Raw genomic sequence first — 285,317 nt, 5'->3', positions numbered from 1 at the left:
TATGAACATATTTTGTTAATAATTTATCGACGATATGTGTTCGATTTTAACAATCTGTTATGTCTACACATTTCTTTGTAGTATTTTTGTGATGCTTTGTACGATGGAGTGTAGCGCTTTTGTAGTTTGTTGCTCTACGAAATTCGAAAAACAATAGTTATGATGGTTTGTCCTTCTCGGACGTATTAATGTATTTTGTAACGATCGATGTTGGTGTTTGAGGCCGAACACACACTAAAGTGACGATGTGCGGGTAGTCGTCGGAATAAAGTTATTATTATTTTCTCAACAACGAATAACGGGTTAGCTGCATTCGCAGATTATTAGCAGTGGGCGATGATATTTTAAAGATAGAAATGTCGCCAAAATTAAAGCCTCGCGACGTTTACTAAAAATCGCTCATTGTATCTGCGATAAGAAAACTAATTTCTGTATTAGACTGAAGAGGAATTGATATTTCCCTTCTCTTACGTTTAAGGATTAGGTTCAATGTATACTAGCTAGATCATTGGCGGGGTCGCTTTCCTGTGCAGTCATTTTAGTGTGTGCCCGGCGTAAGGTAAGGCAAGTAGCGGCGGTGTACATGGAATGAGACCGCCATAGTAATCGCTGTCATTCGGCACTTGGGACACGTGAAAACCTGAATTTTGGGCTAAGTCTCCCCGCAGACTACAGATTTTTAGTCGACCCATAGTTTGCTCGGCTTCCAATTGTATGAGGAATGCTGAAACCAAATCGGTGTAATGTGCGTACTTCCGTACACTCCGTTCCGTAACAGACCAACCAAACTATCGGCCGATAAAAAGTCTAGTCTGCGGGGTGTCTAAATGTTTGCAATAACGGCTCTGAAATAGGGTTGTACCAGCCAAAACGGGACTGATAGATTCGTACGAAAGTCGGAAATTTTATTTATTATAGAAGCGTTTTAGGCCTCAGTCGGGTGTCACGGGTCGCAAGCGCCGCTTGAGGGCAGCACAGTGCTGACTGCCCTCGTTCTCTCGGAGCGGCACACGCATTTATTATTTGTTATCCTGTGTTTACCTGACGATTTGTTGATGTGTTTATTTGTACCTGTACAAAGAAATAAAATTATGGATCAGTGTATAGCAATGTTTGATTTGTATAAATCATACGAAACCTTTCAAAATGGTGTTGGTCTTTGAACTATTGATAGTAGAGTTGCCAAATTATTCATTGTAAAGTCGTGTGTCGCCCGAGAACGCAACCTCTTGATTCCCGGCGTCGATGGAATACTACATTTGTCAATTGTATGACAACAGCTGTTTCTTTATTACCGTTTAAGAATCGAAATGCAGCTCTAAATCTAAATTTATCTGAGATCTACCCGATCGATCAATCAACGCACCAGGAATCAGAGGCTTACTTACATATTTATTGTAATAATCTTAACGTCACAATAATCTTCACTCATCGTTATTGTGGCTCATTCACTACTAAGGCCATGACATTACACCATTGGTGACTAACCAGCTATACCAGTATCTCATTTTGTGAACTATCATAATAAAGTAATATTTTTGCACTAAACGATTTGTAACGCGTTCTACTAACGCTGCGTCACGGCATTAATTTCGTTCATAGCTTTACGCTGATATCGAAAATTTTTAAATACCCTATATTTAAGGTATATTTTCGTGCATTGCGATCTTTCGCAGCAGCGTGTGATTCTGGCCCTATGGAAATGAAAAGCATTGCTTTTGGGAAGTGCGACGAACGCGCGCGGTCGCCATCTAAATCGGCGATGGACCGCAATGCATAGAAGTCCCTTCCCTTTAGGGAATCTTACCATATTATTCATTGTCGATGGTTCTGAAGACAAAGTAACAACCGATCCGCTTCAAATCGCTTCCGCCGGCAAGCCAAAATATTAAAATATTGATTGCGTTACTTCAATATGTTTTTTAATTTTAGTTATTTTACAACTTCGTGATTTTTGAAAGGTCATGCGTTTTAACTTTATTGATTGAATGTTACTTTGTCTCCGGGCCTGGGTCCGTTCTTCGTGTCTGTACCTTATTTTTCTTGTAAAAAGTGAATTCTCTGTAGTGTGCGACGCCTGTCGCGAGCGCATAAAGTCATTTCAATAGTTGTATAGTTATCCACAGACGCGGCGAGCGGACGCGAAAACCTTTTAGCAATAGAGTAGGCGACCAGCTCACCGACGGAATAACTAAGGGATTGCCGTACACACTATTTTTCAACTTTATTGCCATGCAATAGAGTTCTAATATCAGTCGCCCTTGTGATGCAAATCAGGCCAAATCAGCGCAAGAATTAGGCCACATCAATGAAATAATAACCCTTATCATTTTACATCCAATCGCGCCGACTCTCTTGCTACGAGTTTTTCTAATCTTACATTATAATGTACACATTATAAATATGATTTTATTAAATTTAATGATAACGGTATTTAACTGATGATAGTTTAGAATGAACTATAGATATTAGCTAACTTAATAGGGGTAAAATAGGGGGCTTTTTATATTCGTAAATCCAGATGATTCCCGATTCTATGACATTCGAAACATCTATGAAATCGAACATCTGTAGTTCCTCTAACGAAAGGTTGCTATTGTTTTCTTTTTCTATTTTTTATGTAATGTTTTCTAATGCACCTTTTTGATGTAAGATGTTCTGTATATTTTGGTTTGGGCTCGACTCCTCAAAGACCCACGATATACGGTGTCCTGCGTCGGCGCGGGCGCAGCGCGTGCGTCGCGCATAGTTAGTTAATATCCCTTAAATTATATTTCACAATTCAGATGTTCTACCAAATACAATTTTCCGTTTAAAATGTAATCCAAAAATAGAATAGTTGGGTATTAAGTGGTATTGCACTTATTGCACTGTAATATTATAGGATAGTGAATTAATGGGTCGCTCTAAAAGTCTGGACGGTGGGGCTTTGAATAGGATAACAGTTGTAAAGATATTTAATCAACTTTCAAGCCGCCGGCGGCTAAAGATGTGTTGTTTCATAGTCCACTCACGTGAGTGTAAACGCTAACAGGAACTTGTTAAGGTCCGATTTTCCACGCTTATCGTAATTTCGGAATCAGAGCTTGCAAAAATGAAACTTCATGGTCAGTCATAAGTATTTAAAATCCCCGTGGCCCCTATACATTAACCGTATCGCCGTATTTTCACAAACTATCATGGATTTTGTGGAACCAAATAAATGTACGAAAATGACAGTGGATAACATGCTTTGCATAGACACTAGCGCCGCAGTTGAGTGACCAACTTCGTGATAATGGCCGGGCTAATGTTGCCCACCGTCCCAGAACATGGCGCCCGTTCTACCGGCCGCAGGCAGGTGTTACTTCTCATACTCAACTTTGCTGTGATGGTCCTTATCACCAAAGAAGTCTTACGGAGTTTCGTGGAACTAAAATTATAATCAACTGAACTGTTGCTGTCAAATTAATTAAAGGCACTAGCCCATTCACTACGGGACTTCTTTCGTGAAAACGGACTACAAATCCTATAGTGGTGGAAGAACAGCGTCTATATTATATGAATTTATTGATTTAACTAATAAGCGATTCTAGAGTCTCGCTGGTTTGAATGTTTTGTATACTACAAGAACAAAAAGTCGATTCAACGCGGTGGGACCTAGGAGAGAATACTAGTGTAGTGATTCTGTGCAAGTATGGAAGTCCACAATGAACCAGCAGAAAATAAAGCTGTTTTGATTTATTTTGACTTGTATTTATTTTCCTCTATTTTCTCCATAAATTATAATATTCAAACCTTTAATAAGTAGCTATGAAAGGTCTGAATAAGATTTTTATACAAAGGACGGACTAACGATCTCTCTCTGCTGTCTGGATAGTAAAATAATAACATTTATTGCCTCCAATTAATGGTGGTGGTGGATGGTTGTTAGGCCCGGTTTCCGCCAAGACGGAGCGCAGAGACTAATCAGATAGTGCCGTCTAGGGTGTGTTAAATAAACTAATAGTCGTAAAGCTTTATTAATCTGATCGTTCGATTGACTTGTCTTTTCGATTAATCGTTTCCGAAATATTTATTTTCGATTAATTAGTATTCGATTCGATATGGGCCTTGGTAAACAGAATCGTATCTCGCTAAGAACTTCGATGAAGAATCGATGAGATTTGAACAATCGTTAATTTAGGCATCCCTACTACTGTCATACCTGTCAAGTCAAGTGTCAACAAATGTCAAAATAAATGGTGTTTGTTGCCGAGCGTGGTCTTCTAACCTATAAAATAAACTAAAATAGCACAATTTTTGCTTTATTGCTGGAATAATTGGTTGCTTTATAATCACACACGTGGGAAGTGAACAAACAAAATGGGAAAACGTAAAGGGAAGTGTGTCAAAAAGAATCCGGCTACCAAGGAGGCTTTGGAACCAGAACACCTTGTGAAAGCACCGCACTCGTTCGTAATTCACCGCGGGCAATGCAGCAGGCACCTCATTGATCTGACCAAGGACTTCAGGAAGATTATGGAACCTTTCACAGCTTCGCAATTGAAGGTAAGCATTTAAGTTCGCACATTCACTCGAAGTACGCAGAACTGACGGCCGATGGGGCAGCAAGGTTCTGGAGTGGAGGCCGCGTACCGGAAAACGCAGCGTGGACCGACGACTTCATAAAGGTAGCAGGAGCCAGGAAGGCTTTGGTCGCAGGCCGCTACCAACTGGGCAGCATGGAAAGCATTGGGGGAGGCCTATGTTCAGTAGTAACATCCTATGGTTGAAATGATGACAAAGTTTGAAGTTTTACATTTATCTAATATCGATAATACACTTTTAAACCTTACTCTTAAAATTTGTAGTAGTAAAATTATTGGAGCAAGACATTTAATTTCAGGAAAGAAAAAATAATACTCTTAAGGACTTCCTCTCAGTGTCGGGATACCTGCATGTGTCCCACATGATACTGTTCACGGAGACAGAGCTAGGAACATACATGAGGCTGGCTCGGCTGCCTCGAGGACCCACACTTACTTTCAGAATACACAGTGTAAGTATTCAAGTTAATTTAAGATGTTTTGATAAGACTCAGCCTTTTTTTTCTAATTAAAGAAAGAATTTTTTTATCTAGTCCAAAATCCTTAATTTTGGTTTTTCCACTAATCTATCTTGCTTCTGTTTGCTTAAAACAAATAAAGGAAATTCAATTTAAATAATGCAACTTAGGGCTGTTTATTTCATGTAACTAAATTGCAGTACAGCTGCTGGATTCTATAAAACTTTGTTATTATTTTCAGTACAGCCTTGCCCGAGATGTGATTTCCTCCCTAAAGAAACAGTACGTAATAATGAAGGCGTTCCAGAATGCACCACTGATTGTGCTCAACAGTTTCTCCGGAGAAGGCATGCACATGAAGCTCATGGCTACCATGTTCCAGAACATGTTTCCCACCATCAACATTACCACTGTAAGGCTTTATTATAAATACATTTTTAATATAGAAAATAATATGTATGCACTCAAAATTACTGGTAACAATTTTATTCCAATCATAAATTCCTGTTATGGAATCATATGCACCATTGAAGCCATTTGTATTTTAAAACCCAGCCACATAATTTACTTTCTATTATGATGATAATGTTTTTAGGTGACTAGTGCAGCTAGAGAAGTCAAGTTAACAAAGAGTCAACCATTAACCTTCAATACTATTTCAGGTAAAACTTAAGAACATCCGTCGCTGTGTGCTCATGAACTACAACCCGTCCACAAAACTCATTGACCTCAGACATTATGTTATCAGAGCTACCCCAGTAGGACTCAACAAGGGAACTAAAAAGGTTAGTAATTTTTTAACTTATTCTATGACATTTTGCAAGTAACACTAATTATAAAGGTACAGTACAAGTAGTACAACCTAGTTTATGATAAAAAACTAAAACTCAGTAAAACTCATTTATTTCTGTAAGTAACTAAGTAGGCTTTAAAAAAGCACTTTTACACGTCCCAGTATTAACCCTACCACTGCTTCAGGACAATAAATGGGCCAGTGCTGAGAAGAAGCAGCGCAAGAAACTCAGACACTATAACCTATATTATTGTACTTTAATATTGTTATTTTTAAAGATATATTATTTTATTCATTTAATTTGATTGCAGATGGTGCAAGGGAAGATACCTAATTTAAATAGATGTCGTGATATGTCTGAATTTTTCGATAAGTAAGTAATAATATGTAGTTCTATTCCTTAGATAAGTACCAGACAAACACCAGTGTGAAAGTAAATGTTCTTTTTCCAAATAATATTACAACTTTACCAATTACAGGGCTGGACTTCTATCAGAAAGTGAGTTTGAAGATGACCCAAACTCCCAGGTTGTGTTACCACAGAATTTGGCATCCAGGGGTGCAACAGCAGAATCAAAATCAGCTATCAGACTAGTTGAGCTTGGACCCAGGATATCATTTCAACTAATAAAGGTATTGTATGAAATTTTTTAAGAGTATTCAATGATTTCTAATTAAAAACCAAAAGTACCAAGAATCAAAAATATTGTTGACAATTCTACTAATTTTAGATTGAAGATGGCCTGATGGACGGCGAAGTATTGTTCCACGAATTAGTCGAGAAAACGGAAGAAGATAAATTACTGATAAAGAAGAAAAGAGAAGAAAAAAGGCAAGTATCTCTGAGTAGCATTCTATTAAATATGCGGTATAATGTGTCAGTCAGAATACCAAAATATTTCTGAAATTAATACACTAAAGGAAAATATTATATTTTAATTATGTTCGTATTTTTACAGGCGTCTGAAAGAAAAACGCAAGAGCCAACAAGAAGAAAATGTGAAGCGCAAGCAACAGGAAAAGGAGGAGCTGAAACAAAAAGCAATGGAAGGCATAAAGAAGAAAAAGGAAATGACTGAAAGTCAAAGGTATGTTTGTTACATCGGCACCACACGTTTCTGCCAACATTCGTACCAACACTACCAACGTTGGTCGATAATTTAGTGAGGCGTTCAAACGTTGGCTTTCCTGTGCCGCCAAAGCCAACGTGAAGAAAGATGGCCCAACGTTTGAAGGCGCCAATACTATTTTCTAGATCCAAACGTTGGACGATTGCCGTTGTGACTTGGGACCAACGTGTGGAGCCGGACTATATGCGATAATATTAGGCGAGGTTTCCATCAAGGCGGAGCGGAGCGGATAAGTGTCGGGCGGAATATTTTTTCTATAGAATTTGACAACAGCGGCGGCGCGGCGCGGAGCGAATCTGTGCGTAGCGGAGAAGTGAAAAGCCCTCTACCCGCCTTGGTAGAAACTAGGCCTAACTTGAATTTATGATGTATCTATTTGACACTAACAAAAACGAATGCCATATTTCAGGCTGATGGAATTGGCAGCAGCCGAGTCTCAAAACGCAGACATGGAACAAGACGAAGAGAACGACGCGGACTATTACAGGGAAGAAGTTGGCGCGGAACCTGAAAAAGGTAAAAAAAAATACCTATTTTAATAATTATTTTAGTCAATCTTTGCTATATTGTTTTGCTATGGTTTATCCACAGACAGACACAGTGAGTGGATAATAACAACCTCATCATCATCCACCATCCACAATAACAACCTATGATGTAATAAATAAAACTTGCTTCCAGATCTTTTCACTGAAAACAAGAGGAAGCGGAAAGCCGACGACAACTCAGTTCGAGGATTCAAGAAGATGAGGCTAGATAAGAAAATAAAAAAGAAGTTTCATAAAAGCCAAGACACGGGTGATAAAGTCCAAAATCAACACAATAAAAAGGACGGTAGGAATAGAAAATTCCAGGACCAACAAGATGGTAGGAAGAAACCTTTCCACAGGAGACAGGATGATGGTAAAAGGAATAAACAGAATAATCAGAGAGGTGACAAACCATTCAACAAACAAAAAGTTTTTGGAGGGAAATTCAACAAGAATAAAATGGGCAAAAGCAGGGAAGGCAAAAGTAAAGGGAAAGGAAAAGGTAAAGGTAGGAAGTGAATGATACCTATAAGTTTATATTTTAAAATAAAAATAATTTATAATTACAAAACTATTTTATTTAATCAGGTTTTCCTTAAACTAAAAACATTGATTGAATAACATAATCATGAGATTTTATAAGATTTTCAAAATAGAGACAAAATACCAAATTGCTCAAGAGTTTAATTTACCACATACATAGCAAAGTTAATTGACCAAACTTAACTTTCTTTAACCAATTATGGAATTCGTGGTAGATATGTGGTTGCTTCATACAACGTTACATTATTTTGTACATATTTATAAGGCAGAAATGTAATCGGTGAGGATATTATAATTAAACATTAACATACGTTTTAGTTCTGAATGTGATCTTCTAACACCAGGTTCGTAGGGATGCGCAGTAGCCGATAGGGCTTCCTGCTGAAAATCAGTGTTGGGACATCCTACAAGGTGTCCCAAGTAAAACTGAGCGGGCGCCCTATTAACATGCATTTGTCTTTTTCGTTTTATTTTAACCATTGTATTGTATTGTCATAATGTGTGTTAATAAAGTTATTTATTATTATTATTATATTAATTAAAAGTTAGTTATCAGAATCAATAAGAAAGATTTTGATTTACCACAATTCGGAAAATAGACGTAGCTTCGTATTTACCAAGCACATAGTATAGTTTAATGTCACACAATCTCAAGTGAAAATAACGCGACAGCCGAGTACCCATTACCTGGGAGTTGTACGTGATTATTCTCAAAACATCTCGGTTTAGAATTAGATCAAGAAAACAATATCGTCCGCCATCATGACCTGGTTGTCCTGAGTCATCTTGTCGAGCGCGGCGTGTATCTCGCCTTCGGAGAACGTCTCGTGCGCATACGCCTCGTTGACGTGCGCCGTGATACGGTCAAGTGGCAAGGAGTTGGCGCGCTCGTCCCGGAATAGTTGTTGTAGCGCGGTCTTGAATTGACTCAACCTGGGGAGATTGATAGATGGAACAAGTTTAATTTGACTTATGCTTGGTTCAGATACAGCTATAATCGCGCGGTTGCTGGGCGGGCTGTTCTCTTACACTTGCATCAAGCCGTCCAGAAACCGCCTATAGCGGTTGTCTAAACAAGGCCAAGTTTGCGGGCACGAAACTAGCGATGGCGGGGCGACGCGACGGCGATGAGGAGTATTATTGCGATCGCCTCGCTCGGCCGTCGCCAGTTTCGTGCCCGCAGACTAAAGGGCGAATGTTGACGAGCCGGTTTCTACCCGGTCCAGTCTAGCGTCGCACAGTGGTCCCGATTTAATAAAACATGGACATTGATGCTAGAGGCACGAAAATTTTTTTGATGGTTACTGCTATGATAACTAATAAGGCAAAAAAATATTACAATCCTACGACGTCTATTTCGTAGTAAAAAAAAATATATACATATTTTTTGTATGGAAGAAATTACGTTTCTGTCAATTTTTCGNTAAGGGAGCAAACCAAGACGCTTGCAGTGTAAGCCATTTTTGAAAAAAGGGGGCGCCTTGAAAGGATACACGATTAACTTGATTTGAAACTCACACGTTAATTTTCTTTCTGTTCTTATCTTTGGTGTGCAATAAAGTGTATTTATTATTATTATTATTATAAACTCGTGAACGCGTCGACCTTTTTTTTGTTATCTACCTCTAAGAGGGGCGGCGCCACAGTAAAATTTTGGCCTGGTTAGAAAAAATCGTAGATCTTTGTCTGCTCATACAGTTGTATAATAGGTGCGGTTTTACAAGTATAAAATTATACACACCTTTTTTGGTAGGTATCTCTAACGCTCCCTAGTCACAATTATCTGGTCCACTCGGTTAGAAAATAATGAGGGCTATGGTTTTTATACTTAACAGTTGGCACCCCTGGCGATTGACAGGACCTTACTCTACAGTGGCGCCATCTTGATGAGTGCAAATGCGATAGTCCTCCTACCACTTTAGCGCTCACGAGTTGGCGCCACTGTCATCGCTACTAGCAAGTGACAGGACCTTACTCTACAGTGGCGCTAACTGGTGAGCGCTAAAACGATAGCCCTCATTGGTAGATCCCTGGTCGCTAATAACACCGGTCAACAAAAAAAAAATTTTTTTTTGCGCATAGATTTTACTTATTATATTCTGATTATATAAGCAAATTTATATAAAAAAGTGCGATTACAAATCGAAAATATTTGCTTTTTAAAGAGTTACAGCGATTTGAATTTTCCATCTTCATAGTAAAATGTCTCTAAAGATGCACGTCACATTCTCATTGGGATATATTTCTAGATAATTATGGGGGCTTATTCGCAAGAACAAGGGGCACGCTTTCATCAAAATATAGTGGGATTTGAGAGACGACGTTACCAAGGCCAGTAAACTGAAATCATGAGAGGGTTAGATTTTTATGAGAAAAATCTTGTATGGAACATGACATTAAATTACAACTTTTCATTTTTAATAAATATTTGGACTCTATTTTAAATTTTCTCTTGTGAGAATGAATCTTAAATGGATGTTTGGTATGTTTAAATAATTAGAAAGAATGTAAGAAAGAAAGAAAAAAATATATTTGGCAACAAATTAAATCATCTCTATGTTCATGTTTCATACATTCATTGATATGAATTTTTCTATTTTTTACACATAAAAGCAAATTCAGAACAATTTTTTGTTGTTATTCTTATTTCTAGGTATTAAAGCAATAAAAATAAGCTATGCATAACCCGTGCGCAAAAATGCTGTAGACAGTTGTAATAGGTGCGGTGCCAACAAAACAAAGTTGTAGTTACCTATTGGAGTCTATGGTCTTCTGTGAGGCCCGGGTGGAGCGCTGAGCTGGCTCGGGCTGCTCGGCGCGCGCGGCTCGCAGCACGGGCTCCGCCTCCTCGTCTGATGAGAACTGGTACGGGTCCTCGCTTGCGCCCGCGCCGCCCTGCGTACAAGGATTTAAGTATTTTGAACCTTATGGGCTTGGAATAAAGTTTATTTGAATGAGAGAGAAGTTATGACGTAGCGTAGAAACTTAATGTGATGTCAACTGTATACACCTTAGGCTGAGTTGTACCACCTAACTTTAACGGTAACTATAACGATAACCGGTGCTTTTTGTATGGAGTTTGACAGATTTTTTACGTTTATCAAAGTGAAGGTAAGATGGTGCAACCCAGCCTTAGAGCCGTTTTCGAAGCGCGCCACGTCGACACGCGTTTGTAGCGATACTGACGCGATACACAAACAAAAGTCGAACCCGATAACGCCGTCTGCATAGGCCCTTACTTCTACTGTTCTATCTAGCCATTATTCGCATCTTAGATGACTCTCACCAAGGGCGTCTCTCCCACTAAACCATGACAAATGACATAAAGAAACCCAATGACCATTAGTACAGTACGAGTAGCAACTATAAATAAATAAATATCTTTGGACAATCTCACACAGCGCCATTTAGCCCCAAAGTAAGCAATTAATATGCTTGTGTTATGGGTGCTAGCTTAACGGATATACTACTTATATACTCTTTTTTTTTTAAATACATACATAATTATACATAGTAACACCCAGACCCGTCACAGAAATTAAAATTCATCATTTCAATTTCTGCCCGGCCGGGAATCGAACCCGGGACCTCTCGGCATAGTAGTCCGTTCTGAACCACTACACCAAACGGCCGACCAACTAGTGTTCATTTCATTTACAGTAAAATATTGTCCTTACCGTCCTTCGCGACCTCTTGGCCTTCGGCTGCTCGGCCTGCTCGGCGTCCGAGCCCGCGGCCTCCTCGTCGGACGACGCGCGCCGCTTGCGACGTTTCTCTTTCGTCAGCACCTGGGGAAACCATACAAAGTGTTTGATTCCAGCTTTACTTCCCACTTCTTCTTCTTCCTCGGTCCCTCACTGATGAGGATCGCGACCACAGATAGTGTTCCTCCACAGACTGCGGTCATAAGCTGTGTGGACCGCACGATGAAAACTCCCGCCCACCGTCTTCCTCACCGCGTCCGACCGTCTCGTCGGTGCCCTGCCCCGAGCGCGTTTGCCTTCCATTTGTCCCAAGATAATTTGTTTCTCCAGACAATGCCTTGGATAATGTGTCCAAAGAAACAGAGGGTACACTTTAGGCATATAGTGGAGAGCCGCGCGTTTACTTCCTTAGACTTGAGCAAATGTAACTGTTGTTACATTCTCTCGGGAAAACTGCCACATCTAAATCTATACTGTAACTCAAGATATTATGTCTTTCATCAAATGAATTCATTGCTAAGCGCGCGCGCACTAGTGACTTATCATCGTGCAGTACTTATGTCTCTCCTGTACAGAGTACAAAGTAATTTGTGTGCGCCTCATTAAACCGTGTGTATTACCTCCGAATTTACTTGTCAATACTCAATCGTTTTATTGCATAACTACATTAGACATTCACATTAGGTCTTACAATTTAAGCAGTTAAACAATGTCGACCCAGTTAGGGCACAGCAACTTTAGGAACTGTCATAACATGTGCACACCACATGTTCCAAACCCATACATATATTTAGTGCGATCTATGATTCTTCTCACCTTTACCGAACTAACAGGAGTACCGAACTAATTCACTTAATCCTTCAAGGCCCGCGAATCTAGATACAATAGATAATCAATTGTTATGACATTAATGAATGCCGTCTGGGACTCAAGCTGTTAAAGCCAAATCAGCGTTAATCCTTTCGTTGCTAACAGACGGTATAAAAAATCACTGAAACACTGAATATAGATGGCGCTGCACTACGTCCGTGCCGTGCTGTTTCCACGACCACTTTTTTTTACACTTTTCCTCGAACCATTGTCTGTTCAACATCTACTGCGTGTAACAATACAAACTTTACCAAATAACGTCTCCTGAGTTTCTCTTCAACACCACTCGTAGTCCCACTTTAGGCCTCAGCCTCGAGTTTAGCGGGCAGCGGGGCGGGAGCGGCGGCGGCGCGGGAGCGGCAAGATCNAAATACTTAATACAACGTTGTATGTATAGGTCCGCTGGCCGTCAAAAAGTAGCTTATATGAGAGGTTGCCCAATTTACAATATGTTCATCATTGATAACTCACACAAATATCGTCTCTCTCTGAAGGATAAAAAGTTTTTTTTGTTTCCAGAAGCTCTTGATAGGATGGAAGCCCATAAATACTCTCTGAAGCGAGAATGAATCTCAAATTGCGATATTGCCATTTTGACAAATTACATGATGTAACTAGCGCTAACGTTTATCTTCAGGTAGACATAGTTTTAAGTTAAAAGATTGTCTACTATTACACACTGTTCTTCGTTTTGGAACAGTTCTTTGATTATAGGTAGTCGCTAATTTCGTTTTGTTAGACTCTTTCAGTTTAGCACATAAAGCGTAAACTAATTCCTCCTCAGAATGATCTAAAAGTGTTATTGAGCGCCTCTTCTTCTGAAGAAGAAGTATTTTGCATAAATCTTCAAAAGGTTTTTTATTTATACTAAAAGTCGATGGTTGCACATCTACTTCCGCAGTCTCATCAACTGGAGCGTCTTCCTCAGTATTAACGTTGTCTATGCGTTGTGTTAACTCTGTAAAAAACATTGTTTAAATCTATAGTTTTACAATTCGGCCAGACAATTTCAGAGTCTAGCCAATGCGAATTCTGGTGCAAAAATGTCTTTTGGGCTCTGCTGGAAGCAGACCATATCTTCTTTGATATATTTCTTGTAAAATTACGACTTAATGATTTGATAATTACTCAAATCTTCGGAAGACAATTCAATGCCAATACGTTCGTCATTTTAGTCTGAAATGGTCTGGCCGAAATGTAAAAATATAGGTTTAAAAAATGTTTTTTACCGAGTTAACACAATGCATAGACAACGTTAACACCGAGGAAGACGCTCCAGTTGATGAGACTGCGGAAGTAGATGTGCAACCATCGACTTCTGGTATAAATAAAAAACCTTTTGAAGATTTATGCAAAATTCTTCTTCTGCAGAAGAAGAGGCGCTCTCTAACACTTTTAGATCATTCTGAAGAGGAATTAGTTTACGCTTTATGTGCTAAACTGAAAGAGTCTAACAAAACGAAATTAGCGACTACCTATAATCAAAGAACTGTTCCAAAACGAAAAACAGTGTGAAATAGTAGACAACCTTTTAACTTAAAACTGTGTCTACCTGAAGATAAACGTTAGCGCTAGTTACATCATGTAATTTGTCAAAATGGCAATATCGCAATTTGAGATTCATTCTCACTTCAGAGAGTATTTATGAGCTTCCATCCTATTAAAAGCTTCTGGAAACAAAAAAAAACTTGTTATCCTTCAGAGAGAGATGATTTTTGTGTGAGTTATCAATGATAGACATATTGTAAATTGGGCAACCTCTCGTATAAGCTACTTTTTGACGGCCAGCGGACCTATACATACAACGTTGTATTAAGTATTTCCCTTAATTTTTTATTTTATTTTATTAAAAGCTGATGCGCGCGAGTGCGAGTCGTTGTTATGTGTCATCAAAGGTGTCCCTTATACACCATATTGTAATTTTGGCAATTTTTCGTGGAAATATTTAATATAAAAAAATCGATTTTTCAACCCTCGATAACTCAAAAGTACGCAGCGATAAGTGACAAGTATCTTCGCATGAAATACTCAAAATCACTTGTTTTATAACATGTGTGATCGGCATCTTGACATCGTTTAAGAATTTCGAAAAATTTACAGAAACGTAATTTCTTCCATACAAAAAATATCTACATATTTTTTTTTACTACGAAATAGACGTCGTAGGATTGTAATATTTTTTTGCCTTATTAGTTATCATAGCAGTAACCATTAAAAAAAAATTCGTGCTTCTAGCATCAATGTCCATGTTTTATTAAATCGGGACCACCGTGCGTCGGGTCAATGACGGACTTGTTTTTTGACCTGATTCGTCACCAGATCGTGTGGAAATCGGCTCAACACCCTCTCAGTGCCTTTTTCCTGTGATGCAGATTTCGGCACGCATGCGGATCTGGTCCACATGCGGGCTGCGCGCTTTTATGCATTTCATACATGTTTTTCTATTACGTGCGTTATAAGAAAAACATGTATGATTTGCATCAAAACATTATATAAACTCTGCTTTGGCTGCAGGCCGCTACCAACCGTGCGATGTGGAAGGCATTGGTAGAGGCCTATGTTCAGCAGTGGACGTCCTGTGGCTGAAATGATGATGATGATGATTATAAAGTTTTACACACCTATTAGAGTCGATGGTCTTCTGCGAAGCCCTAGTGGAACGCTGCGCGGGCTCGGGCTGCGAGGCGCGTGCGGCCCGCAGCACGGGCTCCGCCTCCTCGTCCGACGAGAACTGGTACGGGTCCTCGCTTGCGCCCGCGCCGCCCTGGGTACAACAAAGTTAATTAAGTTAAGACATAGTATAAATAGATGTGTCAAGTGCACCTACTTCATTTCTTTTGTTTTATCTATAGTCTGGTCTGTGAGCACGTAGAAATTTGTCCAATGACCCCAAGCTACCCATCCTTATCGCTCGCGCGTATAGCCTGANGACGTAGCGTGGGCAGGCCTCCTACTAGGTGGACCGACGATCTGGTAAAGGTCGCGGGAAGAGCCTGGATGCGGGCAGCGCAGGACCGTTCATTGTGGAAAACCTTGGGGGAGGCCTTTGTCCAGCAGTGGACGTCATTTGGCTGAAACGAACGAACGAACGATTTACAAAAAAAAGTATTTAAGTATGTTTATATCCGTTGTCTAGTACAAGTTTGAGACTAGAAGCGTAGTTAAAATGTCCAATGATATTTATTTATTTATTCCCACCTCTCGTTCCCACCACTGCAACTCCTGTAGCCAGGATCCACAGCTTGGCCGCCAATAAAAACCTAACCAGTGAAGGTCAAGTTAGTCCCGGGGAAAGTTAAACTGTCATTGGACCCGCAACGAAATTAATCAGAAGAACATAGGGAAACGACTCTAGCTGAATTCATAGCACGCAGAATGAGGGCTATCGTTTTAGCGCTCACCAGTTGGCGTCACTGTAGAGTAAGGTCCTGTCACTTGCTAGTAGCGAAGACAGTGGCGCCGACTGGTGAGCGCTAAAGTGGTAGGAGGACTATCGCATTTGCACTCATCAAGATGGCGCCACTCTAGAGTAAGGTCCTGTCAATCGCCAGGGGTGCCAACTGTTGAGTATAAAAACGATAGCCCTCATTGAGAGCAGCGTGGGACATCTACAAGATGACAAGGTGGAAGGGCGTCGGCGATGGCGTCGCTGGCGTCGCTCGTGAGCTTGGGCTTCATGAGGCGCGCGATGTGGATGCACTTGCTGCTGAGGACCTGTTCCTTGCTGCGTGTTCCCGTGGAGCAGAGGGTCCTGTTTGTATATGAACCAGCTCCCTTACCCTGGCCCTGCCCTTATATGGGTGTGAAACGTGAAAGGTCACCAAGGTCATCTCGCACCANTACATTTGTGCCCATCATCCTTTAGCCTATTAATTTAACACATGTACGACTATACTCAGTGTTGCACTATCAAATGCAATTGAAGCGCCTCTGTGCCAGGGTTTTTATGTTCCTGGTCAGGCTATAATTATATTGCTGTCGCGACTGTGCGACGGGCGCCCGCAGTGAGTGTGCGAGCGAGAGTACCTGACATGACTCAATAACTGTTATTCTCATGCCCGTTTTCACCATCAATCCCTAATTTTTAAGTGACCCCTATGGTAACATATATCAGTATTCAGGAATTTTGTTATCATAGGGGTCACTTAACATTTAGGGATTGATGGTGAAAACGGGTATCAGTGTCTGTCACCGATGGTGTCTCTACCACTAAAGTAATAAACTAATGGGAAAAATATGTACTCTATTGTCCATGGTGACAAATGAGATGAAGAATCCCAATTAATGCTAATGTTGTTTGAATTTTGTGAGTAAAATGTTATCCTTACCGTCCTTCGCGATCTCTTGGCCTTCGGCTGCTCGGCCTGCTCGGCGTCCGAGCCCGCGGCCTCCTCGTCGGACGACGCGCGCCGCTTGCGACGCTTCTCCTTTGTCAGCACCTGGGGAAACCATACTAAGTGTTTGATTCCAGCTTTACTTCCCACTTCTTCTTCTTCCTCGGTCCCTCACTGATGAGGATCGCGACCACAGATAGTGTTCCTCCACAGACTGCGGTCATAAGCTGTGTGGACCGCACGATGCAAACTCCCGCCCACCGTCTTCCTCACCGCGTCCGACCGTCTCGTCGGTGCCCTGCCCCGAGCGCGTTTGCCTTCCATTTGTCCCAAGATAATTTGTTTCTCCAGACAATGCCTTGGAGACCGCATAATGTGTCCAAAGAAACAGAGGGTACGCTTTAGGCATATAGTGGAGAGCCGCGCGTTTACTTCCTTAGGCTTGAGTAATATTGTGTTAAGTAGTGGGCAAATGTAACTGTTTTGTTACATTCTCTCGGGAAAACTGCCACATCTAAATCTATACTGTAACTCAAGATATTATGTCTTTCATCAAATGAATTCATTGCTAAGCGCGCTCGCACTAGTGACTTATCACCGTGCAGTACTTATGTTTCTCCTGTACAGAGTACAAAGTAATTTGTGTGCGCCTCATTAAACCGTGTGTATTACCTCCGAATTTACTTGTCAATACTCAATCGTTTTATTGCATAACTACATTAGACATTCACATTAGGTCTTACAATTTAAGCAGTTAAACAATGTCGACCCAGTTAGGGCACAGCAACTTTAGGAACTGGCCATGACATGTGCAAGCCATACGTAGTTTTTTTTATCCACAACGAGGAAGCTCTTGGTCTGTATCTCACCTGATGGTAAGTGACGATCAGGCCGAAGGTGGAAGCGAGCTTCACCCGGAATCTTCAACCACGGAGGAAATGGCTATCTTACCTCTAACTGCCGGAACACAATAATGCTGTTAACATTGTTGTTATGGCGACAGACTTAGGTAAGATGGTGGTAGCTAGCCAAGCGGACTTGGAACAAGCCCTACCACCAACCAAACCGAACAGAAAAATCTGCCCCCACTGGGAATCGAGCCCGGGACCTCTGCGTCTGAAGCAGGTGGTCTTACCACTAGACCACAGAGGCGGTAGTCCCACTAAAAAGAAACAAACCGACCTTCTTGAAGTAGGCGAACTGCACGAGCTCGATGGCGGCGTGCGCGTCGTCCTGCGTGACCTGGAAGCTGAGCCGGCACTTGGCGTGCGCCGTGGCCAGCCGGATCAGCGTCTCCAGCGTGCGCGCCGTCACCGGCTGCGTCTGTGAAGGAACGCTCGCACGTCAATAAAGTCAAAGTCAACGTCAAAATTTCTCTATTTGTTTAGACTAATAAATAGTTCTTACAAAGCGTCATTTTGCTCTTAAGGAGCCTCTAAAGCCTGGTCCGTGAGCACGTAGAATCCCGTCCAATGACCCCAAGCTACCCATCCTTATCGCTCGCGCGTAATTATGTTGCTGTCGCGACTGTGCGGCGGGCGCCCGCAGTAAGTGTGCGAGCGCGGACATCCCTCCACCACTGTCCATGACCATTCCAACTTTGCGGTTATAACTGGATGAATCGCGGGAGGTATACCCACCCAGATGTTAAGCTACCGATTCGAAGATGATAGCTAATAGCCCCCCCTGAAACATAGCTAGATAGATACATACGCTAATGCATATTATGAACTTGCTGCTGAGGATCTGTTCCTTGCTGCGTGTTCCCGTGGAGCAGAGGGTCCTGTTTGTGTATGAACCAGCTCCCTTACCCTGGCCCTGCCCTTATATGGGTGTGAAACGTGGAAGGTCACCAAGGTTATCTCGCACCAGCTGCAGGTCTTCATCAACCGCTGCCTTCGCCGAATTCTCGGCATATACTGGCCCGAGAAAATCTCCAACGTCGAGCTATTGGAACGCTGCCACGAGATTCCGATCGACCAGCAGATCAAGCGCCGCAAGTGGAACTGGATCGGCCACACTCTCCGAAGGGACCCCGATCACATCCCTAAGCAGGCTCTGGATTGGAATCCCCAAGGAAAACGCAAACGTGGTCGACCCAGGCAAACTTGGCGGCGCACTGTAGCGGACGAGGCGAAGAAGATCGGCAAAACCTGGAGCGAGATCAAGCGAGAAGCTCAAGACCGAACGAGATGGAGGACTGTTGTGGACGCCCTCTGCCCCATCTAGGGGACATAGGACCATAAGTCAAGTAAGTCAAGTCCCTTACCCTGGCCACGTCGCTGTCCATGGTGTCCTGGCTGCGCAGACGCGCGTACTCGTCAGCGATGACGTCACTCGCGTCGCTCGTGAGCTTGGGCTTCATGAGGCGCGCGATGTGGATGTACTTCCGCATGAACTTGCTGCTGAGGATCTGGTCTTTCTTGCTGCGGGTGTTCCCGTGGAGTAGAGGGTCGTATTTCTCGTATATCGACTCGCGGGACTCCTGAAATTATAGTTATTAACATTTTAAGGCGCATCTCGAAATATTTTAATCACTTGACGGGTTCAACCAATGTCTAATGCCCGTTTTCACCATCCTGGCAGCCTGTAATTAAGATAGCACCTAGTCCTAAGACAAAATTATGTATGTAAACCTCTTTGCTTGAATTTGTGTCTGTCTTGTTGGTTGTCCTAATTAAATAAATAAATAAATCAATCCCTAATTTTTAAGTGACCCCTAAGGTAACACGTAACAGGAATTTTGTTTTAATAGGGGTCACTTAAAAATTAAGGATTGATTTTGAAAACAGGCATAAGTAGCTCAGATGGTGACAGCAGCCGCCCGGCGAGCGAAAGATCGTGGGTTCCCCACTTTTAGCAAGTTTTATAATATTCCTAAAATTATGTGAAACAAAACTAGGTACATATTAATGATATATGAAAAACCGTTACAGATGGATTTCGAAGCACTCTGTGGCTTGCTAGGCGATTGCTTTTACTACTTAGGCGTTCGCATAAGAACGAATTTGAATTTTTGGGTACCACTAATGAGAATGTAACATTATCTTACATCAACTTCTTCAGTGTCGGGGTTTTCTGTTGACAACATTTCTACTGAAGAACCCATGGGTAGAACTTCGCCATCTTGCTCCTTTGGGTTTCTGAGAAAACAATATGAAAGAAAAATTAGCCATGCAAAGATCAATATTGTATTGAGGGTAGAGGGCTTATTTTAAGTCCACCTGGCTAGCTACCACCATCTTACCAAGTATTTCGTCATTGTTGTATGTTAACAGCATTATGTTTAGAGGTACGATAGCCAGCCTCTGCGGTTGAAGATTTAAAGTGAATCTCGCTTACTTTCCATCAGACGAGATGCATCCAAGAAAAGCAAGAACAAAAAAATAAATTACAGCATTATAGAGCAGCTACACTATGTGGAAAGTTGTTCGAATCAGATAGTGTAAACGCGCAGTTCAGTTCGTTTCCGTGCGTTGCCCAAACTTTCTTACGCTGATTCGATCAGCTTCGCGCATAGTGTAACTGCGCCTTCAGTACAACCAATATCTGCATACCTGTATCTGTGCATCCTGAGCACGTGTTCGGAGATCATGTTGTCGTGGTCGGCGTCGGCGATGTCCAGCATCACGAACAGCAGGTCGAAACGCGACAGCAAAGAGTCTTGGAGCCCGATGTTCTCCATCGGCGTCTTGTACTGGTCGTACTGGGGGTGATGAACGTGATTAAGAATTACACTCAATACGATCGATCGATCGAATACGAAAAAATCAATCAATACACTTGAGGTGTTGCTAATAATGGAGCGAAGTTAACTGAGAGATGTGTGTGTATAATGGAGAAGAACGAGAGAGCTGCCACACGGGCGTTGACGTTGCGTTGCGGTGTCGCAGCGACATCTCTCTTAGGCCCAGAACAGACGGTGAAACGCAACTGCAACGAAACTGCAACTTTCTGATGATTCTTATGAATGAAACTGAAAGTTTCAAACTGGTTGCGTCATGTGTGGTCTCTCAACGGACGCTGTGGCAGAAACTTAGATGCAACTCAAAAGTAACTAGCAGTTGCAGTTTTGTTGCAGTTGCGTTTCACCGTCTGTTCTGGGCCTTAGTGATACGCATAGGGTTATGACCTGTTGCGATCAATAACTTTTCGTAAACTCTCAAAACATAGTTTTTTCATAGAATTATTCGTATGTAGCATCCATCCAGCCACGTGCCGGAAAGCGCAGCGTAGGACGTCCACCACAAGGTGGAGCGACGACCTCATAAAGGTAGCAGGAAGACGCTGGATGCAGGCCGCTACCGACCGGTCATTATGGAAATCATTTGGGGAGGCCTATGTTCAGCAGTGGACGTTTTGGCTAAAATGATAATGATGAGTATCCATCTCACATCACTCGTCGGTTTATTATTATTATGTGCAATTATTGTGCACTTGTGCCTAGGCGATGGTGACGCGGCTCGTTCTAAATCTCCACCAGCAGCGTAACTATACCACCCGAGGTCTATACAAATACAGCATGGGGCCTTTGGCGTATTTAGGGTTATTTTGCGGGAGGGGCACCGGGACCATTACGAGGGGTTCTTGGGCCAGGGCCCCTTCAGGTTGGGGGCCCGTGGCATTTAGCCAGCCCTGCCACCCTATAGTTACGCCTCTGCACTGACTTACTTGGCAATGGTGACGCGGCCCGCTTTATGTAACACTGCACCAGAGTAAATACAAATGAGTAGGTCATATTCATAGAAACGCACGGGCGCGGTTTGTATGTGAGCGCGCCAATACGTATGCAGCGCGCACGCACACACTGACAAAATTTAGCGGGGATTAGCGGGGAGCCAGTCGTGGTTGCGCCGAATGTTGTTGGTGTGCGTGCGCGCCGCATACGTGTTGGCGCGCTCACATACAAACCGCGCTCGGTGCGTTTCTATGAAGATGACCTACTCATTTGTATTTACTCTGACTGCACTCACCCGGCCGTACACGGGGTTGGCGGCGGCCAGCACGCTGCAGCGCGCGTTGAGCGTGGCGTGCACGCCGGCCTTGGTATGGTGACGCGGCCCGCTCTATGTAACATGCACTCACCCGGCCGTACACGGGGTTGGCGGCGGCCAGCACGCTGCAGCGCGCGTTGAGCGTGGCGTGCACGCCGGCCTTGGTGATCAAAATAAAGAGATAAAATCTTTTTCAATTTTCTTTACATGGTCATAACATTTTGACCATTCCCCTGCACCAATTTGTGAGATATACCTGAAAACCCCGATAAAGCAGCTATTAAGAATAATATAAAAAAACATAACCCTCCTTGTGACGTAATTGGGTAATAAACTAAAATGTATCAAAATATTTCAGTCCAACTTACTGTCAACTCGACGACGCGCTTTAGAATCAAAGATTGACTTTGAATTATGTCTTATTTTACAATTTACATTGAAAACAATATGACTTGCTTGAGCTTTTTCGATTTTTTCACAAAAATAACAAATAGTCAAGAAGAGATTACAAAATTTTTGCAGCGGCTGACAGATTTCATAATTTTCTTTGACAGGTGACAATGAAACCATAGACAATTGCCATATGAAAAACACACTTTTCCAATATTTTTGTTTGCCATGAGATTCTGGTACACCTATACGGGGTTTTTCAGTTGGGTTTCTGTTTATAATTGCATTCCCAAAGGTTAAAATAAACATGTTATGTATTTTAAGAGTTTATTAGTAAAAAAAGCTAAAATAGGATAGGAATCCCAGAGAAAAACAATTGTGTGTGAGTAAAGCCAAAAATTTTTAGAAAAATAAACAAAATACGCATGTGTTGCGGATTAAAATCTCTTGTTTTATTTAGTACTAGCTGACCCGGCGAACTTCGTACCGCCTTAGCGTAGAGATTTTCTTAATATTTTTTTCCGTAAGAACCATCCTTGGACTTCCACAAACATTTAAAAAAAAGAATTATCGAAATCGGTTCAGCCGTTCAGACGTGATGCCGTGACAACGCGAAACGGGTTTCATTTTTATATATATAGATGATTACCGCAAAAGCAATTAAAACTATACCAAGGACAAAAACTATAACATAACTTTTAGCGCCTTTAGGGCAAAATGGTCACTTGAGTGTTACGTAACGTTTAGAGAGGGGGAGGGGGGGTACAGAAAAACGTTACGGTGCGTTACAAGGGGGGGAGGGGGAGTCTAAAATCTTCAAAAATTGCGTTACGTAATACTTGAATGCTCCCTAATACACAGTCCAAAAGTTTTTGTTCTACGACAAAAATTGACGAAGTTATGGCCAAATTACTAAAAAAGTTCACTGACCGCCCGGCGCGGGGACGATGACGTCACTATATCCGATCCGAACGCTGCCGGCGTACTGCGTGGATAGAAAAAATTTTTTTCTAGCCAAACTATCAGTTTTAGAGAAAAACTTGTAATGACATTTATTCATCAGAATAAAGTAAGCTATCGATAGGTAATTTTAAAAAATAGAAATTGTGAAAAATGACTATACTTTNCGGTGCGGTCGATGTCCGACATCTTGTCGAACTCGTCGATGCACACCACGCCGCGGTCGGCCAGCACCATCGCGCCGGCTTCCAGCCTGGGAACATATTTATTGTGTTAATCTAAGCGGTAGCTGGCAATATATAAGCGCCATTTGTGCTATATGGCAGCTTTATCAGTTTTGCCGTCGGGAGCACTACAAATACAGATCTGAGATCAAAATCGGGATAAAGATACAGTACTGGGAGGTGCCTGGATGAGAGCGGCGCAGGACCGGTCTTTGTGAAACGAACGAACTGCTACAACAACCTATTTTCCTGCTGGATTCTTAAGCTCTTTACACACCGTACCGGCAGCGGTTTAGATTTGTATAGGCGCCGCAGACTCGCCACCGCCGCCGCGGCGACATGTGTTAGGTGAGGTAAGGTGACCTTATAAATTCTGGGGTGAACAATGCGCAGCGGTGGTGACAACGCGCGGTGTCGTGTGTAAACAGCCTTACCGACATACGGCATAATTATGCTGAGTGGGGTCCCATTGCGATGGGCATCGCTGTGCGACAGGGCGGCACTGCTCAGTTCACTTTCTCTTCCATTGTATGTTTTATGTGTTACCTCTGTCTTGTTTGCTTTTTTTTATTTACCTCTTTTGTCTTTTCAACCGACTTCAAAAAAGGAGGAGGTTCTCAATTCGACCTGTATGTTTTTTTTTTCTATGTTACGCGATAACTCTGCCAAATATGAACAGATTTGAACAAATCTTTTTTCGGCGTATAGGTAATACCTCAAGGGTGGTCCCATTTAAATTTAATAATAGAAAAAACAACCCCCAAGGGGGGAAAATTGGGGATGAACTTTTTTATACGCAATATCTCCGCCGATTATAAATCTATTTGAAGGATTATTTTTTTGTTGAATAGGTATTATCAAAAGGGTGGTTTCATGCGAATTTGAAGAAAATATTTCACCCCCAAGGGTGGAAAATTGGGGATGAACTTTTGTATACGCAATATTTTTAATTTTTATTTTTTTTTTGTGTTCACGCATTTGAAGTCGGTTTTATTTTTTTTTAAGGTTAATTATGTGATGTCCATGGCAATAAATGTTTCTTTCTTTTCTTTCCTTACCGGCGGTCCCCGGTCTCCGGGTCGGTGGTGACGGCGGCGGTGAGCCCCACGCCTGAGGAGCCGCGGCCGGTGGTGGTGATGGCTCGCGGCGCCGTCTGCAGCACGTAGCGGAGTAATTGCGACTTGGCCACGGACGGGTCGCCGATGAGAAGCACGTTGATGTCACTGCAGAGATACAGACGACACATCAACATTAACGCTGTCCGCTGTGGCATATAATGTGGTTGTCACACCACTCTTCCAAGAGTGTAGCGACAAATTTTATTAGGTGGTTGTGATAGTGTTATTTTGCAACAAAAGTATAGTCTAATGTGCTGTCTACTGTACCACTTTATAACTGCAGTTGATAATGGATCAAATAAACCCTGAAATTAATTGCAAACATAAACCATACTCTGCCAAATCCAAACATTATTAAGTGATACTTATTGGGCTTTACTTCACATACGGAAATAATTTTACAAAGTAGTTATTTTACAGACAAAAATAATGATAGATGCTCATGTGCACATGGTTATTTATGCACATTAGTATCTTAAGGCTGAGTTGCATCATCTTATTTTGACTTTAACAAACGTCAAAAATATGTCAAACTCCATACAAAAAGCACCAGCTATTGTTAAAGTTACGGTCAAAGTAAGTTGACAACTGAGCCTAATTCATTCAGTCCATTAACTCTTTTGTTGTATAGTTAAAATTGTTTAACAATCTTACCCTCTGAGTCTAGTGCCATTAGGCAGTATCTTCTCCATCCCGCCCAGCAGCAGACACAGTATAGCCTTCTTGATGTACTCGTGCCCGTGTATGGACGGTGCCAGCGACTTGCTCAGCAACTCGAACATGTCCACGGTGGCTCTCTTGGCCAGACGCTTGCACAGCTTGATGTCTTCCAACGTGACGTTCAAGTTCATGTCTTTGTTTATTTGGGTTATGTTGTTGGCTATGAGGATGGTTCTGTAAAGTATTTGCAAGATTATTTACTGTGTACCTTAATTATCAAATCCAGAGAGTTTTTTTTATAGAATAGAAAATATTTATTTGTCTCAAAACAGGTTACAATTTATGTCAGAATGTATAGTCCGGTCGCCGAGCACGTAGAATTTCGTCCAATGACCCCAAACTACCCATCCTTGTCGCTCGCGCGTAATTATATTGCTGTCGCGTCTGTGCGACGGGCGGCCGCAGTGAGTGTGCGAGCGCGACAGGAATATAATTACGCGTGAGCAATAACGATAGGTAACTTGGGGTCATTGGACGAAATTCTACGTGCTCGGCGACCGGGCTTTAGTATTACAGTGTGTTGTACACTGTGCTATAGCCATGATATGAAGTGTCTTTGACTAAGTATAAATACTATAAATTAGACTGAAAATTTATTTGTTTATGTTTATCTATTCAAAAGTTTTAGATAAACAGAATAATAGTAAGATTATGTAAACCTACCTGAAAGTGCCAGCAGTGAAACTGCCTTGTTTAGAGGGCAGACACCTGTAGTTCCCAACCACCTGCACCCTGTCTCCAGGCTTGCACTTATCCACCAGATCGTCGTCGCAGACCACGTCCACACTCCGCGGCAGCTGGCCCGCAGGTGCCCTCTCCGGCATCTCCTGGACTGTGAGTGTCTGGTGGTCTTTGTACCGTGACAAACCATATTCAGTTTCCAGGGGATTTCCTTCGTCATCCTAAAATAATGATTGAAAATCTAGGTGAGTATAGAGGATAGCTTTCCGCCCGCGGCTTCGTGCGCGTGGACTACATTATCTACATATTTTACGGAACCCTATTTTTTTACAAAATAAAATTTAGCCTATGTTACTCGTAGATAATGTAGCTTTCGAATGGTGAAAGAATTTTTAAAAACGGTCCAGTAGTTTTTGAGCCTAATCATTACAACCAAACAAATAAACAAAGTTTTCCTCTTTATAATATTAGTGTAGATGAACAATAAATGTCAAGACATTATAGCAAGTAGTAGCAGTAATAGGAAACCTGATTGACAATGTGCTACAAAAAATCTAGCCTTATTATGACATAGCTTTGGCTTTTGGTTATACTAAACCCCCTTACTAATAAAACTTACACGCTCGTTGAACAGTGGTTTAAAGTGACGTTTAGTATGGAAATGTCATTTTAAAACAGTGTTCAACAACTGTGTAAAGGGTAAAGTCTTGTTTTTTTTACTTTTTTTTTTACCTTTGTAGGATACACAGCTGAAGTAGGGAAAGCTTCAAAAGATGTCAAGTCGGTGTACTTCCGTTCCATAACCTTCTTTGTAGCAGGGCAGTAATGTACACTGCGCACTACCTTGGGCCGCACCAGGGACACCCTGGTTACTATACCTTCCACACATATTAGGTTGCCCAAGTACCTAAAAGTTAGAGGAATACACTTAGGTGATTAGAATGAAATACGTAGTGTGGGAGTGTGAAACGGAACGCAAGGGAGTGAGTGAGAGAGTAAAAAAGACGCGATTTTGAGAACAAGACAATAAGTATTAAGACGGTTGACTTTCCTTTTTTTTTTTTGTGGTTATATCCCGGAAAAATTACAAATAAAGCTGATGAAATACAACTGCACTTCAATTTCTACAGCTTCTAAGGGACTTTATCTGTAACTTTTAAACAATAATACGAATGACAACTCACCTCGACGTTAAACTTCTTGGGGTTACATGTTTGTTTCCAAAGCTTCCAGAGAAGGCAACAAAAAACTCTTCTTGGACTTTAGCATATGTAGGATCAATTGAAGACACATATTCTTTGAGAGCACGCTGGAACGCTATTTGTTCTTCAAAAGCATTCTCAAGCAAATTCTTAGCTCTTTGTGGATTCTTTCTCCTGAGATCGTTCACATTTACAACTAATCGTTTAGACTTATCCGCTATCATTTGCTTAACTAACTCCATATAAATTCCTTGGTCTTCCTACAAAGGAAAATAAAGTAAAACATTGGTGTTAACATTTTACACAGTGAGTGAGGTCAGAGGTGAGGTTAGCTTTCGCTTGAAACTTACTTCATCGTCTAAAAACTCCAAATATTCTCTTTGCAAATCTCTCAGACGTTGATCAAAATCTCCGTCTTCCATATTTATTTAATGTTACTACAAAAAACAACAGAAAATTAAACAGAAACACAACAAAAACCACACAACAACAATAAACGAAAATTAACTTTTTTTTGACAGATTTAGCAGATTGACGAATTTGGCGCGAAACATATTTTTTTAAACATACGCCTAGTTTTAGAACGAAGTCATTTGGCCACGTTACCCAAGCCAATCAAGTCAACCCTATCTATTGATCGTTAAAATAGTATCAGTGACATATTGTTGAATGAAAGAAGTTTGTTTTATTTGGAGAAGTTGATTTCTTGAAAGACAAAATTATTTGTTCTATTAACTATTACGGTAGAGCAGCAAACGGATATGGATTAAGTGTTTTATCAAATATATTACGGCGGCATATCATAACTATGTCTGAACACAACTCGAATTCTAACCTCTCGGTATCACAAAGCACCAAGGAAACCGGTAGGCCTAAGTTAAAAATCTTAGCTTTCCACGGTTACAGACAGAATGGTGCTGTGTTTAGAGCTAAGATTGGGTCTTTTCGCAAAGCTGTTGCCAAGTATGCCCAGTTGACATTCATATCAGCTCCTCATAAAATCTTCAATGAAGATGGAGGAGGTGACGAAGGTTAGTTACAATAATATCTATCTTATCAAAGTCAAATATTTTATTCAGTACTTAGGCCCTTTCCAGGGCGCTTTTATACATCCCAAATATAGCTTTCCTTGCCAAATTTCGCAAATTACTCCGTTTTTATTCCTATTAGAAATAGTACCAACACTATTCCGTAATCTAACTAACAAATTAAATTAAGCCACAAGTTTTTTTCAATAAAATGTTTGCTATTATGATATCTGTTGCTCGAGGACTAATTTCATCATGTTGTATAGATTGCAGATCATGGTGGTTCAATGCTGAAGACAACACGTTCAGTGGTAAATGCTTGGGTGGCCCTGCAATAGGGTTTGAGGACACATTGAAGTTGGTTGAGAAGGTGGTTAAAGAGCATGGGCCATTTGATGGGTTCATGGGCTTCTCCCAGGGGGCATGCCTAGTGGGACTTTTAGCTGCTATGCAGCAGAAAGGATGTAAGTTTTTTATCACCATCAGTTTACTATAATCAATCTATGGAAATCTAAGTCTGCCGTATTGCCCAAACTTCTAGCTACATAGCAAAATTTGTTCATTTATTTATTACTTATGGTGCTGTCCCCATTTGAATATTTTTTTCAATTGTGGCCTCTTCTACATCTGAACTTGTGTTCTTGTGTTCCAGATTTACCATACACATTCAAGTTTGCAATATTTTCATCTGGGTTCCGATCAGGGAGTTTAGTGCATAAGGGATTCTATGATGAGGAAATAACTTTGCCCTCATTGCATGTTTATGGAGAAAGTGACTCTATTATTCCTAAAGGTAACAGATTTTTTGTATTCTTTTCAGCAACATTGCATTCATTGAGTTTGCTATAGCAAGATTTAAAACAATATCACTTTATTATAATTGATTCATTGTCCAGCAGTGGACATCTTTCGGCTGAAACGAACGAACGATTATAATTGATTAATACTATACACTAAAATAATATTACACTTTCAGAAATGAGTGAATCACTAATAAGCCTTTTCATAAAGCCTGTAGTGGCAGAACATTCTGGAGGCCATTACGTTGCATGCTCAGGATCCACCAAAGATGCGTATCTAGATTTCCTACATGACAGGTATCAAGATATACTGGAAGAGGACAAGGATCAGGAACAAGGAGATGAATAGATTACAAAGTAACAGAGCAATAGGTTTACGCTTAAACTGGACCAGAAAAATGAGACAGGTGATAGCCATTTGAGAAGAGACTACCTAATTCCCCTTTTCACCATCAATGACCAATTTTTAAGTGACCTCTTTGAAATCAAAATTCCTGTTGTATTAGCATAGGGGTCACTTAAAAATTAGGGATTGATGGAGAAAACGGGCATAAGAATCAAAAATTGGTTGAAATGGCTGGAAAATTTTAATGCAACATTCTTGTTAATTAAAGTTCTATAAATTACCATTGTCTTACACTTATTACTACAATTACTTATCACCTTTGTACTATTAATTTAATTATTTATTAATCTATGTATTAATACTTTTTTATTCTGAAACGTAAGGTGCAGTGAAAATGGATTCACTCATCCCTAACTCCCGTTCCATTTTCAATAGTTCCAAGTCCAGTTTATATTTTTCTCTTCTTGCTATTTCCACTTTCTCTTTCATTAGTTGTATTTCAACCTTAGCTTTCTTTTTTTTTAGTTCCACTAGTTCATTGAAATTATCTGAGGAAGTCATTTGTTGCAGTGGCGATTTTCGCTTTGTAGTTTCATGTACACGTTTTCCAGCAAAAGTTTCCTGTTCAGAGTTATCTGAGACATCTAAGCCATCTCCTGATGCATCTTTATCCACATAGCCCGATTCTATGTTATCGTCATCATTATTTGACTTGGAACTGCAACCAGCTTCTTGCCTGTTGTCCTGTGAATTTAAAGAATGATAGTTAATATAATAATTGCTCTGTGCTATCTCTCACCGTCATGCTCCTCTAGTCCTCTAGTCGGTGTGATAAGCTTCACGATAATCTGATATACTTTATTTTATTTATTATCTCGCGAGATTGTAAACTGTCGAAAAATTGTGAACCGGAGCGAGTTTACAATTTAACGCATTTTATTTTTCGGTAGATTATAATCTAACTAAGTGAAACCGCTTTAAATGACAATCTGTCGCACGTTAATTGGTCAACTGTATTAGGATTTAGGGCTGCTATTCCTGAGCCCCGATTACGGTAACTTTTAACGTCTACAATCCAGACACGCTTCATCGATTCTGCGATACGATTGGTCAAAACAGCTGACGTACGCTGTTTACGCTGGCGTACGTCAGCTGTTTGACCAATCGTATTGCAGAATCAGAAACGCGTCTGGATTGGAGACGTTAAAAATTACCGTAATCGGGGCTCTGTTTGTTCGGTCTTACAGCCAGCCATTCTGTGTCAGCCATAGAGTTAAGAACGAAACACGGGCGTCAGTCAATATTTATTATGAATTGTGACATCAAGTATTGATTTATTATTTTGGAGGTCAATAATCACAAACATCACATAGAAAAAAAAGGAATCAATAAAACTATTGCCAAACGTATTGTAAATTTATTTAAAAACGTAAATTATACTGACCTCTGCCTTTGGACAGGCAAAAACAGCATTTTGAGGCATCCTACCTTTGATTACGCCTCTTATTGGAGCCTTTTTCTTTGCTAAGCATATTTTACACAAATTTATGAATATTGAAATCGCAAATATTGGCACCATATATTTATCTCTCAAAACGTGAATAATTTTATCTCGACGTCCATGTCCAGTGGCAATATGTGCGTCGAGTATCAATTGATAATACTCTTCCACTGGAATTATTTGTACTAAAGGATCTGAGGTATCCTTTCTCTTCATTATTAAAACTTTCTGGTCACCAATATTCATTACATCGTATTTTTTTGCATGATAGTAATGCTTGCTTGTTAGTCGCCCACCTTGAGATTTGGATGTGTTGTACTCGTCTAACAATTTTATCACATTTTTTATTCTTTGATTTGTCCATTCATTTTTTTTATTATTTTTATTAAGACTGCTGTAATAGTTTTGTAACTCTATGGTAAAATCATCCCGATTAACAATAACTTGTTTAGCTGAGTTTTGTTGATGGTCAGGCTCAATATCCGACATGGCAAACAAAATTGTTATCTCGATTAAAAACTAATATAGGGTACCTAGTAGGTATGTAATTTAGGTTAGGTTCGGTGAATAACTGCACTTCTTTATTTAATCACCAATTCATAATTACATCCACAAAAAAAAATCTATAACGTATTCTACAGCTGTTTTCGATTCTAATCAGTTTAAAATCACCAAAATTATTCGTTTTATATTCCATCAAACGAACGACTTAACAAACAAATATGGCGGCGCGAAGCATTATTATGCCGTTCAACCAATCAGCGCGCAAAATGCGTTCCGTTTCGTCGCATCGTCATTTCATAATTTGACGGTTTCTTCACTTCGATAGATTCAACGTAAGCATTATGTTACGGTCTTAGATTAATAAATCGTTACGGGTCACCAATCACAATCTTTCGACAGTTAACAATCTCGCGAGATGGATTTATAATTTTACGTTTTTACAATTTTAAGTTAGTCAATTTTTGTATTGTTATAAACGAGCGACGATACCCGAACGGTGAAGGAATGAGGATCAGTCAGTAGATAAGGCAATTTATTCTGTTCGTAAGTGTAGCTAGAGTGTAATTTTATGATTGTTTAATTATTAAACATACATTTGAGAGCTTTTTTTGAGGCTTTTGGCATTCAAATTTATGAGGCAAAACTCCCTTCTTTAGTTTAAGCTGTCCTCCAACCAAATTATACTTTATGTAATTTTCCATATCTTCTTTCAACTGAAATATAAAAATGTAGGTATAAGTATGAATTTATTTATTTACTTCTAACAATAAGGCATAGCTGAGGCAGATACATAAATGACCAAAGGCATAAGTTGAAGCCTTGACTGATTTTTGCAGTCAAGTGGTTTTGACCGATTATGTATGAGTTTTAACTGTAACACATAGGTATCAACCAAGCACGTTTATTTTATGGGTATGCCCGGTCTATAGTATAATACGTCAATGGGTACACCACAGTAGGTATATTTTGTGATACAGTCCACACGTAGGTAATAAAAGTTGTAAGTAAGTAGGTACCATCTTATAATTCTTATACCGACAATTAATTAACACACAAACTAAATAATAAGTATGTAGGGGTAAGGGGTACGTACATCGAAATGATCTTCACAGCAATGTCTTGTAGCCAGGACAGAGGGTGTAGTTTTATCATTTCTGTTAGCAAGGGAATACCATTTCATACGAAGTTTTGGGTCTCTAGGCACGTGAAAAAATAGTTTTTCTGGCGTTTTAAAAGTAGTGTTTTTACATTTCGGCACTATACAATATTTATACATAGCTTAATTTGTTTCAAAGTGACGATTTAGTAATCAAACATAACACTGCGTGCCTTGTCGTTGCCAACGGCTAACTGGGGTGTCATGGCGGCGACCGTCTGTCACTCTGACGTCACAGTTACCGCGCCGGGCGTTGCACGGTGATCAATAATGNCGCGGCCCTGCTCCATAACCTCGTGGATGGCGGTGCGGTCGATGTCCGACATCTTGTCGAACTCGTCGATGCACACCACGCCGCGGTCGGCCAGAACCATCGCGCCGGCTTCCAGCCTGGGAATATATTTATTGTGATAATCTAAGCGTTAGCTGGCAATATCGCGCGTCTTTGCCGAACATTGTGAGCTATNCACGACGCAGGCCACACGAAGACTAAACACAAGACGTCCCAATTGGGACGTATTTGAGTATTCACAGCGCGAGCGCTTATAACATATCTGCTTTTGTTTTTATATAATATCATTGCCACAGTATATTTTGTGATACAGTCCACACGTAATAAAAGTTGTAAGTAAGTAGGTACCATCTTATAATTCTTATACCGACAATTAATTAACACACAAACTAAATAATAAGTATGTAGGGGTACGTACATCGAAATGATCTTCACAGCAATGTCTTGTAGCCAGGACAGAGGGTGTAGTTTTATCATTTCTGTTAGCAAGGGAATACCATTTCATACGAAGTTTTGGGTCTCTAGGCACGTGAAAAAATAGTTTTTCTGGCGTTTTAAAAGTAGTGTTTTTACATTTCGGCACTATACAATATTTATACATAGCTTAATTTGTTTCAAAAGTGACGATTTAGTAATCAAACATAACACTGCGTGCCTTGTCGTTGCCAACGGCTAACTGGGGTGTCATGGCGGCGACCGTCTGTCACTCTGACGTCACAGTTACCGCGCCGGGCGTTGTGCCGGGCGCGGGCTGTCAGTGAACTTCGCTAGTAATTTGGTCTTAACTTCGTCAATTTTTGTCGTAGAATAAAAATGTTTGGACTGTATTAAATATGGATTTCTTAGCCCTATAAATCTGCAGTCATTATTTTATTACGTATCAAACCATAAAAAAAACCGTTCGATTGTTGGAATCGCCATTTCTGCTACTGGGCTGGGATGGGAGAGACGCGCGACGCCCGAATGAAAACCGAATCGTGCCGATTGGAGATAGGACCCGAGTACCCGACCCGAACGGGTTAAAATCGAAATATCGAACACGTTTCATCGAACGATCAGAATATCGAACGATCAAAATATCTAATTCTCAAAATATCGAATGTTCAGAATATCGAATTTACAAATGATCGAACGATCAAAATATCGAATGATTAAAATCAATATAGAGGTTTTAATTAAATGTAATCATACCTACGATTAATGTAAATAAAACATAAATTCTTAAACCCCTTTTTTTTATTTCCCACTTTTGGGTACCATAGTCAACAAGGAACCCTTACCTCCATCTTTCTAATAAACTATGCAACGTAAGATCGACTTTCGATATTTTAATCATTCGATATTTTGATCGTTCGATCATTTGTAAATTCGATATTCTGAATGTTCGATATTTTGATCGTTCGATATTCTGATCGTTCAATGAAACGTGTTCGATATTTTGATTTTCGATCATTTGTAATTCGATATGGTGTAGGCTACCCGACCCGAACAACACAAGCCGAATGGCGCTGTTACACTATGCATTCATAGAAGTATGGGCGAGTCCCGGAAATTGTTCGAATTTTCTCGCCGTAAAAACCATCCTTGGACTTCAACGAACTGGTAAAATTGATTCAGGCTGTTGAGTTTTATGCGCTTAGCAACACGTTTTGCGATCCTAATCTATAAGGATCGCATGTTGTCTGTCTGTCCGTCCGTATGTCACACACATAGCTACTTTTTTTCCGAAACATTAACAGCTATAAGTAGTACTGTTGAAACTTGGTAATATAGCTGTATTCTGTTAATATTCTCTCAAACTCGAATTTGATTTGGCGCTTTGAATAAATAAATCAAAGCGAGTCCCTACCTACGCGACAGGCTCTCTCATGGACGTATAAAAAGTACGTCTATGCTCATTGCTCTCTCATTCTACCTAAGCGAGATCCGATCGTTGTGTCATTGTGTGGTGGCGCGAGTTCCAGTTCAAAATAACTAAAGCTACATCGATTCGAGTTTATCCATAGTTAAAATGGGTACCTTCGTACAATTAATCCGTACGAAAGCGAAACACGTTTTAGCGAAAAACATTCATCGTGGTAGGTACGCTGGAGCGAAAGGCTAATCGAAACATTGGCGGCCGAATAACGCCCCGGCGACTAACATTTATGTGTTTCTTTTAGTAGCTACATGTACGCCTAAGATGCGCGCCGCGATAAGCTTTATCGCGCCATTGTATCGATTTTTTACGCGATAAGCCGATGCGTTTGTCGTATCAATATTGGCCAGGGTCATCGCCCTGTAGGCCTAGGATGCGCGCCGCGATAAGCGGTTATCACGCCATTTTATCGATTTTGCCCATAAACTTTGACGTCGATAAGAGCCTATAATATACTCTTGAACGATGCACGCCGTGATATTACGTGCAAGCCCGGCTGGCTCACGGCTACAGCAGGATTGTGGGTGGGGCTGGTTAGAGGGGTCTGGAAAAAGTAGGGTAATGGAATGATTTCCAGATTTGAGGTTTTGTGGGGTGGGGATGATTATGATTACTTTTTAAATCATGATTATTTTATCATTGTGTAATATTCATCAAAAGTATAGGTAGGTAACATAAATTAATATTATACACTTTGTTAATTTGTAATTTATAAATCTAACTTATATTAAATTACTTACTCCATTTGATTCGGCAAGACTGTCCCATCCCATTTCTATGGCCATCTCTTTCCTCATGAAGCTGAGGTTGTCTGATAACCCTGGAGTGGTGCTAGCATTGTCAGTAGCATCGGTGGGTTTGCTGAGCTCACGTCCTTCTGCTCTCGCTTTACGCTTTTGATCCCTCCAACACTAAATTATAAAATAGTGATGACTCAAAATGTATACTGAAATAGGAATAGGAGTTGGGTAAAGGTATGACAGCGCATCAAGCTCAACACTGCGGCATCATAAACAGTTGTAATAAGTGCAAGTTTGCAACGAAAATGTATGGTCTGATGTGCTGTTGCATTGGAATTTGGGTCCTATGTAATTATATAATGAATCTCACCGTCTTCCACTGCTCCACAGACCGATGCGGCCCCAATTCGTCTAGTGCAGCTTTCAGTTCTGCCCATTGTAGTTCAAATTGGGCAGCGCGTTGCGGCGTTTTCCATTCGCCTCGTGCGAAGTCCTTATTTTGCAGCATATATTGGATAATATATTTTACCTGTGCTTTAGTACTTCTTATTTTCCTGAAAAACCGTGATGAAGATAAAAAATTATGTATTTAGATTAGAAAACAGTCTATTGATAAATATGTACATTTCAAGTATAATTTGAATCTTTAATACTCACGTCTTTGTAGCCATTTTTCTAGACACCCAAGGTTTATTCATTATTAATTAAAAACAGTGTATTTATTTACACAACCAAACTTTTGAAAAAATCTCAACTTCGGCCGTCAACAAATCGTCAAATGCCAAATGCAATCTGTCAAATTTGACGTAGTTATTTTTTTTCCATACTTTCGTGCATTGGATCACAGATTTTGTAGTATGTTTGTTTACAGATTCTAATGTTATTGAATCGCTCAAACAAAGTTAAGGCGAACTTTCGAACACATACTCATACTGGATGTAATATTCGGTTAGAACCTCTAATCCATATCTGTGGTTAGAACACAAACAGGATAAAATATTTTATATGAAGCTGGGTCTCCAAAATTCAACAAAATTGTATCTCTGCTTGTGTTGATGGCTTGATGGCCTCCTCAAGTCCTCACCTGAGTAAATTTTATTCTTTGCTCCTCACCCTCAACACGTCTTGTTGTCATTTCTTATTCCACAAGAAACGAAACGAACAAAAAAAAAACAAACGTCAGACATGTAATGTCAATTTTTTTAGGTTATGTATTACTTTTCTCTATGGGTTATGTTGTGAGTGATGGGAAGAAAAATCTCGATTCGATTTTTAATGAAGATGAGAGTTTAATTTTGGAATCTGGTTCTTTAGATTTATTATTCTTCTGAAAACAATTCCTACTCAATTTACTAGTACGATGTGGCGTCGATATTTGTTATGGTTCGCTCATGAACACGTTGATTTCCGACATGGTGTGAGTGGATCATGTTTTTTCATTAATTTTATACTAGGAAAAATGGAACCTATTTTCATTTGACGTTATTGTTACAGGAAATGCAAAGTATACTTTCAGTTTTAAATATTCCAATCAGGTTCATAGAAGAACCATGTATGAGGAAACCATACTGGATTGTGGAGTTGCCTACTGAAGAATGCGCTAGGAAAATAGCATCTAGGTCCGTTCTTCTCAAAAATTGTATAGAACTATGGGCTAGAGCTAAGACAGAATCCCAACTCCACACAACTTTGAAGAGTGCGTTACTTAATTTAACTGGTAAATGGATGGTGAATAATAATGGGACAGTGAATGATTGTGGAATAAGTGACGGCCATGTGTGCCCGCGGTCTCTGATTGATCCTTGCTGTTCAAAAGACAAGTCGTTCAAGATTGAAGTTGAGACTTTCTGTAAGCATTTCTCAATGAAAGAAAAAGTTGATAAGATTGAGGTAAAAAGACAATGTTTTTCCATTTAAGTCATAAAGATATCTAGGCATCTTTTACTTATAAGCATGATAACCATATTTACGTTCCTTCTCTATTTTGAATGATTGAGAATTAATTTATTAAAATTACAGAAATTCAGCTACATGCCCCTGGAAGGTGCTGTGAAGCTGAAGAAACCAGACGTGACTCTGTCATACTTGGAGTTCTATGGAGTGGACCCAAACAATGTGCCTGAGGAGCCACATGACTTATTTTTTGGAAGATGGGTAAGGTGTACCATGTATGGTTTTTTATAATGATTTTATGAATGCATCTACAGCCTTGTTGATGATAAAATTCGAAAAGTTCTCAANAGTAATCCATTACTATGAGGTGTCTCTCTTTCGTGTGTCACGCGTGGTCGCACAGCGTCAGCGTGACACACGAACCAATCGCAGAGCTCCATTCAACGCTGTGCGTTCGATTTGTTGCTTCACTTAAGCAAGCATCGTTTGTGAATACGGGCGTTAATATCTTGTTTACGAAATTTCTTAAATCTAACTCGACAGCTTTTAGTCTAGGCAAAGAATAAAATTGATCATCATCATTTCAGCCGCAGGACGTCCACACACAGGATATAGCCTCCCCAAACATTTCCAAATAAAGCCTGGTCCGTGAGCACGTAGAATTTTGTCCAATGGCCCCTAGCTACCCATCCTTATCGCTCGCGCGTAATTATATTTCTGTCGCGACTGTGCGACGGGCGCCCGCAGTGAGTGTGCAAGCGACCAGATACAGTAAAAAAAGATTCATATCTTCTCTACAGACATAATCCGCCTTAGATTGGATTTTTCACAGCGATTCGCAGTTTCAAATCTTTTTTTTTAGACTGCTCAACTACAACTGACATAATAAAGTTTGTTATTATTGTCTTTAGAGAGGAGTACAAAGAGGATCAACTCCCGCGACACCCGTGCCTAGAACTCGTATCTAACTCCGAGCAAGTATTGTCGAAGCTGACGGCGCGTCGACTGCTGACCTACGAAAAGACGCGCGACGACGTGCCTAACTTGCCCGTCGATCCGCACTCAGGCACGCACAACTTCAGGTAATTTAAACTTTATTACGTAGTCGATAAAGTTCCAAGTGCAATAAAGCACTCCGAGCAAGTATTGTCGAAGCTGACAGCGCGTCGACTGCTGACCTACGAAAAGACGCGCGACGACGTGCCTAACTTGCCCGTCGATCCGCACTCGGGGACCCACAACTTCAGGTAATTTGAACTTTATTACGTAGTAGTTAAAGTTCAAAGTGCAATAAAGCACTCCGACCAAGTACTCTCGAAGCTGACAGCGCGCCGGCTGCTGTCCTACGAAAAGACTCGCGACGACGTCCCTAACTTGCCCGTCGATCCGCACTCAGGCACGCACAACTTCAGGTAATTTGAACTTTATTACGTAGTCGATGAAGTTGCAAGTGTAAGGCCCTTTTCACATGGCCTAATATTGACGGCGCGCCGGCTGCTGACATATACGAGGAAACGCGCGACGATGTTCCTAACTTGCCCGTCGATCCGCACTCCGATCAAGTACTGTCGAAGCTGACGGCGCGTCTGTCCCGGACTGTCCACACGCACAACTTTAAGTAATTTAAACTTTATTTCGTAGTAGATAAAGTTTTGAATATACACAGTACTTTTTGTAGTATAGTGTTTTTTTACGTCAGAAACGAGAATATACAATTTTTTTTTCACAGAGAGAAATACTTCGCTATGGGTGAGATATCGAGGCGAGAGAAGAAAGAAAGACGCGCGGAGGAGATCGCCGCCACCGCTGCGTATAAAGCAAAGATGGCCGCCGGTGACGTCACGTGATAATTATTCTATTTCTGTAAGAAGTTCTGTAAATACAACAATCAAATTTTATATTTAGTTTGCTTTCATTCCCGCTACTTGTTCTAAAAAGTGTGATAATAGGAGAAAAGTAATGAAAAACTCTTAATACTTAATATTCATTTTATATTTGAATAAATTAACAACCAAACCGCTTTCAAGTGGTATAAAATAAACATAATATGATCTTAATTAGAATGAATAACTAAGCATTTAACATAATATTCACTCCTTATGACTTACATTAGTCAAAATGTATTTCATTTTTTATATTAACTATATTTGAAATAATAAACTCGAATCAATAAATGATATGCATACTGAAAACAAACCACATTTAATTCATGTAAATATTTATCTATACTTATAATAAAACAATCTAGGTATGTTGAGAGTGCACAGAAAATGCATAATTATAATTATTATCTTACTATTTGTAACATAACATACTGAGGGTAACACAATAAGTGAGCTGCCACACTAGCGGATTCGACAAAATGCTTGCAAAAAGCCTCGGCGTCTCCACCGCTCCGCCTAGAAAACGTTTACAATCCGCCAGTGTGGCAAGGCCCTAACGCTCGGAATGGATTTGATACTGCGCTGCACATCACTTACTATGCAACTCGCTGTACCACCCCGACCTAATGCGGCAGAGGGTTTTAGAATCGCGCTGACGGATCGCTGATCAATATGTATGTTAAAGGAAACTTTCATAAGTGACGCTGATCACTCGACAATTCAAGCTTCAACCACACCAACGCGTGTAGAACGCCATCGCCGGCGCAATCATAGGTCAATGACCGGTCGCGCGACCCATGACAGTGATTTCGATCTGCTGTACCTCTGGCATGAACAACTTTCGTCTTCGAATCGTTTGCGTATTCGAAAAAATTCANAAAAGTTCTCAACAAGTTTTTACTCTTATCTATCATGCTATAATAAGCTATACTTTTTTACTTCCACTTGAGATATTTTTGGAAATTTATCAAAACATTTTTCTTCTCATAGCAATCAGTAAAAAATTATGAAAAGATTCTTTGTGTGGTTAGATCCCCACTGAGAATTTCGGTTATCAAGCTAATTTTCACCAAGGTTAAAACAATCTAAATCTTTTCATCAGATAGCTGATGGGCAGCGTGACGTCATCCAGTTCCACTCGCTGAAGAAGCGCCAGTTCATCGGGAACACCAGCATGGATGCTCAGCTGGCACTGATCATGGCTAACCAGGCTCGGGTGGCCCCGGGCGACCTGGTGTTGGACCCATTCGTTGGGTCCGGCTCACTGCTGGTTTCTGCTGCTCATTTTGGAGGTAATATCAGGTTTTAGTAAACTGCTACTGTAGTAAAAAAGTACATTTAATCTTTTTTAATCCTGTGTTGTCTTTGAAATCCTAAATGAGATCCGTCAATTATGCTTTCTACTGTTGGCGCCATATTTCGAGTATGCTTTCTAAAAAGGTCTAGATTAGAATGCTCATTTCATGTCTTTTAGCATTGCCACACTGAAACATTATAGACGACATACACACTTATTCCTTTATTATTTTAAAATATTCTACTTTTGATACAGGTTTTGTGTGGGGGTCAGACATAGACTTCTTGATGCTACACGGCAGAACACGACCCACGCGCGTCGGACAAAAGGTAACCAAGTATGTATTCAAATGCTTTTCAATCTCAAACCAATTTATTTTTATTTGAGCTTTTTTCGCCTGAAACACAGGTTTTTAACCTAGCTCAGGCTACAAAAGACTATTGAAATATATGTAAACTCTAGCATAATAAGTTCTTATAAACATTATTTTATTGAATAAATTATTATTATTATTTTATACTAGACAGAAACTATAGTGAGCGTACGGCGTCGGACCGGTTAGAAACTAATCAATACACGCCTTGACCATGACAGTTGGTCAAATAACTCCAGCTTTCTTTATTCTTAAAAAAAAAACACTGTTATTTCATATTTATGCCACTTTACTATAAGCCTCTCAATCCACTGCAGGCGCGCGCGAAAGAAGAGAGCATTCGCGGCAACATGAAGCAGTACGGCACATCATCACGGTACCTTGACGTGATGGTCAGCGACTTTTCGCTGCCCATGTGGAGGGACAGCCTTAGATTCGACGCGATTATCACTGATCGTAAGTTTATGATATGATATGATCTTTACTCTGTCCCATTCCATTTACGTTCCACAAATAACTTTCACGTCACACCCAATGAGGGCTATAGTTCTTATTTTGGCACCACTGGCGAGCGACGGGATCTAATATTTATAGTGGTGGCGGTATCACTATCTCTGCTATAAGTCGTTTCATCCACAAAGACGCGCCCACTTCCTCCATTCTTCCACTAATGTTTGAGTGTTATCGGTACACGCTAAATTATCCATGAGTGTGCACTGTGCATACACACTACAATAATGACGCTCGAATTGCTCGGATCAAACTCCCCGCACCCCGCGCTTCATTCGACCAAAAAATGGTGGGGCGCGTCTTCATGGATGAAACGAGCAAGTGACAGGACCATAATCTACAGTGGCGCCAACTCGTAGCGATACAAAAGGTCGATACGACTGTCGAGTTGACAATATATTCTGTCTCTTCCCATCTTGTGTATTTGTCGTAATGTCTCGTTCTCCCGCCAAAATATGTCAAAGTCAGACGGGTTCACCTAATGACATCGGTTCCCAAACTTGTTTTGTCTACTGCCCACTTTGAGAATAAATTCTTTTTTCGCCCCCATTTGTAGTCGAAAGTCGAGTGCTCAGTCGGTGTCTAAGAGTCCTCCTAGTAAATGACGCCTCCCAAGCCTCTACACAAGGTCCCGATTTTTTTTCTGGGTCTCATACTGCCCCCCTTTAAGCCTGCAGCGCCCACAGGGGGGCGTTATCGCCCACTTTGGGAAAGACTGACCTATGACATTGGGTTTGTTTACATTTGGTATCGCTTCTCGTTGGCCGTACTTTCTAAAACCAGTCGTCAACTTCCCAGCACCGTACGGCGTCCGCGAGCCGGCCGAAAAGATAGGCATCGAGAAACCCAACTACATCCTGATCGAGGAGCACCTGGTGCACCACGTGCCTTCCAAGGTGGAGTACGCGCTGCCTCACATCTACAGCGACCTGTTGGACTTCGCTGCGAGGAAGCTCCGGATGGGTGGCCGGCTGGTGTGCTGGTATCCGCTGGTCAGGTTAGTAGAAATGTGATGAAAACTTCATACTTTATAGAAGCGCTAAAAGATTTGCGCCCGTATTCACAAACATTACTATGAGGTTTCTCTCTTTCGTGTGTCACGCGTGGTCGCACAGCGTCAGCGTGACACACGAACCAATCACTGAGATCTATTCAACGCTGTGCGTTCGATTTGCTGCTTCACTTAAGCAAGCATCGTTTGTGAATACGGGCGTTAATATCTTGTTTACGAAATTTCTTAAATCTATAAACACTCGACAGCTTTTAGTCTAGGCAAAGAATAAAATTGATCATCATCATTTCAGTCGCAGGACGTCCACACACAGGATATAGCCTCCCCAAACATTTCCAAATAAAGCCTGGTCCGTGAGCACGTAGAATTTTGTCCAATGGCCCCTAGCTACCCATCCTTATCGCTCGCGCGTAATTATATTTCTGTCGCGACTGTGCGACGGGCGCCCGCAGTGAGTGTGCAAGCGACCAGATACAGTAAAAAAAGATTCATATCTTCTCTACAGACATAATCTGCCTTAGATTGGATTTTTCACAGCGATTCGCAGTTTCAAATCTTTTTTTTAGACTGCTCAACTACAACTGACATAATAAAGTTTGTTATTATTATTGTCTTTAGAGAGGAGTACAAAGAGGATCAACTCCCGCGACACCCGTGCCTAGAACTCGTATCTAACTCCGAGCAAGTATTGTCGAAGCTGACGGCGCGTCGACTGCTGACCTACGAAAAGATGCGCGACGACATGCCTAACTTGCCCGTCGATCCGCACTCGGGGACCCACAACTTCAGGTAATTTGAACTTTATTACGTAGTCGATAAAGTTCCAAGTGCAATAAAGCACTCCGATCAAGTATTGTCGAAGCTGACAGCGCGTCGCGACTGCTGACCTACGACAAGACGCGCGACGACGTGCCCAACTTGCCTGTCGACTCACTCGGCCACGCACAACTTTAGGTAATTCAAACTTTATTACGCAGTCGGTAAAGTTCAAAATGTAATGCTGACCTACGAGAAGACGCTCGACGATGTGCCTAACTTGCCCGTCGACCCGATTTCCAGAACGGACAACTTCAGGTAATTTAAACTTTATTGCGTAGTCGATAAAGTTCCAAATGTAATGCTGACGGCGCCGGCTGCTGACCTACGAGAAGACGCTCGACGATGTGCCTAACTTGCCCGTCGACCCACACTCGGGCACCCACAACTTCAGGTAATTTTAACTTTATAACGTAGTCGATAAAGTTGCAAGTGTAATGCTGACGGCGCGCCGACTGCTGAGTGCTGAACTGCTGACCTACGAGAAGACGCATGACGACATGCCTAACTTGCCTGTCAATCCGCACTCGGGCGCGCACAACTTCAATTTGAACTTTATTGCGTAGCACATAAAGTTCTGAATGTAAAAGGGGATTTATCAGTATTTTTTGTAGTCTACTGTGTTTTTACGTCAGAGTAGGCGCACACCGTTGATTTTTCGTCGGCCGATAGTTTAGTCGGGCAGTTGATCATTATGGGCATGTATGGGATTGCGCACACTAAGCAGATTCGATTTGGCCGATTCTTCATACAAATTAAAATCGGGCCCAACTATCGGCCGACGAAAAATCAACGGTGTGCTCCTACTCCCAGAAACGAGATTATACAATTATTATTTTTTTCAGAGAAAAATACTTCGCTATGGGTGAGATATCGAGGCGAGAGAAGAAAGAAAGACGCGCGGAGGAAATCGCCGCCACCGCTGCGTATAAAGCGAAGATGGCCGCCGGTGACGTCACGTGATAATATTCTATTTCTGTAAGATGTTTTGTAAATACAACAATCAAATTTTATATTTTGTTTGCTTTAATTCCCGCTACATGTTCTAAAAAGTGTGATGATAGGAGAAAAGTAATTAAATAAACTCTCAATACTTAATAATCAATTTATATTTGAATAAATTAACAACCAAACCGCTTTAAAGTGGTATAAAATAAACATAATATGACCTTAATTCGAATGAATAACTAAGCATTTAACATAATATTCACTCCTTATGACTTACATTAGTCAAATTGTATTTAATTTTTTATATTGACTATATTTGAAATAATAAACTCGAATCAATAAATGATATGCATACTGAAAACAAACCACATTTAATTCATGTAAATATTTATCTACACTTATAATAAAACAATTTAGGTATGTTGAGAGTGCACAGAAAATGCAAAATTACAATAATTATCTTACTATTTGTAACATAACATACTGAGGGTAACACATTAAGTGAGCTGCCATACTAGCGGATTGCAAGCGGTCGACAAAATGCTTGCAAAAAGCCTCGGCGTCTCCGCCGCTCCGCCTAGAAAACGTTTACAATCCGCCAGTGTGGCAAGGCCCTAACGCTCGGAATGGATTTGATACTGCGCTGCACATCACTTACTATGCAATTCGCTGTACCACCCCGACCTAATGCGGCATAGAGGGTTTTATAATCGCGCTGACGGCTCGCTGACAGATCAATATGTAGGTTAAAGGAAACGTTCATAAGTGACGCTGATCGCTCGACGATTCAAGCTTCAACCACACCAACACGTGCAGTACCTCTAGTAGGAAAAACTTTCGAGTTCGTTTCGTTGCGTATTCAAAGTGTCATCGAAAAATTTTGTATGAAAAATTAAACAGCGCCCCCTAGGGCGGCTATAATATAGGGGGCGCTGTTTAATTTTTCATACAAAATTTTTCGATGACACTTTGAATACGCAACGAAACGAACTCGAAAGTTTTTCGTACTAGAGGTACAGATCGCTATCGCCGGCGTAATCATAGGTCAATGACCGGTCGCGCGACCCATGACAGTGATGGCGATCGATATGCTGTGCTGTACCTCTAGCATGAACAACTTTCGTCTTCGAATCGTTTGCGTATTCGAAAAAATTCGATACTCAACCTTCGAATTAAACGATAACGTGACAATTTTGATTCTTAAAATAAGTTTCGTGCAACCATTTCTCATACTAAGTTCACTTTACGACACGTTCACAAGGGCGCTGTTGTAGTTTTCGTGCTAAATCTTTTGATGGCGATTGGAATACGCAAACGATTCGAACTCGAAAGTTTTTCGTGCAAGCCGTATTGCACGCGTTGCAGTTGGTGTGGTTGAAGCTTCATAGATTTCGACTGTTAACGCCGACGGTCAGCGTGCCTTATATGGAAAATGGTCACCACACTCACCACGCCCTCCCCCAAATGAGCTAACTTATCTTCCCAACTAGTCGGCGATAGCGAGCTGTAGCATCATGGCAGCGAGCGGATCATCATAGTAGTACAAATTGTACAAAAAACAGAGTTTTGACAGCTTACAAAAAGTAACTGAAGTATCATAAGGCGGGTTTTAGAATCGCGCTGACCTTCGGCGCTGACAGATCAATATGTATGTTAGGCTGGTTTTTGATCGTCAGCGCTGATAGATCAATATGTATGTAATTGAAGTGAACGTTCCTGAGTGACGCTGATCACTCGGCGCCGACGCTTCATACATTTCGTCTGTCAGCGCCGAGGGCCAGAGTGCATCAGCGCGCCTTATCTGTTGCAAATGGTCACCACGTCCTCTCCACGACCTAAAGCCTGGTCCGTGAGCACGTAGAATTTTGGCCATCGCTCGCGCGTAATGAGGGCTATCGTTTTTATACTTAACAGTTGGCACCCCTGTCGATTGACAGGACCTTACTCTACAGTGGCGCCATCTTGATGAGTGCAAATGCGATAGTCCTCCTACCACTTTCGCGCTCACCAGTTGGCGCCACTGTCTTCGCTACTAGCAAGTGACAGGACCTTACTCTACAGTGGCGCCTACTGGTGAGCGCTAAAACGATAGCCCTCATTATATTGCTGTCGCGACTGTGCGACGGGCGGCCGCAGTGAGTGTGCGAGCGCGACAGCAACATAATTACGCGCGAGCGATAAGGATGGGTAGCTTGGGGTCAATTCTACGTGGTCGGCGACCGGGCTTTAGTCGGCGATGGCAAGCTGTAGCATCATGGCGGCGAGGTTGGCGCCGGGGGCGCGCGGGGGGGCGGCGCGCGCCTGCGCCCAGCGGCACACGCGCCACGCCTCCTTGCGCTTGCCGCTCTGCCCTGCTGACTTGTAGTGCGAGAGCAGGTTGTTGGTCGTCTGGGGGACGAGTACAATACATTTAAAGTTCAGAATAAATACATTATAGTTTTGGGCAGTTGACTGACCACTTCTTAAAAAATATTTCACTAAAACAGCTTTTAGTGAAACCTTAAATTGAAAAATTAGCTACTGAGAATTTTAGGAAGTTGTATCTAACAACAACTTAGTTAATGGTTCGTTCGTTCATTTCAGCCAAATGACGTCCACTGCTGGACAAAGGCCACTCCAAGGTTTTCCACAATGAACGGTCCTGCGCTGCCCGCATCCAGGCTCTTCCCGCGACCTTCACCAGATCGTCGGTCCACCTAGTAGGAGGCCTGCCCACGCTACGTCTTCCAGCCCGTGGTCGCCACTCGAGAACTTTCCTGCCCCAACGGCCATAGTTCATTAACTATGTTACCATATGTAATGCGATACCATTGTATCCAGTACAAACTTACCAAAAACAAGCCAAGAAGTGCTCGCATGTTGTCTGGGTTCAATTTCAGAGCGGAGCAGTAGTATGTCTTTGCCAATTCCATATTTTCTACACCACCCTATAATTACAAAACAACAAAAACATTAATGTTTTATGACTAGTTTCTACTAAGTTTCTAGTAATCAATATGAGGTCGTCGAGAATAGATTTTCGTGTAATGTGACTATTGATGTGCCGTTCCCGAGAACGCTCTCCTCACTGAGAATATTCTCGGGAGCGCTCCCGGGAGCGTTCTCCTAAGTGAGAAAGGTTGAGAATCATGTTTATCAAATGGAAATAAACAAACTTTCTTAAGTAAAATAGTAATAAATTAAGTCGACAGATAAGTGTATATTAAACAATACACTCTATTTGCAGAGAAAGGCTATATTCTCAGTGTTCCCGAGAATATTCTCGGGAACTTTCTCGGCAATATTCTCGGCAACTGTTCCTTTATTATATTTTATTTTTTTCGTCGTGAAATGTCGTTTTAATGNGTACGATAAAATTTATAAAAGTAAGTAAATTTTAAAATAAATTGCACTAATTTTCCTTTAAATTGCAATAGGTAAAGTTCTACAAAAATGTACAGTTGTCGTTTCATTGAATTATCAAAAGTGAATTTTCTTCTGGGCCACCCTGCAGTAAATAATATCTGTTAATGTCTAAATATTGCCAAATAAAAAAGGCGATTTTTTTTTTCACTGATGGTTTGATGATGATGCATGCAGTTCAGTCAGATTACGCAGCAAGTAAACTAATTTAATTTTCGCTATTCAATCACACACTCACGATAGCAACCGAAATCGCTCGAATTGATCTGCCCCTTAGACAAGTGGCATAATCTGACATTCTATTCGGACAGATTCGATTTTCGAAAAGTGTGACTAGTCTAGTCTACTAATAGACCCACTGATCGCCTTCGAAGCACCTGTGCGGCGCTAAACTCGTCACGACATGAAACGAGACAATGGGCCAACTATCCGGCCGCCGGATATCCGGCTATTCGGCCTAGCAGCTGGCCGGATATCCGGTATCCGGTATCCGGCCAAACAACTATCCGTTTCATCTCTAAATCATACTACAACGCATGCCAGCGTCCTGACGAGCGCGCGCGTGACCCTCGACTGATATAATACCCGCCGGCGGGGCGCTTCGCTGTAGGTAATTATCGGATGTACCGCGCGGAGTGAGCCAGGCCTGCCACGACCTAAAGCCTGGTCCGTGAGCACGTAGAATTTTGGCCATCGCTCGCGCGTAATGAGGGCTATCGTTTTTATACTTAACAGTTGGCACCCCTGTCGATTGACAGGACCTTACTCTACAGTGGCGCCATCTTGATGAGTGCAAATGCGATAGTCCTCCTACCACTTTCGCGCTCACCAGTTGGCGCCACTGTCTTCGCTACTAGCAAGTGACAGGACCTTACTCTACATGGCGCCTACTGGTGAGCGCTAAAACGATAGCCCTCATTATATTGCTGTCGCGACTGTGCGACGGGCGGCCGCAGTGAATGTGCGAGCGCGACAGCAACTGAGCGATAAGGATGGGTAGCTTGGGATCATTGGCCAAAATTCTACGTGCTCACGGACCAGGCTTTACATACACTTATCTTCCCAACTAGTCGGCGATGGCAAGCTGTAGCATCATGGCGGCGAGGTTGGCGCCAGGGGCGCGCGGGGGGGCGGCGCGCGCCTGCGCCCAGCGGCACACGCGCCACGCCTCCTTGCGCTTGCCGCTCTGCCCTGCCGACTTGTAGTGCGAGAGCAGGTTGTTGGTCGTCTGGGGAATTAATACGGTGCGTTAGCATTAGGGCTATATTTCACCGGGACACCATGGCGGCGCAACCAGTCGCCGCTACCAACAAAATGTATGCAGCTTTGCGCAACCAAACGGACACCAGGTGAGTAACTCTCTATAGAGCTGTATATCTACTCTAATATTATAAAGAGGAAAACTTTGTTTGTTTGTTTGTTTGGTTGTAATGAATAGGCTCAAAAACTACTGGACCGTTTTTAAAAATTCTTTCACCATTCGAAAGCTACATTAACCATGAGTAACATAGGCTAAATTTTATTTTGGAAAAACATAGGGTCCAGGCGTCTACGCGCGCGAAGCCGCGGGCGGAAAGCTAGTATTTTATATTATTGGTAGCGGCGACTGGTTGCGCCGCCATGGTGTCCCGATGAAATATAGCCCTTAGTGTAGGCGCACACAAGGCGGGCTTTTCTTCGCGACAGAGTCGCGGAGCATAGAGAAACGCGGAGTCGCGACGACAGCTAATAAATGAAATTGACAAAAATAGGCGTCTAGTCGCCGCGACCGTCGTCCTGTGTGCGGTTGTTAACGAGCCAGTGGAGCTACTCCGAAACATTGTAAACGTAGTTTCGTGTCTATCTATCACCGTCGTTCTGCTGGCTTCTCGATTTTCGTGAGAATAACGGCACCATATGAAACTCTGGATAACGTTTTTCGGAGCAAACAATTTTTATCCGGGTGGGTGACAGATACGCGTGTTTACGAATACGGTTAGTGACCAGTTCGCAAATGACAGCTAACCGGATGAAGTACGGCTTCATTCGGCTGTTTGATGTGCATGCATAAATAAAAGCTTTTGGCGACGCCCACTACAAACTAGTGACCAACAGATGGCGCTGTTACTACTTCACTATGGCACACTCCGCCGCTCATACAAACCTGCATCGCGGTGACGGAGTTTTATATCCTGCCAAGTATATACATATAGGCAAAACAAGATGGTGTAAATCGGACCTTGGTCCCCGAGCATAACACCCGCTCGGAAGGAAGCACTAACATCTAGCTTCCTTATTGTGCTTGATCATCATATCCCACATTGGTGACCCCGACGTGATGTGAGACGCAACCTCCATCACCACCATCTTANTTTTTATGTTCCTGGTCAGGCTATAGGTCCAACTTCGAAAAAAAAAGGTAAATCATCGAATCCAGATCGGTTGGACAGCCTTCGGGAAGCTTCACGATATTTTCACGCGGCGTCTCCGTCGCGTCGCCGCTCCGCTTTAAATCCGCTTTGAATCCGCTTGAAATCCGCCAGAGTGGCAAGGGCCTTAAAACTCGAGGCACACTCATGTTCAAATACCGTAGCCGAGTCCTAAAGCTGCGGTACGCGTTGCCACGAAAAGAGTGAGCAAGACAGCAATATTTCACTCACAAGTTTCATGCCTTGTTTATGACGACTAGTCTTAACGCCCAGTTAATAAAACATCGAAGCATTACAAATAATACCACATATAAACAACAAAATTTAAATTAAAACTAAATGTATTCTGTCGAGAACACTGAGAATATTCCCGGGAGCGTTCTCGGTTCTCGAGAATATTCTCACTGGGAATATTGCCGGGAACGAGAACTTTCTCAGCGGCACATCTCTAAATGTGACCGACAACAATCTTTAGGCTGGATCAGTGCCTGAAGGTATCAATATAATTTTTGGAGTCATAATTAACAAAATAATTTGCTACGTGATGTTAGGGCCTCCACTAAGTCTTTTAATTACAAAACTCCTGTAGGGCTCGCAGTTAGGCTTAACTTAGACCTACGGGGAACATACGGTCCTTCGAGCCGGAACGTATGTGTCCCATAGGTGCTCCCTCTTGTCATCACTACCCTTATGGTCCACATACCATGGGAGAGCTCGCAGTAGGCTTAACTTAGACCTACGGGGAACATATGGTCCTTCGAGCCGGATCATATGTTTCCCGTAGGTGCTCCCTCTGTTGTCATCACTACCCTTATGGTCCACATACCATGGGTAGGGCTCGCAGTAGGCTTAACTTAGACCTACGGGGTACTATCGGGGACTCGGACGCCTTGACACCTTAAGGGCCTAAATTGTTTGCACACACACGCTCGATTAAGCTACGCCCCCATTCATTCATTTTTCGGGTCTAAGCAGCGTCGGCGCACCACTGTAGATGTTTGCCCTTGCAAACCAAGCTCTATGTAAAGCGTTTAGGATTGAGTATTGCTTAGCTTACCCGCATCCGTAGCGCTCGTTTGGCAACGTCGCATTTTAGTAAATTTGAAACCCAATAAAGAATCGCTACAAAATATTATATGGGGCTTCGTGTAAAAATTGAACTAGCGATTGCCCGCTCGGGTCACAAAATTGCTATCGCACATGCCGAGGTAACTGTGCAATTTCCTGAGAAAAAAGTAGCCCTTTCTATAATTTNGGATAGTCTAATACGGGAGGGTTCATAAGTGCGGATTTTAATTTATTAAATGAAATTTCGCAATCATTTGTCCATTCAAAACTTATACCTTTTTTACACAATCGGTTAAGTGGATACACGATATCAGCGAAACCTGATATGAATCGTCGGTAGTAGTTGGCAAATGCAACAAAGCGTTTTACTTCGTCAGCGCAACTTGGCCGTGGGTAAGTCTGTATGGTGTCAATTTTGCCTGGGTCTGGGAAAATACCTTCCTGAGTTATCTTGTGTCCCAGGTATACTATTTCTTTTCGCAGAAATTCACATTTGATGGGATTTAATTTTAAATTTACTTTTCTGAATCGATTTAGAACATCAATGAGATTTTTGTTGTGGTTTTCGATACAATTTCCTATTACAACGCAATCATCGAGATAAATGAAACATTTTTGGTAATTAAGACCGGCCATAGCTATCGTCATTAGTCTAGAAAAAACACTTGCGCTTGTTTTAAGTCCCATTGGACAGCGCTTCATTTGGTACTGTTTTCCAGCTGTGAATGTGGTATATTTTCGAGATTCACTATCGAGAGAAAGTTGGTACATTTTATTTAAACTAAATGAGGTATATTTACGTGAGTTTGGACTTAAAGATAACTGATAATATGACTGTGAAAGGTCTAATTTTGAAAAGTATATACTTCCTGATAAAGAATCTAAGATTTCGGTAATATTGGGCAACGGGAATTTATCATCTTGTATTCTGTTATTTAACTGTCTGTAGTCAACTACTAACCTCCATTTCTTTTGATTTGATTTGTCTGCCTTTTTTGGTACTAATAAAACTGGACTAGACCATTCCGAAACTGTCTCCTCTATAATGTCATTGTCGAGCATTTCCTGTACTTGCCTATCTATCTCGCTTTTTAAAGCTTGAGGGACCCTATAAGGTTTCATATAGACAGGTCAATAAAAAGGCAATCAAACAGTCCAATTACTAGCACGGGTCAACACAAAACAAAATCAATCGGTTAGGGATCACAAAACTTCACAAAAAACAAAGGAGAGAATATGTCGACAGTTCGCCAAAGCAAAAAGCAGACAGACCTCGTATAAAAATACAATATTAAAAAAATACATATTATCTATTTGTTTGTAACCAAATCTATTATTAAAATTCTAAAGCTGAGTTGCACCATCTTACTTTAACTTTGACAAACGTCAAAAATCTGTTAAACTCCATACAAAAAGCACCGGTTACCGTTATAGCTACGGTCAAAGTTAGGTGGTGCAACTCAGCCTAAAACTAAGAAAGATTGAAGAAAAAGAAACATTTCGTTTTAAACCTTAACCGTATGACAATAAAGTGCACAATGGTATTTCGTATTGCAACCTAAGCCCTGATTGTCTCTTATTGGTCGTAGTAAAAATATAGTAAAATGCGTAACCAATTAGAGACGGGGTGAGCACGTGACCGGAGCGATGCGCTTACGCTAAAATTTCTACAAAGTGGTCAGGCGGAAGAGTCCCCGATAGTACATATGGTCCTTCAAGCCGGATCGTATGTTTCTCGTAGGTGCTCCCTCTTGTCATCACTACCCTTATGGTGCACATACCATGGGTAGGGCTCGCAGTAGGCTTAACTTAGACCTACGGGGAACATATGGTCCTTCGAGCCGGATCGTATGTTCCCCGTAGGTGCGCTGTTGTCATCACTACCCTTATGGTCCACATACCATGGGTAGGGCTCGCAGTAGGCTTAACTTATACCTACGGGGAACATATGGTCCTTCGAGCCGGATCGTATGTTTCCCGTAGGTGCTCCCTCTGTTGTCATCACTACACTTATGGTCCACATACCATGGGTAGGGCTCGCAGTAGGCTTAACTTAGACCTACGGGGAACATATGGTCCTTCGAGCCGGATCATATGTTCCCGTAAGTGCGCTGTTGTTACCCTTATGGTGCACATACCATGGTGTACCGCACGTCGGCCAGCCGCTGGTGTGCCAGATGGTTGTGCGGCTGGTGCAGCAGGATCTCCTCGCAGCAGAAGGCGGCGCGCGAGTACTCTTGAGCTTGCAGGTACAGCTCTGATAGCTCCTGCCACGCCTCCACGTCTGACATGAACCTGGAGTGGAAAAACTCCTTTTAAACTAGTGACAAGACTAATTGTCTCAAACTCGTAGGTCCTGGATTCGATTCCCAATGGAGGCAAATTTTCTGCTTGGTAAATAAAATTTTTTGGTTGGTGGAAGGACTTGTTATTCTGCATGGCTAGATACTAACATCTCAGCATCGCAGCCGAAACGTCAAGCCGTGAGTACATAATGTAACTCATTAATAAACGTCGCATTAAGACCCGTGTCTTACTATTTTATCTCAATTTGTTGTTGTGATAACTATGTCAAACAGCATTGTTGTGTGACTGTGTTGGGAATTCCTTTAACTTTGCCGTCTAGTATACATCAAGAAACACTATTAATTATTTCATACGGTCTATGCAAAATTTAATTAGTAAGTAAAATTTTTAAAATACAACTACAATCAGTCTTACTTCTTCAAATAGTCGACCAGTTCCTTGATGGCCGACTGGATCAGTCCCTGCGCCTTCAGAATGGCGACCACGCGCTTACGAGCCGCCGCGTTCGTTTCGTCCAGCCTTATGATGTTGTCCAGCATAGCTAGGGCATCCTCATAACTGAAATAATAAAATAATACATGAATCCATGGGCACACCCAGGGGGGAAAGCTGTGGCCCCCAAGTTATGTCCTAGTTCTAGAAAAAAATTGTATGTAGATGTAGCATGTTATTATTTAATTATGAAAGAAAATAAAAAATATGAGTCTAATATTTTCTAATTACTCTGTGTCGCTATTCATCATGCTGTGTGTATACAATTAGGTTGTCAATCTAGCTCTTAACTACTAACCATGTGTACTTAAGTATCTACTAACAAAACTCGATTGTCAACTGTAGTATATACCTAATAAATAAATAAATAAATTATCTTTCTGACGGACAAATAATTGAAATTTTGTCATCTAGCTAGCCTATTGACTATTTAAATGGAGCATACATAGCTTACTTTTCTTGAGCCTCATACAGTGTTGCTGTGAGCTTGGCAGCACGGTAGCTGTCAGGGAACTCTTCTTGCAGCGTCATACTGCAGTATGATGCCATGGTGTAGTAGTGGCAATCCAATGCAGCATAGAACACTTGCTCCAGAATCAGATGTTCTGAAAAGAAGATCATTAGGATTCAAGTAATTTTAGTTACACAACAGAAAATATAATTTAATTTTATTATTATTACAACACCTCAAGAGAAATGGTGGTGGCTGAAAACCAGCGCTGTCTAGGGCAGGTAGTCCTTGGCGGCACATGCTGAGCCACCTCCATTTGCTTTTTCTTTTAGCATATAAGTTATTTTAAGCTTATAATGTAATTTTGTTTCTTGTAATTCCTTTTATGTGTAAAAAGCAATAAACGTTTTTTTATTTTATTTTTTTTATTTTAACAGGAATTTTTAAAAGTAAGATAGACATGTTACACTAATCTACTAAGGCTGGGTTGCACCATCTTACTTTAACTTTAACAAACATCAAAAGTCTGTTAAACTTCATACAAAAACACTGGTTATGTTTATAGTCACAGTTCAAATAAGGTGGTGCAACGCAGCCTAAGATAGTGTGCACAGAACCACTCTATTGAANACAAGACTGCTTGTCTCAAACTCGGAGGTCCTGGATTCGATTCCCAATGGAGGCAAATTTTCTGCTTGATTTGGTTGGTGGAAGGACTTGTTATTCTGCATGGCTAGATACTAACATCTCAGCATCGCAGCCGAAACGTCAAGCCGTGAGTACATAATGTAACTCATTAATAAACGTCGCATTAAGACCCGTGTCTTACTATTTTATCTCAATTTGTTGTTGTGATAACTATGTCAAACAGCATTGTTGTGTGACTGTGTTGGGAATTCCTTTAACTTTGCCGTCTAGTATACATCAACAAACACTATTAATTATTTCATACGGTCTATGCAAAATTTAATTAGTAAGTAAAATTTTTAAAATACAACTACAATCAGTCTTACTTCTTCAAATAGTCGACCAGTTCCTTGATGGCCGACTGGATCAATCCCTGCGCCTTCAGAATGGCGACCACGCGCTTACGAGCCGCCGCGTTCGTTTCGTCCAGCCTTATGATGTTGTCCAGCATAGCCAGGGCGTCCTCGTAACTGGAATAATAAAATAAATCATGAATCCATGGGAGTACCCAGGGGGGAAATTGTGTCCCCCAAGTTCTATGTCCTAGTTCTAGAAAGAAATTGGCTCAGTCCAAGCCTGCTGTGGCTTTATTGATACCAGGTATATACAAAAGGATCAAATATGGTACTAATCAAACATGAGATATTATATATTTCATAATGCTCAAAAAGCCGAATCGAAGTACATATTGAAGAGATCAATGTTGGTAAACAGCAACAGATTGAACTGGTTTACTTCTCATAGTGGTATTGAAACAAGGCTGGATTAACCAGCACTGTTCAGCAGTCTTACTAGCAGCCTAAATAGCAAAAAAAAGTATTTAAGTATGTTTATATCCATTGTCTAGTACCTATAGTACAAGCTTTGCTTAGTTTGGGACTAGAAGCACAGTGTAAAATGTCCAAGGATATTTATATTATACATGTTGACTATTTTAATGAAGCATAGATATCTATTTCATAGCTTACTTTTCTTGAGCCTCATACAGTGTTGCTGTGAGCTTGGCGGCTCGGTAGCTGTCAGGGAACTCTTCTTGCAGTGTCATACTGCAGTATGATGCCATGGTGTAGTAGTGGCAATCCAGTGCAGCATAGAACACTTGCTCCAGAATCAGATGTTCTGAAAAGAAGATCATTAGAATTCAAGTAATTTTAGTTACACAACATAATAAAATAGACTTTATTATTATTACAACAGGAATTTTTAAAAGTAAGATAGACATGTTAAACTAATCTACTAAGGCTGGGTTGCACCATCTTACTTTAACAAACATCAAAAGTCTGTTTAACTTCATACAAAAACACCGGTTAAGTTTATAGTCACAGTTCAAATAAGGTGGTGCAACGCAGCCTAAGATAGTGTGCAGAGAACCACTCTATTGACNCTATTGAAAAAAGATATGATAAAAAATGTTCTTACTTTAAATACTTACTTTCATTTCCTAGATTTTTCACACCATTCTTATGACCACCAAATATTACAGACCACACTTTGAGGACTTCATCACTTTTTCTTTCATTATTGTCTCTCCACTGGCGCAACAAGTCTTTTGCCTCTGTAAGTACAATATTTATTTTTTAATTAATGCTACCTGATTATGCTTAAACATAACCTGTGAATGCTTTTAGTCATGGACCTTAAACTAAATTTGATAGATATTTATTTATTTACATGAAACAGTGTTGGTATACCATATATTTGATTACAGTATTATTTTACTATAATACATTTGGTGCAACTGAGTTCAGAGGACATCAGTATGAGTAAGGCGGCCAACTTTATAATAAGTCAATGCGGGACACCCACCCCTATCCACAAAAAGACTTAGGATTTGTTGGAATTGTTAATGGTGTACTTAAATTAGAAACAAACAACACTACTACCAAATTAAAATTTATTTTTAAAATCATATTTTTCACATGAGTGGCATTTTTTTAATAGGTCGTTTGTTAGGAGCGTTTGTTCCTGGCAAACAGAGTAGGTACTGGACGATGGCTAGGCAAAAGTCATTTGTATTTTCATGTGGAACACTTTTATGCGAGCAAAACGATGGGAAACGAGGAATGCGGGACATACGGGACGCCTCGGACGATTTGCGGGACTATTTTATTAAATATTGCAATGCGGAATTGCAACTGTCATTACGGGACGGTCCCGCAGAATGCGGGACGGTTGGCCGCCTTAAGTATGAGGCGACATAGGCGTACGTTCCCGTAACAGGAACTATCGAGTTATAGGAAAAATTAACGAAATAACTACAAATAAAATGTACATAGGGTTCCGTATAGTTTAATATTCTAAATTCAAGACTGTTATAATGATGGAGCAATAAATATTAAAATGAAAGAAGGGAAAAATAGTAAATTGGATGCTAGACGTTCCAAGTAATGAAAATACAAACCACTAATAGTAAGTTCGCTGTAGTTGTCTGCCATTTTAATTATCTAATGAAATAATGATATATTAACAATAATGTAATAGTTATGACTTCACAAAATTATTTAATAAAATAAGTTCAATCCACAGCAGGTTCAATCGGATTTTGACCTGTGATTTTGACACTGACAGAGCCAGCACAAACACGACGTGCTTACTTGACACTAGTGTTGTCACAATTATTAATTAAAGACTAGCTGACCCGGCGAACTTCGTACCGCCTTAGCGTAGAGATTTTCTTAATATTTTTTTCCGTAAGAACCATCCTTGGACTTCCACAAACATTTAAAAAAAAGAATTATCGAAATCGGTTCAGCCGTTCACACGTGATGCCGTGACAACGCGAAACGGGTTTCATTTTTATATATATAGATAATTATTATCGACTGTTCTTCGATCTTATAACAATCGAATTAATAGAGGGAATGAGGGATTTGATCTACACTTACCTCCCCAACTTGTCTGGTGAGTCACCAGACAAGTTGGGGAGGCCTGAATTTCTTAAGGCACAGTTCCTACCAAGGCGGAGCGGAGCAGAGAAGTGGAAATAATGAAATCTGGTTATTCAAAAACATTTCTCTGCTCCGCTCCACCTTGGTGGAAACCAGGCCTAATGTAGTTATTTCTCCTTAAGTTGTCTCTTACGAAATGTACGCGAAGAGTGAGAGTGGTCCTAGTCTACTCGGCCTGACTAAATTATCTACATTGTTCCGCTAACACCCTGGTTTACTAAGAAGTTACAGTCAAAACTCATATCGGTTCAAACCACTTTTGACTGATTTTTCCAATCTACAACGACCTTGGTCAAGCGTTCCAATGAAAATCACTTGATTGGAAAAATCAGGCAAAAGTTGTTTTGACCCATTATGAGTTTTTTGACTGTAAACTTAATTCATTTAATTTTGTACTAGCTTTTGCCCGCGGCTTCACCCGCGTGAAATTTTGCTTGTGACAAACGAAATGTCACGCAGGTGAAGCCGTTTAATAATATAAAATAAAAAAAAACGTTTATTTGGTACAACACAATACAAATTACAAATTAAAACAGAAAATTAAAATAAAATTGTACCAAACAGGTCCTCGCTCAGCATAAGTCAAGGCAAATAGTACCTCGAGCTCGACGCTGATATTCTGCGCTGCTAATATTAGTAGGATTTTGAAGTTTGAACTTTACTTTTATCGACATGTTATTGCCGATAGTAGTGCTTCCCTTTGAATGATATACAAAATGACAGTAAAATGATTTGTTGCCATTTTACAAAACTTTTAATGAGTTAGCTCATCATCATGAGCTATATTTCAAGCTAAAATGCTGCCCCACAGTGGCAATAATCTGATTAAAAATAAAAAAGTTTGATTTATGGTCATTGACATTAGTCTATGGTTTTTCCGTTATACGCACGTATCGCTCGATATATTTTTTATTTGCGACAAAAACACCTACAAATTGAATAGAACACTGTATGGCTCAATGCCACGAAGCAGATATCGACATTTTGGTCCGTGCATCGGAATACAAAGTTTTGTGTAGTGAACGAGACGTCTGCAATATGTCTGACTATTTGGAAATATTTTTAGATAATCATAGCTGTAATTAATTGTAAAAGCTATAAAAACGTTATTGATGTCATGGATTACACATGACAAATACTACAAATAGGTAAGTTCGTGGTGGATAAAGTGGTACTCTGCTAATTCCTTCCTAGTACAAGCACAACGTTGGACTTTTTTGTCTCAATGGCCTTTATCTCACGAGTTTTGTTTCTTTTGTCCTCGATTTCGACATTCAAACAAGTTTGTATAATTTGAAGTCTCAGATATCGCGATGTGTATTTATATAGATTTATTTTGTCCGACAGATCGATAAGAAGACGACTTACAACGAAGATATGTATTGTTGTGGGTCGTGTGGTAGCCTCGCACTCGCATGTCAATAAGAGATATGCGCGTCACGGACGTAGTGCGGACTGGTGCTTCGTTCTGAGTGCGCATTTCGTCAAGGAGAGACACTGACCTTCGCGACGACAGCGAATATCAAGACGTCAAAAGTGTTTTTACGGAATTGTAGACGAAAGTGAGGCAGGATGGATCAAATGGTGCAGTGCCCTGTGTGCACGCTCTACCTGCACAATGGGATCACACTAGAATCTCACCTTGATACCCATCCCAAAGACCAGGTAATAAAAGCATTGTGCAACCTAACCACGAAGGCCAGTAGTAGCTATGCAAGCAGAACATCCACACCGATGCACTGTGACCGCTCGTACAGAAGCAGGTCTCGGACTCCAGCAGTGGACGACAGATGGTCCCACAGAAGTAGTGAAACGGATAGATACTGGCGAAGAACACCGAGCAGAACTTCCAAATCAAGTCAGGCATTAAATGCTTCCCGCAATGGAACACCAGACATTAGAATGAGTGATATGAGCTTTGAAAACAATAGTGCTAATCAATTTTCTGCTCCATCTTATCCTCTGAAAGCAGACAAAACTCAACAGTATCCGAATACACCGACTGGCGAATTGGAACCGCCCTATGCATATTACCAGGACACCAATGATGATAGAGAAATAAAGTATTCCCGCAGCCCAGAATACAATCCTTTGGATACCAGTACCCCAGTTTTCGCTCATAACACTCCAACAACTACCAATGTCAAAATACAGGCTACTTTGCTTCCAACAGTTACTCGGAGAAGCAATGAGAATATAGTAAAAATGTTACCAAAACCAAATAATATACTTGTAAAGACTAATATGGGTGGATTACAGTATATCACTCCAGGGTTGAAGCCGATGCATTTGATGGTGCCCACTCCTCCAACGTTTGTCCAAAAAAATGTACAAAGCAACATGATTATGGCCAGTGGTTTACCTGTAAGCACAATGGTGGAGTCAAAGACATTGGCCCCAACAATACCCACAAACCATTTCAATCAAATGACCAGCAGTACCTTCACACCAGGTACAACAGTAGTACAAAATTCTCAGATTATTTATAGAGAAATGGTTCAGAATATGGATGGTAAGCGTTTCGTTTCATGTGTGCCTTCAGTGCTCGGTCATGAGAATGTTCCTAATGTTGCACCGGGGACATCTATGTATCAGAATTTAATGTTAGTGGATCAACTTGGAAATGCACCATGCATGTACACAGCACCGCAGCCCATTATACCAAAGCCCTGTACCACAACTGTCTATCCTAATAATGGTATGGAGGCACCTAGCGGTACCAATTCAAATGAACATAAAGCTGGTCCTTCTTCAGATGATCGCAATAAAACTCTTGTTAATGAAGTAACTGCCATTGTTGATCCATTGGCCCTTCCTGCTGGAACCAACACGAGTTCGACCACCACCCAAACTGAAGTAGATATATCTATCCCTAAAAAAACTGATGTTCAGTCTGTTGAAAAATGTGACACGCCAGGGTCTAGTAAAGGCTTGAAAATCCTCAGTAACATTAAAGTGGAAGTTCCAGTTCAACACAACAAGAATATGCTGAACACTGTGATGGATCTGACTGGAACCACAGACCCTGAGGATCCTGAGAGGTCAGAGACACCTGAGAAAATTCTACCTGATTTAGATGATCACAATCATATGTCTGATGATTGCACCCAACCATCAATATCTAGCAGTGACAGTGCAGTCTCACATGCCTTTTCTGTGATAAAAAATGTTGGTAACCCACCATCTTATAAAGAATCTTCCATCAAATCAAGTATAGATAGTAAAATCGATGCAGAATTTTCTGACAGCTGCCCAGTCCCAGATTTAATATGTAATGAGAAACCATCTATATCACCTTGCAGCGAATTATCAGAGGTTGGAGATAACTCTGCTGATCGTGCTTCAGTATGTAACTCGGAATCGCCTAAACCTCAAATAAACCAATCAATTAGTTTAGATAGTAATACTGATAAGAAGCCCCAATCGGCAATAAAACCATACAGACACAATGCACTACGATTAAATAATATATTTGTGAAAAAGCACAAAAAAATATTACAAATAAAAAATGCAAAGCAGTCCAGTAGTCAGTTGGATCACACAGAAGTAGAGCCACAAGCGTCGTCATCCTTTTGTAACTCGCCTGAAAATTTTCCTAGAGGCTCACCGGCTTCATTTAAGTCGGTCGAAAAATTCTCTCAAGCATCACCTGCTTCATTTAAGTCGGTCGAAAAGTTCTCCCCAGCGTCACCGGTTTCATGTAAATCGGTCGAAAAATTCTCTCGAGCGTCACCGGCATCATTCAAGTCGGTCGAAAAGTTCTCTCCAGCGTCACCGGCTTCGTGTAAGTCGGTCGATAAATTCTCTCGGGCGTCGCCGGCTTCATTTAAGTCGGTCGAAAAATTCTCTCAAGCATCACCGGCTTCATGTAAGTCGGTCGAAAAATTATCTCGAGCGTCACCGGCTTCATTTAAGTCGGTCGAAAAATTCTCTCAAGCCTCACCGGCTTCTTGTAAGTCGGTCGAAAAATTCTCTCCAGCGTCATCCTTGTGCAAGTCGCCGGATAACTTTTCTCGAGCGTCATCATCTTCGTGCAAGTCGCCGGAAATTTTCACCCGCGCGTCGTCATCTTGTAAATCACCTGGAAATTTTTCTCGAGCGTCATCGTCCTCGTGCCGAACACCCGAAAATTTTTCAATAACTAAAATGATTTGCTCCGAAAAGTCTGAATGTTTAGACGAAAAGAGTCCTTTAGAATCGATGCCAGAAGAGAAGATGATCGAGAAAGACGAAGAAGACCAAGATCATAACGATTTCGACGCCGACACGGAGGAGCAGTCGATGGACATCGAGCCCGTCGCGTCCTCCAGCCTGAACACTTCGGACCAGTTCACGACCAGCATAGACGTGGTGCAGGTCAAAGAGGAGGTGAACACGAGCAACGAGGATCCTTTCAGCAACGAGAACAGTAATTCCAATCGCGAGATGGAACCTTTGGACGGTCTGCGGCCGATCAACGTGATATCGTACGGCAACATGCCGCCGGGGGAGTTCGACGAGGAGTCGAACCATCGCGAGCTTCTCGAGCTGGAGGCTGCGTCGAAAAACAAGCAGTTCGTCAGCATGATGAACGAGAACTACTTCGGGGACAACATCTACGCGGACTACTTTACTCCGGACCGCGTGGAGGCGTTCGACGCGGCCCGGGAGGCGCCGTCGTTCGCGAAAGAGAATCCGAAGGATATGTACCTGTGGGGCGAGTCGTCGCACCACAAGGAGAGCGAGTTCGTGCTGCCGAACTTTATACACGAGAGTTATAAGATAGCGGAGAGCAGCGCGGTGGATTATGCCGAGATGGGGAGTAGAGCGGTGCGGGTAGACGTGGAAGTGGACGTGTGCGAGCGGGACAGCAAGGCGGACGTGCTGGGCGAGGCCGGGCCGGGCGAGGCGCCGCTGAACATTTGCGCCGACGAGCGGATGCCGCCGCGCGGCGAGCTCAGCGGCCAGGAGAGCAACGGGGACACGGAGTCGCCGTGGAACGGAGTAAGAACCTTTTTGGCACCACAGCATTAATCGCAAACTAACATTGTAATTAAGTGTAACATACGGTGTGGAGACTAATGTGAACGGCTTCGTAGTGTAGCAATATTTGTCATGTATTAATCCTATCATTATCCTATTATAAGTATCGATCAGGAGCGAACCCGAATCATAATAAACGATCTCGAGTGCAAAGAAGTTATCATTGATGCGAACGTTGAGCGAACTTTGGCTCTTAACGTTAAGGTAAGGTTTTAAGAGCATATAAAAATTTGTTTTAAAAATGTATTCTTACCAACGCCCACTCGTATTTCAGATGTACACGGACGTACCGCCTTCGGAGCCCTACGATTTGATCGCGCGCGAGAGTTGGGTGTCGGACGGCTCCGAGATAGATACCAATGAGAAGCGGGAAAATTTGTGAGTAAAGTATAATTTAGATTCATTTATTTATAGCGAAATACGACTCCCGATTTTTTAATACACTCGACATCAAATAAATCGCACCTCCCGCGAGAAATAATCTTTAAAAAATAGGTAGTTATGCTTGAGCTAACTTTTATAGCTATAAAACTGTTAAGTTGGGATTAATCGTTATCCACCTGTTAAAGAGGACATGTGAGATCATTATTTGGTTTTACAACCATAAAAATTGTTCTAATTGATCCCAGAGGAGAGCCCAAAGTGAGGTTTTCAAGTCACATTTATGGTATATGTTAATCATTTATTTAGATTATTATATGTGTTTTTATTTAAGGATATTTATTGGGCTTTCAAATAACACCAATATTGTTGGGGCACCGTGATTGTGTCAAAAGAAAATTTTAAAGTTCGCATCGCGGAAAGTGCGATTTATTTGATGTTGAGTGTATTTTATGAATTTTGGTTTAGATAATTTTAACGTCGCGTATGTTTTCAGGGAGGAAGAGATCCATTTCGCGCAAAAAGGGCGTATTTTCACGTGCTCGATATGCGGCTCTAAGTTTCCCTCGTTGTACGAGATGCGTGCGCATAAGTCAGCGGCGCATGCGCCTTTGACTGTTCACGCGCCGCTCGTGGCGCCCGCCCTAGCGTCCCAGCTGTCCCCCCACCCTCCGCAGTTCGTTCTGCCCCCCCACTCGCTGCAGCCACCCGAAACGGCGCGCACGTCATACAGCAGGATGCTGACCGCGAGGATTATCAAGAAAGAGGAAAAACCGGACGACGCCACTGGAGTTCCTGGTACGTGTAAAGCCCGGTCTGTGAGCACGTAGAATTTTGTCCAATGACCCCAAGCTACCACACTCACCATGCTCGCACACTCACTGCGAGCGCCCGTCGCACAGTCGCGACAGCAACATAATTATGCGCGAGCGATAAGGATGGGTAGCTTGGGGTCATTGGACACAATTCTACGTGCTCACAGACCAGACCAGATACAGTTGATATTATTTTCTTGCAGTAGTCGAGACCATAGATGCAGACCGTTACCGACCGGTCAATCTGGAAATCTTGGGGAGGCCTATATTCAGCAATGGACGTCTTGTCCTGAAATGATGAGTCGACAAAAGGCCAGCAGTTGAGACCGAGTGCTTGAAGTTGCGACCTTGAAACAGTCAGTATATGGCTGACCAAACTGCTATTGGCAGTGTTATTTATTTTTCTTATACATGCGCGTCGGTCTGTCAAACGACTTTTTTTGGGTTTTTTAAAAGGTCAAACTTGGTAATTATCTATTCAATACTTTCGCCAGGCACTGCCGGAATGCCGCTAGACTCGAAAGAGGTGCTCGCGAGCAGTATGCTTCAGTACGACGCTCTAGGAGAGGCCAAGCCCAAGCTCGAGGCGCTCATCAAGCAGGAGGCCAAGGCGCGCCGCAAGAGAGACTTCGTCTGCCCCACGTGCAAGGTGAGACACCTTCAACAGGTGACCCCGGGCTCCGCTAGACTCTAAGGAGGCGCTCGCGAGCAGCATTCTACAAGAAGAAGGCGCTCGCGAGCAGTATGCTTCAGTACGACGCTCTAGGAGAGGCCAAGCCCAAGCTCAAGGCGTTTATCAAGCAGTAGGCCAAGGCGCGCCGCAAGAGAGACTTCGTCTGCCCCACGTGCAAGGTGAGACACCTTCCCCAGGCGAGCCCAGGCTCCGCTGGACTCGAAGGAGGCCAGGCCAGAGAGGAAGGACCTAGTTCTACGTAAATCCTGATGGTGACCTCCGTAAGCATTATTTAGTCCGGAATGCGAGACGTCACCATCAGCAATAGCCTCTAGCATTTGTCCGCGTTCCTTGCTCGACCGCTCAGTGCAGCCTCAGCAAGTGAAAGGAGACAGAGTTTCTTTGACAACGAGCGGTGCGCGGGACAAGCGCTTCTAGTCACCACCAGGGCACCAGATCACCCATATCTGGCGGTCGAGGCCTGTTATTGAAGATTTCGTAAGCTAACTTTTCGTGTCATGATGGTATCAGCAGCAGGCCTGTTCATCTGCCCGAGTAGGCATCGAAGAAAAATCACGCGTGGCGTAATCCACAAGGGTTTTACGAGTGTGCAATGAGAGAGACTTATGCCCGTTTTCACCATCAATCCCTAATTTTTAAGTGACCCGTATGGTAACACATAACAGGCATTTTGTTTCCATAGGGGTCACTTAAAAAAATAGGGATTGATGGTAAAAACGGACATCACGCGCTAGGTTTTCTTCACCCATTGTAAAAAAAATATTCGCTATGGAAAGAAGAAAAATATGCGTGTGGTGCGCTAGATGGCGACAGTAGCTTCTTGTAGCAGTCAGCCCTATCGCATCGGCACAGTACCGACAGAGTAAATACAAATGAAGTAGGTCATCTTCATAGAAACGCCCGAGTGCGGTTTGTATGTGAGCGCGCCAATACGTATGCGGCGCGCACACACACACTGACAAAATGTAGCGTTGATTAGCGGTGAGTTGCCCCGAAGATGACCTACTCATTTGTATTTACTCTGGTACCGAGTAAACTGACGTGACGTATGTAAACGAAACGGTGCTCGTCTCTGAGACAAGCTAAATTACACTATATTGTTGATGACATTGAGTACACATTTTTTAAAATACCTTCGCGAAGAAAACTACGTAGTCTATATTATTTTCTATGGTATCAGGCACTTAGGCTGGTTTTAGTGTCACGCGGATTGTCAGTGCGAATCGCTCCGCACAGCCGATCTGTATGAACTGCTAGGAAGCGGAGTGGTTCCTCCGGACCGCATTACTCTAAAACGCTCCCTAGAAGTTCATACAGATTGGCCGTGCGGAGCGGGTCCGCACCGGACGGTCTCTCTTTAATTGCTTGGTTGATGCTTGCAGGAGGACCAGCTGACCGAGGTGGCGTTCGCAGCGCACCTCAAGATCCACCCGCTAGAGTGCCTGACGTGCGGCAAGTGCTTCTTCCGCCGCTCCAACCTTCAGCTGCACATCAAGATGCATCTGGGCATCAGGAACCACAAGTAAGCGATGGATATTGAACTTTATGGACGTTGGAATAGGTTTCAAAATCGATGCATGGATATCTATCTTCTTCTTCTAAATATAAATAACTCCAAGGTGACTGACTGACCGACTGACTGACTGACTGACTGACAGTGATCTATCGACGCAAAGCCCAAACCACTGGACGGATCGGGCTGAAATTAGGCATGCAGGTAGATGTTATGACATAGGCATCCGCTAAGAAAAGATTTTGCGAAACTCCACCCCTAAGGGGATAAAACGGGATCCACGCGTACGAAGTCGCGAGCGGCCGCTAGTTTTACTTATTAGACTCAGAATTGTCTCACTGTATCTATGCAATTTATATATTTGTTAGCTGTTTGTTTTCTGAATAAAACAAAATAAAATAAAATAAAATAGAGTTCAAATTCGATTTAGATAATAGAACGACAAATAAAAAGCGCGAACGGGAAGCAAAGACATAACAATGCACGTCCTACCTGACGCAATGGTCGCCTTAACAACGTATCAGATAGGTTGTACTGTTTTCCACCGCAAGTGTGCATTAGTAGCACAATAGATTATGGACTTTATAAGCAACTAGCGGCCGCCCGCGACTTCGTCCACGTGAACCCCGTTTAACCCCCTTAGGGTTGAAGTTTTGAGTTTTTTTAGAGGTTTCCCGGTGATTATTCGAACTTTTATCGCCGTAAAAACCATCCTTGGACTTCAACAAACATTTTAAAAAAAGAATTGGTAAAATTGGTCCAGGCGTTGTTGAGTTATGCGCTTACCAACACATTTTGCGATTCATTTTTATATTATAGATTTAACAGGGTTCAAAATACATTAAGATACACTTCTTCAAAGCAGGGTAGGTTTTGATAATAGTTTCACTCACTAATAAAATATGTCTTCTACAGGTGCGAGGTATGCGAAAAGCGGTTCATCACTCGACAGAAACTGATCGAGCACCAGAACGTGCACACCGGCCGCACGCCCNAGGCCAAGGCGCGCCGCAAGAGAGAATTCGTCTGCCCCACGTGCAAGGTGAGACACCTTCAACAGGCGACCCCGGGCTCCGCTAGACTCTAAGGAGGCGCTCGCGAGCAGCATTCTGCAAGAAGAAAGCGCTCGCGAGCAGTATGCTTCAGTACGACGCTCTAGGAGAGGCCAAGCCCAAGCTCGAGGCGCTCATCAAGCAGGAGGCTAAGGCGCGCTGCAAGAGAGACTTCGTCTGCCCCACGTGCAAGGTGAGACACCATCCCCAGGCGACCCCGGGCTCCGCTGGACTCTAAAAAGGCGCTCGCGAGCAGCATTCTGCAAGAAGAAGGCGCTCGCGAGCAGTATGCTTCAGTACCACGCCTTAGGAGAGGCCAAGCCCAAGCTCGAGGCCAAGGCGCGCCGCAAGAGGGACTTCGTCTGCCCCACGTGCAAGGTGAGACTCCTTCCCCAGGCGAGCCCGGGCTCCGCTAGACTCTAAGGAGGCGCTCGCGAGCAGCGTTCTGCAAGAAGAAGGCGCTCGCGAGCAGTATGCTTCAGTACGACGCACTAGGAGAGGCCAAGCCCAAGCTCGAGGCGCTCATCAAGCAGGAGGCCAAGGCGCGCCGCAAGAGAGACTTCGTCTGCCCCACGTGCAAGGTGAGACACCTTCGACAGGTGACCCCGGGCTCCGCTGGACTCTAAGGAGGCGCTCGCGAGCAGCATTCTACAAGAAGAAAGCGCTCGCGAGCAGTATGCTTCAGTACCACGCCTTAGGAGAGGCCAAGCCCAAGCTCGAGGCCAAGGCGCGCCGCAAGAGGGACTTCGTCTGCCCCACGTGCAAGGTGAGACACCTTCCCCAGGCGAGCCCGGGCTCCGCTGGACTAGAAGGAGGCGCTCGCGAGCAGTATGCTTCAGTACGACGCACTAGGAGAGGCCAAGCCCAAGCTCGAGGCGCTCATCAAGCAGGAGGCCAAGGCGCGCCGCAAGAGGGACTTCGTCTGCCCCACGTGCAAGGTGAGACACCTTCCCCAGGCGATCCCGGGCTCCGCTGGACTCAAAGCACTCAATGCCTACCAGAAAGGTAGGGCCTACCCACTAAAAACCTGACGGTGACCTCCGTAAGCATTATTTAGTCGGGAACGCGAGACATCACCATCAGCAATAGCCTCTAGCATTTGTCCGCGTTCTATGCTCGACATTTGCTCAGTGTAGCCCCAGCAAATCAAAGGAGACAGGGTTCCTTTGCCAATGAGCGGCGCGCGTGACAAGCGCCTCTAGTTACCACCAGACACTCCCGCATCTGGTGGTCAAGGCTTGTTAGGGAAGATTTCGTAAGCTAATTTTTCGTGCCATGATGGTATGCAGCAGCAGGCCTGTTCATCTGCCCGAGTAGGCATCCAAAACAAATCGCGCGGCATATCCGCGCCGGCGGGTTTAATCCACAAGGGATTCACGAGCGAGTAGTGACTGATTTACGCGCTCCTTTTCTTCACCCACTGTAAAAAATGATCGCTATAGAAAGAAGAAATATAAAAATACGCATGTGGTGCGATAAATGGCGACACAGTAAAAGTCAGCCCTATCGCATTGGCACAGTACCGATCACTGACGTATGTAAACGAAACGATGCTCGACTCTGAGACAAGCTAAATTACACCAAATTGTTGACCTTCGCGAAGAAAACTCTGTATTGGTTCCCAAACTTATTTGAGACGCGCCCCCTTTCGACCATACAAAAAATTCCGCGCCCCCCCTCTTCCAGTTAAGATTTATTGATTGATCGTATCGAGCAGTCTGGAATGCATTCTCTCAGCGGTCGCAGGTTTTTTATACTTATGAACCCAGATGGCCCGGTCATGGCGCAAAGACCTTTAAAGGAGGGCCCTTTAAAGGTCTTTGCGCCTCCACTGGGGGGCGCGCCCCCCACTTTGGGAACCAATGCTGTACGTAGTCTATATTATTTTCTATGGTATCAGGCACTTAATTGGCTCGTCGATCTTTGCAGGAGGACCAGCTAACCGAGGTGGCGTTCCAGGCGCACCTCAAGATCCACCCTTTAGAGTGCCTGACGTGCGGCAAGTGCTTCTTCCGCCGCTCCAACCTTCAGCTGCACATCAAGATGCATCTGGGCATCAGGAACCATAAGTAAGCGATAGATTTTGAACTTTATGGACCTTGGAATAGGTTTCAAAATCGATGCATGGATATCTATCTTCTTCTTCTAAATATAAATAACTCCAAGGTGACTGACTGACCGACTGACTGACTGACTGACTGACATAGTGATCTATCGACGCAAAGCCCAAACCACTGGACGGATCGGGCTGAAATTAGGCATGCAGGTAGATGTTATGACGTAGGCATCCGCCAAGAAAAGATTTTACGAAACTCCACCCCTAAAGGGATAAAACGGGTTCCACGCGTACGAAGTCGCGGGCGGCCGCTAGTTTTACTTATAAGACTCAGAATTGTCTCACTGTATCTATGCAATTTATATATTTGTAAGCTGTTTGTTTTCTGAATAAAACAAAATAAAAATAAAATAAAATAGAGTTCAAATTCGATTTAGATAGTACAACGACAAATAAAAAGCGCGAATTTGTAATAGACTGAAATAAATGACGTAAGGCAAAGACATAACCATGCACGTCTTACCTGACGCAATGGTCGCCTCAACAACGTATCAGATAGGTTGTACTGTTTTCCACTGCTAGTGTGCATTAGTAGCACAATAGATTATGGACTTTATAAGCAATTTAATAGGGTTCAAAATATATTAAGATACACTTCTTCAGAGATAATTACATAGTATCACTCACTAATATGTCTTCTACAGGTGCGAGGTATGCGAAAAGCGGTTCATCACTCGACAGAAACTGATTGAGCATCAGAACGTGCACACCGGCCGCACGCCCGTCAAGTGCACCATCTGCGACGACACCTTCCGCCGCTACTCCAACATGGTGCAGCACCGGTGAGTCGACCCTGTAGCGATGCACATAAGGTCTACTTTGGAGTGGCCATTTGTACTCGATCAACTNTGTAGCGAGGCATATAAGGTCTAATTTGGTGCAGGAGGTTACTTTGTCAAAATTTTCTACAGAATTTGACAGCGGCAGCAGCGCGGCGCGGAGGGGAGCTAAAGTCTGATTGGTGTACAACCCTACGATAGCGAGGTGTGCATGGGAAAATGAAAGCTATTTTACAGGCAATAGCATCATTTATTGAGATTCAAAGCTAAGCTATGTGATGAACCTATTTGAACCTAGCTGAACCTAGCTGAACCTGGGTGGGCATACATTTCCAGGGGTTATATAAAGCCAGGAGAAAAACAAATGTTAGCGCGAGCTAAAGGAGCACAGCGCCATCTATTATCCCAAATATAAACTATGTTTTACTTACCCATTGTTCTTGGTGGACTTGCTTTTCACTTGACACTCAAACTTATACATTGGTTATTCAAAACATTCTCCGCTCTGCTCCGCTTTGGTGGAAACCGGGTCTAAAAAACGTCCACGCTCATAGTATTTAAAAACGCAAAGGAAGCGAGTGAAAAATTGGGGAGAACGCACAACGTTCTGTCCCATTTTTCATTCGCTTCCTTTATGCTCGTATACGTACTTACTATACTTACAGTCTAAAAAATACATTAATAGGTTAAAAACTAAAAACGTCACTTCATCTTCCAGGGACCGCCACCACTTCCAAAAGAAGGCCAAAGTGCGTGACTTTGTGTGCCACTGCGGAGCCGTGTTCCATTCGCGGGCCAAGCTGCACTGGCACCAGGAGACACACGACGGCAAGCCCAAGGCCTGCCTCTACTGCTCCGACAAGTTCGTGCACGCGGCTTCGCTCACGCGCCACATACGACGCACGCACAACATCTTCTTCCTGTCCGACCGGAGCAAGGCTAAGGAGAACGTGCCGTGTCCCGTTTGCAAGCAGGTTGGTGGTAGATTAGGGTTGATTGTACCAGGAGAAATAGTTTTCCAATCGGTTGATTAGTCGGCCAACTTGTCGCCCTAAGTCGGCCAATGTCGGCGAAATGTCGGCCAATGTCGGCGGAGATGTCGGCCAATGTCGGCGAAGATGTCGGCCAATGTCGGCGAAGATGTCGGCCAATGTCGGCGAAGATGTCGGCCAATGTCGGCGTAAATGTGGGCCAATGTCGGCGAAAATGTCGGCTAAAGTCGGCCCACCAGTGTCGGCTAAGCCCAATCGGGGCCAAGCTGCACTGGCACCAGGAGACACACGACGGCAAGCCCAAGGCCTGCCTCTACTGCTCCGACAAGTTTGTGCACGCGGCTTCGCTCACGCGCCACATACGACGCACGCACAACATCTTCTTCCTGTCCGACCGGAGCAAGGCTAAGGAGAACGTGCCGTGTCCCGTTTGCAAGCAGGTTGGTGGTAGATTAGGGTTGATTGTACCAGGAGAAATAGTTTTCCAATCGGTTGATTAGTCGGCCAACTTGTCGCCCTAAGTCGGCCAATGTCGGCGAAGATGTCGGCCATTGTCGGCGGAGATTTCGGCCAATGTCGGCGAAAATGTCGGCCAAAGTCGACCCACCAATGTCGGTCAAACCCACTCGCGGCCAAGCTGCACTGGCACCAGGAGACCAGGAGATTAGGGTTGATTGTACCAGTAGAAATAGTTTTCCAGTCGGTTGATTAGTCGGCCAACCTGTCGGCCTAAGTCGGCCAATGTCGGCGAAAATGTCGGCCAATGTCGGCGAAGATGTCGGCCAATGTCGGCGAAGATGTCGGCCAATGTCGGCGAAGATGTCGGCCAATGTCGGCGTAAATGTGGGCCAATGTCGGCGAAAATGTCGGCTAAAGTCGGCCCACCAGTGTCGGCTAAGCCCAATCGGGGCCAAGCTGCACTGGCACCAGGAGACACACGACGGCAAGCCCAAGGCCTGCCTCTACTGCTCCGACAAGTTTGTGCACGCGGCTTCGCTCACGCGCCACATACGACGCACGCACAACATCTTCTTCCTGTCCGACCGGAGCAAGGCGAAGGAGAACGTACCGTGTCCCGTTTGCAAGCAGGTTGGTGGTAGATAAGGGGGCGTCCATAAATTACGTGAGACTTTTAGGGGGGGGAGGGGGTCAACGAAAACCTCACTAAATCTCACGTGGGGGAGAGGGGGGGTCTCGGAAAATATCACGTAATTTTTCCCGCAAGAAATAGAGTAAAATTGCCAGAAAACTGGGTTATTGAAGTAAAAAAATATTTTTTTTTTATGATGATAATGACAATTTATTCTAAACAGTCTAATCAAATTAAACTAAAAATTCCGTAGTTGTCTGTCGTTACCACAATACAGTGTGAGTCACGTTAGTGTACATATGAAAATAGCCTATTTTTATCGACAAAAAAGACCTTTTTTACACAATCGGTTAAGTGGATACACGATATCAGCGAAACCTGATATGAATCGTCGGTAGTAGTTGGCAAATGCAACAAAGCGTTTTACTTCGTCAGCGCAACTTGGCCGTGGGTAAGTCTGTATGGTGTCAATTTTGCCTGGGTCTGGGAAAATACCTTCCTGAGTTATCTTGTGTCCCAGGTATACTATTTCTTTTCGCAGAAATTCACATTTGATGGGATTTAATTTTAAATTTACTTTTCTGAATCGATTTAGAACATCAATGAGATTTTTGTTGTGGTTTTCGATACAATTTCCTATTACAACGCAATCATCGAGATAAATGAAACATTTTTGGTAATTAAGACCGGCCATAGCTATCGTCATTAGTCTAGAAAAAACACTTGCGCTTGTTTTAAGTCCCATTGGACAGCGCTTCATTTGGTACTGTTTTCCAGCTGTGAATGTGGTATATTTTCGAGATTCACTATCGAGAGAAAGTTGGTACATTTTATTTAAANAATTTACATACTTCATGCACCATCTGCGACGACACCTTCCGCCGCTACTCCAACATGGTGCAGCACCGGTGAGTCGACCCTGTAGCGATGCAAATAAGGTCTACTTTGGAGCGGTCACTTGTACGCGATCAACTGTCAAGTGCACCATCTGCGACGACACCTTCCGCCGCTACTCCAACATGGTGCAGCACCGGTGAGTCGACCCTGTAGCGAGGCACATAAGGTCTACTTTGGAGCGGTCACTTGTACGCGATCAACTGTCAAGTGCACCATCTGCGACGACACCTTCCGCCGCTACTCCAACATGGTGCAGCACCGGTGAGTGTCGACCCTGTAGCGAGGCACATAAGGTCTACTTTGGAGAGGTCACTTGTATGCTGTACAATCCTACTAATACATATTATAAATGCGAAATTTTGGATGTCTAGATGTTTGTTATTCTTTCACGCAAAAACTACTGAACGGATTTTGATGAAACTACAGTATTATTGTTTATAACCCAGAATAACATATAGGCCTAGGCATATAGCCTGTCTGTGACAAACGAAATTTCACGCGGGTGAAGTCACGGGCAAAAGCTAGTCCGTCATAAAGAGCCTGTCTGATGACGCGTATTTACTCGCGAGTTTCGAATCTAGAGATTCATACATTCTGTCCACATGCAGTCGCGCGTTTCGCCTAAGAATCTCAATCGCGCGAGTATAAAACGCGGCAATGAGGGTTTTCGCGAATGAAAAATCCGCCAGATGGCAATACGTAGACGCGAGGTCCAAATGCTGCATGATTGGTTATTTTTGACATGACATTGACAGATATGTCAAAATCCACCAATCACGCAGCAGTCAGACCCCAGATCCACGTCCCGCCATCTAGCGGATCTTTCATTCGCGAAAACCCTCATTGGACGGCCTAAATGTGAAAGCGCTATAAAACGTCAGTCCATAAAACGTTGAATACTTTTCATCTTCCAGGGACCGCCACCACTTTCAGAAGAAAGCCAAAGTGCGCGACTTCGTGTGCCACTGCGGAGCCGTATTCCATTCGCGGGNCACGCGGCCTCGCTCACGCGCCACATACGACGCACGCACAACATCTTCCTTTCCGACCGGAGTAAGGCGAAGGAGAACGTGCCGTGTCCTGTTTGCAAGCAGGTTGGTGGTAAATTAGGGTTGAATTTACCAGTCGAAGTAGTTTTCCAGTCGGCCAAAATGTCGGCGAAAATGTCGGCCAATGTTGGCGAAAATGTCGGCCAATGTCGGCGAAGATTCGGCCAATGTCGGCGAAAATTTCGGCCAAAATTGGCCCACCAGTGTCGGCCAAAACCACTCGCGGGCCAAGCTGCACTGGCACCAGGAGACGCACGACGTTTAAGCACTCAATAATTGGTGCCATTGTTGAGTAAAGTCACTTGTCACTTGCTAGTGGCAAACACAAAGGCGTCCACTGGTAAGCGCTGAAGCGTTTGGTGGACTATCGCATTTGCACTCACCAGGATTGCGCCACTGCAGTCAGTGTAGAGGAAGTCCTCCTAATCCTAATCCTCTAACTGTAGAGGAAGGTCATGTCAATCACCAGCAGTGCAGCCCTCATTAGTGACAATTCCATTACTAGCATTCCCATTTAGTTCTCATTGTGTGGGGATATTGAGGAACGGTACCGGCAACATTCCAGACCTTGGGAATGGCTCATTCCTACTTGTAGAACATAGCCAGCTCAACCTAGAGAACTTTTCGCTTGGCCTTGGCAAACCTCAAGAATAGGTATGTTTCCTGGGTCAAAAAGCAAGAGTTTTAATTAGTCCGTCATTTAACTTATCTAAAAATACTCTACACGTATTTTTCACTTTTTCAAACTAATGAAAATTTAAAGAGATAAAGCGCGCCAAAGTTCATAAGAAGAGGCCTGTGACGTCAATGAGTGCATAAAAGTGCCACACTTTGTGACGTCGCGCGGACCTTCAACGCACCATAACTGTGTAATTATTTGTTAGATTGACAAATAAAAATATATGTGTCCAATATTTTTGATATTAAACATGACGGACTAAAAAATTTTTTTTAGGAAACTAGCCTATTATCTAAAAGTTCCCTTATTCTTTCCAGATGTACCTTAGATCGAACCTGCGCGCCCATTTACTGACACACAGCGGCAAACGACCACATCTATGCGTCATTTGCAACAAGTCCTTCAGCACCAAGTGGAACCTAAAGCTGCACAGGTGGACACACATGTCAAGATCTGCTAAACCATTTAAGTGTAACCTGTGCAAGGGAGCTTTCATCAGACAGGTATGTTTAGCAATATTGCCAGAAATTTTCTTTGACTTTGCTCAAGATACATGACGCGCCCCACTAACAACCCTGTAGCCTATGCAAAGACGCCTTTATCGGACAGGTACGCTAAAGCCCGGTCTGTGAGCACGTAGAAATTTGTCCAATGACCCCAAGCTACCCATCTTTATCGCTCGCGCGTAATTATATTGCTGTCGCGACTGTGCGATAGCAACATAATTACGCGGTAGCTTAGGGTCATTGGACAAAATTCTACGTGCTCGCAGACCAGACTATACCTATGATTGATTTATCTTTGACAATATTGTCAGATATTTTCCTTAGCTTCCTCACCACAATCTGCAATAAAAGTGGTTATTGGTTAGGTAGTGTCAAATACCCTAGTCCTTACAATGACATTTTACATACCCCCTACTTTAAAAGGCATGGCAACTTCAAGTTATCATTGTCTATTAATTAACCTTAAGATCCGGCAATAAGATTCAAAATGNTGATTTTTTCATATAAATCTATTAGACTCGAAAAATAGGCATTTTATTAAATATCACGTGAGATTAGGGGGGTGGGGGAGGGGGTCAAGCAAAATCTCACCAAATCTCACCAAGGGGGGCGGGGGGGTTGAAAAATGGCCAAAATTGTCTCACGTAATTTATGGACGCCCCCTAAGGCTTGATTGTACCGGTAGAAATAGTTTTCTAGTCGGCCAAACTGTCGGCCAAAATCGCCGGCCTAAGTCCGCCAATGTCGGCGAAGATGTCGGCCATTATCGGCGAAGATTCGGATAATGTCGGCGAAAATGTTGGCTAAAGTCGGCCCACTAGTGTCGGCCAAGCCCACTCGCGCGCCAAGCTGCACTGGCACCAGGAGACGCACGACGGCAAGCCCAAGGCCTGCCTCTACTGCTCCGACAAGTTCGTGCACGCGGCTTCGCTCACGCGCCACATACGACGCACGCACAACATATTCTTTCTGTCCGACCGAAGCAAGGCAAAGGAGAACGTGCCGTGTCCTGTTTGCAAGCAGGTTGGTGGTAGATAAGGGTTGATTGTACCAGTAGAAATAGTTTTCCAGTCGGCCAAGCTGTCGGCCAAAATCGGTGGCCTAAGTCGGCCAATGTCGGCCAAAGTCGACCCACCAGTGTCGCAGTCGGCCAATCTCACTCGCGGCCAAGCTGCACTGGCACGAGGAGACGCACGATGCTTTAGCACTCACTAATTGGTGCCATTATGTAAGGTCACTGTCATTTTGCTAGTGGCGAAAACGATGGCGCCAACTGATGAGCGGTGAAGCGGTTGGTGGACTATCGCATTTGCACTCACCAAGAGTGCGTCACTGTAGAGGAGGGTCATGTCAATCGGCAGCAGTGCAGCCCTCATAATAAGTGACAATTGCATTACTAGCATTCCCATTTAGTTCTCATTGTGTGGGGATATTGAGGAACGCTACCGGCAACATTCCCGACCTTGGGAATATTCTTGGGAATGACTCATCCCTACTGGTGGAACATAGCCAGCTCAACCCAGAGAACTTTTATCTTTAATAAACCTCATGAATTATTTAAAAGTTCCCTTATTCTTTCCAGATGTACCTCCGGTCTAACCTGCGCGCCCATTTACTAACACACAGCGGCAAGCGACCACATCTATGCGTCATTTGCAACAAGTCCTTCAGCACCAAGTGGAACCTAAAGCTGCACAGGTGGACGCATATGTCAAGATCTGCCAAGCCATTTAAGTGTAACCTGTGCAAGGGAGCTTTCATCAGACAGGTATGTTTAGCAATATTGCCAGAAATTTTCTTTGACTTAGCACAAGATACATGACGCGCCCCACTAACAACCCTGTAGCCTATGCAAAGACGCCTTTATCGGACAGGTACGCTAAAGCCCGGTCTGTGAGCACGTAGAATTTTGTCCAATGACCCCAAGCTACCCATCTTTATCGCTCGCGCGTAATTATATTGCTGTCGCGACTGTGCGATAGCAACATAATTACGCGGTAGCTTAGGGTCATTGGACAAAATTCTACGTGCTCGCAGACCAGACTATACCTATGATTGATTTATCATTGACAATATTGTCAGATATTTTCCTGCACAATCACCACCACAATCTGCAATAAAAGTGGTTATTGGTTAGGTAGTGTCAAATACCCTAGTCCTTACAATGTCATTTTACATACCCTACTTTAAAAAGTATGGCAACTTCAAGTTATCATTGTCTGTTAACCTTAACATCCGGCAATAAGGTTCAAAATATAACATCAATATAACACCCATTTAAACTGCAATCAAATAGCGAAACCGTATGATTTGCCCACTCCTCAGGCGGAGTACATATCCCACATGAACGCGCACAAGTCGTTCCGGCCCTACACGTGCAACTACTGCGGCTGCCAGTTTATCCGCAAGTACAACTGCCAGCGACACGTCAGAGAACACGAGACCGCCAAAAAGTACGTGTGCAAAGTCCCCGAGTGTGGTAAGTCGTTCCACCGGAGCTACTACCTCTCCGAACATATGAAGGTCCACAGCGGAGCCAGACCCTTCGCCTGCAACATCTGCGGAAAAACCTCCAGCAACAAATCCAACCACAACAAACACCTTAAAATCCACCACGCGCGGGAACCCGTCGCCACCGAGGCGTAGTCCCGACGCACGTAGTTAGAAACCAATTTTAATCTTATATTCACCCTTGTGATCGTAACGTGTCATTTTGTTTGTGAGCACACGGAATTTGAAGTGCCTATAAAGATTATATTATGAGGTCACATTACGGACGGATAGTTTACGACTCTTAGCGAATTAATTGTACGTTTATTTTAAGTACCGATAAAAGATTAATATGTAATTTAAGACAGATGCGTATCGGCAGATTACATGATTGAAATTGATGAATGCTGTAAAACTTAATATTGATAAACGACTGATCGATTTAGATTTAATTTAATTGATATGGATCTTATCGTCTGTCTCAAATTGAGGCAGTGTAAGTAACGGACTACTTAAGTAACCTTAGAACCTTATTCCGTGTGCGCAAGGTTCCATGTTGTTTGTATTGTATTCCTATTATTCTGGCGACTACCGCGTGGTTTGTGTTGTGCTTGCGTTCGACTGACTAGCTTTAAAGTCTCGGTGGATTGTCGTTGGTACGCTAAATCTCTATATTCGTTTTACCCGAGTGGAATTTGTTGTGATTTTTATATTGCGTTATTCACAACCGATCTTCCATCGAACGAGTAGGGTAATTGTCGACTGATTTCTAATTCATCCTGTAGATATGTACATAGATAGGATTACTTGAAGTATGTTAGTGTCCTCATAATAAAAATGCCAAATCCATAATCATTGTAACGGTGCTTGTTTTAAAGCTCTTTTTTGTACGAATGTGGTTGGTGTTTTGGCGTACTGACGGCAAGCTCCATCGGCGCTGGCGCAGCTCGACGACTCTTTTGCATGGAGTAGGCGCTCGCGTACAAAGTATGTTTAGGTACCTCGGTTGTGAGTAGACGAGTAGCGTTAACTTCGGGCCGGGTGTTCGTTGCGCGGTACATGATGCCGAAGTGCCATTAAAATTGTTGTGACTACAGCTCGATAGATATAATATGCATATTTATATAGTAATTTGTTAAATTTACTCCTAGTTCGTGAAGCCACCGCGTGTGACAGCGCCCTAACGCTTGTCTGGCTTCCGTTGTAAAACACTGAGTTGGTTATTTGACATTTTATCAGATAAGAGCCAATAAGACTCGTCATAATGTCATTTTGACCATTAGGATGTCATATTCCTGACTGGACTAAACGTCTGAAATAAAAACGTTGACGTTTCGGTGGCATCCTTGAGTTTTAATGTTATACAGTATTTTTCTACCATTATTATTTTGTTGTTTCAGCCAGCCTATAGAGGGGTGGAAGTACGTATAATAGATACACTTTCAATTAATAGCGACTGCGTAACGAACACACGGTCCGTTCCCGTAAATGTTGCTTATGTGATTTTTTATTCTTCCGACCGCGGTTGTGAATCACTGAAAAGCAATAGTCTACCTTTGTAAATATAGTTCTACTTATAGACATCTACGTCACGTTGAATATCTTTAATTTAGGCCTCGTATTGGCAATGTTGCGGTTAGAATCTCGGCGTGAAGTTGCAGAGAGTTCACGAATATACCACCTACACACTGTAAAAGAGTCAGATACGTACAGTCCACGAAAATAATAAAATTATGAATTTATAGTTTCGAAATTGAGCCAGTACAACTACTCTAAAATGTAAATAATAAAGTGGTTTTATTCAAACGTTGACTGTACGTGTATCTATACATTATAATATCAGTCCCATCACTATAATAAATAAGGGCTCTGAACAAATGTCAAGGCGTATCGTAGATCTAGTGATGGTGGTCATGGTCGATCGTACAATTAATACCAACAGTATAGTTGGTGTAAGAACACTGCCACATACTCTCGCGGTTAGCTAGATTAGTATTTAAACTAAATTGGCGGGAATATATCGAACAAAATTAACTTGCGAATTATTGCACAGCACCATCTTTATGTCAGTTCAATCAACATGTTTGTCTATGGTTTATTTTATAATCCTTTGCTAATCAGAACTCTCTTATCGATCTATTCGCGCCAGCTTTGGAAAAACTGTTTGATGCGTTCAATGTAACTGCTGTTTGTGTTTGGAGCACATTGTAAATTGTTCAACAGTGAGACATTTTGAGGAAATCCATTAAAACGTTACTTTTGATTAATTTTACTTGAACAACACACGATATTCAAAGAATAATTTACGGCTATTTTAAAACTGACAAAGATTTGACGTAATTACGACACGCATTGGAAATGCCTGTAATTGAATACGTTCAAATGATTCACACAATAAATTTATTTATAATAAATATTGCGTTTTTATGGTTTTCTTCTTACCGTGATGATATTATTTTGTAATTAGACTCCGAAATAATTGCGTTTGTCAGACGTGAGTATTTTTAATGTGATCAAGTTCATTCATTTAAGTATTTTTTATATCTTAAGAATTTTAATCCGCGTCTGATGAACGCAAGTGTATCCAGTCTCGTGTAACCCGATATTTGTTAAAAAAACTAAAAAATGGGTGTTATTTCAAGGAACTTAGTTATAAACAAAAGTGGTGAATTATTCGCAAGCAACGTCCGCATATTGTGCATACTCTGTAAATAATAGGTAAATTAAAATTCTATTGTGTAAATATACAGGACCAAGTGTGTAAAAAGTGGAGAGACGAAGCATTTCGGAGCAATGGCTGCCGCACTGCGGGGTTGGTTCTGTTCTCAAATCTATGTGCAGACAGCAGCGTACTACATTTGTAGTAATCATATTGTAGGTAGATTTTGGATTCAAAGACTGGGATGCCTTGTGAACGGGTTTTATTTATTGGCACATGTTATTGTCTATTTGTGCAATATAATATGATTATATCATGACGATTTAGTTGTACCCTTGTGTATGTGTTACGGCTAAAGATAGATGTGAACATAAACTTAAGATTAGCCGGCTAAACTTAAGTTTATCTTCGACGAGGTGTTAATGTTAGTTTCTTCTATCTTTAGCCGGCTAAACTTAAGTGTAACCGCAGGCCCTTGGCTAAAAATGTAGAAGGAAATGGAAAAGGAAACAATGTAAAAATGTTTACTATTTTGACACGAAAACTTTATTAAAAAATAATCACTTTCATTACACATACTTTTATGTACCTATGTAGGTATTCAAAATGACAATAATAATTATTACAATAACAAAATATTAATTACTTAAAACAATATCTAGGTACCTAATCATTAAAATAAAGTAATAAGGAACCATTTGGTCATTACAGAATCTTCTGTAGGTAGGTATTTAAAATTACAAAATAAAACAAAATAAAACTTTTCAGTGTTAATTACTTAAAACAATGTCTAGTCACAATTGTTAAAATAAATAATATGGAGCTATTCGTTGTCTCCCCACCGTCCCCTCAAGCCCTCCGCCGGCCTGGCGCGCCCATCGAATACATTTTTAGCCGTATCGTTTTGGCTAATGTGCACATTAGCCGGCTAAAGATGGAATATCATGACGCAAACTAACATGTTATCGAACTTTAGCTGCTTCTCGAAGCTAAACTTAAGTTTAGCCGGCTAATCTTAAGTTTATTTTCACACCTATCTTTAGCCGTAACATATGCATATAGGACAGAATGAACCCCGCAGTAAAATAGTAACGAGTATATTAGTCAAATTACAATGGGCATTTCGGTATAGGTACCCCGCTTTAGAATAATTCTGATACTTTAATATTCTTACTTTTGTATGTCACAAACTTCAAGTTGATACGTAATCATCTCATACAACACTATTGGCGGAGTGTAGTTGTGCTACGCAAAAAGTGACTAATATTAAAGGTACTTATTATCGTTACTAAAAATAAGTATGTTCGATAATATTTTATTAATCGAGTTATGTAATAGGATCGTTTGTTTGATATTGCGTCAGGTCGCGTGACTTATTTTTGTCACGTTACCAGTGTCAATGAACTGTATTGGGAAAAATAACAGAATAGATCATAAATTGATTATAATTGAACCCTTTTACTATCTATAAAGTAACTACTACGTCATTAACGTATTGAGTTGCGCAGGCGCAAACAAAATTAAGTCGTAGATGTTATTTAACTATTGATCGTATTCAATTTTTTTTTTCAATATTCACTCTGAAGCTAATAAAGAAATCATAAAGCATATCACATCTAGTTTAACGTCTTTTTCTGTTCAAATTCAAATGACGTTTACGTTTTTAATATTAAGACAAGGTATTAGAAATCGCATTCTCCTTAACCAAAAGATACTGACCTTACTTGTAAATGAAAATACAGACCGTATACTAGTCACTTTTTGCAAACGACTATGATTTAAAATCGATTAGTTTAATTTCTGAAGTATATTACTTTAACGTTAAGCACTTGATTGTAAATAGCTCTTAATTCATTAGAATAATTTATTTATATTTTTTTTATTGTTAAACTTAATTTCACTTAAATTATTTATGTAAGTTTTTTTGGCTGCTCTGTAAATTTGACGTGGTTGATGTTACTCGCCGACTTGATGAATCTATTTGCAAATGGTTTGACCTTGATTTTGTAATTTTTTGACAATGACGACTTTGCATGGTGTGTTTGTAACAAATAATCATATCTTCTAACTTTTCTTATGGATTTTTTTTATAATTATTTTTTGTGACAAAGTCAATTTACCGACTTGTATAGACATAACTTTATGTTAATTAATATCGTTAGGGCATGTTTAACTTTGGCAGTAGAGTTCTTACCGCTGCAGCGCTGATCTAACTAAATAAGCTATGAGGCATTATCGATTCCGCCTAAACGATTGCTATGTTTCATCACAAGTGTTTTAGTAAAACTTAGCCTTACTAAATGTCAACCCAACTGCAGATAGATGTGTGAAGTTGCGAATACAGCATTTCTGTTATTTTATGATATAACTTTTCGATATACCCAAACAAATAGTGCAATGTACCATTTTGTTATAACATTGTTGTTTAATAAATTAATTACAAATGTATGTGAGCATACGATATTGGACGAGGGAGGTGTAGAATGGTATAAAATGGTCGCCGGGAGATCGAGGTATGGAGTTACTCCGTATCAAATTGTTGTAGTGGAAAAAGCATAATTTGTATGCTGCTACTGTTTGACATGTGACCCAGTGCTGAGAAGTAGCAGCGACAGAAACTCAGCCCCTATAGTCAATATCTGTGGTTTTGTTTACTATAAAACATGTTTAATATAAAAGCACGTTTGGCTGTATAACATTCCACATGTGTTTGTTTGAAAATAGAAGATTTTATAAAACTTACTTATTCTTGCCGAACTCGTCCGATGTCAGTATGATAAAAACCAATGACTCTTTGTTGCTATAAAGCTTGTTGAGTATTTTCAAAATCTGAAACATATTGTACATGGTTGCTTGGTATAAAGTTTATGTGCTTACAGCCAGACTATGTGTAACACTTTGTTGAGCGCTATGTGAATCACACCAGCTGTGTTCATATAATAATATTGTATTCATGTATTTTTTACACATAAAAATGATCTCGTATATTTTTAAAGTGACATGAAGATGTTAACAAGTTATAATTTAATTTTAATCCCCTTTAGATGTAACGTCTTAATTGGTAATAGAAGGAATTTGGTTATTTATTTTTTTAAGCTCACCACCGTTTGTTCGGACACCCGTGAAATTGATTTTCTAAATTATTGTGAACTCTAATGCCACTACTGCTGTGGTTCAGAACTTCAGAATCGGTGGGTCTAATTCATGTAACGTATCCGAAAGTATGCCCATCTCTCGCTCAAATCGAGAATAGGTATATCAGCATATACTCGATTTGAGCGAGGGATGGACATATCCTTAACTATATGAACTGGATGGATTATATGGAATGTATGGACTATAACTTATTTAGACCCCATTTTACACGCACAAGGAAAGTTTATTATAATTAATTAATAAATTATTACTAATGTTAAGAACTATTTTGTATTAAATCCAAAGAGCCATTCACAATTAATTTCAAGACATATTCCTATATCACAACATCACCGATCAATTTCATTCAGGTGTTTGGGCAAGCGTCGGCGGGTATAGTCTGGTCCGTGAGCACGTAGAATTTTGTCCAATGACCCCAAGCTACCCATCCTTATCGCTCGCGCGTAATTATATTGCTGTCGCGTCTGTGCGACGGGCGCCCGCAGTGAGTGTGCGAGCGCGACAGCAACATAATTACGCGCGAGCGATAGGGATGGGTAGCTTGGGGTCATTGGACACAATTCTACGTGCTCAGAGACCGGGTTTTAGTTGGATGTAAATACGTTAGGTTTATTGAGTGGGTGGTGCACCGAGAGCAGTTCGGCGGGGTCACTGGACTGGACTGTTTGTGTCTGCAATAAATTATAATAAGGACTTACAAATGCATTTTATTTATCCCACAAACTCGGAAATGTTCACTGAACAGTTAAAAAGTTCAGTCCTACTTCTAAAAACGTCAGCACGCTATGGTGATGTCGATAAAGTTCTTAGGGGGTTTCACACCTAAAGATCCTCACATTGAGCGAATCCATGCCGTGACATTTAATATCTACTATCCTTTATAAAATAACAATAAATCATGATATCATACTCTTGATTTAAGTTATTCTTAAAGCAGGCGATACCACATGCTATAGGTACCATAATGTGTTAAGATCAACTAAACATTGACATTGTAAACAATGTAATAATATCCAGAAAGTTTAGTAAATATCGCGAACAGCCAACATAAGATAAATCAGAGTGATTGATAAAATAACTTACTGTTTGCTTGTATTATGTTTAACATCATAGATATCGCCGCAAAAGGTCGATATTGATACGAATCTTTTATAAACAATATGCATTATTATACCTACGACATTTGTCGTTATTTTCCACTATTTGTTTTATTTTAAGCACAATAGAATATTACGTCAACGGTTGTAAAAGTATGACGCGCGAGTAAACACAACACGTGGACGAATTGCATTGATTCGTATACAAGATGGCGCTGATATAAAATAGTATTTTCAGTTTCCTGAGAAATATAACCGAAGTAAAGGTTTTTTAAAATTTTCTATTGCTTTAATTTCTAGATAATAACTTAAAATAAAATCACACTAGGTGGGATGATAGCTGAAAATACAAGATTGTTGTTAGAGGGTAGGCAGTTAACTCTTTCATGCTGTTTGTGTTCGTATACCCGCGCTGAAAGGAAAGGCGGGCGACGTCACGTAAAAGTAGATTGTAGCATTAAGAAAATGATAAGTTATTTTCGTTATTTTCCTGAAAAATAATAGCGAATTTGGTTGTTAGGTTTTCGGGTAAGGTTCTGAACAGCTATCTGAGATGAGTGACTGGCACTGCGTTTATCTGCTGCACGCATTTTATTATATTATCACAGCGAAAAGTTTTATATAAAGTTTGTTTTCATACCGCCCTTAACCGCTCCAGTCTAGTTTCTCTTTTCCATCCTTATCTGTTTCAGTTAATAATGAGGCTACTCGAATTGTCAATGGTTAAGAATTGACGTTAATGTTATCGTTACGATGCCAATCGTATCATGGCGCGGGTGACTGACCTCTTGAAGAACAATTGCTGAAGTGTGCTTCCCAATTTTAAGATAACCTTTCAGTACTCTATACGTTTCGCGCCATTTTATATTTCCACTGAAAATCACAAAAACAAATGAAGAACTTAATCTTTAGATTGTATGGAAAAGTCTAGTAAATATAAAGAATACTCTTATAGTTTACGTTCAACTAAGTAATTACGCACTGACCCTACCCGATAATGTTTACAACATAAAGTTTATAAAAGTATTAATAACATATTTTGACTAAAGTTTTCATTCATAAGCCAGTGGGTATGCCGCAAAACATCTTGGGTATTATTATGTATTGCGGCTCTATCAGCCTGTTTTTCTCTGACGTAAACACAGCCCGAAGATTTAGTAGCACTAATCTAAAAACTTATCTGAATGTTTTAAAAAAAATATTGATTTTAGTGATTGACAAATGGGCGTTTAGAAATTTTATTATGATAGAGCAGTTTGAATTAAATAAAATGATTCGCTAAGTATAGAGTAAGGGCTATTTATACTACTTTAAATTATGGTCCCGGAATATTTCTATTTAAATTCTCAAGTTAAAATCGATCAATCAATATTTCTATTGTGCTGCTGCCTCATAGCGCTGTACTTAACGCGTTAAGAGAGAAGTATTTGGTTGGCGTGTGTATGTTACGAATACATGCGAAATCACTAGAAATGCTGCGTTCATTTTGTTGATAATAAACGTGGATTTATTTAAAAATATTACATGTGTATTACGCCACGTGATGATACATTAGTTTCAGACCATGTTGGCGAAAATGTGACTAGTAGAAAAATAGGCAAATCACTTTACGATAAAAAACTATAATTTAAGTAATTTACAGTTAGATAAGTTTATTTAAAACAACTAAGTCGGCTATCGTTTTCTTACCAGTTGCAGGTAATAAAGATATTTTGATTTTATCATTCAGGTGGTAGATAAATAGTTACACAAGACCTACTTAGTGTATTTCGAACTTTTTGAATGACTCAGTCTAGGAAGAGCTACAATAATAACGATAAGTAATACCGTAGGTACTTATTAATATTCTGTGGTACCTTAGTACCACTGATATTAGTAACTTTTGATAAAGTTGAATACCATTTTTCTGGTAAGTATTATCCGATAAGATGTAGAGGCGATGATAAAGCAGCGATCTCAACTTAACTTTATGAGGTAAGTATGTACTAAGGCTTATACAATACAATCCGACTGCGAGATACACAAGACGTATGGGGGTATTAGGCGTATGTAAGTATGCAACAACGTGTCTGTATGTAGAGCTTTTAAACTTACCTCTACATTTTCAGACAACTAAGATATTGTTACCTGTCTAGGTATAACGACTACTTATTAAGAATTAATATCAGCAGCGACGAAGCAGTATCTACTACTGTAACCTCTGAATGTTAACTAGAGTTATTCGGACTTCTAACGGCATGAGTTGATTAACTTTACATAGGTAGTTGTAATTAGCTATTAAGCAAAACACAATTCAATCTGTTCTTGAGTGCAGACTGAAGCGCAGTCGACATGTTGGTAAAAGCACATTGTTTCAGGATCAACAACTTTCGTCTTCGAATCGTTTGCGTATTCGACAAAATTCGATACTTAACCTTCGAATTATACGATAACGTGACAATTTTGATCCTCAAAATAAGTTTCATGCAACCATTTCTCATCTAAGTTCACTTTACGACACGTTCACAAGGGCGCTGTTGTATTTTTCGTACTAAATGGCGATTCGAATACGCAAACGATTCGAACTCGAAAGATTTTTGTGCTAGCCTTACAGTAACCCCAGCACGAATAACTCGATAAGTCGTATCTAAGTAATTGTGCTCCGGGCACAGGCCACTACTATCAGGCGATATTTCCAAGTGGACGAGAGAGATACAAATACAAATTACCTAGATTCTTAATTTGAACCATAAGCGGTGCAAGTGCAGTTGCTCTGTTGCATAAAATTGTGATTCTGGATGTAGATTGGCACAGATTTGACCTTCCACCCCGTTTCTTTGTAGTCGAAGCGTTCCGTAAAGCAGATAGGATATCACTGTTCTAGAAGGTTCCACTGTAACTAAGGCTTGATCGGAAGGTCGAGGGGGTCGATGAGATGAGTTACACGTGTTCATGTTGGACATGTAGCGATAATATCGCCATTTTGGTACAGACAGCAACAAAATTAAAGGAAAATCTTTAAAAATCCTAAGTCTATGGTAGGAGACTGAGATTCTAAAAAAGGTAAAAAAGATATCCAATAAGGAAATGGATTTTTTAGTTTAGTATGGTAAAAAGCAGGACAAAGCCTGTCAAAATAAGGATATTTCTACTTCTGTCGGTACTTACATTAATGATGTTTATTGACATTGGCGTTACGAGTCATCACAATAGAAACACGATAAGCTATCGCTGGTAATGCTAGCGTAATCTAGATTTTATCGAACAGATGCGCAAGAGTCGATTGGCGATCGGCTGACGTTACCACGTGTTTATCCATTTATTACTATAAGGAAACAGTCCTAGGTACTTAAGATTTGCTGCTTTATGTAGTTAGGTCTAAATGATTTAAATAGGCAGTTCGAAGTTTCATTATGTAGCAAGTTGCATTACCCCCCAGTTTCTGAGACAAATATTTATTTGAATCTCGAGTACTTATGTATGTATTCTTATTCAATCACATTATTCTCTACTTCTTTGTTTGGGTCAGGTAGTCTTTAAATGAACATAATAGGTAGGTATGTGATGCAATTATTTATCAAAATTATTATTATTCACTCGCGTATCAAGTGATTATGTTCATACGCACTTCGTCCGTAACGATTCGTTAAACGATATAACGAACGATCCGTTACGAACTTTTTTATCGAAGGTCATGATAAAACTTGCGAAATGTACTCGTGTAAGCGAATTTGACTGTTTATTTTCAAAGCAAAGACTACAATGCTTTTATAAATGCTCTAGGCAAGGATTATTAGGATCAGAACTGGTTTCATCATAGGTTCACCATCAGTCTTTCACTGGAAATTGCGACCTGTGGACCCATGGATCGTTCGAGTCGAGAAGGTGCAGGTCGCCTTCCGTCATCACTTAAATTTTGCTATATTATGGTCTCAAAACGTCAGCCGAGTCAACAAAGTAAAAGGTGACCTTCACCTGTCACCTCAAAAATTCTGCACTTACGCAGAAACCTAATTTGTTAATAAGCTCTGTCAGTTGTTCACCAAGCGGAGCGGACCTAAACTCTCGACTCTTAGCTATCATCCAGTCCTGGATTTGTCAATAGGCCGTAATAGGCCGCGGCCTAGAGTCCTAGGGGCGGCAGATTTCAGAGGACGGTTACTCGATTTCAGAAGATAAAAGTCATATGAGATCCAACAATACCAGGAGGTGAAGCCTACGAGCGGCAAATCTGTAAATCCGCCACTTCTATCATCGATAGGTCTTATGGATAGTTAATATGGATATTTGACTAATTTATGAACACTTCAGAAATTTCATGAACGTCACGCTCCTACCACTCTTCTACCCTCTAAGTATTGAACATTGTAAAGAAATGAGTCGGTGTAATTTTATTAAAAGAATCATGTGTAGCACAAGCCAGACTTTGTATCTAGAGAAATTTTAATTAATTAAAACAAATGATATCTACTCATTTGCGAATAATTTTAACTAGCTAGGTTAATTATCATGATACGACTAATGAGAAAATTATACTTAATTTAAAATTACCTATCCTATTTTTTATAATTAAGTGGCATTGTTGATGAGCTTCCTATCAGCCCAGCACGCCCCCTCGTGGCCAGTTAGTGGTGTGATTGTGTTGCAATATACTAATTTGTTGCAAGAAAAGGTTGTTATTTTATTTCTATTTTAAAACATTTATTATGAATTATGATTATGACACATCATTAGATAAAAAAAAGATTGTGCAACATTGTAATTTTTTGACAGAGGATGCTATAAAGTAAAGATCATCTGACTTTCAGATAAGGTCTTACTTATTTACTTTTATTAGCTAACTTCCGTTCCTGTTTATGTATGTAGAATACCATAAAAATAATCAATTTTATACATGTATAGTTCAATTAAAATTTCTACTCAGAAGTTGGTCGTTGACACGTTGTAGTCAACATAAGCCACGGGGACTAAAGGCTTCAGACCATGGTTCACCAACTGAAGACTACGGAAAGCTGCTTGTTGCCCTACTCATAGGGAAAGCTGGCTAGGGCCCCTGGACTTTCCCATTGGGATTGAGGTCGCAACTTTGGTAGGGAATGTTGTTTAAAAAACATAATAATTTAAAAATAACAAAATTTAATGTGAGTTGACTAAAATACCATATTCAATCTGCCACGAATTCCACTTTGCCATGAGGGGAAGTACTGTGCCCTGGAAGTTCAAACTGTCATTGTCCAATGAATAAGCCAAAGAGATTGCCTGGAAAAGAGCAATCCAATGGGCTATACTCCAATAGAGTAGTTGACTAGCTGACCTGCCCCATTAAATTGCGACCTAACTTTTAAGATTACAAAAAGAGAAATAACGAAAATATCAATATAAGCGCCACCTTCCCGTGATCTAGACGTTCAAAGTCCTAAAATAGTGGCACGAGCGGATGCGAGGCTCGGATAACGGTGTTGAAGATTAGCAGCCAAATTACTATAACAACCTTCTCGGGGTCTAGACGTTTAAAGTTCGACTCACGCCCTATCATATCAAATAAAATACCAACAGGGCTGTCAATTCACAAAAAAATACAATACTTTTGAAACTGTAACCCGTCGCCTTTGCATTATGAACCACATTAAGCTCAATAATAAATCAAAGCCTATCGAATCGCGCAAACTTCGCGTCTTACAATTAGGATAGAATATGGTAGAGAAAAAGCATAACCTTTTATAGAAATAGTGTTTTGAACCGTAATAATATCTAGTAGGTTAACAAAGCAGGGTTAGCAACCCTAGTTGCCAATCTCGTAATCGCACGAGTCCTCATATCACCCGAGCGGCGCGTGCGCTAATTTTAGCTACCTGCTGTTAGCAGATGGCTCGCAAAATGATACAATGTTTGCGGATGTTTCGTCAGCCAGCGAGGTTGACGACTCCGCTGCAAGATCCGTCTAAATTTTACAAGTTTATGATGTGGGAAAATAGTTCTTTGCGTTATTCTCACCACAAATGTTACGCTCGGTAGAGAACGGCAGATTAAAAGATAATCCGGAATTGACTAATAGAAAAATTAAAATTAAATGTATAATCATGAGTAGATTATATCGAGGATCTTCTACCACACTTCATAAAAACATTTAGGTTAAAACATAACGTTTTCATAGAAAGAGAAGTGGAAAAGTTGTGGGTGCTGTAAAAGCTACAAGTTTAATTATACGCAGAACTTGCCATTGTACTAATGTTTCCTTGGCTTTTAAAATAACTTACTTCGGCCCTCGAGAAGTGTGGTTCTAAAAAGGAGTATAACCCGAGTTTATAAGAGTTAATAGGTTGCGGAGAAAGAGGCAAAGTCGGCCAATTTTTACACCAGTAAATTATTTACCAACCTAGACAAAACTAAGTTCAGAAAAAGTGGTTCATCAACAAATCAAAACTAAAAAGTATGCAGAAAGTCCTTAGTTTGTCCAAAAGATTAAGAAACCATATTAGAGGGTAAATATCGTTGGCTAAATTCCCAAATACACTAACTGGTTGACACCGGATCTTCGGATGTAGGCTACTAGATAACGGCCCACAAATTAATTACCTTGCATGAGTAATGTGAGTGATTCCTCTGTTAGAGATTCCACAACGCGGCGGAGGCGTGCCTTGGGCTCAGATAAGCACACTTCATTATGTACAAACAGTAAAAACTTGCATAATAAACATAAAAATCACAACTTATTAAGGAATTATGTCATGATCAAGAGCAGAATATAGATAACTGGCGCCCGCGACTTCGTACTCGTGGATCCGGCTTTACCCCTTTACAAGTGGAGTTTTGCAAAATCCCGTCTTAGTGAGCCTACATTCTAAAAGCAACCCGGGTCCATGCAAATTTTGAAACTACTAGTACTTGTAGTTTTTGAGATTTTGTGATGAGTGAGTCAGTCAATCAGGGACCTTTCGCTTTTATAGTTAAAGATTTAAGAGCTTAAAAGAAAGAAAAGCTTTGTCAAACTGTTTGTATTTTATACATTTCTGACACTAAGTAAAGGTAAGGTAGAGTCGCTCTAAGCGTCAGGTGGTATGGAAATGTTGATAATAATAAATAGACGTTACTAAAAGTATGATGCTTAATAAATTCGACCTCTACATTCTATTAAATTATGACATCAGTTTGAATTATACTTACACTTTGAAAGAAAGAAATAAAGAAAGAAAAAACATTTATTCAGTAGCAAAAAATAAAACAACATTTTTACGCGACTCTACAAAGACGACAAGCGGCACTCTTGGGCGCCGGTGGACTTGTGGCTTTTAAAAAGTAATCCATGGCATGACATGCTAATCGTCTTAAGCTGATTAATATCTATCAAATTAAACAATGCGATAATCACAAAACTGTACTGCGCAGTAAATATTTATACTGATTTTCAAATTGATAAACCAATTAAGTACTTAATCATCGATCAATTTAAGCAAATGTTTGTTATCAATCAATAAAAATCAATAATTAATTATAATCCTTTAGTCGTTAGATACTTAGTTATTTTATTGAAGAATTCATTTTAAATGATGAAATATTTCGCGGGATTGCTAAGAAAATGGAAGTCGAAACTTAGATGATTTAATGTCCTGACCTCTTGAATCAAAACCTAAATTATAGACGGAAATTCTGCTATAAAAATAACACATTTTCATTTAAAATAATCCTCAAAATGTAGGTACACTATGAAAACTATTTTTTTTATTCTTGTTCAAATTCTGTAATATTTAAACAAAAGCATTTCTCAACAAAATGAAAAGCTTTTTCAGCTCCGCAAAAAATACTTATTTGGCATTGATGAGTAATTGTCTAGACTAATAAATAAAACAACCTTAAGGATACCTTAATCCTAGTATAATATTCCAGTATCCTAGTATAATAATTCCATTTATCAACCGTCGGCGTTAGCAAATACCTTGCTGATAGTGGTGGTGGTTTCATGAATTTTGGCTAAGGTTTACCTAACAGTGCATGGGCTTAGTCACGTTCATTCTAATCTAGCGTGCGTTACACTATCTACCGATTGGGGGGTCACCACTGATCACACGTCTCGACGTCGTTGCGTCAGCTATCTTGGAAAAAAGTAGGTATTAATAAATCCGCGTCTGGCTTCGGGTTTATTTTAAGTGACATACTACGACGCAGAAACGGTTTTTTTCCTTTGCGATATACGATTTTTTATCAATTATGAATGATTAAATTAGCTCTGACCTCTCATTTAAAAAAAGACAATTGTGGATATTTAGAATAGAACAGCCAACTAAAATTATTTTTACCTCATGATTTTTGAAGAAGTATCTAGTACTAGTACGAGTACTTATCTTTTTTCACTCTGGAAGTACATAGTAATTATCTAATTTATGTAGAGTCAATGGATGTATCGTTGTACAATGTTTAGGGGATGTGTTTGTCCAGCAGTGGACGTTATTTGGCTGAAACGAACGAAAGAAAGATGAAGACCTAACGCAGGTATTTTAACTGATCGGTTAGTTGTGCTTAGATTATAGTCTTATACTTATGATAATCCATGAATCATAAATATCTCCTTTATCTATTATCTAAATCGTATAACGTTAAACTGAGCAGGTGCCAGGTGCCAGGTGTTTGTTGTTGTTTTATCTAAACCTTCTAATAGTAGGTAGGTAACTTACTTGTCCTTTGAGCGGTAGATTAAATCATCAAAACATTTCTTTGTCTCAGTCAAAACGAGTAGTAGTNGGCATTTCAAGAAGTAGAGCTTGACACCTTCAGGCTCTTCTAGTGGAATTTGTAACAGTTGCATTCTCTTGCTTAGAAAGAACTAAGTTTATAACATGACACATTGATACACACAAATGCATTCTGATAGGGCTCTGCAACTAAGAGGGTAGGGATGGAAAGTTTAACGTGTAAAAGGTAGACTACATTTACTCCTTTGAAAATGTATACTGAAGGAATTTTTGGTTAAATACACTACCTATTGTTGTTGTTTGTCGTTGTTGGTTGTCAATAAAATAGATTAGTTTTCGTCACCAAAAACAGTTTTTCAATGTAAGAAAAGTTGAAGTTATTCAACAAAGTATAATATAAATTGAGCTTTTCAGTGCGTCATTAATTACCCTAAATAATTTGATTTGTAATTCAAATAAATTAGCGGTAGTGACGGACGATTCACATTTTCTTACATCGCGGCATCGATGATCGATACGTCACTACAGCCAAATAAAGTTCCAAGCTCTCCGCCGTTTGGTGGCCTAGTTTCAAGGTAATGGAAGTTTACTTTATTTTTATTACTAAGCGAAGATGCAACATGTGTAAGCTTTACAGAAATTTCATCACCAACTAATATTTGAAGTAGATAATTTGAAAATGCGTAAGTAATTATCTTCTTTACCAAAGCATTCCAAAACCTAGGATAATTCGAGTAGTTTACATTAGTTTTAGTTTTAAGTACCGAATTTTTTGTTAAAAATAAATTTTTACAAGCTTTATATTGACTTCACTTGTTTGTTAGTATGTGTGGGACAAATCTTGCAACTGAAATTAAGACCAGTTCTCCTCAACCGATTGAGCTGAAATTTGGTATACTTATGTAAGTACGATGACAATGTAATGTTATGGTACCATTGAGCTGGTCTGATGATGGAGTCAGGAGGTGGCCATAGGAACTCATAAACGAAACGGCAGAATCGCATCGAATTTGGGATTTGTCTTTTTTAGCACTTTAGTGCTAGATGATGTCCAGGGTCCTGATGATGGAGTCAGGAGGTGGCCTTAGGAACTCATAAACGAAACGGCGGAAACTTATTGAGTTTGGGTTCGTTTGATTCGTCTTCCCGAGCACTTTGGTGCTAAATGACCAAGGCCCAGATTGAGATACAACTAAAAAGTGTAAAATAAAATTATAATAAAAAAAAAACTTTTTTAAAAACAAGCTTTATTGTACTAAAATGAAAAAAATAAGGTATGCTATGTTCAAGTAATTTCGAAAGCTTGTAGCGCAAACAGAAAAAAGAATAAATTCCATGCGTGTTTTTAAAAAAGTTTTTTTTTATTATAATTATATTAACATTATTATTTTTCATAAGTTTATTGTAGGTATCCCTAGATACTAAGAGCTATGATAAATTTTACTAATCAAGCGATATGAACAATATTGAGGTTACATTCAGCTGTTAACCGGAAACTGGTTGGGTGGTCAATCTGACCCACCCGGGGCAAATCATTTCTTAGACTTAACTCACTGATACGGCTGTGCTCGTACCGTTATTTAACCTAGATAGATAAACACACTAGGAATCTTTACGTGCTCGAGTTATTTATAGTAAAACGATCCAAGGTTTTTAAATTTCATTGACCTAATTGTGGGATCCATTAGGTGAGTGAGATATCAAGCATGGAGGTCGAGGTACCGAACCTAGCTCACATTTGTCAATATTATGAGGAGATAAGCATAATTAGGTGTCTGGCAGCAGGTTAATGATACAAGTTAGATCAGCCGGCCAGACAGACATGATAATGGACGATGAGCATAATTTTATTGATGACTAATTTAATCATGATCATAGATTGGCTGTAAAGTAATCGATTATAGATTTAACCATACGTTATTAATAGAAGAGATGTCTTTAATACTGTTAGGTAACGATATAAATAAATGATAAGTGCTATGAAATAAACGCTGTCTACCGTCAAAGTTTATCGTATGTCTGTAAAGAGACATCCGAATTGGAACTGAATTAATTTTAAAATTGCCAGATAACACTTGCTGAAAACGTGAATGATTTTTGTAAGTCGCAATACTGAATGACATTAAGAAGTTTTAACTCGTTCCCGATATGAATATGTCGGAGATAAGCTTCCATCGCTGTTACGGGTGACTTACTACCGATTTAATGATAGCAAACCCGGTGTTTGCATCGGCGTATGCTTCACACGTAGATGCGTGTAGCTATTACGTGATATGATAACACGTTAATATCTGATCCAAAATCAAAGAAATACTAAGCTATAATTGAAATTGGGATAGGTCAGCGGTCACAATCTCAACAGTTTAAAGAATTATACAACGCCGACCAACTTTGCATCATCATATGATGCTATTATTAAAAAAGTCAATGAGATAGAGCCACTTCTACTCGCTTATTTGACTGTAATCTTAAATAAACAGCAATGCTAATCAAACAGCCCACTAATTTAAAACGGAAAGAAATGGCCGGTATCTCTAAGTTTTTATTGCCACGTGCTACGTTAACCCACCTAGTTATGATAATTTTACTACAATGAGCGGTGGATGTGTGACATTGAGGCGCAGTCAACGAACCTGCCGATATCACAATTCGGCGGGTTATCATGCACGCGCCAGATAACCCCAGCCTCTATATAAAACGAGATTTCTTAACGAAATCATCAGTTCACTTACAAACGCCACACGATAAAGTAACAAGTTCCATAAACCGCAAAGACTCGAAGGGGCTTCCGTTTATTTACAAACAATCCGGCGTTCTGTACGTGCACATCTTCTAAGTTTCGTCAAGTTAACGAAGAAGGAGTCAAGTTATTTTTGATCCAAGATGCGTCTGCTGCATATTCTGGTGGTGTTCCTGGCGGCGCTGGTGTTCGTGGCCGAAGCTCGCCCGAAACCGAGTTACATCGGCACCCACAAAAACAAACGTTCTTCGCTATGCCTGCTGAAACTCTGCAGCCTCACGTACCCGCACCGCGTGCAGAGGCTACGAAGCAGGATCCGACAGTGAGGGGGCAGTTTGGGCCCCATAGCCGTGACGGGGTAAATACTTCAACATTCGCGCACACAAAAAGACATCAACTGTTTGGAGCGGCTCGCGCAGATGTCACCGTGTTAACCCTTCGGACGTCTAACGCCTATTTACCACAAGGACTGGACTTAGCCGTTCTATTAATCTTAGTGGAAACTAATATTCCTATTTATTCGAGTCTTGACTCGGTATTCTTGGCCTATATTAGGCCGCCACCTAACAGAAGTAATCTGTACTTAATCGTAACTTGTAGTATTCATTTGTAATGTAGTAAATTAACAGTGTTAATAAGGATTTACGAAGTAAATTTTTTATATTGTTATTAAATTAGCTGTATTATAGACACAGACTAAGTTATGTAACAAATGTAGTATTGTTATTATAGAATAGTATTTATTGTTTAGTTTGGCAGTTTAGATAAAATGGTATTGTAATACTAGAATAATTAACAATTTATAAAATATATTCCTGATTTTAAAATTTGTTTCTTTAATTTATCAACTTGTCATTTCGACGAAACTTACCTACTACTAACTTACATAGTAGATACCCACTATGAGTATTAAATGAAACCATTTATTACTAAAGCCATTTTTAAAACACATACAACTTATATCAAAAAGTTAAAGTTCTAATTTAAAAACTCCAAAATGAAAGAAAATTATAGTATCTAAAGAGAAATCAGTCAAATTTAAAGATTGGCCTTATCCTATTAGGAAATCAATTAACCCCTTATGATAAGGCTGTGTTACATAGAGCTGGGCAAGAGTGGGTCAGTTTGCGTCTTCCCCGACTTACTAGGTAGAAAGTTTGTGAGTGCAGCCTTACAGTATCGATAAAGAAGAACTACAATGCTGGCAGTATCGCCATTTCCCAGTGTTTATCACCGTATTAATAGCTGCCTATAACTCCAGCGCATCATACGATGTTAACCTATCGCCTCCACTCGTCCGCAGCTAGCATAATCGACCTTAACCCCCTGGAATAAGACCCAGTATCGCCGTGAACCCTTAACCCGCGGTTCTCTTTAGTGATTAAGATAGGCAACGTGGGTGGGGCACTTTCATACGTTAATAGATATTAATGTCATGCGCTCTCCGACGTAACCAAGTAGGGTAAGAGTTTATCTGCAGAAAATGTGCGAAATCAGTACCACATTGCGTGAGTTCTAACAAAGGCTCTATAACCAGGCGCTCTATTAATCAATATCTATCACAATCTGTTTCAAAACAAAAGAGAACAAAGCTAGTTGTTAGAAAAGCGCATAGTTCAGGCAGGAATAGAAAAGAACTACTCTTCTTATGTCGTACAAAGTGGAAGGGAAAGGGAGAAATAAGTATGTGTATATTCTGGCCTCCACAACCCAACACGTCTGTCCAACGTGGATAGTGTAGTAGGCAACAATCCTCCATTTGCCTCTGGCAAAATAGGGAGCGTCGTGCTTCTTCAGTGGATACTTAATGACCTGATGATGATTACGAATAGTTAAGTTAGTTAACTTAAGTGAATGAAACAAAAGCGAATATTGAGGCAGATCTCTAGTTACATTAGGTATGGGCGACGAGCTTGCAGTTTAATAAAACTTGTCGCCACTTTGGAAATGCTTGCTTGGCTTTACCCGAAAAGCAGAATTGAAGTATAAGTAATTTTTCTTCTTCTTGTCGTGTCGACAACAAACCTACACAGTGTCAGCCCAAAACCCCGCTACAAGAGTGGCGTTGTCAGTAGCCTTCATTAAATTTTCCTCCGTGCAGTTGTTTGGGCACGCAGGGCACGACATCATGTGCTTTATCGACTGGGGAACAAAACCACACTTGGACTCCAAGTTTGAGCCATCCAAGAATAAGTTTTGATTTTATTTAACAGGAACCCAATAATAGGTTTCATTACTGATTATTTGAAGGTTCTATTCTCTAGAGAGACAAATGTATCAGACATTACCACTACTTTCGTTAGCACAAACACTGCTGGTTTGAAAGTTTCAAAGGCCTGAAATTTTTTTTCAGAGGGTGTAATATGTTTACGTCATCGATTCGATTGAGCATTAAGCCACCTTAATTCCTAGTCTTTTCAAGTTCGTGGTCTAAAAGACACCGATAGGCCGCAATGGGTTAATAAAATTTATCAAACAGGCTTTTTTAAACATTAACGAAATGTTATGACATTAACGCAATATTTATTTACAGATAAAATATATTTTTATAATTATGTGAAAGTGTGATAAAAACAGTTACGCAATGGCAAAAGATAAAAATAAAAGCTCTACCACTAAAGATAATAATACATTTGGAATGAAATTTTCATACGAATTCAAGTTATGTGAAAAAAAAGGGTAGAGGTATAGTCATAGTGGATTAAAATTTCATTTTCAAATTTTCAAGCAACGAGTGAAAAAGGGCTCCATCAAAGCTCTCATCTTTACTTTTCAGCCGACATATTTCCTATATTACAAAATAATAATGTGCTGTAATATTATTTTCGTAACGTAAGTAATTTATAAACTGTATATCTTTATTTCATTCATAAAATAACTCTACATATTCTTTTATCTTGTTTATGTGCTTCAGCATTGATTTATTTAGGTATTCTGTTAACTACACTCGGTGTCAAAAAATCGCACCTCTCGCGACAAGCACTTTCAAGCGTAATGCATCCCCACTTCCCACCGATATTGGTTCCATTTGAAAGCCTAGTTCCAAACTTCCTTTCATTAAAGGAAAGGTTTTTACACCAAAAATGTGTCTTTAGAAGGATCCAGTATCTCGTCTTATAGCGAAAGGAGCACCATGAGCGTGTCAAAGGAAACTGTTAATGTCGTGGGACGGGAGGTCCGATTTCTTTGACGCCGCGGGGTGTGTATTTTCATTATGTTCAGTGTTCAGAGATAAAATTAATGATCTTAGGATTTAAAAAAAAATCTGGAGTGTGTTCAGCACGTTCTGACTTCATAGCATAGGGCCATAGAGTAAAGAAATCTTTACTCATGTCGCCATAGGAATAGGACGATAGCGCTTAGTGGTTTTTTGGACTTTAATAGAATGTGAGTCTCCAAAACTTCTGATACATTTGTTTTAGAGGTTCATTTAGTTTTTTTATTTAAGTTTTGCGCACGTGACATTGACTGAGATAGAAAATACATTGCCATAAGACAGAAGAAGAAGTAGTTTTGTTGATATGGCTGAGTCAACTAGAATCCCGCGTTGGCAACTGGTTGTTTAGCGATGAGTGCACACGCACCGGCCGGTGCATATGCACTCATTCGAGTGCAAGGGTCTAAGCGCGCACGTAATACTCATCTCGTGGACATGCGCCATGCGCCCTAGCGAATAGGGGTACCTAGATACAGTAGGCTCAAAGATGCACGAGTGCGATGGTGAGGGACCTCCTCGTGGTGCACCCTGGGCAACGTCCGCGTGGTCTGTTCACGCGGGCGGCTAACTTCTCACCTGCGCGGCAGGTCTCGTCAACTCGGCGGGCCTGTCGGGCAACCCGTAACTCACAATTGAGTGGGCCGGGGGCCGTCGAGGCATTTGCCCGGGCCACGATGTAGAGGACATCTTTAAAAACCCCCACAGGTGGGGGCTGGCGGGGCGTTTGCCCGGGCCCATTCTTTCGAGGGCCGCTCTCTGTACTTCTCTGATCAGCAGAGCTGATTGGCATGGAGCAGACCATAACCTGCTACGGCGGGCCGGGGGTCCTGTTGTACCAGGCCCGCGAGGAGAAAACCTCTATAAAAATAACTGGAGTAGGGGATCGGGGGTTCCCTCGAAGCTAGCCTGAGGCGGAGCTGCGGACGAATGTTCAACTAGGACAATAACTCGCGGCTCCGTTTCTTTAGGCTCTGGTGGAAACCGTCGGGTTTTAGTGGCTAGGCCCCGCCTTTAGTGGGTAGGCGAGGAGAGTCCCACATAACCCACTGGCCGTCCTCATCGACTATTGGATATGCGCAAAGCATTTCCCGACGTTTAAAAAAAAGCTCAAAGATGCACATCAGATTATAATGTCTTATTGTTGCAAAATAGCATAGCACCTATTTTAAGTACATACGATGCCACAGTCATAGCTTGATGTGCTCTCCGTCTCTCAACAATTACACCTTGCAGTAGGAGCAAGCCTACTTGTTAGCTCTTGACTGTGGTGTCAGTTCATTCATCGTTTTTCATGACCTCTGTGGTGGCAGATATGAGAATTCTGCTCATTTGTCACAACTTGGCTTAGATTTTAGATTAAGTTAGGTTTATAATAATGATCCAATACATAATATCAGACATCAGAACTATGATTCCTGTTAGTATTAACAGGTTTAGGGATCATCTGTTAAAACTTGTCTAAAAAGCTAGCTAAATTAGTGTAAAAAAGCTCTCTCTCTCTCTTGACACATTTTGTTTTCACTTTTGCAAGAGTACCCACATATTCCTATATGTATGTATAACTACGACTCTACATTTTACTGGAAACAACAGTATCTACAAGGAAATCAATGAATATAAAGAAAATTAAGTTCCACTATCGCTAAGTACACTACGAACTGTCCTTAGCAGCGCAGCGTACGCAACTAAGCACGCAAAATGCGCGTACGCAGTCACAGATGCAAACGTGACGTGGCACACTCCGCTACACGCGACCTAGCCTAAGGGCAAGGGAGACCAATGACCTAAGCCTAGGAAATCATTATTATCAGATAAGAAATATGCAGAAAATGCAAAGAGTAATATCGAAAATCATAATATCATCAGCGTCATTAGAGTTTTTAATTATCGCTTCCTTAACCGTTACATTGGTATTTTGCTAGTCAGTGACGTAATTGAGTCTTATGGGATTTATTAACAACCTTAGATATAACTATTGGCCTTGGCTATAGATTTGTTATAACGGTTTTACCATACGTTTAAGGTAGAGACAATAACAGAAGGGTTTGCTTTGGTATCTTACGATTTTACTCGAATGGAACTCGATTCTATGAATTTTCGCTTGATACTTTAATGTTTCTGTAGAGACATTGGTTCTCTTTTAGGAACTATACTGAATAGTTGACGTTGGGAATCAGGATCATTCCACGATTTTATGATACTCAAATAAGTAAGATAGACTTCGCTTGATAAGCGAAGAACTCTTTTGTTTCCAAAGAACTCGTTTGTAAAAATATGATATTATATTTCTGGTACAAATATCACTATGATAGAAGTACTGAACAACCTTTTAGGCTAAAAGGTTGTTCAGTAGGGATACTGAGTTTGGTTAGATCATCAGCTCATCACATAATGATCTTACGAAGAGGAAAAACGGTACATGGAATATTTCTGACAATGGCTGAATGAAGCAGGTCATTGGTAATCACTGCACAACAAAACAGGGCACTGACGTGTGCTGCTATGATGTAGTAGATAATAGCCATTAAATTGATTGTAGTTATGGAACTTTCGCTGGGATGAACGCAGATAATTATCTTATTATTAAATTATAATTTACGCGTTCAGTAACAATTGCGGCATTGTTTTGTAAATAATGTAGAGCAATAAAGATATTGATATAGCGCGTGGGCTATGACTTGCTCATTGGGTTTCTACTGATTTATTCATTGTGCTTAATTATCAAGCTGTTTATCATAATTTATCTTATAAACGTTATATCTAGAAGCTTACTGTGTTGTATCAGATATTTTTAACAACTTTAGAGTCAGCTTGATACAATATCATAGTGATATTTGTACCAGAACTATCGAAGATCGTCTTTTTAGCTGAGGCTCCAGCTTTGGGATTATTCCCACCTAGGGTTGCCAGGTCCAAAAACACAAAAGCCGGACTCTGTGCTTCACTTGGCCAAACATTTTACCCTAAACCACATAAAAAGCCGGACAAGACAATATTTGGCCGGACAATCCCCTAAAAAGCCAAACATGTCCGGCTAAAGCCGGACGCCTGGCAACCCTATTCCCACCTCTCGTTCCTGTGCAGCCAGAATCTACAGCTTGACCGCCAATAAAATCCCAACCAATTGAGGTAAAGTTTGTCCTGGGGACAAGTTAAACTGTTATTGACCCGTAACGAAATTAATCTGAAGAACATAGCGTAGTTATAGTCTATCCAATATAGCTTGATTAGAATGACGGCTGTCAAACGAATGTGACTAGTGCTGGGTATGTTTCGTACGGTTCACATAGATGTATCGATAAGTAAAAATTATATAAAAAAATACAATCAATTTTTCTTCATATCTTTATTCATAAAAATGACAATTATGATTTAAATTGAAAGACAGTAAAAATTAAAATTCATGTCAAGGGTGGGGTGTACAACCTAAGTCGTAGTCATTATCATCAGTGTTCTTCAGTGGTTTTTTCCTCTCGCTAGAGAGTGGTGGGCTTCTCTTCTAGAGCAACGATGCTATGAATACCCAAAAAATTACCGGTGATTGATTTCCGACGTTTGATTATTTAAGAATGAAATGTTTTTTNACCTATCGCCTCCACTCGTGCGCAGCTAGCATAATCGACCTTAACCCCCTGGAATAAGACCCAGTATCGCCGTGAACCCTTAACCCGCGGTTCTCTTTAGTGATTAAGATAGGCAACGTGGGTGGGGCACTTTCATACGTTAATAGATATTAATGTCATGCGCTCTCCGACGTAACCAAATAGGGTAAGAGTTTATCTGCAGAAAATGTGCGAAATCAGTACTACGTTGCGTTAGTTCAAACAAAGGCTCTATAACCAGGCGCTCTATTGGTTAATCAATATCTATCACAATCTGTTTCACTATTCAATATATTTTTCCACTATTTTCACTGATAACAAAACAAAACTTTAATAACACTTAATAACATTAAATACTAAGCATAAAATAAGTTAAACTAACACTACTTACCCTCTTTATTTCATAATTTTCAATTCATTCTGTGCACACATCTGTGCCTAAATATGACTGTAACTTGTTTTGTAAGCCTTAAATAAATAAAAGAGAACAAAGCTGGTTGTTAGAAAAGCGCATAGTTCAGGCAGGAGTAGAAAAGAACCACTATTCTTATGAATGTCGTACAAAGTGAAGGAAGGGAGGAAAGGGAGAAATAAGTATGTGTATATTCTGGCCTCCACTCACAACCCAACACGTCTGTCCAACGTGGATAGTGTAGTAGGCAACAATCCTCCATTTGCCTCTGGCAAAATAGGGAGCGTCGTGCTTCTTCAGTGGATACTTAATGACCTGATGATGATTACGAATAGTTAAGTCACTTAACTACACTTAAGTGAATGAAACAAAAGCGAATATTGAGGCAGATCTCGAGTTACATTTATAAATGGGCGACGAGCTTGCAGTTTAGTAAAACTTGTCGCCACTTTGGAAATGCTTGCTTGGCTTTACCCGAAAAGCAGAATTGAAGTATAAGTAATTTTTCTTCTTCTTGTCGTGTCGACAACAAACCTACACAGTGTCAGCCCAAAACCCCGCTACAAGAGTGGCGTTGTCAGTAGCTTCATTAAATTTTCCTCCGTGCAGTTGTTTGGGCACGCAGGGCACGACATCATGTGCTTTATCGACTGGGGAACAAAACCACACTTGGACTCCAAGTTTGAGCCATCCAAGAATAAGTTTTGATTTTATTTAACAGGAACCCAGTATAGGTTTCATTACTGATTATTTGAAAGTTCTATTCTCTAGAGAGACAAATGTATCAGACATTACCACTACTTTCGTTAGCACAAACACTGCTGGTTTGAAAGTTTCAAAGGCCTGAAATTTTTTTTCAGAGGGTGTAATATGTTTACGCCATCGATGCCATTGAGCATTAAGCCACCTTAATTCCTAGTCTTTTCAAGTCGTGGTCTAAAAGACACCGATAGGCCGCAATGGGTTAATAAAATTTATCAAACAGGCTTTTTTAAACATTAACGAAATGTTATGACATTAACGCAATATTTATTTACAGATAAAATATATTTTTATAATTATGTGAAAGTGTGATAAAAACAGTTACGCAATGGCAAAAGATAAAAATAAAAGCTCTACCACTAAAGATAATAATACATTTGGTATAAAATTTTCATACGAATTCAAGTAGGTAATATAATTAAAATTTGATATATGTTGTAATAGGTACGTTATGTGAAAAAAGGGTAAGAGGTATAGTCATAGTGGATTAAAATTTCATTTTCAAGATTTTCAAGCTACGAGTGAAAAAGGGCTCCATCAAAGCTCTCATCTTTACTTTTTAGACGAGATATACCCTATATTTCAAAAGAATAATGTGCTGTAATATTATGTTCGTAACATATTAACGTAAGTAATATGCATACTCCAATATCTTTACTTCATTCATAAAATAACTCTACATATTCTTTTATCTTGTTTATGTGCTTCAGCATTGATTTATTTAGGTATTCTGTGAACTACACTCGGTGTCAAAAAAATCGCACCTCTCGCGACAAGCACTTTCAAGCGTATGCATCCCCACTTCCCACCGATATTGGTTCCATTTGAAAGCCTTGTTCCAAACTTCCTTTCATTAAAGGAAAGGTTTTTACACCAAAAATGTGTCTTTAGAAGGATCCAGTGTCTCGTCTTATAGCGAAAGGAGCACCATGAGTGTGTCAAAAGAAAATGTTATTGTCGTAGGATGGGAGGTGCGATTTCTTTGACGCCGCGGGGTTTTAATTAATGATCTTGGAATTTAAAAAAAAATCTGGAGTGTGGGCAGCACTTTCTGACTTCATAGCATAGGGCCATAGAGTAAAGAAATCTTTACTCATGTCGCCATAGGAATAGGACGATAGCGCTTAGTGGTTTTTTGGACTTTAATAGAATGTGAGTCTCCAAAACTTCTGATACATTTGTTTTAGAGGTTCATTTAGTTTTTTTATTTAAGTTTTGCGCACGTGACATTGACTGAGATAGAAAACACATTGCCATAAGGCAGAAGAAGAAGTAGTTTTGTTGACATGGCTGAGTCAACTAGAATCCCGCGTTGGCAACCGGTTGTTTAGCAGTAAGTGCACACGCACCGGCCAGTGCACATGCACTCATGCGAGTGCAAGGGTTCAAGCGCGCACGTAATACTCATCTCGTGGACATGCGCCATGCGCCTTAGCGAATAGGGGTACCTAGATACAGTAGGCTCAAAGATGCACGAGTGCGATGGTGAGGGACCTCCTCGTGGTGCACCCTGGGCAACGTCCGCGTGGTCTGTTCACGCGGGCGGCTAACTTCTCACCTGCGCGGCAGGTCTCGTCAACTCGGCGGGCCTGTCGGGCAACCCGTAACTCACAATTGAGTGGGCCGGGGGTCGTCGAGGCATTTGCCCGGGCCACGATGCAGGGGACATCTTTAAAAACCCCCACAGGTGGCGTTTGCCCGGGCCCGTTTTTTCGAGGGCCGCTCTCGGTACTTCTCTGAACAACAGACCTGACTGAGCAGCGGCATGGAGCAGACCGTAACCCGCTACGGCGGGCCGGGGGTCCTGTTGTACCAGGGCCGCGAGGAGAAAACCTCTATAAAAAAACAACTGGAGGAGGGAATTGGGGGGGCTCCCTCGAAGCTAGCCTGAGGCGGAGCTGCGGACGAATGTTTAACTAGGACAATAACTCGCGGTTCCGTTTCTTTCGGCTCTGGTGGAAGCCGTCGGGTTTTAGGGGGTAGGCCCCGCCTTTAGTGGGTAGGCGAGGAGAGTCCCACATAACCCACTGGCCGTCCTCATCGACTATTGGATATGCGCAAAGCATTTCCCGACGTTTAAAAAAAAGCTCAAAGATGCACATCAGATTATAAATGTATTATTGTTGCAAAATAGCATAGCACCTATTTTAAGTACATAAGATGCCACAGCCATAGTTTGATGTGCTCTCCGTCTCTCAACTTTTGCGCTGATTACACCTTGCAGTAGGAGCAAGCCTACTTGTTAGCTCTTGACTGTGGTGTCAGTTCATTCATCGTTTTTCATGACCTCTGTGGTGGCAGATATGGGAAATCTGCTTATTTGTCACAACTTGGCTATGATTTCAGATTAAGGTAGGTTTATAATAATGATACAATACATTATATCAGACATCAGAACTATGATTCCTGTTAGTTTTAACAGGTTTAGGGATCATCTGTTAAAACTTGACTAAAAAGCTAGCTAAATTAGCGTTAAAAGCTCTATCACTCTTTCTTGACGCTATTCCTTTTCACTTTTACAAAAGTAAACCCACCACAACCTATATACCTAACTACGACTCTACATTTTACTGAAAATAAAAGTATCTACATGGAAATCAATGAATATAAAGAAAATTAAGCAATAAATGATTATGATTATAAGTTCCACTATAATAGCTAAGTCCACTACGAACTGTCCTTAGCAGCGCAGCGTACGCAACTAAGCACGCAAAATGCGCGTACGCAGTCACAGATGCAAACGTTAACCTAGCCTAAAGCGTAACCTAGCGTAAACGCTACACGCGACCTTGCCTAAAGGCAAGGGAGACCGATGACCTAAGCCTAGGAAATCATTATCAGATAAGAAATATGCAGAAAATTCAAACACTAAATTGAGTTATTTATCGAAAATCATATTATTATCATCACCGTCATTAGATTGTTTAAATATCGCTTCCTTAACCGTTAAATTGGTATTTTGCTAGTCAGTGACGTAATTGAGTCTTATGGGATTTTTTAACAACCATAGATAACTTTTGGCCTTGAATTGACAATCGATTTGTTATAACGGTTTTACCATACGTTTGAGTTAGAGACAATAACAGAAGGGTTTCCTTTGGTATTTTATGATTTTACTCGAATGGAACTCGATTCTATGAATTTTCGCTTGATACTTTAGTGTTTCTGTAGAGACATTGGTTCTCTTTTAGGAACGAATAATACTGAATGTTTGACGTTGGGAATCAGGATCATTCCACGATTTTATGATACTCAAATAAGTAAGTGCTTATTTATCCTTAACGTAAGGATAGACTTCGCTTGACAAGCGAAGAACTCTTTTGTTTCCTATTAAGTAAAATATTAAGACGTCTGAAAGGTTGTTCAGTAGATAGGGATACTGAGTTTGGTTAGGTCATCAGCTCATCACATAATGATCTTACGCAGAGGAAAAACGATACATGGAATATTTCTGACAATGGCTGAATGAAGCAGGTCATTGGTAATCACTGCACAACAAAACAGGGCACTGACGTGTGCTGCTATGATGTAGTAGGTAGATAATAGCCATTAAATTGATAGTAGTTATGGAACTTTCGCTGGGATGAACGCAGATAATTATCTTATTATTAAATTATAATTTACGCGTTCAGTTACAATTGCGGCATTGTTTTGTAAATAATGTAGAGCAATAAAGATATTGACATAGCGCGTGGGCTATGACTTGCCCATTGGGTTTCTACTGATTTATTCATTGTGCTTAATTATCAAGCTGTTTATCATAATTTATCTTATAAACTTATATCTAGAAGCTTACTTATGTTGTATCAGATATTTTTAACAACTTTAGAGTCGGCTTGGCTTGACACAATATCATAGTGATATTTGTACCAGAAATATCGAATATCATCTTTTTAGTTAACGCTCTGGCTTCGGAACTATTACCATCTTTCGTTCCCACCGCTGCAACTCCTGTGTATCTACAGCTTGACCGCCATTAAAAACCCAACCAATTGAGGTCAAAATTGAGGAAAGTTAAACTGTCATTGGACCCCTAACGAAATTAATCTGAAGAACATAGGAGTTTGAAGTTAAGGTTCGACTTCCCTCCAGTGCAAAGCGCATGACAGGTGACAAAACATTGATATACTACCTTACCTACTTGTTAATAGAAACATTATGGCAAACTACAATCAGACCATTAATAAAGCGTTTAATAAACACAGTTTAATATCATTAAATTGTACAATCAACATTATTTTACACTTCAACACGACTGTCACAATTACACAAAAACAACGGAACAACGATTAACCGAAGCCACACACCGTTAATTAGTTTTAAATTGTTTATAAAACGCAATAAAAATAATATTTACAAAAATGTGCAGTAAAAACAGGAGATAACATTTCTATTTCGAGTGCAATCTTTTTGTGATAGCTTGTTTTATTTTTTAAAGATTTTATATTTTTGTTGAGTTATCGCGACTTTTGTTTAGTCAGAAGAGCACTAAAAGATTCAAAATACATTATTTAAACACTTATTTGTATAAAAAACCTCGTTAAGTTACGTGAGTTTACCTAATTACAACTCAAGTCATGTGACCATCTCTACATTGAACTTGAGACGACGAGGCCTTGATGCGCTTCTCCGAGTTCATGCATGATCGATCTAAAACACAAGATGATGACGTTTGAGCAAGTTTATTCAACAAGATCAAGACTAATGGCGCATAATTTTGATTTTTGAATAACCAAATTACGTCAAAATGTTTGGGGAATTTTTGGTGGCCTTGCCAATTCGTCATTTTCAATCAACTCAAAAATGCGTAGGATTAGTGGCTATTACGCATGCATTAATTAACATAGCGTATTACGAAACGGAGCGGAAACGAAAACAATTTTTAAGGAAAATCCTTGGAAAATCCTAATACAATATTTTAAAAGGGTCTGAAAAAAGCATAGAGACGAAAAAAGGTTTATGACTGTGCTCACAAACCTCAAATAAGTACTCAATACTCAATTCTTATTAAGTACAGTCAAACATGATTATTTCACTACTCCGACATGATCGTGTTCTACAGCTGGGTTTCTGAAACTCAAGCCCGCCTTGTCACGCTCTGTTCACAATCACCGGCGACTGGCGACCAATGGGATTCATGTGCCCCAGTTTCAAGTCCTGTTCCAGCGTGTAAAAAAGGTAAGGGACAGTAAAGCAGACGGCGTACAATCTCCGGGTTGAGGGAAGGTATCAGCTGATCTTTCTCTTGCTTTCACCTGGGTACGCCCATACCGCGCCAACTGTCATCTAGGTCGCATGACCTGTCATTGGCCTATGATCGCGCCGGCGCGATGGCGATCTGCACGCGTTGGTGTGGTTGAAGCTAATGCTAATACAAAATTAAATGTAAGTAAGAGTTATTCTCACCACACTCAGCCGTCACCTGGCGTCCTTGGGCGGGCCGCACAGCAGCAACTGGTCGAACCTCTTCATCTGGCGAGCGGCCACTTCCACCTCCACGTCCGTCAGGTAGAACGCCTCGAAGTTGGCTAGAGGCCGCAGCATCGAGTACAGCCGCTCGGCGTACTTTCTGCGTAAATCAATACGTTGGTTGAATGAAGAAATCCGCAGGAAAACCAAAGTGACCGACATAGCTCTCAGAATTGCTAAAATGAAGTGGTGGTGGGCAGGGCACATAGCTCGTAGAGACGATCGCCGTTGGGGCAGACAAGTTCTCGAGTGGCGACCACGGCAGCCGTGTGGTGACGGCAGAGTAGAATACATTTGTCACCAACCCCTACTCTTCCCGCGGGTGTCGTAAGAGGCGACTTAGGGACTACACATCAAACAGAGAATGGGCAGCAGCGCTCTCTGAAAAAACATCAATCTTTTAAACTGCGATCTCCAACCCGCCTGCCAAGCGTGGAGATTATGGCAAAACCCTCCACTATAGTGGAGGAGGCTCATAGTCCAGCAGTGGACTGTAAAGGGCTGTTGATGATGATGATGAAGTAGTTTTTGGTAACTGACAAAAAGATTATCATCTGTGCGTATACCAATAGTCCTGTCAATGTAAGATTTAAGTGTTGAGGCTGGGCAATACTGGGCATAGTACAAGGTTTTCCATAATGTACGGTAATAATATATAGGTACAATAATAAATGGTTGTTANCGCAGGAGAACCAAAGTGACCGACAAGTGGCAGTGGGCGGGGCACATAGCACATAGTAGAGACGATCGCTTTGGGGCAGAAAAATTCTCGAGTGGCGACCACGAGCTGGAAGACGTAGCGTGGACAGGCCTCCTACTAGGTAGACCGACGATCTGGTAAAGGTCGCGGGAAGAATCTGGATGCAGGCAGCGCAGGACCGTTCTTTGCTTGAGGCCTTTGTCCAGCAGCGGACGTCATTTGGCTGAAACAAAATACGTTAAAAGAAAGAAAAAAATAGTTCAAAACGAAACCAGACGGCCAGATGAGCCTGGAAAAAATACGTTGAAAAAAAGAACAAAACAGTTTTAACGTTGTAAACCTGAGCGCGTGGCAAACGTACCTGATTTTCTTCTTTTTTGCATGGCATTGACTTGGGTTTTGGAAACCACGATATCGTCAAACCGTAGCAACAATTAGTGTGACACTGTGATGTACTTAATATTATCCTGATTAATATTAATGATGGAGGGTAGTTGACCCAAAAGTCTTTTTTTTTTAATGGACAATCTCGCTGAATCGCCACGCAGTGATTCCGCCAATGTCAGGTCACGCAAATAGCTATAGTCAATTGTCTGTCAGCGGTTCTCCTTTATTTATATTTTGTACCTATAAAAGGACGTTTAGTGCGTATTTGAATATTTATTGTCCTTGGCATTATCTTATAGCGCTTTATTACCTGTGTAGATAGTACGAAAGATACAGCGTATGCATTTTTATGCACAAAGTGATAAAAGTGGACATTATGTTATTACATTGACATAAAATATCCCCGATAAACACATTTTTACGTAAAAATCTTAAGATTAATCTTCAATTTATTGTATGAATGACAAGGCTGTTGCCCTGGACTGTAGGTGAACGTATTAAAGATTAACCAATAAGTGACTGTAGTAGTTTATTATTTTATCAGTTTGCAGTACTTATTCCTAATTAATTATTTAACAGCCAGTTATCACTGATGTGTGACAATTAGGTTTTACGCATGAAAAATGTGTTTCACGACCGTGGACATGAAGAAACACGCGCTTGTATCTAAATATTGATAGCGTGAATCATGAATGTTAAATGTGCTACAGGTGAACTTTCATTAGGTAGATAATGTTAAATTATGTATTAGCAAAAGGCGCGTAATTAAGTTTGCTGTAACAACAGATAGATAGGTTATTATCGCTTTTAGATGAAACCCTTCGTATTATGAACTGAATTTTCATAGTAGGTACACCAATAAATTGTACGACCTAATAATCTAAATGTAACCTACTTAGCATAGTTATAATAAATTGCTATTGACTTCTTTCACGTTCTGTTAAAAGTTGCCCAATACCCACACAACCTTATAGGCTTGTGGCGTCACACTTTCACAGTCTATTGAAGACCGACTGGCTGATGACATTCTATCCAATGAGGGCTATCGTTTTAGCGCTCACCAGTTAGCGCCACTGTAGAGTAAGGTCCTGTCACTTGTTAGTAGCGAAGACAGTGACACCAACTGGTGAGCGCTAGTGGTAGGAGGACTATCGCATTTGCACTCATCAAGATGGCGCCACTGTAGAGTAAGGTTCTGTCAATCGCCAGGGGTGCCAACTGTTAAGTATAAAAACGATAGCCCTCATTACTTATTAAAAATAAAAATAATAACAGCTAGGGAGTGGAATTCGCTGCCTGCTGCTGTTTTCAAGGCGAAATTGAATAGGCTTTTAAAGGGCAGATATGTACCATCCTAGACTGCATCCCACTTAACACACCTGCCTTGTTATATATAAAAAAAAACAAATTTGGAACTAATGAACGTCATAACAAAAAGGTTTGATACCTGGTATCAGTGCTCTTGTCCTCCAGAAGAGCGGCGAGCGCCCTCAGCGCATGCCTCCGTGCGCAAACCGCGCTGGGGGGCCGCGTGCGCAGCAAGTCTCTTCCACCACCCGCTAGGGCGCAGCACACGACTAGCAGGCGAGCGGCCGCACATCTAACCAACGGGCTTTTGTGGCTGCGAAGGGAATGAGGGTGTTCGCGATTGAAAAATCCGCCAGATGGCGGGACGTGGATGTGGGTCTGACTGCTGCGTGATTGGTGGATTTTGACATATCTGTCAATGTCATGTCAAAAATAACCAATCATGCAGCATTTGGACCTCGCGTCTACGTATTGCCATCTAGCGGATTTTTCAATCGCGAAAACCCTCATTGCTAGATTGAGAGTTGAGAGTGGTGAGAGGTTTGAGTGAAAGAAAGTGGTGCGCAGCGCATCAAGTATCGCCCTCCACCCGCTAGGGCGCAGCACACGACTAGCAGGCGAGCGGCCGCACATCTAACCAACGGGCTTTTGTGGCTGCGAAAGGGAATTGCTAGATTGAGAGTGAGAGCTGGGAGAGCGGTGAGAGGTTTGAGTGAAAGAGAGTGGCATGCTGCGCAGCAAATCTCTTCCACCACCCGCTAGGGCGCAGCACACGACTAGGAGACGAGCGGCAGCACACCGTACCAGTGCCACAGTGGGTTTTTGTTTTGTGGCTGCGAATGGAATTACTAGATTGATGGTCTTACATAATAGCAGAATATTCAGGTCTTGGGTCTATCCCAGGTGAGAGCAGTAAAGGGTTTGAGTAATAGAGGAGTCGCAGATGGCAAGGGGCGCAAAATTGTCGCACGCTATCAAAAACTCGTAGACTTCTAGTAGGTAGAACCCAAAAACGGTTGAAGGTACGGAACCAGAAGTTATCTTAACCATAACAATGTAAAAAGGTAGAAGTACATCGAACCTTCATGTAAAAGATAAGATACTACCCTAGATAAGATGTCATGAGATGATAATGTTGTTTAAATAACCACACCTACAAGAGCAAACTGACGTAGTTATTTGATACGTTATCAAACTTCATGAATATCAAGTTATTTACCAAGTTTGCAAATATACACTCNCAGCACACGACTAGGAGATGAGCGGCCGCACATCTAACCAACGGGCTTTTGTGGCTGCGAATGGAATTGCTAGATTGAGAGTGAGAGCTGAGAGAGCGGTGAGAGGTATGATGAGTAAAAGAGAGTGGCGTGCTGCGCAGCAAATCTTGCCCACCACCCGCCAGGGCGCAGCACACGACTAGGAGGCGAGCGGCCGCACATCTAACCAATGGGCTTTTGTGGCTGCGAATGGAATTGCTAGATTGAGAGTGAGAGCTGAAAGAACGGTAAGAGATTTGAGTGAAAGAGAGTGGCATGCTGCGCAGCAAATCTCTTCCACCACCCGCTAGGGCGCAGCACACGACTAGCAGGCGAGCGGCCGCACATCTAACCAACGGGCTTTTGTGGCTGCGAAGGGAATGAGGGTGTTCGCGATTGAAAAATCCGCCAGATGGCGGGACGTGGATGTGGGTCTGACTGCTGCGTGATTGGTGGATTTTGACATATCTGTCAATGTCATGTCAAAAATAACCAATCATGCAGCATTTGGACCTCGCGTCTACGTATTGCCATCTGGCGGATTTTTCAATCGCGAAAACCCTCATTGCTAGATTGAGAGTTGAGAGTGGTGAGAGGTTTGAGTGAAAGAAAGTGGTGCGCAGCGCATCAAGTATCGCCCCCCGCCCGCCAGGGCGCAGCACACGACTAGGAGGCGAGCGGCCGCACATCTAACCAATGGGCTTTTGTGGCTGCGAATGGAATTGCTAGATTGAGAGTGAGAGCTGAAAGAACGGTAAGAGATTTGAGTGAAAGAGAGTGGCATGCTGCGCAGCAAATCTCTTCCACCACCCGCTAGGGCGCAGCACACGACTAGGAGACGAGCGGCAGCACACCGTACCAGTGCCACAGTGGGCTTTTTTTTTGTGGCTGCGAATGGAATTACTAGATTGATGGTCTTACATAATAGCAGAATATTCAGGTCTTGGGTCTATCCCAGGTGAGAGCAGTAAAGGGTTTGAGTAATAGAGGAGTCGCAGTTGGCAAGGGGCGCAAAATTGTCGCACGCTATCAAAAACTCGTAGACTTCTAGTAGGTAGAACCCAAAAACGGTTGAAGGTACGGAACCAGAAGTTATCTTAACCATAAACAATGTAAAAAGGTAGAAGTACATCGAACCTTCATGTAAAAGATAAGATACTACCCTAGATAAGATGTCATGAGATGATAATGTTGTTTAAATAACCACACCTACAAGAGCAAACTGACGTAGTTATTTGATACGTTATCAAACTTCAAGAATATCAAGTTATTTACCAAGTTTGCAAATATAGATACAAGCCGAATCTGTTATCAAAACCAAGTGAAGACTGCTTTCATAATCAAATGTAACCCAGTCAGAGTATTTGTCATATTATGATCACCTCACGTCGCCTGATAAGCGATGTTTATTAGCCATGAACTTTTCTTTCAGATGTTTTGGGTTCCGAATCTGTCTATCGATGGGCTGTGGACTATAGTCCGGAATTTTAGGCATGTTGTGGCTACCACACACAGAGCTTCGAGACGATTACCAAATCGGTACTTCTTGATACATTAACCTCCTATGAGTAGTCGGTCAAAACCGCTAGTCTTATCTATAGGTACATGATACACTAAATTTACTTTCTCCCGACATAAAATATGTATAAGCTGATAAGCCGTTGTAAAAAGATTTGTCATTCAGATTAGTATTATCATTATTAATACTGCATTCTTTAGAAAGGCGCCAGTTATCATCATCATCCACATGACATTAAACTTATATCCAGATTCAAACTAGATGATGGATGTAATCTAAGATTACGAAAGTAATACGGTCATGGACATGAGAGAGTTATGAAACAACTAGGTTCCTTCATATAGGGTTAGGTAGATTTCTCATACACTTAAGAGCACGATATCTACCTCAGATCATAGAAAGAGATATCTACCGACCGTGGGCGGGTCTCATGGAGCTGATGGTCGTTGGGGCGTTGGGGCAGAAAAGTTCTCGAGTGGCAACCTCGGATCTGACAACGAACATCAAGTAGGCATGCCTCTCACTCCAAGGTCCGACGATCTGGTAAAGCATCTGAATGCGGATAGCGCAGGACCGGTCTTTGTGGAACGTGGTTGGACGTTTGGTAACGCAGGACCGTTCTTTGTGGAACGTGGTGGACGTTTGGTTGAAACAAACGAGAATTCATTATGCATTACCCGACTCCATGTATGCAGAGCGCCGTAACTGCATGCGTCAGCTCCACGCCGCACACTATACCGTCGAGGGCTACGTTAGCAGCGCGCCGCACCGGCCGGCTGAAGCTGCCTGTCTTCACGAGCAACGTCGTCACAGCTTCATAGAAATCCTGTCCAACGGTGATCAGGTTAAAACCAGAGAGGAGTGTCTAACTTATTGAAAACTGTTGTTTCCACTTACTGGTTTTTTAGTATAATTAGTATTTTTCAAAACTGACGCCAAAGTATGACATGCCGAGCGGGCAACTTGCGTACGTGGAGATTCAACATGACCGCTCACCTGCGATAAAGTGGATTTAAAGAGTTGCTTAAAACTAGTGTATTGTCAAAAAAAGCAGACAATAAACTAAAAAATACGAACTTGTCTGATAAGATCAGCGATGCGGTGTTCTGGTATGATTCCCCAGAACTTCTCCATGACTCTTGGAATTTCTTCTAATGTGTCCGCTATTTCAAACCTGGTCATATTAAATTTCATGTTACTGTCAGTCACTGAAAACCAGCTCGCACTCTTGCATAGAGAGGAGCGGAGGATCTGGCCAGCGGATAACTGGGGAACTAAAATAATGGCTTCAGGATGACACATGAGATAACTACAGACACCATGTGCAGAACGGGTTAGCACAAAGTGAAGGAGCTCTATACAGAATTTTTGAAACCCCAAAAGTTAAAGATTAAGAACAGCATGATCCCACCGCTCGCCAATTCAGCATAATTGCAGTACCAAGAAGCTGATCGCAGTCTCCGTAGCAATTCCACGCAGAGTGCGTCGCAGCCCCTTTCAGCGATGTCTCCCAGTCGACTCTCGTCTGGTGACACGCTGCCTGGAGATGCACTTCTGCTTGTCTTGCTTTCTGATGTCCTGAGAGGGTGGATTTTATAATCGGGTTTGTTGTTTCTTCAAGTTATGATTCAGCTTCATTACAAGCTTTTTCTATTGACAACTTACTTATCACTTTGATATTCTTAACCCAGCTTAATATCACCCTTACCAAGACTTAAATCTACTTACGTAACATTATGCTTTCCCGATGGCCAATGCTTCAAACTGTTATTGCTCATCTTGAGCTCCGTGATTTTATCTTTTATACTTATGGATTCGTTAACTCTTGCTAGAAAAGTTTCAGGCTTTTTCAAACACTGAGGACCTTTAACCTCGGATGTGTTTGTAGTCTGAGGTATATTCTGTTTAGGATGGCCTTCCGCGTGTATGGGGGGTAGCTGCAGAGCGTCGGGTTTTCTCGCTGGATCTACAATAATATTCCTTTTTACTTTTAGGAAGTCACGTAATTAGATAAGACATACTTAAAAGGTTAAAAGACATCTACCATTTTACTTACCACTTCTTCCACTAATGAGGGGACTTTCGCCTGCAGCCAAATCTTTCGTTCCTATCTCCCACCTGTCCCCTACACCCCATTCTCTAGGTTTATGTGAATTTGACCGTTGCGTGTTTCCAGAAAACAAGAAATTCAAGTGAGGGCTTGTAGGACAAGACTGATTGCTTTTTATAGGAGGCAATTTGAAATTTTCTCGATCATTTCTGGTTTCTTCGTTAGGCAAAGCCTTCACCTTGATACCAGTGCTGTTTGTGAAGAGTAAGTATTTATCATCATCTTTCAAATCAGATATATTGCTGCAGTCTGGTGTTATATCCAGAATACTTTCTTTCTTTGTTGGAACTCTTTCGGACTCTTCGGTCAAAGGAGACAACGTGTTAAAGCGAGGACCTAAATCCTGTTCGCAAGTTCTCTCAACGTTTATACACATTTTCTCAGACAGCTTTTTGTACAGATCTTCAACATCACTATCAATCGACTTTGGTACTTCACTCGTATCACTTGTGTTATCTCCTTTATAGTTTTTGTTGCCTTCAATATACTCGTTGCACATAAGAGAATCTTCATCAATATCTGTATCAGATTTTTCAAATGGGCTACTATCTCCATACTCCTCTTTATTTTCACTGTAATCGCTTTCTTTTACGTCTTTATCGTCGACAATTTTGATGACCTCATCGTTATTAGAGCTATTACTATTGTCGCTCTTGGTATCATCAGTTCGATCGTTCTCCGATTCAGAAATGGGAAATTTAGAAGATCCATCATCTAAAGAGTTACAGATAATTTGATTACGTGAGATGCTGCATACATTGTTGGCATTATTTACGTGATTATCTACATGTCTCGCGAATTCAGCATGTGCTTCTGTAACGTGTATCCTGTATTCGACTGTTTTGTTTTCCGATATGGATATAAACGACGTTTGGGTTTCTAATGTTTTGTTGTCTATAGCTTTTCTTATAGCACCCTCTGTTTCGGCTAGTTCAATGATAGTTTTGCTGGTTTGTGTAAATATTTCTTGGGCTATGGAGCAAGTGTGGAAGGTAGCTGAAGTAGCTTTGCTGATTTTGTTTATCGTTTCATACTGGATGTTCATGTTTGAGGGTGTTCTTTGCTTGCTCACGTCTCTCAGGTTGATGACGCTCTGGTTTCCGTGGAGGTGGAAGGTGGTTTCGCTGTCGTCGCTTTCGTCAAGCTCGATGACGTAGGTCTCCTTGCTGGAGGAGTTGTTTTTATCGGAGCTACTGTCGGTGAAGTCCAGGGAGTACACGTTCGAAGTGGCTACACTTTTTTGTGAATCTGTATATTTTACGTCGCCTACTAGATCTTCGATTTCTTCGTCCTACAACAGGAAAGGTTTTAACGGTCACACTTTTCACACAAATACAAGTTCAGTCGACTGAACATAGATCTATAGAATTCATACAAATAAATGAAGGTACTTACCATTGCAAGACAATTTAGAACAAAAAATAATACAAATTACAACATGAACCGCAGTGTAACCACCGAAACGCGTACTTTACGTATTTAAAAATATTTCAGTGCAATTCTGACAGGCCATGACAACTTTGAACTGAGAAATTGTCTTTTGACTTTACTTTTTAATTGTCATTTATGAAATTATAAGTTTATGGTTAAAAAAGTTTTATAGAGCAAAAAAGTGTTGTTGTTCTTTCCATTTTAGGCCGATATTTTAAGTTGCAAAGAAACAATGAGCGTTTATTAGAATGAATATAATCTGAACAAGGTTTTGTAAATAAAACAAAGTAGTACATTAAAATATGACAAACTATTTAATCCACGTCTAGTGAAATCTCCACCCGCAGCTAGAGCCGGTATAGGTGTACAAATATCACAACAATAGATACCCATATCAGTTCCGATGTCCATAACACATAAACCACGTACAATAATACATACAAACTTACAACACGAACGAAGGCAGTTGGCACTCGGCAAACTCAATTAACTTTCAACCTTAAACTATAAAGTCGGATATATTGGGGAAAATCGATAGGTTTTTTATGCATATAAAGGCACGATCGCACCTGATGTTAAGTGGGATGCAGTCTAGGATGGTACATATTTGCCCTGTAGGGTTGAGTTCAAGTGGTGTTCATTCAACCCTTACTGGTCACAGCTTATAACCTTCACTGGTTGGATTTCAATCGAGACCAAGCTGTAGATCCTGGCTATACAGGCTTACAGTGGTGGAAAAGTTGGTGGTATAAGTCCCGTAAGTGGTGGAGTAGGATTTGCCGTCGTGCCAATGACCGAAGGTTAGTAAGAAAAAAGAATTAGCTTTAATTTGAGAAAAAAAACATGGATATTTTGTTTTCAGGCAGGCGATTGAGAACATTACAATATCATCTGGATCGATAGGATAATTCAATCTGAATTAGCTTTAGCAAGATTAGGTAAGAGTTGACTACGCCAACTGTTTTCCTTCGTATTGTTATGGGGCAAGGGCTCTATACTTGCGTTTTATGACGACATAATTATTTTAAGGTTCCTGCAGATTAGCGTTTTTTAAGACCATGCACTTTTAAACATAATATAACATCGTTTTATCTCATAAATGCTTCGTCGCTTTTTGGCAAGTATTGATTTCACTAAGATAAAAAAACGCAAACGCGTTTAGTTAAAACTGAGTTATAAGTCAGTTTTATTATTTATAAATAAACGGACTTTTATCGCTATCGTCATAAAACATGTATAGAATATAATAAATAGTCATTGCACACATCCACTGTAATTCTGCCCAAAATTATGTCTTTATAGACTTTATTGTCTCACATTTATGTATGAAAATCGCATTACTGAACTAGTTGGGCAAAAATACAACTGGTTGCGTGCAATTTTAAACAATAATATACTTAACATGTATAAATGGTAAATATAAATAGATTAATATAAAATACAATACGCTAGGAGCGCAAAAATTGTTCTGACATCAGTTAATGATAATGATTAACATTATAATAAAATTATAAAGCTGCAAAGTAGGATCTAAGTTTAATTTACAATCTCTAAAACTAAAATGTGGATCACAAGCAAACGCCTTTGAGTTACTACAATGATTATATTTTATCTGTAGTTCGAATACTTACAAATAGGTTTGTCGTATTTGTTCACCAGTTGGCGCCACTAGTAAGGAAGCTCCTGTCACTTGACAGTGGTGCCAACTGATGAGTTCAAATACAGTACACCGTTGAAGATTTCAGTTGCGATACATTATTAAATATATCTGTAAAAGATACATGGCCAATTTTAAATAGATTTCCATCCATTACCGTAGATACGTATTGTTGAAAAAGACATTACAGCTATAGTATTAGAGATTGTAAAATCAGTTTCAGTCTACTTTATGTAGGTAAAGAGACTAGCAATAGACATCATAGAAACCAATGAGTTTTTAAAACAACAATAATAAATACAAGCAAATTAATTTACCCTATACATAAATACATAGTATTTAGTTCTGACGGCAGTTATGGTTGTATTCTACGACTACCATAAAACAGTCCACGAATAAAATAATTGTTTAGACATATTTGTGTGCAATGGATATTTTTGTGTGAGCTAGATGTTGTGCGGCAGTAGAAAATAAATGATAGAAGTAATAATGACAATTAACTTAGCAGCATAAATTTTCAGTCACCGACCAATATCTAAAGGCGAGTAGAGACTAGAGAATTTCCATGTAGTGTAACTAAAGTTCTTGTCAATGAGGGTTTTCGCGATTAAAAAATCCGCCAGATGGCAATACGTAGACGCGAGGTCCAAATGCTGCATGATTGGTTATTTTTGACATGACATTGACAGATATGTCAAAATCCACCAATCATGCAGCATTTGGACCTCCCGTCTACGTATTGCCATCTGGCGGATTTTTCAATCGCGAAAACCCTCATTCAGGTAAAATGTACGAATGGTTCGTAAAATGGTGTGCACTTTCAAGTGACACCACAAAATTAATGGAGCGGCTCGTTGTTCTGTTACAAGTAAATGCTCTAATCTATGCTCACCTTTATAGTTGACATTGGCAAAATGAAAATCATTGGCAGTTTTTTTTATTGAAAGTGCTTTATGTATAAAAATTAGTATTCTATGAAGAATGGACTCTACATACCTATTTTGAGCTAATAGAAATGACATAAATGATTTGTCAGTTGGCACTATAAAATAAAAACAACATAATAGCGGAATGCTAAGATTTGGAGCAAGTATTGGCAATTTTTAATGTAACCAGTCAAATGTACTTCCATTTTTAGATATGTTTATCCTTTGTCACATTATTAAACTAAACACATCAAGTAAAAACATAGAACGCATTAAAATATGTATAGAAAATGCACACAAATATGTATAGGGAAATGCTAAGATTTCTCAACAGATGGCGTGACAACGTCAACAAGGTCACGTGACAGTTTTATAGTGGCGCCATCTGCGCCGAGTTGGGAGTAAAGTTCCCTATTACATCAACAATATTTAAAACTACATACGAATACGCTCTAATACATACATATGAATAATCTGAACATCCACATAATATTTATGCAATAAATACCCTTTAATATCCAATAATTTACCTAAACTTAACAATTAGAACATACTGAACCCTTCTATAATATGCTTAACACAGCAAATACAAATGTAAACCTTTTAGATAGTAGCCAATAAAATTATGAAATACAATTTTGTTTTCAAGAGCGTGTTACACGCTTTTTTTTACAAACCACACATATGTACTCGTATAATTACTTTATAATAAATAACTAAATTTTGCAATAAAAAACATAATTTCAAGAATTTTCCCTCCTGATATGTAGAACTCTATACATACGATATAGACAACAAGACATTTTGAAAACGAATAAAAATCTCATAAATACAACATATTTTCGTTATAGACATCAATACTTGAATACCCACTCGATTACACTTTATAATACTTTAACACTAAGAGTTCTTTTTGATTGGATAACAGCTACCTTTGATCAATAATATCAATTCGGAATAGTGCAGTTCACCTATTAGGCCAGAGGGGCTGCCCACTTCTGGCCTTTGTTTCTGGGCTAGAGGGGGGAGAGGGCAGCTTAGGCCAGGGTTGTCTTGACAGTCTGAGCCATGGGGGCAAATTAAGGCAGGGTCACCCACTCTTCTAAGAACATAAGGTAGGTTTTAGATGCCTCCCTGCCCCCTTCTGTATGTAGCTAGTGCAAGATATGACACTTGAAGTTTGGTGTACAACCAAGTCATACATTAATAGCTTCAGGTTGCCTACATAAAAGATATCACTGATCAAAGTTCATAGCATCTTTTGTTAACTACAAAAGTAGATTACATTTTTCATTCTTTCTGAGGGTTACACTTTACCTACTTTTAATGTTTGAATGAATGTAACCCTATCCGTTAATATACAATATACCAAAAGATACTAGCATGGTCCTAAAGAAGATAATTCGAGATAGTTAAGACACCACGAGGGTATACATTACAAATTACACTCAAATACAACACCGACAGTCGTTTATGTATACGTTAATAGAGTATAGTCGACACCAGAAATCCGAAAAATATACGTTGATTTAGATTCCAAAACATAATCAGCATGATGATGGCAGCTTACGAATGCATAAGTACAAAAGTTGTGCTATTTTATACAAGCTGTTGTTTGTGTATAAAAATCTAAATTACTGAGGTTCTCGGAGCCCTAAATCAGCTATCCAAATAAAAAGTTTGTATATCCATTAGGTCACCGAAGCGAACCAGGAACGAAATGGAGGCGCTCTATAGGCCTACTACTTAGTTTTGGATCTAACTGTTACCGTCTCTCATGCTAGCATCTCGCTTTGCGTGAGAGAGATGACAATATTCGAAACTTTGCGTAACGTTTTTCGGAGTAATCCCATTGAATTTAAACCGAAATTAAGTGTGTAAAGCTATGCAATTCATTTCGTCAACCTTAACGACTCCTTATTTTATATCTAATAACACTTCCAAGTATTCTATAATGATAAAATGTATATGTTTTCACGACAACAATATTGGAAGTATGATCTGCAATATTTGCTCAGTTTAATTATAATGATATTATTCATATTTACATATGAAGTGTAAAATATATTTATTAAATATAATTTGATACATACAACAGTACGTAAATAAAGTATATTCCACCAGTACACAAGAGAAGGAAATGGTACACTGCGTGTTTAATAATTGGTGTTATAAAATATATGTCATTATCAAATGATATGAATTTCACTTAGATGGTATCATTATCTTGAAAGGTAGACATACATCCAGACTCGATCAAATTAATAACAATTCTCTTCATAATTCTCTTTATATTGGAAAAATCTATGATTAGTTAAAATTAAATTTTACTTCCCTTCTGTACTAACCTTCTCAGAACCAACTTCATAATACTTTTCTTAGCACCTCTAAGGTCTTATGTAAAGGTCTGAAGACTCTGTTACTCCTATGCAATATACAGGTTTTTTTAAAAGAATTTTTAAAATCTTGCAATTTTGAAAATACTACGAGAGAAACCACCAGAGTAGTCAGAGAATCCCGACCTTTTCAATTTGGTAAAGTTTTTTCACATATACAAACATTCCAATTCTATACACAATAAAGACATATAAAACCTATAAATAGACGATTACTGGGGCACATGGAGATTTATAAAACTCTAACAAGTACACACAAGTAACCTACTTCTATAATATACAGGGTGAACTAGTTACAAACAACACGAGAAATGTCCATCAATTTGGATATAACTAATTTAATCATCCTGTATACTACTCGAGTTGCGAGTATCCTCAATACAAAATGACCTCCTTATAGATATTGTAGGTAGACTAAACAAAACAAATTGTTATTATCTTCACAAATATTCAAGTATCAATAATTAAATGGTGTTACAAATAAATTGCCCTGTCCCTTTGCAGTTTTAACTAAGGCTGAGTACACGTCCGCACCAGTAGGGCTATTACGAAACACTGTTCGTGTAGTTTCGGGTCTGTCTGTCTCCGTCGAACATGCTGGGATCTCGCTTTGCGTGAAGGGGATGGAACATTCGAAACTTCGAATAACGTTTTTCGGAGTAGCCCCGCTGTCCGTCAGAATGAATCACTCGCGTGTAATTTAGGAGGTCATGGTACTCTTATACTACGTTGTCCGCAGCGTGGCTGTGGCTCGTCCGCGGCGGCCTAGCGAAATAAAATAGGTTCTTTAAATTGTTGAAAATCAAGGATGAAGTTGATAGGTAATGAAACCTTAGAGTTATAAAGGATGGCCGATGCTATGGGAAGCAAAAAATGGTATTTTTAGGGATGTAACGATTCCGATACCGATATATCGGCATTTCCAGTTAATAAAACTGTGAAAAAAAATTCGCGCTTGGGAACGCATTGTCACTCCATTTTTTGTGCCACTTTGATAGATAATATTTCATATCGAATGTGATTTAATTATGAATAAAATTAATTAAACATTTTTTTTGGACAATGGTAAGTAGCATTAGATATTAAATTAAAGGTGGTTCAGCACATTTTGCTAGTTACCTAAATAGTTGTTTTTGAATTGGCTTTTCATTGCAGGACCGTTCATTGTGGAAAACCTTGGGGGAGGCCTTTGTCCAGCAGTGGACGTCATTTGGCTGAAACGACGACGACGAATTGGCTTTTCATCAATTTAGGTGTTTACTTTTATGTATTTAAAAAGTACATTTATATTTTTTATCTACTAAGCCATCGATATCGGTATTGGTATCGGTATCGCCATTTATTTCACACAGTAATCGGTATCGTATCGGCAGAATCATATCGTTACGTATTTTTTGCCGAAAGACCATGCGTATTGCGGTCACTCACCAATTTCGTTGTTCGTAATCGTAGTGTTGTGGCCACTCGCCAACTAAGCGACAGAGCACATTGGACAACGAATCGCGGCGACAGACGCGGCCACAAAACGCGTGCGCGCGCCATTTCGCTGTGAAATAGTGTGTTAGTGTGCACTGTCGCTTAGTGTATAGTAGTGGTGTGCCTCACCTATTCCGGCGTGAGGTAGAGGCGGCGGCGGACGCGCGACAATCAGCGCGGCTGCGGCGGCGGGTCGGCGCGCTCGCCCGCGCCCGCCAAATGTTCGCTGTGCAAGCGAACGATCTCGCACACGATCGCCGACTCGATGTCCACGCCTGTGGATCGGGTAGAGGTAATAAATACTAGTTAAGCCTTGATCACACGTACCGAGTAAACGGGCGAGACAGTGATGTAAGCGAGTAGCTGTTCACACGTGTTTTGAAATTAGCACAGTCAATTCAGTTCTATTGAGACTTTTCTTTTTCTCTAATCTGTGGACGTGACGTCAATCATTTGGCCGAGTGGCCAGTGGCGAGACAGTGCACGTTCAGACCTGCCGAGCGAGCGAGCGAGACAGTGCGGGGAAGCGGGAGGGTGGATACTCGGCCTAGTAAGTTGAACGGGAGTCGAGCTACTGTCTCGTCGCTTTGCTCGGCCGAGAGCACTGTCTCGCCCGATTTCTCGGTACGTGTGATCAAGGCTTTAGTGTTGCATCGATATACTATCGGTAATCTATCGATACTTGTTAGCGACACGAGCTCTATCTACACCGCCACGTGTGCCACCTACATCAATCACCACGGTAACAACGGATCCTCATCCCTAACTGGCGTCGTTCGGCGGGACTCCCAACCTCTTTCTCCACGAGCCATGACCGTCATCAATAGGCTAGATGACAAAATTTCAATTATTTGTCCGTCAGACAGATAATTAGACTCATATTTTTTATTTTCTTTCATAATTAAATAATAACAGTGCTACATCGAGTTGAATGGCACATCACGCTTGAGTAGAATTTTTACTCAAAAGTGACGTCACGCGACATTTCAACTCAATATTAATACTGTAATTATTCGATTAGGGAAAAAAACAAAAAATATGAGTCTAATATTTTCTAATTATCTGTCTGACGGACTAAATAGAATTTCGATTTAATTACCCAGTCATCATCCCTATTGCTATCAAAGATTTGTAATACTGGATTCATCTCAAGAATCATCTCATTTAAACATCTGCCCCAACAATGCTTAAGGCAAAATCGGATCAATATCAATGTAATCGTTAAGTAACATGTGGTAAAAGAAATTAAGTATGATTTAAACAAATCCTGAGTCTCCTGAGAGACGTTTGAACTGGAAATATCCAGCCTCATCGCATTTATCGTAATATACAAATTAAGTTCAAAAATGTAACAATTGCTTCGCAAAAATAGCTCTTTTTGTGCCGTGAATAAGGTCGGTCTCAACTTCAATAATAATTCATATTTTGGGCTGTTAACTCTATATAAAAATAAAATAGAATAAATAAAACTTACCAGCGTGTACTTCTTCTCTAGTAAGAACAATTTCTTGGCTCGCCTCAGGCGACACTAGGATCACCCTGTGATGGCGCGTCTGTAGGAGGTTTGCTACGACCATCTGAAATAAAAGACAAAAGTTCTTCTAGAAGCAGTGGACATAAAAAAAATGTTGTCCAAAACGTGTTAATCGGTCAGCAACTATTGTCCAAAACTTGTAAATCGGCGGGTAACCATTGTCCAAAACGTGTTAATCGGACAGCAGCTATTGTCCAAAACTTGTTAATCGGCGGGCAACCATTGTCCAATACGTGTTAATCGGTCAGCAACTTTTGTCCAAAACTTGTAAATCGGTCAGAAACTTTTGTCAAAAACTTGTTAATCGGACAGCAACTATTGTCCAAAACGTGTTAATCGGTCAGCAACCACTGTCCAAAACGTGTTAATCGGTCAGCAACCATTGTCCAAAACGTGTTAATCGGTCAGCAACTATTGTCCAAAGCGATAAACATTAACTACTTTAAAAAGGAGAAACGATGTCTGATCTCTTAGTAATATTTACCTTATGTTTATACTTGTCTAGGGCAGCTCTGGCTTTGGGTATGAGCAGGTTCTCATCAGTTTCCAGCTTGAAGGACACCACATAAGCGGCGGGCACCCACAGGTTAACCAGAGGAGCCAACATCTTGGGCACCAGGTGTAGTTGGATGATAGGCGCACCGCTGGCTGACTGCATCTTGTGGGTAGGCTGGAAAGAATTTGGATTATTATTTACTCATCACAGTTCTTATTGTAAAAGGGTCATTGGATGAAGTGACAGTAGTAATAGGTAAGTATACCTATGTTTGGTATATGACAGCCACCTTGAGAATTTAAAACATGTTGTGTATTTTTTCCAAAATTAATGCTGTTTCGATTCTTTTTATAATGATCCTTTGATCAGACTCACCACTCTATCTTTAGACACATAGAAGCCCGATACCGCAGCGGCCAGGTACAACACAGCCCTGGATCCTAAGTTGGCCAGTCACTCGCAGGCCGCGTACAGCAGAATGGGCTCTAAGACTTAAGTATTAAAGTCTCAATTCGACTCACCACTCTATCCTTAGACACATAGAAGTCCGATACTGCAGCGGCTAGATACAACACGGCCCTAGCGCCCTAGTTGGCCAAGCACTCGCCACCTGCGTACAGCAGAATGGACTCTAAGACTTACGTATTTAAAGTCTCAATCCCACTCACCACTCTATCCTTAGGCACGTAGAAGTCCGGTACTGCAGCGGCTAGATACAACCCAGCCCTAGCTCCTAAGTTGGACGGGCACTCGCAAGCCGCGTACAGCAGAATAGGCTCTAACACGTAATTATTAAAGTCTCTATTCCTACTCACCACTCTGTCCTTAGGCATGTAGAAGTCCGACACCGCAGCGGCTAGATACAGCACAACCCTGGCAACTGGCACCCAAATTAAAGCCGCGCACAGCAAGATGGGTGCTAACACGTAAGTATTAAAGTCTCAATTCGACTCACCACTCTATCCTTAGGAACGTAGAAGTCCGATACTGCAGCAGCTAAGTACAGCACGGCTCTAGCGCCCTAGTTGGCCAAGCACTCGCCACCCGCGTACAGCAGAATGGGCTCTAAGACTTAAGTATTAAAGTCTCAATTCGACTCACCACTCTGTCCTTAGGCACGTAGAAGTCCGACACCGCAGCTGCTAGGTACAGCACAGCCCTGGCTCCCAGGTTGGCCAGGCACTCGCAAGCAGCTCTCAGTAGCCAGAAGTATTCCGATACTGTGGTAAAGGCCACGTGCAAGATGGCACCTGCAGCGTGCGCTGCTTTGTATCGCAGCAGGATCGGAGCTAACACGTCTACGCTGTCTGGTTTAACTGGAAGAGACGAAAATACAATCTACAGGACAGTTCCATCTGGTGAAAGTCGCGGGAACCGGCTGGATGCGGGCAGCGCAGAACCGGACGGTAATGGAAATTCTTTGCCTTTGTCCAGTGGTGAACCTCTTTTGGTTGAACATAGATTATAATATTATCCTCCTCGTAAACCGCATACACAGCCATTTTAGTGCCGAAATGAAAAAGGAGGTGGAAATTCGAATCCAGTGTTGACAAACAAAAACACACATTTTGGTGTTCAAATACAGCAGTAGGTAGTAGTTTATAATTTCAGTTCATGAATAGCTTTGTGACAATACAAATTAATAGATCAAGCTTTGGAATGACATTAGAAAACAGCGGATTTGCACGCAAGATTAGAAGCACTTTTCTTTCAAAAGAATCAAAATCCACACTTCTTACCTGTAATGCTAGTATTGGGCCCTCTCTCCTGTATATCCAGCATATCAAGCAGCTTCTGCCCGCTGAAGTGCCGAGTGAAGGGCTCCAGCGACTTCTGCCGGTGCATGAAGATGACGGCGTATCCTTGCTCCAAGAAATACTCGGCAGAGGCCGATCCTCGCGTGCCGGCGCTGAAGTTGTCAACGAAGCGAACCGTGTTGTGTTCGAGCGGCACTGTGGTGCCTCCGGACTGGGGAATAAGGTTCAAAATAATTCTGCAGTCTTCAACATTAAAAGCAGTATACAGGGTGTCACATAAAAGTAGTGTCAAGCCAGAGGTAGAGCATCACTAGGGCTATCCAAATCACCCCCACGTATGTTCCGCGATTTTTGATAGTTTTCGAGTTTTAGGACAGCCTGTATATTCTACTCTGGACATCTCTTTTACTCGCCTTGTTACAATGGCATTTGAGAGAGACAGATAGAGCTAATCTCTTTCACGATTTTTAATTAATGCATGTCTATTATTAGGGTAGTAAGAGCTGTCCATTTAAAAGAAAAATCGATGACGTCACTAGTGCGCGAACACGTTGATCGGAAATTACCGGAAATTGAATAGGTACCACTTTCTTGTTTTGCATGGCTAATGATAAATCAATTAATACATAAATACGTACTTGAACAACTGATATAACATTTTTGTTTTCCAATTGGAATTAATTTGATAAGACATCTTAATAATCCATATCATTATGAATTTTTTTTAGATATTATATGTAGGAATGTCCTACATTTCCACCCCCAAAAATCACTCAATGTCATTCACACTACTCATTCACAACTAAATCTGTATAATTAAATACANGGGAGGGGTCCTAAGTTTCGTGACATCACATTTCAATTGTTTCAAATATTTGATATAATGTTGATTTCATAAAAAAAAAGTTACTTAATTTAAATGGAAATAAAACTAATTTCAGAACTGCTGTTTATTTAATAATTTTTCTATGTGAAATTGCAAAACATGTGACGTCACACTAGGGAGGGGGGGGCCTCAGAAATGTGACCACCTGTGACAAGGACGGAGGGGGGCTCAAAAAATCATGAAATTCGTGTGACGTACTTTATGGATAGTTTTTTCTGAAAAAGAGTCATTGGATGAAGTGACATTAGTAGTAGGTAAGTATACCTTCGTTTGGTATTATGACAGCCACTTTGAGAATTTAAAACATGTTGTGTATTTTTTTCCAAAATTAATGCTGTTTCGATTCTTTTTATAATTATCCTTTGATCACACTCACCACTCTATCCTTAGGCACGTAGAAGTCCGATACCGTGCCTAGATACAACACAGTCCTAGCTCCTAAGTTGGCCAGGCACTCGCAAGTCGCGTGCAGCAGAATGGGCTCTAAGACATAAGTATTAAAGTCTCAATTCCACTCACCACTCTATCCTTAGGAACGTAGAAGCCCGATACCGCCGCGGCTACATACAACACAGCTCTAGTTCCTAGGTTAGCCAGGCACTCGAAGGCAGCGCACTGTAAGATGGGCTCTAAAACGTAAGTATTAAAGTCTCAATTCCCACTCACCACTCTATCCTTAGGCACGTAGAAGTCCGATACTGCAGCGGCTAGATACAACACAGTCCTAGATCCTAAGTTGGCCAGGCACTCGCAAGCCGCGTACAGCAGAATGGGCTCTAAGACTTAAGTATTAAAGTCTCAATTCGACTCACCACTCTATCCTTAGGAACGTAGAAGTCCTATACCGTGCCTAGATACAACACAGTCCTAAGTTGGCCAGGCACTCGCAGGCCGCGTACAGCAGAATGGGCTCTAAGACTTAAGTATTAAAGTCTCAATTCGACTCACCACTCTATCCTTAGGAACGTAGAAGTCCGATACCGCAGCGGCCAGGTACAACACAGCCCTGGATCCTAAGTTGGCCAGTCACTCGCAGGCCGCGTACAGCAGAATGGGCTCTAACACGTAATTATTAAAGTCTCTATTCCCACTCACCACTCTATCCTTAGGAACGTAGAAGTCCGACACCGCAGCTGCTAGGTACAGCACAGCCCTGGCTCCCAGGTTGGCCAGGCACTCGCAAGCAGCTCTCAGTAGCCAGAAGTATTCCGATACTGTGGTAAAGGCCACGTGCAAGATGGCACCTGCAGCGTGCGCTGCTTTGTATCGCAGCAGGATCGGAGCTAACACGTCTACGCTGTCTGGTTTCACTGGAAGAGACGAAAATACAATCTACAGGACAGTTCCATCTGGTGAAAGTCGCGGGAACCGGACGGTAAAGGAAATTCTTTGCCTTTCTCCAGTGGTGAACCTCTTTTAGTTAAACATAGATTATAATATTACACTCCTCGTAAACCGCATACACAGCCATTTTAGTGCCGAAATGAAAAAGGAGGTGGAAATTCGAATCCAGTGTTGACAAACAAAAACACACATTTTGGTGTTCAAATACAGCAGTAGGTAGTAGTTTATAATTTCAGTTCATGAATAGCTTTGTGACAATACAAATTAATAGATCAAGCTTTGGAATGACATTAGAAAACAGCGGATTTGCACGCAAGATTAGAAGCACTTTTCTTTCAAAAGAATCAAAATCCACACTTCTTACCTGTAATGCTAGTATTGGGCCCTCTCTCCTGTATATCCAGCATATCAAGTAGCTTCTGCCCGCTGAAGTGCCGAGTGAAGGGCTCCAGCGACTTCTGCCGGTGCATGAAGATGACGGCGTATCCTTGCTCCAAGAAATACTCCGCGGAGGCCGACCCCCGCGTGCCCGCGCTGAAGTTGTCCACGAAGCGAACCGTGTTGTGTTCGAGCGGCACTGTGGTGCCTCCGGACTGGGGAATAAGGTTCAAAATAATTCTGCAGTCTTCAACATTAAAAGCAGTATACAGGGTGTCCCAAAAAGTAGTATCAAGCTGAAGCCCAGAAGCAGAGCATCACTAGGGCTATCCAAATCACCCCCATGTATGTTTCGTGATTTTTGATAGTTTTTTCGAGTTATAGTTGGCTTGACACTACTTTTTGGGACATCCTGTATATTCTACTCTGGACATCCCCTTTACTCGCCTTGTGTATGGCATTTGAGAGAGAGATAAAGCCAATTTCTTTCACTCATTTTAAGTAATGTATGTCTCTTATTAGAGTAGTATGAGCTGTTCGTACGTGACTGCCATAGATTTAAAAGAAAAATCGATGACGTCACTAGTGCGGGAACACGTTGACTAACAAGCTAAAATATCTATTGATTTTTAAGGAAATTAAAATTGTATTTTACAGGAAATTGAATACCACTTTCTTCGTTTTGCATGGCTAATAAATAAATTAATTAATACATATAACATACTTGAACAACTGATATAACATTTTTGTTTTCCAATTGGAAATAATGTATTACATATCATCATGAAAATTTGTTAGATATTATGAGTAGGAATACGGCCCTGCGTACGATGACTTTTAGTGGCAAAAACGGCCTATGTTTATTACTTAATATCTTCGTAAGTAATGGTCCGATTTAGATAATTCAAAAAGATATATCTTTCTTAAGTCTTAAAGATTAACATAGATAGTTTTATTGAATTTTCTACAACAGTACTGATCCTCAGTAACTAAATANTAAATACATTTGAATATACTCACAGTCACAAGTGCAATTTTGTTCCCGTACTGATCATGGCGTTCACAGAACTCTTTCAGCAGCGACCGGTTGTCTTCAAAGTCAGTCGGAGGGAGGTGCACAGCAAAGAACTCCTCCCACGAACCACTCGCCATGGTGAGCGATAAGACGCCTGCTTAAGAGGTTACGGACAACTATCAACAAACTAATTTATGTATAAAGAAAAGAAAGATAGGAGAAGAAATGTTATGATGCTTTAATAAAGTTATAGAAGAAAATTTCTATTGTGAAAACCTTAGAAAAATAAAAAAGTTTACAAAACACAAGGTGTAGCTATGCTTTATGAAGATAATTCTATTTTTACAAATTTTTTAATCAAGGAGTTAGTATAATAATGTTGTAATGCGTAAAAATATAATCACTAGTGAAAGTGATACAAAAAATGGTCATAAGTACAAGTTAGTTCCTGCTAAGAGGATTACCATTGAAACTCAATACACTCTGATTTGCATGGGAAGTCTTACCCAAACTTGTGGGCTTTCCCTCCACACGAAATATGTGGGGGTTGATAATGCTGCTGGCAATCTTACTTTAAATTTTCAGGAACCTACTTTCTGAAGAAATTGTGAAGTTCAATATCAATTTAAAATTGATATTACATAATTATTTATTTTAAAATTAATAATCACATCATTTCAATATAAAAAATGTCTTTAATTATAATCAATCCCACAATAGTGTACTTCTAAATAAGTTGTCAGATATTTACCAAATTGATTTGATAATGACTATAAATTCTATAAACTAATACTAATTGAGTGTTATGGAGACTAAGGAGTATATTTCATTGAGAAGATAATTTATAAACTTGATTCAAAACTATCTAGTTCACTTCAAATTATTAATTAGTATGACATGCGACTAAGAACACTTGTTGGGCATTATGCACTGTACACTTGGCACATTTAGTTCTCTAACTTAGCAGTGCCTTAAAAATTGGGCAGCGACTTATGTGGGTCGTAGGGCATCGACAACCACCCACAACACGTAACGCCCGGCGTGATGTCCCAGAACCAATATTTACAGGCTTGGTTTATGAAAAAATCAATGAGGACGCAGCCACTTTGCAGTAGTGACTTTGAGGGTGAAATTAAACGAATCTGCACACGACACTGTACCTTAGGGTGAAGCAGATGAAATCCTTGTACCTTGCTCAGCGGTGGCTACGACCCTGACCCCACAGAGATGCTTTTATTTCACATTTATTATTGGCCGAAGGAGAACACTAATCGTTATCAGAGGGCGACTGGCGTTTGATAACTGATTGACATCAGCTGTCAACTTTGACGTCGAACATTGACATTATTGAAAGTGTTTACGAGGCTTGTTTTCTAATTTATTGGTCAAATTTAAAAAAAAATTGTAAGAAATTCCTACTTAGTAGTCAGCGTTTTTAATAATTTTAATCCATACTTTTAAGTGTACTTTGCGCAAATGACTAGTATCTTATCATATTGGGATCTAAAACAAATAAAAATAATAAAAATTAAATTATATTTTTTCGCATGATTTGTTGATGCATAGACCTACTGTACCTTATACGGTACACCTATTTTAGACTGGAATAAACCGTATAAAAATAATCTCAATAATATTTTTTTTGTAGTCATGATATCTATTGTACTCTATTTTTAAAATGAAATTGATAAATAACATAATTTACAATGAATAATAAGAAATTATACCTTCTTAAATGCATTGTAAATATTTTTTTTGTTTTCTGTCGAGGAATTTCATAAATATTTCCGAAACCACTTGTTAAAACATATTTTTAAATATTTTTATGTAAAATAATCACTTTAAGCTTACTGTCACAATCATTTTTACAAATTAACAACAGTTTGGTACTTCGAAATATTTTCAAAAAGATACCGTACCACATAGGGTACGGTAGGGCTAAATGGGTTAAGCTTTATTTTTCAGATTCAGGCCAGGAAATGTACAAAAAAGTGCATTATTTATTTTTATTTAATAATTTATTAATCAAAAACTATCGATGCTTCCATCTGCCACTTCTTCCTCCAATATTTCGTGCTGTGTTGTTCTGGTACGGTGGTCGTTAGGGAGAAATGATGCTATCACTGTTGAAACTGAAAAGTAATGAAAATCACATGACTTGTGTTTACGAATTTCGAAATTATAAACAGAAACATTTCAGTTAAAACGGCTTTTAAATAACGATTTACATACTGATCCAATCCTTCTACTCTGATAAATAAATAGACTAGAACATTTATAATAACTTTCCTTAAAATAATTAAAGCAATATTATGAAAAATACGTACAAGCCAATGCAGACCCGTATACATAAAAGGCGATCTCGCAGTTGTTGGTGAGGAGGTAGTTAATCAACTGAATGGAGATGAAGTTGGCGATTCTACTTCCAGTCATTGTCAACGTTACTGCCAGTGCCCTAGAAAGAAAGTGATGATATTATCGTAAATTATTATCATAATTATATAATTAAAATTAAATATATATTAATATGATTATCATATAGGGCAATAGGGTTTAGATTACTTTTAATACATTAATAAATTAAATAGCAGACACAGCTAAACACATTAAGTTATTCACCAACTTCGACTAGCCTCGTAAATGGTTTTGTTCTGTCCATCCTTGGTCTGAGGTTCACGGCCATGCAGAGGCTGAGCTTTTTTGATTCCTTACCTCATGTACGTAGGGAAAAACGCGACGCACATAGCAGTGTAGAGCCCAAACACGACGATTCCCATGAGCTGCAGCACGAACAGAGCCGCGCTGGCGGCGGAGTACGGCACCAGGTTCACCAGCACACCGCTAGCGCCGCACACCGCTGTGATCGCCATGGCCAAGTTTCGGCGGCCGACTCGGCTGACCAACTAAAAAAACAGTATGGCATTTAAAACATGTCTAGAATGTTTTCAGTAGCGCAGTGGTTTAGTTATGAGAGAGTTATGATCGGTTAGCTCGTGAGTTCAATTCCCATGTCGATTTATAATAAAGGTAATGTATTATAAACATTGCATTGGCGGAACCTCACTTGATAAGTCTCGGCACATAAGTAAGTTAGATAGAACCGTAGAACACGGGTTCGAATCCCCCGCCCGCGCCGCTCGACTATTGTGGTGAGCCCACTTGTAACACAAGCTTATTTAGCTTAACACAAGGGGCTAACGGGACTACTTATTTGTAATTTGTGCAATACAAATTGCTAATAATAATCTTTAAAAAAAAAGTTAGGTAGGTCTTACTCCGTAGGTACTTGTTGCTTCGCCTGGAGGACTTTGCTATAAAATCATCAAGACAATTTCGTCTTTGTCTCAGTAGAATTGTATCATGCATCTGTCTTATTCGTATTTGCTGTGGTAAATGTGAACGAACGCCTCAAAAGTGGGCCGAGGTTAGTGAGTACCTACTTCTATAATAACAATGCACTTACCAGACTGACCGCAGTGTTGGTGAGAGACAGTATGACACCCACCACGAGGACGATTACGAGAGCACTCGAGTTCAACGCGCAAGTGCCACTTGACTGAAATGGTATAATCACGTATGTAAGCAACAGTGTTAACCACTCATGTGGCTTTACCCCTTAAGTGGTTAACACTGTTGCTTAATGGCACTATCATAATGAGCTTCCAATTTTGCGAAGTTACAGGGGTACCTACCTTTCTAAGTGTCTCGTTTTATCGCGGCTTAAACTCGTGTTGCGCATTAATACTAGCCAGGCCAGTAAACTAAGTAGGCATCGTTCAAATCACAATGAATATTATCTTATTTCGCGTAGACTAATTGAATTAGTACATAAATCCTCAAATGCCCTTCCAGCGCTTCGAGACAAACATTTGGCAAGTGCTGAGAAGAAGCACCGCAATAAATTCAGTCACCACTGTCTGTAGGTACCTACATAACTTCATAAGCACACATTGAAGCATGTACCCAAGCCTAAATAACTAATATGAAATGCACAGAATGCCAGTAATTCCCTGGCTAATTTCACAAACATGTTTATATTATATGCTAAAGCGATCATAATCTTATAGTAAGAGGCTGATACTCACTTCCTCTGAGTCCTTGACGCTGGTAGCTATGATGTCGCACAGGTTGAGATGAGTTCCATTTCCAGTGTGGGAAGTCTGCATGAAATGATTCGCTATTGTCGGAAGCCACACTTTGAAGGCTGAAAGTCTGAGAAGGTGGGTATTTTGTTAATAGAGTAAGAGCACTTTATAGTCACCTTCGGATATCCTATTTTAATGAGCTAGGACAAGTGCCTTAAGGCAGTGGCGGCGTAGCANTATAGCCTATGGCACCCCAGAATGGCACCCCCCCTGTCATGACATCACGACCGTCCTTGCCATGCAGATGCGTCAGTGAGTACTAATCTGCGCGACTTTGTCACCCCCTGATGCTTGGCACCCGGGGCGGACCGCCCCCACCGCCCCCCCCTTACGCCGCTACTGCCTTAAGGCTGCTCAACCTATTGAAGAGTCGGGCCAAATGGTGGATTCAGTCGTTAACGATGGGCCACTTACATTTCTGACATTTAACTTCAGAGAGGTCATAAAATTGGAACCGAGCTGTACTTACAGTGCGCGTCGAGATTTTTGAATTTGGTGTGTTCATACAATACTTGGGCGGGCCACTTTAAATTCTTAAATACGGCCTGGGGTTGGCAAGTCTCTAGCTAGGATTTATCTACTCATTGTTAATCGAATCAATCAATCTAGAAAACAATAACACCTTACTCTACATTAGGACTAATCCTTGACAGACAAGGGACGTTTGGTACCTATTTCATAGAGAATTTTATTGCCTACATTAAATATGATGTAACCAAATTAAATTTACCCAACTGGTCTAATAGGAAGAGGAGGTTCATGATGATCGTGTACTTCAGCAGAGGTTTCCGAAACAGCGGTGTTATGTGGTTGACTGTAGTAACCGCCCCTTCAGTGTGAGACCTTCGTCTAGTCAGACATTTTACCTATGAACGGTTGATTTGTTATATTACTATCGATAGTTATATCGGAAAGTCCTCTTAAATTATAGGAGCTTTTTCCAATTTGTATTTTGGATATTGCGAGTATTTGAGCCAAAGTAGCTACTAAACAAATATTGGTGGACGACACATTAAAATTAAGCCACTGCACTGATTTCATATTTACGTCAAATTGTTTATTAATTTAAATAGAACTGATAACCTTCGTGCAATGAGAAAAATCGCAGTGCGTTTACCCAGAGTCTGACATAATATTATTAGTATACTTGTTGCCAAAATATACTTAAGAAGTGTTTGGCTAAATGTCCTTCTACTTACTGGATATTCTTGAAGAGATCTTCTATTGTTTATTCCATGAATAATCTTCAAAATCTGCAACGCCTTCTGCTCTCTCCCCTTCGAATACACGAACTTGGGGCTCTCTTGCATGAAGTAGAGCCAGACGGCGGTTAGCACACTGGGCACGGAGTAGATGACTAGCAGGAGTCGCCAGGAGTTGAATTGGATGTCCAGATAAGGCAGGTAGAAGGAGAAGCTTAACGGTATTATTGGCATGGCTAAAACTAAACAAACAAGAACCTGTAAATACCTACCTAGGTTTATTACAAAGCATTACCTTAGGATGGCCACTTATTTACTGGCCCATTTATTGTCCTGAAGCAGTGGTAGGGTTAATACTGGGACGTGTAAAAGTGCTTTTTTAAAGTCTATTTACAGAAATAAATTAGTTTTATGAGTTTTTTGAGTTTTATGATGACAATAAAGATGATCAGAGTAATTTAGTTAACATATGAAGTTCATACCAGCCATGGTTCCCTGCGACAGAAGATAAATACTGGAGACCATCATCACGACGATGGTTCGGCGATCTATCGGCACACATTCACTTAGAAGAGTCATTGCCAGTGAGTACTGCCCTGCGATCCTAGAAAGGATAAATAACAATTAGAGGAACAATATCGATATTGTATAGTTATATCCACTGCTAATATACCTAAAAAACTAGGCGTCCCGTTGAAACTTTCAGAGCGCCCTAGTTACGAGGGGTCTAATGCCCGTTTTCACCATCAGTTCCTAACTTTTAAGTGACCCCTATGGAGACACATAACAGGAATTTTGTTTTCAAAGGAGTCACTTAAAAATTAGGGATTGATGGTGAAAGCGAAGTTTACAGCTCCTCATTTCTTTGCCCTTATATTGAACGTGTGAACGGTGTCTATTCAAAAGCTACACCACTTACATCAAAGAAGCAATAAACTGCAACACCAGCAGCATCACCCAGTCCACCGACAAGCTGGATACCATGTTGATTGCTGCTCCCAAGAGCAATGACAAAATGAGGGTGCGTCTTCGGCCGTGCTGGTCCGCCCAGTAGCCCCATACGATGGCACCCAGTATGGACCCTATAATATTTACCACAGGATTAATTGGTCATGGATTACAAATTGTGAACATAAAAGGCACATTAAATACTTAACAACGAATTTTTGACGACTCTAGAGATGTAGGTAGACCCACACAAATCTATTTTGATGTTATTCTCAATATCGTTGAGGGAAAAGGAAAAAATATTTATATAGGATATTTTCAGGATCTCTACACGTGAAGAAGACTGTGTTCTGTTCCATTTAAAAAATAATAGAGTGCCCGGTTTTTGGTAAACAAAGCCTAAGTACTCTCAAACAAACAAGTAATATAATTACATAGGCTTTAATCCTTTAAGCTCCGCGAATCTAGACACAATAGATAATCAATTGTTATGACATTAATTAATGCCGTCTGGGACTCAATCGGTTAAAAAACACTTTTACACGTCCCAGTATTAACCCTACCACTGCTTCAGGACAATAAATGGGCCATTGCTGAGTAGAAGCAGCGCAAAACACTCAGTCACTATTATCAGCCTCTTTTTCAAGGGTTTACAGACTTTGAAATACACACAGTTATAAATATTTATGCGAGCTAGCACGCACCAACAATAGGCCCAGCCACCAGCATGCCCTGCTGAGCGCTAGTGGTCTGAAGGTCGCAGGCGCTGACGGGCGCTACGATGGTGCTGCTGAAGAAGATACACGCTAACGATATTATCGCCACTCCAGCCAGGCATGTTAACATGTAGCTGTATGCGCCGAATCCTAAAAAGAAAGAAAGAAAAACATTTGTTTGGTACCAAAAAATAAAAACATTAAGTAGACCAGGTAGAGAGCTTTTGGAGTTTCTTTTCGATCGAAGTTTGATCAGCAACATTTAAGGCTGGGGCTGGGACTTCACTTGCTGGTGGTAGAGCTTGTTCGGTACAGACACTTTTCCAAGGAATTTAATCATACTCGTAAATACCCGTACAAAAGTCAAAATTTCATAGGAAATATTACTGATTTTATTTTATTTTATTTGTTTAACAATGTTTCAACAGCATTAAATTGTACATAAATTATTATAAATATTAAATACTTAGATAATCCAGCCGATTAATTTCCCTGGAAATCATTGAAGCAGGCCTAATTCATGGATGTGATGTGGCTGAAATGGTGATGAATATATTTAAATATCCTACCTGTTTTACTGAGGGCTTCTTCAAATGTAACTTTTTCTGCATCCCCAATTTTGTCATCTTGCATTCTGATTAACAGATTATTTTAACACAAAACAAAATACACACAGTACACATTCACTATTAAATTAGTAGCAGTTTTTAAATAATTTGCTATCGCTGTGATTCTTAATTGGACGCTCTTATAAACTTTTATGAGTAGTCTAGACAAATACACCGATTAATATGCATAATTATTTTATCAAGCGTACTTTGTTGCTGAGGTAGTTACTTGTGATTGGCTTTTTAATCAGTTTTCAATGGTCTCACAAGTGCTTTCTAATGCTATTGTGGTTAAAGTGGTCTTACAGAGTTACCTACTCCCTCTACCTGATGACAGGTTCGATTTCCAGCACGTCAACTAAAAATAACTAATTATGTAGTTATTCCTAGTTATGCTTCATCCATATAGTTTCATTTATTTTTTCATTTACTTTTATTTAAAGTCATCCGTGAGTGGTAGCGCTTTAAAAGTCATAAGTGCATTAGAATTTAAGGGTTCCAATTACATTCACGCATGGGAGTTATTGGAGAATAGGTTTCATAACGAGCGACTTTTGGTGCATAATCATGTGAAGGCATTATTTAATGTTCCGTCTGTCACTAAGGAATGTCCACAACAGATTCGATTGTTGATTGATAGCATATTACGTAACTTACGCGCCTTAAAATCTTTAAATGAACCGACAGACAACTGGGATACATTAATAATTTACTTAATTATTTCAAAGCTAGACGTATCAACTGAACGGGAATGGGAAAATCACAAAGGTTCAATTATTGGATCTAACACGCACACAAAAATAACCTTAGACGAATTTTATTGCAATTTTTACGTAACCGAGCGTACGTAATACGTTAGAAATAATATTCATTTAAATCGTCCTAAAGGCACTGTTACTTCCGTTCGAAACACTTATGACTCAAAACGGCAACAATCACAAACCACTCATAGTTATGTCACTACGAATAAACCTAAAGAAAAACGCATACGTCACTGTTTAATGTGTAAAGATCATCACGCACTTTATGCTTGCACAGTTTTCTTAAATTTACCCATAGAAAGTAGATTAACATTCGTAGATAAACATAAACTTTGCCGTAACTGTTTGCGTGCCGGTCATTCAATTACTGACTGCTTATTCGGTCCCTGTAAACAGTGTCAGTCGAAACACCACAGTTTATTACATTCAGATATAAATAAACTTGACGGTCAATCGAAAATAATAATTAAAAATTTGAACGGTAGTAGCACATCGACCGCCTTGCATTCCTCAACCGTTAACTCGAGTACGCCCAAGATACTGCGCGGTACACAAATTGTGTTTCTTTCCACTGTATTGATAGAAGTTGCGGACGATAAAAACGAATTTCATACCGTCCGAGCTCTTCTTGACAACGGAATGCATTATTACAGAAAACTTATGTTAAACGTTTAAACGCATCTTTATTACAGTCCACTATACGTATTTCAGGAGTAGGACAATCGGTCTCACACTCTAATAAATCGTGTAATATTCATAAATACGTTCAAGTTGAGTGATTATAATGCGAATATTACTTGCTTAGCTTTGTTAGGATTGGGCTGATGAATTATATTTTGCGTCTAAAATCGACATGAAAGAAAATACAGTACTTACTAAAAGTCGTATGTTAGCCATTATAGCTCAAATTTATGACCCGCTAGGTTTATTAGCTCCAGCTATTATCAATGCCAAAATATTAATTCAAAAGCTGTGTTTTCTTAAAAATAGATTGGGATGCGACCGTACCCGATGACGTCACACATACTTGGTTTAACTTCATATGTTCATACTGCGCGGAAATTAGCCAAGTCAAGTAAAAAAAACAGAGGAGTGGGGATGATATTTATTCATTTTTCATCCCCACTCCTCTGTTTTTTTGACTTGACTCGGCTAATTTCCGCATAGTGTAAAANTCACACTTCTCACCCAAATACAAGTTCAGTCGACTGAACATAGATCTATAGAAATCATACAAAGAAATGAAGGTACTTACCATTGCAAGACAATTTAGAACAAAAAATAATACAAATTACAACATGAACCGCAGTGTAACCACCGAAACGCGTACTTTACGTATTTAAAAATATTTCAGTGCAATTCTGACAGGCCATGACAACTTTGAACTGAGAAATTGTCTTTTGACTTTAGTTTTTAATTGTCATAAGTAGGAATTATAAGTTTATGGTTAAAAAAGTTTTATAGAGCGAAAAAGTGTTGTTGTTCTTTACATTTTAGGCCAATATTTCAAGTTGCAAAGACACAATAAGCGTTTATTTTAGAATGAATATAATCTGAACAAGGTTTTGTAAATAAAACAAAGTAGTACATTAAAATATGACAAACTATTTAATCCACGTCTAGTGAAATCTCCACCCGCAGCTAGAGCCGGTATAGGTGTACAAATATCACAACAATAGATACCCATATCAGTTCCGATGTCCATAACACATAAACCACGTACAATAATACATACAAACTTACAACACGAACGAAGGCAGTTGGCACTCGGCAAACTCAATTAACTTTGAACCTTAAACTAAAGTTATAAAGTCGGATATATTGGGGAAAATCGACAGGTTTTTTTTTTATTAAAAAGGCACGATCGCACCTGATGTTAAGTGGGATGCAGGCTAGGATGGTACATATCTGCCCTGCCAAGTTCAAGTGGTGTTCATCCAACCCTCACTGGTCACAGCTTATAACCTTCACTGGTTGGATTTCAATTAAGACCAAGCTGTAGATCCTGGCTATACAGGGTTACAGTGGTGGAAAAGTTGGTGGTATAAGTCCCGTAAGTGGTGGAGTAGGATTTGCCGTCGTGCCAATGACCGAAGGTTAGTAAGAAAAAAGAATTAGCTTTTGCGAAAAAAAACATGGATATTTTGTGTTGATGCAAGCGATTCAGAACATTACAATACGATCATTTCGATCGATAGGTTAATTAAATCTGAATTAACTTTAGCAAGATTAGGTATGAGTTGACTACGCCAACTGTTTTCCTTCGTATTGTTATGGGGCAAGGGCTCTATACTTCAGTTTTATGACGACATAAATTTGAAGGTTCCTGCAGATTAGCGTTTTTTAAGACCATGAACTTTTAAACATAATATAACATCGTTTTATCTCATAAATGCTTCGTCGCTTTTTGGCAAGTATGTATTGATTTCACTAAGATAAAAAAACGCAAACGCGTTTAGTTAAAACTGAGTTATAAGTCAGTTTTATTATTTATAAATAAACGGACTTTTATCGCTATCGTCATAAAACATGTATAGAATATAATAAACAGTCATTGCACACATCCACTGTAATTCTGCCCAAAATTATGTCTATAAAGACTTTATTGTCTCACATTTATGTATGAAAATCGCATTACTGAACTAGTTGGGCAAAAATACTACTGGTTGCATGCAATTTTAAACAATAATATACTTAACATGTATAAATGGTAAATATAAATAGATTAATATAAAATACAATACGCTAGGAGCGCAAAAATTGTTCTGACATCAGTTAATGATAATGATTAACATTATAATAAAATTATAAAGCTGCAAAGTAGGATCTAAGTACAATTACAATCTCTAAAACTAAAATTTGGATCACAAGCAAACGCCTTTGAGTTACTACAATGATTACATTTTATCTGTAGTTGGAATACTTACAAATAGGTTTATCGTAATTGTTCACCAGTTGGCGCCACTAGTAAGGAAGCTCTGTCACTGTCAAGTGACAGGCGCCAACTGGTTCTGAGTTCAAATACAGTAGGTACACTTTTGAACATTTCAGTTGCGATACATTATTAAATATATCTGTAAAAGATACATGGCCAATTTTAAATAGATTTCCATCCATTACCGTAGATACGTATTGTTGAAAAAGACATTACAGCGATAGTATTAGAGATTGTAAAATCAGTTTCATACCTACTTTATGTAGGTAAAGAGACTAGCTTTAGACATCATAAAAACCATTGAGTTTTTAAAACAACAATAATAAATACAAGCAAATTAATTTACTATAGTAAATACATAGTTTTTAGTTCTGACGGCAGTTGTGGTTGTATTCTACGACTACCATAAAACAGTCCACGAATAAAATAATTGTTTAGACATATTTGTGTGCAATGGATACTTTTGTGTGAGCTACATGTTGTGCGGCAGTAGAAAATAAATGATTGAAGTAAAATAATGACAATTAACTTAGCAGCATAAATTTTTAGTCACCGACCAATATCTAAAGGCGAGTAGAGACTAGAGAATTTCCATGTAGTGTAACTAACGTTCTTGTCAATGAGGGTTTTCGCGATTAAAAAATCCGCCAGATGGCAATACGTAGACGCGAGGTCCAAATGCGGCATGATTGGTTATTTTTGACATGACATTGACAGATATGTCAAAATCCACCAATTATGCAGCATTTGGACCTCCCGTCTACGTATTGCCATCTGGCGGATTTTCCAATCGCGAAAACCCTCATTCAGGTAAAATGTACGAATGGTTCGTAAAATGGTGTGCACTTTCAAGTGACACCACAAAATTAATAGAGCGGCTCGTTGTTCTGTTACAAGTAAATGCTCTAATCTATGCTCACCTTTATAGTTGACATTGGCAAAATGAAAATCATTGGCAGTTCTTTTTATTGAAAGTGCTTTATGTATAAAAATTAGTATTCTATGAAGAATGGACTCTACATACCTATTTTGAGCTAATAGAAATGACATAAATGATTTGTCAGTTGGCACTATTAAATAAAAACAACTTAATAGCGGAAAGCTAAGATTTGGAGCAAGTATTGGCAATTTTAAATGTAACCAGTCAAATGTACTTCCATTATAAGATATGTTTATCCTTTGTCACATTATTAAACTAAACACATCAAGTAAAAACATACTATGTGTAGAAAATGCACACAAATATGTATAGGGAAATGCTAAGATTTCTCAACAGATGGCGTGACAACGTCAACAAGGTCACGTGACAGTTTCATAGTGGCGCCATCTGCGCCGAGTTAGGAGTAAAGTTCCCTATTACATCAACAATATTTAAAACTACATACGAATACGCTCTAATACATACATAATATGAATAATCTGAACATCCACATAATATTTATGCAATAAATACCCTTTAATATCCAATAATTTACCTAAACTTAACAATTAGAACATACTGAACCCTTCTATAATATGCTTAACACAGCAAATATAAATGTGAACCTTTCAGATAGTAGCTAATAAAATTATGAATTACAATTTTGTTTTCAAGAGCGTGTTACACGCTTTTTTTACAAACCACACATATGTATAATTACTTTATTTATAATAAATAACTAAATTTTGCAATAAAAACATAATTTCAAGAATTTCCCTTCTGATATGTAGAACTCTATACATACGATATAGACAACAAGACATTTTGAAAACGAATAAAAATCTCATAAATACAACATATTTTCGTTATAGACATCAATACTTGAATACCCACTCGATTACACTTTATAATACTTTAACACTAAGAGTTCTTTTTGATTGGATACCAGCTACGTTTGATCAATAATATCAATTCGGTATAGTGCAGCTATTAGGCCAGAGGGGCTGCCAACTGCTGGCCTTTGTTTCTGGGCTAGAGTGGGGAGAGGGCAGCTTAGGCCAGGGTTGTCTTGACAGTCTGAGCCATGGGGGCAAATTAAGGCAGGGTCCCCCACTCTTCTAAGAACATAAGGTAGGTTTTGGATGCCTCCCTGCCCCCTTCTGTACGTAGCATAGCTGGGCATTAACTCGTTAATCCGTTAATCGTTAATTAACGAAGTTAACATTTCTATTAACGGATTAACTTTTAAGTTAACTTTAAAAAATGTTAACGGACTCGTTAACTTCCGTTAAATTATCCTAAGTCCGTTAATCGTTAATCCAGTACCTACTATTTACCAAAAAGATACAGCAGACACGCTGAAAAACGCGTTCTTACAAGTACGTTCGGGCTTCCAGAACTTTCAGAACCCAAAACAACAGTTTTTGTAACCAGATTACCAACGCAACGATATAAAAAATGCATTTTTTTTTATTTATTTACAACTGAATTTAAGACCAGTTTTCCTCAACCGATTGAGCTGGGTATACTTATGTAAGTACGATTACAATGCAATGATATGGTACCATTGAGATGGTCTGATGATATAGAGTCAGGAGGTGGCCATAGAAACTCCAAAATTTTGAGCACTTTAGTCCTACTACTTAGATGATGTCCAGGGTCCTGAATTCCTGATGATGGAGTCAAGAGGTGGCCATAGGAATTCCGAAACGAAACGGTGGAAACTTATCGAGTTTGGGTTTGTTAGTTTGTCTTTTCGAGCACTTTGATGCTAAATTGTATTGTAATTGAACCAAGGCTCGGAGATTGAGATACAAATAAAGTGTAAAATTATAATAAAAGCTATTATTCTGAAATGCAGTTGTACTAAAACGAAAAAAATAATTGTACTTATGCAGGGTGCAAATAATTTCGAAAGCTTGTTGCGCAAACATAAAAGAGGAATAAATTTCATGTGCGATACAAGCTTTCGAAATTATTTGAACTTTGCATACAATGGCTTTTTTCGTTTTATTATCACGTGTTAACGGATTAACGATTAACGTTAACTTGCGTTAAATCATCCGAAATGTAACGTTTTAACGTTTAACGAAGTTAAGTTTTTTAGTAACGGTTTAACGATTAACGAAGTTAACTATTTGATTAACGGTGCCCAGCTATGAGGTAGTGCAAGATATGACACTTGAAGTTTGGTGTACAACCAAGTCATACATTAATAGCTTCAGGTTGCCTACATAAAAGATATCACTGATCAAAGTTCATAGCATCTTTTGTTAACTACAAAAGTAGATTACACTTTTCATTCTTTCTGAGGGTTACACTTTACCTACTTTTAATGTTTGAATGAATGTAACCATATCCGTTAATATACAATATACCAAAAGATACTAGCATGGTCCTAAAGAAGATAATTCGAGATAGTTAAGACACCACGAGGGTATACATTACAAATTACACTCAAATACAACACCGACAGTCGTTTATGTATAACATATACGTTAATATAGTATAGTCGACACCAGAAATCCGAAAAATATACATTGATTTAGATTCCAATACATATCAGCGTGATGATGGCAACATACGAATGTATAAGTACAAAAGATGTGCTATTTTATATAAGCTGTTGTTTGTGTATAAAAATCTAAATTACTGAGGTTCTCGGAGCCCTAAATCAGCTATCCAAATAAAAAGTTTGGATATCCATTAGGTCACCGAAGCGAACCAGGAACAAAATGGAGGCGCTCTGTAGGGCTACTACGTAGTTTCGAGTCTGTTACCGTCTCTCATGCTAGCATCTCGCTTTGCGTGAGAGGGATGGCAATATTCGAAACTTTGGATAACGTTTTTCGGAGTAATCAGATTGAATTTTAAGCGAAATTAGGTTTGTAAAGCTATGCAATTCATTTCGTCAACCTAATCGGCTCATTATTTTATATCTAATAACACTTCCAAGTATTCTATAATGATAAAATGTATATGTTTTCACGACAACAATATTGGAAGTATGATCTGCAATATTTGCTCAGTTTAATTATAATGATATATTCATATTTACATATGAAGTGTAAAATATATTTATTTAATATAATTTGATACATACAACAGTACGTAAATAAAGTATATTCCACCAGTACATAAGAGAAGGAAATGGTACAGTGTGTGTTTAATAAAACGGTGTTGTAAAATATGTCATTGTCAAATGATATGAGTTTCACTTATATGGTATCATATCTTGAAAGGTAGACATACATCAAGACTCGATCAAATTAATTACAATTCTCTTTATATTGGAAAAATCTATGATTAGTTAAAATTAAATTTTACTTCCCTTCTGTACTAACATTCTCAGAACCAACTTCATAATACTTTTCTTAGCACCTCTAAGGTCTTATGTAAAGGTCTGAAAACTCTGTTACTCCCGTGCAATATACAGGTTTTTTAAAAAGAATTTTTAAAATCTTTCAATTTTTAAAATACTACGATAGAAACCACCAGAGTAGAGAATCCCGACCTTTTCAATTTGGTAAAGTTTTTTCACATATACAAACATTCCAATTCTATACACAATAAAGACATATAAAACCTATAAATAGACGATTACTGGGGCACATGGAGATTTATAAAACTCTAACAAGTACACACAAGTAACCTACTTCTATAATATACAGGGTGAACTAGTTACAAACAACACGAGAAATGTCCATCAATTTGGATATAACTAATTTAATCATCCTGTATACTACTCGAGTTGCGAGTATACTCAATACAAAATGACCTCCTTATAGATATTGTAGACTAAACAAAACAAATTGTTATTATCTTCACAAATATTCAAGTATCAATAAATAAATGGTGTTACAAATAAATTGCCTTGTCCCTTTGCAGTTAATTAAGGCTGAGTACACGTCCGCACTAGCAGGGCAACTACGAAACGCCGTTTATGTAGTTTCGGGTCTGTCTGTCTCCGTCGAACATGCTGGGATCTCGCTTTGCGTGAAGGGGATGGAACATTCGAAACTTCGAATAGCGTTTTTCGGAGTAGCCCCGCTGTTCGTCAGAATGAATCACTCGCGTATAATTTAGGAGGTCATGGTACTCTTATATACTACGTTGTCCGCAGCGTGGCTGTGGCTCGTCCGCGGCGGCCTAGCGAAATAAAATTGATTCTTTAGATTTTTTTATTGATTTAATTGCAATTGTACATCAAGGATGAAGTTGATAGGTAATGAAACCGTCACGTTGGAATATTGACATACTTAACTAATACATTGTAATGATTTGTTACTCAACAAATTATTTATTGACAGATTATCTTATCAAGTAGGTAAATTACCGTTGGCGAGATGTAGTGTTGTGGCCATTTGTCAACTAATGCCGCGGCGCCGAATTGCTATAAGTATAAATCAATATGTTTTTGATCAAATATCTCTAATTTCCAAAGAATTAGGTAGGGTTGATTACCTATAGCAATCCGGCGATAGTAGTCTACTCGACATTTAGTTACTAAATTACTCGTGATTAAATAAATAAATAATTCAACTAATTTACTCGACTAGTTCGAACAAGGCTTAATCCCACAAACGACGGAGTAGATGAATGACCGTTGGCGAGTGGTAGTGTTGTGGCCAATCGCCAACTAAGGCCCAGTTTTTTGATTCATAGTTAAAATAACAAATTGTTAAATTTTTCTACTAATGGTTAAATATTAACAAAATGTGAACTAATAGTTAAAAAATGTACTGAAAGTCAAGCTAACCATTGTTCGAAAAACATTTTTTTCTGATATTTAACCACTTGTCATTTGACATCTGTCAAATTTGACCATTGGTTATTTTAACTACGAATCAAAAAACCGGGCCTAAGGCCACCATAACCATTGGTCAAATTTGACAGATGTCAAATGACAAGTGATTAAATATCAGAAAAAATGTTTTTCGAACAATGGTTAGCTTGACTTTTAGTACATTTTTTAACTATTTGTTTACATTTTGTTAATATTTAAGCAAAATTTGACAATTAGTTATTTTAACTAAGAATCAAAAAACTGGGCCTAAGTTTCGGCGCAAATGGGCCACCGCCCACAGCCACCGGTGGCCAGCGACGGCGACTAAACACACGTGTATCCGGTGGTGGCCACTCGCTACAGTAGCGTCCGCGACTCGCCACTATACAAAAAGTGTGTTAAGTCGCCGACGCTGGCCACCAGTGGTTGTGGTCGGTGGCCCATTTGCGCCGAGCCTAAGGGCTATATTTCACTGGGACACCATGGCGGCGCAACCAGTCGCCCGCTACCAACAAAACGTATACAGCTCTATAGAGAGTTACTCACCTGGTGTCCGTTTGGTTGCGCAAAGCTGTATACATTTTGTTGGTAGCGGCGACTGGTTGCGCCGCCATGGTGTCCCGGTGAAATATAGCCCTAAGTGTATAGTAGTGGCACGGTAATAATATTATCATACAGTATTGTAACTTCATATAAACCGACGAAACGCGAGCTTTCCTTCGAATTTCAAATCTCGGGACGCGGTCGAGATGAAAAAATTAGGGGTGTCGCGAATGTGCCGAACGGACGTCAATGGCCTAGTGTTGAAAATGACTAAGGTAATTGAATTTGATTAACCGTCATTTACGGTCAAATGGCAATGCCAGATTTTGTATGGAAAGTGGCGTCTTTTTTTTTTCGCGCGGCCATCGACCAAACTTTGTTTTTTGATTACAAAATAGTGTAATAAACCAAAGTTACTATGGCATGTATACCTCTAAACTCAGTCTGAACTGAGTTACGAGCATTAGAAGTTTGATTATTTTCATACTAGATTTGCTTTTTGTGCGCAAGTTTTGTAGGAAATTGCAACAAAATATTGCGCAATTTTTTTATTGCGCTGATTCTGCTCCATACTGATGTCTGGAGCCTTTAATGGATGATATTGTTTGTTTACACATACAATCTCACTATTTTGTTGCAATTTCTTGCAAAACTTTGCGCGCAAAAAGCAAATCTAGTATGAAAATCATCAAACTTCTAATGCTCGTAACTCAGTTCAGACTGAGTTTAGAGGTATACATGCCATAGTAAGTTTGGTTTATTACACTATTTTGTAATCAAAAAACAAAGTTTGGTCGATGGCCGCGCGAAAAAAAAAAGACGCCAATTTCCGGCATTGTCTTTTGTNGTGTAAAATAGAGATGAAACGGATATCAGGTAACTATCCGGTAGGCCGGATATCCGGCCTAAATTTACTATTCGGCCGGATACCGGATAGTAACTCACTATCCGGCCGGATACCGGATATTAAAAAACTACCACAATTTCCTATAATAAAATGAAATCATTAATCTTTGAGGACCAAATATCAATAAAATGGCTTTTAATAGTGACGGGTTTTATTTAAAGTCCAAAAAGTAAAAAAAAGCCATATTATCAAGCCTTTCAAAAAACTAATTTCTTTTTCTGGGCGCTTCACTAATGACGAATACTTACTTATTATTTAAATTTATTTAATTAGTAAATATCTGTTAATGTTGAAATATTTGCCAAATAAAATAGGCGATCTTTTTTTCACTAATAGTCTGATGACATGATGCAGTTCAGTCAGATTATGTAGCAAGAAAACTAATTTAGTTTTCACTATTCAATGAGACACTCATCATGGCAACCGAAACCGCATAAAATTGATCTGCCCCCTCCCCTAGACAAGAGGCCAAATTTTCGAAAGTGTGACTTATCTAGTCTACTAGACTCACTGATCGCGTTCGAAGCACCTGTGCGGTGCTAAACTCGTCACGATATGCAACGAGACAATGGGCCAACTATCCGGCCGCCGGATATCCGGCTATCCGGCCTGGCAGCACGCCGGATATCCGGTATCCGGTATCCGGCCAAACAACTATCCGTTTCATCTCTATACGCAGCAGATTCTTTGCAATGTCTCGGTGATTTACGTATCCCTCGATTCTCGATCGAGTTACATATTTTCACAGACGCATCTCAAATTGCATAAGGGGCGTGTGCATACGTGCGTACATTCGTCCAAGGTGCGTACCTACGTTAGACGGTTCAGATGTAGGTAATTGTAAAATTACTTTGCGCAAAAAGTAAAGTAGCACCCTTCAAAGTTATAACTATACCTAAACTTGAGCTTTGTGGTGCTAACATAGGGGCAAAACTTTATGAAAAAATTATTGAATCACTTTTTTCATTAAAATTCGATAAAGTATATTTTTGGTCAGACTCCACCATTGTTTTGGGCTGGCTTCGTAATACGTCTCCTCATTTACTTAAAACGTTTGTACAAAACCGAGTTACTGAAATAAACGAGTTAACTGGTGGCATGCCGTGGTTGCATGTAGGTAAATGACAAAGATAACCCGGTAGACTTAGTATCTAGAGGCCTTAACTTGGGATCGCTTAAAGATTCTAAACTTTGGTGGAACGGACCCGATTTTTTGAGTAAATATGATTTCTAAATTCAAATACATATTTCCGATTATAATGACAATTTAATAAATAATATTAGCCTGCCTGAACTTAATTTAAAGAAATTAAGTTATGTTTCTCATAAAATGACACATTTAATAGATTTCAATCGATTTTCATCAGTTACTAAATTAATTCGCACCGTTGCTTATGTACCTACTCCGCTTTATGAACAAGATGCGCTTGCGACTGACTGGCTTACGGAAATAACTTTCTGTCATGGGTTCTTAATAAGTACAAGGTTATTATGTTTAAAATCAAAATAATTTATTTCATATTCCTGTTAAAAACCAACAAAAGTTAGTCTTTACTTAATTAAAGCCTATTTACATAAATATTTACATTGCGTTTAGTACCTACTGACCTTAAACAAATTACATTAATACTAACAGCCCAATTGACTCACTAAAGTCCTAGAGGTAGATAGGACAAGTCGACACATAAGTACTTATTATAATGGCAGTAAGAAATATAAGTACATAGGTACAAAGTAGGTTTCTTCATAGAGATATTTTTTAGGTAAATAGGGAATTAGGGATGATGACTGGGTAATGAAATCGAAATTCTATTTAGTCCGTCAGACAGATTAATTAGAAAATATTAGACTCGTCGTCAGTACTAAATCTCTATGGTCTCCATGCCGCTGACGACAGCGTTGCAGTGCGGTGCTTCATAGAACATTGTGTTTCTTGATGTACGCGACCGACGTCAGCGTAGGAGGAAATCAAGCCTAATATTTTCCAATTATCTGTCTGACGGACAAATAATTGAAATTTTGTCCAGTCCCATCATTCAGGCACTTTGCTTAATAATCTGTGCTTAGGGGATCGGGTTTACTGCACACCTGGCAGCCGTGACGTCACATCAACGCTCTCGTATGGCACGGGGCGAACGCGATGAGGTGTGCAGGTGACTGCGTAGCGAGGGAGAATCGCATTCTAGCGAGGTGCGCAGTTAGTTCGGGTTTTACCTCAGGCTGCTGACTTTTTTTCGGGCGTAAACAAAAATGGTTTAAAACGAGTTAAAGTTGTGTAGCGTCTGCCGTCTGTTCTTCTGTCTTCTTTGGTTCTGGCGGTGGCTTCTGCACCAGCCGTCGGTCGTCAGGCAGGAACGATGCTACTATGGCTGATGCTGAAAGGAAATGTACATAAGATAAAGTATATGCTTTACATTTTGTTCTTTACGAATTGTTATAAAAATTAGTGCGAGTGTCTTCCACGTAAGCGAGTCGCAGAAAGTTTTTAAATAACCAACAAAANCCGCGATTGAAAACACTTACTAAAGGATTCTCCATATTATAGCTACCTTCCTTCCTTTGCCATTAGCCAATTTTCCATCAAGGTCTTATCTGTTTCTAACATGTTGTTCTTCTATGAGTTGTATGGTAGATATTGCTTTCTAACTATTAGACCATGTGGATTGTCAGTCCCAACTTGTTCTATTTTCGCTATCTTAAATGTTGAGTAGTGTACTTGTTCTTTACGGCGAAGACTACTTACAACCAAACATAGAAGCGAAGACGTAAAAGCCAGCCTCGCAGTTGTTGACCAGCAGATAGTTGAGGATCTGGACGAAGGCGATGGTACCCACACGAGCCCCCGTGAGCGTCAGCCCTAGTGCTAGTACCCTGAAATATAAGAAGGAAACCAGTTTAACACTCGCTATTATCTGAAGCATCTTGCTTTTCAAGCACACTTTCACTTTCATTATTTTTTCAAATTTTACCAAACTTATACTTATGGCATTAAGCTCGCCTTTTTGTACTGAACATTGTTGTGTGTGCAATAAAGTCTTTAAATAAATAAATAAATACCTACATAGTAATAACTTCGGACTTTTTTCCAAATCGTCAAAGTCTCAAAAATATTAGTACTTAAGTATGCTGGCAGCGAAGATATACAGCCAGCTTTTTTGCTGATTTGCTTCGCACACACGCTTTTTACCCAACTGCGCCAGAAAGAGGGTTATGTTTTTTAGAAAAGCTATTTTCCGGAAATTTATATTATTTTATTAAATTATCGGAAAAAGTGCGACCGCGATAGCGTTTACACCCCAAGAACTACCAGTCCCATCAACAGTACTATCACAATGCGTCGAAACATCCTAATTGTAACTTTACCTTAGATTTGTTGGGAACAGTGCAACGGCTATAGCAGTGTACAGCCCAAGCACCACCAGCCCCATCAGCAGCACCAGGAACAGCGCAGCACTGGCGATGGTGTTGGGCACGAGGTTCATGATCACGCCCGAGAGCCCGCAAACCGCAGTGATGATGATCACCATGTTGCGACGACCCACCGTATTCAGGAACTGAAATTGAATTTGAAATTGAGTTCACTTGTTTTGTTTCATGCCAGTCCTATTTTAAGATTTACTTAGTTAAGTTTATGGCACAGATCAGTGCAAGACGCAAACTAAATGCTATTCTCTCCCTTTAGGCCAAGCAAAAACTGGAGTAGGTGGTGCTGCACCACCTACTCTACCGTGCAATAAAGGTTAAAAGCACATGTTATAGTGCGAAGTTTAATTAAGAGAGTTACCTAGCTATTAATGTAGTACATACATTTTTAATTGTAAGTATAAACTACCTAATATTGCCAAAAATCTACCTCTCTGATGCCGTACGTTACGTCAAGTGGCAGATCACAAAACTTCTGAATTATTTAAAAACTCTTAGCCCGGTCCGTGAGCACGTAGAATTTTGTCCAATGACCCCTAGCTACCCATCCTTATCCCTCGCGCGTAATTATATTGCTGTCGCGACTGTGCGATGGGCACCCGCAGTGAGTGTGCGAGCGCGACAGCAACATAATTACGCGCGAGCGATAAGGATGGGTAGCTAGGGGTCATTGGACAAAATTCTACGTACTCACGGACCAGACTATAGCACGTTTGACACCTTTTAACAACGAATTTAAACTTTTAACTTACGAAGTTGAGGACGAGACTGAGGAAGGACTGCATTGCACCAACAGCCAGCACGATCAACATGGCGGTGTTGTTCAGTGAACACGGCACTACATCTGGCTGAAAAATAATACGATAGTCTTGAATTTAAATTACACAAAAAATGCGTGCTTTTTTATTGCTTTACGAGGTGGGGACAGTGTTGTAAATTGTAAGAGTCTTGAGTCCTGCCTACGAGACTACTTAAGTAACTCTGGACTGAATCTTTTCAAAAGAACTCGGAGAGGAAGAGTTCTCTGCGTCCCTTAGCTGAAATCTTTGGAAAGGGCGCGAGACTTAGAGAGTCAAGAGAGCTTGACTCTTGACTTTGTCTCGCGAGATGTATTCTTGAGTCGTGCAAAGTGACTCGAATCTGAATTTCATCTTTTATAGTTCGTTTCATCCACGAAGACGCGCCCCTCCAATTGTTGGTCCTGGGAATCGCGGGGTGCGGTTAGTTTGATCCAAGCAATCCGACTCCGAGCGTCATTATTGTAGTGTGCGTGTGCACTCATGGATAATTTTGCGTGTACCGATAACACTCAAACATTAGCGGAAGAATAATAACGCGTCTTCGTGGATGAAGCGATCTACAACACTAAGTAGGGAGGGTTAAGTCTTCCTGTTACTTAATTCTTGTTCTAGGCGGAGAATTATGATGACCTAAAAAAACTTACGTCAACCACCGGTGGCGAGGCACCGTGCGATCGGAGGACGTCACAGACGGTCTGGTTCATGGGAGAGTCGTTCTCTATGGTCTCCATAAACTGGTTCGCGATGGTCGGGAACCATACAATCAGAGATCCTATTCTGAAAGATGGAAAGAGTTAATTGTAAACTTCTAGAAGATGGATGAATATTTAGTTACTTGAAGTAATAGATGACTTTGTGGTTTTCTTCTGCTTGTGTCTCTGCTGAATTTCGTTGGGTTACTCTGCCTTTCTTTAAAAACATCTTCCATACTATAGTTGAATGTAAAATACAGTCTTTTTTAATCCTTTTCGTGTGGTTACTCATCAGACGGTGTCAGGCCGTAAAGCAGATTTTAGTTAAACAAACAATACACCCCCATTTCCTGAAACCTAACCTCCGAGATTTTGAAGCCAGTGTAGGTACTTATTCAATATCAGTTTTCAGGTTTTCAAAGAAGCTCTTTTAAAACCAATCGAAAGCGTAACTATTTAACTAATAACTGTAAAAGAGCATTCCTATCACCTAAGTCGTTAAAATACTTAGATCAAGTTTTAGATTATCATCTTATGACAAGAAAGATAATAGGTAGTACAATTTATTTAAGGCTTAAGATACAGGGTAAAACCTCAAAGATTACCATATATGGTTTATGGCGTGCAATACAAACACGATAAGTTAGTAAATGATATTTATAGGTACTTACTGTTGGAATACAAAAAGCAGTGTCATGATAATCATGTACTTCAGCAGAGGTGCCCTAACCAGGGGGGCGAATTGCTCTTTGGCAGATTTGGGTTTGTCATTCTCTGGTCGTTCTTCCATTAGAAGGCCTTTAACCTAAAAATATAATAATTGGTTAAGTCCTCCGTTGCCAGTGCCTTGCCGAGCTTGGGTTTTTATTAGCGGTCAAGCTGTAGATCCTGGCTATGCAGGAGTTGCAGCGGTGGGAACGAAAGGTGAGAACAGTCCCGATATCTTCTACCTTGCCATGCACCAAATACCTTTAACGAAAAAATGTAGTAGGTACCTGTAACTCCTCTTTATTTTTGCTGAATCTATTGTTTATCCTGTGTATCCGCCTCAGGATTGCCAAAGCCTCTTCCTCGTTTCCTTTTGAGTAGGCAAACTTGGGACTTTCGCTTATGAACAGGAGGAAAAATGCAGAGATCGCGCTGGGTGCGGAAAACAGCAGCATTAAGGTCCTCCAGGAGTTCCAATAAATGCCCAGACCTTCGATGTAGTACGAGTATGACAGAGGTATCACCGGAATTGCTATCACTGGGGACAAATAAAATTAATGTAGTAAGGCTAACTGGAAGGACTACGAGCCTATTCAAAAAACATTTACTCTGGTAGGTACAAGTCATTTTCTAAGATGACGTCATTGAAAAAAGATGTCGAATTTTTCAAAGAGAACTGTTGACTGTAATCAGTATTTAATTGTGACTGCAATTTGTCAAAATAACCTTAAGATAGAGTGATGATAAAATAAAGCGGTAAAATTCTCACAAGCAATCACTGAAAAGCTTTTACTCTAGGTCGACATTCGCTTGCATTTACCTGCCATAATGCCCTGCGCGAGAATAAAGATGCTGGTGACCAGCATTACCACCAGGTTCCTCTTAGCCATGGGCACGCTCTCACTGAGCATGGACATCGAAAGCGAGTACTGGCCTGATGCCCTGAAGTACAGAAATAGGTAATGTTAGTATCCACTAGCTTTTATACAAGACTTTTCTTTATGAGAAGCTGAAGAACCAGTCCAGCAGTCTATCCAAAGAATGGACATGGAGCACAATTTTTGTTGAAGATGCCAAAAAAAGTACAAAAAATTTGAATGAATACTGTATTTTTACTTTTTTGATATCTTTAAAAATGACTGAAATATTCAAGCTCAAAGTGCGCTCTTCCGCTTGGAGCGATTTTCCGCGCGGATTTTGAAAATGTGACGTATAGATGACCCACGCTGAACTGTCCCACCAAACTCAATGACAGGGGGGCGCTACCATCGTTCAACTATATGGTTTCCAACATGGCAAAAATCTGAACCAGCGATCCGGTATTGACGGTGGCGCCCCACTGTCAATGTCATCGACAGGACAGTCCAGTATTTTGGAACTATAGTAACATGAAAAGCTGCATGTAAGATATTATCTGTGTGAAATGGTTAGAATGGTTAATAGGGCAGCCGAAGCTGGGATTTCGGGACTTACTAAAGAGTGGCAGACTAACATACAACATACTCTATCTTCGGTAATACTGGATGGATTGAGGTGAAATAAAAACTAGTGTAATGTATGTGATCTAAACTTAATATTACAACTTATGCGTGTTGTCCATTACTTAAGGTACTAACGGGGAAAAGAAAACCTTCAACATAGCTTCAAAAAATGAGCGCCCGGTAAGTTCCTTGTTTTATTGTAGTACCTAATAACATTGCCCCGGAACACATTGTCTGACGCGAACTCTCAAGACAATACCGGTCGCACGCGGCTCCACGCGGCAGTCGCGGCCGATGCTATGTAGAGAAAAACAGGTTGATCTTTTTTTTGAAGATATTATGAACATCTGTGACATTCATCAAATTACTTACAATGAAGTAGCGACGAATTGCAGAATTAGCAGCATGATCCAGTTGACGGATAAACTGGCGATAGCGTTGAACACAAACCCGCACAGCAGGGAGATGATGATGGTATTACGCCGGCCTCGAGTGTCGCCGATGTAGCCCCATACTGGGGAACCCAGCAATGAGCCTGGAGGAAAAAAAGGAATGAGGAACTTTGATGTATGAAAAGAGGAACCGACTCAGAGCTCCGATTACGGTAATTTTTAACGTCTCCAATCCAGACGCGCTTCATCGATTCTGTGATACGTGTGTACGATTGGTCAAAACAGCTGACGTACGCTTTTTTGTGTGTTTTGACCAATCGTATCGCAGAATCGATGAAGCGCGTCTGGATTGGAGACGTTAAAAATTACCGTAATCGGGGCTCTGCTTTCTTGGGAATAGACGAAATATTAACAGACATTAAATAAGTCCTGTATTAATTATGACACGTATCCGATGTAGGCCGCAAATTACCACAATTGGGAGGGCGGGCTCATAGTTCGTTTCGTCCGTTGGGACCAAAAGTTCTCAAGTGGCGACCACGGCCACGGACTAGAAGTAGTGTAGGCAGGACTCCCACTCGGTGGACCCACGATCCAGTTAAGGTTGCGGGAGGCTCTGCATGCGGGCAGTGCAAGACCAAATATAATCCTTGGGGGACCTTTGAGCAGTGGCGTAACTTTACCATCCGAGCCTCGTGGCAAATTATGTGCATAGGGCCCTTGGCGTAGATAGGGTTATTTTTCAAGGGGGGCCCGGGACCATTACGAGGGGGGGGGATTAGGGTCTAGGGCCGGGGCCCCCTCAGGTCGGGGACCGTGGCTTTTTGCCAGCCCTGTCACCTTATAGTTACGCCATTGCCTTTGAGGTGATTCTTCTTACCGACAATAGGGGCGGCCGCCAACAGTCCCTGCTGCCCACTCGTGGTGCCAAGCTCGCAAGCACTGGTGGGGATGATGAGGGTAGTGCTGTAGGCAATCGCAGCGAAGGCTATGATCAGGAACCCGGTCAGCGCCACCAGAAGGTAGCTGTAGAGACCAAAACCTGGAAAAAAGTTGTTGATTGACTGTTATTCTAGCTATCACCATCTTGCATAAGTCTGTCGCCATAACAACAATGTTAACAGCATTGTTGTGTTCCGGCAGTTAGAGGTAAGATAGTCAGTTCCTCCGTGGTTGAGGATTCCGGGTGAAGCTCGCTTCCACCTTCGGCCTGATCATCACATACCTTCAGGTGAGAAATGATCGAATTGCTCTGCTACCGTTAGCAGCGGGCCTTGTGTGAGTTTTTTGTTTTTTTCAAAAATGACATATAGGCGGTTATCATATAAAAAATCACGCGCGCGGAAGCGTTGTCAGTGTGAAGTGCCGCGCGTGTTTTCTATACAAACTGAGGTACTTGCATACAATAATTAAATCTGTCGCCCCGCGCTCCGGAGCGCGGCACAGTGTGATAACCGCCTAAATGTATGACGGATTGTGCGCAGTACAATCCGTCATACATTTAGACCGAATGTTGTAAACGTCAAGGAAATCACATGTACGTTCATTTAGAAAATAAAGTAAATTAAAAAAAATTGCACAAAATTTCCTTTAAATTGCAATACTTAAAGTTCTACAAAAAATTACAGTTTTCGTTTCCTTGAATTTTCAAAAGTGAATTTTCTTCTGGGCCACCCTGTACTTTGCACTATAGATTTGAAAGTAATAATTTATATGTATAATCATTATGGTATAAGATTTAGATAGAAAGATAGATAATAGTTTTATTTTAACGATTCATTCTCGATTTCACATTAATGAAATTAGTAAAAATATTTAATGTAGGTACTCGTATTTATCTTATTATCTTTTTTAGTACCTATGAAATCGCAGATTTTTTTTTCAGTATCTAGCTTTTAGATTCTAAGAGCTGATTTAATTTAGCTTAATGGTAATCAAAGATTTATTATGTAGTGATTAATTATAACTTGCGTGAGTGATAAGATTTAATACGTCATTTGCCTACGTAGATAATCGCGTGTTTATATCCCACCAAGGGACTTTGGTGTGTGATAAGCACTTAATGTCTTGGTACTACAATTATAGCTTTTAACACCTTAGGTATTATTGTTTCTTCTCCATCATCATCAGCAGGAGCACTGCCCTCTACAATTTGAGGCGATTGAAGGATTCTCTCTGGCCTGATTGGTTGAAGAGCTCTACCTACATCCACTATGCAGTGCCATAACTTTGCCGTTTGCTGTTTTTTTTTAGCAGTTTTAATTATTTTCGCGCACATTTTACTATCTTATCCGAAAACACAATTATTATTGTACTTAAGTAGTCCGAATCAATACTAAGGGTAAACGGTAATAATTACGGAATTATTCTGTTTCGTAAGAACATAAGCAAATTAAATTAATGTAGAGCAAAGGCCTTGGCATTATTTGTTGGTCAGTCGGTTGAGAGCGGCTATGCAGCTGATAGCTTTAAAGGGTACCTACCTACTAAGGTATTTGATCGGCACCCAGTACCTATTGAAGCAGTCTATTAGGTAGAGTTACATCAGAAACAACCTACCATATAAAGGCAGGCTAGGAGATTTGAATCTCTGGGGTGCGATGGTGAGGGACCTCCTCGTGGTGCACCCTGGGCAACGTCCGCGTGGTCTGTTCACGCGGGCGGCTAACTTCTCACCTGCGCGGCAGGTCTCGTCAACTCGGCGGGCCTGTCGGGCAACCCGTAACCCACAATTGAGTGGGCCGGGGGCCGTCGAGGCATTTGCCCGGGCCACGATGCAGGGGACATCTTTAAAAACCCCCACAGGTGGGCACTGGCGGGGCGTTTGCCCGGGCCCATTCTTTGGAGGGCCGCTCTCGGTACTTCTCTGATCAGCAGAGCTGACCGAGCAGCGGCATAGAGCAGACCGTAACCCGCTACGGCGGGCCGGGGGTCCTGTTTTACCAGGGCCGCGAGGAGAAAGCCTCTATAAAAACCAACTGGAGGAGGGAATTGGGGGTTCCCTCGAAGTCAGTGAGGCTTGCTCGTGAGCGAGCCTCTAGCCTGAGGCGGAGCTGCGGACGAATATCCAACCAGGACAATAACTCGCGGCTCCGTTTCTTTGGGCTCTGGTGGAAACCGTCGGGTTTTAGTGGGTAGGCCCCGCCTTTAGTGGGTAGGCGGGGAGAGTCCCACATAGCCCCCTGGTCCCCATAGACCAGTGGGTATGCGCAAAGCATTTCCCGACGAAAAAAAAAAAGGAGATTTGAATCTCTACAGAAAAAAGTTACTGGGTCAATTTGAAATCGTCATTTTTATTTTATGGATGGGGAATGATAAGTAACATAGAGGAATATGATGTAATTAAAATTAATAATTGTAATTAAAGTAAATAAATAAAAAATAAACAAATGATAAGTTAATGATGTTCGATGCAAATAAACGATATTTCAACCAGTATCAGTATAATAGGTTCCTCAAAAAATGTGTTTCCTTTTTTGAAAAAAAAAAAAAAAAAAAAAATATTTCAATTACTCTTAAGTATTTAATGTCTTTTTTAAGATTTTGATATTGGGTTGTTAGTTCATTTATTGTCACTGATTGTTCAAATGGATTTGTTAGAATAAAATACACATTATACGTACCAGCCTTATTAATCGCCTCTTCGAAAGGAATCCTTCCATCTGAGTACTGGAGGGTAGAGTTCTCGTCTCTATCATTCGAAGACATTTTAATTATAATTTATTTACACCAGCACTTTTAACACAATAAAATTGAGATTCTAAAACATTGAATTTATTTATTAATAAATCATAAATTAAAATAGACAAGACCGTTTATGATGCGAATGTAAGAACACTACATTAGGAATGCCAAATTGTTTATCTATGTAAAAAAGATAATAATTGTTCTGCGGCGAACAGGTTTGTATTCAGGGCGTATTACATGGCTTCTAAAAGGTTGCACCTATTATAGTAATTAATAATCAATTGTTAACACTTATAAGTACCATTACTGTTAAACCCTCAGTAATATCAAAAGACATGAATGTCACAAACCTATTTTGTAATCTACTATTTAATTTTGTAAATACAGACACGCGGCATCTCAAGCAAACACCATGTGATCAAAGAAGTGTGTATTTGATTGGTGGTAGAAGTCAATTAAAAGCAACAACGACAACTAATATTATTAAATATTCTGTCTGCGAAGGGTGTTATGATAGTCCATTTAAAGGACGAAGCACACTTAATCTACCTGGAAACGGATGGTAACCGTAGCAATTCGAGTATTCTTTATATGAAACTCCGTAATGCAACGCACACTTATCCGCACCGTAACATAAACGCCTCGCCACGCGGTTGACGACAGCGCAACGCAAGGCGATACGAGGTTGATCCCTTTCCGAGCTGATAAGTTATTTTTTTGCGCCCTTTATTCCCTGAATGCGGCCCTGTATCACACGCGAAATAAAGTGGCATTTATTAACAAAAATTACACAAATTGATGCAATCATTAACACGTGAAGTGATAAGAATACAAATGGATTATCGATCGCGTTCATTCTTTGAGAATTTGTTTACTTTTAAGAAAGTAACTAATCTACCGATGACTATCTTCAGTGTACGCACTAACCGCACATAAAATTGTACATTTTTTACTTGACCTAGTTTAAATTTAGCTAAGTAAGCTTTGCGTCATTGCTCGTCACTAAGCGTTACAATATTGGTGAATTCAATAAATCAGTGTAGGTAGGTTTAACACTCGTCGGGTTTGGTTTTATTAGTACGGTCATTCTCACGATTAGGCGTTCTCAGCCTAATTACCATATCATTTTTGAAATTTGGCTTAATTGACTTTAACGCATTTAAATATGAAACACATGAAAAGTACGAATTTAACAATCGTTAAGGCGTCAAATTATTCCAAGCGGTTTTCGCGTAAATGAGACCCAAAAATTTTATGGTCACGGTAATTAGATAAGGCTAATACTTAATCTAACGGTAATTAGAAAAAATATGTAAAATAGCAAGAAAACAATCTCTTGCATTGATAAATTTGTATATAAATATTAGCGTCATAAAAAACGCTGTAGGTACACTTAATAACCCTTTGAAAAAGGAAAACACTCATTTCTATCATTTATTGTATCAAGATATTTTCAGTATACTGCAATAATCGAGGCTATAACAGAAACACTTAGTTTCGGGCAGAAGGGGGCTACGTGTCACATTTTTTCATCAGAATCTTAATCATCATTTATTTGATTTCAATGTGGTACAAACGATTTAACGTACAGATAATGGATCAGGAGATCTCACAAATTTGATTTTTCGGATATGCATATTTTATATCGAAAAATTAATTAATGATTTAAGTGATTTTTCCTCTTTTTAATCTATCTGCGATCAGCCATCACCCATTATCAGATTAAATTGAATTTGTAATAATGACAATTCAATTTGTCACCTCGATTCTTTTACAATAAGTTTTCAGATTGATGCTATTCGCTTTCTCCTGAGCCTAAATGTCAAATATTATTATTTAGGCTTGTGTGCCCAAAAACAGAAAACGTCACGGGAATTAGGACTTTCGCTCGGACAAGCAGTTTTTTAATTCTAATTATTTACAGAATGGTTATATTGAATAGATATTTTGCTATGCGTAAGACAATCTTTTGTACTCTTTAAAATGTTGAACGGAGTAAACCATATCTATACGACATAAAAATTACAGCCAAGTTTTAACATTAAGTCGGTGTGCGGACGCGTAACGGTAATTAGAGAACAGAGGTTCATGAAATTAATTAAGTCACAAATACTTAAAATAGAGGCCTATGATTTAATGCACAACTGGATGGGGTTGTTAAGTAACATATAAAAATAATTGCATATCTCTAATTTGTCATTTTTAACGATTTAACAGCCCGGACATGCAAAAACTAGCTCATCTGAGAATGGCCGAGTACTAGCTGTCCTCGGAGTCACCATCCTTTCAGCGTCCCATAACCAATCCTTAATGAGTGGTTTACTACCGCAACATTCAGATTTCGCAGTCATTTTAAAATATCAATTATTTAATCAGGTATGATCGTGGTCTAAAACCTGCTTTGTTCTGCATTAAAATAATATTTTCGTCGAAAGTACATTTAAATTAGTTATTTTGAAAAGTTTTTCAGGCGTGTACTTATTGTACAATAATTAATTTTAGTGCTATTCTTGTTTATTAGAATAGAAGAATAGAAAATCAATTCATGTGTGCAGGGTACTTTATTTTATGTAAGTAGGTATTATTTATTTTCTTGTCACATGGTAAATACAGGTGGTAAATAATATTTTACCACCTGTATTTACCATGTGACAAGCAAATAAATAAATAACGAATCCGACATGTTATTGATAATTTCATACAATCAACAGCACCATAAAAACGCACGTTTTTGTTGCACTACATAAAATGCCACAGTGTTTAGCTCGATTAGGTCTGTCCATGATACATAAATAGAACACAGTAATCTAACATAATAAGTAATAGAACATAATCCTAGACTGCATCTCACTTAACAGCAGGTGCGTGCGACTGCGGTCAAATAACTGGCTTGTCATGCATAAAAAGGTACCACTTAGTAACTACCTACTGACGTAATTGTGCTTTAAATCTTCATTAAGTATACCAAACTTAACGTAAAATTGCTTCTATCCAAGAGTATAATGAAAACGCATGCGTATTGCGTGCACAGCGCACAAGAACTGCTTACGAGATTTGGGTCTTAGAAACGGACTTAGAGTTAATTGATGCAGGAGATAAATGGAATTATAATAGATTTGCATATTTGAATTACGTAATCTCAATACATAGTAATATGTCGGCATAGTTGTGTTACCTCAATACAATGTATATTTCAAGTAAGTAAACAGAATAATATCTAGTTAAAAAAAAGAATAATATCTATTTACTCTTAGCTATCTAGGTAATTAATTACTTATTTAGATTTTTGCTGATTGTGAGTATTATATTCTATTAATGCTGATAAGGTTCCGCTTGTTACAATCTATTTAGAATACGACAAACGTAGAACTAGTACATATAAATAAATAAATAAAATAAAAAATAAAAATAAAATAAAAAAGCCTTTTATTTCCTACAAATTAACTTTACAATGACTTTAGGTTTCTTAACTAAGTATATTTAGATACTACTAATTTTATTTAATTTAATAAATAAGTATTAATTAACCGTTGGTTTAGCTAGCATTAATTGGTTATGAATAGCTATTCAAATACCTGTCACAGTTTGTAGGAACCCCATTATTGGGTGAAGAACTAGTACATACCTACATATTATGTAACATAGTAAATTAATGTAAAAATATTACTTATGTAGATTGTAGGTACTTGAGACTCTACCAATACGTCCGGAAGAAAGTATTTAAAGAATACTTTAATTGGCTCAATTTAATTCAAATTAGGTAATATGCCTTAATTCTTATGATTGTAATTTTAACATATCAATCAAAATTCTAGACTCAGCTACATCAGCTACGACAATATTTAACTACTTATTCCATGTTGTCTCATAGTTGTAGAGTATGGGGGTCAATTTCAGGTGAGCTGTGCACACATTACTGGTTCCGTAGAGTTACCATGGCTACTTATTCATAGCTCGGAAAACCATATAAAAATATTGTACAAAACAAAACAATGCTAAACCAGTGTTAAATATTTATTTTGTATCGTAATTATAAATTCTTAGAAAATTACTTACGCTAGATCATCTCAGCTAAATCATACTCAAATATGATCTCATCACAGACAAAGACATGTAGGTAAATATGTAATAGGTACAAACACATAATTTCGCTGAAAATATTTAATAACTCTATCATTTTTAGGCTCTAAACTATCTTAATGTAATTAAAACTATTTAAAAAAATCTTAGAATTACAGTACTAAAATAAGCTTTTATGTTTGAAAGAGTAATTTTAGAAATCTCCTCTTGAGAACTTTTACAAATATTTTGAGGAAATGTATTTTAAAAAAACATGACTCCTTGCAGTTTCTACTGGTAGTAGATACTTAATATCTTTAATGTTTTTTTTTAATGCAAATAAGAGCTCTAAGTTATAGTAAGTATGCTATAGTGCAATTTAAAGCTATTATGTAATTCAATCATTAATTCAGAGAGTGAATATTAATCCCAACTAATATTATAAATGCGAAAGTAACTCTGTCTGTCTGTCTGTCTGTCTGTCTGTCTGTCTGTCTGTCTGTCTGTCTGTTACGCTTTCCCGCTTAAACCTCGCAACCGATTTTGATGAAATTTGGCATAGAGATAGTTTGAGTCCCGGGAAAGAACATAGGATAGTTTTTATCCCGGTTTTTGAAACAGGGACGCGCGCGATAAAGTTTTTCTGTGACAGACAAAATTCCACGCGGGCGAAGCCGCGGGCGGAAAGCTAGTAAGATCATAACTTGGTGGATGTTTCTGTCTTCTCCTCGCTTAGACGTCTATCATCCGGGAGGAACGATGCTACTATTGCTGAACCTGAAATTATAGGGAAATAAACTCATAAGTCGATTAATACTTACATTAACCAGCTATCGTTGGGGATACTAGGTATGCTGGGATAGTTTTTCTCAAGATCTTTAAAGGGTGCTTTTCTCAAAGGGCTTTATGCTGCCTTAACTAAGTATACACTCGCAAAGAGGGTAGCGAATATTTGAAATATAAATTTGAAGTCTGTGTCGGAGGTAATTGGTCGTAGTGTAATGTAGACCGACGATCTGATGAAAGCTTAGACAGTAGTTCGCGGGAAGCACCTGGGCAAAACCTAACCGCAAGGAAGGGCTTTGTATTGCAAAATGTGCAATTTGTATTGCACAAATTACAAATAGTCCCGTTAGCCCCTCGTGTTAAGCTAAATAAGCTTGTGTTACGAAGAGCCCCACCACAATAGTCGAGCGGCTGTGGGATTCGAACCCGCGTTCCTTGGATCTCGAGTCGGCCAGTCCGACCACTTCACCGTTGGGCTATCGTGGCTATAAAGACATTATGTGGCATTAGGTAAAAGACTAGGTAGTGGCTTGCTTACTGGCGAAGAGGGTAGCGAAGATGTAGAAACCAGCTTCGCAGTTCACGTCTCGAAGATAGTTGAGCACTTGGATGGAGATGACGGTGCCCACGCGCCCGCCAGTCAGCGGCAGGGCAATCGCTAGTGTTCTGCAAGGGACATTATATCAGTGAATTTTACTGAAAAAAATTCTAGATGCAATTATTAAAATACAGTATTTAAGTATTATCATTATAATTCTACAATCTTTGAGTAGGTAATACTTAATTCTTTCGGTCTGAAAGTTCAGAAAATCGATCCCAAGAACCCATCGAAAATCACTCTGTGCATACTCATTGCGGTTTGAATCAATCTGATCGTCAGGCCTAGCCACCTGTTGGTCTGATGATGTTCCATGTCGGATATGTATCTTATACAGGGTGGAAACGTTAAGTGATCTCACTCGATTATTTCTAAACTATACAAGATATCGAAAAACTGATTACTGATTCTGAAAGTGCTTTACGAGCTCTTTCAAACGATATCAGTAATAGGTTACAGAATCAACTGGATCTATCAGAAAATTCAATGTTTTCAGCCTCCATACTAAATGTATGCCACTATGCCAGCTACACAATATTAGAAGAGTTAATTTTTTTATTTTAAATAATAAACACTTAAAATTAATTCGTGAATTGCATTCTTATTTAAAATTATTCACGGAAAACATTGGTTTTAGGCTTTACTTGTTATAATATTATCAAGACATGAGTGCTATGATTGTGGCAGTATTAAATGTATGGAAGCTGAAAACATTGAATTCTCGAATAGATCCAGTTTATTTTATAACTTATTATTGGTACCATTGGATAGAGCTCATGAAGCACTTTTAGGATCAGTAAGCAGTTTTTGGATATCTTGTATGGTTTAGAAATAATCGAGTGAGATCACTTATCGTTTCCACCCTGTATTGTTTGACACCATCAGGATCGTGATCTAAGATCTTGTTATAGTTATTTTAAGTCTAAAGGAGGAGAGAGAGTATCTTTCATAATCTCACCTGAGATGAGTAGGGAAGATGGCCACTCCAATGGCGGTATACAGGCCGACCACGAGGAACCCTTGCAAGAAGAGTATGTACAGCGCCGCACTGGCCACNTTTGTATTACACAAATTACAAATAGTCCCGTTAGCCCCTCGTGTTAAGCTAAATAAGCTTGTGTTACGAATGGGCTCACCACAATAGTCGAGCGGCGGTGAGATTCGAACCCGCGTTCCTTGGATCTCGAGTCGGCCAGTCCGACCACTTCACCGTTGGGCTATCGTGGCTATAAAGACATTACGTGGCATTAATTAATTAGTGAAAACTCATAGGCTTGTGTAAGACTTATTATTTTTATTCTACCTGTATCATAATATAAGCTGTATGTTTTCCTAATAAAGAAAATAAAAAAAATAAAAATTAGGTAAAAGACTAGTGGCTTGCTTACTGGCGAAGAGGGTAGCGAAGATGTAGAAACCAGCCTCGCAGTTCACGTCTCGAAGATAGTTGAGCACTTGGATGGAGATGACGGTACCCACGCGCCCGCCAGTCAGCGGCAGGGCAATCGCTAGTGTTCTGCAAGGCATTACATCAGTGAATTTTACTGAAAAAAATTCTAGATGCAATTATTAAAATACAGTATTTAAGTATTATCATTATAATTCTACAATCGTTGAGTAGGTAATACTTAATTCTTTCGGTCTGAAAGTTCAGAAAATCGATCCTAAGAACCAATCAAAAATCACTGTGCATTCTCATTGCGGTTTGATCCAATCTGATCGTCAGGCCTAGCGACCTGTTGGTCTGATGATGTTCCATGTTGGATACGTATCTTATACTTTGACATGAGGATCATGGCCTAAGTTGTTATAGCCTAAACATAATTAAAGAAGGAGAGAGAGGGAATGGTCTATAACACTCACCTGAGATGCGTAGGGAAGATGGCCACGCCAATGGCGGTATACAGGCCGACCACGAGGAACCCTTGCAAGAAAAGTATGTACAGTGTCGCGCTGGCTATCGTGTTGGGCACCAGGTTGACCAGGATGCCGCAGACGCCGCAGAAGGCAGTGCCGATGATGACCAGGTTCCGACGGCCTAGCTTATTGACTACCTGTTCCGAAAAAAGTAGGTACATTGCCAATTTATTGCTATATATCTAAGATTGATATAGGTACTAGCGATATGTGTTTCTTTTGTCTCTTTTGTTTGGTGTTCAATAAGGAATACCTATCTATCTAGGTATCTAATGGTCAAAGTAGGACTTACCAGAGCGATCAGCTACCTGTTCCGAAAAAAGTAGGTACATTGCCAATTTATTGCTATATATCTAAGATTGATATAGGTACTAGCGATATGTGTTTCTTTTGTCTCTTTTGTTTGGTGTTCAATAAGGAATACCTATCTATCTAGGTATCTAATGGTCAAAGTAGGACTTACCAAAGCGATCAGCAAGTTGATACTGGACTGCAAAGCACAAGAAGCCAGTACAATCAGCATGGCTGTGCTGTTCAACGAGCAGGGGACCAGGTCAGGCTGGAAGAGAAAAGAAGATCGTTTACTTAAATTGTCTCCAATAAATGAGTTTCAACTTGCTTAGATTGTGTTAAACGGGTGCTCAAGTGGACACCAAGTCGATACGTGAACATACTTTCCGATGCAAGTTTAGTGTAGGACCCCCTAGCTCGATAAGATGATGCCCATAAGAGCTAGGAAAATAGCGGAAAATCGCTTCTTAGCATTCTTTCACATTCTACAGTGGACTTGAGCTGGCTAACATTGAGAGATCAAAAAGTCGGTTTTTACAACAAATACTCTACTGTTTTATAAATAACTAGCTGACCCGGCGAACTTTGTTCCGCCTTAATGGCAATCAATAACGGGATAAAAAGTATCCTATGTCCTTCTCCTGGCTCTAAACTACCTCCCTGACAATTTTCAGCTAAATCGGTTCAGCCGTTCTTGAGTTATAAGTGGAGTAACTAACACGACTTTCTTTTATAATATAGAAGAAGAAGATGTTTTCATTCTATTCTATTCGCACTCACGTCTGGCGCAGTTTCGAGTCCGGCCCGAAGCACGGCGCACAGGGTCATATTCATGGGCGCCCCAGCTTCCATCATCTGCATGAACTGGTTCGCGATCGTCGGGAACCAGATCTGCATGGAACCAACCCTGGAATTTAACGTCAACTGCAATGGTTTCATGTGTGGCATCTTTTAGATATAATTATGGTCGACCATACACGGAGCCACTATACAGGGTGGAAACGATAAGTGATCTCACTCGATTATTTCTAAACTATACAAGATATCAATAAACTAGTTATTGATCCTGAAAGTGCTTCATGAGCTCTATCAAACGGTATTAATAATAGGTTACAGAATAAACTGGATCTATCCGAAACTTCAATGTTACCAGCTTCCATACATTTGGTAAAGTCACATTATTTTAAAAACTACATATGATATCGTAAAACTGATTACTGATTCCAAAAGTGCTTCACAAGCTCTATCCAATGTTATCAATAATAGGTTGGTTACAGAATAAACTGGATCTAACCAAAAATTCAATGTTTCCTTCTTCCATACATTTAGTACTACCACAGTCATGACACTCATCTCTTGACAATATTATGTATATGGCAAGTAAAGCCTAAAACCAATGTTTTTCATAAATAATTTAAAATAAGAATACAATTTACGAGTTTATTTTAAGTGTTTATTATTAAATTAAAAAAATTACACTTCTAATATTGTGTGTCTGGCATACATATAGTATGGAAGCTGGAAACATTGAATTTTCAGATAGATCCACTTTATTCTGTAACTTATTATTGGTACCGTTTGAAAGACAGGTTTTAACGCGATACACGGATAGGTAACATTGAAATATTACCTGTATTTGCCTGACGTTTTAACAGAGTTGCACGGCCGGTGCACCTACTCGTATCTGCGTATCGCGTTAAAACCTGCTTAAATTAATTCAAATAATTCCACGACGTGATGTGCCCAACTTCTCTATCTCAATCTATCGACTGTACATACAATTCAATTTACTCTTAACTTTGAATGTATATAAGTAGGTACTTATATCTTACCCTTCCAACACCAGCAGCGTAGTCATGATCACCGTGTATTTAAGTAGAGGCGCTTTGAACAGCGGCACGATCTGGTCTTTGGCTGATGCACGTTGACTCACGATTTCCTTCTTATCTTCCTTAAGCAGACTTTTAACCTAAAATAATATAGTTATTGACTAATATGCCTTGCACTTGAATCGTCTACATCTATTTATCTTTTTGGTTGTTGTACCACCAGTCCACCAGACCAGGTTATTAGGTAAATAGTTCAATGATCTAGCTATTCAAAAAGTATCACGAGTACTATGCGGTATTTGAGAACCTACTTGGTATTCTTCCTTCACCCTCCACTGATTTCTTCTATGAATGACCTTTAAAATTTCCAATGCCTTCTCTTCTTGGCCTCTAGCATAGAAGAACTTGGGGCTCTCAGTCAAAAAGTAAAAGAAGATTGCCATGATGATACTTGGTATGGAGTACACAGCCTGCAGCGTCCTCCAGGAGTTCCAGTAAATCCCCAGGGCAGGAAGGTATAAGGAGAACGATAGAGGTATGATTGCTAAGGCTAGCACTGAAAAAGGAAGTAAGGTTTCAATGTGGTTATTGGCGATGAGCTTATAAGAATGAACCTGAGAATTGATTGGCCAGTTGGCGCCACTGGCGAGTAAGGTTCAGCCCCTTATGGCTAAGATAGTAAAACGCCAACTGGTGAATGCTGAAGCGATAGGGATATATCGCATTTGCAATCAACTAGTGAGCGCAACTATGGAAACCCTGTTTCGATAAAAAAACCCGAATACGAGTGTAAACAATTGCTATATTATTTAGTGATATGAAGCAGCATTATTTAAAATGAGTCGTTAAGTATAGGTATCTAAGGTCTTACTTGCCATGACGCCATTGGCGAGCAGAAATAAGCTGGTCACTAACAGCACAGACAGATTCCTCTTGGCCATCGGAATATTCTCACTAAGTAGGGTCATCGCCAGCATGAACTGGCCTGCTGATCTGCAACAGGGTAATAAAAATGGCCATAGTTAGATGTACGAGTACTATACCTATATGAAATGTTTCTTTAATAAATTTATCTTCAGATGTCTTACGAGTTCCCGAAACCCTACCTCATTATCCACTGCGGTATTAGTACTCAATGTTCGAATAATCTTTAGTACTACGCAAGCAATGTAAACTGTTTGACATGTCGCGAGCAATGTGTTCTGTTTTTGAGCATGGTGCGACACCGGCCACGCCCCCTTTTCACATCTTCCTTTAGGAAACTAAACCACAGATCATAGAAATATGATCTGTGGTTCTTACTCACGCGATTGTAGCCAGCAGCTGGAAGGCGAGCAGCATCACCCAGTTGACGGAGATGCTGGTGATAAGATTGATGAGCGCCGCTGCGAGGAGAGACAGGATGAGCGTGCTTCGCCGGCCCCTGGTGTCTCCTATGTAGCCCCAGAATGGGGCGCCTATCATAAGGCCTGGTGAAGAAAACAGATGATGAGAGCCACATGGTTGGGTATTTATTGGCAGTCGAGCTCTACAGCTCTACTCTACAGGATCTACATCCTGATTAAACAGGAGTTGCAGTTGTGGGAACGAGAGGTGGGTTTTTTCATTTTGCTCTGCTCCTAGTCATAGCGTGATAATATTTATATCCTAATATAGCCTTCCTTTATATCACGGTTACATGAAGCTTTTTGTCTCTGTTCAGTTTCTTTACTCATAGCTTTAAAAGTCTATTTTCAAAGCTCTAGTCGACTGGCTAAATAAGAGTAGGCGTGACACCCAAAGTGGTCAAAAAGTATACAACATAAACTTATTCCAACTGTACCAAAGACGTGTTGCGAATTTTTGGCTACTTTTAGGTGTACCTACCTAAATAAGTATTTGACGCTGACTGTTCTACGCATTTATGGCGGTCCTTCAGTGGCGAAAGATAAGAGTTTTTTTTATTAGTGCTACTGAAATGCACTTGCAACTGGTGCTAGCGGTTTACTCCAATTGGAATCCGTTTGTTCCGGCGTTTCTTCTCAACACTTGCCATATGTTTGTCTTGAAGCGCTGGTAGGGCCTAAAAGATAAGGAGACATGTAAAGTGCGCCATAAGGGCTACCTTTTCTTTTTTATTATTTACTATATTTTGACGTTCATAAGTGCCACCTTAATTTCGAACTCCTCCTATGTTCTTCTGATTAATTTCGTTGCGGGTCCAATGACAGTTTAACTTTCCCCCGGGACAAACTTGACCATCATTGGTTGGGTTTTTGTGGCGGTCAAGCTGTAGATCCTGGCTACACAGGAGTTGCAGTGGTGGGAACGAGAGGTGGGAATAGTCCTGCAAGTGCCACTTGTGGTCTAAACTGAATAAATATTTTTGATTTTGAATGCGGTGTTTTAGATGGGGATTTTGTGGGTGTTCATTTGGAGTTCTGTACTAACCGACAATGGGTGTAGCAGCGATGATGCCCTGCTCGGCGATGTTGGTGTCGAGCTCGCACGCGCTGGTGGGCACGATGTAGGTGGTGCTGTAAGTGATGCACGCGAACGCTATGATCGCGAACCCCGCCATCACCACGTAGATCAGGCTGTACAGGCCGAACCCTGGAAATTGTGTGAATTCTATCAGAATTCAGTTTATTACGCGCGTATTCACAAACATTACTATGAGGTCTCACAGTGCGCGTGGACGCACAGGGTGACGCAATATGAAAGAATCACAGAGCTCTATTCAACGCGTTCGAAAGCATCGTTTGTGAATACAGGCGTGAGACTGTTATTAAAAAGTATACGAGTAAATAAATTGTTAAACTAGAAGCAGCAAGACATTCTTGAAGGGTTAATAAATAAATAAGCCCCAAATTAACCAGAGCGTGTATTATGGTTTCTGCATAATGGGAAAGCATAGAAATTAAATGGGTTACATATATATTTTTTCCAGCCAGTGGACGTCATTTGACTGAAACGAACGAACGAAATTATTGCTCCCAAAAAGAATCGATAGTTTGTTTACCTTATGTTTTTCTCTCTTGGTCGAAGACAACTTCATTTAAAGGTTACCTATATTTTTATACAGGGTGTCCCAATAAGTAGTGTCAAGCCGAAGCCTAGAGGTAGAGCATCACTTGGGCTACCCAAATCACCGTGACTTTTGATAGTTTTCGAGTTATGTTTTTTTTTACAACATAGAGGATTTTAGTTTACATTCGTGTTATGGATGTAAATACAAGATTTGTTAGATGCATTTTCCGATATTTTTATTTTCTTGTATAAAAAATCCGATCGACTATTTGCACAGAAAAAAACAATCATAACTCGAAATCTATCAAAAATTGCGGAACATATAGGTACATGGGGGTGATTTGGATATCCCTAGTGATGCTCTACCTCTGGGCTTTTGGGAATACTTTTTGGGACACCCTGTATAAATTACCTGTTTTATCGAGGGCATCCTCAAAAGGTACATTCCAAGTTTTACTCATTTTCACTGATGTTTATGACTTCATATAAGAGTACTTCTGTGTCGCGAAAACGATTTCAAAATGACACTATTCGTCTCTCGTCCTCGAAGTATCAATCAACACTGAACAATAAGATAAAGATAGGTACACTATGAAATGCAATAAAGTATTAGAGATAAAGATAATTTATTCACCGAGTGTCGAGTAGGGTAGATAGGGTACAGTTGTAACAACTCGCATGTTATCTAACAATGTTCGGTAGGTGAGGGGCACAATTAGAATGGCATACGGGCGACTCCATACCACCTTATTCGTCTTGTCACCCGTACCCTTTCCTTTGTACCCCTCGCCTGCCAAGCAACAGTCAAGTTGTTACAACCGTACCCTGTTACAATCGTACCTAGTCTCCCCTATTGAGTCGAAATGTGAAAATTGTCTTTTGAAGTAGAATCTTTACGATTGGCAGAGATAAGCAGGCAATAAACTTAGCACTAAAAGTATTCAGATAACTTATAAAGCGTTATAAACAGTGGCTCTCAAACATTTACACAATAGGCTGAGTTGCATCACCTAACTTTAACAGTACCTAACTATAAAAATAATCGGTGTTTTTTGTATGGAATTTGGCAGATTTTTGACGTCTGTTAAAGTTGAAAGTAAGATGGTGCAACTCAACCATAATGACTAAAATAATTACCTAAGTCAGACAAAGGGTCAAAAAGAGGTATATTCCTCGAAGCGCACCCATTGACAGCACTCTGAGTTGGTCCCAGCATGTCAGGGAAGTCAGTAGGTANCAGCTAATAAGAGAAGATTTTGTCACCGAGTTTGATTTAAGACTTGCGAGGTTCTCACTTAGTGTGGTTATTGTCAAGACCATGGACTTCATGGAGATCAGATCAAATGCAAGTGCTTTACGAGGGTCCATTTTGGCTATTTCTTTTCTTTAGCTTAGCCATCTCTCTTAGCGATAGTTCTTTCGTTTCAGCCGAAAGACGTCCTGCGCCGCTCGCATCCAGGCACTTCCTGCGACCTTCCCCAAATCGTCGGTCCACCTAGTGGGAGGCCTGCCCACGCTACGTCTTCCGGCTCGTGGTCGCCACTCAAAAAATTTACTGCCCCAGCGGCCATCAGCTCTACGAGATATGTGCCCCGCCCACTGCCACTTGATTTTAGCGATTCTGTGGGCTATGCCAGTCACTTTGTCCTCCTGCGTCTTTCGTTCTCAATTAGCGTAGTAGGAATCAATCTTCTACTTTGAACTTGAGGAGGGTAAGCGGAAACATGGCGGTCAACTCCTCAGATAGTCAAGTACAAAGATATCCAAAAGCAGCATACGAAAATATGCAAAATGAGTCCTTTCAAATCACAATGGGAAGGTTTGGCAGCACAACACCTAGAATGGCGGGAGATTGTGTTGTGTAGCGGCGAGTCCGCGAATTCAACGAGCAGCGCACAACGAACTTGACGCAAAACGCGATGATGTAAATCCCGTCCATCTGCCGCCATTCACTATAATTATGTTGGCGGCGGGTAATTACTCTCAATATGCGAGGAGTTTGCCGCGAAAATCGGCTATGTAAGCCATCTTCGGGCGCACCAGCGCCGCTAAGACAGCTAAGTCGAAATCGGTCGGATGAATCATCATCATCAGTAGGAATCAAAGGCAGGCATAGCTGCAAGTCTCGGATCAAGTCCAATGCTTGACCTTATTTTTTTGATTGAATGAGAGTTTTCGCGATTGAAAAATCCGCCAGATGGCAATACGTAGACGCGAGGTCCAAATGCTGCATGATTGGTTATTTTTGACATGACATTGACAGATATGTCAAAATCCACCAATCATGCAGCATTTGGACCTCCCGTCTACGTATTGCCATCTGGCGGATTTTTCAATCGCGAAAACCCTTACTGTGGATGTTGTTGGATTATCCGTGTCAATGGGTTTAAATAAACCAGATCGTCATGTAGCAAAGGTCTGAGATTTTTCTTGTCAGTTCGCACTCATGTATTACCGGACCTAATAAGCAGAGAACACTTTGAGGGAGGTGCTTTATTGCCTTCCAGAGGTTGTGGTTCCCATTTGCATTCCGAGACACATTTGGCAATCTCTGTGTGAGTGATTCGCTTAAAGTATAGTCCAATAGTGTGTGGGTTATCTGCCAGATGAAGGCGGGGATTTTTTTCTTGACAGCAAGAGGGACCTTCGCCTCGCGATCAATTATTTACTAGACCAAGCAGTAAGTTGAATAATGTACTTGATTAACAGATTTGTCCACTATGGGACTATCCGAATCAAGAACGTGCAGGATGTGCCAAGAGTCAGTTGAAGCGCCACTACACATTCTCACGGACTGCGGACTTTTGATGCGCAAGCAGAGCTTACACCTGGGCAAACACATCCGAAGCCCACAAGATGTAAAACATATCGCCCCCCAAAAGATACTGCAATTCCTAATGGATGCAGGACTCGGAGGCGAACTGTAANCCCTCCCACCACCCCCTTGGTGCTTACGTAATACTTGAACGGCCCCTATTTATAAGAATGCAACTGAGAATTGATTGGCCAGTTGGCGCCACTGTAAGGTCCGGTCCCTTGTGGCTAAGATACTCGTAGTAACGCCAACTGGTGAATGGTGAAGCGATAGGGATATCGCATTTGCAATGAACTAGTGAGCGCAACTATGGAAACCCTGTTTCGATAAAAAAAAAACCCCGAATACGAGTGTAAACAACTCCTATAATTATTTAAATAAATAAATAAATATCCTTGGAAATTTTACACAGCGCTTCTAGTCCCAAACTAAGCAAAGCTTGTACTATGGGTACTAGACAACGGATATAAACATACTTAAATACTTTTTTTTTGTAAATACATACATATTATACACAGAAATTTAGTGGTATGAAGCAGAGCCCCGATTACGGTAACTTTTAACGTTTCCAATCCAGACACGCTTCTCGATTCTGCGATACGATTGGTCGTTCAACAGCGTACGTCAGCTGTTTTGACCAATCGTATCGCAAAATCAGAAACGCATCTGGATTGGAGACGTTAAAAATTACCGTAATCGGGGCTAGAGGTGGGCGCCGATATAAAATTGGTCGGCGGCGGCGCGCCGACTTTTTGACCTCGGCGGCGGCGGCGTCGGCGGCGTGACCTTGTATGACCTTTGTTCATTAGGTTTTTTTTTTAAATCTGCTTTTTTAGTATCTGCCGTCAAGACTAATCATGTGATTTGCAGTTGGTTGGGGTTTGAGCTACTAAAGCAGTGGTTTACACTAAGGCAGTGGTGATATTAGTGGTGGTGGTAGTAAATTAGCTCTCTTGATCATATATACTTTGATATTTGGATAGCGGGTTTGACTGAGATCAGGTTCTCGTGTATTTCCTAAAGGCAAGCGTACCAATGTGCCGATAAAAGTACCCTTAACATGTATTTTTGAGCTCTTTAAAGGCACATAGTTAATGTTGGATTAGCTGACTGTCGGTGGAATATTATATTCAGTTCTGTTTTATTTATTTATGGTCTTTCCATGTCATCCTACGGTCCAGGTACGGTACTCCAGCTCTGCAGCTAAAAAGAGAAGATTTTGTCACCGAGTTTGATTTAAGACTTGCGAGGTTCTCACTTAGTGTGGTCATTGTCAAGACCATGGACTTCATGGAGATCAGATCAAATGCAAGTGCTTTACGAGGGTCCATTTTGGCTATTTCTTTTCTTTAGCTTAGCCATCTCTCTTAGCGATAGTTCTTTCGTTTCAGCCGAAAGACGTCCTGCGCCGCTCGCATCCAGGCACTTCCTGCGACCTTCCCCAAATCGTCGGTCCACCTAGTGGGAGGCCTGCCCACGCTACGTCTTCCGGCTCGTGGTCGCCACTCAAAAAATTTACTGCCCCAGCGGCCATCAGCTCTACGAGATATGTGCCCCGCCCACTGCCACTTGATTTTAGCGATTCTGTGGGCTATGCCAGTCACTTTGTCCTCCTGCGTCTTTCGTTCTCAATTAGCGTAGTAGGAATCAATCTTCTACTTTGAACTTGAGGAGGGTAAGCGGAAACATGGCGGTCAACTCCTCAGATAGTCAAGTACAAAGATATCCAAAAGCAGCATACGAAAATATGCAAAATGAGTCCTTTCAAATCACAATGGGAAGGTTTGGCAGCACAACACCTAGAATGGCGGGAGATTGTGTTGTGTAGCGGCGAGTCCGCGAATTCAACGAGCAGCGCACAACGAACTTGACGCAAAACGCGATGATGTAAATCCCGTCCATCTGCCGCCATTCACTATAATTATGTTGGCGGCGGGTAATTACTCTCAATATGCGAGGAGTTTGCCGCGAAAATCGGCTATGTAAGCCATCTTCGGGCGCACCAGCGCCGCTAAGACAGCTAAGTCGAAATCGGTCGGATGAATCATCATCATCAGTAGGAATCAAAGGCAGGCATAGCTGCAAGTCTCGGATCAAGTCCAATGCTTGACCTTATTTTTTTGATTGAATGAGAGTTTTCGCGATTGAAAAATCCGCCAGATGGCAATACGTAGACGCGAGGTCCAAATGCTGCATGATTGGTTATTTTTGACATGACATTGACAGATATGTCAAAATCCACCAATCATGCAGCATTTGGACCTCCCGTCTACGTATTGCCATCTGGCAGATTTTTCAATCGCGAAAACCCTTACTGTGGATGTTGTTGGATTATCCGTGTCAATGGGTTTAAATAAACCAGATCGTCATGTAGCAAAGGTCTGAGATTTTTCTTGTCAGTTCGCACTCATGTATTACCGGACCTAATAAGCAGAGAACACTTTGAGGGAGGTGCTTTATTGCCTTCCAGAGGTTGTGGTTCCCATTTGCATTCCGAGACACATTTGGCAATCTCTGTGTGAGTGATTCGCTTAAAGTATAGTCCAATAGTGTGGGTTATCTGCCAGATGAAGGCGGGGATTTTTTTCTTGACAGCAAGAGGGACCTTCGCCTCGCGATCAATTATTTACTAGACCAAGCAGTAACTTGAATAATGTACTTGATTAACAGATTTGTCCACTATGGGACTATCCGAATCAAGAACGTGCAGGATGTGCCAAGAGTCAGTTGAAGCGCCACTACACATTCTCACGGACTGCGGACTTTTGATGCGCAAGCGGAGCTTACACCTGGGCAAACACATCCGAAGCCCACAAGATGTAAAACATATCGCCCCCCAAAAGATACTGCAATTCCTTATGGATGCAGGACTCGGAGGCGAACTGTAAGGAAAATAGCGGCGATCACAATAGATCGGTACTGGTCGCAGTGATACTAGGACTTTATTGAACTAGAATAGCTGCTCAACTCAATAAAAAAATAGTTCTTCTGCGTTTAAAACACAAATTAGTACAGTATAGGAAAGGAATAAATTTCAAATAGTTTGTACCGTATCAGTATCGGCGCGCCGACAGCTGGTCGTCGGCGGCGGCGGCGTGAAAAAATTCGCGGCGGCGGCGGCGCGCCGGCGTGGCGCCCACCTCTAATCGGGGCTCAGCATTATTTAAAATGAGTCGGTAAGTTTAGGTCTCTAAGGTCTTACTTGCCATGACGCCATTGGCGAGCAGGAATAAGCTGGTCACTAACAGCACAGACAGATTCCTCTTGGCCATTGGAATATTCTCACTAAGCAAGGTCATCGCCAGCATGAACTGGCCTGCTGATCTGCAACAGGGTAATAAAAATGGACATAGTTAGATCTACTACCCGATATGAAATCTTTAAATTCTTTTCAGATGTCTATTACGAGTTACCGAAGATAATCCTACCTCATTTCCACTCATTTACTGTTATGAGAAGGTATCAGGAACATACCCAGCAATTCATAGTAACGTATCTTTTACTCGTATTGAGGGCTGAATCTGGAAACCTCATGTTGGCTCTAATTTGTGGCTAGGGCCAAATTTTTAGTACTACGAGCTCAGAAAGTTCCGCAAATTGATCAGTGCGAACACTTTTGACTCTGGACTCTACACGAATATAGCATTAGAGTGTACAACTACAAAACAACACCAGCATATTTCCTGTAGTTTTCATACATTTTATACAGACTGGGGCCGCCACACGAAAATATAAGAAGACTACAGGAAATATTATGCCAGTTGTTTTGTGGTAGTGGTCCGTGTGCCTGTGGGACCCTTAGGTTGGTTCTTACTCACGCGATTGTAGCCAGCAGCTGGAAGGCGAGCAGCATCACCCAGTTGACGGAGATGCTGGTGATAAGATTAATGAGCGCCGCTGCGAGGAGAGACAGGATAAGTGTGCTGCGCCGGCCCCTGGTGTCTCCTATGTAGCCCCAGAATGGGGCGCCTATCATAAGGCCTGGTGAAGAAAACAGATGATGAAAGTCACATGGTTGGGTATTTATTGGCATCCTGATTAAACAGGAGTTGCAGTTGTGGGAACGAGAGGTGGGTTTTTCATTTTGATCTGCTCCTATTCATAGCGTCATGGTATTTATATCCTACTATGGCCTTCCTTTGTCACAGTTAAGTGAAGCTTTTTGTCTTTGTTCAGTTTATTACTTATAGCTTTAAAAGGCTATTTTCAAAGCTCTAGTCGACTGACTAAATAAGAGTAGGCGTGACACCCAAAGTGGTCAAAAAGTATACAACATAAACTTATTCCAACTAGACCAAAGACGTGTTGCGAACTTTTTGGCTACTTTTAGGTGTACCTACCTAAATAAGTATTTGACGCTGACTGTTCTACGCACTTATGGCGGTCCTTCAGTGGCGAAAGATAAGAGTTTTTTTATTAGTACTACTGAAATGCACTTGCAACTGGTGCTAGCGGTTTACTCCAATTGGAATCCGTTTGTTCCGGCGTTTCTTCTCAACACTTGCCATATGTTTGTCTCGAAGCGCTGGTAGGGCCTAAAAGATAAGGAGACATGTAAAGTGCGCCATAAGGGCTACCTTTTCTTTTTTATTATTTACTATATTTTGACGTTCATAAGTGCCACCTTAATTTCGAACTCCTCCTATGTTCTTCTGATTAATTTCGTTGCGGGTCCAATGACAGTTTAACTTTCCCCCGGGACAAACTTGACCTTCATTGGTTGGGTTTTTGTGGCGGTCAAGCTGTAGATCCTGGTTACACAGGAGTTGCAGTGGTGGGAACGAGAGGTGGGAATAGTCCTGCAAGTGCCACTTGTGGTCTAAACTGAATAAATATTTTTGATTTTGAATGCGGTGTTTTAGATGGGGATTTTGTGGGTGTTCATTTGGAGTTCTGTACTAACCGACAATGGGTGTAGCAGCGATGATGCCCTGCTCGGCGATGTTGGTGTCGAGCTCGCACGCGCTGGTGGGCACGATGTAGGTGGTGCTGTACGTGATGCACGCAAACGCTATGATCGCGAACCCCGCCATCACCACGTAGATCAGGCTGTACAGGCCGAACCCTGGAAATTGAAAGAAAAAAAGAAATATTTATTACGATGAACATCACTCAGAGAACAAAGAAAGTATACGGAAAAAAGACAGAAATAGCACATAAATATTACAAGGAAATAAAAAGTGAACTGAGAAATTGTAGTATGTTGATTCTATCAGAGTTCAATTTATTACGCCCGTATTCACAAACATTACTATGAGGTCTCACAGTGCGAGTGGACGCACAGGGTGACACAATATGAAAGAATCACAGAGCTCTATTCGAAGCAGCAAGACATTCTTGAAGGGTTAATAAATAAATAAGCCCCAAATTAACCAGAGCGTGTACCTATTATGGTTTCTGCATAATGGGAAAGCATAGAAATTAAATGGGTTAGTTATTAATCATTATTTATTTAAATACATCATTATTCCGGCCAGTGGACGTCATTTGACTGAAACGAACGAACGAAATTAATGCTCTCAAAAAATTCGATAGTTTGTTTACCTTATACGTACGTATTTTTTTCTCTCTTGGTCGGAGACCACTTCATTTAAAGGTTACTATATTTTTATACAGGATGTCCCAATAAGTAGTGTCAAGCCGAAGCCTAGAGGTAGAGCATCACTTAGGCTACCCAAATCACCGTGACTTTTGATAGTTTTCGAGTTATGATTTTTTTACAACATAGAGGATTTTAAGTTTACATTCGTGTTATGGATGTAAATACAAGATCTGTTAGATGCATTTTCCGATATTTTTATTTTCTTGTATAAAAAATCCGATCGACTATTTGCACAGAAAAAAACAATCATAACTCGAAAACTATCAAAAATCGCGGAACATACATGGGGGTGATTTGGATAGCCCGAGTGATGCTCTACCTCTGGGCTTCGGCTTGACACTACTTTTTGGGACATCCTGTATAAATTACCTACCTGTTTTATCGAGGGCATCCTCAATAGGTACATTCCAAGTTTTACTCATTTTCACTGATGTTTATGACTTCATATAAGAGTACTTCTGTGTCGCGAAAACGATTTCAAAATGACACTATTCGTCTCTCTTCCTCGTAGTATCAATCAACACTGAACAATAATATAAAGACAGGTACACTATGAAATGCAATAAAGTATTAGAGATAAAGATAATTTATTTACCGAGTGCTGAGTAGGGTAGACAGGGTACAGTTGTAACAACTCGCATGTTATCGAACAATGTTCGGTAGGTGAGGGGCACAATTAGAATGGCATACGGGCGACTCCATACCACCTTATTCGTCTTGTCACCCGTACCCTTCCCTTTGTACCCCTTACCTACCGAGCAACAGTCCAGTTGTTACAACCGTACCCTGTTACAAACTTGACCTTCATTGGTTGGGATTTTGTGGCGGTCAAGCTGTAGATCCTGGCTACACAGGAGTTGCAGTGGTGGAAACGAGAGGTGGGAATAGTCCCGTTTAACCGTACCCTGTTACAATCGTACCCAGTCTCCCCTATTGAGTCGAAATGTGAAAATTGTCTTTTGAAGTAGAATCTTTACGATTGGCAGAGATAAGCAGGCGATAAACTTAGCATTAAAAGTATTCAGATAACTTATAAAGCTTTATAAACAGTGGCTCTCAAACATTTACACAATAGGCTGAGTTGCACCACCTAACTTTATAGTGTGTATAACAATACAATAGGTGTTTTTTGTATGGAGTTGACAGATTTTTGACGTTTGTTAAAGTTGAAAGTAAGATGGTGCAACTCAGCCATAATGACTAAAATAATTACCTAAGTCAGACAAAGGGTCAAAAAGAGCTATTTTCCTCGAAGCGCACCCAATTACATCTGCTAAGTTGAATCAAAAGTACCAGGGCAACATAACATAGTTTTTCAGTATTTTAGATGAAACTCTATCATTATTATTCTATGGTATCGTGGCAGCTTTGTCTAAAGTTTTAGAAACAATGCTATAGTTCCAAAATACTGAACTGTCCTATCGATGACATTGACAGCGGGGCGCCACCGTCAATACCGAATCGCTGGTTCCGATTTTTGCCATGTTGGAAACCATAAAGTTGAACGATGGTAGCGCCCCCCTGTCATTGAGTTTGGCGGGACAGTTCAGCGTGGGTCATCTATAACGTTGTAGGATAATTTATCCAACAACAATATATTTTTATTGAACGGCTCAATTTCTTTATTGACTTTCATTAGCGTCAATCAATTTGGATAAATATTTGATAACATGTTTATCATTATCATGTTCATAAATAAACGGTTCGCAATTGAGATAAAGATGCATAATAACTACATTATTATGTAACTGAAGCATTTTTATGGCTTGTTATAGACCCCGAATCTTCAAATCCGTGCTTGGCGCATCTTCCAATATTTGAGTAACAGCCTAACAGCTAAGATGCTAGTGGTAAAAACTAAAACTATGAACACAATTTTGTCTTCCTTGGAATCGCTGTTGGTTGGTTTTCCTACTCGTGGACGTTTGTGATAAATAAAAGGAGATTAAATATTTTTTTAATAGTTTTTATTGAAAATACTACTTACAATCTATTTCTTACATGTATGCATGATCACATCTCATCCATCAATACAACATCCTATTTTAAATTTTAATCAGTCAATCAGGTACAAAATATTTTCGACTTCTGGCTATATCATAAACAAATAATTCCAATGGTAAACTTTCATAAAACACTCTAGTTTGAGAAATGTCACAGTCATCAAGTTGATCTAGATTCACTCACCATTTCACTCATACTCGTACAAACACTATAGACTATAGATACAGTCGACTATAGATACTCGTACCTTAACTACATAATTATTGCGCTTTTTGAACTTTCAAAACTTTCATTTCATGGAAATCAAAGTTTGCCCGTAGACAAGAAGTTTCTTCTCAATGTGACCTTTTTCTCATTGTAACAAACACCTGGAAAAATTACTACGAAATCAGAATTTGTTTTTTCTTGTCTGTGGGTTTTATGAGACACTATAAATCAGTCTTCTAATTAAATATCTACAATAATCCTAGTGCTGCTCATTTCGATTCCTCCTGCAGTTTCTTATCGTTTGGCAGGAAACAGGCTACGGCGATTGCACCTGTAACAAATACAGAAACACTGTTATAGTAAAATTTAAAAAAGTAAAAATATCACATTAGACCATTTTGTCCACAAGAAAGAAAAACAAAAGAGAGAAAAAAAGTTGAAAGTGGAAAAACAAAAAAGGAACCTAATGTTTTTTTTTTTGGCGAGAACACAATAACGTGTGTACTTACTGAGTAGCAGAACTGCCCAAGCGTAGAAGGTAAGCTCGCAGTCGTATGAGATCATTGCTCCGATGGCGTTCACGCCGAAGAACGCGCTAGACCTTCCCAACATAACCGAAAGACAGGACGCCATGCCTCTGTAGAAAGAAAAAATACAAGTGGGTAAGTAAAATGGCACTATATTTTGTAAAGTAAGATATTATTGTATGAGTATGAAAGGCATAAGATTCCTGAGTTGTAGTACCCATGAAGTCAAAGTCAAAGTCAAAATTTCTTTATTTGTTTGGACTAATAAATAGTTCTTACAAATCGTCATTTTGCTCTTAAGGAGCCTCTACATGTCTCATAATCTTTTTACCCTACCAGCGCTTCGAGACCAACATTTGGCAAGTGCTGAGAAGAAGCGCCGCAACAAACTCNATGTGTAGATGAATCATAACATTAAGGCTCACCTTACAGAAGTAGGATACAGCTCAACGAAGTATACGCTCAGAATGCCCATTGTTAGAGCGCAAAGAAGGAAGACGAAGAAGAAGACTCCGCCAGCAATCGGACTAGCGACGAGGTTCAACAACACAGCGGCAGCAGCAGAGGTCGCGATGATGGCGATCATTGCCAGCTTCTTCTGGCCACCACAAGTCAAGGATAGAACCAAGTTGATGGTGCTGGCCAAGGCTCCGTAAGACATTGCCGATAAAAGTGTCGTCTCTTGGATCTTGTCATTGCAGATTTCGACCACGTCCTGAGGAAGAAGGAAAAAAGTTGAGAACAGATTCTAGATTTAGATCGAGATTAAGTCGGATCTAGGAATTAAGAACCATAACGCTGAATATTATAAAGAAGGCAAAGAAAGATCTTCTAGAGGCTTGTTATAATTATTTCTTCTTACCGTGCCATTTCCAGAGACAGCGAAGCTTTCTTGGGTGGAGAACTTGATCACAGTGCAGAGGTTCATGCCCTCACCGCCTCCAGACTCCAGTACGGAGAACAGGTTGTTCATGATGTAGGGCAACCAGAGGATGAAGCCGCTGCCACTGCAAAACAAAGGAAGGTATCAATAAAAAAGAGCTCAGAATCACAAAATTTACTTAATCGATTTGACTATGACTGGTCCAAAACAAGAAATTGAAGTCTAAAATCTTACGTCATGTAAATAACGACGACCAGGTAGAAAAGCTTGAGGGTGTTCTTGAATAGAGGAGGCTTGAAGAGAGGGACTGTCTGCATGCATATGGACTTGAAGAACGAGCAGTCAGCTACAGTAGCAGACTGGTCTCCTTCTTCCTCGATCAGTTTTCTGACCTGTACAAACACAGTCATTAAAGTAAGGAAATAAGCAAAAACATTATTTATTTCATCTTAGATGAGTAGCTCAAGCTTACCGGGAAGTTATCAGCCTTGTCGCCAGTGTTGACGGAGTAAATGCCCTTCAGAGCATCCAAGGCATCATCGTACCGGCCTTGGGAGGCCAGGAACTTGGGGCTCTCGTAGAAGAACCGCAGCAGGCAAGCAGTGGCAGCGCAAGGGATAGCCATCACCAGGGCCAGAAGACGCCAGGGGCGGTAGGTGATGTTCAGGAAGTCAATCTTGTATGCGAACTCCAAGGGGAGGATGGGGTATGCGAATACTGTGAACAAGAAAAAAATGAAACGTCAAGAAATATTTTTCATAGATAAATATGTAGAGACAGGGTCATTATCATCATCAGGAATTGTCCTGATGATGTGTACTTCTATTGAAAAGTACACTATAATGCACGAGTTCGAAGAAACTTCAATGTTAAATACAGCGGCTACAATAACTAAATCTAAACTTGCTAGTAGAGATTGTCGTCGTCCGTACACCAGATTTAATGGTTTGGACTTATTGATCAACTAGGTTGTGTAGTATTCTCCGTTTTAGATCTAAAAAACGTAATTTAAACTAGATCACACAGTTTTAAAAAAGGCTATCACTCACCAGCGACGACAGCCTGTGAGCACATAAGAGCGCAGGTACACAGTAGCATGGAGCGGCCGCGCGCGCGCATCGAACAGCTCTCACCCAGCAGTGTGTATGCGCCTGAGTTGCTGGCAGACGTGCTGTGAATGAAAGAAATGATGAGAGTCCGTGGTGCCACATCCAACCTCTCCTACCTACACATAGAAAAGTAGCGCACCTTTGTTGTAAAACGATTGCGGGGCTGGGGGCAATAAATGAAGTAGATATATTTTTCATGATGCCTGGATGAAAACAGAGTCTAAAAATAAGAAGTAACTATTGTGAGTTCAACTAGTTCAACATCTAACATCTTTTCAGAAGCCACCGTAGCTCGATGGAACTAACGCCATAACGTGCGTTCCGAAGAAATAAAGCGGTTTTAAGGACAAGGGTTGTATTGTACGCAAGAAGTATTGAATATCATACATTATTTTCAGTACCGTCCCAATCCCAGTGATAACGATAAACATTATCAAAGCAATCAAGCAGCACACAGTAATCCTGTAAGTCATTATTGTTAGATTACCATCTGAAGGTTTTATTACTACGAAGGTATTTCCGTGAAAACATTTACTTGTGCGTCGTTACTGACTTAATTTAAAATAAGTACTTGTTTCAATAAACATGCAAATGATTTCATGATTGTTAATTTATTTTTAAAGACAAAAAACCTATAGGCAATAATTATCCTAATCATATTTTTTTAACAATATTTAATTAAATAGTACCTAGTTCAAAATAGGTGCAATGGAGTTTTTTAAACACGTGTTTATTTAGAAGCTCGTTATCTATTATTATCAGCACGTTTGTGGCTATTAGTTAATATTGATAACAATGATTACAGACTTTCCTGCGTCATAAACAAGGTAAACATTCGGAGTTTCTCGGGTGACGACGTAGATGAACGAAAATTATAGAAACTAAATGTTAATTTGAGGCTTGGGCCTTGATTAGTAACACAAAGTTAACGTTCTAAAAGATTTGAAAATTCTTATTATACCTAATCGAGTCCTGAACATTTTCAGGAATCTCAAATGCATGAAATTGCACTCTCGTCATAATACACTATGCGTATAGTTCCAAAATACTGAACTGTCCTATCCATGACATTGACAGCGGGGTGCCATCGTCAATACCGGATCGCTGGTTCCGATTTTTACATGTTGGAAACCATATAATTGAACGATAGTAGCGCCCCCCTGTCATTAAGTTTGGTGGGACAGTTCAGCGTGGGTCATCTATACTATGATCTTAAAAACTGAAGTTTAGAGTAATAAATTAGTCTGTCGACATTTGTTTAGGAAGTTTCTGTTTCTGTTTCATGTCAAAATGAAGAGTTTGAATATTTTATGCTTTTTCAGTTCTCTATCTTGCATTATTTGCGGGGTATCTCTACAATGTCACCTCAAATAATCCAACTATTAATAAAACGAGAGTTCTATATTATGTAAACAAGAAAACTTTCCGTTTTATTTTTGCTTTCGCCTTATCTGTCATTTGTTTGAGAAGACTTTAATTAAGTAATCTTTGAATAAATATTTTAGGTTGCTGGCGATTTTCATTTCATTTTCTTGTAAGACCAATCAGACAATGCATTTTTCTTACTATAAATACTTTCCTGTGCATACTTACTAATAATCAAGTGCAGGTGGATCAAGTGATCATCTCTTTGAAACAATATCTAAGGACCCATGTAAATACAAAAAAACATATTTACTCAACAAAGTTGACCTAAAATCAATTTACATAAAGCCGGGTCCATAGCCCGCAGAATCGCTAAAATCAAGTGGCAGTGGGCGGGGCACAGAGAGCTGATGGCCGCTGGGGCAAGAAAGTTCTTGAGTGGCGACCACGAGCCGGAAGACGTAGCGTAGGCAGGCCTCCCACTAGGTGGACCGACGATATGGTGAAGGTCGCGGGAGGTGCCTGGATGCGAGCAGCACAGGACCCGTCTTTGTGGAAATCCTTGGGGGAGGCCTTTGTCCAGCAGTGGACGTCTTTCGGCTGAAACGAACGAACGAAAGCTGGGTCCAGACATGATCGCCGTATCCGATCACCGGATCCGTATCTGCGTATTGTATCAAGCCCCGTATCAAGTTGTGGACGCCTCTGATTTGCCGACACGACATGGGACGCGTCGTATCATAACGGCGTATCGAGATCCCGTATCATGATACGTGCATCATTAACCGTCCAAATATGCGATCTATATTCGTCGACGATACGGATACGGTGATCAGATCGGACAATTGATACATGTCTGGACCTGCCTTAACACGATAATGATCGGTTGTACCAGGTTATCAATGCATTATAAATAAATACTTACAAAGTAGACGAGATGAGCTTAAGGACGGCCATCGTGATCCAGTCTGGTGAGAAGCTGCTCAAGGCTGCGAACACGAAGCCAATGGACATGGACAGCACAAGGGTCAGCTTCCGACCCTTCGTGTCTGAGATGTAGCCCCACAGCTGGGCACCAGTTACCACTCCTGTAAGAAGACAAATAATATTCCAATATGGGGTAACCCAATATGGCTTAACCAGGTGTTTTGGGCATTGCATTAATTAGGTATTAATTTTCCGCTGTTCGATGAACTGACGATTTCCAGAAAAGTGTTTAGATGAGAAAAGCGGCTGGTTCTTTTGTGACTTTCTGAAGTTGATTGTTAAATTATACATAAATGGTACATTTAGAAATCACACCAAAATAAGGTAATATTTGTGTACAAGCTGTGGCCTTGGTTGCAGTTTTTGTGGCTAATCGGTTGTATGCAAAAAAATCAATTGAATGCAGACAGATGCAGTAAGAAGATAAGATAAAAATATCAGTCGATCGACAAAGATATCCATTTTTGAATGTTTGTCTCAAACTAATAGAGACAGTCGATAAAAAAGAGTGGTGACCACTTCAATGAAAAGAAAAGAATTATATGGTGGCCTTCTTCTTTACGGGGTATACCTATCTCACCTCTAGATCCCAACACTGCAATTTTTGTAGATCCAGGATATTAGGCTTATGCTCGTTTTCACCATTAATCCCTCATTTTTAAGTGACTCCTATGAAAACAAAATTCCTCTTATGTGTTATGTTACCATAGGGGACACTTAAAAATTAGGGATTGATGGTGAAAACGGGCATTAAACTCTTGTGACAGACTTTATAAAATTGGATAGAAGAATTGAGCAATTGAGAAAGGATATAGTTACAATAAAGAGTAAAAAATAGTCGCACAATTTTTGTATGCTTTTGTGATTTCCAATAATAAATAGGTACATTTTAAAGCTTTGTATAAGTTGATTTTATATTGTTTATTGTAAATATCCACTTACAATTAATTAATGCCCTTCTAGTATCGTTGGAAAGGTTAAAAACACCTTGTACATAAAAGGCTGGTGATATGAATTAACTAACTGAATTTTAAAGCAATGTCAAGGGCGGTTTAAATAAGGATGCTTTTTGTAGTTATTTAGACGCCATTCAAAATAAAGGTTTTTATGCAATTTTTACGAATTACTTTCTAAATTTTACATTGGTGGCCACGTAAAGTCATTTCTGTTCCAATTGCTGTAAAAAATTTACAGCAAAACGGTGCTAAAATGTGTTCTTAAAACTATGCGATTATTGAAGACGTTTGTTTAGTAATTGCAAAAATAAAGGAATCATTTCATCACTTTGTGCAATTGACTGAAAATTCCGGGATAAAATTGACTAAATTTGACTGGAGTTGAATCCAAGATTGTAGGGTTGATTTAACTTCTGGTTTTCCCACCGTTTGTTATTGAACTTGTATGATCAGGCGCATTAGTTTGTTTGCTAGGAAGAGTTAACAGTTATTGTGTGTTAAAATTAGATCTAGATAATTATAGTGTACATTTGCATGATTTATGCTAATAATATAAAGGAGTAAATGAGTGTGTTTATAATGTTAAGTAAATAAATGCAAAAATAGTCTCGGGAAATCTGAGATTCATGCGTGTGCAATTCTTAATAAAAGAGACACCAAGAAGTAGCAATGTGATTGCCCGTGGATAGGTTGTAATGACCCATGATGGATAATTTTAGGAGCTATCAGCAGCAGAGGAAATGGTGAATACATAGCAAACAAGTAGAAACATTGGAAAGACTCAATTTAGCAGTCTTATCCCTAGAAAGTGATTTCTTCCAGACAAACTGGTGTGAGGATAGATCTTTCACATGATCGAGGCGAAAATGCTTTAAAATTAGAGGACCTTTAATACTTAAATGTATTTGGTAGAGAGTAGTCCAAGAGTGGCCGTTGAACCAGTGCTATAATAAAGTATAATACAAGTAAAGTAGTAGGACAAATTACATTTTTATACGAGTTTATCTCCAAATATTGGTGGCCAATGTTGGTGCTCGAACTTACCAACTAACGGCATGGCATAGAGCTAGCAGAGACTATCACGAAATGTTGGAAGGCAAATGTTGGTGACATCCTAACTTACCAACTAACGGCATGGCAGTGAGCAGAGCCCGTTGCTGCATCGTCAGCTCCAGATCGCAGACGGCAGCAGCCACCACGAAGCTGGTGCCGAAGAGGTCCATGCCCATGGCTTGCAACGTCCAGCTGCATACTAAGAGCAGCGAGAAATTGTATTTGCCGAAACCTGGGAAAAAGATTGGATATGTTAAAGTTAGCTGGACAAAGGATGGACATGAAATTATAGTCTTTTTTATGGCAAATAAATTACAAGATCTTGGTTCTCTAAAACTGAGAGAGACAATCGGATGGAACTGTTATGACAAAATCGATAATATTGATTGGTCAGCCCTTTCAGTGATGACGATGGAGCACTTTATCTGGGCAAAATTAAACTAATTTTTAGTGTAGAATGTCCGTTGTTGTCACGAGGACTGATATTTCAAGATGATTGTAGATTTTTTAATTTTATGATTTTTCTACTGCTTTATTAAAAGTAACAGCATACAAAAAATAAAAGTTTTTTTTAGATAATGTGTTTGGTTTTAAAAATGCCTGGTTATTATTGATCAGTTCAATACAAACCTGTGAGGGTCAGAGCCTCTTCAATGGTGGCCGCATGTAATGGCCTCTTCTTTTCTGCATCTCCCATATCTTTAGCAATTGTTTGTTTCATTTTTGAAATTTAAATTAAATATAAATTAATGGTAATAATATGATTTAGTATAAATCTTTGGAATCTTTTGATGCTAGGAGACAGTTTTTTGTACTGATCGCCTCTCGTGCTACAGTCACTAATGCTCCTAGTTTTTTATCTGTCTACCTGGGAAGTTTTCTCTTATATACATGCTCGAGGCGTCAGATGCCCTGATAGCAGCGTCATGGATGGTAGGCGAAATCGTATGATCAACACGACTGTTTACGCTGATAAGCTCGACGATTCGAAAATAGCAACGAATGTTTCTATGTTTGCTCTATGTGACGTTGGACTTATTTTTGTTATTTGATACCGTATGTTTAACTAGTTCTTTTTGGTGTAGCGCAGTAGTGTTGAATTGTTCTAGTAAAAAGGAAGTTGGTTCTTCTTGGACTACGCATACCTACCTAATTTCCATGCATCCGTTCCTTTCTCTCATTTAGATATTTTTTGTTCGTTCGTTTCGTTCGTTTGACTAAGGCCTCCCCCAAGGATTTCCACTACGACCCATTTACGATGACAGAATCCTGTTAGATCTCAATATTTATGCCATTCATTTAGAATGGCTCTTACAACGTCGCGGCACTCGCGGCACAGGTAACTCAGCATGTAGCGGATCATGATATTGAATCGAAGTCTAGCGTTACACTATCTACATGGGCCTGCTACAGGTTCTTAAATGTAAATGCATTTCGCAAATTTAAAAATTTAAATAAATAATTTTAAAATATCCTTGAAAATTTTACACTACACCTAATCTCACGTGGGGGAGAGACAGAAACAGAGTAAATTGCTGAGAAAACTGGGATATTTTAAGTAAAAAAAATTCAAAACAAAAATTTAAACTCATAGTTAAAAATTGTAAAAAACGACCTAAATTGTCTTCTGTTTTTTTTTTCATATAAATATAGAGTTTTCTACTTCTTAGTCCTTTTCAACGACGTGGTTGCAGGTCTCCTTCAGGTCAGGTTACAAAACCTTTGTTTCTGAGCAACTATTCCCACCACTGCAATTCAAAGCATAGGTAGATTTAACTTGTTTACATTGCAAATAGGCATCTTTTTAAAACTCATGTGAGATTAGGGGGAGGGGGTCTGGCAAAATCTCATGAAATCTCACCAAGGGTGGCGGGGGGTTGAAAAATAGCCAAAATTGTCTCACTTAATTAATGGACATAACATTTTTTTTACGGGGAAAAAATGCGTTGAATCGCATACCTACCCTGCGGGGACAGGGTAGATTATGTGGGGCTCACCAAGTCAGAAGGACGAGGCATACCCACTAAAAAGACCCCGGTGCTCCGTCACTCGCCATAAGTGGGAGGAAACTGTGGGTTTCCGGACAAAGCCTTCTCTACCACAGCCCCTCCCGGCGATTGCCCGCCTACACGGCGGGCCCTACAAGCCGGGACAGGAGCAGCTGGAAGCACACAGCTGTTCCCGTCCGACGGTGGTGGTGGCCTGTGCAATGCAGGCGGGGGCGCCCCGACGCGTTACGTTCCCTCTAATATGGTCGAGTGAAGCGAAGGCTGGTTCACTCGTCATGTCAGTGAACAGGCGCTGCTTTCGGGGACTGGTCAATCCAAGTTATTTAAATTTATGTATGCGAGTCATTTCTACTAGTACCTTAATATGTAAGTCTAAATATTAGCACGTCACTACCTTGTTTAATATACCACGCAATCTTGTATACCTACCCATTCTTATGATCCACCGTACAAGAATGCATGGTNAAGGCAAATTTTGGTGACATCCTAACTTACCAACTAACGGCATGGCAGTGAGCAGAGCCCGTTGCTGCATCGTCAGCTCCAGATCGCAGACGGCAGCAGCCACCACGAAGCTGGTGCCGAAGAGGTCCATGCCCATGGCTTGCAACGTCCAGCTGCATACTAAGAGCAGCGAAAAATTGTATTTGCCGAAACCTGGGAAAGAGATTGTACATGTTAAAGTAAGCTAGACAAAAGATGGACATGAAATAATAGCCTTTTTTATAGCAAACAAATTACAAGATCTTGGTTCTCCAAAGCTGATGAGACAAGCGGATGGAACTTTTATGACGAAATCGATAATATTGATTGGTCAGCCCTTTCAATAATGACGATGGAGCACTTTATCTGGGCAAGATGAAACTAATTTTTAGTGTAGAATGTCCGTTGTTTTTGATTTACTCGAGGACTGATATTTCAAGATGATGGTAGATTTATCATAATTCTATGATATTTCTACTGCTTTATTAAAGGTAAAATGTGTTTGGTTTTCCAAATGCCTGGTTATTATTGATCAGTTCAATACAAACCTGTGAGGGTCAGAGCCTCTTCAATGGTGGCCGTATGTAATGGCCTCTTCTTTTCTGCATCTCCCATATCTTTGGCAATGGTTTGTCTCATTTTCGAAATTTAAATTAAAAATAAATTAAAGGTAATAAAATGTTTTATTTAAAATCTTTGGAATCTTTGGATGCTAGGAGACAGTTTTTTGTACTGATCGCCTCTCGTGCTACAGTCACTGATGCTCCTAGATTTTTATCTGTCTACCTGGGAAGTTTTCTCTTATATACATGCTCGAGGCGTCAGATGCCCTGATAGCAGCGTCATGGATGGTAGGCGAAATCGTATGATCAACACGACTGTTTACCCTGATAAGCTCGACGATTCGAAAATAGCAACGAATGTTTCTATGTTTGCTGTATGTGACGTTGGACTTATTTTTGTTATTCGCTGCCGTGTGTTTACCTATTTGGCGTAGCACAGTAGTGTTGAATTGTTCTAGAAAAAAAGAATTGCATGCATCAGTAAAGTTCCTTTCTCTCATTCAGATGTTTGTTCGTTCGTTTCAGCCAAATGACGTCCACTGCTGGACTAAGGCTTCCCCCAAGTATTTCCACAACGACCGATTTACGATGACAGAATCCTGTTAGATATCAATTATGATTTAATGACTGGAATTTCAGTCATTTGTCCAGATTTGGCTGAAAAGAACGATCGAACGACTGGCATTTTTTTTATTTGCATTTTTCCTAGTATGGTATTACGTATGAATGGAGTTGTTCCATTCCATGGAACGATACATGATAGAACGATAGATAGGAATGTCTTGTTCTTAGTACATAATAGTTTGAGATGTTCCTTCAAATCAACCAAAAGACGTCCACTCAACATATGCTTCCCCCAAGGATTTTCACAACGATCGGTCCTACACTAGCCGTATCTTGTAACCAAGATCGTCAGTCCATTGACAGATGGGAGGCCATTTTTCTACTCGTACGTTTTCTGGCCTGTTGTCGCCACTCAAGAACTTTTCAGCCTCAAGCCTTAAGGTCCACTGGGAACATACCGTGTTTTGTACGTAAATTCGGCTCGTAGCAAAGCATGATATCGTATCCAAGTCAAACGTTACATTGTCTACATAATATGTGCCTTCTAAATGATAATGTTTAGGTTTTGTGGTTTTTGTTGCATTATGTCTGGCATTTTTCTGTCACATTTGAAATTATTTACCCAAGGACATCCAGAACGAAAAAAAGCCCAAGCAAAACACCTATATAATAACGCAGTTTACGCAGTAACATATCTGTAAGAGTAAAGTCGTAGTATATTTTATAACGAACAACAAGTGTATCTTCCGTTGACCGGTCATCAAACTCAGCCTCCTACGACGTATTTGCTATTTTCTTGTTATGTATTTAATTATCTTATCGGCTCACCAAGGGGTAATATTTGGTTGAGGCTTTGTTACAAATTAATTTATTGTTTTACTATTAACACATGTTTACTTCAAAGATCATGGGAGAACAGGGCTACATAAATTATCTAGCTACTTAGTAGGTAGCTCTTTATAAAATGTAATCAGGATATTGTGCAAAAAGTTCCAATACCTAATTGTACTTTGTGTTATACCTTTCGTTGGGAAAATAAGTAGGTAAGTAATCATCATTTTGAAAAAAAAATATCCATGATAGGTAACGATACTGAATTTGCTGTCGAAAATCTTTTGAGTTGATTTTTCCAAATCACAACGATTCGTTTTAGGTGAATCAGATATTCTTCACATGACTTGTTCTAGAGACTTTGTACATCTAGATGTCGCGTAGCTTCCCGAACGCTGCATAAACCTCTTTCTCGAAGTTGAATCTACCAAAGACCATGTTTAAAATACATACGTATTCGTCAAAAACTCCACGTGCTATGCTATTTTTGGAGTTTCCTTACCTGTCCTAATCAGAAAAGGAAAGAGAAAATCCGTAGAAGAACTAAAGTACCAATATCCAGTAGGATTATCTAGCCAAAAGACAGTGGGCCGGGAACGTAGCTCGTAGCTTCGTAGCGCTGATGGCCGTTGGGGCATATCGACATTCGACAGAGACCTAACGAAACGATCACGAATGTTGCTTTGTCTGGATGCCCTGATTTTAAAGTTTGTAAGTCTAGAATCTACATACATACAGCATAATGCTGACCTATCGTAAGAAAAATACTCCTTAGCGACCCGCTATCACGAGACATTCAGTTTAAACATGCTCAAATGTTAAGCCCCAAAAAACTTTCCGAGCCAAAAATATTCCACACTTTCTAAATGGTTGTATCTGGGGAGATAGCGGCAGTTTGCTCACCGTTCGCGAGGTATTTGCTCAGCAATCAACGTCTAGGGGGGGTCTGATAACGTGTCGCTACATAAAGCCTGAGATTGTTAAATTCTAGAAAATTATTTGTAGTCTTACTTAAGACAATTTCAGGTATTGCAGAATATACTTTTTTTATGCATAACAAGGCAGGTATTCGACCTCAATGCACCTGATATTAAGTGAGATGCAGTCTAGGATCGTACATACGAGTACCTATTATCTGCCCTGTAAGTGCCTATTTACTCTCGCCTTTCTTATATAAACATTTGAAGAAGAGAAAAACTGAAGTTCGAATGATTCGAATGTAGCAATACATTCTTCATCTTAATCCTAAGGTGTATTAGATAAGATCGCCTAAATTGTACCGTCTCTCTTTGTTTTAATTTCTTTCCTTTCTTGTTTGCAAGAAAGTTTTGATCTCTCTATGTAGGTACCTATTATCGACATACACTGCAGAATTTGAAAAATCAAGTGGCAGTGGGCGGGGAACATAGCTCGTAGAGCTTGGGGCAGAAAAGTTCTCGAGTTGTGACCACGGGCAGGAAGACATAGTGTGAGCAGGTCCCCCACTAGGTGCACCGACGATCTGGAGAAGGTCACGAGAAGTGAGTGATGTGGGCGGCGCAGGACCGGTCTTTGTGGAAAGCCTTTGTCCAGCGGTCGACGTCATTTGGCTGAAACGAACGAACGAACGATCTACCTATCTTGTATTCTTCTTGTATATACTTATCGTGTGGGTTTTTACAACTGAGGTCGGTGTCAGCATAATAACTCGATACGTCTAGCATGATGACTCAATCAAACCGTCGGCTTGAAGTACCTACTGTAGTTAGGAACCACATTTCTTTGTAGACAATCAAAATCATTCCAAAATATCCTAATAGGATGATTTTTACAATTGGAGTTCAGACTTAGCGTCCGGATCAAAGAATGGGTGAATCAAACTGATAGGGGAGGTAGCTCTACTAATGTACGATCCCTAAAAATATGAAAAAAAATAAAGCGTAGGACACAAAATATTTTTTTTAAAGTGAAAATAAATCATTTTTGCCTAAGTATTTGGCTATAATTGCTGCGTTTGGAGTTTTTCATATTTTTTAGGGATATAACATTAGTAGAGCTACCTCCCTCCCTAGCAGTTTGATTCACCACCCATTCTGGGACACCCTGTATAATNCATATAACTTCAAGACCACGAACTCATTCATAACTAAATTAACCGATAAGAAGTAAAGTAATAATAAACTTCTATTTTAAACCAAAGTTTTGTCAATCAAACCTTATGATAAAAGGTTGCTCAAGCGATTATCTTAATAATAACTATTAAACCATTACACTAGTTAAACACAGATAAGTGTGATTTATTCTCCGTCGACGTATCGGATGGGTCCTACACCCGATACCGGCCAGTCTTACTCCGGTATTGCATCCCGTTACAAGTTTAATTATTGTGAAATATGTTAAGTGAGATCAGTGAATAAGTTAATGTAAGAGTGATTTGTTTATATTTACTTTGCGCTGACGCCATTGCGCCACGTGAAAATAATCTTATTGTTATCACATGATTGCTGCTAATTTATTTTCTGATAAATCAAATCAAAAATATTTAGTTTTGAACAGTATATTTTGGCGTTTACTACTCGTATGCAATCGATAAAAAAGATAGAGCAGAGAGGTTGAAACTAGTACTTTAAAGTAAATCTTCAGTTTTATTCGATTGCTATTAGATGACTTATGTCCGTTTTCACCATCAATCCCAATTTTTAAGTGACCCCTATGAAAACAAAATTCCTATTGTGTCACCATAGTGGTCACTTAAAAATTAGGGATTGATGGTGAAAACGGGCATGAGTTACCTTAAGATAAATAAGTAAATAAATAAATAAGTTTTATGGACAAAAAATCTTTCAGCATTTGCTTTAGAAGGAAACCATCACTTAGTACAGCAAGGTCTGCATGATAAATTTGTGAAGTAGGTATTGCATGAGCACGTCTTTCCAGCGTGCGCTTTGAAAGCCAAATCTTTTGTTTACTTTTGGTAAATACGTGCTCCTGCAGTGGAGACTAAATTGCCTGATAGTGATGATAATGATGATGAAATCCAAATAAACATTGCATGGAAGTACGTATTCGCCAAGGTGGACCGACGACCTGATAAAGGTAGCGGGAAGGCGCTGGATGCAGGCCGCTACCAACCGTGCGATGTGGAAGTCATTGGGGGAGGCCTATGTTCAGCAGTGGACGTCATGTGGCTGAAATGATGACAATCTTAGTTCTGGTAGAGATCGGGATACCTACCTGCAAGAAAGTAGTCCATAGTTTTCCATATATCTCATTATACTTCAATCATAAATCCGATTTATTTACTCATACTTGGGAAATAAACAAAATTGTAAGCAGTGAAAGTAGTTTATTCAATTAAAATGTAATTAACGTATCGAGCAGTAAACAAAACCAAGCTTTGAGCCTAAAGGCGGATCCAGATGTTTGTATTGTGTTATTAAACGAACTCTACACGATTAAAATATTAGGTTTATGACAAGGGTTTATGTAATATACACCTACGCAATTTTTTTTTTGTAAAGGTGGATGGCCTCTATAGATTTTAACGAAAGTTCACAATGTTAAAGCATCAGAAACAAAATACTAAGGCTCAGTTGCACCACCTAACTTTAACGGTAACTATGACGATAACCGGTGCATTTTGTATGGAGTTTGACAGATTTTTGACGTTTGTTACAGTCAAAATAAGATGGTGCACCCCGGCCTAAGCTATTGTTTTGGTTTTGTATTAGGCAAAGATATAGGTAAGCTGGGTCTGATTGTGTTTCAAGATGTCTTTTGCATTTGAGCGATTGTGTTCGCCCTGTAACATAGAGTTGATGGATCAGCGCAAGCGCCGGCAATGTAAAGCTCGTGGATATATTACAGTCATTGTCGAGTGCATTACCGCAGCAAAATTTTTATAAATGTTGTGCTTTAGAGAGTCGAGAGTATAGCAGATAATTAGTCCATCGTGAGCAGAAATTTGTCCACTAATAGCAAAATTCGGTCAAATTATAGTTTTAAAGTTATTAGGAAAAAACAGATNAATATTTATTCAGTTTTGACCAGTATATTTTGGCACTTTCTACTCGTATGCAACGATAAAAAAAGATAGAGTAGAGAGGCTGAAACGAGTACTCCAAGCGCTTCTGCACACGACGTCACGACGTGTTCAGACGCACCGAGTAAAACCGCCGCCGCGCCGCCACCGCGCCATCAAAGCATAATTTCGCCCGCGGCGCGGTGGCGGCGCGGTAGCGGCGTCGTGTGCAGGAGCGTAAATCTTCAGTTTTATTAGATTGTTATTAGATGACTTATGCCCAATTCCTATTGTGTTACCATTGTGGTCACTTAAAAATTAGGGATTGATGGTGAAAACGGGCATGAGTTACTTATTTTATGGACATAAACTCTTTCAGCTTTTGCTATAGAATAGAAGATGAAAACCATCACTTGCAACAGCAAGGTCTGCATGATAAATTTGTGAAGTAGGTATTGCATGAGCACGTCTTTCCAGCGTGCGCTTTGAAAGTCAAATCTTTTGTTTACTTTTGGTAAATAGAGAGTCGTGCTCCTGCAGTGGAGACTAAATTGCCTGATAGTGATGATAATGATGATGAAATCCAAATAAACATTGCATGGAAGTACGTATTCGCCAAGGTGGACCGACGACCTGATAAAGGTAGCGGGAAGGCGCTGGATGCAGGCCGCTACCAACCGTGCGATGTGGAAGTCATTGGGGGAGGCCTATGTTCAGCAGTGGACGTCATGTGGCTGAAATGATGATGATTGACGTATTCGCATGATCACAATCTTAGTTCTGGTAGAGATCGGAATACCTACCTGCAAGAAAGTAGTCCATAGTTTTCCATATACCTCATTACGATTCAATCATAAATCCAATTTATTTACTCGTACTTAGGAAATAAACAAAATTGTAGGCAGTGAAAACTGGTGTTAAGTAGTTTATTCAATGAAAATTTAATTAACGTATCGAGCAGTAAACAATACAAGCTTGGGGCCTAATAGTCCAGTCAATAAAGCATTATACACCGTGTTACTTTGCATTCTTGCCATATTCACAGAGATAAAAGTAGGGACCAATACCTATTTTNGTAAGTCTAAATATTAGCACGTCACTACCTTGTTTAATATACCACGCAATCTTGTATACCTACCCATTCTTATGATCCACCGTACAAGAATGCATGGTAAATACAGTGAACTGCTCCTGAATCGAATGTACCTACTACTACTATTTCTATTTATTTATATTAACCGGCAGACAGTGGTGACTGAGCTTGTTGCGGCGCTTCTTCTCAGCACTTGCCAAATGTTGGTCTCGAAGCGCTGGTAGGGTAAAACGATTATGAGACGTGTAGAGGCTCATTTGTAAGAACTATTTATTAGTCTAAACAAATAAGAAATTTTGACTTTGACTTTGACGCCTCCGGCCCGCTGGCCATCACCGAGAGGAAACTGGAGGCGATCATATTGTCGCCTCCTCTAACCCCTCCGCCGTCGCCGGAGCGAGGGCGCGTTTGGATCATCCTCGCGCTCTCGCTCCGCGGCCTCCTTCTGAGACATCACGTCTTTACAGAAGGAGGCCATTGCCACCCAGGCCTCGTTACTGTCCAGCATAGCTTTGACTATACTGGGCACCACAAGGTCCCGGCCTACTGCTGCGATAAGCGTATTGCGCTGCGGAGCCCACGCCGCACATACCGCAAGGGTATGGTGTGCCGTGTCCTCCGCACCGCCGCGACACGCGTGGCAGGACGGCGTCTCTTCCCTTCTAATGCGGTGCAGATATGAGCCAAAGCATCCGTGACCGGTCAACACCTACACCAAATGGAAGGAAAGGTACCCGTGCAGGCGCTCGAGCCTTTCTATGGTCGGCGCGAGCGTCCGAGGTTCGGCGGCCCGACTCGGCAACGGCGAGGTGGTCTGCCCACTGTTGGACCACAGTTTCACGAGCCTCGCGTCGAACTGCCTCCCTCTCCTCGAAGGCGGGGTGTTCGCCCCGCTCTTTCTGGGCCGCCATCCATCTGTAAACGGCGGCCTGGACATGCGCTTCTAGCTCCCAGGGAGGGGTAATGCCAAGGCGCATGCTGCGTCGAAGCCGACTGTGCGATACGCCCTGGCTACCCTCTGGGCGATGGCCCGTTGGGGTCTCCGGAGGTGAGCCGCGTTCCCCTGTCAAGAATGGACCTAACCTAACCTAACCTAACCAGCAAAAAATCCTTAGAAGAAAATATGAAACTGACATTAGATGAAATATATTGTGGCAATTGTGGTAACGACGAACAACTAAGGAACCCTACACAGCGCGTGTCACGACACGCACTTGACCAATTTTATTGTAATTACATGCATATTGCATTTACTATGTACATACCACCCAGAGTCTAAGTATCCTTGGACATTTTTACACTGCGCTTCTAGTCCCAAACTAAGCAAAGCTTGTATACTATGGGTACTAGACAACGGATATAAACATACTTAAATACTTTTTTTTGTAAATACATACTTATTATACATAGAAAACACCCAGTCCAATACAAACAAATATGTTCATGCACACAAATGTTTGTACTGTGCGGGAATCGAACCCGCAACCTCCGGAATTGAGTAGTCCGTTTCGAACCACTACCTACACCAAACGACCGACGAAATTTTAATTCATCATTTCAATTTCTCTCGGCATAGTAGTCCATTCTAAACCATTCATTTACCCAAGGACATCCAGAACAAAAAAATCTAAGCCCAACTAAAACATCTAATAACAGATAAAGAGTAAAGTCGTAATATATTTTATAACGAACTAGCTTTCCGCCCGCGGCTTCGCCCGCGTGGAATTTTGTCCGTCACAGAAAAACTTTATCGCGCGCGTCCCTGTTTCAAAAACCGGGATAAAAACTATCCTATGTTCTTTCCCGGGACTCAAACTATCTCTATGCCAAATTTCATCAAAATCGGTTGCGAGGTTTAAGCGGGAAAGCGTAACAGACAGACAGACAGACAGACAGACAGACAGACAGACAGACAGACAGACAGACAGACAGACAGACAGACAGAGTTACTTTCGCATTTATAATATTAGTTGGGATAACAAGTGTTGATCGGTCATCAAACTCAACCTCCTACGACGTATTTGCTATTTTCTTGTTATGCATTTAATTATCTTATCGGCTCACCAAGGGGTAATATTTGGTTGAGGCTTTGTTACAAATTAATTTATTGTTTAACTACACATGTTTACTTTAAAGATCATGAGAGAACTTGGCTACATACCTAAATAATTATCTAGCTACTTAGTAGCTCTTTATAAAATGTAATCAGGATATTGTGCAAAAAGTTCAATGATTGTACTTTCGTTAAGAAAATAAGAAGTTTAATCATCATTTTGAAGAAAAAATATCCATGATAGGTAACGTACACTGGATTTGCCGTCGAAAATCTCTTAAGTTGAATTTTCTAATCACTACGATTCTACTTGAGATGATTCATCTGTTCCTTTTGTCTCCATCATGGGGATAAAAATCATGGGGACAACACGAATAACCTGGTTCTTAAGTTTTTGGACGAGTAAGTAGATGTCGCGACTGAGCTCTCCGTACGCTGCCTAGATCTCTTTCTGGAAGTTGAACCAAGACGATTATATTGGAAAACTATCATCAAAAACTCCGCGTGCTACGTTATTCATAGCTGGGCACCGTTAATCAAATAGTTAACTTCGTTAATCGTTAAACCGTTAATAAAAAAATTAACTTCGTTAAACGTTAAAACGTTACATTTCGCAAGATGTAACGCAAGTTAACGTTAATCGTTAATCCGTTAACCGTTAACACATGATAATTATAACGAAAAAAATAATAGTATGCAAGGTTCAAATAATTTCGTAAGCTTGTAGCGCAAACATAAAAGAGGAATAAATTCCATGCGCGATACAAGATTTCGAAATTATTTGAACCTTGCATTAGTAGGTACAATTATTTTTTTCGTCTTAGTACAACTGCATTTCAGAATAAAAGGTTGTTTTGAAAAAAGTTTAAAACACTTTTTAGTAGTATCTCAATCTCAGAGCTTTGGTTCAATTACAATACAATTTAGCACCAAAGTGCTCGAAAAGACAAATCCAGCAAACCCAAACTCGATAAGTTTCCACCGTTTCGTTTAGGAATTCCTATGGCCACCTCCTGACTCCATCATCAGGACCCTGGGCATCATCTAGTACCAAAGTGCTCGAAAAGTCGAATCCAACGAACCCAAATTCGATGCGATAGGGAAACTGGTCTTAAATTCAGTTGCAAGAGTTGTCCCACACATACAAACAAGTGTCGTTAGTGATCTGGTTACAAAAACTGTTGTTTTGGGTTCTGGAAGTTCTGGAAGCCCGAACGTATTGGCAGAACGCGTTTTTCAGCGTGCCTGCTATATTTTTTTGGTAAATAGTAGGTTCTGGATAAACGATTAACGGACTTAGGATAATTTAACGGAAGTTAACGAGTCCGTTAAATTTTTTTAAAGTTAACTTAAAAATTAATCCATTAATAGAAATGTTAACTTCGTTAATTAACGATTAACGGATTAACGAGTTAATGCCCAGCTATGACGTTATTCTTGGAGTTTTTCTACCTGATCTAATAAAATAGAAAAGAGAAAATCCGTAAAATAACTAAAGCACCGACATAACCAATAGGATTGTCTACTGTCCACTGTCATTTAGCTAGACTAGCTAAAAGACAGTGGGTGGGGAACGTAGCTCGTAGCTTCGTAGCGCTGATGGCCGTTGGGGCATATCGACATTCGACAGAGACCTAACGAAACGATCACGAATGTTGCTTTGTCTGGATGCCCTGATATTAAAGTTTGTAAGTCTAGAATCTACATACATACAGCATAATGCTGACCTATCATAAGAAAAATACTCCTTAGCGACCCGCTATCACGAGACATTCAGTTTAAACATGCTCAAATGTTAAGCCCCAAAAAACTTTCCGAGCCAAAAATATTCCACACTTTCTATAAATGGTTGTATCTTAGGGAGATAGCGGCAGTTTGCTCACCGTTCGCGAGGTATTTGCTCAGCAATCAACGTCTAGGGGGGTCTGATAACGTGTCGCTACATAAAGCCTGAGATTGTTAAATTCTAGAAAATTATTTGTAGTCTTACTTAAGACAATTTCAGGTATTGCAGAATATACTTTTTTTATGCATAACAAGGCAGGTATTCGACCTCAATGCACCTGATATTAAGTGAGATGCAGTCTAGGATCGTACATGGGCANTTGTCCACGAATAGCAAAATTTGTTCGTGTTCCGGTTCTCAAGTTATTCAGAATTTTGCTGGGGTAATGTTTTGTGATGTCCCAGATCTCGTAAATGGCTTAACGCAGAAGTTTGAAAAAAATACCAATGATAGACCTTGATATGTCCAAATTAGTTCAAGCATTAGTCATTGATTTGAATGATAAACACCAGTGTAATTAAATGATTTCGAAAATCAGATAAAACGGATTTGTGAGTAAACCAGTACTCTTACAATCGAATAAAAAGGTGTTTGGTTCCGGGATAGAACGACTTTAAAAAAAAATTTTGCTGGGGTAATGTTTCAAACATTACCCCAGCAAAATCTGTTTTTTCCTAATAACATTAAAACTATAATTTGAACGAATTTTGCTATTAGTGGACAAATTTCTGCTCACGATGGACTAATTATCTGCTATACTCTCGTCTCTCTAAAGCACAACATTTATAAAAATTTTGCTGCGGTAATGCACTCGTCATTGTCTACCAACCTAAATTATACTTTCAGAGTTCAACTACGTAAATACGAGTAGGGTAACCAATTTTTATGAATTGACAAAACTTACTCTTGACTCTACCATTGATTATGTCACTAATTTGCGAATTGTATTGATTTCAAATCTACGAAAAGTTTTCAGGGCTAATATGAAAGCTTTTTTTAGAGGTATCTCTTGGAATCATTGGTTATGACAAGAACCCAATTGCATAACATAAGTTATATACAATTTTACCCAAGCCTGGACGCAACTTACTTCAGGCTGTGTTTCAGAGGTTCTAAAGTAAGGTAACTTTTGCCACCGCCACGGTCAATTTCCTAGAGTAATTTCATTAGTGCCATGGTGTTTATTTTTCCATAGCAGTCATTAGCTTCCATGTCAACATACTGTATACATATTATGAACCTCAAGCGACAGGAATACCACGTATATTTATGGCGTGAGATGTTTTGCCAACATTACTAAGACTCTGTAAACGTGATAAAAATCAATGGTCTTATCACTAACAGCAACAGTAAGAGTTTATTTTAACTTTTTAGTTACTTAATTTATTTATAAAGTACTTTGCTACTTTATGTGATTATGTGAAGTTTGTATGTATGTAGTATTTCCGGAAGGTACTCTGTCTCTACATACGTTAATTCAGGAACCAAAAGAAGTCTTTCACCATTATTTTGTAGATAAAGTTTACGGTAGGTACATCAGTACCTCTAGTAGGAAAAACTTTCGAGTTCGTTTCGTTGCGTATTCAAAGTGTCATCGAAAAATATATTCCTATATTATAGCCGCCCTAGGGGGCGCTGTTTAATTTTTCATACAAAATTTTTCGATGACACTTTGAATACGCAACGAAACGAACTCGAAAGTTTTTCCTACTAGAGGTACTGGCTTATAGATTTGTAAAATAATGCTTATTACATACCTAGTGTACATAAGATCTCGCACTCCTTAGACAAACTCAAACTCAAACATTTTATTTGCCATTTTAAGTAGGGTACAGGTACAAACAAAGTACTACGAGTATTACTGGTATTGTCTAATACCTATATTACTATTTAATTTGGAGTTTGCTTCGACACCTCTCTTTTTGTACGAAATAATTATTTCTTTATACAGGACCCCATAGCGAAATCTTTTTAATTAAGGGTTTATAGAAGCTAGTATTTTTTAAAATAATATTGTGCAATATTAAATTGAAAGCCATCCTTCATAGTGCAATATTTGTCTTGTTGACCATCTTTAGATTTCTGAGAAAGTTTTTATCTTTTTACAGTGGTAGATTAATGTAAAAACAGTGATCCAACATGTCGCAAGTGAAAACCAACACTAAAAAGAGCGAAGTGTGCCTAATGGACAACTTGAAGAGGTATTACAGCACAGACGCGAAGGGTACCACCGCTGAGTACTTTGAAACTGACTTGGAGGAGGCTCTAGACATCGTGGGTAAGTCATATCACAGAATAATAATAAGTACTACATACAGAAGTTTTACTTCGCGAAGGTATTTAAAAAAAAAATGTAATTTAGCCTGTCTCAAGAGTCAAGCACCATTTTGTTGACAAACGTCAGTGATCGGCACTGTGCCGAAGCNGGCATTCATTGACTGGACTATAAAGGCGGATCCAGATGTTTGTATGTTATTAAACGAACTCTACACAATTAAAATATTAGGTTTATGACAAGGGTTTATGTAATAATTTTACACCTACGCAATTTTTTTTTGTAAAGGTGGATGGCCTCTATATATTTTAACGAAAGTTCACAATGTTAAAGCATCAGAAATAAAATACTAAACTATTGTTTTGGTTTTGTATTAGGCAAAGATATAGGTAAGCTGGGTCTGATTGTGTTTCAAGATGTCTTTTGCCTTCGAGCGATTGTGTTCGCCCTATAACATAGAGTTGATGGATCAGCGCAAGCGCCGACATTGTAAAGCTCGCCATACAGCCATTGTCTAACCTACCTAAAATATACTTTCAGAATATAAATGTATGGAGGGGAGGGAATTGATAAAATGTGTACGAGTTGTCAAAACGAGTCTCCCATTGTTTGTATCTTAATTTGCCATAGCATCTTTGACGTCACTAATTTGCAAATTTTATACATTTATTGATATCAAAGCAACAAAACGTTTTCAGGGTTAATCGTTATTTAGTCAACTAATCATTGAAAGAAAGAAAGAAAGAAAGAAAATATTTTATTTGGCCCAACATATTGCGTAACATAACGTTAAATTCATATTTTACACAAGCTTGGACACGTCATCTTACTTAATTTCAGACTGTGTTTCAGATTAGTACCAAGTACATGTAGGCTATCTAGAGTAAGGTAACTTTTTCCACCGTCCACGGTCAATTTCCTGGAGCAATTTCATGAGTGCCATGGTGTTTAGTTTTCCATAGCAGTCATTAGCTTCCATGTCAACATACTGTATATTATGAATTATGAACCTCAAGCGACAGGAATACCACGTATATTTATGGCGTAAGATGTTTTGCCAACATTGCTAAGACTCTGCAAACGTGATAAAAATCAATGGTCTTATCACTAACAGCAACAGTTAGAGTTTATTTTAACTTTTTAGTTACTTAATTTATTTATAAAGTACTTTGCTACTTTATGTGATTATGTGAAGTTTGTATGTATGTAGTCGGAAGGTACTCTGTGTCTACATACGTTAATTCAGGAACCAAAAGAAGTCTTTCACCATTATCTTGTAGATACAGTTTACGGTACATCAGGCTTATAGATTTGTAAAATAATGCTTATTACATACCTAGTGTACATAAGATCTCGCACTCCTTAGACAAACTCAAACTCAAACATACAAACAAAGTACTACGAGTATTACCTAATACCTATATTACTATTTAAAGTTTGCTTCGATACCTCTCTTTTTGTACGAAATAATTATTTTTTTATACAGGACCCCATAGCGAAATCTTTTTAATTAAGGGTTGATAGAAGCTAGTATTTTTTTTATAATATTGTGCAATATTAAATTGAAAGCCATCCTTCATGGTGCAATATTTGTCTTATTGACCATCTTTAGATTTCTGAGAAAGTTTTTATCTTTTTACAGTGGTAGATTAACGTAAAAACAGTGGTCCAACATGTCGCAAGTGAAAATCAACACTAAGAGGAGCGAAGTGTGCCTAATGGACAACTTGAAGAGGTATTACAGCACAGACGCGAAGGGTACCACCGCTGAGGAGTACTTTGAAACTGACTTGGAGGAGGCTTTAGACATCGTGGGTAAGTCATATTATGAAAATGGGACTATTCCCACCTCTTGTTCCCACCGCTGCAACTCCTGTGAATCCATCTGGCGCAGTCGGGTAAAAAAATAACGTCCCACCATACTTTTGCAATTGGAGAGACCATCATACTAAGATCGCGCTCAGAATTTATTTGCGATCCATAGTATGAACGAATCTAGATCCCTATGTAATTAAAAACAACTACCTATCATTATCATAACAGTTATATTGTTTTTATAAATTCAAGTCCACCCATCTCTCACATACCTTGATACCTTAGCTAGGGAAGAGTCACATTGGTATGAGTTGTAAGAGTAGACCCGTACTTATGTTTTTATTACTAGCAATAGCAATTAGAGTTTAAACTTCTTAACTTTTCATCCAAAATCCACTCTACATAAATGGTGTATGGAAATCACTTGGTGTAGCCACATGCGTAGCTAATAATTTTTTTGTCAACGCCTACGCCTAAATTACAGCAATGTCGCACTCATCACTATTCCTAATCCGCAGGCGCTGGTAAATACCAAGTGTACCACAGCATTCTGATGCTGGCCACACTATCCGCGGCCCTTCTGGAGATCATCGGCAACGCCTTCATCCTGCCAGCGGCTGCTTGCGACCTGAACCTGCCGGATCATCTCAAAGGGATCGTCACGTCGGTACCTAATTTAGGTAATTTCAAATGAATTAATTAATTTATCTGCAACAATCTAGACTTATTTACTAGATTTATAGCAAAGCTAATATGTCCGAAGTAAAATAACTTGATTAATTTGATTGTATATCCTCTGTGGTTGAGAATTCCGGTTAAAGCTCGCTTCCACTTTAATTATATTTATCAGTTTCCATCAGATGATGCAGGCCCATTTCCCCGTTCCATGCAGGAATTTTTTCCTGTTGTGTTTAAAAAAAAAATCGTTATTGAGTCGTTATGGAACATTACCGAAAAAACAAACAAATAGTGACGTCATAGTCCTAATCAGGTCAATATTAGATGATGGTGTACCGTAATATGATCGTGTGCTCAATTTTCAGGTGTGATCCTCACAGCCCCATTATGGGGCTGGGCCGCTGACTCCCTCGGCAGGAAGCCAGTGCTTCTGGTGTCGTGTATCATCGCTGGGGCCCTAGGCCTCGTGGCAGCCTTCGCTTCAACACTGACAGGCTACGCCGGCTGCAAATTCGCGGCGTCTCTTTTGTAAGTTAAAGTATACCTTTTTATGAATGTAATGCCCCACGACGAACATAGAAGACATAATTCATGGTGGGTATATGCTGAGTGCAAGCAATTTCCACAGTCCAATCATAGATTGAGTATCTATCCACCAAATCCATTGGTAATGCTCTCTATGCAGCCTGTCCTGTCCATCAGCACTAGGCTGAGATGCTGCCGGCTGCCGCTGACTTTGATGATGATTATTATGATGTTAAATAGTGTGGAGCACTCCCCCATCCCACACCGTGGTCTGACGCAATTTTGGTAATCTAGCTCCTACCAACACACTGAGTTACAAGGACCAGTTTCCCTTGCAGTCTGTCCTGCCCATCGTCATTAGGATGGGCGTACATCAGCGAGATGCTCCCGCGCAGGCGAAGAGACGCGGCCGTGCTGGCCTGCAACGGGTTTCTCATGCTGTCGTCTACTTTGAGTCCAGGTACAAAATAAATATGGCCCATACCAATAGAAACTGGCTATATTTCTCCGACTCCGAGCGTAAGCCTATTTGATAAGAAAGTAATGTTAGGGATTGCTACTATCACAGATAATATAATACTAGTCTACTATTATGTATTCTGTGGGGATACTGAGATAGAAATCTTTTTTGATACAAAAACCAACAANAAAGACAAGTGGACAAGTGAGTATCGAGAAAAACTAAGCTAATTTAATAACTAAATTATAGAATAAATTGTGCCGAAAGGGCGTCAACCACCGATGACTATGTATTTTTGCAGCTTCTTCGGAGTGTGTGCAATTTATTGATTTACGTGAACATAACCCAAGGAATCCAAATAAACTATTCTTCCAGTAATAGCATGGGGCATCCTCTCATTCGATTGGCGATTCATCAGACCATGGCGGCTCCTCACGGTGATTTACGCCATGCCACTACTGCTGGTGGCCCTAGGAGTCGCCTGCGCCGACGAAAGCCCCAAGTTCCTGGTCGCTAAGGGCAAGAAACGACAAGCGTTAGCTGTTTTGAAGAAAATATACGCGGTTAATAGCGGGCTGACAGAAGATCTTTACTGCGTAAGCCATAACGCCAAAAAGGGCGAGATACCATCCAAATTTTTCTTAATGTAGCTTATCAGTCTCTGTATGCTCTATACGCCTTATTGAATATTGTTAGCAACGATTGCTACTTCTAAAATATTGCTCATATAATTTTATCAGGTCACTTCTCTTCGGGATGATGGCAAGCGCATGACCACCGAACCAGGTCCTGGGTGTGTGGTGGCCAAATGGAGAGGAGACTCAACCTTGACTCTGTTGCGACCTCCTCATCTCAAGTGGCTGGCGCTGACTGGTTTTCTTATGTTTGGATTGTTCTCCTTGTAAGATTTCTCTGCTGCTTGTATAATCAAATATTATAAGGATCTTTGTGCCTCTAAAAAGTGACTCTTATTGATTTGTGCAGGTTAAATGGATTATTCCTATTGGCTCCAGACACCATAAACAAAATATTCTCCGATCCAATCGTGGACGAAGGGAACATTTGTGTGTTCATCGACCAATCTTCTAATGACGTAAGCTTTAGTCCATTACTCAAAGTACTTACCTCTAGATATAACAACAATCGAGAGGTGGGTGATAATAATGTCGAACTGGCCGTATCGAGATCCGAGGAACGCTGGTTCGAGCCCGCTGGACTATTACTGTGGTGAACCCACTTGAGGAGTTAACGGGACTATTAGTAATTTCTGCAGTAAAAATATTGAAAATAATAATTAACTTGTCGTGCTTACATAGTTCTAACATGTTTCTATTTATTTATTTATTTATTTATATGGCATACCAACAACATATATATTATACTCTTATGATTAACATTTATGAAGATAACATTTCTGATATATATGTCACTTAAGGGTAAGCACAACATTCAGACGGTTTTCTTTTAAATTACATATTATTTAAGAGATTCAATTCTAAAGATTACCTTTGACCTTTCTTTAAGTGCTATACATCTCACTAATCAATTTTTTTCTCCTAGACATTGAACAAGCCCAGCGAAGCATGTGTGGACACCATATCCCACGCCACCTTCCTCATCATGGTGGTCACGACCCTGGTATACAGCATCGTGGTACTCCTGGCGTGTCTGAGCCCCATCAACAAGAAGACCTTGTTGATCGCCATGTTCACCACCGTTGGGGCAGCTTGCTTGATGTCTGGACTTCAGGAGAACAGGCAAGTTATGGAAAATAAAACTGAACTTATCTCATGATAAGTTATTCCCCTCATTTTTAAAGAACCCTTTTAATAAGGTGCATTTCAAGTCATTGACATTCCAGGCAGACTGAAAATAACAAAGCAATTAAAGCAATTGACAAAATTAAAGCAGTTAGCCGATGATTCGTCGAAATGAAAGCTTTACATTGATAAACAAAATCATCAAGGTTGAAAAATATAAGGAATAAAAAAATTTCGTAGGTAATAACTATGCGGAACCACGTTCTTACGCCCAACCAAGGTCTCAAAGCATCATCAGCATCAAGTAAATTCGATTATTCGAAACTATATTTTTTTTATACCATAGCAAAAATGTCAATATTTAAACGCCAGTCTAGGCATCACCAGTTTAAGGAACCAGCATCTAACTGCTTGCCTGAAATCGTTCTCAAAAGGGGTTTCGAGGGCAGTTCTCCAAGGTAGCAGAGTTCTACCCACCTTTGAAATGGTATAATATCCAAGATGTCGTTTTGTTCTAGATTGGTAGCAGGAGTGGCAATGTCAGCAATGCAGCTGACAGCTCTGGGTATTGGTCCTTTGACGGCGTATACCTGTCACCTCTTCCCCACGACCTTGAGGTAAATATGAGCGAGTTTATAAATAACCTAGTGCAAAATTAAGCTTTTTGTCACTGAACTTTTCAGTTAATCAGTGATTCAGATAAAGGTCTAGCGCTGGTCGAGGGTATTTTTGTAACGTCAAACGTCAATGAGACTTCATCCCCTTCACATCATATTCTTCACATTATTATATCAATGAAAGAAATAAAGAAAGAAAGAAAGAAATATTTAGGTATTACGATGAACATCACTTATACATGACAGAGAACGAATACAGAAAAAAGACAGAAATAGCACATAAATATTACAAGGGGTAGCGCATTTTCTTACATAACTTTTCAANTTACTAAAGTCATCGTAATGCCAAATTTCAAGCGTCTTACTTAAGCGGTTTAGATTTTTCATACAAAAGGATTTTCCCGCTATTTCCCGTTCCCGTGGGAATTCCTAAGTATCCTATAACCTGCCCAGGAGTATGAAGAATAATTGTACCAAGTTTCGTTGAAATCCGTCAAGTAGTTTTTGTTTCTATAAGGAACATACAGACAGACAGACAGACAGACAGACAGACAGACAGACAGACAGACAAAAATTTTACTGATTGCATTTTTGGCATCAGTATCGATCACTAATCACCCCCTGATAGTTATTTTGAAAATATATTTTATGTACAGAATTGACCTCTCTACAGATTTATTATAAGTATAGATATAGATGAATGTTATGAAGAAAAAAGATCTGAAAATAAAAATTATGTATTTTAAATGGTTCTTGGTAGTAACAGTATTGATGAAAAAATTATGATTACTAACTGTTAAGAGCTCCGATGGTAGTAATAAAAATGTATGAATAAAAAAAGTATGAAAAATAAAATTATGAAGAGAGATTATTATGAACACAAATCGGTAGTAAGACAAAGAATAGGATTTAGAATTTTATGTGAGACAATATAGAACATTCCACCTCCCGTGCCGATCCTACACCTCAGGAACTGGCTGATTTAAAAAAGCGCTAGACCGATAGTTATAAGTGTTTATTAAACAGCCTAGAAAATAACTGTCGTTTGTTTATTATTATATCCCAGCATAGGTACTTAAGACTCACCGTGTGCGTAGAGATAAAACTAATCCCAGCTGAGGGCTGTTATTGTTGTTGCTTCGCATAAATTAATTATCACGTCATTATCAAAACATGTCAAGTACCTATACGAGTGCATTTTTCTAGAATGAGTGTTCATTGCATTGTATACAGTGTGTCCGGGCTTGTAGTGATCAAACTTTAATGGCGTAATCTATAGACAATTTTATCGATGAAAATACTTCAAATTTGGGGCTTGACCCATTTGTCGCAAAATTACGAGGATTTAAGTTTTTAATTTATAGTTTTCACCTCTTCCTTCAAAAACAAGTGAAAACGTGGGTAACTTAACATTAATAAGCAAATATTTGATATCATGCGATAGTCAATAAAATTATCTATTAGTAGAAGTAGAAAACGGACACAAGTTTTATACATTTTATGGAAGTAAGAATGGATTGAATTAGAAAAAGACATGATTTTTTTCACTTCTTTTTCAGTTATTTTCCAACACAAGAAAAACCAGGTCGTTAAGGTATGTTTTATTTGCATTGTATTATTAGTATTTGAGCTATTCTACAAAACGAATGTAAATTTATTAGTCTACGTCTCAAGGGTGGTCCCATTTAAATTTAATAATAGAAAAAACAACCCCCAAGGGTGGAAAATTGGGGATGAACTTTTTTATACGCAATATCTCCGCCGATTATAAATCAATTTGAACGATTATTTTTTTGTTGAAAAGGTATTATCCAAAGGGTAGTTTCATGCGAATTTGAAGAAAATATTTCACCCCCAAGGGTGGAAAATTGGGGATGAACTTTTTTATACGCAATATTTTTAATTTTTAGTTTTTTTTGTGTTCACGCATTTGAAGTCGGTTTTATTTTTTTTAATTCTAGAATGAGTGTTCATGCATTAATATAATTTATATTTTTTTCTTTAAAAATACTGCAATTGAGAACGTAACTTCAAAATAAACAGTCTGTAGGTATAAAAATTATGCTTATAATTAAATAGGTATATGTTTGTTACCGTTTGATGCCCAAGCTTTCAGTAAGCCTGAAGGAAGTCGCAGGCTGATGTTAGTTCCTTATAGGTAAAATAATTATCAAAGTGTGGTGTGTAATAAAGTATTACCTACCTATGTAAGGTGTGTAATAAAGTATTACCTACCTATCTAAGCTTCCAGCTTAGGTATAGATATTTACTAGATTTGTCCCCTTCGCAACTCAAACCAGCATTTACCTTTCTACAGAGGGACAGCCGTGGGCGCCGTGCTGATGTTTGGGCGGGTTGGCTCTGTGGCAGGCGCGAGCGCAGCCGGCTACTTCCTCGCCGCCGCATGCGCAGGCACCTTCTATGGCTTCTCTGCATTGCTGTTCTGTGAGTATAAAAAAATCATCTTCCTCATAATTACAGCCACAGGACGTCCAATGCCGAAGATAGCCCTTTGCGCATACCCCAGGCAGCGGCGGCAGCCAGGGTTTATGTGGGACTCTCCGCCAGCGGTGGGATTGTAGGATCCAGTAGTCCAGTCCATTTTCAGCCAAATGACTTCCACTACTAGAAAAGGCATAGTCCACAGAATCTTCGTCCTGCAGTGGACGTCATTCGGCTGAAACGAACGAACTATGTATTGTATCGTGTGTTACGTCTCTGAAATCTAGAAAATCTACTACTACATCAAAGCAGTTACTTATTTAATTTTGCCTATTGTTCCAGTATGCGCAGCCCTTAGTTTCCTGCTGCCGACCCATCACGTCTCGCACCGATCTTGCGACTACGAAGACACTGACGCCAGATGATGTACCAATAATATCTATTTAATATTTAAGTTGTAATCATGTAGCTTAACTTATTTATTAAAAACGTTTTAACACAAATTATGCGATATTTTCAGTCCAAGTCTTATCACAATCATCCTCGTTAAAGAGAAGGGACGAAAGTCTAATACTCTTCTTCTAACTACTCACACGATGTCTAACAACTGAAGTCAAATTCCTATGTCACATTTTATGGCATGGCATTAGATAATGCCTTAGCACAACTTAGTTAGAAGGTTGGTCCTAAGGATAAGACACAGTTTTGGAAAAAAAAATGTTTAGTCATAACAAAGATAAATCCGTATATCGGTAGTAGACCTCTATATTGTCTTCGCATTAAGCACAGCAGACTGAAGTCCTAAGTTAAACTTTCACTCATAACTGGATTCAACTGGATCTAATTCGGTCTATGTTGCAATAGTACAATTAAATTTTCAATAGGTCAGAAGCTATCTGCTAGCTTTGCACGCATAAACAGATGCAAATCGGATAAATATTATTAAATATTAATTACTGCAATTATAATGATTTATGTTACACATGGCTAATACATGATACATTTCTGACACTATCACTACTGAAGTACTGACCTATGACAATCTATTGTTAGATCTTACATGATATAATTTAGCGCTTTATTTAGGTAAATATTACATGAGGTAATTCTTCTCACGATATTAACAACCTACTTACAATAGAAAAAATGGGTAGAGTCACTATTGCGAACGCGTTTCAGGATTTACTCGTAAACCCGACTTGCAAACACATTATTATTACCACCAGACCTAACAACTTTTTTCTCAAATTATTTTTCATTGAACTCTATGTATCGTAATATTTTATAGTATGAGTCCGTTTCTTGATTTTTTATCTTGAACTCTGAAAACACCTTCTCATTGGAGAATAAATTTTACAATAACACTTACATTAACTTAAAATGACTTAAAAACTAAAATTCCTTCGACCTTCTCATTCGTAAATAAACATGGAAAACTTAGGCTGAGTTGCACCACCTAACTTTGACCGTAACTTTGACGATATCCGGTGTTTTTTGTATGGAGTTTGACGTTTGTCAAAGTTAAAGTAAGATGGTGCAACCCAGCCTTAGTCCTACTTACTTAATTAAATTGTAACTTTTAAATCACTGGAACATTTTTGTTTTTCAGTTCAGATTGCCATTGTAAATCAACAGTGGAAAATGTAGAGCTTATCTGTTTAGTTGTCTGTGAGACATAATTTTGGACATCGTAATCTTGTGGAAATAAAGTGAAGCGTTAGGGAAATCCCGCTTCTTTGTTGGAAAAATATGAGTATTAGAAGAAGCGCCCCTATCAACTTACTTTACTCGTAGGTCCGCGTCGATCCCTCAGAATTTCTAGCTTTTAGCTCTCATTTTCATCCGTAATTTGGTTGGTGTGTACCGATGTAGCACTATAATCCAGGCTTCTTCAAGGCGATAGTGAACATAGTCTCTTACAGGGTAGGTTGTTACTATTCTAGATGCATCTCACTGGTAGCGCATTTTCTTAAATAACTTTTCAATTCCTATCATTGGACGTCCGAAAATATTTCTCATACAATTTGATACCATAATGATCATTCTTCATAAAAAATTTAAAACCTAAATATTTAAAAACATAATCATTGATATTCTAATATCACTAATCATACCTACACTTAGTTTTTACTAATACATATTTGTTTTCATATATTTTTCTATACTAATGATCGAAACTCATAATCATTCGAATAAATAACTATAATATTCATAAATGTGATGTATCCTAATATTTGTTTTCATAAATTTATTACTCATAAGTGTATTTATCCATATTATTGATAGATGTCTATTATTCGTATTAAATCGTATTAACATTAAATTAATTTGAAATGGTCCAAAACAGGCAATAATTTTGTGCCACAAAACTAACGTGATAGAAACGAATCGCTGCAAAACCGACTCCACGTAGTCTTGTCTGCCCTACCCCTAGAGTGTAATTTAAAAGCCGGAGGCGCGGAGGGAGGGCAGCCCTCGCCCGCTGTAACGAGGCTCAGGCGCCCGGGTGAGCTGGAGCGGCTGAGGCTGGTCGCCGAGGCGCCGAAGGCGCCGATGGCGATCCAAAAAGCCGAAGTTGCGGAAGCTAGCGTAGGTGCCTGAGCTTCGTTACGCAAGGGCGAAAGGGCTGCACATCCCGCAGCGCCGGAGACGAGGAGATACCAATGCATGCTGCATGCTTGCTTTCATGCTGCATGCTTTGCATGCTTATCTACTCTATTAAAATATATATGATATTTTTAAAGATACGAGTATGTCTGTTATAAAGTAAATTATTCTGAACAACAACATTATGAGTTGAAGTATGTTCTTAGTAACAACATTATTAATTAAAACAATATGATCAATGAATGTTATGAAGAAAAAAGATCTGAAAATAAAAATTATGTATTTTAAATNAGCTAGGTAGTTAAACATTCCAAACATTTTTATCCTTTATATAATCATCAACTTTATAGTAGCCCTTTTTCATTAAGGTGCTTTTGATATGTGCTTTAAATTTATGAATGAAGTGAAAGTTAAAGTAAGATGGTGCAACCCAGCCTTAGTCCTACTTACTTAATTAAATTGTAACTTTTAAATCACTGGAACATTTTTGTTTTTCAGTTCAGATTGCCATTGTAAATCAACAGTGGAAAATGTAGAGCTTATCTGTTTAGTTGTCTGTGAGACATAATTTTGGACATCGTAATCTTGTGGAAATAAAGTGAAGCGTTAGGGAAATCCCGCTTCTTTGTTGGAAAAATATGAAGAAAAGCAATGAGTATTAGAAGAAGCGCCCCTATCAACTTACTTTACTCGTAGGTCCGCGTCGATCCCTCAGAATTTCTAGCTTTTAGCTCTCATTTTCATCCGTATTTTGGTTGGTAGGTATGTACCGATGTAGCACTATAATCCAGGCTTCTTCAAGGCGATAGTGAACATAGTCTCTTACAGGGCAGGTTGTTACTATCCTAGATGCATCTCACTTACATCCGGCGTGATTGCGATCAAATATCTGCCTAGTTTTGCAAAAAAATCCAGAAAATCAAAAAAGAAATTTAAATCCAGTCGAAGATTCAATTTTTTTCGCTGAGAGCAAGCTGCTCAATACAATTAATGATTACGTAAATTGTAATCACATCCAATAATCTGACAAAGAAATGGGTGTTTTATCAGAGAAGGGCCCCCAGTCTTATTTCCAAGATACAGTCGTAAAATCCGTAGATAAATGATATCACATCTGCATGACTGCAGTAATGGACCCCCAACGGTCTAAAGTTCAAACCACGGTTATCATCCGTTCATGTGGTAGTTATGTAATATGAAAGGCAGATAGTAAGATGGGCTAATGTGTCAACACATGACCCTGTAGGAAAGTCCTTTTTAGATCCGCTCGATCCGTCTTTTTAGAATTCTGAAACATAGAACAAAAATCCATATAGGTTTCCTCTGTAGCCCGTCGGTCTGTCAGCAAGATTCGCTAATAGGGAATCAAAAATATAATGGTTCTTCCAGATGACCTAGAAAAATAATGTAGGGAGATGAATGAGGAACCCTCAGTAGGCGACTTAATATTACACACGTAATTTTACTTTGTGACACGAACAAGTATATTTTCACGGCTATTGCTTTGTTTAGGGGTATTGAGAAAACGGAAGTGAGGAAATTCCTGAATAGTTTATTTGATAGACGGATAGTTAATAACTAAGGTTTATATTGATCTAATAACCATTATCAGTTGCATGGCGGATGTAACATTTGTTGTTCGGCTGTCGTTTTATCAATGCATAAAAGATAGTGAGGATTTTAAAACAACGCAACGGTTAGTCAAAATGGAATCAATCTCTGACTTATACTGGTTCAAGAGTTTGTTTACTTAATCACATAAATAAGTTATTACTTTTAAAGTTGGTTAAAAATTAATAAGTGACACAAGTACACAACACACTCATTTCAAAATACTAAGATATGAGTGCTAAGCAGTTACTAATTAAAAACATGTTCATAGCTGATTCATGGATTGTCATCGTTGTAGTTTGTGGTTGTAGTAAGTACCTAAGTATGCCATTGGTGGAATTATTGAAACAAGTTATCGTAGCTAAATGCCTACTTTTTGTGGTGTTTAAATAAAGTCTGGGTTTTAAGTAGGTAAGTGACAATATCGGTAATTTACAGAGAAGGTTTGTTTGTGTGAAGAGAAAAGCTGTAAAATTATCCCAGACAATTCAAATTCTGAAAATCTACGCCTGTAGCTGGTGGATGAACAATAAACGAATGTTACTGAACACTTAAATATAAAAAATCTTGAGATAAAAATATATTAGGTTGTACACATTATCCGACAAAAAACCCAGGTTAAGTTTATGACCTGATTTTAAGCTTGCAAATCTCCATTTACTGCCAAAAATTAGTTAATTTGCTGGCCAGCAGCTTATCTAAGCTAAGACAAAGATGCTCTGAGATATAATCGACGTGCAGCCAGTATATTAATCAGTACTCCGGCGCAGCAGCCAAGTGATGATCGCGGGCTTACTATAGTTAGTGGTAGTCTGCGCGCACGCAACTTTAGTCCCGAAAAGGTTGGTGTTTTATTTATTTTCGCCATGATTAGACCTGTATGTTATTTTTTAAATAAAGTTAATGTTGTTGACTTCTACCTTGCGTGTTGTGAAAAAATGTGCTTATCAGTGGAATGGACGTAGAATTTAAAACAAAACGTGACACGAAAGTTGAAAAAAGAGTATTGTTAACTTATGAACTGCAATCATAATTTAACCTACCTATTTATAGGTATACTTATCTTGTGTATTTAGGGTCACAAGACTCACAAGTGTATTTTTCTAATAACATGCTAATTTATTTGTAACTCTCGGAGTAATATTTCACGCATGCGTATAATTTAACATGAGATAATGTAGCATTCTCTACATCTACAAAAGATAAGTCAATATGAAAACAATTTTTCAAATAAATGGAAAAACAATAAATATTATTGCAGCTAATAATTAATATTGTTTTCTTAGTAGAGTATTGAAAAGCCTATTAGATAGCACAGCCTTCAACTTAAAGTACTGACTATCGAACCCTAGAAAGAAAACTCCATACAAGTTTATGCTGCATTTGTGTTAAGCCCTATTTTCCTGTTATGCATAAGTGTGTTGATTCATATCAATATTAAGATAATAGAGCCTACTTCAGGAGCTCTCGAGGTAAAGTGGAACATTACAAAATCCTTGAATTTCTAGCTAACACTCCAGAATCAATAACAAACTTGTAAATAGAGGATTTGGTCTGTCCAAACCTAATACAACCAGTAAACATTATATAACAGATAAAAAATAGTGTTCTACCCTTTTTTTTGTCGCGGAGAAAATTCTTTGCGCACCGTCACCTCTACCGGGGGACAGGGTGGTGTGTGGGACTCCTGGCACCCTGAAAAGGGCGCTGCTCCGTCCTGAAAGGGACGGGGTATACCCACTAAAACCTCCGCGGCGTTCCGTCATCGCGGGCCCTACATGTCCCCCTTGTGGGGGGAGAAGTGTTCTACCCTAACCTAACTGGGAGTGTAGACCTGAACTTTCATGTGCCTCCGGTACTTACCTAAATTAGAGAAAGTTATAATGCTCCTGCAGTGGAGACTAAACCAATGAGACAAAGACCGATGATGACGAAGCTCAAATCTACGAATTTAGAGGGCACGTTAAGCCAAATTACAAAATCATACTTATTTCTTTTTAAAATATTGACTCATAGAAATAACCTGGGTATTAATTACTGAACAAATTGCCGATGCATCGTACTTGCTCCTAACAATGGATTTTCAAACTAATTACACTCACGATGTGTCATTATCAAGGCATAGCTAGATGAGATACAAATAAGAAAATATCTTTTCCCTATTGATCTTACCGGCACTCGAATACAGAACTGACTATAATTTGAATGTAATTAAAAGCAATTTCAGCTGATTAATAAAGACAAAAATATAATTAGCCACTTTAGTCCTGAAATATTTCAAGCCATGAGATTGGGGTAAGTAGGTCAGGTAATTACCTTTACATAAACCAGTAATACGAGTATATTATAACTTAAATGCAATTAATATATTTCTAAAACTCGTTTTAATATAATTCCTAAAACAAGTTTTAGATACAGGGCGCATACAGGGTGATAGTAGAATTGATGTTACAATGTTGGGGCAATTTGGAACACTATATTGTAGGTATCCGAATGAGAACAACCTAAAGCATTCAATGTAAGAGCATAGCTTCTGGGCAAAATCGCTTAAAAAAGCTAATTTCGAAGTATTGGAACGTGTATAAGTGCCCTGAAAAAGGCCTAGCAATAAAAAAAATTTTCGTATAGATAGTCTGTGTTTTTTTATAATTCGCAAATTCTTTTTCACTCTGTATAAGAGTGCATTGCTCCTAATATTATGCATTTTCCCACGGTCACCTGCTACGTTCACAGATAATTGAGTGTAAACATAAAAACTGGTCTTATCAGAAGCAATGTGAACATACGTTAAACAATACAAGAGATACACGAGTGTCGAGTATGTAGAGTAAACACCAAGGTTACCATTTGAACTTGTTTAAATATCTTTAAATAAAAAAATAGGTTAAGTACACATGATACTTCTTTAAGGTTCTGTTGTCGTAGTATCAGATAGTATACATAATTATGTTCAGGTACTTGTTTTCATGTCTAAATGAATAAATAAATAAATTATAAAACAGTCTTATCAGTAAGTATCACTAAAGCAATTAGCATGCACTTTATTGTAGACTTTTTTTAACCTTCAAAACGGAAGGTTCTCAATTCGATTGGTTTTTTGGGTATCAAGCCTTTTAAATATTTAAATGAAATATTCGGAAATGGAATTTATTCACTTTATCTCAAAAAGCTCTTAGGGCAAGTACACATGCATTTTGCAGGATTCATTCTACCTACCTGCTGAATCTGCTAATATTACATTATTTCTACTGCATCTGTCTCTATCAAACTTGTTATGGGCTGGCATACATGCATTTTGTATGTTATGTTGTCGGTATACCTTAATAAATAAAATAAAAAACTTGCCTGTAATATCCTAGAGTTACAGAGAGAGACTGAAAGCCATTATATTACGTCGTAATCGAAAGCATCTAGGCCCCTAGGGTGTTTATTATTTTCTTTTTACTACTAAAACACTTACGTCAGATGCGCCACGATACTTAGCTGTATGTAGGTAATAGAGCAAAATAATATTTAATCAGCTTTCTAAAGTAAATATTTTGCAGATAATTAATTAGTGTTAATGCCCCTCACTGACTTTAAAGTGATGACAATCCTCTTTAGACGGATTCCTATCATCAGATAAGGTCCAGTGGTGAAATAATGACACTCTCTCAATGGAGGTTCTGGGTTGGATTCGCTTGTGGACAACCATTTTATAAAATCGCTCTGCATCCAGTTTAGTCCATCATCAAACAAATTGTTCGATAATTTTTGGTTCCGTACATATGAGCATTACGTTACCGCTTGAGCCCGGAAAGGAATCGTAATCGTATCAACTCGAGGCGGTCTGTAATCTTTGTATGAAATTCCACACTGCAAGTACTGCAACGCACACTTATCGCACTGTAACGTAAACGCCTCGCCTTGTAATGGACAGCGCGCGAACGGCGATGACAGCTCGCGAAAGAAGATATGGTGTCGATCCCATTCCGAATTGATAAGTCTGCTATGAGCTTTATTGACCTATTTTTCATAAAATACACAGAAAAACGAAGAGACCTCAGAAAAGTTCTAGAAGTTCCAGTAGTTAAGTCTAAGTTTAGACCTTCGTTAAAGTAAACAGGTGGTATCATTGAACTTATAATTGATACAATAGCCCTAAGCTATTAGTAGCGCATGTCCTCCTTGACTCGCAAAACTGTTTGTGACAATTTTTACCTGTTTGCTACTTTGTATCGGTTTCTTACGTAATGTTGCAATTTAATTTCCAATCAATTAATTACTTATAATTTGCGCTATTTTATTGCAGCTCTTGTGTTTTTACAATAGGGTCGATTAGAAGATTTCTAGTATGAGGAAGATAATAAATAACAATAATAATAATCTAGTTTTTTTAACATTTAGTAAATTATGGATTGCGTAAAAGATTACAATGTTTCTTGAAACGCAAAGGTGTTTATTGAAGCGCAAAGGTGTTTATTGTTTATTGACATTGCGGCTAAACTTCAAAACGACTATCGATTAGACGAAACTTTCACTGGTTTATTTTCGTGCTTTTAAAATTGCATTACAATTAAGTTTTGTCTCGTATTTAGGTAATCGCATTGCCCTATTAGGTACCTAGTTAATAACAAAACATTGGTTAAATGACATTCGACTTTCCAAGCTGAATACTTTATCACGAATCAGTGGAATATTTTTGTAAGGATCTTTTTTGGGCTTACAAAAACCAAATACTGATAAAGGAACTTCACATTCATAGTGTTATGATAGTATTTTTATGTTTTATAACTGTCAGAATTAGGTAACAGATAATTCTGAACACAGATAAAGCTGAATCCTGAAGCTGAAATGTGTCTCACACTTTTTCTTTGCAGTTTAACGTTAGCATTAATATACGTCTTTTTTTAAATATCTTTTTGGTAAACTTTTGTTATGAAAATGAGTGAGATAGAGGCTTAATAAAGCCCTCATGGAATATTCAGATAAACTACAGCTTTTGACTATGCTCTAAGTTATCTGCCAGAGAAAGTCACCGATATAAGTAATCAGCATCAATTAACCCTACTTACTAGTTAAAAAGCGTCGATGGTGTTACATACTGAATTATCTAAACTGTTATTCCTGCTTGGGTGATGATACTGAACCCTACGTCCATACCTACGTACGGACTCACACTTGGCAAGTTTTTCAATTAAAAATTTAACTTCTGATTTATTTTCTCCAGATTGAGAGATTCTCCAATCAAGATGGCGGTGAACGGTGTGGCGATGTCCAGTAGAAACGAAAAGCTTTCCGCCACGACATTGGATGAAGCCATGTTTCTCAGTGGTAAGGATTAAATCATCAGATTATGTTTAAATGTAATGTAGAATGTTTATTCAATTTTAATATGACTGCGATTGATCTGACATTATTTAAGTGAAAATTCTTTTTTATGTAAATGAAATTTGATAAGTTTGATTTATAATTTTGCATGCCAAAAGGTGGAAGATGGAGATACTAAAATACTTGTAATACCTACGTTTACCCATGTTCGAAAAATAAATATATTTGATTTGATTTGATTTGATTCAGGTTTCTTTAATAAATTGTGTCATCGATACCTAAAAACAACAGCGTCCAAGACTAGTGGTAAAACATGACAGTTGTAATTTCGCTATTTCCTTCATGGAGCAGAGAGTCGGTCAGTCAGTTACTGATTGACTGATTCTCCGTGAAGGAGGACTTACCTAAAAACACCGGAGCGAAGCATTGGATCGAAGGAATTTCGAATTTACAACTGTCATTTTGCCACTTATCTAGGAGGGTTGGGACCCTAGATTTGCTCACGACAGCTTTAATTTCGAAATACGCTTCGTTCGCTTCAAGATGTGATTTCAGAATGATCACGTTTGTCACTTTGTCTAGGGGGGCAGTTTCTCTTTCTCTAAGAACCTATCATGTTCTTTTATTAATTTTTTATCTAGAACTTTATTTTAGACGCACGTACAATTAGATAATCTAACTATCATTCCATCACATCAACCTTATCATAATTAATCCATCATAAGATAGCAATGCCACATGGGGAAGCAAATTAAACACAAAACAAAGAAATTAGTAAAAAACCACGTGTAAATAATATACCTACCTAATACGGAAATACAGGTAAGTATAACGATATTTTTCATGAAAATATTCCAAAGCCTCTAGATTAAAAACATCTGATTACTATATTACAATCTGATGTTTTTAAGGCAACATTTACGAGTATAATATCCTAATTATACCTTTGAAATAATACTTATCACTCATTGTGTTTGCGACTAATCCTACAATAATCGATGAATCCAGTGATTTTTATTGCTTTTCTATTGATATAACACGATATAAAGAGGAAAAGTCAACATCGCATGGTAATAAGCAGCTATGTGTTTAACAATCTGAAACTTCTGAAAAATGGTTTTATCGTTGATTCAATTTTAATTTTAATATTACTTAACGCCTCAGTATAGTCACAGGTATAGTCCAGTGGAGAGTTTAGACGGATAGACTAAATTCGATTCCCAGCCCAGGTCGGAAACTTGTGTATAATTAAATTCTGTATAATGTCGCCAGTTTGGTCAAGAAACTACTGGCTCGAATCGATAGCAAATATTTACATTACCTACACAGGTTATTGAAGAAAACAAGTAAATAGATGGGGGTACATTGACATAATATCAATGATGAAGTACGCCATGATTATATAGCTAATGGCAATGCGGGCAGATGTCATCGTCATAATTATGGCAATCTCTCTGCCCTCCGTTACAGTTTCAGTTCGGTCTAGTTTTATATTTCAAAAACAATGCTGAAACTATTGCTTGAATTTCATTTTCTCTGTTCATTATTTGTATTTTATTTTATTTAGGACAACCAACAAGACAGACACAAGGACAAACAATGGGGTTCTCTTATTTATAGTTTTCTTCTCTTTCTCTTTTTCTTTCATTTTCTTGATCTTTTCATTGAATTTCAGATGTACTAAAAGTTTTGCAGTTCCATTTTCATTTGCTCGGATCGAGATATGTTCCTCTGTTGCGATATCTACCAAACTTTAAACTAAATAAATAAACACTGTATTTAAAGACCGTGACAGTCAAAGGGGAACTATCATGTAGAGCACCCATGCACCCTTCCCTCCTCGATCAATGGTTTATCAAAATAAATCTATTATTACAAAACCGGCCCTAGCAATAAAACACGCGTATTAGCGTATAAATTACGCATAAAATTATGCAGTTATTATCAAAACATGACCCTTGGATATCTTGATACGCGACCCTATCTGATAGATATTAATAACTAGGGCGACTGGAATTAGGAATTATTCCATTGTAGGAGATTGGGAATCTAATTTAAAGCGACACGCTAATTTATTTAGGAGGCGAAGTTCAGCTGATATTATTGATAAATCAATAGTTAAGAATACTATACAGAGTGCTTACTAAAGTATTCGTTTTTAGGTGGAGGTTGAGATTTTTAACTCGGCTAAGTAGGTAACTACTTAGTTGTTTTCTAAATACTATCTACATCCTACAAATCCATACTAAGAAGTGATATTGTCAGCTACGGGACTATTCTCACCTTTCGTTCCCACTACTGCACGCTGCAACTCCTGTGCAGCCTGGAAATCCATTCTTTTCCATCATCAGTCAATAGTGACTGAGTTTCTTGCGCTTCTTCTTCTGAGCACTGGCCTATTTATTGTTCCGAAGCAGTGTGATAGGGTTAATACTGGGACGTGTAAAAGTGCTTTTTAAAAGTCTATTTGCAAAAATAAATGTGTTTTAAATGAGTTTTTTTATGAGTTACCGAACCACATAAACCCAAGCCCAAGACCTTCATAGACCGCATCTGCAGTACACCCTTTGAGTGAGATTATGGTCAAGAGACACATGTGTACTTTGTATAAAAACACTAAACAAGATTCACCAAAACATAAACATAATCTTAATCACTAACTAGTTTAGATGCCCTCTTCGTCTATTGACACACATTAGTCATATTAATTATTGGGCCTACGCAATGATAGCCGCTATTTCAAATGCGGTTCTACGATGTAAACATACATACGCTGTGTTTACTAACATACTGAAACCTACTGGGAAACTGTGGAATTTTTTAACTGTTTCAAGATAAACGTTTGACACAATTAACTTATCATAGAGAAAAATAGAGGCTTAAAGTAGTAAATAGAATTACATAAATAGTTAAGTATCATTCACACAACTAACTAACTATTATACGAACTTTTGTTTGGTGACTGAGTTTCTTGTGCTGCTCTTGAATTTCTTCACAGTACTGGGTGCACTGGAGCACATTGTCCCAAAGCAATCTGATCGTATTGTGTTCGTAGTAGGATTTGCAAAAAGCTCCAATGGGATATACATTGCAGCTTTTGCAATACGGCGAGTTGCTTCAATGCGTCGTATTTTCCCGTAACGAAACCTTTTGTAGAGTCACCTCTTTGAAGTTTACAACATTCATTTTACTGCAAAAATTTTCATCAATGTAACCCCCATTGCGTGATAGCATCCGTGCCAAATGAAAAGTTGCAAACACACTAATCTTCATTTACAATGTTTTCATTCACACATCGTCGTTGACAATGCTGTAAATTAACAACCCACTAACAAAACACTTGAGCCTTATGCACACAGTATTAATAACAGAATTCCCTAAGATAAGCGAGCAAATAAACGAGACTGATGATTTAATGGAAGCGAGAGACGTGGGAAACCCCATCGATTCATGAAGATTGTTTGATATAGGATTATGGGTCATATCATATTCTCCATGACGAATTTGCAGATGCCATCCTGTGTTAATGGGTATTTTTAGAGTGAGAAAGCGAATTTTGTTATTTTACAAAACTTCGTACGAACCGTATCCTAACGGGACATCATATTATCGACAACTACTCTGTCTAATTATACGAATAGGCCGTTCATTAAACGCCGGCATCCAATCAAAAAGGCTGGAGGATAATTAGCCAAGTCATTGGGGCAACCCTATATAAAAACATATGTAACTTAATCAGACTTCAAGGTATGTTACATTTTCGCAGGATTCGGCATGTACAACGTCCTGCACATGCTGATGTGCGGCCTGATCCTCATGGGCGTGATCATGCAGAGCCTGGCACTGGGATACGTCATGCCGGCCGCACAGTGCGACCTCGAGCTCACGCTGCAGCAGCGCGGCTGGCTGGCCGCTATACCCTTCGCAGGTAGGCTTGAGGCTTGGTCAAGAGAACTACAGATCCAGGCAAAGGACTGCACAACATCCCTGATCCTTACGGGCGTGATCATGCAGAGCCTGTCATTGGGCTNATGATACATAATGTCATATTTTAAGAAATTTTTAGATGTCAAGTACAAAATGTCAAAAAGATTTTTCTGTCAGGAATTCATTGACTGTGTAATACATCTTTTGTTTTAAGAATTCTAATAAATTATTTCTAAATTTAGTAAATGTCAATGTTTTAATATCTTCGGGTAATTTATTAAATATTTTTATTGCCATACAATAAACATTCCTTGAGTAGAGGGTCAATCTTTGTGGGGGAATTCTCAAATTTTCAGTTTTCCTGCCTCTGTACCTTACAACATTAATTTTACTGCAAAAACTTTTTCATCAATGTAACCCCCATCGCGTGATACATTATAGCATCCGTGTAAAATGAAAAGTCGCAAACACACTAATCTTCATTTACAATGTTTTCATTCACGCATCGTCGTTGACAATGCTGTAAATTAACAACCCACTAACAATACACTTGAGCCTTATGCACACAGTATTAATAACAGAATTCCCTAAGATAAGTGAGCAAATAAACGAGACTGATGATTTAATGGAAGCGAGAGACGTGGGAAACCCCATCGATTCATGAAGATTGCTTAAGGGTCATATATCCATATCATATTTGGCATGAAGAATTTACAGATGCTCGTATATTTTACAAAGTTTCCATCCTGAGTATTTTAAGAGTGAGAAAGCAAATTTTGTTATTTTACAAAACTTCGTACGAACCGTACATCTCCAAAATGCGGAGGAGACATCATATTACGGACGACTGCTCTGTCTAATTATACGAATAGGCCGTTCATAATAATTAGCCAAGTCATTGAAAGCAACCTTAGATAAAACCACAAATCTAAAGTACCTACCCATCTCTCACCAGCATTTAAACTTAACCTCGATCAAGTTGAACTTGGTTCAGTTTCTGAACGGCTAATTTTCGTTTAGCGTATTTTGAACGAGTTTAAGAGCTAATAGACTACAAGATATGTAAAATTTTCGCAGGATTCGGCATGTACAACGTCCTGCACATGCTGATGTGCGGCCTGATTCTCATGGGCGTGATCATGCAGAGCCTGGCACTGGGCTACGTCATGCCGGCAGCGCAGTGTGACCTCGAGCTCACGCTGCAGCAGCGCGGCTGGCTGGCTGCCATACCCTTCGCAGGTATGCTTGAGGCTTGGTCAAGAGAACTACAGATCCAGGCGAAGGACTGCACAACATCCCTGATCCTCATGGGCGTGATCATGCAGAGCCTGGCACTGGGATACGTCATGCCGGCCGCACAGTGCGACCTGGAGCTCACGCTGCAGCAGCGCGGCTGGCTGGCCGCTATACCCTTCGCAGGTAGGTTGAAAGCTTGGTCAAATAGAACTACCTATCTAGGCGAGGGACTACACAAGATCCCTGATCCTTACGGGCGTGATCATGCAGAGCCTGGCACTGGGCTACGTCATGCCGGCCGCACAGTGCGACCTCGAGCTCACGCTGCAGCAGCGCGGCTGGCTGGCCGCTATACCCTTCGCAGGTAGGCTTGAGGCTTGGTCAAGAGAACTACAGATCCAGGCAAAGGACTGCACAACATCCCTGATCCTTACGGGCGTGATCATGCAGAGCCTGTCATTGGGCTACGTCATGCCGGCCGCACAGTGCGACCTCGAGCTCACGCTGCAGCAGCGCGGCTGGCTGGCCGCTATACCCTTCGCAGGTAGGTTGGAAGCTTGGTCAAATAGAACTACCTATCTAGGCGAGGGACTGCACAAGATCCCTGATCCTTACGGGCGTGATCATGCAGAGCCTGACGTTAGGTTACGTCATGCCGGCAGCGCAGTGCGACCTCGAGCTCACGCTGCAACAGCGCGGCTGGCTGGCCGCTATACCCTTCGCAGGTAGGTTGGAAGCTTGGTCAAATAGAACTACCTATCTAGGCGAGGGACTGCACAAGATCCCTGATCCTCATGGGCGTGATCATGCAGAGCCTAACGCTACGTCATGCAGGCCGCTCAGTGCGACCTCTGGCTCGGGACTTTCTGGCCACTACACTCTTCGCAGGTATGCTGGAAACATTGCCAAGTAGAACTACGTCAAGGGAGGAACATCCTGAGTATGCTGATATGCTGGCGTGATCATGCAGAGCCTGGTTCTGGGCTACGTCATGGCGACTGAATTAGATTAGATTAGCCAGCGGGGCTGGCTAGCCGATATACCTTTCGCAGGTAGGCTGGACACTTTGTCAAATAGAACTAGATCAGGTGAGGGACACACAAAATTCTGCATATGCTGATGATGGTGTGATCATGTGGAGCCTGGCGCTGGGATACGTTATGCCAGCCGCGCAATTCTTTTTTTAATATTCTGCTGGTAATTTCCTACATGTTGGTTATCAAGCCACTGACTGCACTTTGCATCTAATTCGTTATTATTATGTAGTAGTAGTTACATGTTATTAACTTATTATGAAACTCCTACTCGTAATGACATTACNGCAGCAGCGCGGCTGGCTGGCCGCTATACCCTTCGCAGGTAGGCTTGAGGCTTGGTCAAGAGAACTACAGATCCAGGCAAAGGACTGCACAACATCCCTGATCCTTACGGGCGTGATCATGCAGAGCCTGGCACTGGGATACGTCATGCCGGCCGCACAGTGCGACCTCGAGCTCACGCTGCAGCAGCGCGGCTGGCTGGCCGCTATACCCTTCGCAGGTAGGTTGGAAGCTTGGTCAAATAGAACTACCTATCTAGGCGAGGGACTGCACAAGATCCCTGATCCTTACGGGCGTGATCATGCAGAGCCTGGCACTGGGATACGTCATGCCGGCCGCACAGTGCGACCTGGAGCTTACGCTGCAGCAGCGCGGCTGGCTGGCCGCTATACCCTTCGCAGGTAGGTTGAAAGTTTGGTCAAATAGAACTACCTATCTAGGCGAGGGACTGCACAAGATCCCTGATCCTTACGGGCGTGATCATGCAGAGCCTGGCACTGGGCTACGTCATGCCGGCCGCGCAGTGCGACCTCGAGCTCACGCTGCAGCAGCGCGGCTGGCTGGCCGCTATACCCTTCGCAGGTAGGTTGGAAGCTTGGCCAAATAGAACTACCTATCTAGGCGAGGGATCCTCATGGGCGTGATCATGCAGAGCCTAACGCTACGTCATGCCGGCCGCTCAGTGCGACCTCTGGCTCGGGACTTTCTGGCCACTACACTCTTCGCAGGTATGCTGGAAACATTACCAAGTAGAACTACGTCAAGGGAGGAACATCATGCATAATATTATGCTGGTGTGAAGCCTAATCCTTATGGGTATTGTCATGCAGAGCAAGACTCTGGCCTACGTCATGACGGCTGAATTAGATTAGATTAGCCAGCGGGGCTGACTGGCCGCTATAGGTGAGGGACACACACAATTTTGCACATGCTGATGATGGTGTGATCATGTGGAGCCTGGCGCTGGGATACGTCATGCCAATCGCGCAATTCTTTTTTTAATATTCTGTTGGTTGCAATAACGATGAATATTGAGTCATCTAGTTCATGTTGGTTATCACTTACTTTGCATCTAACTCGTTAATATTATGTAGTAGTAGTTACATGTTATTAACTTGTTATGAAACTCCCAATGACATCACATCATTTACCTGATACGAGAAAATCATTAATCTCACNGACATTACAAATTTTCTTAGAAATTGTCTTAACCACAATAGGGAAACTCTTAGCCTGTATGTAGGTATCGCACGTGATTAGAAGTGATGATCAGGCCGAAGAAGGAAGCGAACTTTCACTTTCACACAACAAAAAAATATGTAATGTAGAGAGGGAGTAATAGAATTGATTTGAATTGATTCCCTGTCTATGTGTGTTAGTTTAGGCATAGCATTTGCTTGGTTATTATGTCCCATTATAATAAAATAACTTTCTTCTGCCATTCCAGCTATAATCCTGACCTCGTACTTCTGGGGCTGGCTGGCAGACACGCAGGGCCGGCGGCCGGTCATGCTGTCTTCCATGGCGGTTTCGGCAGTCTTCTCCGTGCTGACCAGTTTCGCACCCAACCTCATCAGCTTTGCTATACTGCAGTTTATTTCTTCAGTTTTGTAAGTGACGTTCAACTGTCTGTAGCCCATTTTCAGAACGCCTTTTTACTAAGAGAAAATGACATGAATATGAAACAGACTAGCCTATAAGGTATCCATCTGCCTTTAATCTGGCTGGCAGCACGTGTGTGGTTGATTTCGCACACTATTGTCGAAGATAAAAAACACTCTATTAACCAAATCTACAGGTATCTCTCCTTTTCAAGGAATAGGTCGAGTATCCCTGTAACCCTGTATATTATGCGATGTTTATCTCAAGCTATTTCTATTACATAGAGTATTTTCTCACTTCTCAGCATGTCTGGACCTTCAGCAGTCGTGTACACATACCTCGGAGAATTCAACAGCTTACGGCACAGAGACAAAATGGTGGCCTTCGGGTCTTCGTTCGTTGGAATCGGCACTGTTGTTTTACCAGGTAAATAAATGTTAGTTCCCCTAAAAATGTGAAGAATATCACCAATTTTCTAACTAGATTTATATTATTTTGAGGTATAAGCTGGTTGATTCTCCCACTGGAGTTCTACTATCCTATGCCGTTCCTGGACATCGCATACCGACCCTGGAGGCTGCTCGTGGTTGCTTGTGCTATGCCCTACGCCCTCAGTACCATTTTCTTAATGTTCGCCCCTGAGAGTCCCAAGTTCCTCAATGCTGTTGGCCAGTATGAAGAGTGCCTGGAGGTCGTGAAGACCATTTATTCCGCTAATCAAAAGCAACCTAGAGACAGCTTTCCGGTAAGAACTATTTTTCATACTTCTTTTTTACGAGGTTTTAGTGTTATTATTGACTTTAGTGTTCTACGACATCTATTTGCCTTACCTCATATGTTCACTACGGCATTTTTTTCCAATGTAAAAGCAAAAATGCAATAAAACAAAATTTTAAACCAGGAGGGCACTTAATGAAATATTATGTTCAAATGTGTCTTTCTACAATATTTTTGCAATAAATTATTTCTTTCTCCTCCAGGTACAAACTCTGATCGTGGAGAACCACAGCGACAAAGACGTAGAAAGTCATGGGATCGGAGCAGTCTTGAGATCCATGCGAGACCAGACGGTCCCACTGTTCAAGAGACCGCTGCTCCCATGGACTTGCTTGACGTGCTTCGTACAATTTGGGATATTTGCTACGTTAGTATTTCTATCCTTCTCGAATTCTCCAAACGACACGTTTTGGTTTTGAAAATTCTTTCAATACAGACCTATGATATTAATTATCTATCTTATCTATATAAATAAAAATGAATTGCTGTTCATTAGTCTGATTAAAACTCGAGAACGACTGGGCCGATTGAGCTGATTTTGGTTTTAAAATGTTTGTCGTAGTCCAGGCTAGGTCTAAACGGTGAGCAAATAAGGAAAAATTGCGATGGCTTATTTATTGCCTTTAAGGCGGAACAGAGTTCGCCGGGTCAGCTAGTTAGTCATAGAAATTGCCGAGACATCTCTTTTCTTTTAGCTTTTATATAAAACGAATATTTTCAGGACTAACGGATTCTATGTATGGTTCCCTTCAATCCTTAACTCTTTGGCAAATCACGACGGTGGAGAGGCGAGGATATGTGACATCCTTGATGCAGCCCGTACAACAGCTGACAATGGCACTATAGTAAGTTAAGAGTTGATGTATTCATGCTTGTGTTAGTCTTAGAATAAAATTAGTGTCATGTGATTTTAGCAAATTCCAAGGATGCTTTCTCATTATATTCTCGTAAAACTATCCTTTTATCCATCCCAACCCCAATGTTCTCATTTTTAATTGAATGGGCTTACTTCAGAACGGGTATCCTCAGGAGATTTTAATCATATCCCAAACTTTCCAGGTCGAATGCAACGACACTATGAACACGGAGACGTTCGAGCGCTCCATCTACATCGGCCTCGTCTTCTCCTCCATGTACATCCTCGTGGGGTTCCTGGTGGACTTTGTTGGCAAGAAGCCGATCCTGGTGGCGATCCTCTCCGTCACCGGGATGTGTGGAATTGGAGCCCATTTGGTGCACAACTCCCAAGTGGGGGTGGTGCTGTTTGCGATCTTTCAAATGTCGGGAGCATGCATTGGCTTGATGACTGCCGTAGCCGTTGAGCTGTTTCCCACCAAATATAGGTATTTCACGCATCTTTAAGTAACATGATTAAAACACCAACATAATGATGAGCTAACTAAAAACAGAGGTCATTAACATATCGAAAAGGTAGAAGAGAGGTCTAAAAATAGAGGTCAATTTAGAGTATTTCGTCATAAAACCATGTTCTTTCCAGAGCGATGGCAGTGTGCCTGTCCATGATGATGGGGCGCGTGGGCTCCATGGCGGGCTCCAACCTCATTGGGGTGTTCCTACAGACCAACTGCGGCATCAGCTTCTACCTCTTCGGAGGAATTATCATTGGTAAATATGATCATCATTCAATTGAGTTTCTAAAGTCTTATTAGTTTCTAGTAAAGGCAATTTAATAAAAAATGTTTACGTATCAAACGCAAATGATACAACTTCAATCTCTTGAGATTATAGAGAGTAAGATTATAATGTGAGTTTACTTTTCGTAAATAATTGTAAAAATCAAAATCAAAATCTGCAACAAGCGGCCTAATAATCCTAATGCTGGAGATAATTTGCTATTACATGAACCATACCTATTAATTGCATTTATAAGCATCACCATCTTGTTCCCACCACTAAAACTCTTAGGATTCTGGAGTCCTGGATCTACATAATTACCTACTGGAGGCATGTTACATGAAGTTCTTCTTCTTCTTTTCTTTGAAGTGATTTCTTTAAAACTGGCAATAAACTCTTTTCTCTTCCCAGTGAACGCAGTCTTCTGCCTCACTCTCCCCGGGAGAAAGGACATACCCATCAGAGATACCGTCGTCGAACCGGCTGAAAACGAGACCCACGAGCCGGTATGAACGCTCGGAACATAATCAGTATTAGAAGAACATAGAAGAACGCTCGGGTTTGAGCTTGAGTCCAGGGTTCAGACGGGACGATTGAGATGAGAACTTGAGTATCAGTCAGATTAGAGAATCTTGAATGGGGAGAATCATTGCGAAAATAGGAACCTGAAATACGATAAGATGGAACAGTTTGTACTACAAATTGAGTAGAATAAGGGTGGGCAGTCTCAAGAACAAAATTTACGCTTTTTAGGCTGTTTTGTGAGTTCATGATCTCAGTCGCCCCGTGTAAATTCCTCTATAGTTTAATTCTAAACAATGAGATTATATAATTTATATACGTTATTAATTAGTGGTATAAATAAATACCCCAGTGGTTTAAATAAAAGCTTCCGATGTTATTGTAAAGCGCTTATTTTGAGGAGTCATCCAGCCACTTGGCCCAATCAAACCAGTGACTTGGCCCGTGGACCAAGCTAAAATTGGGCCAAGTCGCTGAAAGACACCGAGCTGGGCTGACATTGTGATTATTGTAAAAAGCATTACAGCGCTTTTGTATGTTGCAAATGGCTGCGGTCACTTGATGACGTGCTGAGGAAAGTGAATTTGGATGCTGTGGTGTGCAGCAGCAGCTTAGAGCGACGCGTGGAAGGTTCAGCTCTATCTAGCTATAACAGTATCTAATCCTCGTCCGCCCCTGTCATTATAAAGGATAATTAGGTATTTGGTGTTAAATTCCTGATAAAGTGGCTCTGGATAAATTAGTGCAACCCCGGAAGGTAATATAGTTTCAACCCCTTTCACTTGTATTTTTTTGACACACTGTATTTTATAATTTTGTAACGAAAACTTCCACGCTGAATTAAAAATCATAATAAAGCTATGTGTATGTGTATGGTGCCTGCTTGAAAATGCTACAAGGTTATACTTTAAAGTAAGTACGCATAATTTTTTGCAATGTTCTTTGTTATGCCTTTGTGATTCAGTCCTAATTTTGGCAGTACAAACTTATTATAAAAACAAACATGTTTATTTCGTCTTTTCTACTACAGATGCTTAAATGGGACGAAGCTTCAAAATTTGACGAGGATGCATCAAAGGCATAAAAGAAAAAGATCTTCTACATTTCAATATTTTTCTGAAGGTTATTATACCAACTGAGGTTAGGCTGGTTTTAGAATCACGCTGACGCACGCTGACCGTCAGCGCTGACAGCCCAAATGTCAGCGCGACTCTAAAACCAGCCTTAACCATGTGTGGAATATCAAAACGACGGCTTAACTTGCTCATGATCGAATATTTTCTTTTCACACAATAAGTTTTATTCAAAAAACTTTTCAATGAGTGCCTCGTATTAAACCACCGGACCACCGGATCACGAAAGTCGAACTCGTAAACCACTGGTTCATCAATATTAGAAAATGTGTAAGATTTCGAAGTAAAATGTAACTTGTGTAATGTTACAAAGCCCAAAAGTACTATTTGTGCTAGACCAAAGAAAGACTGTTGTGTGTAATAATGCTAATTGTTATAATTATGTATTCAAGTGTATGTAAAAAATAACCAAAAATGTATGTAAGTACCTATAATAGCGTTAGCTTTAAGTTATTGATAAGTAAAATAAATTATAATATTATATTATTTTTATGTTTTCACAGCCCTTTCATTTGCTTTTGATAAACATTACACACACAGTTTAACATAAAAGAACAAAAGGTGACAAAAGTGTGGTGCTTCAAAAGACAGTCACTTTCATCAATGAAAAAGTGGCGCCAAAAGTCAATCCGTGCATGCGCAGAAACTTGCGCAGTAAAACAAATTATCTTATGTCAACTTCAGCCAAGAAACCCCGATTTTCAGCCACCAAGTTACCAAGCTATTCACAGAAGCTTTTCATGAACGAAATGCTGAAACGGGAAATGACTTCCGCCCGCCCTAGAAAGCGGATGTGAAGGTTTTCTACTTCCGGGAAAGCTGATCGAGGGCAGGGAAATTTCAGTTTTGTGGGCGGCAGTACCAGGCTCACAGCAAGTAGGAAGAGTCCGCGCGTTTCCACGGCGATTGTAGGGCGCGCATGCGTTGACCTATCGATTTTTAGATAGAACATTCGTGGGGAGCGGTAGCTACGAAAGAATAGATGTGGCAAACAATTATTTGGTTGCAAATAGTATTCAAAAGGGAATAAGCAACTCTTATAATATTACTTCGTTTAAAAAATCCTTTTTCGAGGAATACTAGGTGGTATTAATTTTAAATTCGTATTATACCTCAGATATTCAACAACGTTGCAGTTATGAAGAAATTAAACTTAATAACATTCATTAATTAAAACATTCTGCCTATTTTACCCCGTACAATACGGTTCTTTCAGCAAAAACATACAAAGTACGAAAAATCCAGAAATAGTTCACCATTATTATTTGAATTTATTTAATTTACCATGAATGTTGCTGTTTATTTACTTAATGAATAAAAATAAAACATTAATGGAAAATAAGTAGAACTTTTTCTTTGTTGCTCACTATTCTCGGTCACACTCATTTGCTCTCTAAAAAGAATACAGTTAACAGTTGGTCAGGCACGGTAAATGTACACAGATTTGGAATGAGACCTAGTCCAAAGTTATTTAGTTTCACATCTCCTTGTCGCATTCCTTTCGCATTGTTTCGCGTGTTTCCATCCCCTCGCGTTCATGCGCGCCTGGTACCTCAGATGTCGCGGAAATTTGTCTACGAAGATCTCAAGCGCTTTCTCACTCGGAAAATCTTATTGATAAAGAAATTCCCACTTCATGAGTTCACTTTTCGCATTTTATACACTTCCTGCACCACACTTTATGCTAGTTCGAGCTTGCACCGTTCAAAAGACCGCCCTGATAAATGCAGATCGGAAATTCCAGCAAGGAAAATAGGAAACGGGAAAAGCGTGTTCCCAACTGTCAAAACAATGAGGACTTCAAAGTCCACCTAGCGCCATCAAATGGTTGACGGATCCGCCATTTTAGGCAAAAGTACCAGGAGCGCAAAACTCGCAAGGAGGTTATTGATTTTTCCGCAGTGCGTGGGAGCGGGACGACGATAGCGTGCTGAGCTCTGCTATGATTACTACGATTTCACCCCATTCCATACCCCATCCCCCGAGGAAAAACAGCAACAAGTAGAGCACTATCTTCAGCTTATGAGGCCCTGGTAGCTGCACGTTTTAGTGCTCAGTGCTGGCGCCCCAATCGCATTGGGGGAGCGAGTAAAAGTCCCCAAATTATTTATTTTATTAAATGGGCCTATTTTAGTTTAAGGGCTGATTTTTCAATCGTCAGATATCTTTTAACTGAAGAATAAACTTGTCATCTGACATATTTCCCATACGGAATCTGTCAATGTGCCAAACTTATTCTTCAGTTAAAAGTTATCCGACGATTGAAAAATCAGCCCTTAATAGAAATAATTTTAGTAAAAAAAGGCTGGCAGCTAATAAAGGATTTTCTGTTAAAATATTACTCAAATCACATACCTACCATCACATAAAAAAATCACAGATTTAGTGCCTCATACGATCTATCGCACTAACAAAAAATATACTAAGTATTCATTATAAATATGTAAGTACCTAAGTAGTTTATTAATAGTAAAACACGATTAAAACATTCGGGTTTATCCAAACTGAAGGAGAATAAAATAAAAAAATATAAACATGACTTTTAGAGGCACGATACGAATCAATCAATATTATACATACGTGCGCCAGTGGCGCCAACATTTCCATTGGAAAACATGGTTTTAACGAAACTTACGAATGTGGAAAGATTAGCGTGGTAAATGATAAATATTGGGTAAACTTCCAAGCATTTAAAATATTTTCTTTTCCCAACTCTAATCGATATATGAGACATTGACAATAATACTTTTTTTGCATGTGAAATAAAATGAACTAGAAATTACAGATAGGAAGAGATGGTAATTACTATTTAAATAATGATGTTTAGCATAAATGCAATTCAATAAGCAATACGTGGACCGTGCAAGGACAACAATGGTAAAGTCACTTTAGTGGTATAAGTTATTCATGAAAACAAAAAGCAAGTGAAACTAGTTTATTTCTTTGACATTGCTTGAATTAGATAAAATATGCAATAGGGCTAGGCTTGTTATTTGACTGGTTATTTGAATTTGTTAGAAGAATTTATAAATAACTAGCTGACCCGGCGAACTTCGTACCGCCTTAGCGTAGAGATTTTCTTAATATTTTTTTCCGTAAGAACCATCCTTGGACTTCCACAAACATTTAAAAAAAAGAATTATCGAAATCGGTTCAGCCGTTCACACGTGATGCCGTGACAACGCGAAACGGGTTTCATTTTTATATATATAGATTAAAGTGACACTGTCTCCTTGTACAAACGGTAAGGTACAAACGGCCATCTAAAAAGTCTTAGATGGTAAAAGGAGTCAATAAAAACTGAAATAAAGTTTAATCTTATTCTGAATCAAGACAACTAATTCCATTGTCTTTAAATGTACTTCTCTCTTACGTATAGGCAGTTTAAATCAAGCGAACATACAAACATGCGTTATTTATTTTAATAAGATACGTAGGATCTACTTTAATTTATTCATCTCAATTGTTGTTAGTATGCAGAATAAATTGTCAGCAGAACAAATCTTGCTTCTCTTTTACGTGAACAGGTAGTTTATGAGAAAAAACAAGAATCAAACAAAATCAAAAATACTCGTATTTCTATTTAATTAAACTTATGGAACACGATAAATGTAAATAAATATTTTTATGAAAGAGTGCAATATAAAGAAGTTGGAAAATGACAAACTTACACGCAAAGGATTGCAAAAGACTGGAGTTTGATGAAGCTATTGATGTGACAGGTAAGAATAATATTACATCTAAGTATGATGAAATTACTTACCTATAAATAATGTTTAAGCTAAATTGAGAACCTAGCCATGTAGTTTCAGTAGGTGGACCGACGACATCATTTAATGTGGCAGGAAGTCATTAGAAATCATTGGAGAAGGCCTATGTTTATCTGTGGACGTCCTATGGCTGAAATGATGACGAAGATGATGATGAAGAATAGGACCATCCGTATTCTTGGCGGATAAGTTGCGCAGTAAAACAAATTAACATCAACTCCAACTGACAAACCTCGATTTCCAGCCAAAAAGCTTTTCACAGAAGCTTTTCATGAATGAACGAAGTGCTGAAATTCCTGCAGGAAAGACTACTAGGTCATTTACCTAAAAATTATGATCACTGACTAAGTTTCTTTTCTTCTACCCCTGAAGGTTTCGGCAAATACAACATCAGCGTCCTGACGGCGTGCTGCCTGCTCATCCTGGCGATGTACCTGGACATCTTCGGCTTCTCCGTGGCGCTGCCGGCGGTGGCCTGCGACATGAAGCTCAGCACGGCGCAGCAGGGGCTGCTGTCGGCTGTGCCACTTATTGGTAGATATTTGATCAAGCAACTGATTGAAATGATATAATCATAACGCGGTGAATGGCATAGATTTTTCCGTAGTATATAGCAGTCCTGTTCGAAAAATTCTTCTTGTTCCAACTCAAAATCAACGGGAATTTCAGCGCAAGCCATGACGACGCCGCTTCTTGTAGAATTTACCTACTTCTATGACGTCTAAACTTTTTTAACATTTAAGTATGTGCACCAACATATTCGGCAGTAAAGTAACAAAATTTCATCCTTACGGCAGTGGCAATATACAGTTAGCACACCTGCTAATAAAGTTATTTAGTTACCTAACCTTATTTTTTTAAGGTCCCATTTTTTACTTGCTACACCTGTTAGGGTCATGAGTAGCTGCAATTTCACAGGTGTAATGATATCGTCGTACGCCTGGGGGCTGTGTGCAGACACAGTGGGCCGGCGCAGGAGCCTGCTCATCGCCATGCCGGTCGGCGCCATCTTGAATTTGGCAGCAAGTATGGCGCCAACTTACTTGACGCTCGCCATTTTGAAGTTCATGTCAGCCTGCTTGTAAGTAGTTTTGTATATTCGCCCGTCGCACGACGTCCACTGCTGGATAAAGGCCTCCCTCAAGGATTTCCTCAACGTCTGGTTCTGCGCTGCCTGCATTCAGGTGGTTGCGACCTTCACAGATCGTCAGTCTACCTTGTAGGCCTGCCCACACTACTACGTCTTCCGGTTGCTTGATCTTTAAATATTTTATTTATTGATTAAAAAACCTTTTTCATTACATTGTCCAGTACATCATCAGCGAACGCCGCGGCGTTTGTGCTGGTCGGAGAGAGCGCTCCGCGGCGCGTGCGCAGCCAGTTCATGTTCCTGATGGCCAGCGCTACCATGGTCGTGCAGCTCGTCATATGCGGTCAGCACATTTAATGTATTTTAATGAAGATCATGTCTCCCTAAAAAGCTCAGAGCAGAAACTACTTAATATTGTTATTAATAAAAGTTAGATACAGCAAGCTTTTAACTGTGGACTAATGTCCACGGTCTATATAGTCGGCCGTTTGGTGTAGTGGTTCAGAACGGACTACTATGCCGAGAGGTCCCGGGTTCGATTCCCGGCCGGGCAGAAATTGAAATGATGAATTTTAATTTCTGTGACGGGTCTGGGTGTTTTCTATGTATAATATGTATGTATTTACAAAAAAAAAAGTATATAAGTATGTTTATCCCGTCGTCTAGTACCCATAGTACAAGCTTTGCTTAGTTTGGGGCTAGAGGCGCAGTGTAAAATGTCAAAAGATATTTATTTATTTATTTATTTATTTATATCTATTTGAAGATGATGATCATCAACTTGGCTAACTTCCACTAATTTTCTTTTACAGCATTCGCCCTCCCAATATTCCAATTGAACTTCGCAGTCCCAATCTCCTGTCTCTCCCTGATCTACCGTCCTTGGCGCCTTCTTCTCCAAGTCATCAGTTTGCCGGGCGTCATTGGTTCTATAGGTGTACTAGCTGTGTATGAGAGTCCCAAGTTCCTGCTCAGCCAAGGCAGAGAAGTTGAAGCGATGGACGTCTTGAGAGCTATGTATAGGTGGAATGGAGTCAGCAATAAAGCAGAATTTCCCGTAAGTCTGTGCAAGATGTGCAACTTAAATGCCTTCTCTTTAAAAAAAATATTTAATTTATTACTTGCTTTTCTAACTAGATAGAAACCGTTTACCTTGAAGAGATCGCAACGGCAGATGATACCAAAACCGTCAAAATTGGTTTCCTAAGAAGGATGTGGAACCAAACCGCCCCGCTTTTTAAACCCCCTTTGCTCTGCAACTCCTTGAAGCTCTACTACATACTTTTATGCGCATACATGACGTAAGTATGACCTTGCAACCAAACAGTCATTATTTCTATTGAACATACGGGGTCTACTGTTTGCCATACTATTCTAGCTGGTAATATTCATAACCACTATTATAACTATAAGGTTTAGAATCTCGCATTTGCAGCAGCATTTGCCATTGTTTTCCAGATCAACAGGCTACACAATGTGGGTGCCGACCATGATCAATGCCTACTTTGACCGTGAAGACATGTCAGGCCAGAGCTTCTGCCAGGTTGCTAGTAGAGCTGCCAGTTCCCATGAAATTGTATGTACTGAAATCAGAATTTTTTTCATAGGAATAACATCACTCGGTCTCACGTTAGTTAGTTACAATTTTTTACCCCCAGGATGATCCTGATCCTAAAAGCGAACCTGACTGTAATAAAGCCATCCAGCCACTAACACTCTACGCTGTCATGGTCTACTCGGGAGTCAGCACGTTATTCTCTATTCTCCTCTCCTTTGTTGTCGGCTTACTCGGCAAGAAGCGGAGCACCTTGTCAGTCTTCATCATAGCAGCTCTAAGCGGGATCCTGCTGCTTTTTGTGACGATCCCACTGCTGAGCATTGGGCTCTTCTTCGTGTTTTTATACGTGGCTTTGATCTTGGGGAATATTAACACGTATTTGGTGGAGCTGAATCCAACTCATCTTAGGTAAGGTCAAAAGTATCCAGCTTGTGAAGTAGTAGGCCACAGTTTCAGCTACCCATTTCCGTTTTTTGTCTAGCTTTCATCAAACGGTGATGAATGGTGAGAACGAGACGACATAACCGGAAATGAGTAGCTGGAACTTTAGCCCATAGTCATAGCTGGGCATTAACTCGTTAATCCGTTAATCGTTAATTAACGAAGTTAACATTTCTATTAACGGATTAACTTTTAAGTTAACTTTAAAACATGTTAACGGACTCGTTAACTTCCGTTAAATTATCTTAAGTCCGTTAATCGTTAATCCAGTACCTACTTTTTACCAAAAAGATACAGCAGGCATGTTGAAAAACGCTAGAAAAACGCGTTCGGGCTTCCAGAACTTCCAGAACCCAAAACAACAGTTTTTGTAACCAAATCACTAACGACACTTGTTAGTGTGTGGGACAACTCTTGCGACTGAATTTAAGACTAGTTTTCCTCAACTGATTGAGCTGAAATTTGGTATACTTATGTATACGATGACAATGCAATGTTATGATACCATTGAGCTGGTCTGATGATGGAGTCATGAGGTTGCCATAGGAACTCCTAAATGAAACGGCGGCATCGCATCGAATTTGGGTTCGTTAGATTTGTCTTTTCGAGCACTTTAGTACTAGATGATGTCCAGGGTTCTGATGATGGAGTCAGGAGGAGGTGGCCATAGGAATTCCTAAACGAAACTGTGGAAACTTATCGAGTTTGGGTTTGCTGGATTTGTCTTTTATTTATTTATTTGATCACCAACATGGTTACATTGAGGCTTCACAAAAGTACTATAAAAATGACACTTGTTAAATGCACTTTGGTGCTAAATTGTATTGTAATTGAACCAAGGCTCTGAGATACTATTATAGTGTAAAATAAAATTATAATAATTAAAAAACTTTTTTAAAAACAAGCTTTTATTCTGAAATGCAGTTGTACTAAAACGAAAAAAATAATTGTACTTATGCAAGGTTCAAATAATTTCGAAAGCTTGTAGCGCAAACATAAAAGAGGAATAAATTCCATGCGCGATACAAGCTTTCGAAATTATTTAAACCTTGCATACAATTACTTTTTTTCGTTTTATTATCATGTGTTAACGGATTAACGATTAACGTTAACTTGCGTTAAATCTTGCGAAATGTATAGCCTGACCAGGAACATAAAAACCCTCGCCATGTTGCGGAAAACTAATGGTACTACTTTCTTTTAATGGCAACAGTAACTGAAAACTTCATTGTCATGTCACCTTGCATGTCAGTCTATTGCTGTCAAAGTGTAAACAAACATTATTTGAAATGTGCGCAATTGATTTTGTGAATTAAATTGCTAAAATCTTTTTATAGTCGTGAAAGAAAAGTGGTTCACAATGTGTTAAAGTATTTGTCGAAGAGAAATACCAAGGGTTCGGACAATATTTTCATTGAATAATGTTTCCAACAAAGGTTGTCAAATTGACTGACATGTTTATCGTATAGTACAGTCCACTATGAAAATTAGCTGTGGTTTGTTTCAACTACCTATTTTAAAGTTTTTTGTCACTTTCTAAGTGTTGAATTTTATGGAATTGGGAAAGAAGTACCGAGTTTGAAGCGTTCATGAGCAGTCATTGCAGTTGAATATTCAAGTTCTGAATTTGATTATTGATGAATAATAAAATAAATCCTACTAGCTCGATTGACGGTTTCATTTAATTTATTTAAACCAGGTTACCTATAATAATATTTTTTCGTTAATTTATGAAAATATCAAATTAGCCCGTAATCCTGAATCCTGATACATAAAGTTAGCCTATTAATTTAACACAGGTACGACTGTACTCAGTGTTGCACTATCAAATGCAATTGACGCGCCTCTATGCCAGGGTTTTTATGTTCCTGGTCATGCTATAACGCTTTAACGTTTAACGAAGTTAATTTTTTTATTAACGGTTTAACGATTAACGAAGTTAACTATTTGATTAACGGTGCCCAGCTATGCCCATAGTACATAGAAGTATAACTTCACTCAGTAGGTAAATCTACAGTTCAGTAGTTATAAATAAAGCAGAAGTTAAACTGTACTTTTGTATTTTTACTTTAGAGGTATGGCGACCTGCCTGTCGGTGGTGGTGGCTCGGGGCTTCGGGTTCTTCAGCGTGCAGTTGATCGCGGGCCTCCTGGCTGATCACTGCACGCCTATGATTAGCGGCTACGTGGTGCTGATCATTAGTTAGTATTTCCGTTAATTATTTCACTATGTTTAGCTTAAGTTTGAATTAAATTTTAAGCGCAAATCACACACCCTAAGAATTGCAATGATTTTTCAGGTGGCTTGGCTGTATCCACATTGCTACCTCCGGATTAAGCAGACCACTTTAAATTGAATGAATAAAATATAAACATACAAAACAATAATTTAATGTGTTTAATTTTATCAAAAAATACCATGGCTCCTCAAGGTTAAACAAATCCGTAATCCAAATTTACTTCAAAAATCCCTCTCTTGATTTTAAAGGGCTCTCTTCACAGGCCATACCATAGGCTCTCTTGGAGAAGCGCCATCTAGCGCCATCAAGTCACTGAGCTATTTGATTGAGCTAAGAAGAGCTAATAAACCGGAAGAGACGTTTAATCTATGACGTTTTTTTTTGTATTTGGCAACACTTTCACCTGCTCATCCGTCATCCGTGATCTGTCAAACTGTCATTCACTTTTGTGGAACCGCTAGCGAAATGTCTGGTTCTGCCGGTGATAATTCAAAACCACGAGTTGTGGTTTTAGGAGGTAATTGTTTAATAAATCATCATCATTCACACTATACAATGTGTTCGGTGTTATAGTAAAAGTTTCATGATGTAACACAGTGCGGTTTTTTTGGTGTTCCTGTAACGGTCGCAGTGTTAGTCATCGTCGGTGACCTATGTTTTTTCGTGGATATTTCAGGGTGCGGCTTTATCGGCCGCAACCTGGTCGAGTACCTGGTTGCCAATGACCTGGTGAGCGGCGTGCGAGTGGTCGACAAGACCCCGCCGCAGCTGGCCTTTCTAAACCCCGCGCACACCAAAGTTTTTGAAGACCCCCGCGTTGAATATAAGAGCGCAAACCTCATTAATCCAGGTCAGTACATAATGTGATGTTAATATAATATATCAATAGCATATATTTTGTTTCTGGGTACCTTTTCATCTCTAAACGATATTGATTAAATATTGTCTGTTGAGTTGATAAAATACTAATATGAATTTTTCAAACAGGTCCTTATTAATCCACCCTTCACTAGGTACCTAACAACTTCCATTGTGTGTGAAAACAAATAAGCCTTCTACTATTACTATTTCTGAATAGATTACATTTCAATCTGTTTGATTTTTTATCCTCCTTTAGCTTCAAATAAAGAAGCCTTTAATATGCTGTAAAATTTACTGCCAAGGTAACACACCTTGACTACATGATAATAGTTTAATACCTTTATTGTTTAATCCAATAATAACAGTTTTCCTGTTAACACCCAACAGCTAACTTATTAAGAGTTGTTATACTTGTTTTCTATATGGTCTTATTTATATTAAACTCAATCTTATTGGAAATCTTTCTAGAAAACAGCTGTCAAAATGTGATTTACCAAGCAATATTTCCAGAAGTTGCTCATTCTTTTTACATGGTTTTCTTTCATCAATTTTCTATTCAATCATAGGTAATCCTTAAGTACACTCACACAAGAATAACTTATAAATAGCAATGCTACATGTAGTTAATTGGATTTGGCAGACTGCAAGGCTTTATCAACTTCTTGCATTATAAGCCCAACTTAGAACTATGTATTTGAATTTTATGAATTATGAAATGAATTGCACATAATATCTTTTCTGTCCTTCTTTCATCACAAATGTTGATTTATATATTAAATAGCAATGCTACATGTAGTTAATTGGATTTTGCAGACTGCAGGGCTTTATCAACTTCTTGCATTATAAGCCCAACTTAGAACTATGTATTTGAATTTTATGAATTATGAAATGAATTGCACATAATATCTTTTCTGTCCTTCTTTCATCACAAATGTTGATTTATATATTAAATAGCAATGCTACATGTAGTTAATTGGATTTTGCAGACTGCAGGGCTTTATCAACTTCTTGCATTATAAGCCCAACTTAGAACTATGTATTTGAATTTTATGAATTATGAAATGAATTGCACATAATATCTTTTCTGTCCTTCTTTCATCACAAATGTTGATTTATATATTAAATAGCAATGCTACATGTAGTTAATTGGATTTTGCAGACTGCAGGGCTTTATCAACTTCTTGCATTATAAGCCCAACTTAGAACTATGTATTTGAATTTTATGAATTATGAAATGAATTGCACATAATATCTTTTCTGTCCTTCTTTCATCACAAATGTTGATTTATATATTAAATAGCAATGCTACATGTAGTTAATTGGATTTTGCAGACTGCAGGGCTTTATCAACTTCTTGCATTATAAGCCCAACTTAGAACTATGTATTTGAATTTTATGAATTATGAAATGAATTGCACATAATATCTTTTCTGTCCTTCTTTCATCACAAATGTTGATTTATTTAAATTTAATTATTAATAAATAATTCATGTTGATGCTGACTTGCCAAACTCACATTAACCAGCAATGTTTCCACCATATTTTTTAAAGAATTAGTTAACCCCTCTAGCTAAAATATGCTTGTGTTAGGAACCCACTCCAAAGTCCAGTAGTTGATGAGGATCAAAAAATTGAAAAAAAATTATTAAATATTGTCAGATGTCAGATAATCAGAGACAATTACTCTGAACCAGTAAAATTATTTTGGTTCAGAGTAAATGTCTCTGATTTCAATAAACTGACATCATATTGAGGAAAAAATACACCGAAAGGCACAATAAGCTATAAACAATCCTGTCAATGACTTCTCTAGTGAGAGATAAGCTATCAACTCAGGATGAGTCACTTCCACTGTTACCTCCAGTATGCAGCGGCTTAACTTGCTTAAAATGAACTAAATTCATTTTCATGCAAAATAAGTTTACCACTCAATTTGTCGCTTACCTCTCTAACTGACGTAACTGACATTTAGCAAAATTTTCAGGCGATTAGACAGATCGATTTGTCTTGCGAAATTGATTAAGATGGTGTAGATAACTCAGTTTCGAAAAAAATGACATATAGTGAGTTAGAGAGGCAAGCGACGAATTGTAGTAATACAGTGCCATAGGTATTGCATGATAAATAAAATAGCCTTTCATACCTATTATGATAAATTTTAATAGATCTTAATCAAAATGTAATAAAACTGACAGCTCTTTTTATTTATTTTATAGATGTAAGATAAGTGATAAAACTATTGATATTCACCTGTCTCAGAATAAAAATTATTCATTCTGCTGATGAAATTTTGAAATTGCTGTAGTAACACTTAATGATCCTACTAATATTTTATATGCGAAAGTTTGTATGGATGTTTAGATGTCTGTTAACATGTTTGTTACTCTTTCAAGCAAAAACTGCTGAACGGATTTTGATGAAACTTTACATTTTATTGTTTATAACCCAGATTAACATATTTTATAGGCTATAATTTATGATGATCTATGAGTCTGTGACTAACTAAATCTAACGCGAATGAAGCCACGGGCAAAAGCTAGTATGTGCATAATTTATGCAACAACACATTGCCACAGTAGTATTTTTAACAGAGTTGCTCATCGTTTATTATTGACTGGTGTGAAAGCAGTTATGTATTGCATTACCAAAGTAATTGCGTTATTTAATTGCTATACGGTTCAGATAGATTAACGACACAGGACCCTGCCTTAAATGCTATTTATAACAACTGCTTGTATGACAAACTAGGACGAAGTATGGAAAAAATTTAAGCCACGGAGGCTACAATATTAATGGGATAATATTTAAGTGAGACAAACAACGCAAATTATAGTACCACAAGGACTGACTGCTCTCTTTAGCATAATAATAAATAATACATAGCCATGCATGTAAAATAGAAATACAGATATACGCAGTATAGGCGAAACTAATAACAGTATCCACACTCATTTACATAGACAAGACATTGAGTCTTGTTCTAATTAGAGAGCAACAGCGATACAAGCAAACGTAATAGTCATTGTACATTTTTATCTTGCTCCTATTAAGTTATTGTAACTAGCTATTACAACTTCCTACTTTTACGGAGTTACAATATTCATGTACATACGAAACTACATCAAGCTATTTATACTGTAGCATTTTATGTGTTAGGGGCTATATTGCAACAAAATTGTATAGTACAAACTTGTTGTGGTATATACCGTAGTATTAAAGGCCGGTCGATCTATTCTCATAAATAAAACACTGGATACTCATCTTTCACATTATATTGCCTTATTTTAGATACAATTCATCACTTAGCACAAAAGCGCGCGGAGCCGTCTCCGCGCGTCCCGCTATTCTGACGTTTGGTTCTCGTGTGACATTGACAATACGTCAATGTCACTATGACAGCAGCTCATTGGCTATAACGATACCGCTATTTTAACGTTTTAGATTTTTCATAATTAACAGTAGGTACTTGCTTATTTTTTATATAATAGATATTATAAATATCCCACTATAGTGTTTACGAATGAAACTATATTATGAGTATGACTATTATTTTACCTGATTGAAATGTTAGACATTATTTTCCTCAAAACTCTACTTAGCATACCTAAACATAATAAATCATTAGCGACAGACATAACGATTATTATACACGTTGCATATCGTGAATAGGCCGGCCGCATTGTTAAATAATGGCTTGTGAAAACTAAAATAATACAGTCGACAACAAATTACACTAATTTTTGTTTTAAAATCGCACCTATTGTAAGTGCTTTAGATGTCACATTGATTACCTTGATGTCGTCGGTACATCGACCATTGTCTTACGTGACGTGCGTGCTAAGTCATCAACGGTCGAACCGTTCGAGTATTTAACGACTTTTTTTAAGTTAACACCCAGGTTCGCGAAGTTATTTTTAAAGATAGTTATGTCGATTAGATCAAATATCAACACCTCGTCATTTATTCGTTAAGAAAAAATAATCGCAGTTTGGCACAGTTACATACAAGATGACTTCCGATATCCGATATTCATTATAAATCTATACTAATATTATTATAAATATTATAAACGCCTAAACCACTGAACCGATTTTGATGAAATTTGGCATAGAGATAGAGTCCCGAGAAAGGACATAGGAAAGTTTTTATCCCGGTTTTTGAAACAAGGACGAGCGCGATAAAGTTTTTCTGTGAGAGACAAAATTCCACTCGGGCAAAGCCGCGGGCGGAAAGCTAGTTATTAATATTTCTAAAAGCTCTTGGCTTTTATGGAAATATGACCTTTACTTCTTTACTTGCAAGTCCCGTTTTCCCTCTTTACAGAGCATCATGCAAAAGCGAAGAATTTACTGTTACCTCACTTTTCTTTACACCACTTTCGACCTTTGTTGAAAAATGTTCCTTACCCCTTGACTTACAAGCTCCATTTTCCAGCATCATGCGCATCAGCTCTCGACCCTGCCGACGGCGCATCCTGGTCCCTCGTCATCAACTGCGCGGGAGAGACACGCGTCGGCCAGACCGAGGCGGTGTATGCAGAAGGCATCGTGACGCTCAGCACTAATGTGGCTAAGCAATGCGCTAAGCAAAACGTGCCTCGGCTTGTGGAAATATCTAGCGGGCACATGTATAGCAGTGACAAGGTTGGTCATTTTGTCGACACAGTCTATAGATTTGTTTTAGTAGGCCAGACGGAGGCGGTGTATGCAGAAGGCATTGTTACGCTCAGCACTAATGTGGCTAAACAGTGCGCTAAGCAAAACGTGCCTCGGCTTGTGGAGATATCTAGCGGGCACATGTATAGCAGCGATAAAGTTGGTCATTTTGTCGACACAGTCTATAGATTTGTTTTAGTCGGCCAGACGGAGGCGGTGTATGCAGAAGGCATCGTGACGCTCAGCACTAATGTCGCTAAGCAGAACGTGCCACGACTTGTGGAGATATCTAGCGGGCACATGTATAGCAGTGACAAGGTCAGTAATCACCATCATCAGGTCATTTGGTTTCAGAAGCATGAATCTCTCTAATTCACTCTAGTAATGAGGCAGATTTACTTTGGTATCGAGGCAAAAGCCAGACTGGTTGGGTGTGAGTGGTCACACTCATGGATGTCACAAATAATTGTCCTTCCAAAGCAATGTGGTCCTCGAGGAGTAGATTAGGACCACTTGTAATATACTCTGGGACGACATTGCTTCGTTTGCACTATTACAAGAAGTACAAAGTTGGGCTTTTTTACAATAAGAATCTGTGAAACATTCGATATGTATGCCGTTTTTCCCGCGATTCGCACCCACCATTGTAATAACACCATAATGGCCACCTTTAAAAATACACAATTCTTTGAATTAAACCCTATTCATGTATACTGAGAATGTCTTATGGTTAGTTTACCTTTATCAGTTAATAAATAAATGCTGAAAACCAAATAAATTATCGTCATTCTTCAACGTTTCTCTTGTTCCAGCCTCACAAAGAAAGCGACCCCGTAGAGCCGTGGACCGTGGAGGGACGTATGAAGTATAAAGTGGAGCAGGAGCTGAAGAAACTGGAGCCCGAGCTCAACTACACGGTGCTTCGCCCCGCTATTGTCTATGGTGTCGCTGACAGGAGGAGCTTGAGTGAGTCTACTAAGTCTATATTCCTTCCTTTTCAACCAAAGACTTCTATCTACTGCTGGATAAAGGCCTGTCCCAGGGATTTCCATAATGACTATTCCTGCACTGCCTGTATCCACCTTTCCGTGACCTTCACTTCTTCAGATCTTCGGTCTGTCGAATGAAGGACGTGTTTATGGTTAAACAGATATAGTGTTAAGTACAATTTGCGATGTCTAAGCCGAGTTTTGCATTTGTTTGAGTGCACATGGATAGTGTAGGTGTGACAGTTTAAATTACTGCTTTTTGGCAGTTGGTCTGAAGCGCAGGTCCCCCGCGCATCTGTCACATTTCACCTCTTGTACTGGCAGCAGCGTGACATGTTTAATTCTTAGTATTTTGTTCTTCCGGNAATTATTAAATTAAATTATTATTGGCTTGGCTCTGATCGGATTCATTCACTAATTCAACGCGCCGAACATGACCGATAACAGCGCGGAAACTCCCGAATGCACATTCGATTTCGGTCGTAGTTTCGGCAAGTTTGCCGCCGAAAACGAAACTAAACCGAAACTCGTGTTTTTACCGAAACTCAACCGAAAACGAAACCGAAACCGAACATTCGGTCGGACACTACAGTATCATACAAAAGAGAAGAGTTTACTGTTACCTTACTTTTCTTTTACACCACTTTCCACTTAATTTTCTGTTACATCACGTATTTAGGGCTTTGTTGAAAAATGTTCCTTACCCCTTGACTTACAAGCTCCATTTTCCAGCATCATGCGCATCAGCTCTCGACCCTGCCGACGGCGCATCCTGGTCCCTCGTCATCAACTGCGCGGGAGAGACACGAGTCGGCCAGACAGAGGCAGTGTATGCAGAAGGCATTGTTACGCTCAGCACTAATGTCGCCAAGCAGTGCGCTAAGCAAAACGTGCCTCGGCTTGTGGAGATATCTAGCGGGCACATGTATAGCAGCGACAAGGTTAGTCACTCGCGACAGATAGTCTATAGATTTGTTTTAGTAGGCCAGACAGAGGCAGTGTATGCAGAAGGCATCGTGACGCTCAGCACTAATGTCGCTAAGCAGTGTGCCAAGCAGAACGTGCCTCGGCTTGTGGAGATATCTAGCGGGCACATGTATAGCAGCGACAAGGTTGGTCATTTTGTCGACACAGTCTATAGATTTGTTTTAGTAGGCCAGACGGAGGCGGTATATACAGAAGGCATCGTGACGCTCAGCACTAATGTGGCTAAGCAGTGTGCTAAGCAAAACGTACCTCGGCTTGTGGAGATATCTAGCGGGCACATGTATAGCAGTGACAAGGTCAGTAATCACCATCATCAGGTCATATGGTCTCAGAAGCATGAATCTCTCTAATTCACTCTAGTAATGAGGCAGATTTATTTTGGTATCGAGGCAAAAGCCAGACAGGTTGGGTGTGAGTGGTCACACTCGTGGATGTCACAAATAATTGTCCTTCCAAAGCTATGTGGTCCTCGAGGAGTAGATTAGGACCACTTGTAATATACTGTGGGACCACATTGCTTCGTTCGCACTATTACAAGAAGTACAAAGTTGGGCTTTTTTACAATAAGAATCAGTGAAACATTCGATATGTATGTCGTTTTTCCCGCGATTCGCACCCACCATTGTAATAACACCACAATGGCCCTACCTTTAAAAATACCCAATTCTTTGAATTAAACCCTATTAATGTATACTGTGAATGTCTTATGTTAGTGTACCTTTATCCTACTAATATTATAAATGTGAAAGTTTGGATGTCTGGATGTTTGTTACTCTTTCACGCAAAAACTACTGAACGGATTCAGTATTACTGTTATATATTATTATAACCCAGAATAACATTATAGGCTATAATTTATGACGATCTGTGACAAACTAAATTTCACGCGGGTAAAACCGCGGGCAAAAGCTAGTCAGTAAATAAATAAATGCTGTAAACCAAATAAATTGTCGTCACTCTTCAACTTTTATCTCGTTCCAGCCTCACAAAGAAAGTGACCCCGTAGAACCGTGGACCGTGGAGGGCCGTATGAAGTATAAAGTGGAGCAGGAGCTGAAGAAACTGGAGCCCGAGCTCAACTACACGGTGCTTCGCCCCGCTATTGTCTATGGTGTCGCTGACAGGAGGAGCTTGAGTGAGTCTGCTAAGTCTATATTCCTTCCTTTTCAACCAAAGACTTCTATCTACTGCTGGATAAAGGTCTGTCCCAGGGATTTCCATAATGACTATTCCTGCACTGCCTGTATCCTCCTTTCCGTGACCTTCACCAGATCTTCGGTCTGTCGAATGAAGGACGTGTTTATGGTTAAACAGATATAGTTTTAAGTACAGTTTGCTATGTCTAAGCCGAGTTTTGCATTTGTTTGAGTGCACATGGATAGTGTAGGTGTGACAGTTTAAATTACTGCTTTTTGGCAGTTGGTCTGAGGCACAGGTCCGCCGCGCATCTGTCACATTTCACCTCTTGTACTGGCAGCAGCGTGACATGTTTAATTCTTAGTATTTTGTTCTTCCGGTTTGTTCACTATTATAAAGTTCTGCTATTTATGTGTCCCACTATTTGCAATGAGGGCTATCGTTTTTATACTTAACAGTTGGCACCCCTGGCGATTGACAGTACCTTACTCTACAGTGGCGCCATCTTGATGAGTGCAAATGCGATAGTCCTCCTACCACTTTAGCGCTCACAAGTTGGCGCCACTGTCTTCGTTACTAGCAAGTGACAGGACCTTACTCTACAGTGGCGCTAACTGGTGAGCGCTAAAACGATAGCCCTCATTAAAAAATCTATCTAACTTACAGCGCCTCGGCTTCTATACGGAGGCATATACAAGCACCTCAACGAAACCATGAAGCTTCTCTGGACGGCGGACCTCAAGATGAATACGGTCCACGTGACAGACGTCTGCCGCGCGGCCTGGACGCTCGGCCGTCATTCTGACGCCAACCGGCAGGTGTACAACGTGGTGGATGACGCCAACACCACGCAGGGAAGCCTGGCTGAGCTGGTGTCGGATATCTTCAGGATCAATCATGACTATTATGGGACGGCGATTTCTACTTTGGCTAAGGTGAGATGATGTTGTGTGATGTGTGACGAAACTGATAGAAATCGACTCCTCAGCACATGCCTTCGCACGCTTGCTTATGTCAAACGTCAGCAAGTTTTCAGACTAAACTTTTACAGTTCTGTTACGTCACATGGCACTATGTACTAAGTTATTTAAGTATGTTTATATCCGTTGTCTAGTACCCATAGTACAAGCTTTGCTTAGTTTGGAACTAGAAGCGCAGTGTAAAATGTCCAAGGATATTTATTTATTTATTTATTATTTATGCGCCTATGCTTATTTCATCATCATCTTAGCCATAGGACGTACACTGCTGAACATAGACCTCCCAAATGCTTTCCATGTTGCCTGGTTGGTAGCGGCCTGCGTCCAGCGCCTTCCTGCTACCTTTATGATGTTGGTCCACCTTTTGGATGGACGTCCCACGCTGCATCACTCCAGAAATCTGCTGCCATGCTTATTTAGAAGCTCTCGTTTTAGCGCCCACCAGTTGGCGCCACTATAGAGTAAGGTCATAAGACTGTCTTAGGGCGCTGAAGCGGAGGATCTGGGGGCACGGCAGTGCCCCCGCCAAGTCGAGCGCGAAGCAAACACTGCCGTACCATCCTTTACTGGAACCATTTCGCCGCATTTACAGGCCTCTATTTGAGAACCTCTGGATAAGACCAGAACGCAGAAACTTTCGTCATCTAATAAGCTATAATCACATACTTAAAATCCAAAATTTCAAGTCTGTAGGTCATTTAGTTCCGAAGTTAAGCGAAAGCAAAGTTTCGCATTTATGACACTCACTCACTCACTGATAATCATCAAAATAGAACTAGTACTTNGGTGAGAATCTAGTGTCAAGATAAATTAATATACTACCCGATCGAGCTAAAGTCTGGTCCGTGAGCACGTAGAATTCTGTCCAATGACCCCAAGCTACCCATCCTTATCGCTCGCGCGTAATTATGTTGCTATCGCGCTCGCACACTCACTGCGGGCGCCCGTCGCACAGTCGCGACAGCAATTTAATTACGCGCGAGCGATAAGGATGGGTAGCTTGGGGTCATTGGACAGAATTCTACGTGCTCACGGACCGGGCTTTAACTGCGCATCTCGCTGGAATGCGACTCCCTCCCCACTTGCCCGTACACCGCGCATTCGCCCCGTCCGTACCAGAGCGTCGATGTGACGTCACAGCCGCCAGATACGTAGTTAACTCCGTGGTTGTAATAATGAAAGTTTCTCTGGACGGCCGACCTCAAGATGAACACGGTCCACGTGACGGACGTCTGACGCTCGGCCGTCATCCTGACGCCAACCGGCAGGCGTACAACGTGGTGGATGACGCCAACACCACGCAGGGAAGCCTGGCTGAGCTGGTGTCGGATATCTTCAAGATCAACCAAGATTACTATGGGACGGCGATTTCTACTTTGGCTAAGGTGAGAATCTAGTGTCAAGATAAATTAATATACTACCCGATCGAGCTAAAGTCTGGTCCGTGAGCACGTAGAATTCTGTCCAATGACCCCAAGCTACCCATCCTTATCGCTCGCGCGTAATTATGTTGCTATCGCGCTCGCACACTCACTGCGGGCGCCCGTCGCACAGTCGCGACAGCAATATAATTGCGCGCGAGCGATAAGGATGGGTAGCTTGGGGTCATTGGACAGAATTCTACGTGCTCACGGACCGGGCTTTAACTGCGCATCTCGCTGGAATGCGACTCCCTCCCACTTGCCCGTACACCGCGCGTTCGGTCCGTCCGTACCAGAGCGTCGATGTGACGCCACGGCCGCCAGATACGTAGTTAACTCGACGTGGTTGTAATAATGAAAGCTTCTCTGGACGGCCGACCTCAAGATGAACACGGTCCACGTGACGGACGTCTGCCTGACGCCAACACCACGCAGGGAAGCCTGGCTGAGCTGGTGTCGGATATCTTCAAGATCAATCATGATTACTATGAGACAGCGATTTCTACTTTGGCTAAGGTTAGATGTTGTTGTATTAGGACGTGTGACGGACCGGACAGAAACCGGCTCGTCAACACGCCCTCACACGCTTGCTTATGTCAAAAGTCAGCAAGTTTTCAGACCTGTAAACTGTTACAGTTATTTTACGTCACATGGCACTATCTACTCAGTTATGCGCTTATTTCATCATCATCTCAGCCATAGGACGTCCACTGCTGAACATAGGCCACCCCAATACTTTCCATGTAGCCCGGTTGGTAGCGGCCTGCGTCCAGCGCCTTCCAGCTACCTTTATGATGTTGGTCCACCTTTTGGATGGATGTCCCACGCTGCATTTTCCGGTACACAGCCTCCATTCCAGAACTCTGCTGCCATGCTTATTTAGAAACATCCAATGAGAGCTCTCGTTTTAGCGCCTAAAAAGTAGTAAAGTAAGGTCCTAAGACAACAGTGACAACAACTGGTGAGCGCTGAAGCGATAGGAGGATCGTATTTGCACTCACCACGATCGCGCTACTGTAGAGTAAGATCCTATCACTCGTCAGTGGTGCCAACTGTTAAGTTTATAGATCGTTTCGTCCACGAAGACGCGCCCCACCATTCTTCCGCTAATGTTCGAGTGTTATCGGTACACGCTAAATTATCCATGAGTGCACACGCACACTACAATAATGACGCTGGGATTGTTCGGATCAAACTCCCCGCACCCCGCGCTTCCTCGACCAAAAATTGGTAGGGCGCGTCTTCTTGAATGAAACGTTGTATAAAAAGTAAAACGATGCCTTTGACACGTCACAATTTATATCAGCTGATTGGTGGTGTATTTTCTTTCCTTAGAACGACATAGCATCAGTAGCGGAGGAAGCGAACGACAAGCATTTAACCGCGTGGGCCGATATTTGCCGCCGCTATTCGCTTGCGCACACGCCGCTTGAACCAAGCGCCGGCGCAGAACTGCTGTTGAACAAGCGACTGTGTCTTAGCGGGGAGAAACTGAAGGCGATCCTGCAACTGGACGTACCTAAACCCACTACTGAGAAGCTTTTGCAGGTAAGAATATTACTTAACACCTTCTAATTTGAAGGTAATCGCTTTCAAACAGATGGCGATTGGAGCAATCGCCTTCAAACTGATAGCGATTAGAGTTACGCGCACACGCCGCTGGTACCAAACGCCGGCGCAGAACTGCTGTTAAACAAGAGATTGTGTCTCAGTGGGGAGAAACTGAAGGCTAGACGTGCCTAAACCCACTACTGAGAAGCTCTTGCAGGTTGTTACCTACTCATTTAAGGTTAAACGCTTTCAAATAGATGGCGATTAGAGCAATCGCCTTCAAACAGATAGCGATTACTTACGCGTACATGCCGCTAGAACCCACCGTCGGCGCAGAATTTTTGTTGAACAAGCGATTGTCTCAGCGGGGAGAAACTCAAGGCGATTCTACAGCTAGACGTGCCTAAACCCACTGTTGAGAAGCTTTTGCAGGTTGGTACCTACTCATTTGGGCTAATCGCTTTCAAACAGATGGCGATTAGAGCAATTGCCTTCAGACTGATCGCGATTAGTTACGCGCACACGCCGCTAGAACCCAGCGCCTGCGCAGAATTGCTGTTGAACAAGCGATTGTGCCTCAGCGGGGAGAAACTTAAGGCGATCCTGCAACTGGACGTGCCTAAACCCACTACTGAGAAGCTTTTGCAGGTAAGAATATTACTTAACACCTTCTAATTTGAAGGTAATCGCTTTCAAACAGATGGCGATCAGGGCAATCGCCTTGAAACAGATGGCGATTAAAGAAAGCGATTGCTTTCGATGATATCTACCGCCGTTACCCGCTCGCGCACACGCCGCTGGAACCAAGCGCCGGCGCAGAACTGCTGTTAAACAAGCGATTGTGCCTCAGCGGGGAGAAGCTGAAAGCGATCCTGCAACTGGACGCGCCTAAACCCACTGTTGAGAAGCTTTTGCAGGTTGGTACCTACTCATTTAAGGTTAAACGCTTTCAAACAGATGGCGATTAGAGCAATCGCCTTCAAACAGATAGCGACTAGAGTTACGCGCACACGCCTCTGGAACCTATCACCGGCGCAGAACTGCTGTTGAACAAGCGATTGTGCCTCAGCGGGGAGAAGCTCAAGGCGATTCTGCAACTGGACGTGCCTAAACCCACTGCACAGTGTTTTATTTTGGCTTAGAAGCGGACATCCCTGTTTTATTAATTCAATCGTTAGATATTACTATNAGTAGCAATTTTCCATCGTCAATGGGTAGCGGTTCTGGCGACAGATTGGTGCAATAGTGTCATGGAGCACCTGGTTTTGTACCCTTCAACGGCCAAGTCACACAACATTAACTATAATAATAAAGAAATTGCAGTAAGGAACCATAGACTTGGCACGACTTTGTCTAGATTTCATTACTTTTTAGAGATAAACAAGCAGCAGTCCATCGAGACTTGGCTAGATTTTTACAGAATGTTTTTGGTGGGATCATATTTGCACTCACCAAGATGGCGCTACTGTCCTATCACTCGCCAGTGGTGCCAACTGTTAAGTATAGACCCACTAAACTGAACTGTCCCATCAAACACATTGACAGGGGGGCGCCACCATAGTTCAACTTTACAGTTTCCAACGTGGCAAAAATCGGAACCAGCGATCTGGTATTGACGGTGGCGCCCCCCTTTCAATGTCACGGGCAGGACAGTTCGTTGTAGATCATCTATTTAAAAAGTGAAATGATGCCCTTATTGACACGTCACAATTTATTTATATCAGCTGATTGTTGGTGTATTTTCTTTATCCAGAACGACATAGCGTCGGTAGCGGAGGAAGCGAACGACAAGCATTTAACCGCGTGGGCCGATATCTGCCGCCGCTACTCGCTTGCGCACACGCCGCTGGAACCAAGCGCCGGCGCAGAACTGCTGTTGAACAAGCGATTGTGCCTCAGCGGGGAGAAACTGAAGGCGATCCTGCAACTGGACGTGCCTAAACCCACTACTGAGAAGCTTTTGCAGGTAAGAATATTACTTAACACCTTCTAATTTGAAGGTAATCGCTTTCAAACAGATGGCGATTGGAGCAATCGCCTTCAAACTGATAGCGATTAGAGTTACGCGCACACGCCGCTGGTACCAAACGCCGGCGCAGAACTGCTGTTAAACAAGAGATTGTGTCTCAGTGGGGAGAAACTGAAGGCTAGACGTGCCTAAACCCACAGCTGAAAAGTTTTTGCAGGTTGGTACCTACTCATTTAAGGTTAAACACTTTCAAATAGATGGCGATTGGAGCAATCGCCTTCAAACTGATAGCGATTAGAGTTACGCGCACACGCCGCTGGAACCAAGCGCCGGCGCAGATCTGCTGTTAAACAAGCGATTGTGCTCAGCGGGGAGAAACTCAAGGCGATTCTACAGCTAGACGTGCCTAAACCTACTCCTGAGAAGCTTTTGCTGGTAAGAATAGTACTTAATACGATCTAATCGCCTTCAAACGGATGACGATCAGAGCAAATCGCCTTCAAATAGATAGCATTTAGATAAAGCGATTGCTTTCGATGACGTCTGCCGCCGCTACTCGCTCGCGCACATACCACTGGAACCAAGCGCCGGCGCAGAACTGCTGTTAAACAAGCGATTGTGTCTCAGCGGGGAGAAACTGAAGGCGATCCTGCAACTGGACGTGCCTAAACCCACTACTGAGAAGCTTTTGCAGGTAAGAATATTACTTAACACCTTCTAATTTGAAGGTAATCGCTTCCAAACAGATGGCGATTGGAGCAATCGCCTTCAAACTGATAGCGATTGCTGTTAAACAAGAGATTGTGTCTCAGTGGGGAGAAACTGAAGGCTAGACGTGCCTAAACCCACAGCTGAAAAGTTTTTGCAGGTTGGTACCTACTCATTTAAGGTTAAACGCTTTCAAATAGATGGCGATTAGAGCAATCGCCTTCAAACAGATAGCGATTACTTACGCGTACATGCCGCTAGAACCCACCGTCGGCGCAGAATTTTTGTTGAACAAGCGATTGTCTCAGCGGGGAGAAACTCAAGGCGATTCTACAGCTAGACGTGCCTAAACCCACTGTGGAGAAGCTTTTGCAGGTTGGTACCTACTCATTTGGGCTAATCGCTTTCAAACAGATGGCGATTAGAGCAATTGCCTTCAGACTGATCGCGATTAGTTACGCGCACACGCCGCTAGAACCCAGCGCCTGCGCAGAACTGCTGTTGAACAAGCGATTGTGCCTCAGCGGGGAGAAACTTAAGGCAATCCTGCAACTGGACGTGCCTAAACCCACTGTGGAGAAGCTTTTGCAGGTTGGTACCTACTCATTTGGGCTAATCCCTTTCAAACAGATGGCGATTGGAGAAATCGCCTTCAAAAATAGATAGCGATTAGAGATAATAATATCTTCAGCTTGCCACACGCCGCAGGAACCAAACGCCGGCGCAGAACTGCTGTTGAACAAGCGATTGTGTCTCAGCGGGGAGAAACTGAAGGCGATTCTACAGCTAGACGTGTCTAAACCTACTACAGAGAAGCTCTTGCAGGTTGGTATTAGTGTCTACTTATTTAGTAGTAATTTGTGAAAAATCTAAACGTTAAAATACCGGTATCCCTATAGCCAAGCTCCTGTCATGGTGACGATGACGTAAGTAACGTCAATGTCACCTGAGAAACGTCAGAATAGAGGGGCGCGCGATAAGGGATGAATTGTACATAAAATGAGGTCTACAAACACATGGAGATTACAGAAATCGCCTTCAAATAGATAACGATTATAGAAATTGCCTTCAATCAGATGGCGATTAGAGAAATTGTCTACTCGTGCACACGCCGTTTGACTCTCAGCTGTGGATCTAAATGCAGTTAGACAATGTTATGCCCACTTGCCCACCGCTAAGTAACTTGCAGATGGGAACAGTTTTCTCAGAGCTGTCTTGAGCTAACCGCTTGACGTTGAGTTTTGGGTCACATATAAATATCTTGTGAACTTTCCAGGTACTAGAGGACTACGCATCAATGAATCTCTTCCCGAAGGAGCTCCTGCTATGACCAGATACGTAAATCGATTGACACCTTACACCAGTCTGCTTAAGTCGAAAATATTATAGCCGTAGTTCTCAATCTACCCGTGGAGCTTAAGGTATGGATGTTAACCATTTAAAACGTTATTTCTTAAGTTGCAAATCTTGTATATCTTGATTTTAAACTAGCTCAGTTTTTTATATGTTGACTTTGTATTCCTAACGTAACACTGTGATAAAAATACTGTGGATACATTTTGAAATGGACGAAATACAATAAGGAATTGAATGGCGTATAGTTTCAATAATTTTCTGTCTCCACAGATTCGTAAAATGAAATTTAAAGTAGTTTTGGAACTGTCTAAACATTTATTTTGTTAAAAGACTGTGAACATTCAAAATTGCTCAAGACAGTATTCTGGTTCCCTTTAAACAGCATTGTGTCTAAAACAGTTTTTAGAAACCAGTCAAATAGCCTATTTCTATAAAATATTAAGCTTTCACTGCCCAACAATATTAATCGTTATTTTTTTTACCAAAGTACTCAGGAAATATTTCTAATTCGGCGATTTCAAATGTACTAAACTAAACTATTGCGTCCCGTAACTTTTCGCTGTAGTATTTTATATGTGAACGGACAATAATGTAAACGAACATTTTGGCGAATAAAACCACGTATTGTAAGAAAACTAAAGAAGTAGAATTGAAGACTGCGAATACCAAAAAGCAATTATCGAGATTCGCTTTTTCTAATACTTTCTAAAACTGCATTTACTTGTTTAACGGGAATATGTAAACTGAGATTTTATATGAACATAAAGTTTCTATACGTAGTACTTAATTGTCATTAATTTAAGACTAAACATTTAAAAAAAAAATTTTTTTTAAATCTTCAAATTGAAAATATGTGATTTAATTTTAGAAATAACTTCATCTGCAGTTGTTTTACGCTTTCGTAGATGTATCGCTCATTTTTTTTAGCTTGTAATAATAAACTTCCAAAATAAATACATAAATAAGCATCACACGGTGTCGCTTGCATAATAAAGTATGTATTAATGATATTATATATCTCATTTAGTCATTAAGTGTCAATGGAGATTTAAATGTTATTATATGTTTTAAATTTAGTATATGTAGGGTTAGGGCTTCCCAAAGATTCCTATCTTTGTTTCTAAATTACAGTATTTAAAATACCTTTCGAAGTGCATTTATATTTTAGTGCTGCAATCCTTTAATATTATAGTATTTTGAGACATGTATTGTATAGGCTAGTTGCCTAAAAAATTTTTTTTAGNTTACAAAATTCTGACTTAATGTAATTTTTTTAGAAAATATGCTTCTAAAACAGTTTTTTTTATAAAATCACAAAATCTAATATTTCTTCGAAACTAAACAAATACAACTACTAGTTCCTTCATCAATTGTATACATAATAGTAATATCTAACGATTGAATTAATAAAACAGGGATGTCCGCTTCTAAGGCAAAATAAAAGACTGTGCACTGTTGAGAAGCTTTTGCAGGTTGGTATTAGTGTCTACACAATTGTGAAAAATCTAAGTAAGTAACGTCAATGTCACCTGAGAAAAAAGTCAGAATATAGGGACGCGCGATAAGGGATGAATTGTATATAAAATGAGGTCTACAAACACATGGAGATTACAGCAATCGCCTTCAAATAGATAACGATTATAGAAATTGCCTTCAATCAGATGGTGATTAGAGAAATTGTCTACTCGTGCACACGCCGTTTGACTCTCAGCTGTGGATCTAAATGCAGTTAGACAATGTTATGCCCACTTGCCCACCGCTAAGTAACTTGCAGATGGGAACAGTTTTCTCAGAGCTGTCTTGAGCTAACCGCTTGACGTTGAGTTTTGGGTCACATATAAATATCTTGTGAACTTTCCAGGTACTAGAGGACTACGCATCAATGAATCTCTTCCCGAGGGAGCTCCTGCTATGACCAGATACGTAAATCGATTGATACCTTACACCAGTCTGCTTAAGTCGAAAATATTATAACCGTAGTTCACAATCTACCCGTGGAGCTTAAGGTATGGATGTTAACCATTTAAAATGTAATTTCTTAAGTTGCAAATCATGTATAACTTGATTTTAAATTAGCTCAGTTTTTTATATGTTGACTTTGTATTCCTAACGTAATACTGTGATAAAAATACTGTGGATACATTTTGAAATGGACGAAATACAATAAGGAATTGAATGGCGTATAGTTTGAATAATTTTCTGGTAAATTGTCTACACAGTTTCGTAAAATTTAAAGTAGTTTTAGAACTGTCTAAACATTTGTTAAAAGACTGTATGAACATTCAAAATTGCTCAAGACAGTATTCTGGTTCCCTTTAAATAGCATTGTATCTAAAACAGTTTTTAGAAACCAGTCAAATTTCTATAAAATATTAAGCTTTCACTGCCCAACAATAATCGTATTTTTTACGAAAGTACTCACTAAATATTTTCTAATTCGGTGATTTCAACTGTACTAAACTATTGCGTCCCGTAACTTTTCGCTGTAGTATTTTATATGTGAACGGACAATAATGTAAACGAACATTTTGGCGAATAAACCCACGTTATTGTAAGAAAACTAAAGAAGTAGAATTGAAGACTGCGAATACCAAAAAGCAATTATCGAGATTCGCTTTTTCTAATACTTTCTAAAACTGCATTTACTTGTTTAACGGGAATATGTAAACTGAGATTTTATATGAACATAAAGTTTCTATACGTAGTACTTAATTGTCATTAATTTAAGACTAAACATTTAAAAAAAAATTTTTTTTAAGATGAAGATCTTCAAATTGAAAATATGTGATTTAATTTTAGAAATAACTTCATCTGCAGTTGTTTTACGCTTTCGTAGATGTATCGCTCATTTTTTTTTAGCTTGTAATAATAAACTTCCAAAATAAATACATAAATAAGCATCACACGGTGTCGCTTGCATAATAAAGTATGTATTAATGATATTATATATCTCATTTAGTCATTAAGTGTCAATGGAGATTTAAATGTTATTATATGTTTTAAATTTAGTATATGTAGGGTTAGGGCTTCCCAAAGATTCCTATCTTTGTTTCTAAATTACAGTATTTAAAATACCTTTCGAAGTGCATTTATATTTTAGTGCTGCAATCCTTTAACCCTTTACCTACGGGCCCTTGGAAACCCAAAGTCGCCTCTCAATACGGGGTATTTTAACCTATAAAATTGTTTGCTCCACTTTACATCAAGATATTTTAAAAAGTATGAGACTTACGGTATTGAAATTTGGATTATTATATTCTGCAACTAATGTAGTTTCATAATTACAAGCGCATTTTACACTTAATTTGCAATTTTATTGTTTTTTTGTCGAAAACCGTGATTTAGTATTGGCTTTGCCAAAATAACAATAGATGCCACCCGTATTGAGAAGTGACTTTTGACTTGGCAACTATAGGTGCCTCCCCCGTAGGTAAGAGGTTAATATTATAGTATTTTGAGAAATGTATTGTATTCGATCTTAATCGTAAATCATTGGTATTAGAAAACATGTTATTCCATATAAGTATACCTATTATTTCTCGTAATATGCGTGCTCATTGAAAAGAGGCAAAAATATGTAAGGCCATAAAAGAAAAAACAATATTAAAGATACAAATTATTATCATACAGTTCTTGAAAACCAATGGTGTATCAAATTAACAGTTACACCGTATTTGTCGCTTTTATTTCTGGGAAAATACGGGTCACATCAATGTCAACAGGTTACATCTGATTTTTGGATAATGGTGCTGAAAGTTAAGTGCCTAAAGATTTTATAATCTAAAATCTATGACCAATAAAATTAGGAATCGTCAGAATTCAATTTTAGCCCATTTAAATTAGCTATGAGCATAAAAAAACATCTGCACACAGTGCTTTTAGCAATATTGTTTTTTCTAATATGGCCTAGAGATATAATATGCCAATGTTTTCCTAGATGACAGGCAAAACCCTTTTAAGTTATAATCTATTTAGGGTCAATTACACCTTAGAACGTTTATAAAACATTTGGATTTGGACAATGTCAATACCTACAACTTGTGATGTATTTCAACGGTCTAAATATTTGATATTGTTTGATTTTGACGAAAACCTTCCTTCAGTTGTTCCTTAATCTGAGGTCTGTAAGTAGATAAAGGGTCCACTGTTTTAAACATATTAATATAATCACACAGTTTGTAAAACGATTAACTTAATAATATTATAAATGTTATGTAAGTTTGTGTGTCTAGGATTCAGCTTCATTTCATAATTTTCTTATATGATGAGTTACTAGCGGTTCTATATCATTTTGTCTGATTTTCACACGAAATTTGTATAAAACTAGGTATTTTAAAAGAACAGTATTTAAACATGTGTGACAATAAAATTGTGTGTGAGCGATGTTTCAATGTCATATGCCTTATGCAGGCTCTATATTATTATTTGACAATACCTAAGGGTTTCTAAAAGCCCTAGAATATAATAAAAGTTCTCCAGTGGACCCGAATTCAACGCAACGGACTGGTGAGAGCTTATTTATCCCAAAATGGAGATATTTTGTACGCCCTGTATATTTTCAATGGCGATATGCATTATACGTGTAATAAATACTTCTATTGCAAAAACTAGCCTTTTATTTTCCGTTTACCCTTTATGAATCTCTGTAAGTTTTCAGTTTTCATCAAAATCCATTAAGTAGTGTTTGCGTAAAAGAGTAACAAATTAATCATCAGATAAGGTTTCTCTGTTATAATAATGTTAGTACTGGAGATAGTGTAGAATCTATCAACCCAAAGACCGCTCTTATCTCATACGAAATAAAAGCTATTTTGCAGTGAAACACATTAATTTGTAGTAATAACATAAGTCATTATTTAAAACTTACATTTTATTCCACAAAATCAGTATAACTTGATCCACATCAAAGAATACTGAGCGAACAGTAATTAACAATTATTGCACTTTAACATCAAGAATTTGCGTTGCTCTGAATCTAATAAACGGGTCCAGTCTGCACTTAGGGAAAACCCTAAAATGAAGTGCAAAACTAGCTATAATAAAACACCCTTCAGTCCTCCTTATTCCACTATTCCCCGTTGACAATCCCCGTCAACGGGGATTAGTGAACTTTTTGTTCACTAATCCCTGTTAACGCCAATTGGAGCTTATATTAGGATTTTATTTTGAATGTAATGGGGATTAATGAACTTCTTAGTTCATTATCCCCCGTTATAAGTTCCAATTTAACGTTAACGGGGAATAGTAAACAAAAAGTTTACTAATCCCCGTTGACGGGGATTGTCAACGGGGAATAGTGGAATAAGCCTTTTGGTTGACGTCTAACGTCAGCAAGACTTCAGATTTGAATGCTCCGTCACGTCTTAATATGTCAATGCCACCAGCCCTCCCATGTTGCTCCCATACCTTAGACACTCAGTTAATTGCAAGACCTATAGCTACCCTTATAGAATCGGAGCAACGCACTTATATACAAAGTCAGTCACAACACAGCATAGCATGCATTTAGTCGAATCCGGTCGACAAATAAAATATTAATAAATTGAAATATTATTATAAAGAAATCTAATCTATAGCCTGACCAGGAACATAAAAACCCTCGCCATGTTGCGGAAAACTAATGGTACTAATTTCTTTTAATGGCAACAGTAACTGAAAACTTCATTGACATGTCACCTTGCATGTCAGTCTATTGCTGTCAAAGTGTAAACAAACTTTATTTTAAATGTGCGCAATTGATTTTGTGAATTAAATTACTAAAATCTTTTTATAGTCGTGAAAGAAATGTGGTTCACAATGTGTTAAAGTATTTGTCGAAGAGAAATACTAAGGGTTCGGGCAATATTTTCATTGAATAATGTTTCCGACAAAGGTTGTCAAATTGACTGACATGTTTATCGTATAGTACAGTCCACTATGAAAATTAGCTGTGGTTTGTTTCAACTATCTATTTTAATTTTTTTTATCACTTTCTAAGTGTTGATTTTTATGGAATTGGGAAATAAGTACAGAGTTTGAAGCGTTCATGAGCAGACATTGCAGTTGAATATTTAAGTTCTGATTTGATTATTGATGAATAATAAAATAAATCCTACTAGCTCAATTGATGGTTTCATTTAATTTATTTAAACCAGGTTATCTACAATAATATTTTTTTTATTAATTTATGAAAATATCAAATTAGCCCGTAATCTTGAATCCTGATACATAAAGTTAGCCTATTAATTTAACACAGGTACGACTGTACTCAGTGTTGCACTATCAAATGCAATTGATGCGCCTCTATGCCAGGGTTTTTATGTTCCTGGTCAGGCTATAGTAAATAACATTATGTGTTTTGTCTACAAACATACAGTATAAATAGCTATTTTATTTGTCAATCGAATATAGTGCCCTTAACATTAATATAGTAAACAAATTGCCACTAAACTAGCTTTAGATAAAACAACAAATTAGCTAAAACAAAAGATTATTAAGTACTCGCATGAAAACTGTTACATACATCAAAATTGATTGCGACATTATTTTAAAATAAGGCCCAAATTCAGAATAGGTTCGACATCACCTCTTTGAAAAAGATTGAAAATAAATCCTAAAAGACTCAATGTAAAGATGAAAATTGACATTGAATTAGCAGTCTTCAAGAATCGGCTGTATCTAGTATGATACAAGTAGTTTCCAACAAGCTAGCTTCAATATGAGCGATATGATACCAAATATGAGATCTTTCGTTCAATTAGAACCAGCTTGTTAAAAACAAACTCGATACAAGAGGCTTTAATCTGCAAAACGATTACAATTTCAGTAGATCTATCCAATAACAAGTATTACTTATTTAAAAGAAACAGAAAACTCCGATAAGTTGCATTGCAACCATGTGCAGATTAAACCCCCGCTAACCGCTAAAGCTGTGTTCACATTGTTTCAGCCAAATGACGTCCACTGCTTGCTGGACAAAGGCCTCCTCCAAGGTTTTCCACAATGCACGGTCCTGCGCTGCCCGCATCCAGGCTCTTCCCGCGACCTTTACGAGATCGTCGGTCCACCTAGTAGGAGGCCTGCCCACGCTACGTCTTCCAGCCCGTGGTCGCCACTCGAGAACTTTTCTGCCCCAGCGGCCATCGTCTACGAGCTAGTTCGTTCACATTGTAGTCCGCTAGAAATTTTCAAGTTAGCTTAGCATAGCCGGGCTGTATATGCAAGCTCTCTTGAAATTGAATGAATAGATTGAAATGTGAACGTGTTGAAATGTGAACACACCTTATCGCCGCTCTAAGATTTTGTCTTACATTATGTAACAATATCGAATTTAATTTACAATGGCAGCTAGCACAGCTTTGAGAAGTTTACCTATTCAACACATTGATGTATACATTTTGTTACGCGCATAAAGTAAATGAAGTCGAATCACGAAACGTATTTTCGGATCTCACCCGAGGCAGTCGGTTAAAACGCACTTGGCCAATTGTGCGGGCGACGGCACATCAAATAGGCACATTACGTAGCTACATCGAAAATGAGTACTTTGACGTCCTTTCAACTATCATAAGTACTAGACAGGCTGTTCTGAACTAAAAGAATGCTCACAATTGATACTTATCAACAACTCATTGAGGAACAGATGTTATTGATAACCGGCGCACGCGCACACAAGAAATACAATATTAAACTCTTTACAACGTTACTCGATTTGACGACAAACCCCTTATAACGTCGAAATTTCTTGACTTTATTGGTTTACCTTGCTTTCTATCCGCATTACCGTTCTACTCTATTTAACGACCACTCTCAATGACATCGAAAAAGCTCAGTCCCTTGTGTGTCGTTATAATGGAGTTTACATTGCATGATAATATTATATCTTTATTTTAAACAGCCGATTATTTCTTCATTCTGAACGGCTCGTCTAGTCAGAATAGTTCGCACTTGACCGCTGCATTGCCATTGGCGTCTCACAGCGAGCACTGAGCGTCCGAGTGACGTCACGGGGGCGGGGAGCGTCACGCCGCTTCGCCCACGTGACAGTAGTCCGTTAGCGGGACGATTACTACTTGTATCTGAGGACAAAAATACTTTTAAAATAGACCTAATGGCAGTGACAGAATGGTTTATTGTCCTGAGGCCTAATTCACGTATTTTGACAGTCAAGATCTCGCTGACGTTCAGAAGTCGTCCCATTGAAAAACAGTTCTAAATGCGTATTGACACGGATCATTTTGTTAGAAAGATTACACGATAGGATCGTAACTCAATGTTTTGTTGTCGTTGAAGTTAAGGGGCATAGGGGTGATTTTCGTGTGTCACATAGATCATCTGAAGTCTGGGGAAATACATTCAATTCGGAAGAGTTTGTTTGTATCATTATTAACAAAAATATTTATTATAATTTGCGGGGCTTAATGGGCTTTCATATACGAGTACTCAGAGCTAGCGAAGGGATAATAATGGGTTGATTCATTTTTTAAATCGATTTATAGACGGCTGCGTTATAATGATTTCATAAAACTTACCCGTAATTGATCCCTGTTGGGTCCCAATAGATGCCTCGGTTCTGGATCGTCGCTAGTGTCTGTACATTTTGGACACCGACTGAAATGTGACACAAAAATGTAAATACTTTGACTTATGGTCCTATGTCCCCTAGATGGGGCAGAGGGCGTCCACAACAGTCCTCCATCTCGTTCGGTCTTGAGCTTCTCGCTTGATCTCGCTCCAGGTCTTGCAAAAATGTAAATAGTTATAATAATATTGTGGTCGACCGATGATCTCATAAATGTAACACGAAGGCGCTGGAAGCAGGCCGCTACAAACCGGGCAATGTGGAAATCATTGAGGGTATGGTAGCAGTAGACGTCCTGTGGCTGATATAATGATAAAATATTGTATGAGACTGATGCCTTTTTTTTTTCATCTGGAAATGCATGAAATTGCATACCCACTGACCCGGGGGAACCAGTTGGTTACATGAGGCTCTCCCTGCCAGATGGGCAGGGCCTACTCACTAAAACCTGACGGTGTCCTCCTAAAGTCTTTGGGACGGAACTGCGAGTTATTGTCAGAGCTGGACGGCCTAGACATTCTTTCGCGGCTCCGCCCCAGACTGTGGCTTGCTCTATTGGAGCAAGCGACGACTGGCTTCAGGGGAGTAGTACCTCCCATGTTCTTCGCTAACGGTGCGCGTAAACACATACGCGCTCCGCCGCCACGGGATGAGACTGATGCCTATGCTAGGTAGAAAGAAACCTAAGTAGACCATTTCATCCACGAAGACGCCCCCCACTTTTCGGTTGAAAAAAGCGCGGGGTGCGGGGAGTTTCGTAATTGTTCGTAATGGAATCTCTTCGTCGGCGATTTCAGTCACTGTACTTACAATATTCTGTGTTCGGGTAAGGTTTTATACTTAACAGTTGGCACCCCTGGCGATTGACAGGACCTCACTCTACAGTGGCGCCATCTTGATGAGTGCAAATGCGATAGTCCTCCTATCACTTTAGCGCTCACCAGTTGGTGCCACTGTCTTCGCTACTAGCAAGTGACAGGACCTTACTCTACAGTGGCGCTAACTGGTGAGCGCTAAAACGATAGCCCTAATTAGGTTATCGGCCTCCCATCGCTTCGAACTGCCAGTAATGTATAAAAGGGCGTGACTCACGTGGGTCCCTTGTGGGTCACGGACGGCTCGATGGTGGTGGTGGCTTCGCTAGCGGACGGCGTGTAGAGAGGAGTATTCAACTCGTCGAAGTCCAACGCTCCGTCTATGTTGAGCACTCTGCGAATCAGTCATGTGATAACGTAATGTCTATCAGTAGGTTTAATGAAAATTTTTAATGAAGCATTAAAAAAATATAGAACTTTGGTAGACCTGCGTATAACCAGGCCTGTTCATCTCCGCGAGTTTACATCGAAAACAAAACACGCACGATGGCCCACCTACACCACAAGGAAATCACTGTTAAAAATATTAAATATAAGCTGAAGGACTATTTCCTAAAGCTAATGTAACAATATTAAAATATTTTTATGCTGTATTATGTAATTGTATGTGAAATTGTGAATGTACCCACTGCAAACTCGTTAGCTTTACATCAAACCCTAGTGGTTTTTAAAGCTATCTAAATGTAATTGTCTCAATGTAACTGTCTTTAAGTTGTTAAATAAATTATAAAAAAAAACCCTAACTTGACATTGTAGATAACTAAACTCACCTGTTTTGCGATGAGAACCGATGCACCCTCTCTACGACAGAAGAAACGTGTTCTACACCTTTCTGCACTCCCCATACTAAGATTCCAATCTGAAAAAGTTCATAAAAATAACTTGAGTCAGTGGTACAATTTATTTCTCTTCTCTCTAAACATCTTTAAAAAAATCATAACTCGAAAACTGTCAAAAACTGCGAAACGTACATGGGATTCGAGTAGCCCTTGAGATGATCTACCTCTGGGCTTCAACATGAACTATTTTTTGGACACCTAATATAATAATAAATACAGTAACATTCTGGGACGTACCGGAAAAAGCAGCGTGGGACATCCACCCACAAGGTAGACCGACGACCTGATAAAGGTAGCATAAAGGCACTGGATGCAGGCCGCTACCAACCGTGCGATTTGGAAGTCATTGGGGAAGGATTAGGCTTGTTTTTACTCGGACACTGAACGAATCGCTCTAAACTAGTACAATCGGTCAAATGAACTAGTTCGGTCTTCAAGTACTATTAGTTCATTTTAGTACACTGATTCTATTAGGTAGATCGAACGAAAAAAGTCTTTATTCCTATGTATTTATGGCCCAATATCAAATATACTCGCAACAGAGTTACAGAGCCGTACCCATCTCACTCGCGCTCACATGTCACTAATCTCACGTCTCATTCTAGCACTATTAGTTCATTTTAGTACATCGATTTTTAATCAGATCGGACGAAAAACGTCTTTATTACTATCACCTTAAAGTACAATGTCGCAAAATACTCGCAACACACTCACAGAGCCGAATCCATCTCGCTCGCGCGCGCTTGTCACCAATTTCACGTCTCGTTCACACCTATTCATTCGTGATCAGCTGTACTAAAGTGAACTAAAAGACCGATTTGAACGACCTAAAAGGAATAGTTCGTTCTCGTTCACTTAAAGGAATTGCTTCCTATTAGTACATAGTACATGTACTACACAAGCCTAGGAAGGATGTTTAGCAGTGGACGTCCTGTGGCTGAAATGACGATGATGATGATTCTGGGCACTGTACCTTGACCCTGACGTCGGGCTCGGGCCCGGCCCAGTCGTCGGGCGCGCGCTCGGGACAGTTCTGGCACGTGATCGCGATGCGCACCGTCCGCAGTACCACCTCTGGCACCTGCAGAGAATTACATGCAGCTAAGTACACTTGACACCATTTAGGTCACAAGTTACAGACGTGTGTACGATGGGCATACCCACAACCTTATATTAGACTTGTGATCTCACACTGGTATTGAGATTGACAGGCTGATTCATTCTTTTCATGTGGCTGTGATATGAGCACAAAAAAAACCTCATTGATTGGGCGCCTATTTAGTATTCACTGCAAAGTACCAGGGCAGGGTCTATCCTGTTTCAGCTCTAGCACAGACGAAATTAATGGCGCCAGTATAGTCAGCGTCAATTATTTTATGACACACAAAGTTCCCAAAACGTTTTTGTTACCATTGGAATAAGGTAGTGTTGTCAACTTTTTGGCCACTGGGTGTCACGAACTATTTGACGCTGACTGTACCGTATCAATCACACGTCAATGACGGAATCAAGTGGTGATATCTAAATTTATCTAACTCAAAGGTAACTGACTGACATAGTGATCTATCAGCGCACAGCCCAAACCACTAGACGGATCGGGCTGAAAGGCATGCAGGTAGATGTAATGACGTAGGCATCCGCTAAGAAAGGATTTGAAACTCCACCCCTTAGGGGATAAAACGGGATCCAAGCGTACGAAGTCGCGGGCGGCCGCTAATGTATTATAAGTTTATGATGTTTATAAGCGTTCTGGAAAGGGCCTAAGCTTTGACTTTGGACTTTGAATGATGGAATGTTAGTATAAGTGGACTCACGTCAAAAGTGCCGGCCCAGACGATGAGCAGGCTCTTGCGGAACCACACGCCCTTAGGGTACAGGTCCACCGACCACTCCGCCGGCCGATCCGAGCACACCTCCGCCATCGACGACCTGCGGCGGCGAACGGGTTAACAAATGTATTGAAGCCACAACAAGGGCTCGGACTGGCCGACTCGTGATCCGTGGCACGCGGGTTCTCGTAACATGAGCATATTTTGCTTATCATGAGGTTAACGGGATTATTAGTAATTTGTATTTACAAATTACTAATATTTTATTATAAAAAATGTGGGGTGTGTGCGGGCCGTACGAATCCAGAAAAGCCCTGTGGATGCCTTAGTTTGTATTAGAAAAACATCGCACGCCACCCAGCTACCAGTGTAAAAAGATACATGCAACCGGATTAAGTTAACTGCGCACCAGGCAATCGTGACGTCACATCGACGCTCTGGTACGGACGGGCGGGCGGACGCGGGAAGGTATGCAAGTGAGTGCAACGGAGAGCCGCATTATTCCAGATAGGTGCGCAGTTTACTCGATCGGGTTGTAATAACGTAATCTATTTATATTAATTTTACAAATTCCCGCAGTTTGCAAGAATTTCAAAATTTTGATCCCGCATTTTCATTCCTCAATGAGGGCTATCGTTTTAGCGCTTACCAGTTAGCGCCACTGTAGAGTAAGGTCCTGTCACTTGCTAGTAGCGAAGACAGTGGCACCAACTGGTGAGCGCTAAAGTGGTAGGAGGACTATCGCATTTGCACTTATCAAGATGGCGCCACTGTAGAGTAAGGTCCTGTCAATCGCCAGAGGTGCCAACTGTTAAGTATAAAAACGATAGCCCTCATTCCTTTATTCAGCATTAATGTGGCAGAATGTCAAACAAAACTATTCCCACTACGCATTCTTACCACATTGCAATATTACATGGAAATTCACGCCCGTGGCGTGCGCCCGCTTTTCGCCGCGCGTGAAGAAATACATCACACGCATCCGCTGCTTATACTACATATTTTTCACTTTCGGGGGCCGCCAGCGCTTATTTTAACGAAGGCTCTTCTCGTCTTCTGTGTTACCTGAAATACAACTCTACCTGGTGCTGAAGATGAAGGTCCTCGTGTGGTAGCAGGCCAGCGAGTGGAAGTTATCAACCCCAAGCACGGAGCCCCACGTGTCCTCGGTGTAGAGGCGCGGTGTGAACAGCATGCGACCCGCTTCCGATTGCTGCACTTCTGCTACGCGCTCGTATTGACCTGGGTGGAAGGAATTTGAAAATCGCAGTTGCACAGCTATAACGGTGTATGGTGACTATCTGACATCACTAATATTTAGGGTCTCCGCTAAAACTCGCGCGGGCCTGTATCGAATAATAGTAGGAGCAGTAGATACGTATTTCAGCACGTGCGGCAAGAGGTGGAAGTACGCTGCTAGAGTGCATTTCAATGTAAAATGCGTCCGCACAAGCTTTAGCATAATATGCCCTTATTACTTTTGATATATCTACCTACATGAAGTACGCGAATACATTGTCATCTCAAAATAACAATTTAATTAAATCAGCGGATGATATCCAAAATATAAATACGGCAGCCATGTCATAGCTTTTCCCAGTGCCCCACGAAGACATACTTGGTGGTTTTACAATGGTACACAAATACAGTAATTCACTGATAGTTCATGGCGATCATACAAGGAAATAGTGCGTACTTGAGTATCTTACTGCAATATTACAGGTTTACGGCGCGTATTTAACTAGTAGCTCATGGGTATTATACAGGGTGTTGATGCATACCTGACTGGTAACTCAGGTTTATTATACAGGGTGTTGATGCGTACCTGACTGGCAGCTCATGGCTATTATACAGGGTGTTGATGCGTACCTGACTGGCAGCTCATGGCTATTATACAGGGTGTTGATGCGTACCTGACTGGTAGCTCATGGCGATGGCCATGCGCTCCATGAAGAACTCCTTGTGCTCCTGCGTCAGCGGGCACAGCAGCAGCTTGGCCAGCTGGTTCGGGCACATCATCGGGAACCTGCGCACACGTGAATGTCAACCTTAACGCTATTGTAATAGGCGCTATATTGCACTCCTGCGAGAAAGTCATCTCACAGAAGAAGGCAGCGGAATGCGCGCGGGAATTAATGAAATGAATTATTCTCACACTCCGCAAAAAGCGGTCGTACTGTTCACACACTTCACATCACACGATTAAATAACACAACTTCCGTAGGCTGATAAAAACTTTATTAAACATTTAAACCAGTTATGCAAAACACCCTATAAAGTAAAAAAAAAAATCAAATGTTAGCGCGAGTCAATTACGGTCAACGCCATCTATTAACGAAAATTGGAACTTAGTTCCGCGCGGGGGTGGCGCTACGAAAAGCGCAAATACATTTTATCTTAATCTAAACACGTACAAATGTTCTTTTATTTTCTTAGATGGTGGACAGCAGGCTGGGGGTACGGAGGCACTATTGGCACGTCCATTGTATGGGAATGGTAGGGTCTACCATGTAGGTGAGCGCTCACCAGCCGTGACGCGGAAGTCCAAAGCTTTAGCCAGATACTCGTGATACCATCATCGGGTGATGATAGAACGCTACAGAGACTTTCTCGGTGTCCTTTTGAGGACGGAGCAGCGTCATTTTCAGAGTACCAGGAGTCGCACATAACACCCCCCGCAGTGGTGACAGTGCGCAAAGTATAGTTCCAATATACTGAACTGTCCTATCCATGACATTGACAGCGGGGCGCCACCGTCAATACCGGATCGCGGGTTCCGATTTTTGCCATGTTGGAAACCATATAGTTGAACGATGGTAGCGCCCATAGAGTAACTTGTATATATGAGACCCTCTGTCATTGAGTTTGGTGGGACAGTTCAGCGTGGGTCATCTATATTTACTTCGCGTCAAAGATGCTATATTGCAAAAACGCGTAGTCGGGTTACATAATTTTAAGCTTTGTATCTAGTATTAATATAATAAAAGTTCAAATTCTATCCACTGACCTGACGTGCGAGAAGACAGCAGCGACCAACGAGTCCCAGTGCAGTTTGGCCTCCGCTTCACCAAGCCCCTGCGCGTCAAGTCGCGTCCGCTGCTTGCTTAGCCACCGCACCACGAAACTGTAGACAATAACAACCACAATCATCACCGACATATAACTAGAATTCACTGATCTAGACTAGATTCAAGAAGTGGACCGCGAGACAAAGATTTTGAAGACCTATGCCCCCGACAATAGTACTTGAACTCCCCAGTATAGGTTTAAACTTTAAATCAAGAAAGAAGGGACTTTGCGACTTATGACCTAGATAGATAGTGTCAAGCAGTTTAGAGACGTATGCTCCAGACCAGCTCCAGATTTTGTGCCCTATTGACCTAGAGTAAGTCAAGCAGTTTGGAGCCCTGTACCCCAGACAATAAAGTCCAAAACTCACTGGTAGAGGCTCATCTCGTTGTGCAGCACGAGGTCGCTTTGCTGCAGCAGCGCTTTGAAGCACATCTTAAAATGTTTCCGCGATTTTGTGCCTTAATGAGCTAAAGTGAGTCAAGCAATTTAGAGACTTATGCCCTAGGTAATAGAGCTCACTCACTGGTAGAGGCTCATCTCGTTGTGCAGCCCGCAGAGCTCACTTACTGGTAGAAGCTTATCTTAAAAAATCAAAGCATTTTGTGACCTAGAGACCCAGACCCAGAGAGATTCAAGTAATTTAGAGACTTATGACCCAGACTATAAAGTCCACAACTCACTGGTAGAGGCTCATCTCGTTGTGTAGCACGAGGTCGCTCTGCTGGTAGAAGCTTATCTCAAAAATCAAAGGATTTTGTGACCTATCGACCCAGAGAGATTCAAACAGTTTGGAGCCTTATGCCCTAGACAATAGAGACTACAACTCACTGGTAGAGGCTCATCTCGTTGTGGAGCACGAGGTCGCTCTGCTGCAGCAGACTTTGTGACCTATTGACCTAGATAGACTCAAGCAATTTAGAGACTTATATCCTAAATAATAGAGCTGCTGCAGCAGTGCTTTGAAGCGCATTTTAAAATGTTTCCGCGATTTTGTGCCCTATCGACCCAGAGAGATTCAAGCAATTTACAGACTTATGCCCCAAACAATAGAGACTACAACTCACTGGTAGAGGCTCATCTCGCTGTGCAGCACGAGGTCGCTCTGTTGGTAGAAGCATAATATCTCAAAAAGTGGTGCGCGAGACAAAGGATTTTGTGACCCATTGACCTAGACAGATTCAATCAATTTGGATTCTTATACCCTAGACAATAAAGTCTACAACTCACTGGTAGAGGCTCATCTCGTTGTGCAGCACGAGGTCGATCTGCTGCAGCTGACTTTGTGACCTATTGACCTATGCGTCTGCTTGAGTCTTCAAGCAGTTTAGAGCCCTATGTCCTAGCCAATAGAGACTACAACTCATTGGTAGAGGCTTATCTCAAAAAGTGGTGCGCGAGTCAAAGGTTCTTACGCCCTATTGACCTAGAGTGACTCAAGGAATTTAGAGACTTATGCCCTATGTAATAGAGCCCACTCACTGGTAGAGGCTCATCTAAAAGTTGTCCGCGAGTCAAAGGATTTTGCGCCCTATTGACCTAGAATGAGTCAAGCAATTTAGAGATTTATGCCCTAGATAATAAAGCTCACTCACTGGTAGAGGCTCATCTCGTTGTGCAGCACGAGGTCGCTCTGCTGCAGCAGACTTTGTGACCTATTGACCTAGACAGACTCAAGCAATTTAGAGACTTATATCCTAAATAATAGAGCTGCTGCAGCAGTGCTTTGAAGCACATCTTAAAAGGTTTCCGCGATTTTGTGCCTTATTGACCTAAAGTGAGTTAAGGAATTTAGAGACTTATACTGTAAATAATAAAGCTCAATCACTGGTAGAGGCTCATCTCGTTGTGCAGCACGTAGAGCTCACTAACTGGTAGAAGCTTATCTCAAAAATCTAAGGATTTTGCGCCTTATTGACCTAAAGTGATTCAAGCAATTTGGAGCCCTGTACCCCAGACAATAAAGTCCACAACTCACTGGTAGAGGCTCATCTCGTTGTAGCGCACGTTGAGCTCACTTACTGTTAGAAGCTTATCTTAAAAAATCAAAGGATTTTGTGCCCTATCGACCCAGAGAGATTCAAGCAATTTGGATTCTTATACCCTAGACAATTAAGTCCACAACTCACTGGTAGAGGCTCATCTCGCTGTGCAGCACGAGGTCGCTCTGTTGGTAGAAGCATAATATCTCAAAAGGATTTTGTGCCTTATGTCCTCGACAAACTCAAGCAGTTTGGAGCCCTGTACCCCAGACAATAAAGTCCACAACTAATTGGTAGAGGCTTATCTCAAAAAGTGGTCCATGAATCAAAGGATTTTGTGCCCTATTGACCTAGAGTAAGTCAAGCAATTTAGATTCTTATGCCCTAGATAATAAAGCTCACGCACTGGTAGAGGCTCATCTCGTTGTGCAGCACGAGGTCGCTCTGCTGGTAGAAGCTTATCTCAAAGAGTTGTCCGCGAGTCAAAGGATTTTGCGCTCTATTGACCCAGAGATATTCAAGCAATTTACAGACTTATGCCCTAGACAATAGAGACTACAACTCACTGGTAGAGGCTCATCTCGTTGTGCAGCACGCGGTCGCTATGCTGCAGCAGCGCTTTAATACACATCTTATAAGGTTTCCGCGATTTTGTGCCTTATTGACATAAAATGAGTCAAGGAATTTACAGACTTATACCCTAGATAATAAAGCTCACTCACTGGTAGAGGCTCATCTCGTTGTGGAGCACTAGGTCGCTCTGCTGCAGCAGACTTTGTGACCTATTGACCTAATGACCTAGACAGACTCAAGCAATTTGGAGCCCTGTACCCCAAACAATAGAGACTATAACTCACTGGTACAGGCTTATCTCAAAAAGTGGTGCGCGAGACAAAGGACTTTGTGCCCTATGTTCTCCACAAACTCAAGCAATTTGGAGCCCTATGCCCTAGACAATAAAGCTCACTCACTGGTAGAGGCTCACCTCGTTGTGCAGCACGAGGTCGCTTTGCTGGTAGAAGCATAAATCTTAAAAATTGGACCGCGAGTCAAAGGATTTTGTGCCCTATTGACCTAGAGTGAGTCAAGCAATTTACAGACTTATGCCCTAGACAATAAAGTCCACAACTCACTGGTAAAGGCTCATCTCGTTGTGCAGCACGCGGTCGCTATGCTGCAGCAGCGCTTTGAAGCACATCTTAAAGGTTTCCGCAAGTCAAAGGACTTTGTGAATGACAGGTTGACAGACTTAATCAGTTTGGATCTCTATGCCCTAGACAATAGAGCTCACTCACTAGTCAACTAAAAAAATTGTTCCTGAATCAAAGGATCTTGCGCCCTATTGACCTAGAATGAGTCAAGCAATTTAGAGCCCTATGCCCTAGTCAATAGAGACTACAACTCACTGGTAAAGGCTCATCTCGTTGTGCAGCACGAGGTCGCTCTGCTGCAGCAGACTTTGTGACCTATTGACCTAAGCGTCTGCTTGAGTCTTCAAGCAGTTTGGAGCCCTATGTCCTAGCCAATAGAGACTACAACTAATTGGTAGAGGCTTATCTCGAAAAAGTGGTGCGCGAGTCAAAGGATCTTGCGCCCTATTGACCTAGAGTAAGTCAAGCAATTTAGATTCTTATGCCCTAGATAATAAAACTCACGCACTGGTAGAGGCTCATCTATAAAGTTGTCCGCGAGTCAAGGGATTTTGTGCCTTATGTTCTCCACAAACTCAAGCAATTTAGAGCCCTATGCCCTAGACAATAAAGTCCACAACTCACTGGTAGAGGCTCATCTCGTTGTGCAGCACGAGGTCGCTCTGCTGGTAGAACTATAAATCTCAAAAAGTGGTCCGCCAGTCAAAGGACTTTGTGCCCTATGTTCTCCACAAACTCAAGCAATTTACAGACTTATGCCCTAGCCAATAAAGTCCACAACTCACTGGTAGAGGCTCATCTCGTTGTGCAGCACGAGGTCGCTCTGCTGCAGCAGCGCCAGCAGCGTCTCGCCGTCCAGCTCGGCCAACTCCGCGTCCGACCACACCCACTCCAGGTTCCACTTAACGAAGTTCTGGCACGCCTGCGGGCATTGGAAATTGAACCTTCTGTAATACTAATAAAAGCTAATGTACTTTGATACAATGAGCATAGGTGCAATGGGGATGTTGCCTGGGTCAAAAAGCAAGAGTTTTAATTAGTCCGTCAGTTAACTTATAAAAAAATACTCTACGCGTATTTTTCACTTTTTCAAACTAATGAAAATTTAAAGAGATAAAGCGCCCCAAAGTTTATAAGAAGAGGCCCGTGACGTCAACGCTTGCTTAAAAATGCCGCACGTTGTGACGTCGTGCGCAACTTCAACGCACCATAACTATGTAATTATTTGTTAGATTGACAAATAAAAATATATGTGTCCAATATTTTTTGATATTAAACATTACGGACTAAAAAAATTTTTTTAGGCAACTAGCCTATTGTTTTATCTGACGAAAGAGAGTGAGCCATAGTTGTAGTTGTTGCGTATAGACACGCCACAGATCACAGAAACTAAAGGGAGATGTGTCAAGGGGGCGGGGCCGGTGTCACAGCAATTTTTGGTATTTATTTATTTATTTATTTATAATCTGCTTGAAGGCTCACAGAAAGTCCAACGCGCCAACAAGTTATACAATACAGATAATTTATAATAACATCAATTTCAATATGTAAAATTGACAAATAATATTATGCCAAGCAATATGCCCAAAAACAGAACACATTGCTCGTAACAACAATGATGACAGCAGCGACGTCATAATGTAAACAGTTTACATTGCTTGGGTAGTACTAAAGATTATTCGAACGTTGAGTACTGATACCGCAGTGGATAATGAGCACATATTTTGATTACTTTGTCCCTAACACACTTTGTCCATGTAGCTGAAGAAATAAGCGCGTACCTTGGCGACGTCATTATGGCCACAAGCCATGGTATATTGCATCCAGGCGATGAGCTGGCCGCGCTTGGCAGCCTGCGCGATGTGCTGCGACATATACGTCAGGCACAGCGTCACCAGGTCCTGAGAATGATAAGATTAAGGGAAAATGCAATGTGGACTCTAAGAATTCACGGCGCGATTTTCACCTTCGCCCGCGGCGGTTGTGGAATTGCGGTTTTATTTCAAAACTCACAGGAGCCGATATTTGCGCGGTTATTCAAAGAAATTAAAAGCGTAAATTGCGCCGCGTGCTAAGTCACTGGAACAAAATGGTCGCCCGCCGATCGGGCGGTTTTCGCGCGGGCGAAAACCGTCGAGCTGGACCCGATTACAACCGCGCCCGCTGCGGGCGAAAACCGCGTCGTGAGTTGTGCATTAGTTTTTACATAAGTATCTGCATTCTACCGAAGCTGCGGGCCCGCAACCGCCGCGGGCGCGGGTGAAAATCGCGCCACGAGTTCTTAGCCTAAGGCCGATATTATGAAGTGACGCCTAGTGACGCTCGAAACTGGATTTAATTTCTCTACGTTTTTAAAAATACGCATTTTAATGGTTAAATAAATGTACCTTAACATTGTATTTATCAGCCAGCGATAATACGGGAAGCACAGTCTGATGGGATATCCGAATTTGTCCAGTGTAAAAGTACCTGAAAAGACCAAATATAAATTGGCATATTTCTTAACATAACCATGATTTGGAACTTGAAATTGACTGTCTCAGATGGGATTAGAACCCGTAATCTTGTCACCCCTATGAAAACAAAATTCCTATTATAAGTATGTGTTATCAATATCATAGGGGTCACTTAAAATTAGGGATTGATGGTGAAAACGAGCATTAGACGCCTTCACATTAAAGGTAGCCTTTCGAACTAAGCGTCACAGACGCACCGTCTTTAGGTTTGGTCTTGTGCCACCAACGCCGCGTCACTAACTCGCTTCGAAAGGCTACCTTTAAGACCAAAGCTAAAGACGCTGCGTCTGTGACGCTTAGTTCGAAAGACTACCTCGAAGATCAAAGCTAAAGACGCTGCGTCTGTGACGCTTAGTTCGAAAGACTACCTTTAGGCGTTAGAAGCGCGACAGCAGCGCGGCAGCGGCGTTTTAATAATGTGAAGGCAAGAATTCGCTGTCTTAAAGTATGAAATTATCGGCAGCGCGTCTGTAGCGGGTTTGTCGCGCTGCTAAAGTCGCCTAAATGTAAATGTAATAACGAATCCCGCGCGCAGACGCGTTGTCAGTGTGTTGTGCCGCGCGTGTTTTCTATACAAACTGAGGTACTTGCATACAATAATTAAATCTGTCGTCCCGCGTACCGCGGCGGAGCGCGGTGTAGTGTGATAATCGCCTTAGTGTGGAAATTTTTTTAATAGTGAATTACTTCAAAAAATGCGGGAACACAGAAGCGGCGGTTGGTGTCTCCTGCAGTACCACGCGGCTCTCCCGCCATTCGCTCCATTCACGGTTCATCAACATGACCTGGAACAAAATTGTAAACATTTTTTTATACTTTTAATAGTTTACTTTATTTTGTGTTCATCAGTTCTCAAAAATGTAGAATAGAATAATCTTTGATACTAGCACAGTATATATNATCTACTGTGATACTAGATACTAAAGATGGTTATGATTGAAGAAGATGTTTGAAATATTCTTTATCTTGTAAATGACAGCACATCAAGCTAAAAATTGCTGCATATTAATTTTTAAATACTTGTCAAAATGTCTGATTTTGCAACAAAATTGTCGATATGTGGTCTTT

The 285,317-nt window shown here is 40.1% G+C and overlaps 22 protein-coding genes across 42 annotated transcripts in view; 10 read left to right on the top strand and 12 right to left on the bottom strand.

Annotated features, from left to right (window-relative positions):
* LOC114353375 (elongin-B) overlaps positions 1 to 864 on the top strand; it is a 6,415-nt gene extending 5,551 nt beyond the window's left edge. Inside the window, exon 5 of the mRNA XM_028305345.1 lies at positions 1 to 864. This exon is cut by the window's left edge and continues 77 nt beyond it. The gene's annotated coding sequence lies outside the window, so the exon portion shown is untranslated.
* EloB (transcription elongation factor elongin B) overlaps positions 1 to 3,724 on the top strand; it is a 7,562-nt gene extending 3,838 nt beyond the window's left edge. The window contains exon 3 of the mRNA XM_028305346.1: positions 1 to 3,724. This exon is cut by the window's left edge and continues 77 nt beyond it. The gene's annotated coding sequence lies outside the window, so the exon portion shown is untranslated.
* A 463-nt stretch (positions 3,725 to 4,187) lies between these two features.
* Positions 4,188 to 8,013, top strand: ppan (Brix domain-containing protein peter pan). The gene is made up of 10 exons (XM_028305347.1): positions 4,188 to 4,530; positions 4,868 to 5,020; positions 5,268 to 5,438; positions 5,689 to 5,811; positions 6,131 to 6,192; positions 6,299 to 6,452; positions 6,551 to 6,651; positions 6,779 to 6,907; positions 7,359 to 7,465; positions 7,631 to 8,013. Exons 1-10 carry the CDS (start codon positions 4,345 to 4,347, stop codon positions 7,996 to 7,998), a joined length of 1,554 nt encoding a protein of 517 aa, XP_028161148.1. The 5' UTR covers positions 4,188 to 4,344; the 3' UTR covers positions 7,999 to 8,013.
* Positions 8,014 to 8,177: 164 nt separating this feature from the next.
* On the bottom strand, positions 8,178 to 27,733 carry Mcm3 (minichromosome maintenance 3). Its single transcript, XM_028305395.1, has 15 exons — positions 27,570 to 27,733; positions 27,202 to 27,479; positions 26,750 to 26,924; positions 26,000 to 26,238; positions 25,271 to 25,510; positions 24,557 to 24,721; positions 23,438 to 23,527; positions 21,904 to 21,994; positions 20,488 to 20,636; positions 19,983 to 20,073; positions 19,200 to 19,415; positions 18,113 to 18,253; positions 16,925 to 17,035; positions 15,218 to 15,360; positions 8,178 to 8,955 (listed from the first exon to the last, which is right to left on the bottom strand). The coding sequence occupies exons 1-15, from the start codon at positions 27,639 to 27,641 to the stop codon at positions 8,754 to 8,756; spliced, it is 2,403 nt and encodes an 800-aa protein (XP_028161196.1). The 5' UTR covers positions 27,642 to 27,733; the 3' UTR covers positions 8,178 to 8,753.
* Positions 27,734 to 27,852: 119 nt separating this feature from the next.
* LOC114353379 (esterase AAEL000016) lies at positions 27,853 to 29,673 on the top strand. The gene is made up of 4 exons (XM_028305352.1): positions 27,853 to 28,250; positions 28,514 to 28,711; positions 28,900 to 29,040; positions 29,224 to 29,673. Exons 1-4 carry the CDS (start codon positions 28,028 to 28,030, stop codon positions 29,394 to 29,396), a joined length of 735 nt encoding a protein of 244 aa, XP_028161153.1. The 5' UTR covers positions 27,853 to 28,027; the 3' UTR covers positions 29,397 to 29,673.
* Positions 29,556 to 36,296, bottom strand: LOC114353378 (uncharacterized). Of its 3 annotated transcripts, XM_028305350.1 has the most exons (5): positions 36,162 to 36,296; positions 35,875 to 36,058; positions 35,505 to 35,675; positions 31,992 to 32,111; positions 29,556 to 30,137 (listed from the first exon to the last, which is right to left on the bottom strand). In XM_028305350.1, the coding sequence occupies exons 1-5, from the start codon at positions 36,200 to 36,202 to the stop codon at positions 29,760 to 29,762; spliced, it is 894 nt and encodes a 297-aa protein (XP_028161151.1). In that variant the 5' UTR covers positions 36,203 to 36,296; the 3' UTR covers positions 29,556 to 29,759. The 3 variants fall into 3 exon arrangements, with proteins under 3 accessions (XP_028161151.1, XP_028161152.1, XP_028161150.1); XM_028305351.1 differs by lacking the exon at positions 31,992 to 32,111 and having other exon boundaries at positions 36,162 to 36,292; XM_028305349.1 differs by lacking the exons at positions 31,992 to 32,111; positions 35,505 to 35,675; positions 35,875 to 36,058; positions 36,162 to 36,296 and adding an exon at positions 30,838 to 31,876.
* Positions 36,297 to 36,733: 437 nt separating this feature from the next.
* LOC114353386 (tRNA (guanine(10)-N2)-methyltransferase homolog) lies at positions 36,734 to 44,301 on the top strand. The gene is made up of 9 exons (XM_028305369.1): positions 36,734 to 36,921; positions 36,999 to 37,394; positions 37,524 to 37,658; positions 40,383 to 40,572; positions 40,833 to 40,906; positions 41,268 to 41,406; positions 42,259 to 42,457; positions 43,091 to 43,261; positions 44,134 to 44,301. The coding sequence occupies exons 1-9, from the start codon at positions 36,865 to 36,867 to the stop codon at positions 44,249 to 44,251; spliced, it is 1,479 nt and encodes a 492-aa protein (XP_028161170.1). The 5' UTR covers positions 36,734 to 36,864; the 3' UTR covers positions 44,252 to 44,301.
* Positions 44,302 to 46,392: 2,091 nt separating this feature from the next.
* LOC114353408 (ER membrane protein complex subunit 2) lies at positions 46,393 to 57,625 on the bottom strand. Of its 3 annotated transcripts, none has more exons than XM_028305403.1 (7): positions 57,453 to 57,625; positions 56,484 to 56,606; positions 56,020 to 56,170; positions 55,378 to 55,521; positions 53,253 to 53,409; positions 47,068 to 47,163; positions 46,393 to 46,624 (listed from the first exon to the last, which is right to left on the bottom strand). In XM_028305403.1, the coding sequence occupies exons 1-7, from the start codon at positions 57,484 to 57,486 to the stop codon at positions 46,463 to 46,465; spliced, it is 867 nt and encodes a 288-aa protein (XP_028161204.1). In that variant the 5' UTR covers positions 57,487 to 57,625; the 3' UTR covers positions 46,393 to 46,462. The 3 variants fall into 3 exon arrangements, with proteins under 3 accessions (XP_028161204.1, XP_028161205.1, XP_028161203.1); XM_028305404.1 differs by lacking the exons at positions 55,378 to 55,521; positions 56,020 to 56,170 and adding exons at positions 53,836 to 53,979; positions 54,368 to 54,518; XM_028305402.1 differs by lacking the exon at positions 55,378 to 55,521 and adding an exon at positions 53,836 to 53,979 and having other exon boundaries at positions 57,453 to 57,624.
* Positions 57,626 to 58,958: 1,333 nt separating this feature from the next.
* LOC114353407 (uncharacterized) lies at positions 58,959 to 78,705 on the top strand. Of its 3 annotated transcripts, XM_028305401.1 has the most exons (10): positions 58,959 to 59,147; positions 59,347 to 62,982; positions 63,296 to 63,399; positions 63,899 to 64,200; positions 64,712 to 64,866; positions 69,406 to 69,545; positions 70,237 to 70,374; positions 71,090 to 71,345; positions 75,396 to 75,581; positions 77,910 to 78,705. In XM_028305401.1, exons 2-10 carry the CDS (start codon positions 59,572 to 59,574, stop codon positions 78,228 to 78,230), a joined length of 5,013 nt encoding a protein of 1,670 aa, XP_028161202.1. In that variant the 5' UTR covers positions 58,959 to 59,147; positions 59,347 to 59,571; the 3' UTR covers positions 78,231 to 78,705. The 3 variants fall into 3 exon arrangements, with proteins under 3 accessions (XP_028161202.1, XP_028161201.1, XP_028161200.1); XM_028305399.1 differs by lacking the exons at positions 69,406 to 69,545; positions 70,237 to 70,374; positions 71,090 to 71,345; positions 75,396 to 75,581; positions 77,910 to 78,705 and adding exons at positions 66,294 to 66,433; positions 67,340 to 67,418; positions 73,428 to 73,564 and having other exon boundaries at positions 58,961 to 59,147; XM_028305400.1 differs by lacking the exons at positions 69,406 to 69,545; positions 70,237 to 70,374; positions 71,090 to 71,345; positions 75,396 to 75,581; positions 77,910 to 78,705 and adding exons at positions 67,584 to 67,624; positions 67,810 to 67,914 and having other exon boundaries at positions 58,960 to 59,147; positions 64,712 to 64,780.
* Positions 78,706 to 108,641: 29,936 nt separating this feature from the next.
* LOC114353398 (uncharacterized) lies at positions 108,642 to 118,642 on the bottom strand. The gene is made up of 10 exons (XM_028305388.1): positions 118,533 to 118,642; positions 117,084 to 118,428; positions 116,756 to 116,993; positions 116,468 to 116,605; positions 116,105 to 116,201; positions 115,925 to 116,023; positions 115,705 to 115,853; positions 112,389 to 112,562; positions 109,792 to 109,954; positions 108,642 to 109,035 (listed from the first exon to the last, which is right to left on the bottom strand). Exons 1-9 carry the CDS (start codon positions 118,533 to 118,535, stop codon positions 109,804 to 109,806), a joined length of 2,394 nt encoding a protein of 797 aa, XP_028161189.1. The 5' UTR covers positions 118,536 to 118,642; the 3' UTR covers positions 108,642 to 109,035; positions 109,792 to 109,803.
* A 3,246-nt stretch (positions 118,643 to 121,888) lies between these two features.
* Positions 121,889 to 133,727, bottom strand: Ppcs (phosphopantothenoylcysteine synthetase). 3 transcript variants are annotated; one of them, XM_028305390.1, is made up of 8 exons: positions 133,594 to 133,727; positions 132,439 to 132,587; positions 128,793 to 129,021; positions 128,155 to 128,369; positions 127,042 to 127,227; positions 126,498 to 126,600; positions 125,153 to 125,298; positions 121,889 to 124,312 (listed from the first exon to the last, which is right to left on the bottom strand). In XM_028305390.1, exons 2-7 carry the CDS (start codon positions 132,568 to 132,570, stop codon positions 125,195 to 125,197), a joined length of 969 nt encoding a protein of 322 aa, XP_028161191.1. In that variant the 5' UTR covers positions 132,571 to 132,587; positions 133,594 to 133,727; the 3' UTR covers positions 121,889 to 124,312; positions 125,153 to 125,194. The 3 variants fall into 3 exon arrangements, with proteins under 3 accessions (XP_028161191.1, XP_028161190.1, XP_028161192.1); XM_028305389.1 differs by lacking the exons at positions 128,155 to 128,369; positions 128,793 to 129,021 and adding exons at positions 130,792 to 131,006; positions 131,405 to 131,633 and having other exon boundaries at positions 121,890 to 124,312; XM_028305391.1 differs by lacking the exons at positions 128,155 to 128,369; positions 128,793 to 129,021 and adding exons at positions 130,792 to 131,006; positions 131,405 to 131,633 and having other exon boundaries at positions 121,890 to 124,312; positions 132,439 to 132,590; positions 133,624 to 133,721.
* A 705-nt stretch (positions 133,728 to 134,432) lies between these two features.
* On the bottom strand, positions 134,433 to 141,158 carry LOC114353387 (synaptic vesicle 2-related protein-like). Of its 3 annotated transcripts, XM_028305371.1 has the most exons (12): positions 141,106 to 141,158; positions 140,014 to 140,078; positions 139,433 to 139,594; positions 138,700 to 138,862; positions 138,263 to 138,384; positions 137,778 to 138,022; positions 137,314 to 137,444; positions 136,519 to 136,645; positions 135,897 to 135,989; positions 135,146 to 135,336; positions 134,761 to 134,888; positions 134,433 to 134,565 (listed from the first exon to the last, which is right to left on the bottom strand). In XM_028305371.1, the coding sequence occupies exons 2-12, from the start codon at positions 140,075 to 140,077 to the stop codon at positions 134,459 to 134,461; spliced, it is 1,533 nt and encodes a 510-aa protein (XP_028161172.1). In that variant the 5' UTR covers position 140,078; positions 141,106 to 141,158; the 3' UTR covers positions 134,433 to 134,458. The 3 variants fall into 3 exon arrangements, with proteins under 3 accessions (XP_028161172.1, XP_028161171.1, XP_028161173.1); XM_028305370.1 differs by lacking the exon at positions 141,106 to 141,158 and having other exon boundaries at positions 140,014 to 140,360; XM_028305372.1 differs by lacking the exons at positions 139,433 to 139,594; positions 141,106 to 141,158 and having other exon boundaries at positions 140,014 to 140,358.
* An 11,769-nt stretch (positions 141,159 to 152,927) lies between these two features.
* Positions 152,928 to 162,240, bottom strand: LOC114353413 (synaptic vesicle 2-related protein-like). Its single transcript, XM_028305414.1, has 11 exons — positions 162,023 to 162,240; positions 159,280 to 159,441; positions 158,380 to 158,542; positions 157,347 to 157,468; positions 156,814 to 157,064; positions 156,490 to 156,623; positions 155,771 to 155,903; positions 155,079 to 155,174; positions 154,267 to 154,457; positions 153,647 to 153,774; positions 152,928 to 153,278 (listed from the first exon to the last, which is right to left on the bottom strand). Exons 1-11 carry the CDS (start codon positions 162,105 to 162,107, stop codon positions 153,169 to 153,171), a joined length of 1,575 nt encoding a protein of 524 aa, XP_028161215.1. The 5' UTR covers positions 162,108 to 162,240; the 3' UTR covers positions 152,928 to 153,168.
* A 4,537-nt stretch (positions 162,241 to 166,777) lies between these two features.
* LOC114353396 (putative transporter svop-1) lies at positions 166,778 to 175,112 on the bottom strand. The gene is made up of 11 exons (XM_028305384.1): positions 174,988 to 175,112; positions 173,997 to 174,158; positions 172,873 to 173,035; positions 172,438 to 172,559; positions 171,878 to 172,122; positions 171,570 to 171,706; positions 170,518 to 170,644; positions 169,910 to 170,005; positions 169,393 to 169,583; positions 168,918 to 169,045; positions 166,778 to 166,922 (listed from the first exon to the last, which is right to left on the bottom strand). The coding sequence occupies exons 1-11, from the start codon at positions 175,034 to 175,036 to the stop codon at positions 166,843 to 166,845; spliced, it is 1,500 nt and encodes a 499-aa protein (XP_028161185.1). The 5' UTR covers positions 175,037 to 175,112; the 3' UTR covers positions 166,778 to 166,842.
* Positions 175,113 to 180,572: 5,460 nt separating this feature from the next.
* On the bottom strand, positions 180,573 to 183,796 carry LOC114353402 (putative transporter svop-1). The gene is made up of 4 exons (XM_028305394.1): positions 183,366 to 183,796; positions 182,294 to 182,455; positions 181,209 to 181,371; positions 180,573 to 180,714 (listed from the first exon to the last, which is right to left on the bottom strand). Exons 1-4 carry the CDS (start codon positions 183,412 to 183,414, stop codon positions 180,573 to 180,575), a joined length of 516 nt encoding a protein of 171 aa, XP_028161195.1. The 5' UTR covers positions 183,415 to 183,796.
* A 1,165-nt stretch (positions 183,797 to 184,961) lies between these two features.
* On the bottom strand, positions 184,962 to 192,819 carry LOC114353400 (synaptic vesicle glycoprotein 2C). Its single transcript, XM_028305392.1, has 10 exons — positions 192,714 to 192,819; positions 192,154 to 192,315; positions 190,013 to 190,175; positions 187,663 to 187,784; positions 187,086 to 187,330; positions 186,848 to 187,005; positions 186,593 to 186,737; positions 186,156 to 186,445; positions 185,713 to 185,840; positions 184,962 to 185,534 (listed from the first exon to the last, which is right to left on the bottom strand). The coding sequence occupies exons 1-10, from the start codon at positions 192,802 to 192,804 to the stop codon at positions 185,473 to 185,475; spliced, it is 1,566 nt and encodes a 521-aa protein (XP_028161193.1). The 5' UTR covers positions 192,805 to 192,819; the 3' UTR covers positions 184,962 to 185,472.
* Positions 192,820 to 197,657: 4,838 nt separating this feature from the next.
* On the top strand, positions 197,658 to 216,540 carry LOC114353410 (synaptic vesicle glycoprotein 2B). 6 transcript variants are annotated; one of them, XM_028305409.1, is made up of 12 exons: positions 197,658 to 197,675; positions 207,574 to 207,743; positions 210,074 to 210,235; positions 210,599 to 210,761; positions 211,097 to 211,218; positions 211,594 to 211,814; positions 211,959 to 212,119; positions 212,203 to 212,311; positions 212,779 to 212,975; positions 213,497 to 213,595; positions 215,913 to 216,040; positions 216,380 to 216,540. In XM_028305409.1, the coding sequence occupies exons 2-12, from the start codon at positions 207,605 to 207,607 to the stop codon at positions 216,460 to 216,462; spliced, it is 1,584 nt and encodes a 527-aa protein (XP_028161210.1). In that variant the 5' UTR covers positions 197,658 to 197,675; positions 207,574 to 207,604; the 3' UTR covers positions 216,463 to 216,540. The 6 variants fall into 6 exon arrangements, with proteins under 6 accessions (XP_028161210.1, XP_028161211.1, XP_028161212.1 ...); XM_028305406.1 differs by lacking the exons at positions 197,658 to 197,675; positions 207,574 to 207,743 and adding exons at positions 198,671 to 198,935; positions 209,383 to 209,555; XM_028305407.1 differs by lacking the exon at positions 197,658 to 197,675 and adding an exon at positions 198,671 to 198,935.
* On the bottom strand, positions 202,000 to 202,603 carry LOC114353401 (uncharacterized). The gene is made up of 2 exons (XM_028305393.1): positions 202,379 to 202,603; positions 202,000 to 202,335 (listed from the first exon to the last, which is right to left on the bottom strand). The coding sequence occupies exons 1-2, from the start codon at positions 202,601 to 202,603 to the stop codon at positions 202,000 to 202,002; spliced, it is 561 nt and encodes a 186-aa protein (XP_028161194.1).
* Positions 216,541 to 221,020: 4,480 nt separating the features above from the next.
* Positions 221,021 to 236,697, top strand: LOC114353390 (synaptic vesicle glycoprotein 2C). 3 transcript variants are annotated; one of them, XM_028305377.1, is made up of 11 exons: positions 221,021 to 221,097; positions 225,465 to 225,568; positions 229,332 to 229,493; positions 233,495 to 233,657; positions 233,954 to 234,075; positions 234,150 to 234,394; positions 234,630 to 234,793; positions 235,148 to 235,271; positions 235,486 to 235,769; positions 235,925 to 236,052; positions 236,473 to 236,697. In XM_028305377.1, exons 2-11 carry the CDS (start codon positions 225,487 to 225,489, stop codon positions 236,571 to 236,573), a joined length of 1,575 nt encoding a protein of 524 aa, XP_028161178.1. In that variant the 5' UTR covers positions 221,021 to 221,097; positions 225,465 to 225,486; the 3' UTR covers positions 236,574 to 236,697. The 3 variants fall into 3 exon arrangements, with proteins under 3 accessions (XP_028161178.1, XP_028161179.1, XP_028161180.1); XM_028305378.1 differs by lacking the exons at positions 221,021 to 221,097; positions 225,465 to 225,568; positions 229,332 to 229,493 and adding an exon at positions 230,579 to 230,731 and having other exon boundaries at positions 236,473 to 236,604; XM_028305379.1 differs by lacking the exons at positions 221,021 to 221,097; positions 225,465 to 225,568; positions 229,332 to 229,493 and adding an exon at positions 232,559 to 232,629 and having other exon boundaries at positions 236,473 to 236,604.
* A 4,615-nt stretch (positions 236,698 to 241,312) lies between these two features.
* On the top strand, positions 241,313 to 246,918 carry LOC114353409 (putative transporter svop-1). The gene is made up of 10 exons (XM_028305405.1): positions 241,313 to 241,438; positions 241,859 to 242,020; positions 242,405 to 242,567; positions 242,798 to 242,919; positions 243,389 to 243,633; positions 243,714 to 243,877; positions 244,035 to 244,164; positions 244,265 to 244,542; positions 246,649 to 246,776; positions 246,875 to 246,918. Exons 1-10 carry the CDS (start codon positions 241,375 to 241,377, stop codon positions 246,910 to 246,912), a joined length of 1,494 nt encoding a protein of 497 aa, XP_028161206.1. The 5' UTR covers positions 241,313 to 241,374; the 3' UTR covers positions 246,913 to 246,918.
* Positions 246,919 to 247,220: 302 nt separating this feature from the next.
* Positions 247,221 to 266,616, top strand: LOC114353382 (uncharacterized). 4 transcript variants are annotated; one of them, XM_028305365.1, is made up of 8 exons: positions 247,221 to 247,331; positions 247,491 to 247,664; positions 252,110 to 252,318; positions 253,143 to 253,296; positions 256,110 to 256,290; positions 258,273 to 258,360; positions 259,180 to 259,392; positions 263,349 to 264,084. In XM_028305365.1, the coding sequence occupies exons 1-8, from the start codon at positions 247,280 to 247,282 to the stop codon at positions 263,400 to 263,402; spliced, it is 1,125 nt and encodes a 374-aa protein (XP_028161166.1). In that variant the 5' UTR covers positions 247,221 to 247,279; the 3' UTR covers positions 263,403 to 264,084. The 4 variants fall into 4 exon arrangements, with proteins under 4 accessions (XP_028161166.1, XP_028161163.1, XP_028161165.1 ...); XM_028305362.1 differs by having other exon boundaries at positions 256,110 to 256,315; positions 258,298 to 258,360; XM_028305364.1 differs by lacking the exons at positions 258,273 to 258,360; positions 263,349 to 264,084 and adding an exon at positions 265,290 to 266,616 and having other exon boundaries at positions 256,110 to 256,378.
* Positions 266,617 to 270,721: 4,105 nt separating this feature from the next.
* On the bottom strand, positions 270,722 to 285,055 carry LOC114353383 (BTB/POZ domain-containing protein 17-like). The gene is made up of 13 exons (XM_028305366.1): positions 284,937 to 285,055; positions 284,121 to 284,202; positions 283,515 to 283,634; positions 282,519 to 282,655; positions 278,539 to 278,655; positions 277,445 to 277,557; positions 276,614 to 276,773; positions 275,517 to 275,631; positions 274,676 to 274,783; positions 273,634 to 273,722; positions 273,081 to 273,197; positions 271,939 to 272,017; positions 270,722 to 271,485 (listed from the first exon to the last, which is right to left on the bottom strand). Exons 1-13 carry the CDS (start codon positions 285,053 to 285,055, stop codon positions 271,429 to 271,431), a joined length of 1,413 nt encoding a protein of 470 aa, XP_028161167.1. The 3' UTR covers positions 270,722 to 271,428.
* Positions 285,056 to 285,317: the final 262 nt, after the last annotated feature.

The sequence above is a fragment of the Ostrinia furnacalis genome, unplaced genomic scaffold (assembly GCF_004193835.3).
Source record: "Ostrinia furnacalis isolate ACB-3 unplaced genomic scaffold, ASM419383v2 OfSCF1656, whole genome shotgun sequence".
Lineage (NCBI taxonomy): Eukaryota > Metazoa > Arthropoda > Insecta > Lepidoptera > Crambidae > Ostrinia > Ostrinia furnacalis.
This window is presented reverse-complemented; position numbering and strand designations above follow the sequence as displayed.

Bases quoted from the DNA above. Each gene is read 5' to 3' on its own strand.
- ppan (XM_028305347.1), top strand. From the start codon at position 4,345: ATGGGAAAACGTAAAGGGAAGTGTGTCAAAAAGAATCCGGCTACCAAG. The intron at 6,652-6,778 runs GCAAGTATCTCT...GTATTTTTACAG, and splicing joins AAGAAAAGAGAAGAAAAAAG to GCGTCTGAAAGAAAAACGCA. The intron at 7,466-7,630 runs GTAAAAAAAAAT...ACTTGCTTCCAG, and splicing joins TGGCGCGGAACCTGAAAAAG to ATCTTTTCACTGAAAACAAG.
- LOC114353379 (XM_028305352.1), top strand. From the start codon at position 28,028: ATGTCTGAACACAACTCGAATTCTAACCTCTCGGTATCACAAAGCACC. The intron at 28,712-28,899 runs GTAAGTTTTTTA...CTTGTGTTCCAG, and splicing joins TGCTATGCAGCAGAAAGGAT to ATTTACCATACACATTCAAG. The intron at 29,041-29,223 runs GTAACAGATTTT...TTACACTTTCAG, and splicing joins TGACTCTATTATTCCTAAAG to AAATGAGTGAATCACTAATA.
- LOC114353378 (XM_028305349.1), bottom strand. From the start codon at position 31,383: ATGTCGGATATTGAGCCTGACCATCAACAAAACTCAGCTAAACAAGTT. The intron at 30,138-30,837 runs GTCAGTATAATT...TTAAATTCACAG, and splicing joins TTGCCTGTCCAAAGGCAGAG to GACAACAGGCAAGAAGCTGG.
- LOC114353386 (XM_028305369.1), top strand. From the start codon at position 36,865: ATGTGGCGTCGATATTTGTTATGGTTCGCTCATGAACACGTTGATTTC. The intron at 37,659-40,382 runs GTAAGGTGTACC...TCTTTTCATCAG, and splicing joins ACTTATTTTTTGGAAGATGG to ATAGCTGATGGGCAGCGTGA. The intron at 43,262-44,133 runs GTAATTTGAACT...TATTTTTTTCAG, and splicing joins TCGGGGACCCACAACTTCAG to AGAAAAATACTTCGCTATGG.
- LOC114353408 (XM_028305403.1), bottom strand. From the start codon at position 57,486: ATGGCAGACAACTACAGCGAACTTACTATTAGTG. The intron at 56,607-57,452 runs GTTTGTATTTTC...TTGTACTTACAG, and splicing joins CAGCGAACTTACTATTAGTG to AGGCAAAAGACTTGTTGCGC. The intron at 47,164-53,252 runs GTATGTGCACCA...TTGTAATTATAG, and splicing joins CCGACGTGCGGTACACCATG to GGTGGTGTAGAAAATATGGA.
- LOC114353407 (XM_028305401.1), top strand. From the start codon at position 59,572: ATGGATCAAATGGTGCAGTGCCCTGTGTGCACGCTCTACCTGCACAAT. The intron at 64,201-64,711 runs GTACGTGTAAAG...TACTTTCGCCAG, and splicing joins CGACGCCACTGGAGTTCCTG to GCACTGCCGGAATGCCGCTA. The intron at 70,375-71,089 runs GTGAGTCGACCC...TTCATCTTCCAG, and splicing joins TCCAACATGGTGCAGCACCG to GGACCGCCACCACTTCCAAA.
- LOC114353398 (XM_028305388.1), bottom strand. The intron at 116,994-117,083 runs GTAAGTAAAATG...ATATTATTGTAG, and splicing joins CCTCATTAGTGGAAGAAGTG to ATCCAGCGAGAAAACCCGAC. The intron at 109,955-112,388 runs GTATCAAACCTT...TGATTTACGCAG, and splicing joins GACAAGAGCACTGATACCAG to AAAGTACGCCGAGCGGCTGT.
- Ppcs (XM_028305390.1), bottom strand. From the start codon at position 132,570: ATGGCGAGTGGTTCGTGGGAGGAGTTCTTTGCTGTGCACCTCCCTCCG. The intron at 128,370-128,792 runs GTAAGAAGTGTG...CGTCTCTTCCAG, and splicing joins GCCCAATACTAGCATTACAG to TTAAACCAGACAGCGTAGAC. The intron at 127,228-128,154 runs GTGAGTCGAATT...AATTCTTTCCAG, and splicing joins ACGTGCCTAAGGACAGAGTG to CCTACCCACAAGATGCAGTC.
- LOC114353387 (XM_028305371.1), bottom strand. From the start codon at position 140,077: ATGCAAGATGACAAAATTGGGGATGCAGAAAAAGTTACATTTGAAGAA. The intron at 138,385-138,699 runs GTAAGTGGTGTA...TATCCTTTCTAG, and splicing joins CAGTTTATTGCTTCTTTGAT to GATCGCAGGGCAGTACTCAC. The intron at 134,889-135,145 runs GTAAGGAATCAA...CTTTCTTTCTAG, and splicing joins TTTTTCCCTACGTACATGAG to GGCACTGGCAGTAACGTTGA.
- LOC114353413 (XM_028305414.1), bottom strand. From the start codon at position 162,107: ATGTCTTCGAATGATAGAGACGAGAACTCTACCCTCCAGTACTCAGAT. The intron at 157,065-157,346 runs GTAAATGCAAGC...ATTTGTCCCCAG, and splicing joins CGCGCAGGGCATTATGGCAG to TGATAGCAATTCCGGTGATA. The intron at 155,175-155,770 runs GTAAGTTTTTTT...ATTATTTTTCAG, and splicing joins CCTCGCCACCGGTGGTTGAC to CCAGATGTAGTGCCGTGTTC.
- LOC114353396 (XM_028305384.1), bottom strand. From the start codon at position 175,036: ATGAGTAAAACTTGGAATGTACCTTTTGAGGATGCCCTCGATAAAACA. The intron at 172,560-172,872 runs GTGAGTAAGAAC...ACCCTGTTGCAG, and splicing joins CAGCTGCTGGCTACAATCGC to ATCAGCAGGCCAGTTCATGC. The intron at 170,645-171,569 runs GTAAGATATAAG...GTTAAATTCCAG, and splicing joins ACGCTGCTGGTGTTGGAAGG to GGTTGGTTCCATGCAGATCT.
- LOC114353402 (XM_028305394.1), bottom strand. From the start codon at position 183,414: ATGAGTAAAACTTGGAATGTACCTATTGAGGATGCCCTCGATAAAACA. The intron at 182,456-183,365 runs GTAGGTAATTTA...TTCAATTTCCAG, and splicing joins GGATGCCCTCGATAAAACAG to GGTTCGGCCTGTACAGCCTG. The intron at 180,715-181,208 runs GTGAGTAAGAAC...ACCCTGTTGCAG, and splicing joins CAGCTGCTGGCTACAATCGC to ATCAGCAGGCCAGTTCATGC.
- LOC114353400 (XM_028305392.1), bottom strand. From the start codon at position 192,804: ATGAAACAAACAATTGCTAAAGATATGGGAGATGCAGAAAAGAAGAGG. The intron at 186,738-186,847 runs GTAAGATTTTAG...TTTGTTTTGCAG, and splicing joins GTCGTCGTTATTTACATGAC to TGGCAGCGGCTTCATCCTCT. The intron at 185,841-186,155 runs GTGAGCCTTAAT...TTCTTTCTACAG, and splicing joins CTGTATCCTACTTCTGTAAG to AGGCATGGCGTCCTGTCTTT.
- LOC114353401 (XM_028305393.1), bottom strand. From the start codon at position 202,603: ATGCGCCTTGGCATTACCCCTCCCTGGGAGCTAGAAGCGCATGTCCAG. The intron at 202,336-202,378 runs GCTCGAGCGCCT...CATTTGGTGTAG, and splicing joins CTCGCGCCGACCATAGAAAG to GTGTTGACCGGTCACGGATG.
- LOC114353410 (XM_028305406.1), top strand. From the start codon at position 209,414: ATGTCGCAAGTGAAAATCAACACTAAGAGGAGCGAAGTGTGCCTAATG. The intron at 209,556-210,073 runs GTAAGTCATATT...CCTAATCCGCAG, and splicing joins GGAGGCTTTAGACATCGTGG to GCGCTGGTAAATACCAAGTG. The intron at 212,312-212,778 runs GTAAGCTTTAGT...TTTTTCTCCTAG, and splicing joins TCGACCAATCTTCTAATGAC to ACATTGAACAAGCCCAGCGA.
- LOC114353390 (XM_028305377.1), top strand. From the start codon at position 225,487: ATGGCGGTGAACGGTGTGGCGATGTCCAGTAGAAACGAAAAGCTTTCC. The intron at 229,494-233,494 runs GTAGGCTTGAGG...CTGCCATTCCAG, and splicing joins GGCCGCTATACCCTTCGCAG to CTATAATCCTGACCTCGTAC. The intron at 233,658-233,953 runs GTAAGTGACGTT...CTCACTTCTCAG, and splicing joins CAGTTTATTTCTTCAGTTTT to CATGTCTGGACCTTCAGCAG.
- LOC114353409 (XM_028305405.1), top strand. From the start codon at position 241,375: ATGACAAACTTACACGCAAAGGATTGCAAAAGACTGGAGTTTGATGAA. The intron at 244,165-244,264 runs ATCAGAATTTTT...AGCGAACCTGAC, and splicing joins ATGAAATTGTATGTACTGAA to TGTAATAAAGCCATCCAGCC. The intron at 244,543-246,648 runs GTAAGGTCAAAA...TTTTTACTTTAG, and splicing joins CTGAATCCAACTCATCTTAG to AGGTATGGCGACCTGCCTGT.
- LOC114353382 (XM_028305364.1), top strand. From the start codon at position 247,280: ATGTCTGGTTCTGCCGGTGATAATTCAAAACCACGAGTTGTGGTTTTA. The intron at 247,665-252,109 runs GTCAGTACATAA...TCCATTTTCCAG, and splicing joins CGCAAACCTCATTAATCCAG to CATCATGCGCATCAGCTCTC. The intron at 252,319-253,142 runs GTTGGTCATTTT...CTCTTGTTCCAG, and splicing joins ACATGTATAGCAGTGACAAG to CCTCACAAAGAAAGCGACCC.
- LOC114353383 (XM_028305366.1), bottom strand. From the start codon at position 285,055: ATGTTTACAATTTTGTTCCAGGTCATGTTGATGAACCGTGAATGGAGC. The intron at 278,656-282,518 runs GTGAGTTGTGGA...TATTGTCTACAG, and splicing joins AACGAGATGAGCCTCTACCA to TTTCGTGGTGCGGTGGCTAA. The intron at 273,198-273,633 runs GTGAGTTTAGTT...ACTGATTCGCAG, and splicing joins CGGTTCTCATCGCAAAACAG to AGTGCTCAACATAGACGGAG.